This window comes from Phyllopteryx taeniolatus, chromosome 10 (assembly GCF_024500385.1).
Source record: "Phyllopteryx taeniolatus isolate TA_2022b chromosome 10, UOR_Ptae_1.2, whole genome shotgun sequence".
In the NCBI taxonomy this organism is placed as follows: domain Eukaryota; kingdom Metazoa; phylum Chordata; class Actinopteri; order Syngnathiformes; family Syngnathidae; genus Phyllopteryx; species Phyllopteryx taeniolatus.
Window position 1 is genome coordinate 18,085,535 of NC_084511.1, and position 288,358 is coordinate 18,373,892.

Sequence of the window (288,358 nt, forward strand, 5' to 3'; positions counted from 1 at the left end):
TACAAAAGTCTACATATTGTGTTTTAAAGGGCATATGTTCAAATATATACTTTGGGGCAAACCTGGATCACCATCCATCCATCCATCCAGTTTCTTCCGCTTATCCGAGGTCAGGTCGTGGGGGCATTAGACTTCCCTCTTCCCAGCCACTTCCTCCAGCTCTTCCGAGGGGATCCCGAGGCGTTCCCAGGCAAGCCGAGAGACGTAGTCTCTCCAGCGTGTCCTGGGGCGTCCCCGGGGTCTCCGCCCAGTGGGACATGCCCGGAATACCTCACCAGGGAGGCGTCCAGGAAGCATCCTAATCAGATGCCCGAGCCCCCTCATCTAGCTCCTCTCAATGCGGAGGAGCAGCGGCTCTATTCTGAGCCCGTCCCGGATGACTGAGCTTCTCACCTTATCTCTAAGGGAGAGCCCGGACACCCTGCGGAGGAAACTCATTTCGGCCGCTTGTATCCGGGATCTTGTTCTTTCGGTCACGACCCACAGCTCGTGACCATAGGTGAGGGTAGGAACGTAACTCGACCGGTAAATTGAGAGCTTCACCTTTCGGCTTAGCTCCTTCTTCAGCACAACGGACCGATACAAAGTCTGTATCACTGCAGACACTGCACCAATCCGCTTGTTGATCTCCTGTTCCATTCTTCCCTCACTTGTGAACAAGACCCCAAGATATTTAAGCTCCTCCATTTGGGGCAGGACTCATCCCTGACCTGGACAAGGCACTCCACCCTTTTCCGACTGAGGACCACAAACCCCTCCAACACGATAAGGTGACAGCTCCAGGAGGGGACCTGGATCACAGTTTACATAAAAATATATTTGCAGATTATTAAAGAACATATGGTACTGACAGTTTACAGATGTGTTATCCTCACTTGACTACCTAGCTTTGTACCCATGTGCTGCAGGAGCACAGATTCAGTCAAACAGAACCAGGGACCAATGCAAGTGTCCCAGATGGGTTGCCTGAGGCTGAGGAAGGATAGACTCACACTTGGCCAAGTTATTATCTTGTGTATATGATCAACATTATAAACATAGAAATATAGCACCTCTTTGTGAAAAAGAATGCATAAAGAAACATACTTTATGTTTGCATGTTATTTTCTCCAGAATAAAATAAAGTTTTATTATTATTTGTCACCAGTGGCTTGTCTCTGAGTGAATCTAACCTTGATTTGTCTATTTCCGTGGACTCGAAAATAGTTATTACAGTGTTCACTTTAAAAAATGTTCATACAGAATGCGTTTCAGTAGGAAACCTTATCATTACAAGCAAATCACTTAATAGTTTATGCCAATTATGAACGAAATAATAATAATAATTTTAAAAAAAACGACATATTGCAAATCAGTAAAAAAATATGTAGCTTACCCAGTGGCCGTGCTATGGAAGCTACACTATTATTTGGCAGACTTCCCAACCTAAGAAGACGCCGTGGATGGTTGCCTTGGTACTAGTACTCTATCCAGTCAATAGTATTTGTACTTCCTTATAAACGGACTTTGCATGGTTTGACCTCCCGGAACCGAGCAAATCAGTTTCTTCTTCCTCCAAGACTAACAGTGTGACACTCGCATGCCACATTTAGAGGGAATGGGAGGAGCAGCTTCCATTGGAGAGGAATGAAGTCAGCTGTGAACACGCCCACACCACTACAGACGTCCCCTCCTTTAAATGCGCTGGGATACACCGGTCCAAGAAATTATCCTCACCTGGTCTAACCCGTCCGTCTCCTCGCAGAGTTATGCCACGCGCAGCGCTGGATTTACGCCAGTCACAAAAATGAAGTCCATAGTCTCTTCGGCGTTCCCTGGGTCTTCCCCAGGGCCTCCTCTCAGTAGTAGTACTTGGTTTGTCAACTTCTTTATGTGTTTATAATGCACTTGGCCAATAAAAATGATTAAAATTCTGAATTCATTACAAATATTTTTGTATAGTGGGTACGCGCATCTGCGATTGGCCGACGACCAGTTCAGGGTGTACCACGCCTCTCGCCCGAAGATAGCTGGGATAGGTTCCAGCATGCCCGCGACCCTAGTGATGATGAGCGGTTCAGAAAATGGATGGATGGATGGATGGTACACTCATACTTGTGTTGCTCCATACAGTATATCCTGTAACGAAGATGGGGTTTTAGATTCGACAGTTTTTGTTCGCGAAGTGATAGCGCTGCCTTATGATTGGCTGGCGACCATTCGAGGGTGCCCTGTGCATCTCGCCCAAAGTCAGCAGGGACAGCCTTCAGCTCACCTGTGACCCTAATGAGGACAAGTTCAATAGAAAATGGATGGATAGATAAAGCTGCCAGCGGAATGCCATCTTGAACACATATGTACACCTGTACTAATTTAACTGTTTTTTGGGAACAAGATTAATTGTCAGATTGGATGCTGAATTGTGATGGATAAGGGGAGACAGAATATTAACTGTGCAACAGGACAACACAATAAAACCATAATCAGAAGGGTGAAATTGCTTGTTGATGGGGCCATCTTTCATTTCACTCTCTCAGCATCCTAACTTGTGGGATGAATCATTTTAACACATTCCACCAGTGTTCACTCACGTTAAACTGGCCTCCTGTGAGGGTACTTATTGCATGCTGAAAGTGTATTAATATTCATACAAGTGCACCTCTCTGAATAGAGCCATATGTTCCGATGTGTGGGGAGTAGCACAGAGCATCTGCTGACACTCACGCTCGCCAGATAGGGAACTCGATGGATGCAATCATTCAGCATTCTGCTCTGTCCAAGATGGATTTAAGTGTCTGCTACCAGAGGTCATGTATTCAGAACGTTAGGCCAACATTTGAAATGAAATTGAATGAAAAGGTGTTGGATGAAAAAGAAACAAACGTACAGTTAAATAAATACACTAACATGGAACTTTTTTTGGTCTTTGAGGCAGCCTTTTGCTATTTCAGTGTGGAGTTTTCAAGTGAAATTCTTAGGAAGGCCATCTTTCCCATCTACCACCGCCCACCCCCCGGACTAAAACATTGTCAGGAAAAGCCTACAAGAGCAGCTAAACTTTATTTAGAGTTAATCAGAGTCACTTCAAATGGTTGCAGGTATGTGCTGACTTCCAACTTTCCATCCATCCATCCATTTTCTGAGCCGCTTATCCTCACAAGGGTCGCGGGAAAGCTGGAGCCTATCCCAGCTGTCATCGGGCAGGAGGCGTGGTACACCCTGAACTGGTTGCCAGCCAATCGCAGAACTTCCAACTATTTTGCTCGAATTTGATTGGTTAATTCTGAAGTTATTCCAGGTTATCTCAGTTATTTATTTTGACTTCCCCTCTCTATTAAAAAAAAAAAATATTTCAATTGAGCTGTACAAGTTAAAGGTCACATTAACCGTAAAAAGTTTTGAAGTGATTCATCTTGGTCTTATTTATTTATTTCTTTATTTTTATATCACAAAAATCTGACATTTGAAGAAATATGTAATACATATATATATATATTCTAAATACATAATATATATATATTCTATTTTAGGTGGGTAATTTGACTGAGATGGATGAGCTTCCTGTTAGAGGTACAACCTGTGACGCATACCGACCGTGAGCCGCCATTCGAAATTGGCCCCTCGTCCTGGCGACTCCTCGCATCTGGGGTATAAGTGTGGACAGGATAACCGAATTTGGCAGCGACATCCACTGCTGATTCTGGTGACTGTGCTCATGAAGTCAGTGGAAGTCTGGGCTCGGGAGCTATGGAATCCCTTAACCAGAGTGTTTTTTGTTCTAGATATTTACGTCCAAAGACAGAGGTCAAAGTCTTTAGAGTCCAAGTGCTTCTGGTTTTGCTTTATGAATGATGGCTCAGGACAAACAGTAAATGAAGACTGGACCTTTGGCTGGTGGTCACGACCCAGAGGGCACCCTCGGAACACGTGGATATGAGACAGATTTATCGATATTACTGGGCAGCTGGGGCGGACTGCTTGTCAGACTGGGCATTGAGGCACATGGTCAATGAAGCAAAGCGCTGCTCTTGCACCTGCTCCCCGACTTTATCTCACCTGTAAAACAAAATATGTAGTTTTGATGGGTTGATGATCGGTTCGCCCAAATCTTATTTCACTTTCAAAGGCAAAATTAGTGTCACTGTGTAATGAGAATAATGCATTGAATAATTGTTTGCGAATTTTCCCGTCAATAACTTGTCTTTAAATACACATACCTGGTGTCGATAGCCAAAAACATTGGTGTGGGAGGGCACAGGCAAGTAAGTAATAATAATAATAATTATTATTATTATCTTATCTTGGTGTAGCGGTACACTCGCCTGACTTTGGTGGAGGCAGCGTGGGTTCAGTTCCCACTCAGTGATGATGTGAGTGCAAATGGTTGGCCGTGTCTATATGTGTCTGGCGACCAGTTCAGGGTGTAGACTGTCTTTTGCCCGAAGTCAGCTGGGATAGGCTCCAGCGTCCCGCGACCCTAACCAGGATAAGCGGTGTTGAAAATGGATGGATGGATTATCTTATCTTCTTATTCTTATATTTAAATTCTGCATGCTTTGTCCCCCAAAAAAACAACAAAAAAAAGTAGTTACATAACTATAAAACATTCCTTTTGTTTTGTGATGCATTTTCCGGCTCAGTATGATTTGGTCATCTATTTACATATCCAGGAGATTGTTTTCTATGTGTTTTCTATCATCCTGTCTTTTTTTGTGCTGTGTGTTCCCCATCCCTTCTGGTAGTCTTTGTTTGCCATTTCCATCTCCTTGATGTTTGCTATTTTTCTCCTGTAATCAGATGCACAGATTCATCTTAGTCACCCTCAGATGGCACCCACAGTACATCAATTTCACATCACTTTTTCCATCTTGGAGGGCCACTGTCAGGGGTTGCAACCTGCAGCTTGGGACACTCCTCTTCATGTGCACACACATTTCTATCTTGTGTTCACCCACACAGTCACTAAGGTGTGCACAGGTGCACATACTTGTTCAAATATGATTCACTCCATCACTGTTCTCTAATGTCTTGCTTCATCTTGGAAAGATCCATTCATCACTGCTGCCAGGTTCTGGCGGTCACATCTATCCATTACACTCTTATCCTCACTCAATCAGTCCACATTCTGCTAACCTCAACCTCCTACCCCATAGCTCAGTTTGTTTCAAAACATCAGAGGAGAAAGTGAGGTTGCTACACAACAATTGGATAGGCATACTGACAAAAGGAAATTACATTTTTACTTCACTTTACTGCCTGCCTTTTTTGCCATTCATACAGTAAATACAGAGCTTTGCATTAATTGTGCTCATGTGCTGCCAAACAGCTGTGTTATAACATGTCCTGGATTAGCAAGGAAGTCGTAGCCTGTAAGCTAGCACTGTAGTAGACCCTTTACTTTTCTGCGCCCAAATGTACACAGCAAGATTTGTCAATACATGCTTGGGTGAGTATGACATACTGTAGAAGAACCTAAGAACCCCGACCTCTACCCATTAAACACATTTTGGATGAACTAGAAAAGAGACTTTAAGCCAGACCCTTTGAGTTTTATGTTTGTATGTCTTTAATAATACATCCTAAATATCATTGAATTACTGTCATTGTTGTACTATAAATAGTTTAGATGAGTCACTGACAGTGTAGTGGCTTTGACTTGCGTGCAGGCACCAAAGGTTCAATTTCCATTCAGTGACCGTATGAATGTGAATGTGAATTGTCTATCTATATGTACTCTACCCAGTGACTGACTGGCGACCAGTCAGTCAGACCTACAGACCTGGCTGTAGTTTGCCTTTCACCCAAAGTCAGCTGGGAAAGGCTCGAGCTTTCCCACAAATAATCCCAGGAAAAGAAAATGGATGGATACAGTAGATGGATGGATAAGTTTCGATAAATACATCCAAGATGCTGTGTGAAGCCATTTAAAGGATTTGTTAACTAACGCACTTGGGCAATGGACGACCTTATTAACATAATGGTTAAGTGAGGTGTACCATGAGAGTTATAATCATAAATTAGTATGCTAGAATGCCCTCATTTAATGTATATACATGAGGTCCTTGATCCCGCAGGAAAGAGCGAGACTAGGGAAAATACTGAAAAGACGGGCTAATAAAAGATGTGGTCATGCTTTGCCTGCTCATTAATCTTTTCATGGTTGCTATGTTGTTTCATATGAGTGTGTAGGTGCTTGCACAGATGCAGCCACCCTTCCTTTAATCAAACATCGATCTGTAGATCAAAGACAGGAGGAGGTGGAGTTACACCGCCCACTCTGTCAACATCAGGAAACAATTATTGTTTACACATTGTATTGTATATATATATACACACACACAGAGAGAGCGAGAGAGAGAGAGAGAGAGATATTGGGTACGGAAAGTATTCAGACCCCTTTAAAATTTTCACTCTTTTTGTTACATTTCAGCCATTTGCTAAAATCTAAATATATATATATACTGTGTGTATGTGTGTGAGTGTGTGTGCGGGTGTGTTTCTTGATGTATTGCCCACTGTTTACTGCTTTCTGAAGCTTGTGGCACAACTATCAATGTCTGGTTTGTCTCTTGTCTGTCCAAGGTCCAAAGATAATAAATATGTCTCACGATTGTTGCAATTTCTAATGGTAAACTCCTTTAGGTGTGAAGCATCAGAATTCACTTCAGTGAGGCAATGAGTCATGACTATGTTCTGAATGAAATCTGCCCATAGAGATTTTTTTTAGAGATGTCAACATGGAAACATTAGACTCGTGCATCGTTCTGACAGCTGTAGCAATGTCAAACTGGAATAATGTATATTTTTTGAACACACTGTTGGATTGCTATGTAAATGAAATGTATCCCATTTTTAGGGGGTTTCGCTCTTGTAAAGACGATTCATCCTCCAATATAGATGAAATAAAATCCAACATGCATTTGACCTTAATGGAACGTCACATGCAGTGAACAGCAAAGCTGGCTAATTGTGCTGACAGTGATTTATAGTGATGTGTTGAGGCAAAACGGATCATAAATCACAAGTGACAGCCATCCTGCTGTGCGGCTAGAAAACCTAGAGGTAGGCAGGCATCATAACATCAATGGGAGATTTTGTTGTTGCCAACACTTTCCTCAAATTGATTTTGTGCCTAGCTGAAGCTTTGTGGTTCCATGTTTGCAAGGATAGCAAATGCAGTGTGGTAATCTTGCCATGGACTCCTGTTTTGTCAAATAGCTACTAACCTATGATTCAAGATTCTTGCGGATCCATCATGCTTCTATTCAAGTTCATGAAAATAAAATCCTTAATAAATGAGCTTCCTTAGAGTAGATACATTTGTAAGTTTAGTTATGACAAAGACCCAGGAATTTCACTGAAATGCCTGTGTTAATTGAAAAGATGTTTCACCATATTCCTGACCAGCTTTCTTGCTTTGGAAGAGTTTACTTTCAAAGCAAGTCAGGAGAATAAAAATGGTTTCATGTTGTCACTGTTCCATGACATCCATGTGAATATACTGTATACATGCTTTTGTTTCAGCACAAGAAGAAACTGTTTCATACCAAAACATTTCATAAAAACACAGAAACAGTACCATGAATGTAAAGCAAGGAAGAGTGCTCTGTAGTGGAAGTATGCATTTGGTGGTTATGCTTTTTCATACCTGTCTGTGCATAACAAAATTTCTTTGCACAGAAACTTTGGTTCTTTAATAGGGCATTTGCTTTAAGACCAGTATGATAAACCACGGTTTCAGTGATAGAGAATATTCGATTAATAGTCATGCAAGTAAAGAACAAATATACAGTATTTATACAACAGATCTCATTAATTTGTCACACAATACCAATGGAATACCTCAGTAAAACATTGACAATGAACCGTAACTTTAATTCAGCGGAAACAAAGGTCATTCCCAAGACATTTCATGAATCCAATTTCTACACTTCCTCGCTGTCAAAGGCAATTCATGGAAGCATTTGTGCTTGTTGCTTATGTTTGCAAGCCCCTGGTTATGAGTGGATTTATTTGTGTGTATAAGATCTGCTCTGTGAGAAGGATTAAATCTCTATCTTCAAAATAACAATTCTATTACAAAAAAACATTGTAGTTCAGACGCAGACTGCTGATGCCTTTCACACTATCACATTGGTAGCATCCTGCCTCAGTGTTCTCTAATGCTCTGTTCAGATGTGCTGTGAAACATCGATCACGATAAAGTGTAGAAATTGCCACCACTGCACTCCAAAGGAAAAAGGTTTACTCCCATAAAAAAAAAAACACAACAAAAAGCAAATCAATGTTTTTTCCTCAACACACCATCTATCCATCCATCCATTTTCAGGGCAGTGAATCGATCGCAACTTGACTGTTCTGGTTGTTTAGAAGACGTTCCCCCTCTCATCTGAGCAGACTTCATCAGTTCATACATTTAGGCTAAGTTAGGAAAGACTAGCCTGAGTTGGTGTGGAAAAACTCAACTATTTATGCTCCAAGTTAGAGGCATGCCCCAAACCACATATATAATCATTGTTTTGGAATGCATAAAAGGACAGACGTTAGAATGCCTGGCAGAGAGGCCATTCTCTGTCCACAAGAGTAGTTAGGTAGAAACTCCCTCAATAATATTCCATTCAGTTGTAAAAGGGTGATGGAGGGGTAAGGAGGCCGTGTTTTTGTTTTATGTGTTAGAAACAGAATTAGTACATTTGTTTGGAATGGACAAAAGAACGGCATTGTAAGTGGGAGATAGGTGGTGCTGTCAACCAGAACGCTTAAAATTAGACCCATCCTGTGGAATAAAGAAGTTCTGCTTTAATCTCTGTTCCATGTGCCCCTCAATGTACTGCACGGCCATAAAAATTCGAGGGTAATTTCACACACATAAAAATGTGGATCTACATACAGTGATTATACTGCCGAAGGAGGCCCAGTGCAGTGAAGTATGTCTGCCCAGCTTACCTTCCCTCAGTGGCCTAAAGCTCCAGTCTATGCCTTTTACCCAGTCAGTCCCAGTCCATTTTTTCACATACAGGTCTCACGCACCAGAGCCAGGGATAAAATTGCATTTAGTTCTAGTTTTACCTTCCTCGCTGTAGCAGCACTTCAGTGCTTTCTAATGAACGCTTTTAGGTGGGATATCTTTTGAATGGCGAGTTCACGCCATCAAGTCTGAGGGATTGATGATGGGTTTAGGCCTTCTCCGGTAAGATTGTGTGCGAGCATCTACCGGAATTTAGTAAATCACCTGGGTTATATGCAGGTTAACAGGGGTTTATAGTGGAATACTTGATGAAAAGGCCCCAAAGATTTAAAAATAGCCCACAGCCAAGCATATGGTATATGCCTTTTTTCCACTGCACAGTACCAACATGGCTCGATTACTGCTAAATAAATCCTGTCCAGCTCTGGAGGTGCAGTATGGTACTCCACATTCTCCAACTTGCTCTGCCACTCTGTTTTCTTGTTGCACCCAATCTCATCTCAAATTAAATTAAACCCTTTTTCTCCTCCATTGTTGTCGTTTGGTAAAGTGTTCTGTACAACTACTGATGTCGCCTTATTCCATTCAAACTTAGGCAAGTAGAGCAAAGGCAGACTGAGCTGGTACTTTGCAGTTGAAAACGTGATGCAAAAGACTTGGGTCATCTTGAGCATTGTTGTTTTAATTACTTGTTCACAGGAGTTATTTGATGCAGGATAGTGCACGAGAAATACTAACTGATTTTAGTTTGGTGCTAAGGCCAAAAGAAAAATGGTTAAAGGTACAGATCCAGGAATTTATTTTCACTTATTGTCATGATGTCATCGATCGAACTGTCCATCCCAAAAATCTGAATGACTCCACCCATCTGTCGGTCATCCTACATGAACCAGGAAGTTGCCTGCTAAATAACAAACAGAGGGAGACAAACACTAATACAATACTGTATTACTCTAGTTTTGCCCACATTAGCCCGAGTTGCCGTAACCTTTGTTAGTGCGCCCTGTAGCTATAGGCTGCTGCTGCTTGTTATGCCATTTAAGTTGATGTTTTTCTCTTCGGTAATCTAACCACTGCTAGAAACATTAGCATTGCAAATGAACTCATTTGTCAATTTGCAAACCCAGCGTTGTATGAAATAATCTCAACGTTGCTTATGAGAGTCTTGTTTATTAACAACATACAAAGACTTAGGAGGTGACAAATTGAAGTCTGGATAAAGGATACTGAACAGTTTTGCATAACTGACACTTGTGATAGGCTAATTAATTGTGTCAGTCAATGAAGGCATCCATTGAATAAAGCCAACAGTCCTGTTTTGATGAACTTCATGAAAGTAGGTAAAATTATCTGAAGAACAACAATTCTGTCCTCTTCTTACAGCTGTTGAGGAATAAATAATATAAACTTATTCTGTGTGTGCGTGTGTGTGTGTGCATGCGTGTATGTGCATGTGTGTGTGTGGAGGTGTGCGTGTGTGTGTGTGTGTTCTTGTGTATGCGTGTGGGTGTCAACGAGATGTACAAAGTGCTGGAGGGAGGGAGATTAGAAGAAGACATGTTCACACAGACCAGCCAATTAATATCACATTGCCTTTTGTCACATAGCAGAACCATCATTTTGCTAAACCCACTCTTCTAATTTCTCTCTTTAGATAAACAATGTTCCTCAGGGATGAGCGGGAATGAATTAAACTGATATCTCTGGAAAGCAATTTATGTAAATTAATTGTGCACCTCATAATTTTTATAATATATAAAAATAATCTTCACTGAGAGCTAAAGAGCTCTCAACATAAAGCGGAAAAAGGTGCCTCACGGGGAGTTTTGGTGAATACTAGAGGTAATGCAACGGCATTACCTCATCAAAGTTAAACCTACCCCCCTCACATACACACACAAAGACATAACACGCAAATTCCGAGTTCAGATTTCATTTTCGCTCCTCTCACTCGACTCAAATGTTTTTGTCTCCTGTCAAGTAATGAAAACATTCCCATTCCCTGGTAAGTTTTATGCATTTCACATGTATAATATAGCTTAATGTTGAACACTAACCCAGTCCTTGTAAGTTTTTATTAGAAATATTTATCTACATTTAGTCACACTCTTTCACACAGTCTGCAGCATTTATCCACATTCATCATCTATATTCACAATGATCTTAAAGCCAATTTAAGACTGTTTTTGTTATGGTGGCCAGCAAAACAAATATCTAGGTCCAGTAACTTTGCACGCTTGCTCTCAATGCTGAGGACAGCTAAAAGTCATGTGATGTCCAGCTTCCAAATGTTCAGAGCAAATAGATTGAAACCAATATTAGACCAAACATATCATAAATGGCATGGCGTTCACTGTTACAGTACTACCAACTAAAGTACTTCATAACTGGCTTTTAAACCAAAAGGCTGAAACACCTTACTTAAAAGTAGACAAAAAAAGGTCGAGTCGAGAAGCAGGAGCGATCAGTCTCCTAATGTTATGTTGTCTCGTCAGTTGTCTCCAGACGTTATTCTTGTTTATGTAATTTATAGGGTTATACTATATCTTGTTTTTATAATATAACCTTCGGAGAGTGTAAACTTTTTCATGGAATGACAGTTGGGCAGGCAAATAATTTTGATGCACTTTTCAACATCTCTCTGGCAACCTCCATCGTGTTGGGGGAAATATACTGTACCTGTCAATTTTTCATGTTAATCCTGTATTTAAACTTGACATATGATATATTGTATTCATGATATTATTTAGTATAGCCAAACAATTAGCAAACACATGCCTCGATGTAAGCTAAAGTTAACCCTGCCGCCTCAGTAAACACCATATATATAGAAATGGTGCTAACTACATTTCATATTAAGTTGTCAAGCTTGACAGAACATTTGAACATTTTAACCATAGAGCAACCACACATAAATTATAGTTTACTCGACTGCCCATGGTCAGACTGGGAAAACGCACATGACTTTTGACTTAATCTGTATGTACAGCCCATAACCCAACATGACACTACCATTTATTAATTAACGGGGGGAAAAAGCGTTAATAACTCTTTGACTCGCTGTTGCCCATTGACTTGGACAGGCTTTTTGCCAACCGACACACCACGTGACCATTTGGGGACGACACGCCGAATGCTCCCATATGGAGCATCTCGAGCTTATATGTCAAACTCAGGCCCGGGGACCAAATTTGGCCCACGATGTAATTATATTTGGCCCGCAAGACCATATTAAATGTGTATTAGAGGTGGCCCGCCAGTATATAGCACATGCACCATTAATATTACAAATCCCAGAATGCTTTGCTACTGTGTTGGCCAGTCTAGACCGGCGAGCGCCCCTTCCCTTTCTGTTGCAGTCGTTAACAACCATGCTACCAGTCTCCTCGAGCAAATTTACATTTCCCCTCCCCAAAAATTGCCAAACGAAAGATGGAAAACGGTTAACTTCCAAGACAGGTGGGAGGTAGATTATCTGTTCACTAAAGACAGACCTGTTTGTCGTGTGCGGAGCAACGTGGCTGTAACAGAGAATATAACATAATTGAATTAATGTTTTTTTGAATGCCCTTTATCAACTCCTTGGCAGGGACTGTTAATAGTTTGAAGTTTGGATTTTTATTGAAGGACATTCTTATTTTTTTGGGTTGTTTTGTTGTTGGCCTTTGAAAAAAGATTGACATAAAAAAGAAAGGTAATTGGAGATAGATAAATAGACGATAGAGAGACAGAAGAATTCATGTTATCTATTTAAATACAAAACAAAAAACAAATACCACTGTCTTTTATCGCAAATTAGGTTTCTCATGTGTTTATAATATTCAAGTTTGTTTATTCCAGATTCAGTGTTTAAGCAAAATTTAAGTTTGTTGTCATATGATAAACTTTAACGCTACATTTCTGCAGAGAAGGGAAACATCCACATTGCAGTGATTTTTCATTAAACATTGAGTTTGGCCCGCGAGGTTGTCCCAATTTTTTATTGGAGTACACCCTGAACTGGTCGCCAGTCAGTCGCAGGGCACATATAGACACAGACAACCATTTGCACTCACATTCGCACCGTCATTGAGTGGGAACTGAAACCACGCTGCCCGCACCAAAGTCAGGCGAGTGTACCACTACACCATCAGTGACTTACATTAAATCATGAAAATTAATTAATAGACAGATCATATTTAACATCCTGATGGAATTACCCACTGCATTAAGATGAATATATCTTGTCTTTAATGATGTTATTTTATTGACTTATTTGTCTCTTTTTATGTATTGTGTGCGTGTGTGTGTGTGTGTGTGTGCGCGTGTGTCTGTGTGTGTTTATGTTTATCATATCGCTAATGCACCATTGGCAATGTTAAAGACCCAGTAAAGTGAATTCAGAGATTTGTTGATATATGTTGGAGGATAATTGCTGGAAACGTGAAAAGACTTTTCATCATTACAGTTGTCAGGATTTGTGGGACGTGGCTAAAATGAAGCCCAGGTACTCACTTTGGCCCTCCCCCTCTATATACAGTAAGTACTCAGTGCCTTCATTCCATCAGGGGCCATCCAGCACAATTGCGAGTTACTTAGTTATAATAACTTCGCCCATTTCTACCAAGTGTGATGCATTTTGTGTTATTCGGGCTACCGTAATATGTTAAAATGCAAAGCATTGTGGTCATACTGTATACTGTAACTAGCGTGAAGTATGTGATCAAATGTCTATAGTGTGTGCCACAGGCTGAATAACGCGCTGCTGGGTTTAATAAACGGTTAACTTTCCCTGAACTGTTTCTGTTATGTGGACCAACACACGAGAAAACAGAGTGAGGCGGTGACATATTGGACGACCCCATGACATTTGGACGCCTGTTAGCCTGTGAGTTAGCTGGAGGCTAGTAGTGCCTCTCGACCCAGCGTGGAAAAGCTCTGCAATGACTTGGTGGGATATATTTCAGCCACCAAAAGCTTTAAGCAGATATGTTTGTGCATATGTGTAGGCATATGCTGGATCTACGATTACATATGACTAACAAGTTAAAGTTGTACGGGGCTTGCTTTCAATTCATTCAGTGGCCATGCCCACAGCATCTGAGAGCTGGGAGGATGTCTCTATGTTTCACAATCTTGGAGCCTCATTTTACATACTTATTTTCCCATTCATTTAAGTTAGGCAGGCTTGTTAATAACACTCTTCTCTGTGGTTTGTCAATACATTTTTTTATTATTACTTTACAGGAACTTAAACGTTTCATGGAAAGTGATTGTTGCCATGTTTGTGTTGTTAAAGTGTAAAATAAAGCATATTAAAATAATAATAATAATACTAGCGCCAGGTAGGGGGCAGGCAGAACCACCCACCGTAGTTCCCGCTGCCTGGCAATCCCACACGTTACCTGTTTCCACCTCTCACGGCGTGAATGTGGGGTTGGATTTTGAGAGGTTTAATCACATCACCTAAATTTGTCATGTGATAAACCCACATATACTGTATGTGGAAATAAGTTGAATATGACATACATTTTTCTTCATTTGTCATTTGTGCAGATCCATGGGAACTAGAATCATTTTTTACAATGTTGTCCTATGTACCTGAAACTATATATATATATATATATATATATATCCATCCATCCATCCATTTTCTGAGCCGCTTCTCCTCACTCGGGTCGCGGGCGTGCTGGAGCCTATCCCAGCTGTCATCGGGCAGGAGGAGGGGTACGCCCTGAACTGGTTGCCAGCCAATCGCAGGGCACATAGAAACTAACAACCATTCGCACTCACGCCTACGGGCAATTTAGAGTCTCCAATTAATGCATGTTTTTGGGAGGAAACCGGAGTGCCCGGAGAAAACCCACGCAGGCACGGGGAGAACATGCAAACTCCACACAGGCGGGGATTGAACCCCGCACCTCAGAACTGTGAGGCTGACGCTCTAACCAGTCGGCCACCATGCTATATATATATATATATATATATATATATATATATATATATATATATATATATATATATATATATATATATATATATATCTATATATATATATATATATATAGATATCTATATAGATATCTATATAGATATATATATAGATATATATATATATATATATATATATATCTATATAGATATATCTATATATATATCTATATAGATATATAGATATATATATATATATATGTATCGATATATATATCTATATATATATAGATATATATATATATATATAAATGCGTGTGTGTGTGTGTTTTTAACCTACTACTGCTTTAAACCAGTTGCTTGTGGAGGAGAAGCAAAGCTATGGGGGTAAAAAGGTGAGAAGTCTCCCATTATGACAGGCGTGTGGCCATTATCATGCAACAGCAATGGCTATTAAATTGAATTATTTCTGCCACTTCCAGCTGCCAGCTGGAGATAAGAGCTGTTTGGCCGAACCTGTGAACTCTTCAGTATCTTCTGGAAGCTGTCCTCATCTTAGCGCAAAGACACACTGTGGTTGGGCTGTGGATTGGCAGAATTTAAACAGAATTAAAATACAGTACTTAGTGCCAAAGCTTGTGATGATAGGACAGGATAAGTAATTTTCTTCCAGTTCGCCTGAACATAGACCTTTACTTTAAATTACTTTAAATTCTACATGTGGCATTCTTTTCTTGTCCATATCTATCTAACAGCGCTGAGAACTGTTGCTAACATGTCTGACTTGTGTAATTAATTGTGCTGTTGTTTGTATTTCTTTCTCAAGGCATTAGCCTGTCCATCACTTTGCTTAAGGTCAATCTTTGTCTCAACATTCCTATTTTTTTAGGCCTCTTAGTAGCTGTTCTTTTTTTCAAATTCCACCGTGACCTCTGTATTTTTCTTGTTAATGAGTTGTTTCCATTTTCTGGTGTAGTGTCTGTATTTTTGTTCAATAATTCCACTGCAAACAGTAGATTATGATAACCAGTGTTGGGAAAATTCATTTTCTATCCGAGCTAGTTCAAAGTTGAGTTCACCATTTCAAAAATGAACTAGTTCAGTTCATAGTTCATAATTCAAAATTTTGAACTAAGTTCACTGTTCAAAAAATGAAGTATTTCATAGTTCCTTTTTTTTTTCTTTCAATATTGTATGTTGCTGACTGGCTATTACCTACAAAATACTGCCATTTTATTGTCCCATTGTTGCCACCCATTCACCGCACACTAGTAGCCAGATTCAGCTTTCACCCTACAATCTCAAAAACATAAAAAAAAACCTGTTGCTTGAATGATCTTTTATAAATGAGGAATTAAAACAAAAACAGGACTTTTGTTCTTAATGTATACACAGTACACAGTATAACAGGAACAATGGTGAAACGACATCGATAACTTTTCTTATCCAGTATTATATTACAAAACAGAATCAATGCCATATTATGACAGTGTGATCATACAGTGTTTTAACTAAAGCATTCTGATACAAATAATAATTTTCCTAACTGAGAACACATTTTCTCCCAGTTACGCCGTGTCCCTGAACGCATCTCATGCATGTAAACATAAATGGCGGCTGCACTCACTGAATGGGTTGCTAAACTACGACATGTGAAGGCTCATATATAGTGTTTTCAGACGGGTTTTGTCATGGAAGTCCCTAACAAAACCTGGCGCACTTAAATGAAAATGAACTTTCATTGGAAAAGCGTTCACAGACGCCAGAATGAGCGTGTTCTCGGGGAAAAATTAACTAAGTTCAGTTCACATTCGCCCAAAATATGAACTAGTTCATGAACTTTCGTTCGTTGAACTCGTTCAGGTACAACACTGCATGGTGATAACTCATATAAATGTAGTCTTCATTGGTAAAACACAAATATGTCACTGAGTGTGTACATTCAGCGCAATTGTGTTTGGACAATCAATTTACAATCATGTGATTAACACGCCTGTTAATCACATTCCAATACTATTGCTCACATATAAAATAGGCGGATTCAAACAAAATCTTCCCGGTTGTATATCAGATCCCGGTGTAAAAGCCAGGAAATAAATACTGCAGCTGTATTACTGATGTCTTGTTTTACGACATGGCTTGGTAAAGTAAATTTTGTAAAATATGAGAGTTGAATTATGACAAATAATTTTCCTTGGTATTAAATAGATTTTTCTTTGGGTTGTCAGAAGAGTGTTGTATTTGATGCTTAAGTCCAGGTTGAAGTTTAACTGAGTGAAGGCTGTGTAATACCTTGCAAGTAGGCTTAGCTCCAAGGTGAATCAGCTTGGCTGGATTGTTCCATGGAGCGATAGAATGAAGACCCGGAGATAACAGTCTAATGATCACCCAGAGCCACAACACAACCTACATTAAACTTACTCATGGCCTGTCATCAAGTAGATTTCAAGCTTTCTTATGCATCTCCAGTGAATTGTAGCCCATACGCTTGTTTCCTCATCTCCTCAATTGGTTAATATGTCGATAAAATACTGTAAGTGTTGCATTGCATGCTCTTAGTCTTGATAGCATCAAGCTATTGTGGTGACTGGAAAGGCTTGGGGCAATAGACACTTTGCTTAACAAATTTACCACCACAACCTATTAATCTCAGAGACCACCACCGTCATTAAGTGCTTTAATATGGACTCTTTCATTTATAGTGTCATTGTTTTACAATTTTGAACAGGAATGAGGCGTTTCAAACTGAATTTCTCTATTTTTTTTTTTTTTTTTTACCTGAATTTGAGCTGGCTCACTGGGGTGAGAAGTCAGGAATTAATCATACGTAACATTGAACAACTAATGTTTTTTTCTGCTCCTGAATTCAGTATCTTATATTTAATAGTGCCCTAATAATTTTGTAAAGTTTTATAGTATGTTAGTTTATGTAGTAAATTGAGTGATGAAAATAAACAAATATAAATGGACATGGCAAAGAGAGGAAGTAGAAAACATGGAGGTTCTTGGAAACTAAATATTTGAAAGAGAAGACCGTGCAGTATTCCAGGATGAGTTTGTTCATGAATCTTGTCTGATATTCCCAAGCAAAACTGACTTTGAGGGCAGTGTCAATCCTGTGGAAAAAGTCAAATACTTTGCCAGTGCAGCTAAATCTTGCCTTGCAGCAAAGAGAGAGCTGACTGTCTCTTTTACCCTGAAACGACCTGTGCAAATTTAACATATTTGCTCTGTATCCTGCATAATAATTCCTCTGCATCTGCTCACCTCCGATGTCCACAACTGGAAAGCTTCAAATTAGTTCACACAATAAGTTTTCCATTGAAGTGTAGCTTTTAAGGAATCCTACTGTAAGCGCTCAAATGTATATATATATATTTATATCAATCATTGACATTAGCAGGCACCAAATGTGTTTCTTGCAAGACACAAATAGATTATTTGCATGCTGTGATGGTTTTAATGCTTCCGGTTTTGTGGCAACAGTTTGGAGAAGGTCCTTTTCTGTTCCAGCATGATATCTATATATTTATAGCAATAAAGGCATGCTTGCCCTGACCTCAACCCCTTCAAACACCTTTGGGGTCGAACTAAAACAGAGATTATGAGCGAGGCACTCTTGTACTACATAAATAACTCCATATTTTCTTCTATTTTTACTTAAGGTGTAATTACTTTTTAGTATGTAAAGTTAATAGAATTATGTGACAATGTATATTGCTTCTATGTGTTGTTTGCGAATGTCAGCCATGCACACTAGTCTCAGAAAGCCTTTGAAAGGCAAATATGCAATGAGATCTTTGTATTGTGTTATTATACATCATTGTTTTAGGATGGGAATGTGTTGTTGTGTCATTACACCTCACATATTGAAAGACATAAGCAATAAACTGCCAAGTGTGGTAGCTCACCTCTGTCAACAGGATTTTAACCACAAAGTGTTTCAGCAAGGGAGGCACATCCTAATACACTTCAGATTTTGCTTGATATAAAAGATATTGCTATGAAATACAATAGTTGTAAGGGATTCATGACAGGCAGGCTGGAGTAAAATAAGGTGAAGGCTTGAAAATAATCTTTGTTTTCTTTTCATCAATCTGAGTGAGACACAAAGGTGGGACTGTGATTTTTGTTTTATTTGTTTACATTTAATTAAAGTGAAACTCTCCAAACTCTCCAGTCAACCAGTTTCCTATTGAGGAGAGGAGAGAAGGCCTTTGGGAACCCTCTTTTGTGGTAAAGAGTGTTAACCTATCAGAGATTTGATTTCACTTAGAAGTATGCAAGTTGTTGAGCCATGATGTTTAAACGCTGTTACTGATTTTTCATGACAAGATTCCTATGACTTCTTTTAGAGGTCAAAGCGATGTGGGTTGCGACAGCATAAACTAATGTGGCTTGTATCAGCCTCATATATGCCTTCCATTTTATGCGCAGTCTGTCGAGAGATGTTATTTTGGTCGTCATTCCATAAAAATATAGCGACTGATCACACTGAATAGATGAAAGTGGCAGTGTAGGTGTTCGCATGCAACAGAGAAGCTATTGTATGAAATGCAGATCAGTCAGACCGCCAAGCACAATTCAAGCAAAAGACACAGACTTGTGAGATTATTTTAACAAACTTTTATTTTTAAACCTGAGAATGAGAAGAGCTGCAATGAGAGGCAGAAAAATTGATAAAATATAGAAATACAGTGGAACCTCGGTTACGAACTCAATTCATTCCATGACCCCCTTTTTAACCCAAAACATTCTTAAACCAAGGTAATGTTTCCCATTTAAATGAATACAAATGCAATTGACCGTTCCAGCCCCAAAAGTTATACAGTTATACTGTACTTACCTTTTAAAAAAAAAAAAAAGTCAACGTGTATGGCTAAAAATAAATATAGTCCAATACAGAATTAAGTGAAAATCCACTATTATAAAGAAATAAAACATTACATAGATTTATAAATAAATCAACATGATAACAGTTTATTGTTCATTCACTTTAACTAAGGAGGGAAAGGGGAGGAGGACTATATCTCCTCATTAAAGAAGTCTTCTTCCATAATAACACGAGGGAAATTCTGAATGAGGTGTTTTTTTTTTCTTTTTTCAGTTTCTTTTCATTCAATTCATTGGTTGAATATGGCACAACAAACCGATACAGGGAAACTTTTCTTTTTCTGTTCAGGAAAAAATATCTGAAAGTGGGACGCCACATTATCATTTAAAAGATGAATTGCTCTGTTGGCCAATATGCTGCACATTTTTTTTGATATATATATATATATATATATTTTTTTTTTTTTTTAATGTCTCACGCTAACACTAGTGAGTGCCTTCTCATTTTTTTGTCAGTCTAATAGAGCAAAAAAACAACAACAACAAAGTGCCTACCTTAGTTGAATTGGGTGACGCACAGTAAATCACAGTTGCACAACACGAGAAGCACAGCACAGATCTTTCCGCTCATCAAGTGCTTCCTCTTCGGAGCCATTTTAATTTCTGATTGTTTAGTTCTTTGTTTAGCGTCAGCCTCACAGTTCTGAGGACCGGGGTTCAATCCTCGGCCCCGCCTGTGTGGAGTTTGCATGTGTGGGTTTTCTCCGGGCACTCCGGTTTCCTCCCACATCCCAAAAACATGCATGAATTGGAGATTCTAAATTGCCCGTAGGTGTGAATGTGAGTGTGAATGGTTGTTTGTTTGTATGTGCCCTGCGATTGGCTGGCAACCAGTTCAGGGTGTACCCTGCCTCCTGCCCGATGATAGCTGGGATAGGCTCCAGCACGCCCGCGACCCTAGTGAGGAGAAGTGGCTCAGAAAATGGATAGTTCTTTGTTTACTTATGTAGCAAAATGTATGCACGCCAACATCGCACCTACTTCCGTGTTTATTCATAAACACAGTTGGCCAGCAGCTGCATCTGTGAATGGCTGAATGTGCGTATCGGCGGAACATTTCGCCTAATGAAAGCCTGCGAGTACAGCTGTTTTTTGACGTGATTTACGGCGACATTAACTGTTCGTTGTCTTAATTAAACAGCTGCTATAATTCGATAAATAACATACTGTATATAGTATGACAGTAGTGGTATCCAGACTTCTTTTACCACATCAATCGCAAACGCTATTAGATTTGTGATTGGATGATCAAGGATGTAAAGGCGGAACTTCCGCTTGCAAGGGTAAGAGATTTGTTTTGGATGGAGTCAATTATCATCACGCAATGCGAGTAGAAGCACAACATGGATCCTTCCGTTCGTAGATACAAAGACCACTCGCAAACCGAAAATAATACACGATTAGAGGTAATTTTTCTACGAAGATTTTGGAGCTTACCCAAATTGTTCGTAAACCGGGTCATTCGTAACCCGAGGACTGTATATTTATTTTCTCTAGTTACTGCATAACTGAGAAGTTTTCTTATACAGTAGAACCTTGGTAGAACGGACTAATAAGGGTGGGGGTCATCCGATATAGCCGATTGTCCGTTACACTGAAGCACTTTTTTTTTTTAGGCCACCATATGCACCCATATTAGTGTACAGTGCAAAATTGCTGTTTTGTTGGTTTGTTTCGTGGCCTAAAATGCCAATTACATTACAAAATTATTGTAAATAAATATAAAAAAAGGTTGAAAATGTTTTTAAGTTTCACAATTTATTCAAACTTAGCACGCTGGTGTGTTTGGTCATGGTGACATTGTTGACGTACAGTACTCATCGTAGGTGAGTCGCTTTCATGAGCCGCGGGGAATTCGAGTGCTTTCTAGTTCCAAATCTGTTGCCCAAGGCAGACGGCTTGGCAAAAACTAAACTGTTACTGTACCAAAAATAGCATGTTCCAGACTCCAAAGATTTGTGTTTTGTACCCCTCAGAGTTAATGGTGCAGCCATGACGTTCTCTCTCTGCTCTATGTGCAATTGACAATAAATATACCATAGTCACATGGCCGCCATGTCAATGCCCCACATTCAGCATGGCAACAACGTAGGCACTGGAGGATCTATTTATATACGTAAATATAGAATGTCTCATTCTCTGCCTGCTTTGCACCACATCGCCAGTAAACAACAGTTCTGGAACTAACAGACTTTGTCAACAGCATTGTATGTGACAAATGGAAACTATTTTTGGACACGTTGTTCAGTCCCAACTGTCCGTTTTATCCGATATCTGTTATATGGGGGTCCATTTTTTATTGAGGTTCCACTGTATATTTATTAACGAGGTTTGACACCCAAGACAATAAAACAGTAAGTGTTCTGAACTAACTATATTCACCACATAATCCTAGATTTAAAAGAAAATGATGACAATTATGTCGGGATGAATTTATGTGTAAAAGTGTTATTGTAAAGTATATTTACGATCTCAATGTGCTGCGCAAATATCAGCCAATGCATATTTGGCTTCATGGCTATTTTGATGATGTCATTACAGCACTTGACACGCAATATGTTTGTGTGTATGTAACACAACGCACAGTACTTAACCTACTCTCCATTTACCTGTGTACTGTATATCTGGATTACTATTATATGTTGCCTGTCCGCTGAGGTATAATAAACTAATGTGCAATTTGTGTGGGCGGCACGGTGGCCGACTGGTTAGAGCGTCAGCCTCACAGTTCTGAGGACCCGGGTTCAATCCCCGGCCCCGCCTGTGTGGAGTTTGCATGTTCTCCCCGTGCCTGCGTGGGTTTTCTCCGGGCACTCCGGTTTCCTCCCACATCCCCAAAAAAAAAACATGCATTAATTGGAGACTCTAAATTGCCCGTAGGCATGACTGTGTGTGCGAATGGTTGTTTGTTTCTATGTGCCCTGCAATTGGCTGGCAACCAGTTCGGGGCTGTACCCCGCCTCCTGCCCGATGACAGCTGGGATAGGCTCCAGCACGCCCGCGACCCTAGTGAGGAGAAGCGGCTCAGAAAATGGATGGATGGATGGATGGCAATTTGTGTGTTGCATTTATTCTAAACCTCACGTGTAGCAGTGGCACCCATGAGAAAAGGTGATGAAACATCCCCCACTAAGCAGCTTAAAAGAAATGAGCAGTTTCCATAGGAACAGATCTAAAAGCAATTAGATGTGCTGCGAAAGAAGCTTGATGAGCCATCATTCACGAATGATGCTCGAAATTCCATCTGGAATGTTTTGAAGCCTTTTTGTGACTGTGTATCTTTTTCCCCTCCATTTGGCACGTGTTTCCTCCAAGTTGCCCACCCTCTCATCTCCGCTCCAGATGCTAGTTTGAGGCACACTTTCTGGGGTTAATTTCATCCACACATCATGAGGACCCTACTCGTCATCTGATCAGGCTGCTTGTCTAAAGCAAAAATATCTGAATAGATATTGAATATTCTTCACTGGCCAATTCAGTCAGATGATCACAACCCAAAGAAGAATCCTTTTCACTCAGAGATATGAAGCGGCAATGCCCAGAAACAAGCATTATATTAAGCAGGCTGCTGGCAGCAGCTCCATGGAGGAAACTGAGATTTTGGTGATGTCCCTTGACTCCAGTCTTTAGCCCCTTTTACATGGCGTAGCAGGATATTGCATTCATACAGCTGATTCGGCTTCTCTTGATAATTACATGCTAAACATCCACGACAGCATCTGGGACAGCTACAATTGCCTTCAGCACAAAAGGACCTGAACAGCGAGTCTCAGCTGTGATACTTTACACCCCGTTACATTACTGTCTCCTTATGCCACTGATACTACAGCAGAAGCCTGCAAATTCACTCGTCGACTTTAACTCCCCCACCCATTATTGGTACCTTTCACAGAGGACAGTGACCTGCGAAAAGCAGGGTTTGATTGGGAGTGTTCAAGGGGCTATTGCCGCCCTCCAGAAAATCGAGGAATTCTCCCTAAAATCTCTTTATTTAGTGCTCTGCACTAAATGGCAAATACCATATAACATGAAACCTCTGTTATTACATTCTATTATATTACGTTAATATTACATATTAATATTACATATTCCATCTGTTGCATTCACAGTAGTGTTGTAACAGTTGAGACCGGTCTTTTGAAGGTCTTGGTCTCGGACTCGACTCCCAAAAGTCTTGGTTTTGTCTCAGTCTCAACATGGGTCAAACTCTGGAATTTACATGGAGACCAGTTGATAAGCGCACTGATCTGCTATTCTTCAGCTTCATTAAGTTTCCGAAATGCAACCAAGCTCTTCTTTAAATCTTAATTTTTAAATACATACAAGAAATTGTGTACTTTGATAAAGTTGTAGAGTCCGTGTTTTTGGCTGTCAAATGTATTTGAAAAAAAAATCTAATTAAATTGAGAATGGTCTTTCACGGTTTAATCTTATGGTTTATAAAATTGACTTTTATTGTCTTGGTCTTAGCGGCACGGTGGCCGACTGGTTAGAGCGTCAGCCTCACAGTTCTGAGGTGCGGGGTTCAATCCCCGTCCCCGCCTGTGTGGAGTTTGCATGTTCTCCCCGTGCCTGCGTGGGTTTTCTCCGGGCACTCCGGTTTCCTCCCACATCCCAAAAACATGCATTAATTGGAGACTCTAAATTGCCCGTAGGCATGACTGTGAGTGCGAATGGTTGTTAGTTTCTATGTGCCCTGCGATTGGCTGGCAACCAGTTCAGGGTGTACCCCGCCTCCTGCCCGATGACAGCTGGGATAGGCTCCAGCACGCCCGCGACCCTAGTGAGGAGAAGCGGCTCAGAAAATGGATGGATGGATGGATGTCTTGGTCTTGTCACGGTCTCGACTCCCAAAGATCAGTGGATCTTGGATAGTGAGGTCTTTATTTATACACTGAAGTAAAAATTATGTCACTGATGTTGTAATGGTTCACTTGTTCACTTTCCATGCAGGCAACTTGGGTGAGTTCCCACTCAGTGACGGTATGAATGTGAGTGGGAATTGTAGTCTGTCTCTATATGTGCCCTTTGATTGACTGGCCACTGCCTTACGCCTGACGCATCCCCGAGATAAATGAATACCTGGACGGATGGACAGACAGACCGATTGACAGATGAAGCAAGCACATTTAAACTGACTACGCTTCATTTTGATTGTATTATTTTAAGTCACTGATGGTGTCGTGGTGCACTCGCCTGACTTTGGTGCGGGCAGCCTGGGATCAGTTCCCAGTCAGTGACGGTGTGAATGTGAGTGTGAATGGTTGTCCGTGTCTATATGTGCCCTGTGACTGACTGGCGACCAGTTCAGGGTGTAGTCGGCCTTTCGCCCGAAGTCAGCTGGGTTAGGCTTCAGCGCCCCGTGACCCTAACCAGGATAAGCGGTGTTGAAAATGGATGGATGGATGTATGTATTATTTTAAATCCATTTAGTTGGTGTTGAGGCGGCACGGTGGCCGACTGGTTAGAGCGTCAGCCTCACAGTTCTGAGGTGCGGGGTTCAATCCCCGTCCCCGCCTGTGTGGAGTTTGCATGTTCTCCCCGTGCCTGCGTGGGTTTTCTCCGGGCACTCCGGTTTCCTCCCACATCCCAAAAACATGCATGAATTGGAGACTCTAATTCGCCCGTAGGCATGACTGTGAGTGCGAATGGTTGTTTGTTCCTATGTGCCCTGCGATTGGCTGGCAACCAGTTCAGGGTGTACCCCGCCTCCTGCCCGATGACAGCTGGGATAGGCTCCAGCACCCCCGCGACCCTAGTGAGGAGAAGCGGCTTAGAAAATGGATGGATGGATAGTTGGTGTTGATGGCACGGTGGACGACTTGTTAGCACATCTGCCTCACAGTTCAGAGGTCATCTTCAAATCAGGGTGTACCCCACCTTTTACCCACAGTCAGCTAGGATAGTCTCCAGCACACTTTCAACCCTAGTGAGGATAAGCGATTTAGAGAATGGATGGATTGATGAGGTGGTTTTTAAAGGCTAAATCATAAAAACTGCCGTTTTCCAAATACTTCTCGACCTGTTCTGTAGCATGGATTACATAAAAAAAAATGAAATAAAAAAATAAGCAGACAGAAAAAGCGGAGCAGATAAGAAGAAGGTTGGTAGCGGTGAAAATGAGGAACAGAACCAAGCAAATGTAGTGACTAGGGACCCTGCCTTGAGGATGTTGTCTACGCTCCGTTTTAAGGCTTATCTGCATAATGTTCCTCCTGGTCTCATTAGTGATTAGCGAAAGCGGCAGAACGATTCAACTTGGTGACAGTGTGATTGCATTACGCCCACCCCTCCATTTCCCACTTGTTCAATCGTCACCTTCCCTTTTTACTTTTTGACCATCGCGCCATCCCTCTTTGAATGACTTTGTGTAGAAATTGCTCTACAGAGATAAAAGGGACATCTGACCTTCCGAAACAGGCTCCTCCTCTCATCCATGATTCATAAGCACCTACAGACCCATCATTTGTTGGGAGATGTTCCAGTTCTGTTCACCTGCAACCCTCGCCCCAAGCAATAGCAATGCTTACTCAGGGATACAGCAAGACTGCCACAAAGATCAACACACATTACAAAAATCTTTTTGGTGACACACACACAAACTAATAATAACAACAACAACAATAATAATAATAATAATAATAATAATAATAATAATAATAATAATAATAGTAATTGGCTGGCAACCAGTTCAGGGTGTACCCCGCCTCCTGCCTGATGACAGCTGAGATAGGCTCCAGCACGCCCGCGACCCTAGTGAGGAGAAGCGGCTCAGAAAATGGATGGATGGATAATAATAATAATAATAATAATAATAATAATAATAATACAGTTTGGAATTATTTGGAAAGCTCTACTTGATTAACCACACAATAAAGACTAGCGTGTCAGGTGTCGCGTGTGTTATAATAACCAGTAAACACACACATGCGTACAATTAATGTGACTAAAAGTTCAGCTGGCTAAGTAGAATTTTTCCTGATATTTACCAAGTTGTATACGCATAAGCAATGGTCCAAAGAGTAAAAGAGCCACAAACATTTCCGTAAGTTGAACAATACAAGTGTCAGTCTTTCATGGTCCAAAGTTATGATTAGTGAAGGCTCGTAGAGTTTTTTCTTTTGTTTGTTTTTTTAATTCTCTCTTTCTTTTGTTATTTATTCTCAATTCTCTTTCTATGTACGTACAGTATATGGATAATTTTCAAATAATTTGATTAATAATGGAAAAGAAACTTGAAATAAATGTTTTCTAATTTAGCATTTTTTTAAATATTGTCTTAGTTTTATATGGGTAAATGTCTCCCATGATGAAAGAGGATGGTTTGAGGATTTTAAAATTTTAGGCGATAATAGTACAAACAATCAATAGTACACCTGGACAGCCGCGCTTCCGCTTGCTCGTTTGTCTTCTCCGCTTTGTCGTGACAGTTTAGCACTCCAAGGCTATTAGTCGTAGATTTTAACCCAAAGTCACTGTGATTGTAATTCTAGCAAGTTCTGGCAATCATATTTGCTGTTGATATTATTTTTACTATTTTTGGCATCGTAGGTGAAGAATTTTGGTCAAAATATCCCCAACTGTGGCGAGACAATGAGGTCGACCAGGGCGCGGCCATCCTGAGCAATGATTCCATCCATCCATCCTTTTTCTGTACCGCTTATCCTCTCTAGGGTCGCAGGCGTGCTGGAGCCTATCCCAGCTGACTTTGGGCCAGAGGCGGGGTACACCCTGAACTTGTCGCCAGCCAATTGCAGGGCACATATAAACTAACAACCATTGTCACTCACATTCACACCTACGGGCAATTTAGAGTCTTCAATTAACCTATCGTACATGTTTTGGGGAAGTGGGAGGAAACCGGAGTACCCGGAGAAAACCCACGCAGGCACGGGGAGAACATGCAAACTCCACACAGGCGGGGCCGGGATTTGAACCCCGGTCCTCAGAACCGTGAGGCAGATGTGTTAACCAGTCGTCCCACCGTGCCGTGACAATGATTCCAATTTTAAAATTTTTATTGAAGAGTTAAAAATTGAGGCCGTAATGATAAAGTATGCAATACAAATGGAATCCAAACAATAAGATTTCTTAAATTTGTTTGGGGGAAAAAATCATAAACAATGATAAATCAGCCGTGAACTTAAAGGCTAATATTCACCGATTGGTGTTAAAACTTTACAGCATTATACTTTGAACAACTGACAAAGTATTTGTGTAACTTAGAATGCAAACTAGAAATACATTGTTTTAAGAACACCCATCGTTTGCGATGTATGAAGTTCTGCATTACTCTTATCCAGACTTAAATTCTGCCTCAGCTTTGTTGATAGAACCCACTGCCAGAGCAAATGGTGGTGGCCCATTGAAATACACTTCTTGTATAACGGTGAAGAGAATAGTGCATAACGGTAAAGACATAACAGCTTCATAACAACCATGTGAGTTGCATAATTTACGTGTTGCCCTTCAAATGCTCCTGATACAAGTACATAAATGATCCAAACCACTCATTAAATCCAGTATACCCCTGTTTTTATACAATCATAATAATGGTAAAAACATAATTGTTCTGACACTTTCACAAATCCATACTCATTTCAGAAATACTTTAACGCAATGTATTTTGCTGCCTGCTTTTGTGTGAATGCAAAATGGCTGCAGAGTCATGGCACTTCAGATCACAGATCCCTTTGGTGTATTGCAGGGATGGTGAGACGTTTTCCTCCGAGGGACACATACGGAAAAATCTAAAGCTGTGAGGGCCACTTTGACATACTTCGATTTTAATTAAACACGTTAAAACCAATCCATCAAGCAATTCAATATGTTATTTTGAGAAACTGGGCTTTCTGTTAAAGATGATAAGGCATATAGTTTTGTATTTTTCCTGGTTTTTGGGTAGCCTGCAGTCCTGTATACTTGTACAATAGATCTGCCCCTGCCCTGAGTGGATCTTTATATTCAGAACCAAAACAAGAACCGTCTGTAATGAGGTTTAGAGCACTCTTTATTGGAGGATCATAATTTATCATTAATGCGCTAAGTCATCAAATCAGACCTAGACGCAGAGTGAAAGGTGGAGGGAAACATTTTTGCTTCTGATTCTGAATGAACTTTATTCACAAGACATTATATGCATATCTAGGAAAGCTCTATATAAAACCAGTATATTGTATTATCATTAGTATTATTAGTTGTAGTATTTGTCAGGTATGTCACACCCATGGGGCATTTTAGGCTATTTCTAAGGCACTAAGGCTACGTTTACACCCCAGGTTCTGATTTTTTTGCCCATATGTGAAATGTATCTGATTTTCAGTGCGAACAGTACAATTATGATTTTTTCAAATCCAACCGAGGCATTTTTTTGTATGTGGATATAAATTTGCTATGTATACGATGCGACTGCAGTCTGGGCACTCAATATGTGCTAATCGGACCTATACGTCATCAAAGGGTAAAACCATCACAACTGTTTGACAAAACAACAAAACGCAATTGCTGACGAAGGAGCAGAAAACAGACAGTGGTGAAAATGAGATTCTTTAGGACTGATAAATAAATGGGGGCCTGGTCAGTTAAAGCACAAAATCCTTGAAATTGCCACAAAACCATCAGGAAGAGGGACCAAAACACTGTCTGGCCTTACGAAAGTGGCCGTGGGGGCATGGTGAATTTTGATGATTCGCCATGAAATCAAAAGCTGTTGGAACTTGACTCCAGATGGTCATATTTTTTCAAAATTTCACACACTTGATGACAGTCCACACTTAAAGGCATCTCCATTCCATTTTCAGTACCGCTTATCCTCACTAGGGTCACGGACTAAACCAGCGAACTTCGGGCAAGAGGCGGGGTACACCCTGAACTGGTCGCCAGCCAATCGCAGGGATTTCAAAACTAGTCATCCATCAATTTGTTGTGTGTATGTAATAATATGATAAGGCGGTTTACATGGTTTCACAGCTATAACGGCCTTACAGGGCATACCATGTATGATGTGGCCCGTAAACAAAAAACAAGTTTGACACCCCTGGTCTAAATTGTGCAAGTCATTAGGTCAACTTGGTATGGAATGGTGGTTTTCCACATTCTGTACAAATATAATGCAACAAACAATTTGAGCATTATGTATTTACATTTTATCATCTTTTGTTATAGTTTATTATTTGTCTAAAGAACAAATATGTGGTTAATTCCAAATAGTTACAAGATAATTACATTTTTTAAATTGTAATTATAACCAACTACATTTCAAAAGAAATATATCCCCAACAATTGAGTAATAGGCGAAAAATCCTATACTCTATCCATCAATTTTCTTCCGCTTATCCTGGGTCGGGTCACTGATGATGATGGTCTTTAACAAGGGGAGAAAATATACAATAGATACATTATAAAAAAAATGGTTTAAATCGTATTGATTAATGATTATACAGCTTAATGGGAGACAACAACAGGTGACACCATAGAAGCTCTGGGGCACACTGACAAATGCAGGAACACACCTTTGCTTCTGTAAATATGAATATTTATCAAAATGTGAGCACTGACCCTGGAAATAAAGGGATCCCAAAGTCTTGTCAAATATCATCTACTATCATCTCCTTGCCTGTATATATATATATATATATATATATATATATATATATATATATATAGTCTTGTCAAATATCATCTACTATCATCTCCTTGCCTGTATATATATATATATATATATATATATATATATATATATATATATATATATATATATATATATATATATATATATATATATATATACACACAGGCAAGGAGATTGGTTAGAGCGTCAGCCTCACAGTTCTGAGGACCCGGGTTCAATCCCCGGCCCCGCCTGTGTGGAGTTTGCATGTTCTCCCCGTGCCTGCGTGGGTTTTCTCCGGGCACTCCGGTTTCCTCCCACATCCCAAAAACATGCATTAATTGGAGACTCTAAATTGCCCGTAGGTGTGAATGTGAGTGCGAATGGTTGTTTGTTTGTGTGTGCCCTGCGATTGGCTGGCAACCAGTTCAGGGTGTACCCCGCCTCCTGCCCGATGACAGCTGGGATTGGCTCCAGCACGCCCGCGACCCTAGTGAGGAGAAGCGGCTCAGAAAATGGATGGATGGATATATATATATATATATTTGTCTTGATTTAGAGAATATTGCGTGCTGAGGCAATCAATAGATTTTCTCACACCACCCTCAGTCTCAACCTGCTTTCTCCCACACACCTCCTCGCTTGTTGAGCATCAGCCTTGCTCAAACAAGCCATTTGTTTTTACATTTCTCTTCATGTACTTGGTGCTTTTTTTCTTTTTTTTTTACGCTTTTCTGCAGCTCTGGTCTCTTTGCTCTTGTATCTCTCCCCACGCCTCCTCTCCTGCTTCCTCATCTATTATGTTGCTGCTTTGCTGTGTTTGCAGCCTATGCATTTTCTGGGCATGAATTCATTTACTGCCATTAAATGCCTCTCCACAGACCCTGCCCAGAACTCATATAAAGAAGAGAAGACATTAAAACGGCATAATTCAAAACACAGTGAGTAATGATGGAGCAGTAATGTGCTTTAATGCTGTCAACTATCAGTAGACAGTCTGGAAAGTGTGGACGCTCCAGTGTTGTTATCATTTCCACAGAATGTTCCAGTAAGCACTGCATTCTTGACATCAAAGTATTCCCCCGGCTAAAATGACACGTTCTGTGGGATTTAGGCTCCAACGTATGCTGCCGCTGCCTCCAAATGCAAATTCCCTCAGCGTTTAAACCTTTTTATCCAACTTCCCTTGATTTCCTGGCTTGCGTTTGACATCAGCATATTTCTGAAGTCACTGATCCAGCTTTCTATTTTATTTACACCCTCCTCTGTCCTCCAGTCTATCGCTCTTCCATCCGACTTCCCACACCCTCTGTCCTTCCTTTGTTATTTGCTGGTAAGACAAGCAATACATAGCACAGTGATTTCCTCCAGCCAAGGCATCAGATAGCTTTGTCACCTCAGTTAAGTCTTCATATCAGGTATCGCACACAGGTCTACTCATAAATATTAATTGGAAAATCAAACTGAAGGGCCTCCTCAGCTAGCCGTTAAGTTTGGCAGCGGTATTAATGGAAAGTCATTAACCTGCTAATGAATGCCATAGTGTAACAGTCAGTGAACTATCTTCTGCATGCATTTACTCATTTTGTGAGGTAAACATTTTAAAAAAACATTTGAGAGACCTGAAACCTGCAAATTAGGAATGGGATTAAGAATTTGTTGAGCATTTTACAAAGTGTGCATAATTAATCGTAATTGTAAGTACTTTAATTTTGTTTTATGTGGCTGGTAGTATGTATTATGTGAAACGGTTTCATTGTGTTTAGTGTTGTTTCTGTGGTGTTTTTTTTTTTCAACAACAAAAATATTCCTTAGTATTTTCTGCAGTCTTGAAATCATATAGGCTACTTGCGTTTCCCTAAAACCAAACACCACATGCTTCATTCCTTCAGGGAGGAATGAAAATGAAACCGTTAAGATTTGTCCCTGGTTGTCATCGCTTCAAACTGCCTGGTCATTAGTGCACCACAAGCTGCTTGGCTTAATGTCTTTTGACTTAACACTAATGACCAACTCTGCATCTGTCTCCGCAGGGAGGAGAGCAGACGAACACACAGCGACAAGTCACGCCAATGCTTATTTGCAACAATTAAGGCGGCGATTCTCATATCATCAGTTTTCCAAACGGATTTTCACTAGGAGGTTTCAGGTTCCATATGGCCCATTTCTAAGACATCATGTCCAATTAGAGTAGAGGAGACAGCTCCCTATTCCTTTTCTCATCCTCCCATCCCTATCGCTGCCCCTCTCCCTTCTTTCTTCAGCCCTTTCCTTCTCGATGTGCTGCAATGGATGGCTCCTGCATATTTAACATAGCTGCATCTTCAAAGCTAGGAACTTATTCATTAGCATTTAGACTGCTAATGAAAGCACACAGTGTGCTAGCACCCTCGCTGTTCCGCACACCTCCTCTTGACTCGTCTCATCCAACCCAATGCTGCATGCTACGACACTTCTTCCCCAACATGTCTAACCCCCTCTGTCTTCTTATCTGTTTTCCAGAGCACTCAGCACAATTACAGTAGATGAGCACATTTGAAACAAAGAAGAAGAATGTGTGGGAGAGCCACCTGCGTTTTCTCACTCCCGTTCTGACATCTATTGCCACCGCAAACATCCAAGGTACCTCTTCTTACCCTTATCTGTCTTTCCTTATTGATTATTCCTTCTCCCGCTTCCAGTGCTCCATCCTGATGCTTGAAAGGGGGTGTAAAGAGTTCCCCTGGGTCATGAAGATATGTTGTTTATTTCGTCTCTCTCCTTTATGCTTTAATATCGTCAGCTGAGCCTCCTGTTACACACTCAAAGAATAGACAGGAAGTGGTCAGACGCTTGGCAAATTGACCAGAAGGCAGTGTTTTCCCAGTGTTTTCTGGCTCAGTGTGTGAAAGAAGTGAGAAGTAGACGCCATTTCTTACAACGGTGCGAGCCAGATGGAGTGAAGCCTGTGGACTCAACACAATGTCAGAACAAAAAGGATGGTGGGACTTTGTTTCTGGCCCTCGATCAAGTCAAAACAAATATAACTATTGGACTGCAAATTAATTGTAACTTTTGTAGACTTTTTTGAAACAGTTAGTTCTCAAACTAAAGTATCAATGGAACAAAAGCAGTACAGTAAACACCCGCCTATTCATGATTTACCTATAACCTAACCAGCAACTACTGTATTTGCTAAAAAAGATGTCCTATTCACGCTTTCTCTAATGACCTAAAATGATGCCCATACACCCAAGGTACCATGTTACCAGAGGAGTAGCAAGCGTTGGTCACCAACTGATAGCCAGCCATCTTGACAGCGAACAGCAGCATGATGGAACATTCCAGTAGAAGTCCGACACCTTGTGGGGTGGACCCGGAAAAGGCAGTGGTAGACGTCTCAAGATTACGCAGAGAAAGACCTGGATCGATATTGATGCTGCAGTAGTGAACAACAATCAAATCTGCCATTCTTAAGCAAAGTCCTCGAAAAATAATTGTGTCCCAACCAGGATTATAATAGTTAGGGATTTTCCATTATACATTCGTTTTGACTTTTTTTTTTTTTTTCAAATAATAATTAATGTTTTTATTTTTCAAAAATGCTTTGTTTTAGTTTAGTTTTTATTAGTTTCAGTATTTTAGTTTTTTTTATATAGGGTATTTGTTGGTGTGAGATAAAATAATAAACGTCACAATAAGTATTGTGTAATAAACACTCAACCAAAAATACCATTTCAAAATGTCTTACCTGACGAGCATATGAACAACCATCCACAAATCAAATACAGGTACTGTATAACAGTCAACAGAATTTGAACTGCAATAAGTGCAGTGCATAATACTGCTTTCTTAGGTTAAATAGCCTTCTGTCCGTTTTGTAAAAAACTTTTATTAATTAAATAAAAATAATAAAAATAATACAAAAAAAGTGTTTATTTGCATATTCTATTTGCATAGCAGCCAGGACAGAGAGGCTTACAATCTAAGTGACAAGCCATTCTAACCTCAAAGGTACAATGATATCCCATTTTTTTCCCGACAGCTCACAACAGTCTCTGTCTTTGCTTTACATACTCTGCTGCAACAACTTTCTACAATGCGAACCTACGGCGGTAATAACGCCGAAATCACACCTAAAGATAAATTGCCTTCACGATGAAATTCAGGGGTTCAGGTGGCCTAATTGACGGTGAGCAGGAAGAGAGGACCTTGAGGGGTGGGGTTAATGATGTGAGGCAGTGGATGAATGAGCGAGAAGACAGACACTAGAGATAGTGGGTGTTGTGTTTGACAAACAGGGGGGGTCTTGGATGAGAGAGTTAATCTGCAGAGGAGCAGATTGGCTACCCATTCCTTCAAAGCACAAATTCAGCACTCCAGCACACACATGCCCATAAAAATACGTACGTACACAAAAATCTCATGGTCAATCCTCGGGCAAGTCTCCACTGAGTATAAACATGTTGAATGCACCCAACTTAATTGTCTGCTTCTACATCTCACATAGACATATGTATTCTTTTAATTGCTTGTTGCTACCCTTCCTTTTTGTCACAAACACAATTTAGGTGACCAGAGAATAGTCTTGGCCACTTGAGAGATATGGGTCAATAAAAACACAAGGGATGTTTTAACTTGAAAGAAAATTGATTTTGAGGCAGACTAAATGTGCTTTGACCTTCACAAAAACACGTAAACACTTCTCTTGAGGTTTTATGGGAATCGAGAAGTATTTGCTCCACAGGGTGTTTCAAATAAAAATGTTTCTTCACCATATTTGGTTTGGACCCTGTGCTCCACTATATCTGACCTGAGTCTTTAGAGCTCAGAGCCCAACTGGGTTTATATTCCATTAGCATTTCTTTAATGTATTTAGGACCTAAACCATTTAGTGATGCATAGACCAGTTACTGGTGACCCGTAGCAGAACTTTAATGTCTTTTCTATAGCTTAGTGGTCCCCAAACGTTTGTCCATCATGAACCGGTTAATATGTATGGGGAGGTGCTGACAGTTATTTGATTCAGATAGTGAGACAACACCCCGATTGAACTGTAGTCATCTGGAGACACTGCTAAATATAACTGTGTGTCATCTGCATAGCTATGATAGTCAACATTAAAGACCCAATGATCAGATAATCTGACTGATTATCCTGTGCCGGCACGGTGGGCGACTGGTTAGCACATCTGCCTCACAGTTCTGGGGACCGGGGTTCTAATGGAGTTTCCATGTTCTCCCCGTGCCTGGGTTGGTTTTCTCCGGGCACTCTGGTTTCCTCCCACATCTCAAAAACATGCGTGGTAGGTTGATTGAGGACTCTAAATTGCCCGTAGGTGTGAATGTGAGTGCGAATGGTTGTTTGTTTGTATGTGCCCTGCGATTGGCTGGCAGCCAGTTCAGGGTGTACCCCGCCTCCTGCCCGATGATAGCTGGGATAGGCTCCAGCACGCCCGCGACCCTAGTGAGGAGAAGCGGCTCAGAAAATGGATGGATGGATTACCTCGTTTGCAAATTAAACTCCTGACCCAAGGTTCCACTGTACCAGCATATCTGCACTGACTACCTGCCCGATTATGTGTGGTTGCAGAATAACCCTGGCATGATTGGACTATGAGGAAGGTGAACTTGGAGTGCTGGCTGCCTGTCATGATGAATGGGTGTGTAATAAAAGTGTCACAAATGTGTCTCACTCATTTTTTAGTATATTAAACTGTATCAAATGTGTAAAATTAACCAGCAATGTACTATAAAAATGGTAAAACAAGCTACATTTTGATAAGTGACAAGTATTGTATAATACAGTAGCAGCATACCATACGTGACCACCTACCAGTTAGTGCGAGCATCAGCTAACGTTATGGTGATCAGATGACTGGGTGTACACAAACACATCCACTTCTGCTACATTTAATGTGAACATCAAATTTTTTTAAACATTAAGGCCTTTGAGAGTGGAGATTACACCGTATACATGAAATAAACATGATAAACCTTGAAACAAATAACCCTGCAAAAAAGACACCGTTAACAATTTGCAGACATCCCCGTCCGTTTGCATACACCGTGTCGTGTGCTTTTCTTTGTTCTTCTTTTATATGTGTGTGACCTGCTTTGCTGACCCACAAACTGGTACCATGTTCACCTGCATTACTCATGCTTATGCTGCAGGACAGCTCAACAGTTCCTTTGCTATCTCTTTGCAAACCTCATCTCATTACCAGTTTTTACTGGAGACCTATGTCCAAGTTATTTTTGATACGAATGAGTCAGCTTGTGTAAGGGATGGTTATTCCATCTATCCATCATTTCTGTACAATGCTTAACCTTAGCATGGTAGACTATCCCAGCAGGCAAAGAAAAGGTGCAACTGCAGACAGATGCCCAGTCACTGCAAGACAGGGCTAAGTTAGGCCTTCGTCCTTGCTGAAATGTTCATTCACGGATCCATGCTCTTCCTTAGCAGTGGTGGGAAGTAATGTAGTATAAATATTTAATTACTGTACTGAAGTAGATTTTTCAGCTACAGTGTGTCTGTACTTGAGTATTTATTGTTCCATCCATCCATCCATTTTCTGAGCCGCTTATCCTCACTAGGGTCGCGGCAGTGCCGGAGCCTATCCCAGCTATCATCGGGCAGGAGGTGGGTACACCCTGAACTGGTCGCCAGCCAATAGCAGGGCACATATAAACAAACAACCATCCACACTCACATTCATACCTACGGGCAATTTAGAGTCTTCAATCAACCTACCATGCATGTTTTTGGGATGTGGGAGGAAACCGGAGTGCCCGGAGAAAACCCATGCAGGCACGGGGAGAACATGCAAACTCCACACTGGCGGGATGGGGATTTGAACCCCGGTCCTCAGGACTGTGAGGCAGACGCTCTAACCAGTCGTCCACCGTGCCGCGTATTTATTATTCTGACAAATATTTACTTTAATCCCTACATTTGAAAACAGATCTGTACTACCCCTTTGTCAAAATAATAATCTGCAAGTGACGACACGACAAAACAGAGTGGTAAAGTCAACCGCGCTTGAGAGCTTGATTGATTGATATCTTGGGGTCTGATAAAAACAGTTGCAGCAGCAACATGTAGGATCATAAACCAGGGAGCATTAACTATAATGATGCAATGGAGTTATAAAACCAAAAAAGACACCGTTTAAAATATGCCTAATCTGAAAAAACACACGCTCTATTTTCGGAGACAGCGCAACATGCTCCGGAGCGCAAATGGTGGCGTACATCCATCCATCATCCATTTTCTGAGCCGCTTCTCCTCACTAGGGTCGCGGCGTGCTGGAGCCTATCCCAGCTGTCATCGGGCAGGAGGCGGGGTACACCCTGAACTGGTTGCCAGCCAATCGCAAGGCACATACAAACAAACAACCATTCGCACTCACAGTCATGCCTACGGGCAATTTAGAGTCTCCAATTAATGCATGTTTTTGGGATGTGGGAGGAAACCGGAGTGCCCGGAGAAAACCCACGCAGGCACGGGGAGAATATGCAAACTCCACACAGGCGGGGCCAGGGATTGAACCCGGGTCCTCAGAACTGTGAGGCTGACGCTCTAACCAGTCGTCCACCGTGCCGCCTGGTGGCGTACAGTATTTTGATTTTCTTACAACCTCAAGTTTCACTGGCATGTTTGCCAATTTGGCAGACCAGTCTGGGCCAAGATGGGCATACCGAGGCAACCAGGGTGTGTCCTTTCATATCAGCTAGGCGCATGTGACAATTTGGTAACTGGAAGTCAGCAGAAATGTACGGCTGTTCAGACCACTTCTAACTTTTGGTACAGCTAGTCTAACGCGATCTTGGTGAATTTGATCGAGGTGCAAGCAGACAGATACGCAAGCTGCGCGGACACGTGTGATGAATCAAACGTATTTCATTCATGAATATGTGAACAGCGGAAATCGAACCCTCCGAAATGTAGAAAGCAATGCATTGAAAACATTATTATTATTATCATCATCATTATTATTTATTAAAACATTCCATTGGCCGGCAGGAAACTGTGGGCGGCAGGGTTGGGGGGTGAACAGGCTTGTTGAAGTGGATATAGATACATGAGGTCCAAGGACTCGTATTTAAGTCTCCAGTGGTTTTCACCAGCTCATCCTGTTTTTAATAAAGATACCCGCTAATTTACAATTCTCCAGTCACACACGGATCGCTGTATCTTCTTCTACATATAGAGATGTCTGCTTTGATTCGATGGGATTGAAGTCGGTTGTGAGGACACCCACACCATTGCAGACAACCCACTTTTAACTGCGTTGGAGGTACACCGCTCCACGAAAATACCAAAACCAGATCTTGCCCATCTCCTCGCAAAGTTACACCAAGCGCAGTGCTGGATTTGTAATAGTCACATAAAATAGAGCCAAAAGAGGTAAGATGTATTTTTTCATCCATCCATCCATTCTCTGTACCGCTTATCCTCACTAGGGTTGTAGGTGTGTCTATCCCAGCTGACTTTGGGCAAGAAGCAGGGTACACCCTGAATTGGTCTCCAGCCAATCGCACATCACACTCACATTGAGACCTAAGGAAAATTTAAAGTCTTCCCATCCATGTTTTTGGAATGTGGGAGGAAACCGGAGTACCCAGAGAAAACCCACGCAGGCACTGGGAGAACATGCAAACTTCATACAGGAAGTCCAGATTTGAGCCAACAACATGTCAACTGTGAGGCGGATGTGCTAACCAGTCAACCACTACGCGGCCTGTATTAGTTTTTTTTTCAGTACTAGCTAATGAATTATTCTTTTACTAATCATTTCATAACAGCAAAGCAAGGGAACACATTTTGATAGCATAAAAGCCAGAGTTAAGGGGAAGCTGTTGTGTGCAGATGCGGTTTTCGTTGAGCCAAGTTATCAAAACGTGTATGTATACAGTATAATTGATAGTAAAACTTCACTTTTACTTTTGTGGTTAAGTGCATTTTAGTGTCAGTACATTTTTGCCTTTACTTAAGCAAAAGAGTTGAATCAGTAATTTTACTTTTTTACACAAATATCTGTGCTCTACCTAAATACAGAATGTCCGTGCTTTTACCACCTCTGCCCCTTGACCTTTTCATCTCCTCTCTATCCTCATTTTCAGTGACTCCCTGTAAATACAGAGTCAGTCAGGCGACGACTGAGCTTATTAAAGTTCTTGATTAAATGAGCTCATAGTGCTCATTGCAGCTGCAGCGGGAATGGTTTGTGGTGACATTAACATACATTCTCGCATCCAAATTGATCAACCACAATGATTTCCCAGGGCAAATATTTTATGTGTGGTTGCCTTCTTGGTGCTGCCAGCTCTAATACCAGCAAGGTACTGTATACTGTGACACATGAGCCATTATCTTTAACCATCTATGTATGTGTGAAGAAAAGCTTTTCAAATCAGATTCCAGAGTTCGGGTTATTGTGACTATAAATATTTAATGCCATAATTGGGCACATCTCTTCAGTCATAGGTTGTCAGCAATGTGTAAAAAAAATCAGCCAAAGTTCACCAAGCATATAAAGGAGGGTTGACAGGTTGAGGTCCTGTTTACAGTATCATTGATTCTACTTTGACTCCCCCATAAGTGTGTCTGAGCTTGTTTGCAGTGGCCTTGTTTGCCCCACAGAACTAATGTATTTATGTATACGATTGATTATTACTGAGATGCTTTTTTGAGGCAAAATTTTCAGACAGCTGTTGTACTGAAAAACACTACAACCCCAATTCCAATGAAGTTGGGACATTGTGTTAAACAAATAAAAACAGAATACAATGATTTGCAAATCGACCTATATTTAATTGAATACACTACAAAGACAAGATATTTAATGTTCAAACTGATAAACTTCATTGTTTTTAGCAAATAATCATTAACTTAGAATTTAATGGCTGCAACACGTTCCAAAAAAGCTGGGACAGGTTTATGTTTACCACTCTGTTACATCACCTTTTCTTTTAACAACACTAATTGTTGAAGCGTTGTAGGTGGAATTCTTTCCCATTCTTGCTTGATGTACAGCTTCAGCTGTTCAACAGTCCGGGGTCTCCGTTATCGTATTTTACGCTTCATAATGCGCCACACATTTTCAATGGGAGACAGCTCTGGACTGCAGCCAGGCCAGTCTAGTACCCGTACTCTTTTACTATGAAGCCACGATGTTGTAACAAGTGCAGAATGTGGTTTGGCATTGTCTTGCTGAAATAAGCATGGGCGTCCATGAAAAAGACGTTGCTTGGATGGCAGCATATGTTTCTCCAAAACCTGTATGTACCTTTCAGCATTAATGGTGCCTTCACAGATGTGTAAGTTACCTATGCCATTGGCACTAACACAGCCCCGTACCATCACAGATGCTGGCGTTTGAATTTTGCGTTGATAACAGTCCGGATGGTTCTTTTCCACTTTGGCCGGGAGGACACGGCGTCCACAATTTCCCAAAACAATTTGAAATGTGGACTCGTCGGACCACTGAACACTTTTCCACTTTGCATCAGTCTATTTTAGATGAAGTCGGTAAGCCGGCGGCATTTCTGATTGTTGTTGATAAATAGCTTTTGCTTTGCATCGTAGAGTTTCAAGTTGCACTTACGGATGGACCGTAGATTATGAAATCCCTAAATTGCTTGCAATTGTACGTTGAGGAACATTGTCCTTAAACTGTTCGACTATTTTCTCACACACTTGTTCACAAAGAAGTGAACCTCACCCCATCTTTGCTTGTGAATGACTGAGCAATTCAGGGAAGCCGCTTTTATACCCAATCATGGCATCCACCTGTTCCCAATTAGCCTGTTCACCTGTGGGATGTTCCAAACAGGTGTTTGATGAGCATTCCTCAACTTTCTCAGTCTTTTTTGCCACTTGTCCCAGCTTTTTTGGAACATGTTGCAGCCATAAAATTCCAAGTTACTGATTATTTGCTAAAAACAATAAAGTTTATCAGTTTGAACATTAAATGTCTTGTCTTTGTAGTGTATTCAATTAAATATAGGTTGAACATGATTTGCAAATCATTGTATTCTGTTTTTATTTATGTTTAACACAGCGTCCCAATTTAATTGGAATTGGGGTTGTAGATAAAGCGGCAGTAAAACATAATAATCAACTTACACAATCATAAAAGAAGAAGCTTTTGAGAAGTAACACAAATATAAATCTGAATTATGAAAACATTGTGATATTTGGGGCAGATCTAAATAAACAGCTACTTTGATTCCTAATCACTTAACTTGATAAAAGATCTAAATATGTTTTTTTTTGGGGGGGGGGGGGGTGTTTGTAACACAAAACACTTATTTATTGACATAAAATTATATATTCAATTACTTTATGTACAGAATCAGATATGATGGCATTACCTCTCAGCACTAGCAAGGCATCCAATGACATGATATCATGACTATATCGCTCACAGCATAGTATCTGGGGATTAATATTAACCAGCATTAAGCATTCACATTGGATTTGTAATTTTAATTTGCAATTTATTAATTACTTAAGCAAAACATCAAGGTGCCTATAAAGTGTTTACTTTCTCTTCTTGAAAGTAAAAAAAATTATATGCTTTACATAACATCTTAAGTCGTAAACAACACATAAGGGGACACTGGTTGACCTCCAATTTGTTCAGATTTTTCGTTTTTTTTTTTAATGAGTCCATGAATCAGTTAATGCTTTTATGCTGGGTTCCATTTATTTTATGTGGTCTATAACAGGTGAATGGGGTTCATTACTGTATTTGTTTTTTGTTGTGGTTGTGTTGTTGTTAACAACAGTCAATTACCTGCCTCTAAATTGAAGCATTACTTACTTACTTACGGAGTAATACAGCCGACTGTAAAACATTGTCCTTGCTGGAGTGACAAAAAATCTCACTCTTCACTATTAACTGGTCCAAATGACTTTGGTCTAATTTAAATTCACTTCTCTGACACAATGTGACATGGTACCACAAGTTCCATCTGTGTCATCAGAATCAGAATCAGAATCATCTTTATTTGCCAAGTATGTCCAAAACACACAAGGAATTTGTCTCCGGTAGTTGGAGCCGCTCTAGTACAACAGACAGTCAATTTACAGAACACTTTGGAGACATAAAGACATTGACAAAAAACAACAACAAACAACAATTGTGCAAAAAGATGCAGAGTCCTCTAGCACTTAGTGCAGTTCGAATGGCTAATATCGCAATAGTCCGGTGCAATGACCATTGTGCCATTCATTCCCTCTGTCTCTCTATATTGTGAAGCAATTGATGCAAAAGGCTCTGTCTGGTTATATTGTATTGCCTGATGTTCTCTGCGGGTTCACAGGTATTCACAATATTTCAATTTTCCCGTCAGGGATTAATCATGATGCCGACTGTTATAATTTGCTCAATGGTCTGGAACTGCACAAGTATCGACTCCATCAATCAGTATTACCCCAGTAACATTGCAAGAGCTCCACTTCCCCTGCGGCTTGTGGATGGGCAAGGCAATTATGCAGGAAGCACATGAAAGAGAACAGAGAATAGCCCTAAAAGGACAGTGAGGACAAAAACATGTTTATTCCCCCACCACTCAATGTTTCCCACTTTATGGTGTTGGCTTGATAACTGGCATCAAGCGACTGACTGTGCTCTTTGTATATAAAGTCTCTGTGGGAATATAACACTGAAAGGGCCAAACATTGAGGATCACCATTTGTGAACGACTTGCATAAACTGGTTTACCGCATTGCATAACTTGGAAAGCCTTGAAAGTAGTTGTATGCCTTAAGTGAGTATGCCCAAACTCCCCCAAGGAGTAACCCCATGACTCAACCCAGCTGCTGTATTTTTATAACCCTATCCCTTTCAATACACTGCAAAGGATTGCTACTAGTTCCACAACTATATTGATTGCAGTGATACACTGCAGTCAGCACATAAAGACCTCAGAGTTTTTGAAGTTCTCTGAAACCTGGACTCTGAAGAGTACTGTACATATAATGGGCATTGTCTTAAGTCATTCAGTTTAAACCTATCTGAACAGGAATTTAAAGCAGGTACATGGAATGTCACCTCTCTGGCAGGGAAGGAGCCTGAGCTGGTGTGCGTCCATATGTCCATATGTGCACTTGGCACCAGGACACCCAAGGCTGCACTTCAATAATAGATCTTGTGGGCGTGTCATTGGACTTACGGCACTATGTATTGGATGCTCAGGCGAAGAGAGAAGCAGAGCTGTCAACTGATCACCACCTGGTAGTATGTTAGCTCCTATGGTAGGGGAAGATACTAGTCTAACCTAGCAGATTTGAGGGTCTGCAGGGAACATCTGGCAGAGTCCCCTCTCAGAAGGAGTTTCAACCCCCATCTCTGGCAGAGTTTTGACCACGCCCCGGGAAGGCAGGGGACGTTGAGTTGGGGGATATACAGACCCTTTCCAAAAAATGTGAATATGATGGAAAAGTTTATTTATTTCCATAATTCCATTAAAAAAGTTAAACTTTCATAGATTATAGATTCAGGGCCCACAATTTAAACAATTTCAAGTATTTCTTTGTTTATTTTTACATAATTTGAGCTTCCAGCTCATAAAACCCACAAAATCAGTAATTCAAAAAATTAGAATACTGTGTAGAAATCACTATTTACTTCTCAGTTCTTGTAGGAAGAAAAAAAAGAAAAATTAGGGTCACAGTAAATCAATCAAAGTATGGTACTTTTCAAAAAGATTTGTTAATCTTCAATACTTGGTTGGGAAACCCTTTGCTTTAATCACTGTCTCAATGCACCATGGCATTGAGGCAAACAGCCTGTGGCATTGCCTGGGAGTTATGGGAGCCCAGATTTCCTTGATGCTTGCTGTCAGTTCTTTGTTTTTGGGTCTGGTGCCCCTCATTTTCCTCTTCATAATACCTCACAGATTCACAATGGGGATTCGATCCGGCGTGTCGGCTGGCCAGTCAAGCACTGTGGGCACATGGGCATCAAACCAGGTTTTGGTGCCTCTGGCGGTATAGGAAGGGGCTAGGTCCTGCTGGAAGATGAAAGAAAGATTTAAGAAATCTTAGTAAGATTTAAGTAGCTTAGAAAGTTTACCAACACCTGCACCGGACATTGCACCCCAAATCATGACTGACTGTGGATATTTCACACTGGACCCCAAGCAGCTTGGGTTCTGTTCTTCACCTGTCTTCCTCCAAACCCTTGGACCTTGATTCCCAAATGAAAGGCACACTTTACTTTCATTGGAAAAGAGGACCTTGGACCACTGGCCAACAGTCCAGTCCTTTGACCCAGTTGAGACGCTTCCTTTGTTGGCTCAGGCTCAGAAGTGGCTTGACCTGAGGAACCCGACAGTTGTAGCCCATCTCTCGGATGCGTCTGAATGTGGTGGTTTTTGAAGCTGTGACTGCCACCTCATTCCACTCTTTTTGGATCTCTGCTAGATTCTTGAATCTTCTCTGTTTGATAATCTGCTGAAGCCCACTGTCATCTCTCTTGCTGGTGCATCTTCACCTGCTACATTTTGTCCTTCCACTAGACTTTCCATTGACATGCTTGGACACAGCACTCTGTGAACAGCCAGCCTCCTGAGCTATGAATGTTTGTGGCTTACCCATCCTATGGAGGTTATCAATGATGGTCTTCTGGCCAGTTGTCATATTGAACCTATATATATATATATATATATATATATATATATATATATATATATATATATATATATAAAGATATATATATATATATATATATATATATATATATATATATATATATATATATATATATATATATAAAATATTCCCCATATTGAACCCAACTGAGACAATTGAACCAAACTGAAGCAATTTAATTACACCTGGGGAAACCTGTGCAGGTGCTTTGAGTTTCGTAGATGATTAGCCTGTGACACTCAGTTTAAAACATTTATGGCCTGCTAAATTTGGGCTGATTTCGTCACAGTATCCTAATTTTTTGAATACCTGATTTTGAGGGTTTTATGAGCTGGAAGCCCAAATTAGGTAAAAATTAACAAATATGTACTTGAAATTGTTTAAACTAAGAAGGTTTAAGTTTTTCAATGGAATTATGGAAATATATAAACTTTTCCATCATATAAATTTTTTGGGAAAGGGCCTGTAGAGTGGCACGGTGGACGACTGGTTAGAGCATCAGCCTCACAGTTCTGAGGACCCGGGTTCAATCCCCGGCCCCACCTGTGTGGAGTTTGCATGTTCTCTCCGTGCCTGCGTGGGTTTTCTCCGGGCACTCTGGTTTCCTCCCACATCCCAAAAAACATGCATTAATTGGAGACTAAATTGCCCGTAGGCATGACTGTGACTGTGAGTGTGACTGTGAGTGTGAATGGTTGTTTGTTTCTATGTGCCCTGCGATTGGCTGGCAACCAGTTCAGGGTGTACCCCGCCTCCTGCCCGATGACAGCTGGGATAGGCTCCAGCATGCCCGCGACCCTAGTGAGGAGAAGCGGCTCAGAAAATGGATGGATGGATGGGCCTGTAGAGTCCTTTTTTTTTTTTTTTTCTCTGCAGGACATTGAGTGCGTATAGTGGGGATGGGGTATTCTGAGGCAGGCTCTTCTATCTCTGGCATTGAAGTTAACGAGGTGTTTAAAAAGCTCCTCAGTGGCAGGACCCCTGGGTGGTTGAGATCTTCCTAGAGTTCCTAAAGGCTCTGGATGTTGTGGGTCTGTCCTGGTTGACACGCCTCTGCATTATTACGGGACATTGAGCACAGTGCCTCTGGATTGGGAGACCGGGCTGGTGGTCCCCCTTTTTAAGAAAGTGTGTTCCAACTACTGTAAAGGGGATCACACTCCTCAGCCTCCCTGGTAAGGTCTTTTTGGGGGTATTGGAAAGGATGGTCCATCAGGAAGTCAAATCTCAGATTCAGGAGGAGCAGTGCGGTTTTCGTCCTGGCCATGGAACAGTGGACCCACTCTACACTGAGGCATTGTTTTGAAGGGTGCATGGGAGTTCGCCCAACCAGTTTACATGTGCTTTGTGGACTTGGAGAAGTCATTCGATCGTGTCCCTTGGGGTTGAAAAGGGTGGAGCGCTCTGTCCAAGTCAGGGATGAGATCCAGCCCCAAGTGGACGAGTTCAAGTATCTTGGGGTCTTGTTCACGAGTGAGGGATGAATGGAGCAGGAACTCACCAGGCAGATTGGTACAGCTTCTACAATGATACGGACTCAACATCAGTCTGTCGTGGTGAAGGAGTTGAGCCAAAAGCTTAAAAGCTCTTGATTTGGTGGTCGATCTACGTTCCAACTCTCACCCATGGTCATGCGCTGTGGGTTGTGACGAAAAGAACAAGATCACGGATACAAGCGGCCAAAATTTGTTTTCTCCACAGGTTGTCTGGGCTCTCCCTTAGTGAAGGGGTGAGAAACTTGGTCATCCGGGAAGGGCTCAGAGTAGAGCTCCGCCACATTGAGAGGAGCCAGATGAGGTGGCTTGGGCATCTGGTTAGAATACCTCCTGGACACTTCTCCTGGTGACTTTTGCAGTTCCAGACCATGAACATTCAACAACTTTAGTGATGAGAAGCTTGTGATTTTATGCCACATGGAAATTGTTTAAAAATACATCCGTCCATCTATTTTCTGTACCACTTATCCTCACTATGGTCACAGGTGTGCTGACTTTGGGCGAGAGGTGGGGTACACCCTGAACTGGTCACCAACCTATCACAGGGCACAAATAAAGTTTAACCATTCACACTCACATTCTCTATTGACAATTTAGTGTCTTCAATTAACCTACCATGCATGTTTTTGGAATGTGGGAGGAAACCAGATCACCCAGAAAAAAAACATGCAGGCAAGGGGAGAAGCAAACTCCACACAGGAAGGTAGGATATGAACCCACAACGTCTGAACTGTGAGATGGACGTGCTAACCATTCGTCCACCGCGCCGATTGTAAAAAAGGAAAAATATAGTTAGTCAAGCAGCACACTCTAAAAGATAAGCAGCTCCTTGCTCTGTTTTAAACAAGTGTGCTATTAACTTTCTAAATACCTCAAGACATAGTCATTCTATCTTCCCAAACTTCCAAAAGACAGGCACCCTCACTGAAAAGAACTTCTGAATCAATTATAGGCATGACTAATCACTGTAAGAATGTCAATAACTCATGCCAATTAAGGTGCTGAGCAGAAATCAGACAAATCCACTGAGTCCAGGGCAGTCTGCTTCTTATTGATTTTGTGCTAATGTAGGGCATTTCTCCAAGACTGGTTTACGTCCACAGTGTCTGTCAGTCAGGGAATGAGTGTTTGAGTCTGCAGATAAAGCATGTAATAAGCCCAAAGTGTTAAATCGTTGCATATGGAAATGGGTTTTCCTCATGTGATTGCTACATCACAAAGACACAGCAAAGAATTCTGAATAGGTAATGGCATAAAAAAAATTGCCTGCTATAGCATCATTGGTTTCAGTTTCAGAGAATTGCTTCAAACCTGTGACATTTTTTGAGCTGACTTTTGGTGGGAGGCAGGGTATACTATGGACAGGTCAGCAGCCAATCACAGGATATTAATTTTGTTGTTTTCTCTTTTATTTTTATTGCTTTTCATTTTCTGCAATTGTTCCAAAATGGTCAAGAAAATGTCAGAAAAAGGTCCACAAAAAGTTACAAAAGAGTCATCACATAATTTTCATTTCAAAAATATAGTTTTTAATTTTGGAATTGAAAAGTCTGGCACAAACAAAATACCAGTACTCATTCATTCCTTAATTTTCCGTACCGCTTATCCTCACTAGGGTCGCGGGCATCCTAGAGCCTATCCCAGCTATCTTCGGGCGAGAGGTGGGGTACACCCTGAACTGGTCGGCAACCTTTTCTACTGCTTATCCTGTTCAAGGGGTAATGGTGAGAAAACCCACACAAGCACGGAGAAAACATGTAAACTACAAACAGATTGGCTAGAGCCAAGAAACATTTATTTTGAACCAGACAACAGGGCCTAGTTGCAATTTTCCCCACATAATCTCATTGTTCTGATCAGTCATCAACCTACAACAATTTTCAATATAATGTTACTTTAACGCATACTTTGCGGTGCTTACAAGAAAAGTTACATTTACCTTATTCCCTCAAGTATTTGCGTTGAATACCCCTGAAAATTATATGCAGTCCTCTGATCCTGATCTGCTTAAAGGTCCTGTAGAATAACTACTCAGCAAACCTTTGACAGTCATCTTGAATTGGATTGTAGCAAGTCGCTTCTTTTTCCTTCCACATGCTTACATTTGGTCTTCACCAGGTCAAATTCAGCAGGATCATCTGCTGTGATGTTTCTGACATCAGAATAATATTAGGCCTGAGTTGAGTGCACCAATATGGTTGGTTTCTAGAAGTTTGAGCTGTCTTCCCAGCTTGACCTTCAGCTGCCAGTCCTGGGCTGATGCCATAAGCCCACCTGATGGGTTTGTGTGCCCTGTTGTGTGCTTCTCTATAACCTTGACCAAGATAATGAATAGCTTCACTGGATGTTACTGCCTACGCCGAGACATCCCAGTAGTCATGGTTTCCGCAGTACTTGGTCATACCACCACCACTAATGCCCTTCTCCTGGAGTTTTCAAGCATTAGTTTCATATGTGTGCCAGAGATCTGCTTCCATGGCACAGTTGGCATGTTAGATTTTCTGCTGTCCGCGGGAGATGAGTGTGGTTGAGCTCAGGAGAATGAGTGACTAAATGTTATCAACCTTAAGTCTGTGCTGGGCAGCAGAGTGGATGAGTCGTTAACACATCTACCTCACAGTTCTGAATTTGGGGTTCAAATCTGGGCTCTGGCCTTGTGCTTGCATTGGCTGTCTCTGGGTACTCCAGCTTCATATGACATTCTACAAGCATGCGTGTTAGATTTATTGAAGGCTCTAGCTTGTCCTTAGGTGTGAATGTGAGTATGAATGCTTATTTTGCTGTTTTGTCTATGTTGACCTGGGGTTGACTGGCGACCAGTCCAGAGTGTGGCCTCCCACTCAACTGAAGTCAAATGGGCTAGTGTCTATCTCACCCGGACTCTAAAGAGGGTGGACAGTATATAAAAAGAGTAGGAAGTCCATGCTGCTTGGTATTGTACCGCAAGCATTCTGGCATTGGTTTCCTCCAACCCTGACTTGTTGCTGGATCACGTGGTGTCTCTCCTTTTCCTGGGCCTTGTTGTTATGCAGTCTTGGAAGCTGCCAAGTCCCGCTTGTCCTGGTGATACTACCCTCATCAGCAAATAATGCTGCAAACACGCTTCAGCCTGGTCAACAGTCTCCTCAGACCTCCACTTTTTAATGGCCCTCACCTCAATGCCAGCTGAAGAGATATTAATGTAACTTCAGTCACATAACCACCTAATCAAGAAGTGGTCAGAGAACTTGTTCCTGGATCCAGGCTTTGAACTTACCAAGAAATTGGATTTCACCACGCTAAGCCAGCCTCCACTAACTCTCTGCCAGTTTCTTCCCTCTTGGCTTCATTCCTTTGCGTGCCGTTGAAGACTTTCCTCCAGCTTTTGACTGACCTCTATGTAGTTTAGACTCCTAATGGGGAGAAACAGAACCTGTTGATTTTCAACACAACCGGAGATCAGCACTTGGCCTTAAAGTCCGCCTGTGACCCATTAATTCAAATACTGTACAGTGAACCCTTGCTATTCACAGAGGACGTAGACTGAGCCCTGCCACAAAAACTGCAAAACTGCAAATAATTGATACACATTCTCAACCAAGACAGCCCCACAACAACTGCATTGTCATTATTTCCATCATCACCTCCACCAGTTTGTTTTCCTCCAATTTTTTTCTGTTTTATGTCTTAGCCTATCTTATCAACACTTTTGTCCTGTATGATGTACACATTCTGAGAGCATGGGTCTAGTAATGGCTCAAATTAAAAGGAATAACATGTTTATGAGTTACTCTTACCCCCACTGGAGTGGAACCACAGGAAGTATTTTGATGGATTGGTTCATTATTTGCTTCACACAGACTTCTATTAAAAACCTCAGACAGACACTCACCTTGTGATCAATGACAAAGATATCGTTTGGTACTTTCCTTTCTGTCTTCTTGAGATATTCTTAATGTAGAATAACAAGCAATTGCCAGTATTCTACCTCAGAATAGTTTGCCATCATTACTACTGTTATTCTAAGAGCTATTTGCATTAATTAGGCTTTAAAAAGCGGTTTCGTGGTGCTTGGCACACTCAGAAATAAACACTATGAAACCAGAATGTTTACATATGCATTATGCAAGCGTCTTGCATACAAAGAACAAAGCTAAACCCTTGTTTTTAGTACCCATCCCGCCACCATTCATCTACCTATCCATTGTCCGTACTGCTTACCTTCAGTAGGGTCGCGGGCGTGCCGGAGCCTATAAAAGCTAACTCTGGGCGAGAGAGGCAGGGTACACCCTGAACTGGTCGCATGCCAATCGCAGGCCACATATAGACAAACAACCATTCGCACACATATACACACTTACGGGCAATTTAAAGTCTTCAGTTAACCTACCCTGCATGTTTTAGGGATGTGGGAGGAAACCGGAGTACCCGGAGAAAACATGCAAACTCCACACAGAGGAGACCAGATTTGCACCTGGGTCCTCAGAACTGTTAGGCAGATGTGCTAACCAGTCGTCCAGCGTGCCGCCCCACTCGTCATTAAATAAAATATCTATATATCTATACATATATATATTTATATATATATATATATATACTTGCCACTTTGCTCCTGCATTATTATACAGGAGGCCAGAGGTTAAGTTTTCTACTCATCTGGAAACAATAGAAATTCGCTTAAGGATATACGATTTAAATATTTTTATCTAAGTTTTGTCATATCGCCGCTGTTGTGCAAGTAATAAGACAGGAAACCGATTCTAGATAAAGAAACCGTTCTACCTTTCTCTGACAAATCTTGCTTGTCTAACGCTCATTTTGTCTAAGTCACAATTTAAAACTTCGTTTTCCAAATAAGGACCAAGATATCACACCGCAGTGCAGTTTGCAATCAATCCCATGGGATGTTGACTCATTTTTCCGAGTGTACAAAAACATGGGGGGCATGTACCTTTTCTTTCAGAGGTAATTGGCTGTAGCTGTCTGTAAATACATGGTTTAAATCATAAACCTTCCCTTATCAGCAGCTCACCAGTCCTGCTTGCTGCAAAGGGGAGGGGAGCATGCAGAGCAAAAGTCAGTATTTTAATATGTTGTATTTAAAAAGCATCAGTTTAAAGAGTGGACTCTTGCAATATTAAATCAATTCCTCCAGGGAATGTTTTCACCCCACAAAAAATCGTCTAAACCGCATTTACTTGCAATTCAAATGTTTCCAGCATATTAAATCTGTTTTCATTTCGGTGGCTTTTGATTTATTATGTTTAGCCTGCTGACCAAGCCATGGCAAGAATTACTCTTGTTTTTATTAGTGTCTTTAATTGCTCTTTTATCATGCAACAACTTTCACACCTTGAACCTCAAGGGATTTATGGGTTTTAACCCTTTAAGGCAAAAGCAGTGATTCCCTTACTCTGCCGTGGGACATCATTAGGTATGCTGTGGGAAATTATCCAATTTCACTTAATTGTCCTGAAAATGATTATTTATTGACTACAGATTATGTATATTTGTTCATAATATCTATACCAGCAGCGTATAGTGATTGGCAGAAGAATTAAATGCTCTCCCACTAGATGGCAGAAGGTACAATTAAACTTTGTATCTGTCTGTCGCCATTCAGAAAACTAAATACTGTCAGTCATGGCTTCCCTCAGTATATCAACTTTGTATTCAATCAAAGAAGTCTAGTGTCATCATTATTTCAGTGCCAAGTTATGTACTTTTTTTTGACATTTTTTTTTCTGGAGGTGTTTTCTGATGTAAAATATGTGCCTTGAGTTGACTCAATAAATGTTAGCGGCATGGGAAAACATTGCTTCATAGGACACTAATTGAAATATTTGTAACTTTAATTTAATTTCTTGCCCAATAAGGGCTCCCTACGGAAAATACGTTATTCAAGCTTGAAGTCTGAAAAGCATAAGCTCCCCTTTCAAGATTCCCATTTGTTGATAGCCTTTCAACTCTGAGTCCAAAAGCATTTAAAGTCCCAGCCGGGCAGTGTGAGCTCCTTACGATCAGAGTAAACATTTTTTGTTGTTGTTGTTTTTTTGTCCCTGGGCGTGCACATTTTTTTGCAGCGCGCCCGAACGCTGAAGACATTCTCCATCACTACAACAGCAGCCAAGGACAAGAGAGCATCGGCAGATCGAGGGAGAGCAGGAGAGAGGAAGGTACCTCCTCTCGCCATTGCCACCGCCTTCATCATCATCATCGTCGTCTCTGTCTCTCTCTTTGAGTCCATGGCGGTGAAGATGATGTTGCGCTAACGAGCAGCGGGTGGAGTGCTGGCGCACGGGAGGTGTTTTGAAGTTGAATACGCGGAGGAAACCTATGTATGCTCGGATTTCGGCTCTCTTCCCTTCGCCAATGCAAAAGGAAATATGCAGCGAAGCTTCACTATCCTCTTCACCAGTTTCCTGGGGATGTGCTCGGCTTCCAGCGCAAGTTTCCCAAGTAACATCAATATAGGTAAGAACGATCCCGCAAACCCTTTTGTCTCCCCCTTAAAATGATCGCGCTGTCGCTCTCTTCCGGAGTGGCTCTTATGATTTCAGATTGGATGAGATTCCTAATAACGATTTGTGTTTGGTGCTCAACAGGAGGATTGTTCCCTACCGATTCCCATGAATATGAAGTGTTTCGCTTCGCCCTCTCGCACCACCAGGACATCCCCAAACTGGTGCCGCAGGTCGATATGGTCAAGATGGGAAATAGTTTTTCCATGACATATGCCTGTAAGTATGAATGCATTGTTGTCTTCTTCTTGTTTGTGGGTTGTCTGCAAAACTCTTTGCGTTGAGCCATAAAGGGATCGAGGCTGGATGAGTGTGTGTCTCGTAACTGTTGCGTGGGGACTTATTTTTCTCAATCTCTTGCTGCGCGTGAACACGGTGCGCTTTTTTTTGCGCTCCGGGGATGCCGACCTCTGCGGGGGAACAGGCGTGCATGCGTGCTGCACATGTCTCAATGCTTTGTGAATCCTCTGACAGGCTGTCCCCAGAGCAAAATGGACCAAGAAAGGGGGGACAAAATGAACCAGCGTTTTAAAATGTAACCCTATAATATCATGTAAATGCAGAAATATACCAACTTTTTGCTCTGATCTTTATTAAAATAAATACATACATTTAAAATAAAAGACACAACAACAATCTGAGCGATTTGGACTAGTCTGAAAGGGTGCGGAATTATTCCGGTGCCATTTTTATCAAGATAATAGCAGGCCAGTCAGAGCAGTGGGGATGCTATTCTCCCGTGGCTGATAATGTGTGTCATAATGCCAGTCAGGGAACAAGTGCATGCCTCAAAGATACAAAGGAAATGTGTCACTAAATAGTTTCCTCTTTGTTACCCTATACTTAGCCACCCTTTGTTTTCTGACATGATTGCTTTGTTTTTGAGGCTTTTTGACAGAGTATCAAATTCTGTGCCACACACTCAACAGTGAAATTGGAGTATTTTAACTATTCTGCATGTTTCCATGCATCAAGTAGGTTAGCTCAGAAGGTTACATGAACTTACACGTTTCCATACATTGCATTGTGACACACTGTCACTGCAGAATTCAACAACAACAACAAAAAGTGAAATATAGCAGTCTGGAATAATATGATAAATGATATGATAATATAATGCATTGTTTGATCTTTTTGGATTACAAGAAAACAAGTCTTCTAAAGATGCAACAATTAATTAATTAATCAACAACTAATTCATTATCAAATTAATCAACATCTATTTTAATCAACGATTAATCATTGAGAGACCTTGTTTAACTTAAAATTGTCCAAATCCTTGGAATTTCAGCCTTTCAACAGTAAGTATTCTCAGATTTCTGCATGAAAGCAGACTGGTTATCTTTGTGTTTAATCAGAATATGACATTTACTAACATCTGCATTTACTATAGAAACCGATGAACCTTTTTCCCTATTTTTATGACATGTTCCAGACCAAACCAGTAACTGAATCATAATCATTTTATGTTTGTGCATTTTTTTTTGCGCTGTTAATTTGAAATAATATCCTGTTTGGGAAAAAAAAGATGGAATTAAAAAAGATTTATTGATTGAATTCATTGATTTATTGAAAAATAATCAACAGATTCATTAATTATTAAAGTAATTATTATTAATTATTAGACAATCTTCCTTCAAGAGAAATGTGCATTTTTTTCTTTTTCCGAGTCAGTTCTTATTATGGTACGACATGGAGCTCATGGAACTAGGGGATAGGTGTGCAATTAAAAGTAGACAAACAAAACACTCCCTCATTGATGACATGTTTTTCCTCGCAGAATGGAATGTGATTTGAATTGGAAAGTCATGATGCGGACGACTATCCGAAAGGTGCTCGTAGATCAAACACATAGTAATGCTTGTATGCAAGGCCTCAGTGTAGTTTTGACAGGGACATGTTGTCAATTCAGCTTGCTAAGTCTTTGTTTGGAATGCTAAACCCTGATCTGCCTTGTGTTTCAACTGCAGGGTGAGTACGCGGGACATTGTAGCTACCGTACTGCTTGCACACATTATACTAATAACTTCCATCAGATACACTTTTTGTCTGAATGGTGCTTTTCGGGTTTATCGTATTTTGTTTCCCAGATCACTGATGGTGTAGCAGTACATTTGCCTGACTTCTGTGCAGACCGCGTGCAGGGCCGTCTCACCCATTAGGCGAGCTAAGCAGATATGAGGGCACCGTGGACTCTAGGGGGCGCCAGAAAATCATGTGAAAAATTACATTTACAAAAAATTATGACTCATAATTTCAAGTCAAAATGTTTCTACTATAAGGAAAGGAAAGAGGAGTAAATTGAAATTAATAGAAACAATTAAATTAAAGAAGTGTAGCAATGTGAAGTATGGGGTGAAATATGTGCTACCAGAAACTGAATTTGAATCATTTATATTTGTATTTGAATTGCTAAACTTTAATAATTGCATTAAAAAAAATAATTAGAATAGCACAATTTCAATTTATATTGTTTAGTTTCAATCATTGCATTGAAAAACTCAATCTGAATAGTCCATCCATCCATCCATTTTCTGAGACGCTTATACTCACAAGGGTCGCGGGAGTGCTGGAGCATATCCCAGCCATCATCGGGCAGGAGGCGGGGTACACCCTGACCGGGTTGCACACATAAACAAACAACATTTCACAATCACTTTCACACCTATGGGCAATTTAGAGCCTTCAATTAACCTGGCATGCATGTTTTGGGGATGTGGGAGGAAACCGGAGTGCCCGGAGAAAACCCACGCAGGCACGTGGAGAACATGCAAACTCCACACAGGCGGGGCTGGGGATTGAACCCCAGTCCTCAGAACTGTGAGGCAAACACTCTAACCAGTCATCCACCCTGCCGCCAATCTGAATAGTATACTTTGAAATGGAATTGATCAGCTATTCGACTTTTTTTTGTACGCTTATGTAAATCCCCTATGGAGGGGCGCAGCATGTAAAATCTTGCCTAGGGCGTCACATTGGCTACATGGGTTCAGTTCCACTCAGGTTTGTGTTTGACGAGCGACCAAGCCAGGGTGTCTTCTTTTTTTCTGATGTCAGTTGGAATAGGCTCAAGCTCTCTGCGGTCCTGAAACTGATACTGATAGAAAATGGATAGATGAATGGATCGATATTTTGTTTCCCTTGTCACACAGAAGTAATAATAAACAGAGTGCAGTGTCTTGATCCATCCTACCATTGTGTTACACCCCTGTGGCTGATATCCCAATGGATGGCTTCAGATTTGTATGGTACTGATTTGTACTCTTCACAATTTTTAATGCCCCCCAAAACTGGTACCATACCAAACTGAACAAAAGTAGTACTGCCCTTGTAGAAACAGGTGATTAAGTTCCTAAATACTATTCATCAGATCCAAAATCCTGAAGACCAAATTTTGGAGCGTTCTAAGGAAGCTGCTTATTGCATTGTTTTATCCATGAGGACAGAAGAATAAGCCATTTGTCTTGTTTTAAACCTCTGTGCACCGCCATCAAATCTAACACATTTTCTTTATGGTGTCACGCTTGAGTCCATCACCATAAGCTCGACCGTCTCAAGTGTGTCGCAGAAAGAAAAACTACATCTCTTCCTGTCTAAAATCTCTCAGTGATGGCTGTAGAGACATGTTTATGTCATAAGTCAGTGGCGAAAAGCAGCCTCTTCCTGGGTTCCTATTTAGTATGCCTAAGTAGATGAGCACGTGTGTGTTTGCATCTGGGTGCCCATTCTGACATCTGTGTAGGATGTCGTGAGTGAGTGACAGTTCACAGTGGAAAAGTGCCTGGGGGCTCTCAGGGTGCATGAGCGTGAAAAGCGCTGCGTGAATGAGCCCTTGTGCATAGGGCATGAATAGCGTTCCGGATGAGGGTGATACTCATCAGCTGGCTCTTATGACTAGCAACTTCCTCGAGAGGCGATCCCTCCCGTTGCACACACACACACACACACACACACACACACACACACACACACACACACACACACGCGTCCACCCGCTGGCACCTGCCCTGAAGGGCCTTGAATTTATCCTCACAATACCACTATTTGGCAACCTTTTGTTCTTCTGTAGTATGGTTAAAAAGCTGGCCTTCAACCACTGCAGTCCATCAATTGGAGAATTGTACCCTCTGTGCAAAACTGTCGAGAATGAGAGGAACATAAAGCCACATGTCATGAGGCAATAATACAAATTGTTGGATGTCTTCCATTGGTGTCCTTTGTTCACTGTGCCATTTTCCCCTTTTTTGTTGAATTAATTACCACGTTGCACTGATGTGACAATACTGTTAACACAGCATATGCACATCCGTAACACATACGCGCACACGCACACACACACACACACACACACACATCCACACACACACACTCACACACACACACAAAATAATAAACAAGTGAAAACATACAGTGCCTTTGTTTAATTGTTAAGGCTTCTCTCTCTCTCTCTCTCTCACACACACACACACACGTTAAACATTAAGCGTTACAAAAAGGTATGCAAAGAAAGGCATAACAGGTAAATTAAACACATCGCTTCGCTTTAGAAGAGTTGTAAGTGGTGAGTGGGAGATCGATATGCTTCCAGTCTCACTATGGAACATATTACGTACTGTCAGGTTTTGTTGCGTGCACCCCTCTTTATTATGGCCGATTAGGTTTCTCGTCAGCACCGTTACTGCCGTGGTAAATTTTTTGACAGTTTAGAAATCTTGTCGGCCATTCACAGCAATCACGACCTGTCAATTTTGCCCATCCCATCTACCGTGTAGTCTCACGCCGTTCCTGTTTTGTCCACAGTGGCATGAAATGGGGCCGATACATAGTGTTGAAAAAAAAATCACATGTATGTTTAGTTCATTGAGGACTCTAAATTATCCTTAGGTTTGAATATGAGTGTGAATTGTTATTTGTTTATACAGTAAGTGGCCTGCAAAGGGTTGATGACCTGTTTGTTCAAGGTGTACCTTGCCTCTACCAATTGTACAAATAATTAAAAACTTACTATGTTGAGATTAAATTGTGTCTTAACTGTACATAAATGATAAACAGATCACAAAGCCAAATTATTATTTACTTTTCCAGACCATACCACTTGGTGTTTAATATGGAGGTCAAGTGGGTATACATTTCAAAAGTCTGTCTGTGTATTCATCTGAAAAATAGAGATTTCAACGCCACTGCCATGTGATATTCAGCATTGCGGCTGATTTAGATTTCACTGTCTTCTTCCACCAAGTCATAAAGTGACACCAAGTAGTTGTATACACATTTCAGCCTACTGGAAAGGCTTATTACATAGATGCTACTTCAGTGGGTCAAAATAACTGCCAGGGTTGCTGTATGTACATGGTGAATATTAGTCACTGTTCCCCTCAGTTAGATATCACATTACCATAATCTGCTATTGACTCGGTTTATAATAAGGACGAACTGAGTCGCAAGCTTCAAATCCTCTGCAGGCTCCTGCTTTCATGATCGACTTTTCTCTTTGATATCAGTGTCTGTGTGTGCGTGTGTGTGCAAGTGTGTGTGAGTGAGTGGGGGTTGGGGGACTCCAGTCTTACTCCAGTCTTTAGCTATTTTAGGTAATATATCCTGCTTTTAAATGACAGAATATTGCACCAGGTGCCAAGCCATAACGACGCTATTTAAATTGTACATCTAGCTTCAGGGTTACTAATGTGACTTTGATTTTGTGTCCAGTTCAGTCATTGTGGAAATAAACCCTTTGTTAAGACTAATTAGTGGTCATGGAAAAGACTATTTGTTTTGTCGCTGTGATGCAGGGAAATGTGTTTCATTTGGTCTCTGAGGCTAGCTCAAAGGGTGCTGGAAACGGGCCTACGAGGCAGCCATGATCAATGAGACCTGCCCAGCCAATCAATACAGAATAAGGGGGAGGGGTAGGGTCTGCCCCTCCTGGAAAACACCTGTCAAGTATTGGGGAAAGATAGGCTCCCTCTACACAAGATAGCAACTGATAGTAATGCCTCCTTTCTTGAATCATCACCTTTAAACAATCATACAAAACCTGGAAAACCACGAACATTGAGAGCAAAATATTTTCATAGAACAAGAACTGGTGAGTCAATATCTATGACTACTGATCAAGAGTAATACTATAAATTTTAACAAGGTATAACCATGATGATAAGTACATTATTATTATTATTGCTTTGGAGGAGGCTTTAAGGAAAAGTGAAGTATTTGTCCACTGTTTGTTAGAAAAAGGGGAAGGGCAAATCAGCATCTTTTTGTTCAGGTGATGATCTACAACTTAGAAAATCGCAGCAAACAAGGAATTGAACACGTTTAAGATATGGTTTGATTATAATAAAGTATCGCTAAATGTGAACAAAAAAAGTATGTTATTTGTAAATTACACTGTAAATACACAGATATATATTAAAATATTTATGGTTAAAATTGAAAGGGTGGAGGATAATAGCCTGTAGGGGCAGTGTTGTATCTGAACGAGTTCAGTGAATGAAAGTTCGAACATGAACTGAACATAGTTTATTGCTGCCCAATGAACATTTTTGAGAACACGCTCATTCTGGCGTCTTTGAATTTTTTTTAACTGCAGTTAATTTTTTGTTCCAGAGTGCCAGGTTTCCTTTCAACTCTGAACGGCGCAGCATTGCAGGCTTTACGGTAGTGACCAAACGTACAGACCAATTACATGCGAGTTAAGCCATCCCACGTGACCAGATGCATCGAACGGGATAAAAACTTGACAATGTCAAAGGACCCTGACAATTTTGGGGCCCCAGACCATCACACTACCAACACCATGTTTGACTGTTGGTGTGATGTACTTTTTCTGAAATGTTGTGTTACATTTACGCCAGATTAAACGAAACACACGCCTTCCAAAAAGTTTAACTTTTGTTTGTCATATTCTCCCAAATATCATAGGAATCATTCGTAGATAGATAGATAGATAGATAGATAGATAGATAGATAGATAGATAGATAGATAGATAGATAGATAGATAGATAGATAGATAGATAGATAGATAGATAGATAGATAGATAGATAGATAGATAGATAGATAGAAAAGGTAAAATTTGCATTTTTTTTCCGGCTTGGTCGCTGCTGTGGGATAGCCTTGGGGTGATGTACTATATTATGTTGGTTGTCTGTCAGATAGTGAGGTGCAACATGGGTGACTGACAGTCCTTTCATGATCAGAGGCATTTCTTGGATGTGATATTGAAAAAGAATAGCAGGTCAGTGTTCCTACATGATGGTTATTTGTTCAGGGGAAAACAAAGAATTGAATGAGAAATAATAACATAAGAAGCTGGCAACCATTCTCTCAGGAGTGAGATTATGGCAGGTGCTGGTTTGATGAATGAGTAGCCAACATCGGGGATAGTGAATGGCCCATAGCAATCAATGTAGATCGGCCAAAAGTGCTCCCCAAGCAGCAGAGTGATGGAGCGCAGAGCAGGCGGAGGACACAGATTGTTTCTGTGTGCTGTGTCCACTTGTGTTGCGTTCCGCAAGAAAGGCAAAGGAATGTGCACATGGGGCAATAGAGGAGGAAAGAAATTGTTAGGCGGGAAGAACTACCCCACCTGTCATTTCATTTATTTTCTGATACTGTACAAGTAAAAAAATGTAAATACAAAAATTGTGTAACCTCACTAAACCTTTGCTTCTTGCATTAGTGGATTCTCTAAATTCAACTTCAATTAATCTTGGGAGGTTGTAGGAAGGGGTGGGCTTTAATAATAATAATAATAATAATAATAATAGTGAATTTATTGAGGTTTTTTTGGGAGGTGGGGATTAACAAACTGTGAATGTTCTGAACTCCTGTCTTGATGCCAGTGCTGTATTGATAAATGCTTGCTTCACAATTATTAACTAATCAACTCGTCAATTCCACACAATCATCGATCATTTAATGGTCTGTTCATAATTCCCATAACAAATAATATCAATGTAATTAATAAAATTTTGCCATTTTTTTTCTACCACCTTTACTAACAGTACAGATACTGTTTTAAGTTAATTGTCAAGTAACTGTGGTTGACAGTAAAACTTTAGAAAAATAAGAATAATAAATGAGTTACCATTCATGAGTACCCTATGAGTCCCCCTACCTTTTTTTTTTTTTTCTATTGCTGCCATGATTAAGTTCTTTTTGACGTAAAGCTAATCGCTGATACCCTTGCGGAAGGCTGTATACACACAAAAAAGACACAAATATGGACTGGTAAGCCAGGAACCAGTCCTGTCTAGTCTTTCCTTTAGTGGATTTTTGTTCATCTTTTGGATTTTATTTTCCTTTAACTTTTATGTGGAGTTTGGACATGTTCGTGTTTGGATCGTCCACGGTAACTGATGTCAGCTTCCTTGTCACTTCCCCTCATTGTATGCCAAAGGACTCTCAATGCTCATGCTGCTTCTTTGTATTCAAACATCCTTCCCAGTATTTAAAAGAAATCTTTCATCTCTGGAGGTACTGGCAGCTGGGATGTGGAGGTCTGAGCTTGTGATGTGTTGGGCGGGCAATTAGAAAACAATGTGCTCGGGGATGCAGAGTGAGCGCTCCATAATGGCAGCTGTCATGTTTTTGGTGGCAAAGACAGCAGTGAAGTTGTTCCTTTGTCATTGACTGCATATCTCAGGAGCCTTTGCGTAGTCTAATAAAGATCAAATTCTACAAGTATATTAAACAGTGTGACACACTGCAGCTGCTTTCGCCGCACAGTGACGTTCTCAGCCAAGACAAGATGCCTACTCCTGTAGCAATGGATCCCAGCCACGCCGTGTCATCAGGCCTGAAACAGTTGAGGATTGTTGGAGCAGTGGAATACACATCCCACACACAAATTAGGTGTTACACACATGCAATATAATTTCTCTGCGTGAATGAGACTCCAGTAACTAGTAATCAGCCAAGCCCATAAGCACAAACACATTGTAATTTGTGAATGCTGAAAAACGCCAACAAAGAAAAAACGCTGAATGTCAAACACTTTTGACAATATTTGACAGCGGTGTGCGAGTTTTCTCAGCAAAGTCTTATGAGTGCGGAATGACTTTTTCTGAATGACAATGGTGGCAATTGTTGCATTTACCAGAAGATACTTAGTGGATCGTTGTGATGCCATTCTCCTATTGGGCTACATTTGCATGGCTTCTGAAGTTTCATATTCTGTTATTTTGTGCTGTCTACACTAGTGTAATAGTCCATCCATCCATCCATTTTCTGAGCCGCTTCTCCTCACTAGGGTCGCGGGCGTGCTGGAGCCTATCCCAGCTGTCATCGGGCAGGAGGCGGGGTACACCCTGAACTGGTTGCCAGCCAATCGCAGGGCACATAGAAACAAACAACCATTCGCACTCACAGTCATGCCTACGGTAGTGTAATAGTCTTAAATTATATATATTTTTCCTTTGGTATCTTTGGACACAATGGATAGTAATATGAAAAAGAATATCTGGAAGAATACATTCCATACATTCATCCATCCCTCCATCCATGTTCTATCCCACTTTGTCCTCATTATGTTTGCCGCTGAGCTGGAGCCTATCCCAGCTCATTTTGGGCGAGAGTGGGGGTACACCCTGGACTGGTTGCCAGTAAATCACAGGGCAATTAAAAACATACAGCCATTCACACTCACATTTACACCAATGGACACTTCAACCGAACAGGCATTTTTTTGGAATGTGGGTGGAAGTCATAGTATCCATGAAAACCCAAGCACAGGAGGGGCATGCAAATTCCACACAAGAAGGCCCGATTGAAGATTCAAAACCAAGAATGCCAGAAACGTGTGGCATTCTGTGTACCGTATATGCCCGGCAATTGGCTGGCGAACACTTCAGGCCATAGCTCACCCCGCGAACCTAGTGAGGATAAGTGCCGATGGATGGATGAAACTTCCCGAAATCTATCTATCGTATTTATCCTGCCACTGTTTAAAAGGGAAACTGTACAAAAGGAAAAAGATTGTTTTGAGGTTTTTTTTAAGGTGGTTATAGATTTTATACTCTTATTTGAAAAAAACTGTCACCATCGTTACTTACCTTCACCTTCACTCTACGCTCCTCTCCGAGCATGTCCACTGTAGGAAGCGTAGATGCCACTTCTTAAAGTGTGTATATAGTACAATTAAGGAGAGGTGGTGGTGGGCCACCTTTAGTCACTTGTGGGTGCCTGTAGTACACAGAAATTTTGTTCTTTGACAGAGGTCCGTAAGCCTGCTTTTGTGGCAGTATGTGTACACCTCCCCATAGCAAAGATATCCTGGGCAATCTTGAGACTGATCATAGTCTTTTGTCAAGAGTTATCCTTCAACGCTTGCTGACCAAACAATATTGCATTGTGCCTTTTGACACACTGTACCAGCATCTCCACCCCTTCCTACTTTAAATTTGGCTTCCTCATCCAGCAAAAATCTTTTGGCTTCCTATACTTGAATCTGACTATACATGTCCAGTAACAAAGTATTACTAAGTTTTTAATCAGTTAAATTCAATCTAATGTGTGTGTGTATATTGATTTGTGACAAGTGAAGGTAACTAATTTTAATCCCAAACATGCATTCGGTCATAAGCATTGTGTTCTGATTGAATTACTTTTATTAGATTCATTTCATACAGAAAAAAAAACATTCTCTCCTTAGGGTAAGGCTTTTTTCAAATTAAAGTGTGCTTTATCTTTTTCCATGGAATTTAATGATATTCACAAGTCCAGGTAACCCCCTTGTTTAATGAATTCCAGACAGCCTTCAACGTCAGTAAATCATGCCTCTTTTGTAAGGCTGCCTTCATTCATAACTTATGCTTATTGGGTGTGTCTGAAGTCTGGATGGGAGAATCTGCGTAAATGGAAATTGCATATGTCCAGGAACGAGGGAATTGTGCCCTTAGTGACTTTTATGCTTTTATTTATTTATTTATTTTTGGGCAATTTAAAAGAATCGTGATGAATGCTTCATCTAATAATTCCACATGTCTGTAGTGTAGTGAAACTGAGGCTCAAATGGAATATGTGATGGTATGGTATTGCCCATTGTATTACACAGTACTTAGTCATTTTGATGTTTGAATCGGTAATGACAAATGTTATCAGTTGTGTCTTTGTTTTCAGATAACTTTGGGTCTTAACACAAGTATAGTGCAATGGCCGGTCACTGACAAAAAAAAGAGGAAAGTTCCTCTTTTTTATGTTTTAAAGAGACTGAGAAATAAAATAAATAACAAAGGGTGCAGGACTTTTGCACAGGAGTGTACTGTATACTGTCGGATACAAATTCCTTAACATACCAGGGCATGAGTACCTACAACATTTGTCCACATTCCATTTTCTGAATGAATTAGCATGCTGCTTGTATGTTTACCTCCATCATTTCTTCTGTCAGAGAATTGAATCTGTAACATCAATTCACCCCCCACCCCACCCCCGCAAAAGGATTATTGTTAAGGACATAATTGGTACGTTTGTATTTCCGTACCCCATGATGGGAGATGGTCTCGGCTGGGGTTCTGACCTGCTGTCCAGGTATTTATTTAGCAGGTGGCAGGGCTGGGCTGCACACGACAGGGAATCAGTGAGGAGGAGAGACAATAGCCGAGCAGGGGCGGGTTAGAGAAGAAGGGAGCGAAACACCCGGTGCTGAGGCGAGTGTTCTTGCACCCTCGATTACCTGTCTAATGAGGCGATGCAGCACCATTGTTTTATTACTTAGAGGAAATGGGAGAAATCGAGATTTCATCCAGCAATCCCTATTTCCCACTGCTAGGCCGACATTTGTTTTCTCTGCGCGGTGCAGTCTCCCCCATTATCTCCTCTCACAAGCAATAATACATTATTTTTTTCCCCTCTCCTACCCACCACTTTTGCACTTCCAGCATATACTCTTGACACCTCAAGTAGTAAGACATTCCTTCTTATTATTAACTACCCATTAGCCTATTTAAACTGATGCAATCACCCATCTTACTACAAACTACAAAAGCTTGGCTGTAATTGATGCTTTTTCTAAGCTTGTAGACATATGTATGTTTTCCACCGTACTTTATGTACTTCATCTTTTCTTTTGATCGCCCCTCTTTTTTTCATCCATCTTTTTTGTGAAACACACACAGGTACTGTACATACTCACACACAAATACCCATACAGAGATCAGGTACAGTAGTGTCATAAACACTGCTTCATTGCTCTTGCATAAGCTGCAAATCTCCCTTGAGCCAGAGGAGCTAAAGCAGTTTATACGGGGGAATAGCAAGCACACCTCCCTGGAGCACAACACTCCAGCGGGCATGCAGGACCTCGAGAGACTTGGGTAGGGCCAAATCATCAAACTCTTAAAAAATAGCACAACAGAAGCATGGTTGGAATTTTTTTTTTTCCCTCATACACTGAGAGGTGCTCTGAATCATTTTCTCTAAAAGACATCCCAACTCACCCACCCAGTCACTGATAGAGACATTCATGCAGAACCACGCTGGTGTTGTGTCCCTGTCCCTTGGGTCCCAGTCGAGTGCACACAGGGAGATTGATTGCATTGTGTGAGTCACGCTGTGTCAGAAGACCGCCCATCACCTGAGGGTTTCCTCAGCGGTTGCGTGTGTGAGATGCTCTGTGAATAAGGTATTGACTTCCTTTATTAGGCCTCTCATTAATGTAACTTATTATTCTCCACAAGAAGGGGGGGGAGTATCATGCTCAGTTTTTATCACGCACATCATCTGACAGTTTTCAGCCATGGGTGGCTGAGCGGAGCGTACGTCTTCTGGTGTCTGGTGTCAGATGTGTTTATCTCCCCTCAAAGTGCTCTGTGGTGGATTGAGTGACCCTTCACCCTTGTGAAGGTGGTATGTTTTGCCGACTGATGTGACAGGAGATGGCCTGCCCATGTCATTGTCTCCCCCTTAACCCTCAAACAAAAATGAAAACAATACAGCATCAATATGACTTTCAGCAATGGACAGACTGAATGTAGTTCAAAATGAACTAGCTATTTTACATGAATATCCACTTTAACAAGCTATAATTAATCAATGCAATAACACTCTACAATGTAATTTGGCAACTCAAAGATACTGATTGCTTTACCCAGTAATGTAAGAGCAAGTGACATTACAGGGTTTTCCTTGTCAGTTTTTTTTTTGCATTTTGCAACTTCTGGAGACTGAAAAAGAAATTAAGACTGGACATTTTCCGGCTTGAAAACATAATTATCTTTGGAATAGAGCATGACTATTAATGGAGAGACTGACCAAATTGTAGGCTAATGTGGAAGAATGTTGGCCATGGATTTAATATTACTGGTCCTTCTCTGGGCCTTTGTTCTCTTTTGTCTTGTTTCATTTTTTCCCACAACATAAAATACATAAGGAGTGCTGTTGTTGAGCATCCTAATCAAACGCCCTATTTTGCGGGGTCACCTAGCATGTCAGTCTTCTGTCGAGAGGCCCCATAAAAAAAAGGACCATTTTGGATGACTGAATAGGAGCTTTCCAATCAGTATACTCTCTTTCCAGATGAACCTGACTTCTTTCGACTGTGAAATTTCCTCAGCTATTCTAACCTTAATGGTGCACATGATAATGGCAGGCAAGCTAGGGTAGGAAAATAGTCACGTGTTTCATCAGTGCGTGTTCTGAGAAGGCATACTGTACAAAATGTTGGCTGTTTTGAGGACATATACAGTAGATTGCATGTGGCTACAGTGAGTATGAGAGTCAACAGTGCGCATGATTTCGCTGAGACTGCATCAGAGAAAAACATCCTTGTCGTGATTCTTCCCAATTATATTTATTTATTTATTTATTTATTTTATATTTATATATTTAATGTTCAAACTGATAAACTTTTTTTTTTTTTAGCAAATAATCATTAACCCAAAATTTTATGGCTGCAACACGTTCCAAAAAAGCTGGGACAGGTGGCAAAAAAGACTGAGAAAGTTGAGGAATGCTCATCAAACACCTGTTTGGAACATCCCACAGGTGAACAGGCTAATTGGGAACAGGTGGGTGCCATGATTGTGTATAACAGGAGCTTCCCTGAATTGCTCAGTCGTTCACAAGCAAAGATGGGGCGAGGTACACCTCTATGTGAACAAGATCCCTCAGGCGGCACTGCAACAAAAACCGACATCAATGTGTAAAGGATATCATCACATGGGCTCAGGAAAACTTCAGAAAACCAATGACAGTAAATTCAGTTCGGCGCTACATCCGTAAGTGCAACTTGAAACTCTACTATGCAAAGCAAAAGCCATTTATCAACAACACCCAGAAACGCCACCGGCTTCTGTGGGCCCGAGCTCATCAAAGATGGACTGATGCAAAGTGGAAAAGTGTTCGGTGGTCCGATGAGTCCACATTTCAAATTGTTTTTTGAAATTGTGGACGTCGTGTCCACCGGGCCAAAGAGGAACAGAACCATCCGGACTGTTATGGACTCAAAGTTCAAATGCCAGCATCTGTGATGGTATGGGGCTGTGTTAGTGCCAATGGCATGGGTAACTTACACATCTATGAATGCACCATTAATGCTGAAAGGTACATACAGGTTTTGGAGAAACATATGCTGTACATCAAGCAAGAATGGGTAAGAATTCCACCAACAAAGCTTCAACAATTAGTGTCCTCAGTTCCCAAACGTTTATTGAATGTTGTTAAAAGAAAAAGTGATGAAACACAGGGGGAAACATGACCCTGTCCCAACTTTTTTTGAATGTGTCGCAGCCATATAGTTCTAAGTTAATGATTATTTGCTAAAAACAATGTTTATCAGTTTGAACATTAAATATGTTGTCCTTGTAGTGTATTCAATTAAATATAGGTTGAACATGATTTGCAAATCATTGTATTCTGTTTTTATTTGTTTATTCATTGGAATTGGGGTTGTATTGAAATGAATAATTACACACCTAATGGATGAGAATGTGAGACATTGGTAGCCATGATGCCTCATGACACTTTATTGGTTGGCCGGATCTGCTATACATTAAATAATGTGTTGTTAAACAGACTGAATTTTTACATTTGACAGTGGTTAACGTCTTTTTAGACTTGTTTAAAATGACAAGAAATTACATGTATGACCGTTAAAAAATATTCAAGTACTACTTACTTAAAACAAAGGCAGCAGGGTGAGGTTCCACTTGCGTTTTCAGGGCAGGATACCATCAGCATGTCTGCAATGTTTGTGGCGTACGGTGACAACCATTTTTGGGGAGGTGTCGTTACAGTGTTTTTTTTTTTTATGTGTTATCATAGACAGTTCAAGTCATCGATACATTATTTTCGAGTAATTTACCACAGGACATTCTGGTTAATTTTAACAGAGCTAAAATAACTATTTAACTGAATAGTCAAATTAGTTTTTTTCCCCTCAATATTATTAATTAAATGAATTACTGTTCATGGTTTCAACTTTTTAGCTTTAGGTTAGAATTTTAGGTTTATTGCTGACCTGTCTACCATCTCCTAGCTAACGTCCTCCATGTATGAAATGAGATGCACTGGAAAAAAGAAAACAAAAAAAACTGTCACTAACATACCCTCTTTGTGCAGCCGACACAGACATTTCTGTCATTTTATATTGTGCAGCCGACAGACATTTCTGTCATTTGATATTTGGCTCATGCTAAGGAGAGGGACAGCTGAAGGCCTCAGGCAATACTGAATAGGCAAGAATGTAACTTTGTGACTTGTTTTTGACGCACCCTCCTGTTGTGTCCCTCTCTGATTTAAGAATTGGAACTCTTTGGCCTCAGCTGTTGCAAATCAATGTGCTGTTCCCCATTTGAAACGGCTGGGAGGTGTTAGAAGTGCAAACACTCCATAAAGCATCTGTATGCATAAAGCTGATGTTTTTGGGCGATGTTTGTTTGAAGTGGAAATGAAAATGTGACGCAGAAGTATTGTGAGTCAAATCATCTATTATTTCAGATATTCTCTCTGGATTTTGTGAAGCCAAGTCAGTTTGGCAATTTCACAAATCTCTGGAGATGAATCCTAATTATGACAAAACACTCAATTTTCAATCCTTCTTTCAAAGGTTTTTAGTAACTGTGATTCCTGCCAGAGAACCCTAGTGGTGTTGCCATGACAGCTAACTCTGATTTTGAGACAGGTTGCTAGGACCATTTTTGGTCTGTGAGCCCCGCTTCTTCTGTTTTTATACATAAGGAACATCACTACGCTAGAGTGGTCGTTTCCCCAACCTGAACGTTGCAGGTTCAATCGTCACTGTCCCCCGTCACCATGTTGAAGTGTGTTACTGAACCCTCGGGTAATAATGATGACATCAGTATGTGAATGAGGAAACAGTCCTAAAGTACTTTGAGTATCTTTTACCCAATCCATTTACATTTACATGATTTCATTGTGTTCAGTTTTCCCCAAAAAAATCCCAGGTGGAGTGTTACTACTTTGCATGTGAGTTTGATTACCTCACGGAATTTTCAGTGTACATTCTTCACGTTCTTTTTTTTTTTTAAAAGATGTGTTAGACCATCTTTTGGAATACGTGTTGCAAAAATAGTCAAAGAAAAGCTGAAAGAGGATATACTGAAGACTTGTGAAATGTTGAAATCACACACGCTGACAGTTTGCCCGCATATTTTTACGTGCAACTTTTGGTGGCATCGTTTTCAGAATTGTATGAGCTTTAGTTCAAAATTGGAGGACCAGTGCCGCTGTATCGTCTGTGGTATGCTCACATCAGATTGAGACAACTTCATGCTTCTCTTACCAGCCTGAAACAGGTGGTCCGTACCAAATGGTTGCAGCTTTTTTTCTCTCGTCATACTTCAAAAAAGAATAATAATAAGAGACACTGTAGCAAGGAGAAATTAGTCATTTTTAAAGGTAATAGGCTAACAGGCTGTATTGTAAAGTAATGTTGCAGTGTAGAAAAAATCAAACTGGCTTTCATTACCTTTCATACAGGCAGAACATTGAGGCTACCACAAAAATTGCATCTTGGTGAAAATGCAACATATAGTGGTAAAATAGCTCAGAATGTGCATTTACAAGCCAGAGCATGTGCAGGCCATGAAGAAAAGAGTCAATGTGGTGAGGTGCAAAATGTCTATTTCAGGGCTTGCTTTAAGTAGGGTGAGTCACCGGGCTTTTGAGCACTCTAGGTTATGTGTGTGTGTGTGTGTGGACATGTATTTTCATGTGTATATCCCCTCACCCCTCCCAGCAGCACCCTCTGTCTTCGTCATTGGCATGAGCACACATTTGCCTGCCTGGAGGGTGCAGGTCTGTGACAGGTTAGGCGTTTTGGATACAGGCCATCCTCACTGTCTTTTCCCCGGCTTCTGGTTGTGAACTGGCTCTGGTGCAGGGGACAGGCAGCAATATCAATCTGTTTGGTAAATACTAAGATAAGGGCCACCAATTGCCACAGCAGAACTGGCCCAGACCAAAAACTGCATGTGTGAATCTAGTACGCTACTAACGATGAGACTGTGAACATAAATGAGCTATTTTGGGATATTAGGGTGTGAATGAATTCAGCTTGACAGACAGAAAATGAGCGAAAGAGAGGTGGAGAGAGTGAGGGATAAAAGCAAATGATAGATGGAAGCCGCCCACTGCTCCCAGTGAAATGTCAGTGGAACCCCGGGGATACATTGATTAACCTCTCTACTCCTAATCTGCCTTCAGCTCCTGCAGCTTTCACTGACGGTAAACAGACAGGCTGGTGGAAAACAAATGGATAGGGTTCTGGTACGGTGCACACTTGCCCAACTGGAGCACCTGGTTTGGATGAATAGAAACAGTTTCAGTTTGAATACAAATATCTTCTGTTACTCTCAAAAAGTCCAGCCATGTGCTGTGAACATGTTCTACCTTTTATCTTGCATGAGAAACCATCATTTTGTCTTGTACAATCACTAATCAAATCATGAATTGTACCTCAAACACTTTCTGTTCCCAAGAGGACATGATAGGATTTCATACAAAATATTAGACAACCAATGTATTAAGAAATGCTTTTATTTTTACATAAAATCTGTGCCTCTTTGTCCTTCTGTCTGGTCTGCGCAGCAGTCAGTGATTACTGCCTGAAATGCAGACTTGATGGGCTGAGTAAGGTAATGTGGGATGTTTTCGCATGTAATATGTGCGTTTTGTCACTCGCCTAACCACAACCGTAAAGTCTACAAGGGCGGCTTAAAATAGAATATTTTTGGGCCGTATGTCTGGGTCCATATGGGACTGTTTCTGGGTCCACACCCGGACCGCGGTCCGCCCGTTAGTGAGTGTATCGTTTAAATCATCTATCCATCCATTTTCTTCCGCTTATCTGAGGTCGGGTCACAGGGGCAGTAGCTTTAATAGGGAAGCCCAGACTTCCCTCTCCCCAGCCACTTCCTCCAGCTCTTCCGGGGGGATCCTAAGGCTTTCCCAGGCCAGCCGAAAGACATAGTCTCTCCAGCGTGTCCTGGGTGTCCCCGGTGTCTCCTCCCGGTGGGACGTGCCCTCACCAGGGTTGCATCCAGGAGGCATCCTAATCAGATGCCCGAGCCACCTCATCTGGCTCCTCTCAATGCGGAGGAGCAGCTGCTAGAATCTGAGCCCCTCCCGGATGACCGAGCTTCTCACCCTATCTCTAAGGGAGAGCCCGGACATCCTGCGGAGGAAATTCATTTCGGCCGCTTGTATCCGGGATCTTGTTCTTTCGGGCATGACCCACAGCTTGTGAACCATAGGTGAGGGTAGGAACGTAGATCGACCGGTGAATTGAGAGCGTCGCCTTTCGGCTTAGCTCCTTTTTCACCACAACGGACCTATACAAAGTCCGCATCACTGCAGATGCTGCACCGATCCACTTGTCGAGCTCCCATTCCATTCTCCTCCTCACCTGTGAACAACTGAGCCTTTCTGGCAAGCTCATTTTATTCCCAGTCATGACACTCACCTGTTTCCAATTAACCTGTTCACCTGTGAAATGTTCCAAACAAGTGCTTTTAGAGCATTCCTCAACTTTTCCAGTCTTTTGTTGCCCCTGAATATAAATATTTTAAAAAAGCTTGAAAATGTTTGAAAGTTTCACATTTTATGAATAAATTTACCACACCAGTGTGCTTGGTCATGGTGACATTGTTGAAGTACTGTACTCATTGTAGGTGAGTGGCTTTTATGGGCCGCGAGGAATTACCGTGCTTTCTAGATCCAAATATGTTGCCAAAGGTCAACGGCTTAACAAAAAAGCTGTTACTGTACCAAAAACAGCATGTTCCAGACTCCAAAGACTTGTTTTGTACTCCTCAGCTCTGCAGCCATGATGCGCTCTCTCTTCTCTATGCACAATAGACAACAGATATACCATCTTCACATGGCCGCCACATCAATGCACCACATTCAATATGGCCGCCACGTAGGCCCGGGAGGAGCTAGTATTGTTGTATATCTGACCCGGAAATACGTCAGTCCCATTCTCTGCCTGCATTACGGCACAGCGCCAGTGCACAGCACCAGTAAACAACAGCGGCCAATTCTGTAACTAACAGACTTTGTCAACGCCATTTTAGTGACAAATGGAAACTATTTTTGGACACACAGTTCAACCCCGACGGTCCGTTTCATCCAATATATATATATAACAAGGTTCCACTGTATACTGGTATTTTGTACACCTACATTTTGCTTGGGTAGTTTTGTTCATAACAAGGGATTATTAGCATTTTAAAAACATTGCTTTAAAAAACAAAACAACAACACTAAAGATTATTATTCATTATTTTTTTATTTTATTTTATTTTTCTGCAGTCTGCTCCCAGTTCTCAAAGGGCGTGTATGCCATCATCGGCTTGTATGACAGGAAGACAGTCAACATGCTCATGTCGTTCTGCGGCGCTCTGCACGTCTGCTTCGTTACGCCGTCCTTCCCGATTGAGACGGCTAACCAGTTTGTCATCCAGCTGAGGCCCGAGCTGCAGGACGCTCTCGTGGGTGTGATCGAGTACTATGGCTGGAACAAGTTTGTCTACATGTACAGTTCAGACTCTGGTATGTATCTATCTATCTATCTATCTATCTATCTATCTATCTATCTATCTATCTATCTATCTATCTATCTATCTATCCATCCATCCATCCATCTATTTTTCCATTAATCATTACTCTGGACTCTTTATTAATAGATGATTGGGGGTGATGAATGGCTGAAAAAAAATAAAGATGCAGTAAGGGATGAAATTAATAGACACTTTGCTGGAATAATTTTGTAAATTTTGACCACAAAATATGTGTATGTCGGCAATTGGCTAGTGAACAGTCCATGGCCCCCTTTGCCTTTCGCCCAAAGTAAACTGGGATAGGGTCCAGCTCACCCACAACCTGAATGACGACAAGAAGTGTAGAAAGTGGATTGATGGAGCGTGTGTGTGTAGGTGTATAGCTAAATACTGTGGAGGCTAGCATAACTTGATTAGTATCCAACTGCATTAGACAATAACAGAGCATCCTAATTTCATATGAATTCACGAGCTTAACAGTATATGTTTTAATAAAGACATCTTTACGGACAGAGGCCACATCGGTCGTGCAGCCTGCTTGGTCTTCACATCATCATGGAGACGGCAATGGGGTGTATGAATGAGGAACTGTCTGACCATTTTAAACTGTGTAATTGTCTTTATACTGGGCTAGAAAACTGAAAAGAAAAAATCACCAGCACTGACTGGCAGATAAATCACACAATATAACTAAAGATTCAGCTTTTCATTGTGCTCATCTCAGCAGGCATTTCTGATGCTTGAAAACACACAGACAGAACTAAAGAAGTCATCCTCATGTTTCCTGATTTTCTTCCCTGGAAAACACTCAGCTCAATCCTCCCCATGTTGCTAGAGCCTGTCTCAGGTGTTTTGGTGCATGACCACAAATGGGGGGCTTTGTGTGGCCAAAGCATCCATGCACTATTTTGTATGTACGTATGAGAAAATGCACCTGTAACTTTAAAGGGGTGAGACTATGTCTCTTTTGCACAATTGAAAACAGTCCTCAGGTGTATCTCCAGGATCAAGACTTATAGACTCTTTACACCATCCCATATGTTGTCTTACTAAATTCAATCAATCAATCAATCAATAACTCAAACTTTATTTATACACAATCAGTCAAACTTTATTTATACAGTGATTTTCATACATAAAATGCAACTCAAAGTCCTTCACATGGATTAGAATAAACCTCTCCTGCCACTTGTCCATAAAGACACTGACACACACACAGACACAAACATATATACACTTAATTTAGCCCATTTTAGGGTTTGGCCCTGTTTAATGCAAGTGAGTGACTGGACACCCCGCCCTATACAGTATACTGCTGGGCCAATGGCGAGTAGCAATCAGAATCAGAATCATCTTTATTTTGCCAAGTATGTCCATAAAAAAACACACAAGGAATTTGTCTCCGGTAGTTGGAGCTGCTCTAGTACGACAACAGACAGTCAATTGACAGGGAATACTTTTGAGACATAAAGACATTGAGAAAAACAGTCACTGAGCAATAAAGGGTTGCTAGTAATCTGGTAATGCTGGTACAATTTATTATTATTATTTTTTTTGACAATTATGCAAAAAGATGCAGATGATTTCATTATGCTGACAACTGAGGGCAGAGCTGAGTGGTTGAATGAGGAAAAATGGCTGCTATTTGTGGAATTGGAGCCCAGTGTGGAAAAAAAGTTATGAAGACAACAAAAGCATTTTCATTCGTGGAGTCACCACTTCATCGCCGAGCTGGTAAATAACTTGACTATTATTGTTCCCATACTGCATTTTGTGATGTCACCGAACACCAAAAATACCACCTCTCCCAGCCTCACCATATCAATAATTTTGAATAATTAATTTTGAGCAATCAAGTATATTCAGGTTATCAGAAGCTAACGCTCATCTATGCATCCAAAAATAAGTAAGCCCAGACTTCCCTCTTCCCAGCCACTTCCTCCAGCTCTTCTGGGGGAACCCAATGTTTTCCCAGGGCACCCAGCAGTCTCTTCAGGGTGTCTTGGGTCATCCCTCGGGCCTCCTCCCGGTGGGACGTACCCGGAACACGTAAGTGTCCAGAAGGCATCCTAACCAGATACCCGAGCCACCTCATTTGGCTCCTCTTGACGCGGAGGAGCAGCTTGACTCTGATCCCCTCCCAGATGACCGAGCTTCTCAGCCTAGAATGGCTCACTCACAGACACAAAATAGGCAGATAACAAAAGGTGGACTTGGTTGTTTAATTTCACACTGGTGGGCAGGCACTCCATTTAGCCAACTATTTGAATACAAGCAAATAAAAAGTCAATTTTCACAATACAGCATGTACCCTTTAAAAGACAGATTCCACGATACTACACTGCTAAGCTTCCTGATGAGCAGTGACAGTAAAAATGTCATCCTCTTCTTTTGCCCTCTTGATGCATGATGGCCTTTGTGCTACGCATGTCGCTAAAGATTGTTTTGAATGTCTTGTGATCCCTTCATCATCCATTCACTGTGTGTTCATGTTTGTGTACTGTATGAATACTTGGTCACTTGCCTGGATACAACATTGCAGTCACCTACATCTGCAAGGTTATTTTAAGACTTTGAGGTTACATCAAATTTACTGAGTTACAACTAGTTTGACATGTGTGGTTTTGTATTTCATCACATCTAATCTGAGCATTTATATTAAATATGTGTCCGTCATTCACTTTTCAAAGTGTTTTCTTCAGGAAATAAAATACAAGTTTACTGTGTGCATTCAAAGGTGTCAGTTCTGAAATATGGTCCCGTCATTTCACAATGCAGCAGCAACAAATACATATTGTTTTCTTTTACAAAAGCTAAGATTAGTGAAAACAGATTTGATAGGCCATTAAACCAAAAATATCAATGGTTTCCTAAAGGGTTATTTCTCTATTCTCAATTGCCTGGTGCTCAATGGTGCTTGTGGGAGCTACAGTAGATTCCATTAAGATATTATTCTCATTTATGATGCCTTGAAAGGACCGTTTTACTTTGGCTTGTCCTATGAGGCCCTTTGTCAGCCTCTTTCTAAATCATTGGGGTGTATCAGGTTCTTTTCTTCATCTAAAATAGGATTTTCACAGAAGGGAACATGAGCGAAAATGGAGGGGAGGGGAATAAATATGAATAAAATTAACAAAAACAATTGGACTGTGTAATAGACAAAAACACTTTGAAACTCATCAGCAAAACAAATTTATTTATATAGAGCATTTCATACACAAGGTAACAATGTTCTTTACATGATCAGAAGCATTTTAAAAATAAAGAGGAAAAAAAAGCATCTTAAAAACAAAGAGAACAAATAAAATTAAAAACAACGTTCAGTGCAGGAAAGATCATGAAGCATGAGAAAAAAGAAGACTTTTAACCTAGACCTGAAGACATTGACTCTTGGGGCTGACTTCAATTGTATTAGCAACTTACTCCATTTGCCTGCAGCTTAGCAGCTAAAAGCTGCTTCACCATGTTTGCTTTGGACTCTGTGCTTCATTATCTAATCTGAGTCAGCAGATATCAGAGCCCTACTGGGTTTCTATTCCATTAGCATGTCTGTAATGTATTCAGGACCTAAACCATTTAGTGATTTATAGACCAGTAGCTGAACTTTAAAGTCTATTCTAAAGCTGACTAGGAGCCAGTGTAGAGACTTTAGAATTCAAGTAATATGTTCTGATCTGGGCGGCACGGTGAAAAATGATGATCAAAAATAGCCAAGTCCTTAATGTCAACTGATGGAATTTCAACATCCATAGAGATGGCCATGTCTAATATGTGGGCTTGGGTGTGGGTTGGACTCTTTATGTGTTGAGAGAGGTCAAATGTGTGCAGTAAAGCAGAGTTTTTTTTTTCCCCCAAGCTATTGTTAACATGAATGTTAAAGTCTCCCGTTATGACAGAATAGTTGTAGACAGTACAGATCACTGACACCAGCTCTCAAAATTCCTTCAAACATTTTCCATTGTACCTTGGAGGTCTATAATATATTAAAGCAATAACCTTTGGATCACCTTTTACAAAAAAAAAACTTACATTAAAAAGAGCTAAAAAGAAAGCCTAAAGTTAAATCCAACTGAGACCAGGAACCACTGCCTTTTTCTTGAAATATTCCATGTTTATTGAGTAATCATTAAATATTTGTTATAAACTTTTTTGTTGGATGATACAGCGAATGTGTGTTCACTGTGTTTAGTTCTTTCATTCATTTCATTTCATTTTCATTGTTTATGAAACTTACACCAAAGTGTCACAAGCTACTCAACTGTCCACATTAATGCAGTTAGTAATGCGTTGTGTGGTGAAAGACCATCAGGGGTGCCGTTGGAAATGATTCCATTTGTCCGAAAATTATTATTATTAATTACAAATATGTGTTTGTTCATCTATCAATGACAACGACGTATAGTGATAGGAGGAACAATTAAATGCTCTGAGATCATCAATATTTAAGTATTCATGGTTTATGTGAAACTTTTGTTTGGTGGTGTGCCATGAGAGTTTTCGGATGTAAAATGGGGGCCTTTGCTCAATAAAGGCTGCGAAACACTAAAAACTAGTGTAGCAGTTACAACAAAGTCTGATGATGGCCAAAGGCCTGGAAATTCGTATATAGTATTAGTTATTGCATTTTACTTTTACACAGTTAATACACTAGTTCCTTCAAATGTAAACTGCATGGCTCCTGTCCTTGGTGCTTCACGGTGACTTTGGAGGGTAATGTTTTTCTTCGCAAGCCTTGATCGACAGCATCCTATGTCACCATTGCACACATCAGTTTCAGTGTTGAATCTGTTAGTAAAAAGCTCGATTAGATTTCCCTTTGCTTCGGTTTGCCAGGTCTCCCCGCTGAAGTGCATCGCTTCTCATCTATGCCTTCCGCTTTCCTGGCTGTCTTATTTATTTACTCATATTGTGATTATTTATGGCGGTCGAACGTCATCCATCCTTTTGTTACTTAATGACTTGGCGTCAAATAGGCAGCATAAATTGCCTGGAGAGCAGCTGGTGTGCATTGAAATATAGCCAAGGCATCATTTTGCAGAGGCAGTGACTGCCTTTCTCATTTTTCTTTGACAGATTGTTTTTGTTGATGTGGATAAGCCATTTTTACATTTCCTGAAAGTGTATCAAATGCCTGAACGGACATGGCCAACTGAGCATGGGGGTATGCAGAAACATAGTCTGTAGGCCCCAAAAAACTGCTATATATGTGATCACATTTGTAAATGTCATATGTATTATTATTATCATTATTTGGGTAGCAGCTGCCAGCCTATTGCTACAGTGAAATAATTACATTTTCTCACTGGAATGTTTGTGGCTCCCAGCTTGAGTGGCTGACTTCCAAGCAAAGAGGACCAAAAAGCAATGAATTAGAGCGTTGTGTGTTTTCATATCACATTTTATTTCCTGTTTTACCAAGAGCTCTTCTCTCACTGGCTGCTCTTGCTCTCCATCCATGGTGCTCCAGTGTCCAGGCAACAGTGTACTGTGGCAGTGTCACTTGTAATTGGTGCTTGGAGGATGTAAACCGGGGTGTGATGCTGTCTTTGTGCTGTGATGCATGGGCTTACTGTTTGTTGGTGTAGAAGTGGTCATTATTTAGGCCGGCACACTTGGAAGTGTCAGCGTACTGAATGGACTCAACCACTCATTACACTTTATCACTGAAGCTACAGGGGAAGTTCTGATGGATGGGCTTCATTCCTTGCCCTTGTTTCTTTCCTTAAATGTTTCTACTACTGTTAAGGAAAAGCAGAGGAACCAATGATATGACTGGACAATAACTATGCAATATTCAGTATATTGGAGCAAGATCACCTGCAATTAACCATTGTCCTGTATATGTGCCACAATCTATGTGGATACCTAACAACTAATTCATTTCAATGAGTGAACATAAAAATACACTTTAGCTCATAATAGTTTCCATTGTAACAGTCTGAAATGTTTTACTTTTGTTTTTCTGTGCAAGAAAAAAGTACTCACAGCCAAGTATTTTATAAAAAGACAACAAAAACAGTTAATTCTCTCTCATCATTGTATAATTGAATGACATAATATGATTTCATCAAACGGTTATCAAAATGCATGTGTGTTTTGTCTTAACAACAATAAGCTCTTGTCTTGTCCTCAAAACTAAGTGAAACTAACATTTAGTAGCGGAGCAAGCGACTATTAAAAAACAAAACATACCGATGCATTTTCTTATGCAGTATGGACAGTACAAAAAGAACAATAGTGAGATTCTCTATTAAAAAGTAAAAGCTATCACTGAGTGCACAAATTCCTGTGTGTATTGATATCGTATAGTGACAAATATTGATCGCGATCAGCTTGAAATCTATATTCTGTCCCGCACTTTAGTTTTTCTAGACAATGTATACAATCAACATGCCTCATCCTTAAGGCCATTCTGAATAATATTAGTATGTTTAGATGACTCTTCTTCCAAATTTGTCACATTTTTCTTTTGTTTCTCCACCTCTGTCCAGGGCTGTCTGTGCTCCAGAAGGTTTTGGACACAGCAGCAGAAAGGAACTGGCTGGTGACCTCGGTCAATGTGGAGACCATGACGGAGGCGTCTTTCTTGAAAGTGTTCCAGGATTTGGACAAGAGGAAGGAGGGACAAATTATCATCGATTGTGAGACAGAGAGGCTCACTGGCATCCTTAAAAAGGTAAAGAGCTTTTGACTCCAATACAATTACGATCCATTGTGTGCTTTAATGATGTTAAAACCTTAAAGGAAAATCAAGTCCATCTGTTTGGTTGTATTCCCCTTGGGCACATGAGATTTATTTTGAGCAATTAGCTTCCTCGAAGGAGTTAGGAAGAAGTGATTTTGTATACTCGGGCTTTGCATGGTTTAACAAGATGAAGAGAAGCGGCGATGCAGAACAGAAAAGGATGTGCAGGTAGTGACAGCATTTGTTGGTCTCCTGTTATGTGCAGTCTCCAAGCATCAAAGACAAATATGATAAACAACACAGGTTATGCATTTAGATCCAGCAATTCTCCTGTGACAGGATGAGCTCTCACAGCAGCGTTGCTCAAGCAAAAATGATCCCGGAATCATAATTGACAGTTCAAAAGATATACTTTCACGGCTCACACTTCCCTTTAAAATCAGAACTGTTTGTTTTGTCATTGACAACCAACATTTGGCCAGTCTTCTTCCAAAGTATCTCGTTGCTAGAGTCAGCTTAACTTTTCATTTAAAAAAAAATGGATGTGTTTAAAAATGATAACACCCTTTTAGATTTAAGAGTACATCCAGTTGCTTTCTTGCAACACTTGAAATGTACATCAGTAGAGATGGATTGTAATACATACCTAATTATACTTATTAAATATACTGTATGTTGGTCTCCAAAAATTAAACGCGTAATAAAAACTATATAACAATCCTAACTAGATTGTCAATACCCTTTAACCAAATCCATATTTCCTTCATTCACAAAGCAAGGAAGGGAGGATAAATAGGTGATCCTAGGTGTGAAGTGTGTCTACAATATGGAACACTAATAAAATACTTTGTATTGACATTATCAGATTTTTTTTTCCTTTTTTATATAACTGGCAATATATTTTATGGGAATCTACCTTTTATATCATTAGGGTTGGGCATCAAGAATCGAGAACCGATTGGAACCAGGACTAACATTCCGGTTAGCTTAAAGCTTAACATTGAGCTAAAACTTCACCGTAGCAACTTTACATCACAATGAATTGGGACAAAATTCACATAAACATTGTCTCACAGAATCACAAACACTAACCTTGTGCCTCATCGGTGGGTAGGGAAAGGAATCAGCGTTTTATAGTATTTGGTTCCATCCATAATAAAAAAAAAATAATAAATAAATCACCAGTGTCGTATGAAGTTACTTATCGTGCCAAAATGCTGAGTTTCGGTGCATACCCTTCAAAATAAAAGGCTTCAAGCTTAAAACAGGAAGTCAAGTTAAAACTTGCACATATAAACCATTTGACATGATAAAACAGTCCCAAATAATTTTAACAATGCTACATTTAACTTTTAGCTGAAACATTAATTAATGAATATTAAGTCAATTGGGTTATTTCCGCACACATTGCCTTTTAGTTCATAGGTTTGGTGTTGATACTTGTATACTTGAACCCGGAGTCAAATGTTAATTTTAGTCTATGCTGCGGGCTGCTAAGAAAATGGATGTTCATAATTTGGGCACCCTTTATTTAAACCATGCAGACTTTTTTGACCGAGCCCTCTTAAAGAATCGGAATCGAGAATCGTTTGGAACCGGGATCGAAATAAGGAACCATAATCGGGACCGTAATCGCTCAGATTCAAACGATGCCCAACCCTATACACTGTATATCAGACAAGGTTTGTACAGTTTACAAATTGGACAGTAAACACGTTTGTAATGTTCATTTTTGCAGCAACAACCCATGAATCATACGTTCACACCCACACTCATACACACACATAGAGTGGAGACTATTTTAGCTTGACGTGAATGTTATTGATGGCCTGGTCAACATTTAAGGTTATTGCATCAGTTCTCACAGCGTTCCAGGAGCCCGTACTAAGAAGTTTTCCATTCAGACAGCCACCATCAATCACCCACATCTGCTCCCCGCATCCACGCTGACCTGCTTGTGCACCCACACAGTATCTGACACTCGTATGCGGCTGTGCGCACACATACGCACGAATACACACCAGTCTGCCTTTCGCCCTTTAAACTCCCGTATTCGTCTCACTCATCTCTTACAGTACACAGATTCGCTTACGATAATGTCACTGGCAGTATCCTAAGGGTGACTTCTCAGCGAAGCTAAATGTTAACGTAGTCTCCTTGGAGAACATCTGTGGTGACAGAGGTGTTACAAAAAAAATATTACGGCGCTCATTTTCATGCAGAGACGTGAGAAGTGGCCCTTTCTCTTGGGGGCTAAAGTCTGAATGGCACAAATTTGCATGTGTAATTAATGGGCACTCATATCCAAATCATTTGCATTTCGTGGCCTACTGTGGTGGCGGTGCATTGGTAGTAGTGTGTGTGTGTGTGTGTGTGTGTGTGTGTGTGTGTGTGTGTGTGTGTGATTGTACGGGTGTATTCCTCTTGCTTTTCCTTGCCAGAGGCTTGACCGCAGGGCCTGTCTTGTGCTCGGGTCACCATTAATAACAAATGCCACCTTCTGCTGTGACCAGCAGCATTATTACGCACACACAACATACACACGCAAAACATAAAACAAATGCTCATCCCTTTGGGAGAAAATGCTGAGAGGGCGAGGGGAGCAACAATGTGTGATGTCCTGTACACTGGCTGAGCATAGACCCATGAATGAGCTGCCTATCCACTGTTAAGCATATTAATAGGATGGTGCGTGACTTTAGACCAGTTCTGCCCGCTCAGGCTTAATTTATGTGACTTCTCAGAGTGCTTTGTTGACACACTTTACACTCAGTTGTTGTACAGTAAAATGATGTCTTTATTTAGGCAAGAGAGTTGCTTTAAGCGCTACAATGAGGCGTGTGGGGAGAGGGCAGCCAATTTAAATGTCAGTCAAAGTGGGGCCAAAGTACATTTTTTATTTATGAATAAATTGATGCTGGCACTTTACTCCACACCTCTTGACGTGTTACTCCATCTGGCCTGACCCTTGGGGGTGGGCTGACCGGTCCGCAGTAAAGACAAGATAGTCATTATACTGTGTCTTGCTATGACAATGAGCAATGAATGCTGTGCTTTCTTATGTTTTGTGTTATTGTAGGTTATTTTTTATTTTATTTTTATTTTTTGGGGGGGATGTTCCACTGATTTGATCTGATTCATATACACATCAGAGATCAAATGAGAGCTCTCAGTGAAACAATATTAAAAGAAATAGGAAGAGGGTTGTTTTTTTTGTTGTTCACAAAACAATTCCACACATTTCAGTTTTTCATGATTGAGCAAAATAATTGTTTACTCCATTTTCTGCGTGAAGCAACTTGATTTGGGGGCGCCATCACTGTTAGGTAACAGCAGGGCGGCAATTCAAAATTCATAATAATGTTCAAAATTTAAGTGTTTCCTTCTAGTGTCCGCAATTCAAATCAAATGTATCCTTCAATGTAATGTAAGCTATAAAAGAGTCAAAGTCAAATTACTAGTTAGAGTAGTGAGATTGTGTTAATAATCTCAGATACTAAGCATATCAAGGTTGTACTGGTGAATTAAACAAAAATTATTTCAAAAATGTAGAAAGTTGACCTTGCTTTTCATTTAGTGCCATTGCTCTAATTTGTATGGACCTACTTACTTGTACTGTTTTTTCTAGGTATAGTTTACTGCTTTGAAAGTGTCTCACACTCTTACTTCTACTCTATGTCACTCACGCACACACACACACACACGCACACACGCACACAGCACATTGTTGTGTCAAGGTCAGTTTATGCTTTCTTCTTCCTTTTCTGTTCTCCAGATCGTTGAGCAAGGAAAGAATGCAAAGAGTTACCACTACATCTTGGCTAACCTGGTAAGCATTTATCTTCTTCTGCTTTCCCAAATGAATGTTATAATTCAGCACTTTCGAATGTTAAACCTTACTGGACATCATCATTTAACATCAACCAACTGACAGATTGAAGTGTGTCTGTATGTCGGCCAAAAAGTTGGGCAATACAGATCATTCTGAAACCCTTCACAAAACATTTAACACTGGAAACAAAATGGAGCTTGGCCTCGAAATGTGTCTCAGAATGTCACTCAGTCAAATAAACATTTGGGAACGATTTAGCCTCATCAAGTGACATAGCGAGACACTGTGAGCAGATCTACAGTGACAAAGGTCAGACAGTCAATGTACTCTAAGATTAGATCCATTAGCTCAATTTGACTACTGCCATTTTCTACATGAAATTTCTCTGCAACCTACCCTACAGTATTCTTCACATTCACTCAGTGACGCAGAAGAAGAGGACTTTGACATTGTAGTAATAACAGCATTAATATGCTGCAGCTTGAACATTTCTCTCACCGCTGTGGTTATTAGAGTGACTCAATCTTGTTTGTCTGCCCCGAATGGATGAGTTCATTTTAAATGATAATGCTGGGACATTTTTTCCAACAGGCACGCAAGGGGATAAAAGTCATTTTCAAATACAGGCCATTAAAAAGTTCATATGTTACTTCTGTTTTCCATATACTTGTACTGACAAGAATTATATGAGCCAGTCTCTTGGGTATTGGAGATAGTGAACTGTGTGTTTCACCACCATTTGTGGGAGGTGTTTAATGGATTTAGAAAATGTAGCTTATATATATCTATATATATACAACCCCAATTTCAATGAAGTTGGGACGTTGTGTTAAACAAAAATAAAAAGACAATACAATGATTTGCAAATCATGTTCAACCTACACTTAATTGAATACACTACAAAGACAAGATATTTAATGTTCAAACTGATAAACTTGATTGTTTTTTATCAAATAATCATTAACTTAGAATTTTATGGCTGCAACACATTCCAAAAAAGCTGGGACAGGTGGCAAAAAAGACAAAGAAGTTGAGGAATGCTCATCAAACACCTGTTTGGAACATCCCACAGGTGAACAGGCTAATTGGGAACAGGTGGGTGCCATGATTGGGTATAAAATGAGCTTCCCTGAATTGCTCAGTCATTCACAAGCAACGATGGGGCGAGGTTAACCCCTTTGTGAACAAGTGCGTGAGAAAATAGTCGAACACTTTAAGGACAATGTTCTTCAACGTACAATTGCAAGCAATTTAGGGATTTCATAATCTACAGTCCATAATATCATCAAAAGGTTCAGAGAATCTGGAGAGATCACTGCATGTAAGTGGCAAGGCCGAAAACCAACATTGAATGCCCGTGACCTTCGATCACTCAGGCGGCACTGCATCAAAAACCGACTTCAATGTGTAATGGATATCGCCACATGGGCTCAGGAACACTTCAGAAAAACAATGTTAGTAAATACAGTTCGGCGCTACATCCGTAAGTGCAACCCGTAAGTGCAACTTGAAACTCTACCATACAAAGTAAAAGCCATTTATCAACAACACCCAGAAACGCCGCCGGCTTCTCTGGGCCCGAGCTCATCTAAGATGGACTGATGCAAAGTGGAAAAGTGTTCTGTGGTCCGATGAGTCCACATTTCAAATTGTTTTTGGAAATTGTGGACGTTGTGTCCTCCGGGCCAAAGAGGAAAAGAACCATCCGATGCAAAGTTCAAAAGCCAGCATTTGTGATGGCATGGGGCTGTGTTAGTGCCAATGGCATGGGTAACTTACACATCTGTGAATGCACCATTAATGCTGAAAGGTACATACAGGTTTTGGAGAAACATATGCTGCCATCCAAGCAACGTCTTTTTCATGGACGCCCCTGCTTATTTCAGCAAGACAATGCCAAACCACATTCTGCACGTGTTGCAACAGCGTGGCTTTGTAGTAAAGGAGTGCGGGTACTAGACTGGCCTGCCTGCAGTCCAGACCTGTCTCCCATTGAAAATGTGTGGCGCATTATGAAGCATAAAATACGACAACGGAGACCCCGGACTGTTGAACAGCTGAAGTTGTACATCAAGCAAGAATGGGAAAGAATTCCCCCTACAAAGCTTCAACAATTAGTGTCCTCAGTTCCCAAATGTTTATTGAATGTTGTTAAAAGAAAAGGTGATGTAAGACAGTGGTAAACATGACCTTGTCCCAGCTCTTTTGGAACGTGTTGCAGCCATAAAATTCTAAGTTAATGATTATTTGCTAAAAACAATAAATTGTATCAGTTTGAACATTAAATATCTTGTCTTTGTAGTGTATTCAATGAAATATAAGTTGAACATGATTTGCAAATCATTGTATTATGTTTTTATGTTTAACACAACATCCCAACTTCATTGTGTATACATATATATGTATATATATATATATATATATATATATATATATATATATATATATATATATATAGTAGCACATTTTAACAAAGATTAGGTTTATTTGCAACTTTGTCACAGTAAGGTTTTATTGTAAAATCTCTTCACCAGGAAAACAACAGTATTTTCAATAATGTCTGGTTTGACATGGTTTTTTTTTTAAATTGCAATTTGTGTTATACGTAATAAACATCAGAAATCGAACCGGATTCACGATAAATACTGCAAACCATCATTATATGTATATACACAAGTATACAGTGCATTAGGTTGGTCGTTATATAGCCGTGGTTCTTTTAACCTTGTTGGAGGTACTGAACATTGCAAGTTTCATATGCTTTGTAATTGGAAAAATAAAATGCGGTTTATTTTAAATCCAAAACAAGTGTTTATTTTATTCATGCACAAAAATAACTATGCATCATTTGCACACAAAATCAATGTGTTCGAAGAACAAAACCAACAAAACATGAATTTCACACAAAAACGTAATTGAATTAAATGAAACTCTACTGTATGAATGTGAATTTAGCTGTCGCCTTTCACCTTGGCAAGTGCTACTCTAAAATTGTTTTCACAACAAAAAATTTACTTTTTCTTTGTTATGATGTGTATACAATCCTCAAAAAAAAAAATTTCGCCTGGTGCAAGCGTGCCCAAAGTGGTTGAAGTAGCATGGATGATTTTCCAGCTTTTTGGTCTGTTGCTGTCAAAGATATGAACAATAGATGAATACAACACACCCTTTTGAACTGTGTGCCTCTGGCGACTTTAAGCTAATAAGGGAAAAGTGCATTTCATGATTGTGGACGGCACGAAAACCAAAATAACAAGGATGCCAGCACATTGTGCTACATATGATTGCTCGGTAGCTGCTTGAGCTCAAAGCTATTTTACTATAGCATGATGATAAAATACTGTTTTGGTGATCAGCATCAGGGATCTGCGCCAGTGTTCCTGGGAAACTTGCAGTATTGTTTCTGTTCCTCGTTATCGGTCAACAAGGAGTAACAAGGAGTAACTCCTTGTTGAGAGTGACACCACTCTTAGCCGAATCACAGCATCATTGACAACCTTCAGGCTGTGTGTGAGTGAGCAGGCAATCTCATAGGCTTTTCAGGAGTCCCACAGACTGTATCAGAGTCAGCCTGGCGAAAGTGTGTGGTTAAGCCCAAACATCTGCATGAAGTTTAGGGTGTTTTTGGTCGCAAACTGTGTCAGAGACGCTTGTTGGATAGATTTGATGGCGATTTGTATTTGCTTTGCGCCTATTGGTGAACTGGTGACTCCTTTCGCTGCAACAATGGCTTGATTCATTTGGTGATGCAGATAAACCACTACACTGGTCCGCAATAATCAATGCACATTGACTGCTTGGTTAAACAAGTCCACTGCTGCCATGAACACACATGTTTTAATGATTATACATTTTAGCACAAGGTATCACATAACACGGAAAAAATCCTGAATAATATGCATAGTATACATGTGTAAAATTCCAAAGGTCTTGAGCAACCTCTTAATATTGATTATAATTGATGACATTTTCCCCATTTTCCATCCATCCACCCATTTTCTGTACCGCTTATCCTCACTAGGGTCGCAAGTGTGCTGGAGCCTATCCCAGCTATCTTTGGGCGCGAGGCGTATATATATATATATATAAAAGGCGGCACTGTGGGTGACTGGTTAGCACATCTGCCTCACAGTTTTGAGGACCTGTGTGGAGTTTGGATGTTCTACCCGTGCCTATGTGTGTTTTCTCCGGGCACTCCGGTTTCCTCCACATCCCAAAAACATGCATGGTAGGTTGATTGAAGACTCTAAATTGCCCGTGGGTGTGAATGTGAGTGCGAATGTTTGTTTGTTTATATTTGCCCTGCGATTGGCTGGCGACCGATGATAACTGGGATAGGCTACAGCATGCCCACGACCCTAGTGAGGATAAGTGGTTGTACAAGTGGTTCAAATCACTGCTCACTGTTCTGCATTAAATACAAAGATGGCATCAAAATCACACTGTTCGCAGGTGCCCATTTAATATATTCAACCATATTTTAAGATCACTTATCTGTTTTAAATGTGAAAGACTGACTTGCCACTGGTTCTTAAGATGATTGTGTTTCCCCAGTCTCTTTTTAAAGTAGCACCATGGTAGGTAGCAGGTGGTGACATTTGCTTCTATTGAAGCATGAACTGGCTTTTATGTTGCAGTTGTTGCCATGCCAACATTCACTAGACCCAGACGTTTGTGGAAAATCAAAAAACTAATCAGTCAGCCAGGTCTACTGGCTTAAGGACAATGATCAATCGTTTACTTACTGTCTGGACTGGGAAGTAGTTATGTTAAGCATGTGGCCATGTGACAGGAAGAGCCAAGGAAAGCTTTACATGATATTTGGGGGAGAAAAAAAAAAGATCACAGTATAGAGGGAAAATGGAAATATTTTTTGTCAGATTATCCAGAGAAGCACCGTCTCCTCTCATCATCAAAATTCTTGTCTCTTGCTGTCTGGACTGCCCACTCAATCACAACTGCCTGCCTCTTCGTGACAGGCACACTTGCCTTGCCTTTGTCCCTTTTGCTAAAATAGCCTTCTTCACATAAAAGGGAGGAAGTACAAGTTGGACATATCATTACGTTCTGACTGAAGACAATGCTTACTTTTTGTGCACTTTTTGTGTCCTGTAAGGTTTGGATCTTTTTTAAAAGTTGCTAACTCTATCAGCTCCTCTTGAGGACTCTGATTTTTAATTGTATTTTCTCATGACTTTTGTCCCTCAGGAGAGACAGTGAGTCTCTTACATGAGCTTGCAAGGGTAAAACAGGTGTGTGTCATTTTCAGGATGCTATTAATGATAGCTTTGATGCAATGAGGTATTGCAATATTGAACTCCATCTTCTATTTTACAGTTTTAGCTTTCCAAGACAAACAACTAGCTTACACTGCATTTGCTCTTTTTCAACTTTTTATTTTTTTTTATTTTTTTTTACTGTTTTTAATGTATTTTGTCATTTACACACAGTTTAGGTTTAACAAGGTTGGTGTAGTCCATGTATAAAAGGTTGTCCCAGGATGACTGTTTAGCAACACAAGATGATTACGTTGATAAAGGAGACGTTTGTATTTTCAATACATACGTAAAATGCACATGAAATGTTGGTGTTGACCCCGTATTTAACCATCTGATCAACTTTAGCTGACAGGATGACTTATTACAGATTTCAGAATTTAAATGGCATATATATATATATATATATATATATATATATATATATATATATATATATATATATATATATATATATATATACATATATATATATATATATATATATATATATAATATGGGTAATTTTCATATACTTCATGAATAATGGTAAAGACATTTTATTTTAATTGCGGCCTTGATTTGATATATATAAATGACTTCTGTGCTTAAACACAGCCATGCTTCAAATCCTCCTTTCAAAAAGTTGTTGATGAGTTAAAATATTAGGCCATAATAGTAAAGACAATCAAGAGCTCAATACAATAATTTCATTGCAGTCCAATTTTGGCGGTTGACTGTGTTTATATGGGGCATTTTTCTTAGGTTTGGGCTTAATTGGAATACAAGGCTCCATGTAAAACAGGCTACTGATGCTAGTGATTCATGAACGTCTTGTTTGTGATCTAAAGAAGACCAACACGAAGTACTGTACAGCATACGGGAATTTGCACTACATCCACTTAGACTTCAGCTTTGGTACAACTCCTCAATACACCACTGGTATCGAAGTAGGAGTCCAGGACATTCAGTTAAATCTCCTCCATACTATTCAAACAAATTAACTGATTAAATGATTGCTAATGTTTGACATAGTGATTCAAGGGATTCAACTCCAATGCCCATCCCTAATGTATACATTTACCAAATATTTGGCCCTTCTGCACATTGGATGCAAACTACAAACAAATTACTGAACATTACCTTTACCGTACATATAGTACATAATTAATTACCACCCTGACAAGAGCTGAATTATCAGTTTTGAGGTGGCAGAATTGTTAGTACAGCTATTCCATTACTGAATTGTGCAGGTGTATATAATATTGCGGCCAGTGAGCGTACAGTCTCTTGCCTGTGGCTCTCACTCTCCCTGCCTGTCCACCTCCTCTCACAGGGTTTCCTGGACATTGACCTGACAGACCTGCGGAAGGGTGGAGCGAATATTACCGGCTTCCAGCTCGTCAACAATTCAGAGCCCAGCATTAGTAGAGTCGTCCAGCAATGGATGGAATTTGACAACAAAGATTCCAAAATGCCCAAGAGTGGACTCAAAGTAATTAAATTTCTTACAATGTTTACATTTGTTCGCCATCTGCAATTGGAGTGCTGGTGTATTATAATCTACTGATGATAATGAAGAGTGTCCTCAGGATTGTATGTGATTATGCAGGAGATTTGTAAGCTTCCCTACTTTATGTGGCTGTCAAGAAGTCGTGAAACAGTCAAACTGGGTGGCAGGTTACATTTGTATGATCCTATCACATTTTGATAATTAAAATGCTGCTGTTTTACAATACACTTACCTGATAATGGATATATCCAGCAAGTAAAGTAAGTGTGAAGCAATTAATTCGGGTTGCAAATGGAAGAATAGATATGATAGTGATCTAGTTATTTTAGGTGCATAATTCGACAAATATATTTTATATTCGGAACACTGTTCACTCTCATATCACAGTCAATAACATTGTCTACCTTTATTTCTCTGTTTCCAGTACACTGGAGCTTTGACATATGATGGTGTAAAAGTCATGTCAACAGCGTTCCAGAATTTAAGGAGACAAAGGATAGACATCTCACGCAGGGGCAACGCTGGGGAATGTCTTGCCAACCCACCAGCTCCATGGGGTCAGGGCATAGACATCCAAAGAGCCTTGCAGCAGGTCTGTGCACACACAGAGAAGCCTTGCATCCAAACACACGAACATCGAGTGTCGTACAGCCATGCCTGGGTGGCGCATGGCTAACAGCTCCTGAGTTGGGGCTGGCTGAGAAAATTAGGTCTCGTTCTGTCATGTAAAGTTCACATGAAGTCGTAGGAAAGTCCCCAATATCAAAAGTGACACCCAGGCTGGTAAACAATGTCTGCAGGCAATAACACTCAGCTGTGATCATCATGGAAAATGACATCAGCAATTGAGTTTAGAAATCTAATATTTGGCAATAGGAAGCAATGTACTTACTATGAGACTTCTTGAAGCCTGAAACAGACACACACACATACTCCCAAGTATTATTAAGTCTTATCAAGAAGCAGAGACAATTCCTCAAATAAACAACAACTGACTAAAAATGTCTTTTGAAATTATCCATCCATTTTCTGAGCCGCTTCACCTCACTAGGGTCGCAGGCGTGCTGGAGCCTATCCCAGCTTTCATCGGGCAGGAGGCGGGGTACACCCTGAACTGGTTGCCAGCCAATCGCAGGGCACATATAAACAAACAACCATTCGCACTCACATTCACACCTACAGGCAATTTAGAGTCTTCAATTAACCTACCATGCATGTTTTTGGGATGTGGGAGGAAACCGGAGTGCCCGGAGAAAACATGCAAACTCCAAACAGGCGGGGCCGGGGATTGAACCCCAGTCCTCAGAACTGTGAGGCAGACGCTCTAACCAGTCGCCCTCCGTGCCGCCCTTTTGAAATTAATTGCTTAATTTGCTCCGGAACTCATAATGGATTTGATTATCATGTAGAACATAATAATGTAATAGCATGGAAGTACGCAGGCACCCCGAGGCTCCGTCTGCAGGATGGCTGTGCAGAGGCCCACTCAGTGTCAATCTAGCCATCTGCCTTCAGATAGACTGTGGAATGAAGCTGTGTTCGCTCAATTAACTCCATCTTGCTGCCATGACAAACACTGCATTGTATACGGACACACGCCCCATATGTCAGTTACCTCCGTAGGGATGTCTACACCGCGGTCTCAAATGTATGCTACACAAACACAAAGAACTATGCGACATGCTGTACATCAAGTGCATGTGTGATAAACAAATAATTGTGTAGTATTGTTCGTGGAGAAAATAGCTCATATATAGTTTTGTGCTTCTACCTACATCTAACATTTTTTTTATGCCAATTACTGACTCAATATATCCAACTTAGGTACGTATCGATGGACTGACTGGTCACATTCAATTCAATGAGAAAGGCCGCAGAACTAACTACACTGTTAGCGTAATGGAACTTGCTCCATCGGGACCCAAAAAGGTGAGAAATATGTGTTCAGTTTGTTGGCTTGTTTATTTTTGCTCCAAGAACAAGGATCCAGAACTGTTCTGCAAGTTCAAAACCCTAAGGATTAATATTGGCACGGGTGCCCATAACAATTTTGGTCTGGTACTCAAAGGAGCAGCAGAGGTTGTTTTTTTGTTTTTTTTTTCATGACCTACCGACCTCACTGGATGGGCTGATGTCCGTCTGTAGAAAGACACCCTATTTGTTACTTACTTATTTTCTGTACAAATAAAGGAATACAACTTGATTTTTTTGTTTGTTTAATGACCTTGTAACATTTTTCTTTCCTTTTAGGTCTTATTGGATGTGCTTTACATTTTTTTAGTCTTAGTCTGAGCCAGTTCACAGCCTGTACATACATACCTGTTGCAATAGACATTCATTGAGACACATTGCATATTATTTAATACACATTCCCATTCTGTATATACCCGAAGTTAAAGATAGATATTTTATAATCCTGTGAGGATTTTTTCATGTTATCCATCCATCCATCCATTTTCTGAGCCGCTTCTCCTCACTAGGGTCGCGGGCGTGCTGGAGCCCATCCCAGCTGTCATCGGGCAGGAGGCAGGGTACACCCTGAACTGGTTGCCAGCCAATCACAGGGCACATAGAAACAAACAACCATTCACACTCACAGTCATGCCTACGGGCAATTTAGAGTCTCCAATTAATGCATGTTTTTGGGATGTGGGAGGAAACCGGAGTGCCCGGAGAAAACCCACGCAGGCACGGGGAACACATGCAAACTCCACACAGGCGGGGCCGGGGATTGAACCCGAGTCCTCAGAACTGTGAGGCTGACGCTCTAACCAGTCATCCACCGTGCCTTTTCATGTTATTTCTTTCTAATTTATGGCAATAGGGGGATGGCTGTGGTTGTGCCAGCCCACAAATGGCATTAGTAATGATGATGAAGATGAAGATGATTGACGGGGATCGCGTAGGGTGCCATTAAAGCTAGCACCCCTACTGCTTACAGCATGGGACCGCACGATCAGCTGATTTGGCGCAGTTCTCTAAAGCAGTGATCCCCAATATTTTTTTCATCACAATCCGGTTTCACGTAAAGACATAATTTGACGGACCGTCGTAGATGCTTTGCCATGAGACCGACACGTCCACACCCCACAGAGCCCGCCGCCTCATCGCCAGCCAATGCGAGCACTCAGCCACCATCACCGCCCACGAGTGGCACCGGTTGCGGGCAACTTTCTTGTGCAGCACAGGCTCGCCGCTGATCTCAACTAAACTGAGAAAGGAACAAATTAGTTTATGAAGTGATTCCATTCAATATGTTTACTGTTCGTGAATGACAACACTACTCGAGCCCTGTCTACCGCTGCACCCCTCTCCCCTGGTTATAGGACAACATTTTCTATACTTTTAAGAATGTGCAGTAATTCACCATCCTTTTTATAGGTTGGCTACTGGAATGAAGATGAAAAGTATGTGACCACTGCAAGCTTCATGAGAGGCAGCAATGATACCTATGGCCTTCAGAACCGAACTTACATTGTCACTACTATCTTGGTGAGTCTGTGTAAAATGTAAACAGAACTTGCATTTTTACCTTCAAGAACCTGGGCTTACAGGCATGTCGATGCCGAACAGACATGCACTACTGTGATTATTGTAGCAACATTCTGAAAGGATCAACTGCTGCCTCTGTGAACACATGCATTGGGAAAATTGGTGATTATACAGAAGAAAGAACGATATTACTCCTGACCCACCAGCAGCCAAAAGTGGTATTTCCCTGTGTGATGTCCTGAGAAAGATCTGTTGCAACATCTATTTATCATGTCAGTTTGGAGCAAAATCTCTGAGGAAAGCTTCCAGCAACTTGTTGAATCAGTATCACAAAGATTTAAGATAGTTCTAGAGGAAAGAATGCATCCAACAATACCTAGTAAAGATGCAGCTAGTGTACAAACTGTCTAGAATTATGTTCTTGACATGCATTCTGTAATTTTGGATTGCTATCTGCTTGTTCATTGCAACTTGGTAGTTTTGATTGTCCTTGTCTATGTAAGAGATAAAGCTGCAGCTGGTGTCATTCTAGTAGTTTGGTTTGTGAATAAACCACCCAATTCATCTAGCAGCAAAGTTATTAAATTTAAGAGCATTACTGAGAACACCTGGTTTATATACAGAAGAGAGCAATTAAGATATAATTCTATCTTTCTGGATGTTCTCAGGTTCTGCCTTGTGTGGAAAATTTGATATCAGAGAATAAATTAATTAAGTTTTTTTTTAATCTCTGGGCATCAGTGCATGTATTATCACTGGACTAGGATGGATCTAACCTCCCATTTTCAGCTTTGCATCTGATCTCTGCTGTGAAGGTTGATGGATTGAATGATTTTGAGTTTACCTTAAGAGAAATTTGACAGAATGAAATCGTGATGTACAGTCGTGCTCACCATTACTGGCACCCATGAAGTTTAAAGTACTAAATGTGGAATATCTCCTGAACAAAATTAATCAAGTGATACTGCATTTTCTATAGAGAACTTGTGATACAAAAGATCAAATGATAAACAATATTTTATGGAAAGATGGAACTAAAATACAACCGGTCAGGGTGTACCCCGCCTCCTGCCCGGTGATAGCTGGGATAGGCTCCCGCAACCCCTGTGTGGATAAGCAGCTCAGAAAATGTATGGATGGATGGATGGCTGGATGGAACTAAAATAGAGCTTTTTAGCAATGTACACAAACAGAATGTTAACAAACAGTGGAATGAAGCCTTTTAAGGAAAAGAACACCCTGCCAACAGTCAAGCATGGTGGAGGATCCATAATGCTGTGGGCCTGCTTTTCTACATCTGGTATTGGAGGCCTTGACTGTGTCACAGGCATCATGAAATAAGAAAATTATCATGAGATTTTAGAGCCAAATGTCTTACCCAATGTAAGAAAACTTGGTTTGAGTCGAAGATTATGGGTCCTCCAGCAAGACAAAGACCCAAAGCACCAGAGGTGGGTAGTAACACTTACATTTACTCAAGTAACATTTTCCATATACTGTACTTGTCAGAGTACTTTAAATGCACCGTACTTTTTACTTTTACTTGAGTATTTATGTGAAGAAGGATCGATACTTTTACTCCGTTACAATGATCGACATGCCATTCACTACTTTTATTTATTCATTCTTGTGTGTGCATGTCTACTTTTAGACTCCATCTTCAACTTCCACATAGGGTGCTTGTTGTGCCAATCAAACGCGATCACCAATGTCATTTGACTCCAATTCACCAATCAGATGACACAAGGCAGTCACGTGACCTCACAAATAGCCTTCGCGAGCCAATCAAAATGACTCATTGTGGGGGGAAAACAGCTTTTATTTTACAGACTCCAAAAAACAACAGCTTTATCATGCAGCTCTTCAATTGTGACTGCCCAAACTTGGATATTTCAGCCCACTTCAAACAAGCAAACAGCTTCTTCATGAAGTCATCAAAGCAAATAAAGCAAATAATGTTTCTGGAGTGTATGTGTTGTTGGTTTTTGGGCAGTTAAAAATTGAAATGGTGTCGACTCCCATACATTATATTTTTTTAAAAATTTGATGTTATTATTATTATTTGTATTATTATTATTATTCAGCCATCCATCCATTTTCTGAGCCGCTTCACCTCACTCGGGTCGCAGGCATGCTGGAGCCTATCCCAGCTGTCATCGGGCAGGGAGCAGGGTACACCCTGAACTGGTTGCCAGCCTATCGCAGGGCACATACAAACAAACAAACAACCAGACGCACTCACAGTCACACCTACAAATTAGAGTCTCCAATTAATGCATGTTTTTGGGATGTGGGAGGAAACCGGAGTGCCCGGAGAATACACACGTAGGCACGGGGAGAACATCCAAACTCCACACAGGTGGGGCCGGGGATTGAACCCAGGTCCTCAGACTTGTGAGGCTGACGCTCTAACCAGTCGTCCACCGTGCCGCCCATCCATCCATTTTCTGAGCCGCTTCTCCTCACTAGGGTCGCGGGCGTGCTGGAGCCTATCCCAACTATCATCGGCAAATCTGCCATTGGTGCCATTGGAACCCTGCAAATGTTCAAGAGCTTGAACAAATTGCAAAGTGGGAGGAAATACTGTACCACCTGAGAAGTGCAAAAAGCCTTTAGATGGATACAAGAAACATTTGGAGGCTGTCATCACTGCCAAAGGGTGTGCAACCAAATATCGAGGGGTGCCAATATTGCCATACATGCTGTGTTCGTTTTTTTTTTGTTTTTTTTTAATTACAATATCTAAATTGAAAAAAAAATTATCTTATAATTACTTTGGACCTCCAATTCAAAGCTCCTGATGATATAGGTTTGGTACATTTCTATTTATTTTTGAAGATATACAAATTATGCAAAAAATGAAAGGGTGCCAAATAATTGTGAGCACAACTGTAGGTGTAGGGAGCTACGAGGCAATATGAATTAACTAGAAAACAGAAGCGCATTTGAGAGATGCTGTGTTGTTTCAGGCAGCAATTGAACACATTTATTATGACACATGCATGTGTTATCTATTGTCTTACAGTTGGGGAGACAAAAGATTTGTGCTTAAAATGCTACAAAGTTTCTTATGCTACAAAAATAGTTCAACCTATTTAGCTTAATCACAGAGAACTTAGTGACATAGGAAAACCCTCTTTTAAGCACAAAGAGTCACTCAAGAGTACAGACCCAAAATAAGTCTTTTTGACATAATCTCCTATCAGTGTACCATTTTCTGGAAAGATAAATTGGTTCTCTGCCTCGAAACCAAAGAGAGGATATTATGTGCTAACATTTATTAGGCTGAGGGGGGTTGCAGCGTGGAGCTTTTACACCTTTTAACTTTTTTGCTGGCTGAGCTGTTGCTTGAGGCAGGTGTAACTTTGTGCCTGACTACAATGCGGCAGGTTGCAGCCGGAGCAAACAGGCTGTGCGAGGAGGAGATCTGGAGGAGGGAAGCAGACTGACTTTTAATGCAACACCAGCACTCAGCCTCTTTATGAGTTTGCTTCCACTCTGAAGTTGCACCATGGATTTGTGTTTGTTTGTTTTTGTTTTGTTTTTTGTGTTGTTCAAGAGTTGATCTTTAGTAATAAATAGCCGCAGCCACACATAGATTTGGTGGATAGTTGGTGACAAAAGTCGCTAAATGTGTCTCTAGAAGCGTTTAAAAAAATATTCACTCAAGGATTTAGAAAAGTTGCAAAATATAATCGCTAAGTTGGCAACACTGACTGTACTGTATGTGTTTATACAGGTGTATTCTCAAGAGTGCCATGTCTGTCATTCCAAGTGCACTTGACCATGGCCTGCTTTATTTTCTTCCTCGAGTGCTGATATGTTACCAGTAGGCTAACGATGATCACCTCATCCATAAAGAACAGGAGAAGCCAGCCAACATACAAAGGAATACCACCTTCCTTCTTTATGTGAAATATGACAGCAGCATTTTTTTTTCATCTCAGTGCAATAACTTATGGGAATTGTGGTCATTGCAATCCTAAGTGACAATACCTCTCATACCTGGAAATCTATGTGAAATGCATTTTTTGGGAAAGGCGAAGTGGGGCCCCAGGTGTAAAGGCAGCAGTAGTATCTCATGTCACCCAATCAGTGTGAGGTGCACAAATGTGGTTATGATATAGTTACTAGTACAGACAGATGTAGGAACAGGGGTCAGGCAGGCTGCACACACCCATACATACACACACAAACACACACACACACACACAAATACATGCTGACACACACATACCTGCTCACACTCTAACGTTTTTTTTTTCAAAGTCCAAGGCTAATCATCTATATCGTCTTCCTCCGCTTCCTCACTGTCCCCTCTGGTCTATGTGTCAATGTTGTCATACTAATCGTTTGCAGCTGAATTACACACCTTATCGTCAAAGGATACAGCCCAAATGACATTATGTAATCTCATCTATGTCGCTTTCAAATTCTTGCAGTACAACAAATGCATTTTCATCTCACTAATATGCTTTTCCAAACAACAAGATTTCAGATGGATTATTGTGCTGCGTAAACAGCACCCAGCTTTAATATGAACCATAATGCTGTCACTGCTTTAATTAACTTGACAAACTGTCCTGCTGTACAGACCTAAAGTGTGCTCACAGTAGCTTGGGTCATAGCCATACATCTAGCGACTTTTTTGTATGGGTATTGGGTTTTTATTTTTATGTTTTTCATACACATTTCAGTCATATTTCATTGGTTTTTATTCTCTATATTTTTCAGGAATCACCATATGTGATGCTTAAGAAGAATCATGAGCAGCTTGTTGGAAATGATAAGTACGAAGGCTACATTGTCGAGCTGGCTGCAGAGATAGCCAAACATGTCGGCTACCAGTACAAACTGAAAATTGTTTCAGATGGCAAGTATGGAGCCAGAGACTCTGACACCAAAATGTGGAATGGCATGGTTGGAGAACTTGTGTATGGGGTGAGTGTACTCCTTTGTATGGGGTTTTATCTGTTTCTCGAGACAAAGAGGGTTAGAGCTGGAAGTGTGTTGTGTTGAATTGAGGAAACATATTTTTTAAACTTATTTGTTTCTGTTATTTTAGTACTGTGTCTGGATGCACAGCAGGTATCATCACTGACAAAGATTTTTTTTTAAATAACAATAATTGCAAGATACAAGTTAATAATGGGCGGCACGGTGAGCGACTGGTTAGAGCGTCTGCCTCACAGTTTTGAGGACTGGGGTTCAATCCCCGGCCCCGCCTGTGTGGAGTTTGCATGTTTTCTCCGTGTACTCCGGTTTCCTCCCACATCCCAAAAACATGCATAGTAGGTTAATTGAAGACTCCAAATAGCCCGTAGGTGTGAATGTGAGTGCGAATGGTTGTTTGTTTATATGTGCCCTGCGATTGTCTGGCAACCAGTTCAGGGTGTACCCCGCCTTCTGCCCGATGATAGCTCGGATTGGCTCCAGCACTCCCGCGACCCTTGCGAGGATAAGCGGCTCAGAAAATGGATGGATAGATAGAAGTTAATAATGCTCTCTTATGCTAATAACGCACAGAACAAGCACTTTAGCAAATGTTTATACCCTTCTATTAAAGAAATAAAAACCCACAGTGGTCATTGATAAGTATAACTTGAAACTGACAAAAATCATAACAATAAAAGATTGAAACAAAATATAGAAAATTAGTTCATGAAAATCAGGCATTGATTTTGAATTGTCATTGAAAAAAAATAACAAAACAACAACAACAAAAGAAACTGGTCTGTAAAAAAAATGCAGCTAGCCTTAACTTAAACGACCTCTCTACTGCTGGGAACATTGGCAGTTATTCCATAGTTTTGGACCTAAAAACAATGTCTGCAGAAAAAAAGTGCCCCAAAATAGACTAAGTACTAATTTTAGGCTCATTTTATTGTGAAATACAGTATTTGATTTTGAGCCAGATTTTGGCCCACGGATATTTAGGTCAAAATCGTGCGAGTGAAAATAATGAGGTTAGATACATTTTAATAGGCTTGTTTTGTTAAAATCGATCGCTGTTATGCTTCGTTGCAGAAGGAAGGCAGACACATGGGGTGAGTCCATACACATTCATTTCCATGCAATACATGGGTTTTGCCAGCTCAATGTTTTATTGATTTCATCCCTCATGGTTTAGACCTTTGAAAATGAGTTTGGGTGGATAATGCAACACAAGCCTTTGCTTTAAAAGGCTTTATGTAAGGTGGTGGGGTCATGTGACACAGGCAGACTTTGATGGCCACAACTTGCTGGCCCCATGTTTGTACAAATTTTAATCAATGACATTGAAATACATTTGCATTTTTTAAAGCATATTACATTTGTGATTGAACATAATTTTGGGTTGCTGTTATGTTCATGTGAGAGTGCAACAGTATATGGCAGCAATATTAGGTATAACACAACTTGAATAAAAGCGGTGTTTGGAAATTCAAGCAAGGTGTTTATTATTTGTTTGTTTGTTTTTTTAATTTCCTGAAAATTGTCATTTTGGTTTTGGGGATTACGTCCGACAGCGACAATATATAAATCCATCAATTTTCCTTACCGCTTTATCCTCATTAGGGTCGCGGGCGTGCTGGAGCCTATCCCAGCTGACTCTCGGTGATAGGTGGGGTACACCCTGAACTGGTCGCCAGCAAATTGCAGGTCACAGATAGACAAACAACCATTCGCACTCACATTCACACCTACGGGCAATTTTGAGACTTCGATAAACCTAACACGTGTGTTTTGGGGATTTCGGAGGAAACTGGAGTACCCGGAGAAAACCCATATGCAGACATGAGGAGAACATGCACACTCCACACAGGCGAGGCTGGAATTGAACCCGGGTCCTCAGAACTCTGAGGCAGATGTGCTAACCAGTCTTCCACCGTGCCACCACGATCTACTGAATAAAATGTGACTAAATACTGTCACTTTATAGTATAGTACATTTGCACACAAGGGAGCCAGTGAATTTGGTCTCCTGCTCCATCACTGATGTCACACCAAGACATGGTGGCGTATCAATTTCGGTGATGAAAAAGGAGCATTCCCAGTGCAATTACTGATTTAATTATGATTGCCCTGAAACTGAATGATATTATTGGAAATGTTTCATTTTCCTGGGAAATAAATACATAAAAATAACTTGTTTGTGAAATCTGGATGCTATAGGTCCTTTAATATTTTGTTACGCGCCCTTTTGCGGCAATTAAACCATTTCTGCAACTGTATGTAATTGGCTGACTCCTCGTGAAGAAATTACTCCAGCTGTCTCAGGTTTGAAGTCTAACCTTTCCAGACTGCATGGTCCAACTACTTCCACAAATGTTCAATAGGATTTAAATAAGGGTTAGGACGACTGATTATCACATCTGGCTCACAGTACTTGGGTTCAAATCCGGCCTTGCTTGTGTGGAGTTTGCATGTTCTCCCCGTGCCTGCGTGGGTTTTCTCCGGGTACTCCGGTTTCCTCCCGCATCCCAAAAACATGCATGATAGGTTAATTGAAGACTCTAATTTGTACATAGGTGTGAATGTGAGTGTGACTGCTTGTTTGTATATATGTGCCCTGCGATTGGCTGGTGACCAGTTTAGGGTGTATCCCGCCTCTGTCCACTTATAGGCTCTAGCACGCCTGCGACCCTTGTGAGGATAAGCGCTGTGGAAAATGGATGGATGGATGGAAATAGGTGTATAATCTCTCTCTCTAGCTCTTTATATATATATATATATATAACATAACATGACAAATACAAAAATATTGTAATGTTGCCCATATTATCTTGTAATTCATGAAATTAAATAAGTCTGCAGTTTATATTTTCTCTCCCTTAGAAAGCAGACGTGGCTGTGGCTCCTTTGACCATCACACTCGTCCGAGAGGAGGTTATCGACTTCTCAAAGCCCTTCATGTCACTGGGTATCTCCATCATGATCAAGAAACCTACCAAATCCAAACCCGGAGTGTTCTCCTTCCTGGACCCCCTCGCTTACGAGATCTGGATGTGCATTGTGTTTGCTTACATTGGCGTCAGCGTCGTACTGTTCCTTGTGAGTCGCTTCAGCCCATACGAGTGGCATGCTGACGACTACGAGGAAGGAGGCGAGCCACAGAGCCCCACTCAGGCGTCGGCCTCCAATGGATTGCAGCAGGGCCAGACAACGAACCAGCAGAACACAAACCAGCAAAGTCTGGAGCAGACCAATGAGTTTGGTATCTTCAACTCCCTGTGGTTCTCACTGGGGGCATTCATGCAGCAAGGATGTGATATCTCACCACGGTAAGAGCATTCATTTAGATCAGTGTATGTGTTAGCTGGATCCAAATCTGTCTTTCACTTAAACAAATCAACCGCTCAATTGAGCTTTTGCTTTTCTGTAAATCTTTGAAAGGTGATCATGAAAGATCCCGATGGGAGTATTGAATGTTCTGTCTGCTCCCATTAGTGCTCTCATATGCAGCGCCAAGAAACCATTCTCAAAAGGTCACCAATTAAAAATCTCATTAAGTGTCTGAAATTAGAGACACTGAGGTCAACTTTCTGAGCTTTCCAGAGATACCCGAAGGAGAAAATGAAAGTATTGTTAATATTATCACTGTTTTTATGACTGACCTAGAAGGTCAAGGCCTTCGTGTCTCTTTAAACATTAACACACGTGCATTATTTATAAATGAAAAATTGGATATATGTACTTGTACGTATAATTTATCTGTAATGCAGCCCTGTTCTGAGCAAAAGGGCCACGCTGTTGCTTTGAGTGTTTCTAAGGTTTGCATGAAATACTGCTCTCCTAGACATTGTTCAATATAGCAATGTAGGGAAAGTATTAATTAAAGGTAGTTTTAAAAAAAACTTCCATGATCTGTTAACATATTCTATTTTTGTTTAAGAATTATGAATTTAACTTGTCAAACTATCCATATATTTGATCTGTGAGCTTAAGCTCATAACAAAACAAAAAAATCTAGTTCGTTAAATGACATCTCATTAAATTTCACACCATGCATCGTTTCAGCTGTAAATAGTGACAGTAGAAGCCAGTGGTTTTCATCTCAAACCGTCAAGCTATATATAGAATAATTTTGTGCAACATTTTCTGACTTTCATCTTGTGCTGGACTTAGCAAATAGTTTTGGGAGGGTGAGCCAGGGTATCTGTGTACCTGTACAATTGTCTGGAGACTTCTGTTCGTCATGCTTGATGTAGTTTATTGTCTGACTGTTGACAGTGAATGTGTCAGATTTCTCTGCCATGTGTTTTGCGAGGACAGTTTCACCATCCTCTCTCAGTCCCTTTCATTTCTGGTTACATGCACAAAAACATGCGTCTGTCTGTTTCTGACTGCACACTGGCTTGGTCCCCTTTTGCAAAGTGTTAGTGTGTCTTTGATTTTAACAAGAAGTATGAAATCCACTAAAACACACTGGGATCAAGCAGGTGCAATACAGTGGAGTCCAATATAAGAGGGTGGCCACTGCTATGTGTGCTCGAATAGCAGCACAGTGAATGTTTCACCCCATTCAGTATTGCCCTGAGAGAATCGCCCTCCCCTTAAACATTTGGGTGACCCAGTTACTGTAGTTAGCACGGCTCTTATTCACACAGAGGTGAGTGTAGTTGGAGCCCCTAAAGTGTTATGAGCTCTCCTACATGATTTCAAGTGTTTTTGTTTTGGTTTTGTCTGTAGTTATACAAACTTGCATATTCATTTCTCAAAGCTTTTCCTCAACAGGCCCACGAGTGTGTGAACTAATGGGGAAGTGCTATAGTTTATTTTCACAGCAATATTCTTTGTAAGATCTCGTAAGGTGCTGCATGTTTTTTTTTTATTAATTTATTTATTTAAGGACTACTTTTTGGAAGGTTGACAATGTCATGTTGGCTGTGGTAGGTTGGGTTAAAGGTTAGATAAAAATATTGTCACCTCTTTACTGGTAAGAGTTTTGAATCGTATGTTAATGATAGCAATAATTTTTTGGTTTAGCTAGGGTTAAAGGTTTGATTGACATTATTTTCTGTGAGCACTTATGACTTTCAACCAAAATGTAGTCACTTTTCCCGTTTTCTGTTATGTTACTTGAATATATATAATATCCTATGCAGTTTGTAATGTTCTAGTTTAATTAACAATAAATAATGTGGATCTATAAATACATCTAGTTTCATTTCTACAATGGTATATTGCTGGCATCGTTTCCAAATTTGATGAGTTTAGTATTTTTCAACAAATCGATACGATCGGTCGGTGCCCACGTGGGTATGTTATTTGACCGATATAAAGTGTTGAGAATGGCATGCTCTCTTTGATGATGCAATATCAACTGCTCAACAAACATACTGTTTTTTTTGGTTTTCTGAAACGTGATGGTTTTGGAGATGCAAGGTTTCCGCGTGATGCCAACGATATAACGTAAGTAGGCAAATGTGAAAAGCAGCACACGTCCCTGTTCCAGCTAATTTACTCATTGTTTACAGTAAGCTTGTTTAATTGATAATATATGCACTTCGAATTGAAATAATGTACAGAGCTTTCTATCAGAAGCCTGACTGCTATTTCGAACTGTTCATAATTCCTTCCACCCCAGTTCCAGTTCATTTGGTAAAAAGCAGTAGTGTGTTTTTTGTTTTTGTTTTTTTTTTTTGCGCCAAAACTAACTTTTGGAATTATGGCCAAGATCAACCTTGATAATATCGGACGAAAACACATTTTCCCACATGTATTTGGAAGATTTTGTTGGTGGAAAAAAAGTTGTGACATGATTTATCTCGTTCACATTTTTTTTATATAATCAAAATCAGAAATTTGAACAGGGGTTTTTCTGCTTTTTATAGCCTATTAATGGCACTAATATTTCCCTCATAAATATAATAAATGACAATTACAAAATCTTACATAATCACAATGTTTGAGTAAGTTCTTTCCACCACTAATTATGGCCATGTGATGTTACAGTACATCTTGCACAGCATAAAAAATTAACACATTTAATGTCAGAGGCAGTGTGCGTGTAGGTGCACGCGAAGCACTGTTCCTTTGGCTCTAATAGGCAATGACAGAATGTTCTGGAGGTGCACTGAGCTCAGAATAAGCCTTTCACTGTTCCATCTAATCAGAAACAAAAGGACAATAAACAGTATTGGGCATCTTCTCTGTTTTAGAGAGCGAGTGCTGTGTTTAATTCCCTTGACCGCTCACGTGTGGGTGCGTGCGTGCGGGTGCATGTGTGCATGTATGTATGTGTGTGTTTGCATGCATGCATACTTGTGTGCGTGTAGATGTGTGTGTGGGTGTGCGTGCGTGTGTGTGTGTGTGTATACTCATACTCTATGATGAGTGTGTTTACACATACTTGTAGCGGTGTTGCATAGTCATACACTAAGGTGATACAGGAATGTGTACAGTGTGTGTGCATGTGTTTTTATTAGACACTGCTCCTATTGCTATTTATTCTCAGTCAACTGTGCTCTTTCTAAATGTCAGCATTGTCAGTCAGGCCTCCCATAGGCCGCGGTCCACGCTGGTGGGTCCTCCTATTTATCTCTCCAGATGGCTGAATTCTCTCCACAAACACACACCGCCATCCATCCATCAATCTGTCTTTCAAAATCAGTCTGTACATCCCTTTTTCTGTCAGTCTATCCAACCATCAATTTCTCTGACTCACACCAGTTGTGATTGGTTTTTAATTGTTTAAGTAGGCTTTCCATCTGCCCCTCATGCCTGACTCACTTTCTTGTTGAACCTGTTCACCTCTGCGTGGCAAGAGAATTACTTTATTATTTTCATGCAGGATTATGCATTATGCATGATTTGTCAACAAAGTGAAGCTCAGCTGAGTCGAAAAACCAAACTGCACACAGACGATTACCCCATGTGCCCCTTTTGGCCTTTGTGTTTACAGGAACATGGCCATGTTAAAGACCTTCACAAAGAGATGTTGTAATATGCAGTACATGCTGCTTGTCATACATTCATGACAACTGTTCCCGCTTCCTTTTACCATATTCTCCCAGGAGGCAGTGAGATCCTATTATGCTTTCTCCTCGTACATTGTCTGTATTGCTCCACTTTTATGACTCGAGACTGAAATTAATGAGTTATGTCACTCACACTCCAGCCTGGTGGTAAAGGATTTATCAGATATAATATGGTAACCTGGGAGGATGGTGTATGTCAGAATCAGAATCAGAATCATCTTTATTTGCCAAGTATGTCCAAAACACACAAGGAATTTGTCTCCGGTAGTTGGAGCCGCTCTAGTACAACAGACAGTCAATTTACAGAACACTTTGGAGACATAAAGACATTGACAAAAAACAATTGTGCAAAAAGATGCAGAGTCCTCTAGCACTTAGAGCAGTTCGAATGACTAATATCGCAATAGTCCGGTGCAATGACCATTGTGCAAAGGGCGCTGAGACTTCAAGGAGTGTATGCGGTTTAAAGTGACGAGTAGTGCGATAATCTGGGACAATGGTTGTGCAAATGTTACGGATACTCCTCAATCAGTGTGCAAATGGAGCAGATGCTACTCTGGCATGAGTGGCCAGTATATGCAAATAGTGCAGCATGGCGAGACAACTACAGCGAGTGCACGAGTAATACATAATTGGCCCCACAGAAATGTAACAACGAACTCAAGTCAAAAAATTGCCAGCTTGTTGTAATGGAATTATAGGTTAGCTGTTTAAGAAGTTGATTGCAAGAGGGAAGAAGCTGTTGGAATGTCTACTAGTTCTAGTTTGCATTGATCGGTAGCGCCTACCTGAGGGAAGGAGCTGGAAGAGCTGGTGGCCGGGGTGGGGAGGGTCCGAGAGGATTTTGCACGCCCTTGTCTTAGTTCTGGCAGCGTGCAAGTCCTCAAGGGTGGGTAGGGGGGTACCGACAATCCTTTCAGCAGTTTTGATTGTCCGTTGCAGTCGGAGTTTGTCCTTTTTTGTAGCAGCACCAAACCAGAGTTGATGTTGGTCGCCCACTTCAGGTCCTGGGAGATTGTAATTCCCAGGAACTTGAAAGTCTCGACGGTTGACACAAGGCAGCTGGACAACGTGAGGGGCAGCTGTGGCAAAGGATGCCTCCTGAAGTCCACGATCATCTCTACAGTCTTGAGCGTGTTCAGCTCCAGGTTGTGTCGGCCGCACCACAGCTCCAGCCGCTCCGCTTCCTGTCGATATGCAGACTCGTCACCGTCCTTGATGAGGCCGATGACAGTGGTGTCATCTGCAAACTTCAGGAGTTTGACAGTCGGGTTCGCTGAGGTGCAGTCGTTCGTGTAGAGAGAGAAGAGCAGCGGCGAGAGGACACAACCTTGGGGCGCCCCAGTGCTGATGCTGCGTGTGGATGAGGTGGCCTCCCCCAGCCTGACCTGCTGTGTCCTGCCCATCAGAAAGCTGTAAATCCACTGGCAGATGGCAGGTGAGACCCTGATCTGGAGAAGCTTGGATGAAAGGAGTTCAGGGATGATGGTGTTGAACGCTGAGCTGAAGTCCACGAACAGGATCCTCGCGTAGGTCCCTGCACTGTCGAGGTGTTCTAGGATGAAGTGCAGTCCCATGTTGACTACATCATCCGCAGATCTGTTTGCTTAGAAGGCAAACTGCAGGGGGTCCAGCAGGGGACCTGTGACACTCTTGAGGTGGTCCAGCACGAGACGTTCAAAGGACTTCATGACCACAGATGTCAAAGCGACAGGCCTATAGTCATTCAGACCCGAGATTGCAGGTTTCTTGGGGACTGGAATCATGGTGGAGCGTTTGAAACAGGATGGAACTTCGCACATTTCCAGAGATCTGTTGAAGATCTGAGTGAAGACTGGAGCGAGCTGGTCCGCGCAGACTTTGAGGCAGGATGGGGACACGTGGTCCGGGCCTGCCGCTTTGTTAATCTTTTGTTGTTTGAAGATGCGTCTCACATCCTGTTCATGGATGGTTAACGCAGAGGTCAGAGGTGTGATTGTGGTCGCGGGTGCGGCCGGGTGGGTGTGTGGTGTGAAACTGTCCTTTTCAAATCTGCAGTAGAAGGTATTCAAGTCGTTGGCTAGTGTGCTATTGTTCTCAGCTTGGGGGGATCGTCGCTTGTAATTAGTCAGCGATTGGAATGCATGCCAGACTGATTTAGAGTCGTTTGCGCTAAACTTAGTATATGTGATATGTTAGTTAGTTTGATGTTTTCTCTTTGAACGTACCTACCAGAAGAAGGTAAAAAGAAAAAAAAACACTTACCACCCTCAGCTTCTACATTCATATTCTTGTGTTAAACTGTAACTTGAACCCAGCATGTCGAGCATATATATATATATATATATATATATATATATATATTTTTTTTTTTTTTTTTTTTTTTTTTTTAAATGAGCAGTACTTTTGCCTTCAAGGACGAGCTGAAATCAGCTCAGCTGAATTAATTTAAGTAGGTGGCTCCAGCCATAATCAAGTCCAAATGTTTGAATAATAATGTTCCACCACATACATACACCAACTACAACAGTAGGTACACTTGCATAATCTAGTTTGGATTTTTTTATTTTTTGTTTGTTTTTGTTTTTTTGTGGGGGGGGTTCCAACCACCTTGTAATATGTTGCAGTGCAATTACACATCACTGCGAACTACAACCATGATAATCAAAATATTGCTCTATCAATTCAACTATTACACGCCAGCATTATTTTATTTTTGAATTTATTTTTTTAAAGCCAGCATTATCATTGTTGTAAAGGATGTGTTCAGTGACTGCATCAAACTTATTTGTCATTCACATACTGCTGAAACATTCCAGTAATAAACAAAAACGTTTTGACCGATTAGTTCTCTATTTTAACAATGCTTTTTTTCATTTTTTGCTATAAACCCTGTAAAATTTGCCAAATCTTAACTAGTTAAGCCAAACATTTATTCTGATGTTGCTGTTGACTCCTGTTTATTGTTTTTTGGTGAACTTGTTGACTGAACTCATATAACAGTAACAAGGTAGAAACAAGACATATTGGCAAATTTGTAATTTATTCTTGTAACAAAAGATTAGCAGTCTCAGTAGTAGGCTATTTGGAAGAACCAGACAGAGCTGAAAAAGCCAGGCACCTCCGCCTCATACTGGTCACCAGCCTTATAACACTCAAACAGGAATTATTGTAAAGCCTGGTTCACACGTTATGATTTTTTTTTTAAACAGATCTTTTGAATGTGAAAGACCCCACACGTCACAAGGAAAAATCGAAGTGTGCTTACTGCTCTTATAGTGTGTGGTGTACTCGAGATGCCCAAACATAGCACACGTAAAAATACATCCACCAACAACTACGATTACCAAGACTGACCTCAGAGAGGCAGCACGGTGCCAAAGAGCATCCTTTTAAAAAAAAAATTATTCTTATTATCCAGACGAAAACAGTAGTAATAGAAGAAGAAATAGAAGAAGCTAGGTTAACTGTGAGCTTATCTAGTACCTACAGTACATTGCAGTTGCAAACTCCTCCTTCTAATTTTTTATATTGGTGAATTACTCTACGTGGGAGAGAAAGTTATATAAACACTTAACACAACCAGTTGCTTCTCTATTTGTGTCGACCTACAGTCCAAGCTTCAGGTCACTCTCTAAGTCTATGTTCATGATAAGTATCTACATTTATTTTTCATGTCAGTGTGAACAGTGGCAAAAACAAGATGCTTTAGAACTAATGAATATATTACATAATCCTTGAAATTGGCACAAATGCATCAGGACTGAAATTTACACGCGGGCCATATTTACTTCCTAAACACACTGCGCCTCATGTTTGTGCGCATAAGCAACATGATGTTGTGTGCGCATGCATGTTTCTTCACCAACTCATTCTGTTCACATTAGAAGTTGCGTTTGTTTTTGTAATTTGAACGACTATATAAAAAGATTGGATTTAACGGAAAATCTGAATTGGGTGTGATGCCCTGCAGTGTGAATGTAGCCAAACTGATTATCATTCGGTTTCCAGTCACAATCACAGAGACCGTGGCTCGGCCGAACTCAGAGTCAACCACACGCATGAGGATTTGCAATTAAAAATGTACTCATTAATTTATTCAAACCTTTATTTAAATCTCCAGTGATCATTGAGGCCAAGCCCACATTTTCAGTGAGGTTGAAACGACATAGGACAGAAGCAAAATAACAATAGATAATAATATTTTAATAATAAACATTATTAAAAATTGTTACGTTAAAAAGCCGAAACCTCCTGTGTCTAAATTAGGTTAATTTCATATTTCTTCACAAATCAATATATATTGGTCACTCCCCACGTAGGTACCGTAATTTCTCGTGTATAATCCACACCCATGTATAATACGCACCCGCAAAATTGACCTCAAAATTCTGGAAAACCCTTCTTCCCATGTGTTATGCATTTTTACAATGCATGATTTTGCTTCTATACATATGATCAAAACATGAAGTATTATCTGCATTTTGTTAGTTTTTCAAATAATTATTCTGAAGTTAACCAGTTTATTTGAACACATCCATCCATCCATTTTCTGAGCCGCTTCTCCTCACTCGGGTCGCGGGCGTGCTGGAGCCTATCCCAGCTGTCATCGGGCAGGAGGTGGGGTACACCCTGAACTGGTTGCCAGCCAATCACAGGGCACATAGAAACAAACAACCATTCGCACTCACAGTCATGCCTACTGGCAATTTAGAGTCTCCAATTCATGCATGTTTTTGGGATGTGGGAGGAAACCGGAGTGCCCGGAGAAAACCCACGCAGGCACGGGGAGAACATGCAAACTCCACACAGGCGGGGATGGGGATTGAACCCCGCACCTCAGAACTGTGAGGCTGACGCTCTAACCAGTCGGCCACCGTGCCGCCTTGTTTGAACACATAATACTTTATTTACTTGCTCTTATTTTGAAATTCACAGCCTTACTTTTATTTAGTAAATGAGAAAACACACAGTTGTGCTCATATGTTTGATTACCCAGGCAGAATTTGTAAGATGGGCACAATTCTTTAAAGAAAACACGAAGGGCCAGGCGAAACACATTTAATTTTATTGTAATGGGATTCAAATCAAACTGTCATCCATTTCAGAAAAGCATTATCATTAAACAAAACATGACAATAAAGAAATTAATAATGGTTGTTGTTCAGTCATCAGTCATATTTAAAAAAAACAATATTTCACAAATTCTGCCATGGTATGTAAACTCATGAGCACAACTGTACATATATGTAGTCATATGTAGGCTACACCTTTTTCATAATCTCTAGGTGGCGGTGGCATATTAGAATGAAAGTATACACCTTTCTCATAACCTCAAGGTGGTGGTGGCGTATTGCAATGAAAGTGTACAACTTACTGATAGCCTCTAGGTGGCGGTGCCATATTGGGATGAAAGTGTACAGCTTTTTCATAACCTGTAGATACATACATACATTTATAAAATCTACTTTTGACAATTTTTGGGGTGTAAAAATGCACATTATACACGGGAAATTACGGTATGTATACAAATCACTGACCAATGTAAGGTGTTGAAAATGGCTTTCTGTCTTACTGCCACAGGATAATCGATCAAGATGATTATTTAGAGACATCCAACTACCGGGCCTTTGGCTGACTTAATTCTAAAAAGAGGGCATCGGGCTCAAAATCATCCAGATTATAGGCATGTGTGTACCAGGCTTCACAAGGCCAACGCTTTAGTGTTGGTCCCCCGAGCACAAACAGCACACTCTAGCTGATCCCATAAGTGTGCAGTTGGCTTGAGGTAGTAGTAGTCTCTGATGATCTCCACTCTGTGGGGGCAAGGGCCGAGCGGCGTCATCTTGTAGGATTGAGTTCGGTCCCAGAGTCCCGAGATATGGGATGCCACATGTTGCAGAATCTCATTTCAATATCACCCTGCATTGAGATTGCCTTTAATGATGAGTTTGTTTTTTCCAGTGATGGAGACGCTTCGCCATACCATCATACTTCAATCAGGGATTCCAATTGTCAACAGGTGGGGGTACGGCAAGCTCAAAAGAAGAGTCAGTAATAACAGTAGAATAAATATGTGGTCTGGCCCATTTTACCTGGGTGCAATGTGTGCTCAGTTGTGCATTGTAACTGAGATTTTTTTTTTTCACAGAAAACATCATGACAACAAAGAAATTTCCCGAAAACACATTTCCAAACAATTTATTTTATGTTTTAAATGAATGCGGCGTTTAACACACTTTTATTCAGGTAAAGCACTACAGTACATGTTATTAATTTTTACTAGACTGCTTGATTATCAGGTTTTCTATTTAATGCATTATTTGTTAAAAGTTTAAAATGACATTAGGATGTGTTTAATTTACTGACTGTATAAAACGCTGCAATGGTTGACTGCACTCTAATACAATATATTGAACGAAAGGAGAACTGCACTTTTGCTTGATTGAACTGCATATACTAACGCATATTCTGAAGGCTAGGTTACAAACAATCCCTTTTCATCATGACCATCACTTTTATTTCTCTTTAAATATGAAGGAAACAATCACAGTGATGAAAAATGACAAACACACCACTAGTCACGCAAGGAATCTTTAACTCTCTTCATCTTGATCTTATTGGTAACCAGATTGATATGGTATCCAATTTGAAATAATGTTTATGCATATTTCATCTGTTGCCGATTTATTTCAAGGTACTAACCTACCAAACTTTTACAGTCATGTGAGAAAACAGTATGAGTTGTACATGCTCAACAACAAATACTTACTGCCTGTCAGTAAATTGAGAAGAGCAAATTGTATTTTCAATCAAGAGAATTGGTCAGTATGCACAAATGTTATTGTTTACAGTATCATTAAAATTAACAATATGTTAGACCGTGTTACATTTTACTGAGTTGCATAATTGTGGCATTTGCGAGCTGCTGTCACAGCGATTGGGGGAGGAATGATTTATTCATACAGAGAGTTCATTTTGGTTCACAGCATCGCTTGTGTTTTATTTATCTGAAAAAACTCATGCAGGCAACTTTTGATCATACATGCACGCACGCTCACAACCAGAAACCATTGCGGCACACAAACGAGATGCACAAACCCCAATGGTATCTCAATGGGGTTTTCATACTTTATACATAGACAAAGATGACGTCTCAGATGTACACAATTGTATGTCAAATTTGCATTTAAAACACAATTACACTCTTGTTTAAGGCAGCAGAGGGGTTTGCTGCAATCAACTTTGATGGCATGTGAATGACAAATCAGTCAATCCTGCATCAGCCATTGATTTAAGAGCAGACCTAATGTGGGTTTTCCCAGCGTAATGGCCATTCCGTCGCACATGGGGAATGGTTGCTCTCACAGAGAGCGAGGCAGAAAAATTAGATCACTGCAGACTCTCTCAGCTCAGCTGTACTGTTTGGAGTGCAGAGTGTGCTACCATAGCAACGGGAAAAAGATGTTCTTTGCAGAGCAGTGCAAGCTTTTCTCCAAATGTATGAAATTACAACTCTACTCCTACCGATCTATTTGTGTGATTATTTGATATAGTTGAGTGAACTACTTAATGGTATTGTTTTGTTTTTGTTTGTTCTGTAATGTTTTGCATATGAATGTTGGAACTCCATGTAGAGCTTCCATTATCAGAAAAGTTGAACATCTACAGCCCATCTCGGTTATAATTCTCAAACACAATTGAAAAAATAAGTCCAGTTACCATCTTTTGATGCCGCTGCAGCATGCTGGCAGCAACATTTTCATATTCTGTTTTCAATGCAGTAATATGCTAATATTGACCTTTAGATGGCAAGATGAGGGGATGTTTAAGAAATCATTATTTCTCTTACCAGCTCAAGTTTACAGATTAGTGTTGTCTTAAAGATAAAAGCTTTGCTGTAGTTGTGATACCATAGCAATCCCAAATACGTGAGTAGCCAAGCAAAATAATCTCTTACTATTGTCATTATGTAATTTTTATCCTTCTGTGTCTCCAATAATTTGTGTGGTTTGCCTCTACTGCAAGAGCTTGTTTTACGACCTTACATTCCTCAGAGGAAGAAAAAAAAAAAGATCGCTTCATTAATCACCAAAAGCATTGTGTTGCACAAACTAATATGCCGTGCCATTTCAGTCTGATGATTTTTTTTTTTTTTTAACCACAGCAGAGAAACAACATTTTTTTTTCTGAAAGTCACACGATGATTAGATTCTGTTTCATTCTCATTTAAAACTTTAATTCCTATATGTTTGGAATGTGTCTGATTTCGAAAAGTTATTAGTGACTGCTTATTACCATATCTTATGGAAGAAGCCGACTCTGGCAATTCTCGTTCTGGTAGTGTGAAATAATTCTCTTCTTTCTGCTTCTGAAGAGAAACGCTGAGCACACACATACCAAGTGTGCCAGAAATGTTGTAATGTCACAAAAGATGTATTTCAAATCCAAACTACAGTTTTTTTTCCCTACAAACACCTCTTCCCAGCCTTCTCTGCCACGCCTTTATCCACTCCTGGAAGGATTTTTTTCTGTAGCTCTGTCATCACAGCCATCTTGATATCATCCACTTCTTCAAAATGGGTCACTTTGATGACCTCCTTGAGCTTGGGAAAGAGGAAATATAATATATTTCGATTAAAATCACACAGAGCCAGCTCAGGTGAGTAGGTAGTTTGCTCCAGCACGGCGATGTTTTCCTCGGCCAGGAACTGTCGGATGCTCACGGCATTGTGAGCAGGCGCATTGTCATGGTGAAGAAGCTGCAAGTTGTCCTGCCACAACTCTTGCCTCTTCTCCTACACTAAATGAAGCAAACGCCACAGGATCTATGTGTGGACCTGTTGGTTGACCACCTGGCCCACACTGGTGGAGAAAACTCATAATTTGTAGTTTGGGTTTGAAATGAATCTTTTGTGACACCAGTCCTGGAACTTTTCTGAGGCACCTTGTACCTTCAGGATTATTGTTGCTGAAGAAAGTCTTGTGAGACCTTTTTAGCATGCTGTACATACATGTTAGACTGTAAAAGCCACACTGTCAGAAACAGGAGTACAGTTTCAGTCCATAGCTGTTCTGTTCCACAACGTACATGTGAAACAAACAGTATGTTCCCAAGCTTTTAAAAGTCAAGTGTCAAGAGTACAAAGGCAGTCAGGTTTTAGGGAAAATAATATGAATTTCAATTTGCAACTGAATAATTTCATAATTAAATGGAAGTGATGACTTTTGTATTGGTTTCCCTCCCCCCTCCCCCCCTTATCCACTCAGAGCAAAAAAGATCAAGCAACATATACTATATTAAAGTGATAATGCAATTATCCCTTGTGTTACAGTCACAGATCCTTTATAGTGACCAAACAGTGCCTCTTGAGAGTGACGGCGTTATTACCAAACAAGGCTTACTGGCAGTTGGAGGCCAGAATGCTCCCCTCATAAATTGCTTGCACAAAGAAGCACTTTTTTTTGTTTTTATTGCCCTCTTAACATTCCCAATTTACTATCCTTGAATATATGGAATGCCTTCTATGTGACTTAGCAATTAATCATTCCATCCTTTATCATCCACAACTGTGTTCACGTAAACAGTACACAGGCTGTTCTCCTATCACCATTTCTTTTCGCTATTCAATGAAATAGCAATAGAGGGAGGCTGAATGAATAATTGATTAATCATAGCCTTTACAAGGCTTAGAAATTACAGTCTACTTGGAGGTACTCTCTTACAGTAATGAGACAGTTTAGTTTTACCAGGGCCTTTAGGTAGGCCACTGCTGCACTAATGTTTGATGAGAGCAAAAGAGGCTCCATTGAATGGGGTTCGGGAAGAAACAAAAAGGAACAAACAGGTCTGGGTGTGCCAGGTGCTCTGCTCTTTGAGCATGGAGGACTGCTGTCACACACACACTCACACGTACACACACATTATATACAAACGATGGAAACGGTGACCTGGTTGTTCTCTCGCAGTGACAAAATTTACTTGCAAGCACACTCCAACTGGGAGAGAGTGTGTGCACACTTGAAGGCCTCAGTGTCTGTGCCAAGGTGTGGACCACAACAAAGCCCTGTCAGCCCCCCAGCACATGAGCAGACAGGGAGGGGCGGGCACAGTGGAAATTGTGGGTGGATGGAGGGAAGAGCATAAGAAAGAACAAGATAGAAAGAGGACAATTGAAGGAGAAGGATTAGACAGCTGTTTACTGGAGCCTAGCAGCAGCAGCAACAGTTTACTTTTAATCTCTGTCATTTCTCCCTCAGTCTGTCTGTCTCTCAAGCAAGCCACCCCCTCGTTTGGGCTTTCTTCTCCAACTTATTTTGTCACACTCTTCATCTGTTCACTTAACAGAAGTGTTAATCACTTTCTGTGCCTTAATCAAAAATAATTTAACAGTTCTTCAGACTCCCCCGACTCATAAGATCTACTCCTTGTTATTAATCAGGTAAGGTGGGTTTTTGGAATAAGAAAATCTAAAGCTGACTTTTTCATTACTGCTCTGAATAGTGCGAAGGGAAATTAAAAAATAACCTGGAATTATATTAAAAAACTATTGGGTGATACACAAAAAAAACAAAACAAAACTAATGCAAATTAAATTAAATGGAAACATCCTGACGGAACCTCAAGTGATGGCTGATGCTTTTAACAAATACTTCATTGAATCTGTGTCAGAAATCTCTTTTAAGTTTACAGTAAAACAAAGGAAGGAATACCCTGCATTGTCTGCAACGCAGTTCTTTACTATTACAAATATTACTGAGACCAAAGTTATCGATTTAATTCATTCACTCAAACCATCTAAGGCAAAGGATGTTTTTGGAATGAACACGAGCATGCTCAAAGATCTAGGTTCAACTCTTGCTACTCCTATTGCCTCAATCATTAATCTTTCAATTTCATCTGGTCACTTTCCAAAGGCCTGGAAATCTGCTATTGTTACCCCTGTCTTTAAATCCGGTGACTCAACTTCTCTGAATAACTACCGACCTATAAGCATTCTTCCGGCCATTTCCAAAGTTGCAGAAAAATGGGTGTCAGAGCAGATTGGCCATTATTTAATCAGCAGCTACCCCTCTCTCCATGCCATGCAGTTTGGTTTCAGATCCAAGCATTCCACTGAAATAGCTACATGCCTCTTCATTGAGAAAATAAAATCTTCTCTCGACAAGGGTGGAGTTGTAGGGGCGGTGTTCTTGGACCTCAGGAAAGCTTTCGATACAGTAAATCACTCTGTTCTTCTTACCAAGCTCTCAAAATTTAACTTCTCTCGCAAAGCTGTGAGCTGGATTGAATCATATCTGCATGACCGAACACAATCTGTATCAGTTAACAACTGCAGATCAGAGTCTCTTAGGCTAACCTCTGGAGTCCCTCAGGGATCAATATTAGGCCCCCTTTTATTTCGTCTTTATATCAACGATTCGCCCACTGTTTGCTCTGAAGCAGAGTGCGTAATGTATGCAGACGACACGGTTTTCTTTGTTCATGGTCGCTCCAAAGATACTGTTGCTGCTAAACTCACTAATACAATGTCCTGTGTCACAACTTGGTTGCAGGAGTGCTGTCTACAGCTAAACGTTTCTAAAACTGTAGGTATGTATTTCACTAAAACAAATAGAGTATCACCTGACCCCGACATACTTTATAATGGAGAAAAAATGCAAATTGTCAGCCAATAAAAATATCTTGGGTTATTAATAGATTCACAGCTTTCCTTTAAAGCCCATATTGACAAATTGTGTAAAAATATCAAATTAAACCTCGCAAATTTTCGTGCAATTCGAAATGAAATGTCAACTGAAGCCGCAAAAATTTACTTGCATTCAATGATTCTTAGTCACTTTAACTATTGCATAACCAGTTGGTCCCAGGCTGGTCAGAATGCAAAAAAAAACATTGGAAGTTTTGTACAAACAAGTAATTAAAGTGATGGATAAAAAACCAAGGCACTATCATCACTGTGCAATTTTAAAAAAATACAGTCTTTTAAACTGGGACAGTCTTCACATATTTGCAGATTTAAATTTGATTTATAAAGTACTGCATGATTTGGCCCCAGCTCCTCTGGCTGAGTTCATCTGCCAAAGAAACAGCTCTGAGCGTGTCACTCGAGGCTCTGTCAGAGGTGACTGTCTCATTCCTCTGAGCAGGAGCACTTTCAGTAAGTCAGCCTGGTCAGTGAGGAGCGCTGGTGAGTGGAACTCAGTACCTGAGGAGGTTAAACTGCTTACAACATACAAGGCCTTCACAAAAAAACTGAAAATGTGGCTAGTTAACACCTATAGCTGCCAACACTAAAAGACAAGTATGTTATGTTGTTTTTTTGCTATGATCAAAAAATGTGTGGTTTTATTCTCTCTTAATAGTATAATTTGATTATGTATCCTGTATTATATTGTCTTGTAGATGTATTTTACTGCTTTTTTACATCATGGCCAGGGGACTACAGATGAAAACTAGCCTTCTGGCTAATTATGGCTTTTTTAACCATGGGTACTTCATGTGTTTTATGAAATTGCATTGTCCCTTTTCAAAAATAAACTGATAAACTAAACTGGTGAGATTTTAGCTTCATCTAACATACATTCACTGCCCACAACATAGCACAATCTAATGAGATTATAGATCTACAATCATATAATTTTCCATGACTTTAAAAAGTAGAATATTGCCCAGTTTTGAATTTCATTGTAGGTTTTATTTTGCAATATGTTTATTTATTTTAATTGCCCTTGCACTGCTGCTATGCCTGTCTTATGATCATTAAAGCATCCCGGTGGTACATAAAATTTTAACAAACTAAATGTTCTAAACTAAACATGAAATGTATCACTCATTGCACGTATCCTTCACCTTCCCTTTGACGTAAACAATGTTTTATAACAGCTCAGTTGCAAGAGGTAGAGTTATTTTAACAATGTATTTCGAGATTATATTTTGTTTTACACTATGCAGTCACATTTATGAATCTTCAATTTAGTCATTGTCCAGGTAAAAACAAATAAAACATGTTATTTTCTAAGAACATTCAATTTTGATTGACACTGCCAGAGAGGTATTCATTCGTTAATGTGTTCATTATTGTAGCTGTAATGAATGTGTTTGTTATGCATATTATATAGTAATTAATGTATTATAATCAAAGCTGTCTCTGTTCATTTGTAGCCCTATATATAAGCTCACCAAATTATTTGAAACGTCTTTCAGTATTAGTGTGTAGTATTCAGTGTTTCCCAACCTTTATTGAGCCAAGGGACCTAATTTACATTAGAAAAATTTCATGGTACTCCACCAACCAAACAAATGTCACAAAATGTAGATATTCTGAAATAATGATAATCTCGCCTCAATTTACTTCCAAATTTACTTGCTCAGTGTGAAATATGGGCCTGTTTAATTGAACAAAAAGCTGCTATACTTGCAGGAATTGAAGAAAGGCACAGAGATCTTAGACAATACTGCAATTTTCAGACAAATTAAGTTAAATAAATTCCTTGTGCACACCTGATGACATAAATATTATTTGAATGTTTATTGTTTTTTTATTTGTTTTGTTGTTGTTTTTTGCATTTTTGCATCTTAATTTTCATATTAGGTTTACTTTTTGAAAAACTCATGCAAATTAGAACCAAAGAGGTAGAGAGGGTTTTAAATAAAGTAACATACTTTAAATCGTGATTTATTTTTTTATTTTATTTTTTTTTAATTGTCGAAGTTTAGAAAGCTAAGAGAGACATCCCCCATAGAATCACACGCTGTGCAGACAGCTCTGTATTCTCCACACTGCAATTTTCAAAGCCTCGGCAATGGCATACACTTACTGTATGTCTCCACTAGCTGCTCTTTCATCATCTGGCCGTCATCTAAAAAGCCTCTCAAATGGTTACATTTTAGTCTTTCACTCTTTTACTGCTTAATCTCTCCCTCATGTTCACACTCAATTTAGCGTGATACAAAGGTGCCTTTTATTTCAGATTCATGTCATTTTTGTCGCAACAGTTCTGCCGCTCTGTGCTGTGGCGCTTGACAGAAACCAAAGTGGAATGTAGTACATTTTCAAGTGTTTCTGTTCAAGATGGCTTCTAATGGAGAGATGTGCCGCAAAGAAATGCAGCGATTTCACTCGGGCGGTTTTATTCAAATTATGTAATCTCAGTTTCAGATTTTTGTTTAGCCTTTGAAGACTACATTTATACTAGTTAAAGGTGTAACCAACATGAACACCAGAGGGCTGTCTATGAATGAAAAACAAGCAAATGTAAAGCTGAAAGCGTACAGAAAATCGGGAAACAACCATTTGGAATGCCTTGAAGAAGAGATAAACCCATGGTGCACTAAGAAACAGAAGTCTAAAGGAAAACAACAGCCGTTACCGGCACAAACGTTTTGAAAGCTGTAACGAAAGACCCTAAAAAAACTGATAAAAATTATATTAGCAGCGCCGACAACAAAAGTGAAGACACAAGTAGATCCAAAGTACTCATTGGCAAGAACAATAGGAAGGCTCAGCTGAAATTTGTCGAAAACGTAAAGGAACTCGAGACAAGACAAAACCCAATGGAGGTTATGTCATCGTTTGGGCTTCAACGAATGAATTAATTTTCACTGGTGAGCAAAATGATGGCAGCAGCCAAATGAAAATAAGGGTGTCTACAGAAACATGTTGTCTGGCAATTTAAAGAAAAATAACACCAAACTAATTAGGAGATTCTTCATCATGCATCAAGATAATAATCCAAAACGCACTGTCAAAACAACAAAGTAGTTCATGAGTGGAAAGGAGTGGTAGGTCAAGTCAATCTCCAGACTTAAACCGTATAGAGCATGTATTTTTAAATGTATGTATTTTATTTGTATCATCACGAAAGGCAGAAGGCAGAAGTTTGGTAATGTGAATGGGTCATAGACCTGATGCAGTTATTGCAAGTAAAGGGCTTGCAAAGAAATTATTAAGTTTTAATCACTTTAATCTATTTTCAATGTATGCGTTCCAATACTTTTTTGTCACCTAAATGTGGTGATTTGTTACAAATAATTCCATTTTAAGTTTTGCTGCTGATCCAGATTCCAGGTAAATACCTGAAATTAAAAGATGAACTATTGCTCTCTTGTTATCTCATATCCATATTTTGATGTCCAACCCAAATGTCTACAATCTACAGGGAGGAAAAAAGTTGCTTCGCTGTAGGAGGCAGAAAGCTGAGTGGTTTATCTTTTTCTTTACACGTGGCTAAGCTGTCCACATCTTTTCAAATGATGATGTACAGCAGGAATGTATGTGATGCAATATACTGTGGGGCACCACGATGGCTTGAAGTATTTTCTAAGTTTTCATGACGAAAATTCAAATGTTGCATATTGAAACCTTCTATGTCATTTAATGAAGACTTTTGACCACACGATGATGTCATCCCTCTCGTTTTAGCTCTTTGTCTGGCCGCATTGTTGGGGGTGTCTGGTGGTTCTTCACCCTCATCATTATCTCATCCTATACTGCCAACTTGGCTGCATTCCTGACAGTGGAAAGGATGGTGTCTCCTATTGAGAGTGCTGAAGATTTAGCCAAGCAGACAGAGATTGCTTATGGAACGCTCGATGCTGGCTCAACAAAAGAGTTTTTTCGGGTGAGAGCTTTCAAAAAGTCTTCTGTTTCCACAGGGTACTGTTCTTCGTGGTTTTTTTTTGTGTTATTTAGTGAGAATAACTTTATTTCTTCTTTCTCCAACTTTTTTTTTTAATCATTATAAAGCTAATATTCATTAACACAAGTCAGTTGACCCTAATTAGCATTGTTAATGCCCCCTGGTGACATTCAGTGGTTTTCTTACCTTGGATTTGTTCTTATCCTAAAAGCCTGCGCTACATGATCTTTTAAGCCACATTGCACGACGTGAAATGGGTGGATCGTCAATTCACTACATGTTCACACTGTGCTAGGAAATTAAGGTCTTGATTTGTAAAAACAATATAAAAAGTGAATCAGACTTAGAATAACTCTCCCTTAATGTCTGAAAAAATAAGATACAGTGAAACCCTGCTATTGGCAGGTGAGAGGGACAGTGCTGGACTGCAAATAGCAAGAATCCATGGATAATCGACATCCAGTTAAATTACATTTTTTTTAAACCCCAAAAATTCTTGAATAAGCATTTGTAGAAACAGTTCTCCCCAAAAAAGAAAAAACAAAAAGAAAAAAGAAGAAAAATTAATGAGCGAATAGGTGACTCTGCGCTCTTCTCTGGTTACCACAACTTCCTTTCACATTCCATAAAACATGCAAGTTAGGTTAATTGAAGACTCTAAATCATCCATAGGTGTGACTGTGAATGTGAATGTGAATGGTTGTTGGTCTATAAAGTATTGCTGGCGACCAGTCTACCACGCCTCTTGCCCAAAATCAGCTGGGATAGGCTCCAGCTCACCCATGAACCAAATGAGGATAAAGTAGATTAGAAACTTGATGAATAGGTGGGTACTTTGTACAGTATATTCACCCCAAATTGGCAAAGGTAGGAAATTTAAATTAACTAATATTTTTAACAACAACGCACAATACAGTAATTTTCATAAGCATGTTGCATGCAAATGTGCTGAAGAGGATTTTAAGAGCAACATTGTGTTCGTGTTAGAAAAGACCCATTGATGAATGCCATATGTCAAGTCTGGAAAATCTTCTCTGACTTTGTATGCTTCCCCTAATTAACACTCATTTCATCATTTCCATCAGCGATCTAAAATCGCTGTGTTTGAGAAGATGTGGTCCTACATGAAGGCAGCTGACCCGTCCGTGTTCGTCAAGACCACTGATGAGGGTGTCATAAGAGTTCGTAAATCAAAGGGAAAGTATGCCTACCTGCTGGAATCCACCATGAATGAGTACATAGAACAGAGGAAACCCTGTGACACTATGAAAGTAGGAGGGAATCTGGACTCTAAAGGTTATGGCATTGCCACTCCAAAGGGATCCCCACTCAGGTAAAACCCAGACATTGTAAAGATGGATTAAAACTTGCTTTTATGACACATTGTGCATGAGCGGAATCATGTCTTTTTTTATTTTTCCATAATTCATTTTGTTTTGCTGTATTCTTTTTTTAATTTGCATTATTATAACATCTTTATGCACGTTTTAAGTTAGCTCACGTGAAACATAACGTTAATTATGTTTAGGTCTGTCACTTCTTTAAACAGTTTGTTGTGTCTTTATGAAATAATACACTCAAACTTGTGAGCACCTGCTTAAGTGTAGTTGAGCAATCCTATGATTCATCACATGATGTAACTTTTCTTGATGAGCAGTTATAGAATCTGGTGGCTTTGAGAATGAATCATCCTCTCAATGCAACCACTTTCACATGTATCACATGTCAAATAATGCAACCACACTCAATGCACAGGAAAACACATGCAAACATGTCGACTAGGCCCCAAAGCAGGAGGCCAGTGTAGCGGGGCACATCCCACACGGCCACTTAAATCAGGGCTCACAATTATGAGTGCGGAGGCAACCACATTGAATATGTGGATTATTAAGTGTGATCATTGATGTAACTAATGATAATGTATACTGAACGCTCTTCTGCCATCGACGTCCAAGTGCAGCAGCTGCCATTTTGAATTACATCAACAACCATTCATGCTTCTGCTGCTACAGAGAGGGAGAGCTGAAGACGGTGGTATCTGAAGCCTTTAATCCATAACTAATAAGGCTCATTCATTTTAATGAAAGGAGCCATATGGTGAGATTTCATTCAAAATTGCAGAGGATTCATTTGGGCTTCCACCTTGATTTACAGCCAAAGGTCAGATAACACTGACTCGAAATGCTTCCAGTGGTTCAATCACGGCGTCTTTAAATTAGACTAAAATGAGATTCAGTAGTGCAGTCAAGTGTTGAAATCTTCTTCAAAGTCATAAAGTCATTTAGATCTAGAAGTGCATTGAAAAAACAAAAACTGCTGAGGACCTCGAGAAGCTCTCTTTCTATGTGGTATTTAATCGTTTTGATTTTAAGGTGACACTAACAGATTTTTGATACCATGCTTTAACAACACATGACCAATATACATTATTTGAATTTGTGTTTTTTTAGTTGCTGTTTTCTGGATGATGGACAACAAATGTTTTTTGAAAAGTTTTGCGGTGGACACTTAGACTTTGTTGAAACGTCACTGTGATTTGAAATGCATGTATTATTTTCTATTTATCTGAAAAACAACAACACAAATAACTGTTTTTCAGATCAAACAGAAGCATTCAGATCCATGGTTTTCTTTGGAATCTATTGATGGGCATAATCAAATTAAATAATTTTGATTGTTGTTGAGTGTCAGAATTGTGCTACTTCGCTCCAACCAGCAGAAACGCTTATAATTTATTCCCAACTAGTAACCTATAGAAAGTTTACCAACATGCAAGCGGACTTCTGCTATGCAACTCCTTGCGTCAGCATTATTCCGTTGAATACATAATACACAAAAATGAGCTCCAAAAATTCAGCGAGACAATCTCCATCTCATTAAAATAATATGATAATAAAATTATTATTGATTGATTGCAGGAAAATTCAAATGCCCATCTCTGTTAGAAAGATACAGTATGTAAAAAGCACAAATCGTTGCCCAGATGACATCTCTTGTTTTTACAGAAGGTGCTGACTGCTTTTCTTCTAAAGATGCAATATATGTTGTATTTGTTTTTTGACGTCCCCTTATTCATTTTTAGCATGTACTGTACGTTCTTGTGCCAGCACCATGCCATCCCACCTGCCTGTATCAACATCAGCTGGTCTTGAACCAAGTGACCAAAACTAACTTCCTGACCATCCATGTGCATGCACTTCGACTTCTTTCTTTCTGTCTGAGAGCTAGGCTGAGAAAGAATTCAAAGGTTTTACCAGCTCAGAGGATACTGTACCTGTGTTCCCTACTGCTGTTTTATATACTTACGGTTGGGAATAAAGACTTTCCTGCATTCAGTTAGAGGAAGAATTCTATTGGGGGAAAAACAAAATAAAAAAAATCTCACTGCATTGAGAGCTGATTCAATCATAATTTTATGGAAAATCTGGCAAAGGTTCATGTCACATTCAAATTCTGTTTGCAGATTCTTGTTTTTGCTTTGATTTGTGAATGGGGAGTGTCTTCATACGCAGTCGTCAGCTTTAGGAAATACACGCTCACTCACCAGAGGGAGGGTGTAGCCACGTAGGAGATGATTTGGATGGGGATGACGTTCGATGTTGAAAACATAACCTATATGTGGTTACATAATTTTCTTACAGCATTTGTAGAAGTAACAAACAAACGGTATAAACATCTTTGTCAGGACTGCAACTACATTTGACTTTGCTGACAAATTAATCAGTGTGAGTTTCAATTCACCAAGAGGCTGTTTTGGGTCTAATATTGATATGTCAGTTACCATAGCGATCTCTATGCTGTCGTCGCTGAAAGGAAATTGCCATCTGTAGACAGACTTCCGCATCCAAGGCATCTCCATTTATAGTGTCTGCTGTGTCTCCCTCTGAGGCCGCTGCTTGGTAAAACCTGACTCGATTGTTTTATGGGCATCCAGCATTTCAGCCCATTGCAGATGTACAACTAACATATGTCAAACACGTGCATCTTAAAGCCACGGCTCCTGCTTCATATCAGTAGCTATATGCAGGAGTTTCAATTAATAAGTCAGTGTTGTCATAATCACCACCACCGTGATATTTACCTCGTTATATCTGTCACACAGAGTGTCTCCTAATGGCTATCGTTTTATATTATTTTCAAGAAACCCTGTAAACCTGGCAGTGTTAAAACTGAACGAGCAGGGCCTCTTGGACAAATTGAAAAACAAGTGGTGGTACGACAAGGGAGAGTGCGGCAGCGGGGGCGGGGACTCCAAGGTCAGAGCCAGTTTGATAAACCCTGCGGGTAACCCACCACCACCACCACTGGGTGTGTGGTGGGTGTGTGGGGAGGGGGGTAACCGGCAGGCCCACACTGTGACACCAGTCCAGCATAAAAAAAAAAGGAAATGACAATGTGCTCTATCTTCTAGTTTCGTGCAACTTTTGTATGTATTTATTTCCTGTTCAAAAACTATTTGATTAAAGTGCAACTACAACAATAGTGATGCACAAGGGAGGGTGTGCAGTGTGCCGGTTACCCAAAGTGATATAGTAATACACATCTACTGCCTTAGGGAGCAAGCACAACAAGCTAGATGGAGTATTAATGCATATCACTTTGATTCTAAAGTTCCTAATGATGTTTATGCCATCTGTATTTATGTGTGGGTGTGTGGGTGTTAGTGTGCATGTGTGTGATGTGATACTTTCTCCTTTCTTTAACCATAGCCCAGCTCAAGTATTAATGTGTGAATGTTTTTTGCTATGTTTCTGAATCAATAACATAAAATAACATGGTATAATATGTTATTTATGTTATTTCTTTGTGGTTGGAAGAATCCCAGTAAACCTAGCGGTGTTGAAACTCAATGAGCAAGCCGTCTTAGACAAACTGAAAAACAAATGGTGGTACGATAAAGGGGAATGTGGCAACAAGGACTCCGGAAGAAAGGTTAGTCCCCATTATGATTCTGTCTCCTCACAGCACCTACAAACCTGAACTGATCCTAGACCAGCCCAAAGTCCAGGCCTAAAGGCCTCTCATACTGTATATTGAGCATCAGCCCAATGTGACTCTAGCATAGCTACTACTGTATATTAGCCCGAATATAAGACTATAGTCATATACAAAAGATACAGTAGCTTAACTATAGTATTTATTAAAAGTTTATCATTTGTTTATTATTTATCCTAAAGTAACTAAACTTTCAGATTTCTCTATGACAATATTTTAAGTGAAATTTATCAATATAGATAAATAAATAAATAAATAAACAAATAAATGGGGGGTATCCATACATCCATCTGTCCATTTTTATACCGCTTATCCCGTTCAGGGTTAAAAGGGGTAGAATTTTATTTATTTATTTATTTATTTATTTATTTATTTTCCTAAATACAATTCAAGCCAAATGTGTGGTTTGAAGCAAATTCATACTTGTAATGCCGTGAAGCTCATTTTGGGATCTGGTTAAAGCTGTTTATTTTTTAAAAATAAAATAAAAATGTCAAATTAATCTATTTAATTGTTTGTTTTTGTTTGTCCAGAGAGTGGGAACATCCCTAAATTCTTTTCAGCCATGCTAAATCATATGGCAATTTGTTATACTTGCACAATACAAATAAACATGATTTCCTTTATTATTTTAATTTATTTTGATTATTTTAAAAAGGTAGGTAGGTTTGCATCAAGATTACTATCTTCCAATTCTATAAAAAATAAATAGATGAGGTTGAGTTTGAAGAATAGCTCAAAGTGCCAAAAGACCAGATGATTAACCTTCTGGACCACTGAACAAAATTGTGCATAATCTGTAAACTCAAACCTGAGTCACATCAAGTCAGCCACATTTGCAGTTTGCTTTCAGTCTTAGCAAGAGGTCTGTTCTCAGAAGAATTTGGTAGTATTTCATGAAAATGCCTCAGATATTATTTGCTTACTAGCTTGCATTTCAGTATAGTACTTCTTTAAAAGCAGTTCGTCTTGTTGTTAGCAAACAACCTGGCAATCAGCATAATGTTGAGAAATAAACACCATTCTTCGAAACAAAGTCAGACAGAACATTTATTTTTAAGATTTTTCTGAGGATTTGGCCACAGGGACAAACCTTTAGAGGGTTTTAAATGCCCGTGATGATTTGGTGAGCGTAGATTCTGCCGGACAGGAGGAATTTGTCTCTGAAATCATCACGTTGCTACAATTCAGACTGATAACCTGCAGCCTGTCATGCCTTCAGAACACATTTAACACCCACCTTGAGATACAAATCTTAGCTACATTATATAGTGCCTCCATATACATTACAATACTGCTCAGCCATAAAATAGAACAATTATAGTGTAAACACAAATGTGTATGGGGTGGTTAAAACTAAATGTCTATGATTTAATAAGCAATTCCCACTACAGCTGTTGTAGAGCCTGTTTTTTTTTTTTTTTTTTCATTTATTTAATTGATATTATATAAACATACTATGATTAGACATCAAAACTGTCACTAGAAGTACAGACTATCAATATACATATAATACCAAATCTTTCTTTTGCGGCTCCATGTACTGTATGCATCTTGGGGGATTCACTGTAGAATATGAGATGCCTTTAATGTCAATATAAATACTTAGGCAATTCAGAGATATTAGTAATGAGTATTTTAGAAAATACAAGATATGTACATTACTTAAATATGTGTGGCCTGTGTCATGAAACCAGTTCAACATAATTACTTAATTTACTTCAGTATCTCTGGATAACTGATCTCACAAAACCTATAATTTGTATTTCACCAATGTGGCTATATGTGATTTTGTGTGATGTTGCACAGCACGGTGGTTGTGGCACATGTGGATCTGATATGTGTTTATGAAGTCCAACTATATGGTCTATAGCTTGGCTTTGGACGTTAACACTAGTATGATTACAACAAGTTGAACTATTACATGGATCTTGTACAGATGACCCCCCTGTGGTTCTAAGTGCAGTTATTTTTCCTTGATTGGGTCTGTGCTTTTCATACTCAAAACAATAGAACTGAAGCTACCTTATCTTTGTGTGATAAATTATTAAAGTTATCCAGTTAATTTGTGTGACTGTGCTTCGTGAGACAGGCCTTGAACATGTTTTTTATTGTAATAGTTGTGTGTTTGTTTGTGTGTGCGTGCTTGTGTGTGCCATTTACTCTTGATTTGTCAAGCTCATCTACATTATTTGTGTATCTCTAGTCTGTATGAATGAATAAATGTACATTTTCACTGGTCACAACATTAGGTGCACGTGGCCGTTAAATTCAAACGCTGTAATATAAAGGTAAATTTTAAAAGATGGTTAGTAGTTATTCATTGTGTTTAGAGTTGAATCATGCAGTGGTGAACAAGCTTTGTAAGAACAGAATCTTTGTAGGCCTACAGCTTTGCATTGGCTCTGTAATGTGTCCCTGATGAAGTGTTCTTATTGAAGTGTCCCAAATGTTGTGGCCATTTAATATAGTCTGTGATAATGTGATTATGTATAGGGATGTGTGTTATGTTGTAGAGGTATTTTTGCACTTCACTGTATATGGATCTACATTATATTTCCAAAAGTATTTGCTCACCTGCCTTGACTCACATAGGATTTTAAGTGATATTCCATTCTAAATCCAATATGGTTTAATATGATATTGGTCTACCCTTTGCAGCTGAACAAGCTGCAACTCTTGTGGGAAGGCTTTCAACAAGGTTTAAGAGTGAGTTTATGGGAATTTTAGACCATTCCTCGGTTGTGTCTCGAATTGTCGCTTTCTTTGTTGGGTGTCACCCTTCTGGTGTGTCGTTGTCCCCGGCCTCTGTCCGCTCTCCTTCTGCACCCCGGGATGCTTCTCCTCAGAAGATGGTGGTCAAATGATGGACGTGAATTTGAATTTAGCTCTCAAAGTTTTAAGAAGTAAACTTAGACTAAGACAAAAGCTGGAGCTGATCACTGAATGTTTATTCGAGGCCTCAAACAAACACAGCAAGTCGCCAGGACGATGAAAATACTGAACAATCACAATGAAACACGCGTTTAAATACACTCCATCCGGGACTTGCCCACCTTATTCTAAAACCCACCTCCTGGTCTTGATTGGCTCAAACCAAGTTTTCCCTAAAATGGCACAGTTTCTAATCGTGTCACGGCAGATCCAATATCCCGTTACCCCAAGTTGTTGGTTTATAATCGTGTCTCAGCATTCTTATTGATATTTTTTAATATAATCACGTCATGCAATATAACCATATGTATTGTTAGTTTTTTAATGGTATCTGGTGTTCTTTTAATGTAAGATACAACTAGTTATTAAGAGTTTCTTGCTTCATAATGGTGTCTGCCGCTATAAGGTAGTTATGGCATTTATCTCCCTCTTGGAGGCGCCCTTAGTTCATCGTGCTAGGCCGGCGGGTGTTTAGTAATGCCGGGCGTCTTTGGGTGATCCAGCTGGCAATCGTAAACCATTAAGGTTTGACAGGTCTTCCCAAATTTAAACCTATGCAATAGACTTGTTGGCTACTTTCCGGCTTCTTTCAGCTACACAGTTGTCTGCTGACATTCATCATGTGTCACCCTCTGTTATCTGAGTAAAGTCCCACAAACACATATTTCCCGCTTCCCAAAAGTAGCCTGCGAGAGGCCAGCATATTTCATGATTCAGCTTACTAGAACACCACTAAAGAACAAATCATAATATTAATTACTTACAATACTAATACTCCACACTTCCAGGAGCATATTTGTGAAGTCACACACTATGTTGAACGAGAAGGCCTGGCTCACTGTCCACTCGAAATCAACCCAAGCAGGTTATATCAGGACTCTATGCAGGCCATTCAGGTTCATCCATAACAAATTTTCTGATCCATGTCTTTATGGACCTTGCTTTGTGCACTGGTGCACAGACATGTTGGAACAGGAAGAGGTAATCTCCAAACTGTTTGACTCTCCAAAAGCTCTTAGAATGATAAATCATTCAGAGTTCCTTTCACTGGAGCTCAGGGGCTAATATTTTGGACATTTCCTACTTTGTGGGAACAGTTTAGAGATGGGCGCTTCCTGTTCCAACATTATTGTGCATCAGTGCACAAATCAAGGTTCACAAAGACATGGATGAGAGAATTTGATGTGGATGAACTTGGCCTGTACAATCCTGATCTCAAACCTATAGAATACCTTTGGATGAATTAGAGTGGAAACTGAGAGCCACGCCTTTTCGTCCAACATCAGTGTGTAACCTCACAAATGTGCTTCTGGCAAAATGGTCATAAATGCCCATAAACACACTCCTAAACCTTGTGGAAAAACTTTCCATTAGAATTTAAAATGTTATAATTGCAGAGGGTGGACCGGTGGCATATTAAACCCTACGGATTAAGAATGGGATGTCACTTACATTTATATCTGAGTCAAGGCAAGTGAGCAAATACTTTTTGCAATATAATGTATGTGTGAATGGGAAAATCCTCAGTCAATCATGAGTGTGTAAATGTAAATGTTGTCTGTTGCTATGCTCCAAAATCTCTGCTCACCGATTGGCTCCCCACTCCTGTCACTCCCTCCAGGACAAGACAAGCGCTCTGAGCCTCAGCAACGTGGCCGGAGTCTTCTACATCCTGATCGGTGGCCTGGGCCTGGCCATGCTTGTGGCGCTGGTGGAGTTCTGCTACAAATCCAGGACCGAGTCACGCCGAATGAAGGTGTCAACTGCACGAGCCGCTGCTGCCTCAGCTGCTCAGGCCTTTCACTGCTCAGCCTTAGACAGTGGTGCTAGCGCCCCCTACACAGAGCTGCAGAGCTACGGCCTGTACGCCAACAACACTGTTAAGATATAAGAGCACAGCCACGGGGTAGGAAACGCTGTAATCAAGCCATGATGATGATGATGATGATGATGATGATGATGATGATGATGCCATCCGCCTCCTCATCCCCCGCCCATCTAACCGTGGCCACAGCAGGGCTTTTCACGGCTTCCACCTCAGTGCAAATGCTCTCCTGTACCTCTCTCTCCTACTGTCACTCCCTCGCTAAGTTTTCGTGTTACTGATGGCCTGCAGATGTTCTCGATCACTTAATTCGAAATTGCCCTCATACCTGTTTAACTTTCAGCACCAAACAAAGTATTTCCAAATACAACATGATTTATATCCTAACTAAACTTCCAGTTTTCCATCAACTTGGCCAAATCAAAACCTGAACCGGGCTCACTTAAAGGTCATTATGAAGGCATTCAGTACTTAATCAACCCATATTGTCAGAATCCAAAAGCCCTGTAGGAAAGTCTGAAATTTGATTCCTATTGCATCATCCATTGGGATAAACACATAGATAGTACACTAGTTATACTTGCACAATCTAATGAAATCTACTTCATGAGCTGTATCCAATATTGTTATCTTAGAGATAGATCGACTGGCAATCAGAGTGCTGACCTCCACCAAGGCAGAACAATACAGATTTAAATTAGATACATAGTGTCTGTGTGTATGAATCAATTTTGATTTTAAGATATATACTATGCATCATTAAGTGAAATTCATGGAAATTATTACTCAGAAATGCACACGTCTGGCAAGATTACCTTGACAATACTCCACTCACGCAAAGAACGCTGCGATTACGCATCGTCCACTGCCGTACAGAGATGTCTACGTCGGGACTCATTGTGCCACATTTAAAGGGAATGAGAGGAGCTGCTTTGATTGCTGGCAAATAAAGTTGGCTGTAAACACACCCACAGTGGCGCAGCCCACCCAGTCTGCTCTACGAAATCACCAACACAGGTCTAACCAACCCCTGGCGCACAGTTGCGCCACCCGCTGCGTGAGATTTGCGAAAATAGGCCCCATAGACAGAACCTCATGTTGGAGTACAAGTATAAAGGCAATTTGAATTACAGTGATGCATCTATCTACCTCTGTCACTCTGAACCTGTCGTCGCCTGCTCCTTCTGCTCTTTTACTGACTGTCTTGCAAAGCAGGGCCCATTGTGGTGAACATCTTTTATATGTATACCATAAGGCAGGCCTGTGTTCCATGACTGCTCTAACATAGAACTTTCTAATTCCAAATCTTGCATTTCAGAAGTCTCAAAGTATGGATTTGTTTTAAAAAGTTTCCCTTTGTGCAGTTTAAAATATTAGTCATTTAATTCAGGAATCAATCAAGAACCTGATTCGTCTTTCGACATCAATCACTTCTCTGGGCTCACTGATGCTCTTCCTCTTTTAAACAAGAGAAGGCACAACAGAGCCAACATGAGGAGGGATCTTATTCATGGGTGTCTTTTCTAATTTATCTATTTTTAATCAGCGTACAAACACACAATCAGTATGCTGATGAAACTAGCGAGGAGTTGCGGTGCCTTTATGCTGTTTGACTTGAAAGACAACAATGCTGTTCCAATTATCTTGATTCTCAAATTGCAGCGCACCACTCAGAGGTTACTCCAGATCACGTGTGCTTTGTCTAAAATTAATCAGCTTTTGAATTGTCAGCAGCAGCCACAGAATGCATTCTGTTTTACTGCTTCTGCCTAATAGAGGAATTACACAAATTAATGGAGCCTTAGCTTACTTTATGCATACCACACTTGGTTCTGCTCTGTTTCAACTAAACTTTGATTCCCAGCCAGCATCAATGGTTTAACTCCCCAATTCTCAATAAACAAATCAGATTGACATCAATACACATGGACAAGTGTTGTGACACTTGAAATTGAACTCGGATACTTCTTGAAAGTACGATATAATACCTGTATTCTAATTGGTTTATGTGTATGAAACCAGGCATTGGTCATCACCTGCCCTATACTATGTAATGTCTGTCCTTCTGGACCATCAGATCCTTGGTCTCCTTGGTCTGAAATCTTTGACATTTAAGAGACTACTATGCTACTTTAAAAATAGAAATATGTATAATATACTGTTGCTTTGCCATCTGCCAGCACCAGGTTCAGAGAGTCAAAAATCCACCTACACACAGAAATTATCATGGTTACGTTAGCTATTGTATATGTTCTCTTATGTAATAGTCCAAACATGTGCAATAAATTTAATTTGCAGTCTGATTGTAATGTGTTATTGTCCAACAGCAATCCATTAACGACGCCATGCGCTGCTCCACCCTGACCAGGATGAGCGGTAACGGGAGCGGAGGAGAGAATGGACGACTCCTCACCCATGACTTCCCCAAGACCATTCAAACACTGCCATGCATGAGCCACACTGCTAGCATGGGACTGGGTGCCTCAGGAATGTGATCACATGACTTTGGGAGAGGGAGTGGGGGCAGGAAAAAGGCAGGGTGGAACAGGAGGAGCACGAGACTCTGGTGACCTCCCCAAAAAATTGTGGCTGTGTGGTTTGACCCATCAATTCTTCTGGCTGTGCCCAACTGGAACAAGACTTAACTTACTGCCAAAATGCACTCTTCAAATGCTTCTTACAAGCTACAGAGACTCATAACATTTTTAATATGTGGATATTTGAAAAAAAAAAACAGTGAGAGAAAAAGAACACAGGAAGTGTGCTGCAATAAAGAATCTGGATTTGATTTTGCAACTTTTTTTTACCTTGTTCTTTTCTGTTAGGCAAAAAAAATAAGAACTTTATTCTTAAGTGTGCCACCTGCGTTGTGCCATTGCAATGGAGTTGTTGACGTTAGTCTGCGTGTGCAATATTTTCATCTCTACTGCTGACCCTGTACTTCCTAGATGCTTTGTGGTGGCTGCGGGTGTCTTTGCACTGATGTGGTGATGAGGACAAACACTTGTGACTGCTACAAATATTTCCTTTTGTGTTTTGGGGACATGCCTGCACGCTTTCACGCTTCTGTTTATATGTTGAGAGGACGAAGTGCTCTGTGTCGCATCGGCAGTTTTAAGTATATGGTTTGCACTGATGTAATGTAAAGAGTGTGGCTGAGTTGATTCACTCACGATTAAAGGCTGATGCTGTTTGACACAGTGCTTGTCAAGGCTACAAAAAAACATGCATTACTGCTACACCTCATATAACACATCATGCCTTGTTTTTGTGCCATAGCACCATGATTTGTCAGCACAAAGTTGTTCTGCGTTATTCAGAAACTGACCTCTTGAGATCGAAAAGGCACACTGACACAATATAGTGACTATGTGTGACCTTCCATTCTGCTGCTGTGAGACTTCCAGTGTGTGCCACTGCTATATTCTGAAATGTATGTCAATCACATTTTAAAGAGCAAGAAACCTACTAGCAAAGGGTTCCTGAAATTAGAGATGGAGTCCTCGCTCTTCTTCATTTCTGCGACTCATATGTGATTTGATTTTCAATGTATTCAGTTTTAATGAATTGGCCCGAAGATAGCTGGGATAGGCTGCAGCAGCCCGCGACTCTAGTGAGGATAAGCGGTAAAGAAAATGGATAGATGGATGGATGGATGGATGGATGGACGGATGGCCCGAAGATAGCTGGGATAGGCTCCAGCAGCACGCGAGCCTGGTGAGGAGAAGCAGTCCAGAAAATGGATGGATGAATGGGCAGTGATGCTATTCACACACAATTTCCTGAGAGTGACTCATTAGCCAATAACACCCTTTCAAAGAATTTAATGAAAAGTACAGTAAAGGTGAAGTACTTCCATCATTTTTTGGGTGGTAAATATTTCAATCCTGTGAAGGTTTATTGTTTTAGTACAGTTTGAAAACAAAATAACAGGCGAAATATAATGTTTAAGTATGGTTCAAGCTAATTAAATGAACATAAAATGCTCCTCCGTTTTTCAGTGTTCTTCAGGTTCATCCAATGTGATTAGGTATTAATCATATCATAGGCTTTTTCCACAAAATAGTGATTTCAACATCCTTAAAATATTTGTCATTAGCTCTATTGACATTATACACATTGATAGATAGCAATAGGTTAAATGGAGACAAATCTACAGTTAACTGAAGACTATATATTGTCCATAGGTGTGAATCTGAATGCGAATGGCTGTTTATATGTGCCCTGCAATTGGCTGGCGACCAGTTCACGGTGTGTACCCCGCCTCTCAGCTAGGTTAGGCGCCAGCACACCCCCGACCGTAGTGAGAAGAAGCGGTTCAGAGAATGGATGGATGGATGGACCAACCAACAAAAATATACATAAATTATATCATTTTGGCTCATGTGAAGTAGAAATTACCCATGCAGGTGACACATTCTATATGCAGTGTATTACAGTCAGAAGCTGTATTTTTTTTATTTTGTATTTCTTTTGGGGGGGGGGGGCGGTCAGAATGAACATTTAACTATTTTACACTCCCCTTATCGCATGTCCTCTCTCCACTTGAACAGTTACTGCAGTGGAATGTCAGACAATGAAAGCAAAGGTGTGTACATAAAAACATGAAGTTAGTTATTTATAACCCCACTATCCCTGGAATACATTGTAGCTTGCAAATTATTTCTACCTAAAGCTGTGATTTTACCTGAAGGTGACTGGAAGGTTGTGGCTACATGTATTATCGGATGTCTGCTGCCCCATCATTTACAGTACCGCCGACTTATACCGTCACATTTTCCAAGATCTCTATTGTTTTGCTCTTCCTTTTCTGCTTTACAAACTATGGTACAAAATTTAATACTTAACATCTTAAATTGCTTCCTCTTCGTGATAATAGGTAGAGTTTACCAAAATCATACATATCAGCACCTATTTTGTACATAAAAGCGATTTCCTCTCTCAAACGTTTGTTTTGCAGTCGCGCCTCTGTGTACCTGAACTACGTGTATACTTTACATCCATCAAACTGTGCTGTTGTATTAGAACACAGCACAGCACTCTTCAGAGGAGGCTTCACATTCAGAGGTTTTATATGCCATAACAGATTTATAAGAAAAAAATATATATAAATAAAAAACACACTAAATGTTTGTATTATAGAGAACTGTTGGGTTGCCAGTGTTTTACACTTTGAATGGTGTAGAAAAAAAATAAATAACATGCCGATGTGGAAAATGTGTTGAAACTAATGTTTAAATCCAGTTTTATTTTTCATTTTATTGTTGAGGTTTAAAATTTATTTCCTGTCTGTATTTTTAAGTGCAAGTAATTTAACACAATTTGAATATCTCCATGTTGTTTTCCTTTTTCGCAGTATTTTACTATTAGAATCTAATTACAGTTTAATAACAAGAAAGTGCTGTTTATTTTTTTTTGGTTTGTTTTCTATTTAACTACAGAAGGGGTGTATAAAAATCTCAAACTCAAACAATGGTTAGTATGTTTAATGGAGGAGGGGGGGTAATATTTTTTCTAGCCAAAGTGTCCTGGAAGGAAGTCATTGTGCTTTTTTAACAGAATAAAGGAATAAACTGCATATATTTGTTCATAGACATTTGTGTTATTTCAGTGATTCCCACACACTGTATGACACTCGCTGCTTTGTGCAAATGGGATGTTTGCTATTAATGTGTCTGGCTCAGAAAGGATGCAGTGATCCAAAAAATAATCTGTGACATTCTGTCTGACATAAAAGTAGGGAAAAAAATCTGGACTGGCAAGGCAGCCCTGGAAAAAAAGAGATGTGAATTTAATGGTCCCCATCACAGTGATAAAGATGACTGAGTACAACCAACATTGAATTTCACTGCACATTTACATAAATCTACTATTGTATAATTTGAATATATTATGATGAGTGGTAGTGAGTCGGCACGGTGGACGACTGGTTACAGCGTCAGCCTCACAGTTCTGAGGACCCGGGTTCAATCCCCGGGGCCGCCTGTGTGGAGTTTGCATGTCCTCCCCGTGCCTGCGTGGGTTTTCTCCGGGCACTCCGGTTTCCTCCCACATCCCAAAAACATGCATTAATTGGAGACTCTAAATTGCCCGTAGGCATGACTGTGAGTGCGAATGGTTGTTTGTTTGTATGTTCCCTGCGATTGGCTGGCAACCAGTTCAGGGTGTACCCCGCCTCCTGCCCGATGACAGCTGGGATAGGCTCCAGCACGCCCACGACCCTAGTGAGGAGAAGCGGCTCAGAAAATGGATGGATGGATGGAGTGGTAGTGATACTTATCTCCATCAATGTTTTTATATATTTCTTCTCCACTCTTGTTTTGCTCCTGCGGAGACATCGTATGTACTGAAATTAGAAAATATAATGCATTTAATAATGCCAAATGCATCAAATTTGATACAAGCATATACACTCTGTTGCTCATCGTCTCCCCCCTGGCGGATACTCCTTTTGCTACAACAATTATGACAGTAAATGGGACTATCCAAGATTGCCAGTTTCAAAGAGTACCTAACTTGTTGGATCAAGGTAAAGAAAATTGTTTGAAAAACTGAAGAGCCTGATATTTTTGTTGTATCGCCAGAACTGCATGTCATGCGTGATTTATCTTTTACAATACAAATGGAAAAACATAATGTAATTTCTAGTGTGAAATATTTTTCATCTAAAAAAAATCATCCAGTCGATAGAGCGTGTAATACATAGGTATGAGGAAGATGTGGAAAAAATACATTTTATAAATGTATACTGGCAGGGTCGTGCACAGAAAGACCTAAAGTGGCACTCAAGCACCAGCCCTTTTGCCCTTGGCAAAAAAAAGTGTCCTTTTTGGTGCAGCACTTGTCCTTTTGCCAAGGGCAATTTTCATTGTCATGTATTTTTAGCCAGCGGGAGACATAGCACCCCCCAGTCGACAATGTGACCATTAGAGTTAAGCTTTAGGTCATTGATTTGCAGTGAGCATGGCATTGTTAAAAGGCGCTTTACAAATAAGTTAACTTATAAAATAAATTACTGGTTGTGCCTTGCTGTGATCAAATGGGTATTTGTATAGTCTATGATGTTACCAGCATGAGCTGCCTGAAAATGCCAAAACAAGTTTGGATGCTGTTGCAAGATAGCAACAATGCTCTAAATTGACACAAGGTAGCCAGCTGGGCTTTTGCTTTGCAGATTATCGTGGGCCGTATAGTTGCCCGGAAACATTTTGTGGATGCAATATTTTTATCAATCCATCGCTTTTTGTATACCACTTTTCCTAATTAGGGTTGTGGATGAGATGGAGCCTCTCCCATCTGACTTTGGAAGAGAGGAACGATATGCCCTGAACTGGTCACAGGTAAATTCAGTCACCCCAATTCCACAGCTCAGTTGCGTTTCACTCAGCATGACCACTTTTATCATTATACCGTATATTCTTTATTGTATTTTGTATATTGGGTTAACATGCAAAATGCCTATTATTTTATTCATATTCTTTGGCCCCTCTCATGTAACTAAGGCAACTCAAATATTAGAAAGACTACTCACTGCAAAGCAAAGCAAAAACATTATAATAATTAGTTATTGATTTCTAAATATTAATTGTTCTTATTTTTAGAACAAAGCCTCTCGTTTCTTTTCATGTTTGATCAACTATGACCTCTAAAAATTGTGCCCTCAACACAAAAGTGGCGATGGGTGGTTTATATGTATGAGTACACGCTAACACCTACACACACACACACACACAAACACATTAGTTCACACAAGCCAAAGATTCTGCAAGTGTGGCACCTCATTCATTGGCATCTTACATCTCATGTCTCTCAGCATCTATGCCTCAGGCTGTTTCCCTAAGGGGCCTGAGGGAAAGGCAGAGGCTAGATGAGTAGATAACAGCATTCACATTTCACTGAGGTGAGAGCTGTTCAAGTTGAAATCCCCACAGCTACAATTTAAAGTAATGGAATCTCCATTGGAACATATCTGTGTGGAGTTTGCATGTTCCCCCGTGCTTGCGTGGGTACTCCTGGTTCCACTCACATCACATGCGTCTCAGGTTAACTGCAGACTCTTAATCGCCCGTAGGCGGTAATGTAATTAATACATGCCTTGCGATTGACTGCTGACCATTCCAAGGTGTACCCCACTTCTCGCCCTAAATCAGCTGGGATAGGCTCCAGCTCACCCGCAACCCTAATGAGGAGATGCACTATTGAAAATGGATAGATAGAACTATAGACTAGATTTCAGGGTTTAAAACTGGGTCCTTCTGAAATAACCAAATTAGACTTCCTTGTATCAGTGAGAAAAGGGGTGGGCAAACCTTTGTGCTAAAGGGCCACATTTAATTTTTAAAATAGAGGTCATTTGTACATAAGGTTAATTAAAAAAAAGTTAAATTGTAAATGTAATGTAAATTAGACTAAATGGTTTATTCGATATTTAATATTAAATGTTGTAATATAAATAATAATAATGATATTTGTATTAATTATTTTGTTCAGTTAAATAAATTAATAACAAAATAATAATTACATTGCGGCAGGGTGGACGACTGTTTAGCACATCCGCCTCACAGTTCTGAGGACCGGGGTTCAAATCCCAGCCCCGCCTGTGTGGAGTTTGCATGTTCTCCCCGTGCCTGCGTGGGTTTTCTCCGTGTACTCCGGTTTCCTCCCACATCCCAAAAACAAGCATGGTAGGTTAATTGAAGACTCTAAATTGCCCATAGTTGTGAATGTGAGTGAGAATGGTTGTTTGTTTATGTGCCCTGCGATTGGCTGGTGACCAGTTCAAGGTGTTCCCCACCTCTTGCACAAAGGTAGCTGGGATAGGCTCCAGCACGGCCACGACCCTAGTGAGGATAAGCGGAAGGGAAGATGAATGAATGAATGAATAATAATTACATTTTATTCAACCAATTTTAGTGGAAAAACTGCTAAATGAATGCAACAAATATTACAGGACTCTTGATATGAATGCTCGGTGCGCTAGATTAAAGAACAGAGGGGGCCGTATGTAACCCGCGGGCCATAGTTTCCCTAACCCTGAGCAGACCATTAGCTACGGAGCTATCAGTAAGAGAGTTAAAAAAGGTAGAAATACAATATTTTCCTGCTTATTCATGGCCAAAAGAACAAGCAGTGGAGTCTTACATGGAGAAAACTTGTTTTTAAACAGCAACAAATTGAAAGTCAACCAGTGTCACTGCAAGAGTGTCTTGAAAGTAAGGCATGAACGGACTACTTTATTGGGAACACCTGCATAATCTTTTGAGCTTTCATAAAAGAACAGTTTTTGTTTTGGGGTTTGTTTTGTTTTTTTAAAGGATATTTTGGGAAAAGTGGGACCTGAATTGAAAGGGGAAAAAAAGGACAGCCAAATTGTAACGATCATCTATTATGGCATTAGGGTCTGATTCATTCTCTGCCTCAAAGTACACATTAATGAAAAACATGTGGATGGAAAGTATTTGCACTGCAATAAAAAAAAAAAATATTCTAGTTTTTTAAACTACTCGGTGTACAACTGGTTACCACATCTCCCTCACAGTTCTGGGGACAGGGGTTCAAATCCCGGCCCTGCCTGTGTAGAGTTTGCATGTTCTCCCCGTACCTGCGTGGGTTTTTTCCGGACACTCCGGTTTCCTCCCACATCCCAAAAACATGCATGATAGGTTGATTGGCGACTCTAAATTGCCCATAGGTGTGAATGTGAGTGCGACTGGTTGTTTGTTTCTATGTGCCCTGCGATTGGCTGGCAACCAATTCAGGGTGTACCCCGCCTCCCGCCCGAAGATAGCTGGGATAGGCTACAGCAGCCCGCGACCCAAGTGAGGAGAAGCGGTATAGAAAATGTCTTCAGCACCACAGTGGTTCAATGCACACATCGAGGCCTACAGTTTCAGACTTCACTTCCCCTATTAACTGCTGATATATAACAAGCGATCCAGTTATATTGCTCTGTAAATGAAATTGTATTAGGTTAGAATGAATAATTGTCCAATTGGAACTTTATGGTCCCCTTCATATTTTTGAGGATGACTCCTTTTATAAATAGGTTGTCCCCAAATTTTATTGGGGCTTGTTCTTTGGTTCCTAATGAGAAAAGTTGTTTTGCTGCTTCTCTTCCTCTGTTTTCCATCTGTGCATCTTGGTGGTTGGTGGCTTGGAATGCCGTGTGAGGAAGATGAATGGAGGTAGTAAACCCGGGCTGGAGACAGAAAGAAGGAGAGTGAGTGGAGGAGAGATGTATGGCAGTCCACATCACCTCAGACAGAATGATAGATGAGGGGATTATAAAGCAGGGCCACTTTCAACAGTGATCAAAGTTAGAGTGCTTCCCTGCACATAGCAGCCAGACTGGTGCACGGGCCAAAAAATGTGAAGCAGGGTGGACCCTTTACTTTGGGAAATTCCATTTTTACTGTGAGTAATACATGTACAGAACTGTATATCACTCTGTTGGTTGGAATTGCGGGCCGTGGGTGGGTGATACTCTTGTTTCTTTGTTTGCTCCAGTCATCGGTCACTTAAAATACAATGACATCACAACGGAAACATTTAAACACCATTGCTTAGCCTATTGCTGGAAACTCAATATGCATATTTAGTAGGCACACAAATCAAATCTCCCAAGGCGGGTGCATTACCTAAAAATGTTTTCACCGCGGCAATGACACATTTCTCCAATGCATTTATCTATGCATGTCTTCAACATGATACAGAATTTATGCATACCTGAGCGCATTCCAGGTGTATGCATTAGTGCGTAAAGCATTTGGTGCGATTGTGATTTCGGCAAACATGAGTGAATACAGGTAAAAGCTGAATAATGGATTCAGCCGTAGTAAGAGTAATCAGTGAACCCTGAGCTCAGCCTATTGAAGTTTAATAACATTCTGAATGTCAGAACACATGACAGCAGAGAAACATAATCCCCTCTCCCTGAAGAGAGAGGCTACAAGCGCTCTCTCTCTTTCTCCCTATCTCTTTCTCTCTCTCTGTCTCTTTCTCTCGCTCTCTCTCTCTCGCTCACTCTCGCTCGCTTTCTCAGTCTCGCTCTCTTTCTCCCTCTCTCATTCTCTCTCTCTTTCTCAATCTGTCTCTCTCTCTCTCTCTCTCTCTCTCTCTCACTCTGTCTGTCTCTCTTTTGCTCTCTCTCTCTCGGGCTCTCTCTCTCTCTCTTTCTCTCTCTCACTCGCTTTCTCTCTCGCTCTCTCTCTCTCTTTCTCTCTCTCTCTTGCTCTCTCTCTCACTCTAACTACATTCTTTTATTCCTCTCTTCCTCTGTTAAATAAATAACACACACACACGCACATAACAACATCAACAAAGGCTTTCAGATTAGCCATACTGATTTAAACTGCATTTAAAGAGCTGCAAATGAGGGAGTGTCAATGTGCCTTGTGGGGTTTTGTCACTTTATCACATCCAGGTTTCTTTGTGTTAAGGACTGCATCTTGTGTTTTGCTCAGTGTAACTACGCCTATTTGTGTGACTTGTTTGTCACCATTGTCAATATTAATCGCTTCGCTTTGCTTGCCCAAAGTCAGCACCTTGAAATACATCACTGGTTTCTATTTGTCTCTCTGTTGCAAATTTAACAACAAACAAATGTAAGTCATTATTTGCTCTGATTACACTGGGTTACAAAAACAAAATTTTTGTAAAGTGTCTGTTTTCTCAACTGATTTGCATCACTGAATCCGAAAATTACATCCTATTCTCTCATTCAGGTCAGGTTTTTATGACAAGTTTTGAACAGTTTATTAATCAAATGTTACAAACTTTGCTTACTGTAAATTGAATAGTAGTCACTGATAAAAAGAACTACCTATAAATTGAATGTTACGTCACCATTGCTCAAAATTCACAGCTTTTATTTGAACCTCTAACGTGAAAATACTTCCGAAAAATACTTAACAAAAAACAAAAACGTGGTCATAGTTGAAAAAGTTGACCCGATTGAGCAAAACCAATGTGATTCAGCACATCAAAATTTTCCTAAATCAGCTAAAATCAATTTTAGACAATACATTTCTTGTTGACCAGTGTTATTTTTGTAGGGATGGCCATCATCTTGGGATTGTGTATGCTGCAAACTTGACCAAACCTTTTACATGCATTTGGTATTTTTATGTTTATATTGATGTTTTCATATTTGCAAACAACCATCTGTTCTAAATATTTCTCTTTGAATGGCTCTCTTCATAGCAAAAATAATGTGTCGTAAATATGAAATCAACAGCAACATCCCTTTTATATTTATGCTTATTTGTACAATTTGTATCCCACAGTGAACTGTAATCTTTGAAATTGGCTCGTCACACTAACCTCTGGAACCTAAATTATGTTTATTTGCCCCTGCATGAAAAATAACACTTTTTGGTTCCTGTTGTCTTACCATGTTTGTCCCAACAAAAAAAGAAAGAAAGAAAAACTTGCAACTTGCATATTCAACCTGTTGATCATTAAACTGCAAGCAGAGAGAATTGGCATCTATCAAGACCTGAAGTATTTAGCTGCTAACCTCCAGTACAGCAAATGTAGACATATCACTATGAGCTCGATGTGAGTTTTTCAATGTGTGGATTTGAATTTATCCATGCATACAAACAATGTTGAATTTATAGTGCACAGTATTTGGTTTAGTGTTTCACCTCTTATGGAAAGCAATATGAGTATATACAGAGTGTAAATGTTACATTTACATTTGATAAAGACTTTGATTTGAACTTGTAACTTGCTGATTTCCAAATGCAACTCATTTGTCACATTATCAGTCAGTCACTGAAGTTATAGGAATGGCTGTATGTGAATGCCCCATTATCATAACTTTGCCTTAATGTAGTTATTGGATGCCTCAGTGTGCATCTCTATTTATTGCTGTCTCCTGTGAACTTCCACTCTGTCACATCTTTGACACTTACGCGCCACACTCCCCCCATCTTCACGTTTTCTCACTGTCCCTCTCTAATCTGTAAAACCGGCACATTTGGCTCGCTAAAGTGATGGGAGGAAATGTCGTATTTCTCTGCGAGCAACGGACCATCAAAACGGAATGTCAATTAATTCGCTCTTGTCGCTGTGGATGGAGGGATGACTGGCTTTAGGAAGGGAGGATCACAGGAGCAGCCGTGGCCTATTGTGTGTGTTTTTATAAGACACGGCGTTTTTCTGATGATTATTCTAATCCCACCAAGGATTTGTCAGGCCAAAGTGGGTGTCTTATCGTCGCGCCACAGTCATTCTCTCATTAAAACACAATCACAGGCCACCAACTCCAATAAACCTTCAACTTGCTTTTTGAAAAAGGACAGCGGCATTGAGAGGAGGCGGAGGGACTGCTGGAAATGCAGATTACAGCAGGTTCGTCCGTCCATGATGGTAAGCAGGAGTGCTGTCACGAATCACTTCTAAAAAAGACTGCATTTGATGACTTGTTTTAAAATCTATTTTAATAAAAGTGTTACTATTAAATAAAAGGCTGTGGAAATAAAATAAGACCTTGTGGGATTTACAATGTCAGCACTTGATTGCTTTTGGTGGAAATCAACAAAAATGCTTGGTATGAATTAACAAATTAAACATTTTGGACCCAGTTCCTTTTCATTATCCATCCGTGATCAATTGGTGGGACGCAATTGCCTCCCACAAAAGGCTTAAAAGAAAGCTTGCGTAATGATGGACACTGGTGATGCCTAGGACCAAATCCTCATTTTTTTCTTGAATATTTATTCTTTTAGTAACAGAAAATAAGTAGACCACTTATTATTTTCTTATAGTTGTTATTATTAGCAAGTTGGCTTGAAAACCTTGCACTACAACTACTTAACTGCCTATTTAATTTAGCTTTGTAGTTATAAATAAATATAATAGTTACTTATAGTTAAAGTTATACATATATATATATATATATTGTTGGATGTATACTGTTACTGCAATTCATTACAAAGGTAAGACCAATTTAAAAATAAGAGAAATCACAGGTATTAATGTGATGAGTTATTACATTAATTTGGATGTACTTTGACAGTGTTGACCCTGTTTTTTAGGTTTAAAGTAATTTGGTGGGACACATCATGAAAATGTGATAATATGAAGGAACGGAAGAAATGAAATGTGGTTTATCCGTCTGCAACAGGGCTTGCAGTCTATCAACATGATAGAATAGACTATAATTTATCTATCAACACTGCGGTTTAAAATACATCTGATGTCCTTATACCAGAATATTTCAGTGCATTTAGTGTATTAATATACTAACACTACATTACTGTATATTGTACAGAGGTCATATACAGTATATAATGCGACAGAAGTCATTTAGATAGTCACAACTGTTTACACACTACACGACTGTATACACTTAATGTCTGTGTAATGTAGTGCCTATATACAGTAGTATATGCATTAAATACGCGATATACACTGAAATATTGTGGTATATTATTTTAAGCACATAGCACACAACCTAAATTACAGCAGACTAGCAGAAACAATAGCGTCAAATAATCGTCCCCATTAAAGCAGTCAGCAATGTTTCACCATACATAAATTCGGCGGACAAAGTTAACAGTCGTTAAGACTCGTCGCTACCAAGTCAGCACAGAAAACGACGGCACTCATGATCCATGTCCGAGTCCGACACTGCGTGAGAACGCATTCCAAGGCCAAGCCCTGATGGTTCGACACAGACAAACCATATTTTCATACATTTCATGATTCCCAGCAACAATTTTGTACTATTGACTTGCACAGTTGCAATATCTCTATTTGTATATTGTGTTCCCATGAGCCACGGCCAATGTAAATATTTCATTCTGTCCTATTATGATTCGCATATATGTGAAAAAATATATGGATGATGGATAGATGAATTAAAGTGCCGGGTGTGTTATGTGGTGACCCCTAATGGGACAAGCCGAAAGGAAAAGAAGAAGATTGGCAGTAGTAACAGCTTAATGGCATCACATAAACATTTGTGTCTGTTCCTGAGCTGAGTTTGTTTGATCATCTGAACAGAAATATTTCAACAAATATTAATTAGCCAGCGGCACGGTGGCCGACTGGTTAGACCGTCTGCCTCACAGTTCTGAGGACCCTGGTTCAATCCCCGGCCCCGCCTGTGTGGAGTTTGCATGTTCTCCCCGTGCCTGCGTGGGTTTTCTCCGGGCACTCCGGTTTCCTCCCACATCCCAAAAACATGCATTAATTGGAGACTCTAAATTGCCCGTAGGTGTGACTGTGAGTGTGAATGGTTGTTTGTTTGTATGTGCCCTGCGATTGGCTGGAAACCATTTCAGGGTGTACCCCGCCTCCTGCCCGATGATAGCTGGGATAGGCTCCAGCACGCCCGCGACCCTAGTGAGGAGAAGCGGCTCAGAAAATGGATGGATGGATGGATGGATTAATTAGCCATTCATCTGTGGCAGGTTTCAAAACATAGATGATGGCTGCTGCTACTTTATGTAATATACTATTGTTCTCAGTTATAACAACTTCACGTTTGTCTCTCTCATAATTTTACTTTTTTCTGTTTAAAATGGCACCTTCATTTTATTCAAATTATTATTATTATTATTATTAAAATGACAAAAAATAAGCAAAAAATTTAAATAAAATCTAAATTTTTAAATAGTACATTCTTATTTCATTTGCAGCATCTCACATTCCATTCTTAATAATTCAATGTGGTTACAATGAATTCCTTTGTTTTTAAGTGCAGTTGTCTGTTCAAGAAGGACTGATTTGTTTTTTTTTAATCAGAAGTCACTTTCTTGTAGTCCAACAAACAAATACCAATTAGGAATGCCTGACAAATACAATGGAATTGTTTTTACCTTTGCAGCTGTAACAGCTAACACTGTTCTGGGATTTTATATAATACGCTGTAATCGGCACAATGGATTTGAAATAAAAACCATAAAGATGTCAAAAATATGTCATTTACCACTTCGGAATTATAATTATTTTATGCAGTGTATCTTGATTTTCTTTGTCTCAAAAGCATTTGGAGATTTGGCAACTGTAAAATACACTTGTTAATGATTTGCAGTCAATGAGCATGATGAAATTTCCCTGGAGATGCTATGCCAGGCCCTCAGCGCATCCACTTTCACAATCACCTGTTCGTAGTTCATGCTGCCTTTATTCTTCTTCGTCTTCAGTTACTGAAACGCCTGCTCTGTTCCGTTAAGATCAGACCGCTAACTTGACTATTAAGGATATTCCCTTTCTTTGCTCTCAATATGTATTGAGTTCCTTTTCATTTTAGACAACTACAATGGATGATGGCAGAATCCTTTCCTCAATGAAGACATATCCCATCACGTCAGCAGAAGTCAAGAACACTAGGGAGAAGGTAGACGTACTGTTGTTAAAATCTATAATCAAGAGTTCGAAATACAGAAAGTTTTCAACAAAGTGCAAACCACTGGGAACATTCATGCACAGGAAAGCCAGATTTGATTTTGCCACAACAATATGACATTTTTTTTCCCCCCATTCTATCACCAAATTCAGAGTTTCCTCCCTGGAAACGATTTGCTTCACTGTAGTCTCTTTCACTATTCAATATTTATAATTATGTCAATTACTACTTCTTAAAGTTGAGAATCTACACTTGAATTACATCTTGAAAAAATATTAAATGTGCTTATGCATTTGCAACTAACTACAACATTTCGGGAGGTGTGAGGTCCGATGTCACTGATGTTGGACCTGAGAGAAGCCCTGGTTGACGATTTCTGTTCTAGTGCATTGTGAAGGTGTTTTGCTGATGTTGAAGACCTCAACATCACCTATGGATTCACAGACTTTTCTCTACCTTCCACAAAGTTGGATCCATATGATTGTCCAAAGTTGGATCCATATGATTGTCCAAAGTATGTTTTTAAGATAAAGTTAAGATAATCGATTGATTTATGGGCATCTGGCACAACCTGACTGAACGCTTAATTGATTAGAAGTTGTGTCTATACTTTTGCCCATAAAGTGTAAGTGCATATTATGAGAACTGATAATGTCAGCATTCAACAGCAGGCAAAAGGTCAAGTTTGCAAACAATTCAATAAACTCTTTGTGTGTAAAATGTCAAGCATTTTATTGGTCTTTTGGATTTATATTTTTGAGGAGAAACCTTTACAGCGAAATTTTATTAGAAAAAATGACTGTTATTAGTCATATGATTGTGTTAGTCAAATATAATACATGACTTATTAAAAAGATATGTATAATTATTGTTTTGTTTTGTTTGGATTTTTTTAAACAAATTGAGCTTGCCAGACAGTTCTCCATTCCTTAGGCTGTTCATATAATCAAGTTTTTTTGTGTGTTTTTTGTTTTTTTTGGGGGGGGTGGAGACACCCACCATCATTCATTAACTCTGGAAAATTGTTTTGACACATTTCAAACTTTTTACATGGAGTCAATCTTATTACATTGGGCTACCTCTGCTTCTTTGCCCTTCAGATACATTATTTGGCAACACACACACAGACTATTTGATACTGATTTTACAAGTGAGATTTCTTAATGAAAGAAGCCCAACAGCCAGGTTTGTGTCACCACAGGCGGTAACGCTATGAACCAGTGAGCCGGTTGCATGACATCATGTCTCCAGCAGAGCCCCACTGCTTCCTGTTTCCCCTTCACTCCGTCTCTCAGCAGGTGATCTTGATCAGCCACTTTTTCTTTGCTTGTTTTGTTTTTTTTTAAATCAGGATAAATCCGAAATTGTTTATTTTTTTAAATCCCTTTAGCTCACATACCCTGAGTCAATGTTGCTGCAGTGGTTTATTGTGTATATCAAAGAGGCAAATAGTTTCCCTCACTGCAAAATAAAGCATGTGTAGCCATCCCATCCCTCTGTTAATCAAACATTAATTATTTAGTTATTGCGCCACAGCAAATCATGTTTGTGTGTCTTTGTAGGGGAAATGAACAGCTTTGGAACTCCCCAAAAATATGTCCCAAATGTTGCACAAACACTTTAGGCTTGAACCATCCTCATGTGTGATGTCATGATTTCAAATTTTGTGAGACTTCACCTCACTGGGCATCTCACAAGGATTGACTCACAAAGTGTTTTGCTTTTCTTTGGCTTTTTTAGTTGTTGTTTTTTTTTTTAAAGTAATACCACCACCACCAGAAGGGTATGGCAAAGAGGAAAAGTTTATGATGACCATAGTATCGGAAATTGAATTTTTTGTGTACACGTCTCTGTCCTGGCTGTGCAGTATAATATGAACAATACTGTACAGTAAAGTGAATATCAATCTTGAGAAAAAAAATGCATATTAATGAAAGTATAATGAATAATGACTTATACATTTTTAATTTGCACTGAAAACATGTATTATGTTTTTATTTCTCAACCAACAAATTTGATTTTGTTTCCAAAAAACTTACTTGCTGTATGTGCAAATGCTGCCTGCCTACAGACAAACCAGTACTGTACTGTATATACAAATTGGCTCATGACTTTGTGTTTTGTGACAGTATCGCTTTGCAAACATACCAATGTAGATACAATAAACAAATGGATTTTTTTTAGAGATTTTAGATACCATATCTAATCATTTTAACAAATGTAGCAACTTTTAGCTAACAAACAAAAAACAAATATCAGCCGAAATTGAGCTTCTTCCTCCACATTTAATCATCGTCGCCTTCATTGCTGAAAAAGGGTCAAATGATTCTCACCTCAAATACAAAGTTTGTGAATTGTTTAATTTTGAACTCACGCTTGATATTCAAGCAAAGATGTTTAATAATAAAAAAAATAATAATCGTATCTCAGAGAACAGGCTCATCTATTTCTGTAGACAGACCCCAGTGAGTTATGCCATAATTACAAAGAATAATAATTCAATATTCCTTTACTTTTCGAACCGCTATTAAAACAATCTCCTGCAATTCTCAGTCTGACATTTATCAAACACTGCCACCCACAAATTCCATCCCAATCCAAAATATACCCTCTAGGAAGGATTTCGTCATCATTTCTGTCTCAGTGAGCAAATGTCAGCTGTTTAACAGCAGGAATGTAACAACACCCAAACACATACATGCACACACAGTCACAGTCAGTTCCCCCTTTTACAATAACTCCTACAAAACGCCTGTCATCCTTAGTCATAACCATACACAAGCAGGGAGTCAGCACAAGCCCATGGATCATTATAGTGGAGAAAACCTGTGGCTTTCTTCGAATGTAATGGCCTTTGATGTCGACGCTGAGCTGCTTTACAGAACCTCATTGAAGCCACTGACACCTCTTTGTCATTTGCCTGCTTCCTATGCAGAGGATGTTGGCTGAAAACACTTGTGCTGTACTGCTTTGCTCCTTGTGTGGCTCATGCACACCTACTCAGATCTTCCTCACTCTTAATATGGTAATTGCACCCTCAAAAAGAGTTCTATTCTAGCTTTGTGTAATTGATAGGCTCTTTTTGTTGGCGAAATTTCAATGACATAAAGGCATTTCAGCTCAGAAAAGCCACACATTGATATTAGGTGGTTTTCTGTTTATAATGTATGATTGATGACAATGTATGACATATTACTATTCTTTCAAGGCTACAGAGTGCCCCCTGGTGGAAGAATGGCTTGAGTAAAATTATGGGACCCTTTCCAAATAGTTGTTGGTTGTGATTAGCAAATAACTCGTAGTAATTACCAGATTCATATTAAAACCAATAAAAGGAGAGAATTTGGGAGCATGACAAGCTAAAAAAAATACCACATTTGTCTTTGCAATAAGGGTTTTATCAGTCATTCTACAACTATGGATTATCCAATCAGTCTTTATTCAACTATAGCCGCTGTAATCATGCTAATTTTAATTTCCTGTCACGAGAAATTATATGATTCTCGTTGTTTTACTCTTCTGCAGCTGAATAACTTCCCAGTTCTCTCAATAATAGTTTCCATGGTGATCTGTGAGAGGCTTTTTGCGCTGCCATCAGTCCTCAGCTGCACCAAATGATGCGGTGTACTGCAAAAGAGCACACTATTTCCATTTGGCTTGTGATAAAAAACTAATACCCTCCACCCCTGGGAAAAAATGCCACTGAGCTTTTAAAAGCTTTATTTATAACATTGAACAAGTTATCAAATGGGATGTTAGACAAATATTATCCAGAGAAAACATCTTTTAGCCAGTTTGGTTTTGGAGTGGAGGGATGGATACAAATTGGACATAAATTCACAAAATTGATTAGCACTGTAATTTGACATACTGCATGCTACCAACATAAACTGGGGCACACTGTGAGCAACTCATATCTCTGAGAAGGCCAACTGACCATTAAACCACATTACCCACAATTTATAGTCATACATTCCTGGGAAGAAATCCCCATCGCACTTTCCCCTAAAAAGGAAAATGACATTTACAGACACTGATTTAGGGGGAAATACATTTTGTTTACAACTTTGTGAGAGGACTTTTGCTAATTCGTAGTTCTGTTATAGGGGAGTTAATGGTTGCCTGTTAAGGTAAAGCAGGGCAGGAGTCTTGCTAAAATTACAATTAATGACAGCAGTGGAATGCAATGGCACCAAAAGCCTATTAAAGGGGGATACATATTAAACTGATAAATATCTGGATAACAAGTCAATGTGTGTAATTGCTGATCTAAATAGGCAAAATATCCTACACAGTTCAAAGGCGTTTTTCAATGGCAATGGAAACTGGTACTACTACATATAAGACTCATAAACAAAACACAAAGTGTAATGAAATAAAGCTGACTCGATTGGTTGGCAAAAATGGACTAAACTGTGTTGCCAGGTGTCAGGTGAAGCTGCCAAGGAATAATTGCCATCAGAACTATTAGTTTTGCACCGGGACCAATGTCATAGATGGCTTCAAAACCAAAGGGGGACTGTGGTTGTTTTTGCTGCATAAGAAGTGGTACATTTTCCCAGCCCAGCAGAAAAAAAGTTACCCAGTTGTGCCGTACAATTGTAATGGGTCATCATTTCGTGGGATATGCTATATTAATGTAGATCAGATGTTTCTTTTATATATACATGAACAAATTTTACACTTGTAGAGCTATTACAATGTAAAAAGTGAGCCTGGAAGTGTGATTCACCATACAAAGCGCAGGATTTAAACGTTTGATTTTAATTTAAACTTTGTTACAAAACACACATAAACCCGGTAAGTACTTTTATAAATCACACAATGAATGGCACATTTGAGGTTAAAACAACAAAGAAAACAAAAATGTGTAGTTTTACCCAGTTAAGCCTGTTCTGAATTAAAAATGTAAAACATACAGCTTTGGGAATTCATGGGATGTAGCACTTAATCCATATTAAATGATGCCAGAAAGACTGTTGTCATTATGATAAAGACACCGCAAGACCTTTTTTTTTAACACTCAAAAGGCACTCAAGCAATATGACTGATGACAGAGGAGATCCCACAAAAGCACTGGGACAATTGTTGGGCCACAGGTACTGTATGCAGTATTGTAGATTACCATAGTGGGGATTTATCCCTACTTAAACAATGGCCATATCATTTTTCAGTTTTCCCTCAGGACAAGATGCTGAGCACTGGATTTTGAATGCACCGAGATGGAGCTGACATGATGATGTGTGCGTTGCCATACCAACAAAATGTTTTCAAACAATGTAGACCTACATAAATACATCCTTATTACAGATGACACAAACAATGACACCTGTACCTGCCTGTCCACTGGCAATGCATGCACATAAATAAAAGTTGGCCAACTCAGCTGCTGAAACATCCATCCATCCATCCATTTTCTGAGCCGCTTCTCCTCACGAGGGTCGCGGGCGTGCTGGAGCCTATCCCAGCTATCATCGGGCAGGCGGCGGGGTACACCCTGAACTGGTTGCCAGCCAATCGCAGGGCACATACAAACAAACAACCATTCGCACTCACGGGCAACTTAGAGTTTCCAATTCATGCATGTTTTTGGGAAACCGGAGTGCCCGGAGAAAACCCACGCAGACACGGGGAGAACATGCAAACTCCACACAGGCATGGCCGGGACTTGAACCCCGGTCCTCAGAACTGCGAGGTAGACGCTCTATAACCAGTCGGTCACCGTGCCGCCGCTGTTGAAACAATCCAACAAATACCAATCCTACCACAATGTGACCAACAATAGTTAACAACCAGGTTGTTGGCTTTCCTTTAATGCGAACATTGCCTTCAAGTAGGTGCAAGTTTACACAAGACGCAAAATTATTATTCTAACAATCACTAATCGAAAACATGGGTATTTCGATGTTCAAAAGTATTAAATGAGCCATACCAAATGGCTGCCATGGCCCAAGAATACAAGCAAGAAATAAACATGAGCATAGGACAATTGGTCTGCAAAGCCCAAAAATTATCTGGCAATGAATATTTTTTTTATTTTCCAAATCTCATTTTGCTTAGTCCTGAATAAACGTGTCTTCTTCATCTGCTACTGAATTCCACTGTAATTTTAATTATGATTTGGAAATGTAATTCATGACATTCAAACTTTCTGGTTTGCCAGTTGACAGAAGTCATTGTGTCCTTGTGGACAAGCAGCAGGTGGGAGCGATTTTAATTCATGTAAAGTACTTAGAGTTGCATTAAATTTATGAAAGGTGCTGTGCAAATAAAGTTTGATTAATTGATTTGCATGAAAAGAAAAGAGGACACAGCGACCTCTAGAGCTATTTTTTTTTTCCTGACATGGTACCTTGAAAATTGAACTGTTGTCTACATATTTTAAGCCTCAGATTATTCATAACATGGGTAAATGGCTTAATTTTCATTTGCTCTGTGGCTATGGTTTAGCTGGAAACGACAAGAATGTGCCAAAGACACTGTGAAGGCTTGCAAGTGTGTGTTGAAATTACTCTTATTTATTTATTTATTTATTTATTTTTAAAAGAAAAGGGAAAAAAGGATTGATAGCTTTAAATAACTTTTTCAGGTTTTGTTATGAAATTTGTATTTTATGGTTTTGTCCATGTGATTTGGCTTTGAGCAGTGACATTAAAACAGTCCCTTTGTATTTCAGAGTAGTTAATCCCAAAAATTGTGACAAAAGTGAACTCAGTACTTCTTAGCTTCACTAGTATTTTGTAAGTATTGTACATAATATTTGACCCTCAGCATTTTATCTCAGTAATTCCACCACAATGCTGTGTTTAGCTCTGAGAGAAGTACTCGAGGATGAGGCGTAGGTGACCTAGACGGTCTTTTAGCAAGGAGAGGGAGAGGACTGTGGTTTGATATACAGGGTCCAGCTGGAGGACAGACAGCAGCCACCAGCACCAGGCTGGACCATTGGATGAGGCCTGGAAAAATATAATAAATACATCATATGTCATGTAATGCGCACACAGTGTGTATAACCTGGAGTGAAAAGATACAAGCACTTGAGCATCAATTAATATACATAAACCATACCAAAAGATCTAAGCAATTACAATTATGCATCATTCATTTCTTAATTTGGCAAGAGCAGAAAAATCCTTATACCATTGAGACATTTTTGTCAGTATTATTCATGGTCTGAGTTATACTGTATAATAATATTTCTAATACTTTGCTCCACTAGGGAATAAATACCTTGCTGACAGTGTCAGTTATAGGCAGATATTGGAATACAGCTTTTACATTTAAGACCTAAATTATTCATCTGCTGGCGACGTTGAGTTGAAGTGAATTTGTTAAATGGGTATCTTGTGGCTGAATTGACACAAGATTCTCATTTCAGCCTCTCGACAGTAAATCAGGTCCTTGATGAGGCCCTCGATGAAAGGAAACTGAATATTTTTGTGTTGAATAAAAATAAGACTTTTGCAAACATCTGCTTTTACATTGGAAAATAAATGTTTTTGCCTATCTTCTATTATGGAGCAAACCAGTAATTGAATCAAATCAATTTACATTTGTGCATTTTCTGCACTCTCAATTTGAAATTATGTCCTGTTTTTGAACAATGGTGTGGATTTTATTTCCATCCAATTCATCAATTAATGGACAAACTAAATTGACAGATTAACCAATTATTAAAATAATCATTATTTGCAGCCCTACTAAAAACAAAGCATTCTACTCTTACGTTAGAACATTGGTTATGCCTGTATTGAGAAAGAGTTTGAATAAGTTCAGTCATAGAAGCTTTTTGTCCATATAGTATGTATAAATTAATGAAAACCTCGTAACATTTTAATACTTATAACACAATATCTTACATGCTTTTGGTCACTTCCTTGTATAAACATTCATTTAATAAAAATGCCCTTTAACTCAATATTTAGACATGGTATGAACAATTGTAGCCTGTTAATCCAACTATATTGGATGGGTTGTATGGTACAGAACAGTACCTTACGAAATGTTCGGTGAATGTCGATTCACACTTACGTCGAAAGCTCCTACCTGAATGTTCTCCTCAATACTAGGCATGGTACCATACTGCCTGTTGATCTGCTCTTTCATGCGGCTGCCAAGACGCTGATACCAGTCCTGAGCCTGTTGATAGACACTGTCGTGGAGACGCTGCAGGAGTTCCAATTCACTCCCTTCGACCTGTATAAAAGTGCAAGTGATAAACAGTAGTATAGATTCCATAAATTCTGAGCATAGAACAAGAACTCGTTGAGCAAGTCATACCTTGATATCCTCAAGATATTCAATATCAGCAGTGTGGTAGCCATCCCTTAGGCCTCTTTTTAAGACTCTGAATCTGTTGCTCCCCACACTGTCCACGTAGGACCGCCCATCAGGCAGTAGTTCCAGGCTAAGAATTTCCAGCATGCAACCATAGTCTGCAAACCTTTGAAAAAGCAAAGGAGAGATGGTGAATATTCTGTAGTGACTATATTCATCTTATTTTTGGCATGGAGCGATTCAAGTACAACCCCAATTCCAATGAAGTTGGGACATTGTGTTAAACATAAATAAAAACAGAATACGGTGATTTGCAAATCATGTTCAACCTATATTTAATTGAATACACTACAAAGACAACACAAATTAATGTTCAAACTGATAAACTTTATTGTTTTTAGCAAATAATCATTAACTTAGAATTTTATGGCTGCAACACGTTCCAAAAAAGCTGGGACAGGGTCATATTTACCACTGTTACATCATCTTCATTCAATAAACGTTTGGGAACTGAGGACACTAAATGTTAAAGCTTTGTAAGGTGGAATTATTTCCCATTCTTGCTTGATGTACAGCTTCAGCTGTTCAACAGTCCAGGGTCTCCGTTGTCATATTTTACGTTTCATAATGCGCCACACATTTTCAATGGGAGACAGGCCTGGACTGCAGGCAGGCCAGTCTAGTACCCGCACTCTTTTACTACCAAGCCACGCTGTTGTAACATGTGCAGAATGTGGTTTGGCATTGTCTTGCTGAAATAAGGAGGGGCGTCCAAAGGACGTTGCTTGGATGGCAGCATATGTTTCTCCAAAACCTGTATGTACCTTTCAGCATTAATGGTGCCTTCACAGATGTGTAAGTTACCCATGCCATTGGCACTGACACAGCCCCATACCATCACAGATGCTGGCTTTTGAACTTTACGTCCATAACAGTTCGGATGGTTCCTTTTCTCTTTGGCCCGGAGGACACTATGTCCACAATATCCAAACACAATTTGAAATGTGGACTTGTCGGACCACAGAACACTTTTCCACTTTGCATCAGTCCATCTTAGATGAGCTCAGGCCCAGAGAAGTCGGCGGAGTTTCTGGGTATTGTTGATAAATGGCTTTTGCTTTGCATAGTAGAGTTTGAAGTTGCACTTACAGATGTAGCGCGGAACTGTATTTACTGATATTGTTTTTCGTAAGTGTTCCTGAGCCCATGTGGTTATATCCTTTCCACATTGATGTCGGTTTTTGATGCAGTGCCGCCTGAGGGATCGAAGGTCACGGGCATTCAATGTTGGTTTTCGGCCTTGCCGCTTACATGCAGTGATTTCTCCAGATTCTCTGGACCCTTTGATGATATTATCGACCGTAGATGATGAAATCCCTAAATTCCTTGCAATTGTACGTTGAGGAACATGGTCCTTAAACTGTTCGACTATTTTCTCACGCACTTGTTCACAAAGAGGTGAACCTCGTCCCTTCTTTGTTTGTGAATGGGAAGCCCCTTTTATACCCAATCATGGCACCCACCTGTTCCCAATTAGACTGTTCGCCTGTGGAATGTTCCAAACAGGTGTTTGATGAGCATTCCTCAACTTTCTCAGTCTTTTTTGCCACATGTCCCAGCTTTTTTGGAACCTGTTGCAGCCATAAAATTTTACGTTAATGATTATTTGCTAAAAACAAAGTTTATCAGTTTGAACATTAAATATCTTGTCTTTGTAGTGTATTCAATTAAATATAGGTTGAACATGATTTGCAAATCATTGTATTCTGTTTTTATTTATGTGTAACACAAAGTCCCAACTTCATTGGAATTGTAATATAAATGATTCTGTACAAAAGAGTGCTTGCTCTTAATACAAGCACTTCCCCTTTGTCCTGTATTTATGTACCCAAACTGAGTCCGGGAGTGCAACATGAACACATCTTGAGCAATTGTGTCCACTTTCTGTAACAAAGTGTCACAGCCAAAAAAATGTAGCCCCAGAAAAAGTTTGGGAACCACTTTTTTAACATAGCTAAAGATAGACAGAGCTGAAAATTTTAGATAAAGCATCCCAAAACAAGCAACAAGTTGTGTGGGCTTCAACTATCAAAAAGGCAGATAAAGGGTATGATGATGAAGTGACACAATGGATGGGGGCTTTCAGGGAAATAATTGTTTCTTATCAAATCAATTTCAAATATAAAATTCGCATTACAGTAGCGCATGTGGTTAGCACGACTGGCTCACAGCCAGATGGTTCTGGGTTCGGATCATGGCTCTGGCTTACTCCTTTGACACTGAGCTAGCGCCAGTATTGGTTGGGAGCAACAGCTAAAATTAGCACTGGTTATTTGATTTTTGACTGGCACTTCTTTGGGAAGAAGCCAACAAACATGCGCTCTACTTTGTAAACTGAGAAACAAACAGTGGTATACAGTAGAGACATTAAATTACTAACGTAGCTCTGGACTGGCTCTTTGTCAGTGTGAAGCCGAACTGGCATTTAGGAATGCGCAACTTGAACCAAACTGAGCACTGGCACTAACACCAAACCAACACTGACATCGGCTCAGATTGAAAGGGGTATTCCTAGTGTTTGCACCAACTCCTCACGCTTGTGACAGTTTCCGCCCACAATCCAAAAACAGTTAGGTTAATTGTAGACTCTTAAATGCCTGTAGGTGTGAATATTTGTTTGTCTAAATGTGCCCTGTGAGTGACTAGAAACCAGTTCCATGTGGAATTGGCCTTTCACCCAACATTAGTAGAAGAGGTTCCGGTTCACCCATGACCATGAACATGAGCGGGTAAAAATTGGATTTGCCATTCTACCGTTATACAATATTACTAGTTAGGTTTTTTTAAGGAACAGAATAGGAAATGTTCTCAAGAATTCTCCTTCTGAAATTGCTATTTTGCTTTGTCCATTTTTAAGATCAGTCATTACATTCAACAGGAAGTAAATATTTATCTCGGTGCTTATAAAATATCTGTTGAACTCCATTTTTAATCACATTAATCATGTTAGTACAGTGCAGTGAATGTATGGTATGTACGGGTTATTAACTCTGTTACTGTGTTGAGCAGGACAAAACGCTAAAGAAAATTGGGCCTCATTCACCATTAAATGCGTAGAAATGTTGTTAGTCTGCACACAAGTTGAGCGTATATGCAAAATCACCATCAGATTCATGACACAGGCGTACTGGCCAATTTTCTTCACACACCGTGCGTGTATGTTAGTGAATCAGAATTCATTCCAAATGACGAGCTCACGCACACGACCTGCAACCTTCATAAACCGCACCACTATTCCCCTATAAAAGGACATCCGTCTGACGCATCTCAGCCAATGTGAGAGGTTCAAGTTACAAGTGATGTCTGATCCAAAACTTTAATCTTTCTTAATCTTTATCCTATTTTCAAAATGTTAGTATCATCGGAAAGCTTGCTACACACACAAACCGACAACATAGAATAATTATGTTAACCATTTTTAATTTATTTTGGAGTTACAATAGAAAATGTGGCACAAAACATACATATACCTATACAAAAACACTTCAAGAGCCGAAAATGGCTCTGCATATGTTGTTAAAATACATAGTAAGGAATAAATGCACTGCGATTGGGTGGCAACCAGTTCAGGGTGTACCCCGCCTCCTGCCCGATGATAGCTGGGATAGACTCCAGCACTCCCGCGACGCTTGTGAGGATAAGCGGCTCAGAAAATTGATGGATGGATGGATGGAATAAATACAGCACAGCAAAGAGGCATTTGTAGTAGGGGTGCTGAGTATACACGGTATAAATTTGGCTGATGATACAGAATTGGGCTTAACCAACCAATCGCCATAATTCTTATTGATGATGTCATCATATCGGGCTCCGTATAAAAAAAATGGCTCATGCATGTCTGATCGCGGCGCTGTCAGCACCGTTCTTTTTAACCAGCTACATTGTGATATATAACGTTACTGTGAAGGGATTATACTTATACCGTGATATTAATTTCATGTCGCCCAGCCCTAAATTGTAGTTGATCAAATACATGAAATTAGCGTTGAAGCATCAGAAAATATATGAGCCATATGCCGATCAGCATGTTCTCTCGCTACATTGCGGTTCACCTATTTAGTTTTTTTTCTTATTTAGGATTTAGTGCATTGTGAATTGTTTTTCATATTCGTAGCCCGCATAAAATAAATTGCAGGATTTTGAGAGAATGCAGTAATTTTTTGTTGTAAAATAAATGCTTCTTAGCCTAAAGCATTAAAACTGTATCAAGAAAATTTCATTAAAACATACATTACACTGAATAAAATGCACATAGTCTCCAATAAAACTGTGCATTTCTGTATGTTTAAGAGTTTAAAAGTTGCTTACCGGGTAAGAGGATGGACAGTGTTTATAAGAGTATGGAAGATTAATACCAGTCTGTGGATGATTATACATCTTTAAAATATCTATGAATAATCTCCAAAACATGTGGGCATTACTTCGCCGATTTCACCTATTGTGGGGGTGGTCCGGAACCCAACCCCCGCGATAAACGAGGGATTACTTTATGTCACAATTCAACCACACCAGCGGCGGTGTGTGAGCAAATAGATCAATTTACATCACATATACACATGCAGAATCACAGAAAAATATATGAATCACATTTTCGAAGAGGCGGCACGGTGGGTGACTGGTTACCACATCTGCCTCATAGTTCTGAGGACCTGGGTTCAAATCTGGCCTCATCTGTGTGGAGTTTGCATGTTCTCCCCATGTCTGTGTGGGTTTTCTCCCACATCCCCAAAACATGCTTGTAGGTTAATTGAAGACTCTCAATTGCCCATCGGTGTGAATGTGAGTGAGAATGGTCGTTTGTTTGTGCCCTGCATTTAGCTGGCGCCAGTTCAGGGTGTACCCCACCTCTGGCGAAGATAGCTGGGATAGGCTCAACGCATTAGCAAATTCCTGGTTTGAGTTATTATCGTGAAAGTAATTATGGTTTTTATCAATGACTGTAGTTCCAACACATTGTCCAACTTGGGTAAAAGATGTCTATCTGACATTTTTTCAAAAGCTGATCCTATATTTGTGCATACACATGGTCTGAGGAGGTTCTAAACTTGTTCGCAGAGTACAAACAAAAACAAGTACGAACATATTGATGAATCGCAGATTTGTGCTTCAAACGTGCGTATGCACGATTTAAGCACAAATCTGTGCTTATGCAGTTAGTGAATGAGGCCCAATGAGTCTTTCCTTTGAAAATTTAACAAATAGGAATGCATTTCAATTCTCTTGTTGAGGGAGATCAAGGCTGAACCTTTCCGTAGCCACAATATACTGTAAACTGTAGATAGAAATGAAAAAAAAATTGAATTAAAAAATTGTTGCTTGTTTATGTTTCAGATTGTGATTCCTATTCCATTATTGTGAGCAAAGTAAAACTAGCAGAATATTTGTGAGGGATGCAAAAGCATAGCAGATCGCTTAGCAGATTGGTTAGCCTGCTGCTATTTTCTACCCCCTCAGGGTCACATATGACTGGTTTAAATGTTTTCCACTGTGCTGTCTGCGTGCATATCACTGACAGGCATTATTTAGCCTCTATCTCCAACTGTTGTCCTTTACTGTGAGTATAAAGAAGAATAAAAGTGTTCTTAAATGTTACGGTTAAAATAGTGAATTTGTGTGTTTGGCATACATACCCCTTGCCATGTTCGTAACTGCACATGCCAAACTTCTTAGTTCCTGTCTCCATGCAGCGACGCATCATCAGTCGGTATCGAGGCTCAAAGATGTGTAGCGGGCACGGCACACCTGGGTAGGCCACAGTGCAAACAAATATAGGGATGTCCTTTGTCAGGCTGTAAAGGATAGATAGAGAGACAGGCAACAATAACTTGACAACATCACATGAGAGAAAAAGTGTTAAGAAGTAAATTTGTATCTGGGATCAATTTAAAATGCAGATTATACAATATTCTATGAGGTTTCATTTAATGGTAACTACTTTGACAGTTCAGCCATCTCAGCCTCATGGATTTGTTTCCTTTCAGCCAACTGTGAGGGGAAAAGGCAGTCTATGATGTCCAGAACCACAACTGTGACGTTGTACTTCCTATTTTTCAAGTACTGCAAATAAATGAAAAGAGAAGAACGATAGTTATTTTGACCCATGTTTAGGTCTCAAGTGCTGTTAAAAAACATTCATAATGAAAGTAAACTAAGACAGCAATGTATACGGTACATTATCGTTACCTCTTGTAGCGGTTGCTTGCAGAGTGGACAGCGGAGGTTGTGGTCCAGACTCCTCTCTATGCAGTTTTTACAGAAAGTGTGACCACATGGAGTGGTAACTGGCTCATGAAACAACCTTTAAAATACATACCACAATTTCAATGAAGTTGGGATGTAGTGTAAAATGTAAATAAAACAGAATACAAATTTGCAAATTCTTTTCAACCTATATTCAATTAAATGTACTACAAAAATGAGATATTTAATGTTCAAACTGATAAACTCTGGGTTTCTTAGCAAATATTCAGTCATTTTTAATTAGATGCCTACAACAAGTTCCAAAAAAGCTGGCAGAGGGGCACGTTTACCACTTTGTTACATCACCTTTCCATTTAACAACACTCAAAAAGCATTTGGAAACTCGGGGCACTAATTGTTGTATTGCTTGGATGGCAGCATGTTGCTCCAAAACCTGTCCTCCAGCCCAGAAGACACAACGTCCATGATTTCCATAAATAATTTGAAATGTGCACTAGTCAGACCCACAGCACACTTTTCCACTTTGCGTCAGTCCATCTCAGATTGAGCTCAGGCCCAGAGAAGCTGGTGGCATTTCTGGATGTTGTTAATATATTGCTTTCACTTTGCATGGTAGAGTTTTACCTGTAAACTGACAACAGTTTTCTGAAATGTTCCTGAGCCCACGTGGCAATAATCTTCACGCAATGATGCTGGTTTTTAATGCAGTGCCGCCTGAAGGATCGAGGTCACGGGCATTCAATGTTAATTTTTGGACTTGCCGCTTATATGCAGAGTTCTCCAGATTCTCAAAATCGTTTGATGGTATTATGGACCGCAGATGATGAAATCACTAAATCCCTTGCAACTGTATGTTGAGGAATGTTGTTCTTAAACTGTTGGACTATTTGCTGATACTGTTGTTCACAAAGTAGTGAACCTCAGCCCATCCTTGCTTGTGAACAACTGAGCCTTTCTAGGATGCTCCTTTTATACCCAATCATGACACTCACCTGTTCCCAATTAACCTGTTCACCTGTGGAATGTTTTGGGGGAATTCCTTAACTTTTGCTCCCCCCGTCCCAGCTTATTTGGAACATGTTGCACGCATCAAATATAAAATGAGTGAATATTTGCAAACAAAAACAACATTTGTCAGTGTGATCACTAAATACCTTTTCTTTGTACTGTACTGAATTGAATATAGGCTGAAAAGGATTTGCTCATCGTTGTATTTTGTTTTTATTTACATTTTACACAATGTCCCAACTTCATTAGAATTGGGTTTCATATACAAATATATAAAATGATCAAAACACACTGTCTATAGAGAGAAATTATATTATCTACTTGACAGACAACCATGAGACTAATATTATTTTGAGAGAACAGGACGCTGACCTGATGCAGAGAGGGCATTCAAAGTCTGACACAGTCAGTACGCTCAGAGTTTTATCTCTGCGGTGTAAACTGGCACCTGAGATGAAAGTTTATGCACCAAGAAACATAAATTACTATTTGTAGTGAATTTTAACAAAAATACACAATTTCTGAATGCCGTACGTTTTGGGTCATAAAGCAATGAATCTTGATGATTAAGATGTCAAATGAGACAGACTGTGTTTACTGTAGTTGCCACTGTACCTGTGCAATTCACATCCTCCTTTGTTTTCATCATTTCCTTATCATCTTCACTGGCAGGGAGGAAGGAGACAGCTTGGCAGAGGCTCAGGCAGCACTCGTTGCTGGTATCGTGCTTCGCTTTGGAGCTCTAAAGAAACCGTTTTACAACTTCAAGATTGCAAGCAAACACCTCCCACCATGCAAGCATTCTTCTCCTCATCCCATCTGCAGCACACACCTGGGATGCCTCTCTCCTCTCTTTGCCCTCTGCATCACCATGTGGATGTGTGAGACCCTCAGGGTGTGTTACCTGGGTGCCACTGAGGCTTACAATGGGGTAGGAAGCCTTCAAGTAATCAGTCAACACCTGCATGATGCGGGATACTTCCTCTGGCACCAAGATGCCCTCTGCCTCCAAGATCTGCAATTTTAATACATATACTATTACAGCTACATTAAATTTTGAGACAATACAAAAAAAAGTGTATGACAAATAACAAAATATATCCGAGGTCCACAACAGTATGTACGACTACAAATAATTGTAATGTTTGTTTGTGGTCTTGCCTACAAGGCAGGGATGGAAAGATAGGTTCAATACTAAGAATTTATGGCTCCAGTATCGTCTAAAATATTGCACATTCAGTAGTTTAAACATGAAGATCGACATTATGAAAATTGTGGTTTACCATTTGGCAAGGCAAATGCTCATTTATGTGTTTTACTTTACATAGTAACGGGTGGGGTGAACAACCTTTTTGATCTGATTCTTAGCAGGAAAAAAGTCCGCTTGAAGTTTGAGGCAATGGTGAAACTGAATGAGGGATTCTGTCTGCTGAGCCATTTCCAACAGTATGTTCCCTTTACGAAAAAAGCCCTGTGGACACAGAAGAGCATGAACAGCGTATCACTGCCTGCATAAGTGAATTACTGCATTACAGGTTCTCATTGCAGTGGTTTGGCATGTGACTCAAGGAAATTATATAATCCATTTAACAGAAAAAAACTGATTTCACAAAACATTTCCCCCCACCGCATATGAGGTTGTGAAATGAGCAGTTGTTTGCATACCGTCAGTGACAAAAGGAAACAATAGTATCATCAGAAAAATATGAAACTAGAGAGAAATAAACGAGACTATGTCTTCTTTTTGAGTGGAAAAACAAACATAGACCACAACATTAGGAACATATCTGGAAAAACCAGTGAGATCCAAAGCATGAGCTACAGTATATCAAATTGGATGACTTTACAAGGATAATCATGAAAACTTTAAATTTTAACATATGCAATTACTTTTAAATGTACCATTATTACTCAGTGTGGTAGTTTTTACAACCTCGCTGCATAATACCATCATATTTTGGCTACCTCATCTAGCTACAAGAGAGGGGCATACCTCAGGATGATGCAGCTAAATCCTATGCCACGACAAACCACAAGCAGAATAATAAACCTATTGTCAAACTAATGCTGTACCTCTCTGACAGTATCAATCAAAAACTAAGCATTATCATCTTTCATCTATTATCTTGGTAAAGGCAGACTTTTTATTTAGTTCTTCTACTGGTTTTCATCAGATTTTGCCAGGGAAGGTGATATCCATGTCACCTCAGTCCATTTCGGCCGAAGACAGCAGAGGTAGTCAAGGTCCGCCAGAGCATCAGAGAAACGCAGTAGGCCACAGTTGGCTTCAGCTCTGTAGAACCTCAGACTCAGGTCTTCTGGAACTAAAGATGAAAAGAGTGACATATTAGAGCAAGGGGAAAAATAAAAAATAAAATAATATAAATAAACATTTATTTACACATTGTGATGTGCAAACCTGGTTGCACGTTATAGAGCTACAGACATGTTGTTTTGCTTCATTCTTATCAAGCAAATACAATGAGGTTACAAATACATTTTCAAACATGAAACTGAATTTCCAACATTTTCCGAATTAAATAAAATTGGTCATTTAGATTGAAATATTCTGTCTGTAAGCACTATTCAAGTCTGCAATCAGACTCCATAATGTGCTGGTGATATAAAAGGTTTCCTTTGATATACCAAGCGAGTGATGCACTCTGATATAAAAATATTTACACAACAATAAAGGGTTATGCATCACCTGAAAAATCCAGAAGACCAGCATTTTAACCCTTTTAAGACGAGGAGGAACACTGGTGACACCACGGCGCATGCTTATTTCAAATTATCTTAACTCCTCGCTACTTTGTGCAATTTTAATCATTCAAACTGCCCCTGAAAGCAGTGAAGCTAATAAATATATCTATTATTAATGGTGCGAAAAGGGTTAAGACGCATTGTAGAGAGTGAGGCACAAGTATGTGAACCCTTTGCAATTTCTTAAACTTCTGCATAAATATGTCATGTAGTCTGATCTTCATCTAAATCACAAGAGTAAACAGTCTGCTGAGGCTAATACCACACAAACTAGTCTATGTTTTCATATTTTTATTAAAAAATAAAAAAAATTCACATGACAGGGAGGAAAAGTAACCCCCGGATATAATTACTGATTGACCCTCTTTTGACAGCAATAACCTCAACCAAATGTTCCCTGTAGTTGCAGATTGGACATGCAAAATGATCAGGATGAATCTTGGACCATTCCTCTTGACAAAACGGTTGCAGTTCAGCAAGGTTCCTGGGACATCTGGTGTGAATAGCTCACTTTTTCCTCCCACTGTACAATTGTTACTTAAGGGCTGCCATACTAGTCATGTGGCTGTTATTCAAGTTATATAATGTAGTAGGTCCCACCCACACTTTGCAATTATACATACCTGCTCATGATGTAGAAATCAGGATTACAAAAGAAAGAAAACTTGCATTACATTTTCGTAAGAAGGAGAGTCAAGCATAACCAGTGCCTGATATGGTACCGGTGCCAAGTAGGCAATTATCATTATTATTATTATTAGTAGTAGTAATTGCCTTGCGATTGCCTGGCGACCAGTTTAGGGCGTACCCCGCCTCTCGCCCAGAGTCAGCTGGGATAGGCTCCAGTACGCCCACGACCCTAGTGAGGATAAGCAGTACGGAAAATGAATGAATTACTATTATTATTATTATTATTTAACTGGACCTACAAACGTGTTCATTCATTGGCATGCTGAGGCCAAAAAAAGTAGGTGAAATGATGGTGGAGATTGCCCCTATATAGGCCTACTTCATTACTGGTGCATAAAATACATTGACTTTAAACATGATGGTGGAGGTTGCCCCTATATAGGCCCACTTCATTACTGGTGCATAAAATACATTGACTTTAAACATGAAGATGTGAAAGATTTCCCCAACCCCAAAATCTGAAAAATGTCAGATTATATAGTCTATGAGCTCTGCATCATAGCAGTGTTTTAGGATGGCATGTTCTGGTTATTTAGCACCTCGAGGCAAAAATGATGTGAGCTTTGAGTTGTAGTCCTGTAATGTGACACTGTGATGCTTTGATGAGCGCTATTGTATGGGCCTTTTTAAAGACAGGCTAAAGTTCAGAAAGCAAATAATGACCCCAAAAGTTAAGAGTGTTGCAAAGTATATATGCCTTACCTTGCTGTATTCCGTCGTTGGCGACGCGTAAAGCTTCCTTATACTGCTTCGCACGAAGTTTCTCCTGTAAGTGACGCTTAATCTTTGCGTCGTCTGGGCAGCACTTTTCAATGACACGGATGAGCAAAACGTTGTTCTTTGCGTTTCTCATGTCTCTCTGTTTGAACCTCTCTTTGCAGGCTGGGCATTTAGACGGCAGGTAGGTCCCCGCGCACCTCCTGCAGAAGGTGTGACCGCAGGTAATGGTCACCGGCTCCCACATCGGGAAGAGGCAGATTCGGCACTCCAGCAGCTCCATCGTGTTGCTGTTGTGTCAGCACAATATCCCGCTGCGATAAATGCTCTTCCTCTTAAAGCCTAGCACACGGGAAGACTTTCCTCCTCGAGTGTCTGTCATTCACCATATGACTATCACGGCCAACGGCTACCTTGAACCCGTTAGCTGTGCTCGACTTAGCCACTAGTTTATCGCCGCTGCAAACATCGTCTTTGCTTATCTAACGATGCAGTTCTCAGCCAACTCGTCCACGTTGATATAATATTACAGTATTTGCTAACCATGAAGTGTTTCCCTCTCCATCAGGTAAAGACAAAACTCAGCCTCTTTTGAGTGCGCCGCTTCTCCCACCGATACAAAAGCAACCAACGACTCCACAAACCGACCGGAATATGTTCGGTATTGTACTCGTGGGCGCCTCGGTCCGCGAATTAACCCCTTTTACTCAATACTACGTACACCGAGCACAATTTCAGGTTTCTGTGTTACACCATCACATTACATAAATAATGACCACGTGACTTTGCAGCGAAGGTGCTGATTGGCTAAGCAGCTCGACGACATCCCTGTTGTGAAACCCTTCGCAGCCGAGTTTCATAACATAGTTTATAGATAATTTTGATTGAATACTAAAGACCTAGGGACTATACATGTGATCATAGTCGCATGCGTTTTGTCAATTCTGGTGAAAGGTTATTCCTTTAAACCTCAAGCGTGTTGTGTGTGTGACACAGTGGAGGGAATTCCCAAACCAAGATATATCCGCGAGGGGGTGGAATGGCAGACTCAACATGAAAACCTGATTTGTTATAGCTCTAACCTATCGTTAGCGAGGTCTGCTGTGACCTTAAGTAACACGTCTGTATTTAGGTCATCATTGAAAAGGTGGAGAATAGAGCATTACAAAAAGAAAAAGAAATGTGTTGCCTATCTGGCGGAACTAGTCTCATCGACAACCTACTAACAGAAAAAAAAGAAATGTGTTGCCTATTAGGCGGAACTCGTCTCATCGACAACCTACTATATTGGATTTGAGAATGAGTCAGTACACAACAGTAATTACTCTTACACGATCGAAAAAGAGGGCTGTATCAAATATTCTCATTAATACTGACTGAGGTGCTTTAAATTCCTATTCATGTCCCAATGTGTGGCATGTTTTTGTCTGTATTTATGTATTTTCTGTGGGTTGCCTAGTAAAGAAAAAATAGAAACCCTTCTGAGAAGGACGGAGTGTTTCTCTACATAACTTCAAACTACACGCAGTCATAATATACATTGGGAGGAAAAAGTATGTGAAGGCTTTGGAATTTCGTAAATTTATGCATGAACTTGTCATAAAATGTAGTCTGATCTTCATCTAAATAAGAATAAACAGTCTGTTTAAACCAATAGCACACAATGTTTAAACCAATAGCAATTTTACATTTATATAAAGCATAACTAACGATTCACAGGACAAGGAGAAAAAAGTAAGTGAACTCTTGGGTTTAATAACTGCTCGATCCTCCTTTGGTAGCGATAACATCAACCAAACGTTTCCTGTAGTTGCAGATCAGATGTGCTGCAGGATGAATTTTGGACCATTCCTCTTTACAAAACAGTTGCAGTTCAGCAAGATTCCTGGGATGTCTGGTGTGAATAGCTCATGAGGTCATACCACAGCATTTCACAGATTTTTTTCCTCCCACTGTAAACAAATATAAGAATATCAATCTGACAGCATCAATCAAACCTGTGCTTGACTTTGAAAAACATGCATAATGTATGTTGTTCCAGATCTCAATCCATATCAGGGAAGCTCATCTGCATGCTCATTGGCCACATCAGGGTTTTGGGGACGTGTCGTCAGGGGAGGCAGAGCCTAAACCTGCATGTGGAGTAAAAATAAAATAAAAATGATTAAAAAATGTTTTTCATTCTCTGATCTGTGCATATTTATTTTCTGTTTTAAAACAAGTAATGTCCATGATTTAATCGCAACAATTGCTTAGAGCAGCAGCAAGCAGCCACCCTTGCTTTATGCATCCAACTAAAATTCTAGGAAGGATAAGTGCAGGCTACACAGATTAACGAGATGACCATTCCAAATATCTATCACATTTGTACAAAATAATCAAGTTTGTTATGGTAATTGGCCTTTTCACACTGTGCTTAGCAACACGCAGCACACCGTCAACGAACCCATTCATTATTGTGTAGGCTATGTGGTGCAAGGGCGCGAGGACGGAATGTCATGTCACACAAGGTCACCTTAAAATTGAAGAATGATCATCAAGACAGACTTAAGTGGGCTCACATTCAATGGCATCGGGGACTTTGGAGGGGTTTTGTCTTCACGGTTAAATCCCAGTCTTCACTGGACTGCTAGATAGTATCGTAAAGGTGAACAATTTCCTGATGTCACTGTTGTGGGTCAAGTGCCCCGTGGTGGCCATTGGGTTAAGATATGACCAGGTCTATGTTACTGACAATGAACATAGGTGTATTTCATTGATAGCATTTTGAATGCACTGTGATACATGATGAGATCCTGAGGCCCATTTTTGCGCCATTCATCCGCAGCCTTCGCCTAATGTTGCTACATGATAATGCACAACAACATTGGAAGAATTTTTTCATGCAAAACGTCCTGGTTCTAGTATGGTCAGCATATTCACCAGACATGTCACCCATTGGGCATGTTTGGGATGCTCTGGATGAACAACTTTGCACAGCCAGTGAAGGGCCAACAATCAACAAAAACCAAGGAGATGTGTTGCACTGTGGCCCTTGTGGGCAGCCTAAGGCACACCTGTGTAATATCGATGCTGTCAAAACAGCATCTCGATATGGCCACACCTGAGATGCAAAGCAAGAATTTTACAAAAAACACCAGTATATCAAATTTGAGACAAGCAGTGGATGACTGGAACCCCTGTCAGACGCTAATTACTTTTCCATTGCTGTCAACAGGATCCTTTGCCAAATGATGATACTCTACATACATAAACATATTCTGTATGACATTGATGGTTTGGACAGTTCAGAAAGCAGAAAATATCTTTATTAGATTACAAAAAAATGAAGTTGGCTATGCATGCTCTTTCTTGTTTCCTCCACAGTCCTGCCCTGGATGATCATTTGCAAATGCAAGGATGGATTGAAAAGTCTTTCCTGAGGTCATAAAATACATACAAAGCTTTTAAATAATTCAAATCAAATGGGTCTTTTAGTCTAATGACAACAGAACCAACCTCTTTGCACAAAACCTTAAAACATCTGCAGTATAGCTAGTAAGAGAATACTAGGCAATTTTGTCAATGATACTGCACATGGCCGTATCTTTGTCCCACATTTTATCCTTTTTTATTGTAGGTGTACTCTTGTTCTGGTGACCTGCAGCCATACAACTTGTTCCTGCTTCCTCTACATCCATAGGTTCCGTTTTCAGCCTTGGGGCCTGCCCAGAAGGACAGACACTGCTCCCAGCGAGCCCAGTTCTTGTTCCATCTCCAGCACTGTCAGGGCCCTCCAACTGTGGTAAGTCATCAGGCAGGGAGGCAAGGCAACCCTGGATCATCTCAACTACCCGCTCCAAGTGCTTTTGGAACCTCTCTGCTGTATCTAGTCTCTGTCGTTTCTGAACCTCCATCATAACTCGCAAAGTTTCCCGGGCTTGATGTGGCCTATATTCATTTATAAGATGGTGCATGTGGACAAATAAAAGTTTCAAGTCCTCCAGCTTTTCTTCTCGCTTTATACTGCCAGGGCTCTTGATGAGGATGTCCAGAAGGTCTAAAAAGTTTACCAGGATAGACATGTTAAGCTTCTTGAGCTCACGTTTATGGTCAAACTGCACAGGATGGAGTCTCTCAATGCCTTGGCTCTCCAAAGGCCGAATGATCAGATCATCACATTGGAACTGGTTGCCAAACATCATGTAGCTGTCTCTGATAGGTGGTGGTGGTTTAGGAGCAAAACCCTTGCTAACATTTTCATCTGTGTACTCTTTGATGTACTGCATAGGTGGAGGAGGCAGGGCGCTAACCTGCTGTGGTTCACCCATGATGGTGGTCTGAAAGAAAAAGAATGGCTCTCATTAACAGAGAAGTGGTATTGTCAAATCACCAGCCAATCACAAGACATAAACAAACAACCACTCGCACTCACATTCACACCTACGGGCAATTTAGAGTTTTTCAATTAACCTACCATGCATGTTTTTGGGATGTGGGAGGAAACCGGAGTACCCAGAGAAAAGACAGGCACAGGGAGAACATGCAAACTCCACACAGGCGAGGCTGGATTTCCCCAGAACTGTGAGGAAGACATGCTAACCAGTCGTCCACCGTGCCGATGATGTGTAATAAATTAACGCATCAACCAATACTTTACGATTCACAGGGTTTTTCCTGCACATGCCTGCATAGAATATTTGGAACCAGCCACCTCTGGGGCGAAAAGCTTTGACATCATGAAAACTGTTATTATCTAACCAGTGTTACACAAGTTAGGTGTTATTTTTAACTGCAAGTACAGTAGTACGCTGTGCTTATGGGGTAGTGCTGTGTCTGAAACAGAAGTCTCTCCTAAAACCTTCCAAGAAGTTTGGAACTCAAAATGATACATTCTCCATTCTACTGCTGTTCAGAACAAAGCTGCTCGCCTTATACTGAGATGTTCATATACTACCAATGTTATTTATATGTACCACACTTTATGGTCTTTAATCAATGTTAAAATGCAATATAATTTATTGATATTTCTTAAGAAAATTATTTTAGCACATTTTATGAAAATATTCAGATTCACTCATATAATACTCGACCTCCGACCAACTTTAATTTGGTTATTAATTGTCACAGCACAACTTTTGTTAAAACAAAGTTCTGTCTTTTATAGATCTGTCAAGGTGTGGAATTAATTGCCCAAAAAAATTGAAGAACTTACCAACTTTACACAGTTTTACAAGCACTATAAAATCTTATTTTAATATCATGTAGTGTTCAACAGATTAAAATATATATGACTTGTACCTTCTTATGCTTCATAAATCTCTGAATATATTTTTTTCTCTGTATTGTATATTTAAATGCATTGAGTTTTTAGTTTAGTTTATTATTCAGACCCCAGGAAAATTAAGAGACTACCACGGTGGGCGCAAATGGGGATCCTATTTACAAATTAACAAATAACTAAACTGCAAATGTGTTGAACAATTGTGACTTTTTAAACAATGATTGCTTCTTTTGTAACCAACCACATGTGATTTCTCAGGGGGGGGGGGGGGAGAACACGAACGAGCATTACACCTATTTTTATCTTTTCAGAGATAATCTCAACAATACAGAAAATAGTTTCGCTTGAGCAAGTATAGATGTCGTACACACGTGTGCCAATGATCAAAAATGGTAGCGTCCTTTCCTTAATTGGAGCCAGGAAAAAAAAAAAAAGATGTGATCAAAATATATTTATACATATTTGAGTTGATGGTGGGATCATTGGAAATTATATAGCCCTAAGGAGATAATGGTATATCATAGATAATGGTATATCATAGAAAATAAACATGAGAAACATCGTTTGGCGTTACAATTCTAATTTTAATATTTCAAGGGTTTTTTTTTTTTATGTATTGATCGAGCAATGAGTACATTCATGAAATGATCGATTATAATTTTGAAAGACGAATACTGTTTATGAATTATATATAAACTTTCAGCTTTCTTATGCATTTTGTTTTAGCAAGAAACTCGTTATGTAAACTGCGGTGCTGTCAAACGATTTATTTGTCGTTGAACGTAACAAGGCCATCTAGTAGTTCATTTTAAAACATACAAAGCGTACAATGCATTATAGAGTGGCAAGCAAGTTTCACGGAGCAAAGTTATCTATCTTCGTTAAATCATCTATCCGACCGCCAAACTGTTTGAACGTACCCGGCTCAGCAAACGAAGCTAGGTTTAGCAGCCACATACACGCATACTCCTTCAAAACTACGTCTGACCATAAAATTAATGAATAACTCCCGTGATGAAAATGATCAGTTAGCGGTAACTCTACTTGCCTCCTAAGTAGCTCTTCGGGTCCGATAAATGAGATGCTTTGATGGAAATTTAAGGACAGGATATATGACAGGATAGATAGCACTTTGCTCCCTACGTTACACGGACATGGCGAATGGTTGGGTTCTGATTCCATTGGCTGAGAAATTCTCGTGATTCCGTTTCGTCGTTTGAATTGGTCAGCCTGTTCGTGAAGTTCTGAAGCCGTCATTGGTTGTTACTATTGACACGTGACTATTGACCCCTAAAATGTCATATCCAATATAGAAGTGTTTTGGAACCTTTTTTTGAAGGGGGCAAGACGTACGCTGTAGTTTACATTAGAAGAAACTCGACGAATATACACAAAAAGTACTGTTTACTGAAATAATAATCACCTCGTCTCAATTCAATCAGAAAGAACATTTAATAATTCTCTCTGTCACTATACGTCGCTAGCACAGATACATATATAAAGATACATTATAGTAATGAAATTATAATTTTTGGACCAATCAAGTGAAATTCGATAATTTTTCGATGATGAGAGGCTGTTGGTGCTTTTAAAAGGAGGCTCAATACTCACCTGTTTAGTTTTTAACTGATTTCTTTATCTGATTGTCGACTGTTTCATTCATGTATCTATTTTTTTTGTTGTAATTCCTATTGTCCTTCAGTTTTTATCCTGTCCTAATGTATTTTAGTCTTTTTAAATTTAACTCCAGTGTCTCCTCATGGGAGCCTCTACACTGGGAGGTGTGTTCGGTCTGCCGCGCCAATGTCATCCTGCAGATTCCCCAGTCGGGGCACTGGGGGGCTCTGCACAATGTGGAGTGTCCACCCTGGTCTACCCGGGTCGTGGTGGTCAGCTGTGGCAACATCATCTGTGGCTTCAGGCTGTGGCATCTTGGTGTGGATGGCTCCCACAGGTTGTCTTTACCCACCTGGATCCTCAGTGCCATGCCACATTTCCAGAGCTATATATAAATATATATAAATCTGATTTTATTTTATTTGATCTTCCATCCTCACAGTTCAATCCCCGCCTGTGTGGAGTTTGCATGTTCTCCCCATGCCTGCGTGGGTTTTCTCCGGGCACTCCGGTTTCCTCCCACATCCCAAAAACATGCATGGTAGGTTAATTGACAACTCTAAATTGCCCGTAGGTGTGGATGTGAGTGCGAATGGTTGTTTGTTTGTATGTGGCCTGCGATTGGCTGGCAACCAGTTCAGGGTGTACCCCGCCTCCTGCCCGATGATAGCTGGGATAGGCTCCAGCACGCCAGCGACCCTAATGAGGAGAAGCGGCTCAGAAAATGGATAGATGGATGGCACAGTGGTTGGGAATCATGGAAGTACAGCATTTACAAAGATGATGTTGTACAGTACCTGAGTTGCAAATTACTGTTCTACTCATTTATTTTATGAATATTTTTCAATCAGTGCTCCCTTTTCAATTTCTCCAAATAGCATTTTCCAAAGCAACATAACCACAAACTACAGAACTTAGTGTGAGTAGATATCGGGCACTTGACCGTGTGAACAAAACGGTTTAAGTTTAATAACATAATGCAATGACTTGTTAAAGTGGATAAAATAAAAGCATCTGTGCAAACATATGATGATTTCATGTAGTTGAAGTCCATGGGGGTATATGTGCAATCTGCACCTTTTGGAGTCAGGATGTGGTCTACTAACCTCAGCAACCGGAAACTTCATGGTATATTTTCTTCTCTCACAGTCTCACTCAGTGTTTCTTGATTGTTGTTAATGTTATCATGTTCTCTAGAGTAATTCTGGATGGTACAATGATCAAAAAATCTCAGCAAAAGAAAAGAACATCACCATGCAACTACAAGGAGAGATTTTTTGTGTTGGACTCACAGGAATTGAAGTATTCTGAGCGTCGTCCTGGAGTAAGTATTCATACAGAGTAACTATTTTAAATAGTACTTCTGATCAGTTGAATCATTCCAAGCTTTGGGGTGGCCTCCTTACAATCGATTGTAATTGCAATCAAATTTTCAGTGGGCTTAGAAAGTAAAGTAATTTTTGTTTCAGAGAAAGCCTATACTAAAAGGTTGCATCAAGTTATGCAGCATTAAGTGTGTGGATATGGTCTTTACCGATCTCCCCATTCCATGTGACTACAAGTATCCCTTCCAGGTGAGGTTCACATTTGTCAAATCATCACTTAAATAGCAGAATTACTTCGAAACAAATGTATAACACCATAAACTCAAATATCTACAGGTTTTTCATAGCAACCATTTCCTCTACATTTTTGCCCCAGACAATGATTGTCGTCTGAGGTGGGTGCACGCTCTTAAAGAAGGTGAGCAGGTGTCGAACCAGATTTTCACGCTCCCGAATCAAGCTTTAAGACAATACAATTAATCTTGACCTTGTTTAATCTGTATTGTTGCTGATATAGAGACGAAGAATAACAATTTGGTTGAAAAATACCACCCACAATTTTGGATGGCTGGAAAATGGAGATGTTGCGAGCAGTCAGAGAAACTCGCAATGGGCTGTCATGTGTATGATCCAGTGGGTTACGGTTTGTATAACCCTTTTCTTTTCTACTGAAGTTAAGGACAATTATGTAGTCTATAGTTATTCTATTATTATTGAAAAATCTACCTTGAAATTTAAAGTACGTAAACAATGAAGTTTTGTGGACAGACCTCAATGCTGTTAGTGTTTAACCATTTAATTAATAAACATTTTGCCAAATGGACTAGAATTGGGTATCTGGGATTTGTAAGATATACTACAATTGATAATACAACAAGTAAATATCATATTTTGGATTTCTCCTCAGGTTCTAAAAAACCACTACCTGAGATCCCAAACTCAGAGGTAACCCTCTATTACAATACCAGATCTCTGCTTTTGTTGTTGTTGGTGGTGGCGGTCTTTGTGTTGTTTTTTATTCCCCTTACAGTTTAAACTAATGGAGCATTTTCATGAATAGATATAGTTCATAATTTTCTCTTATTGAGGGGAAATGTTGGCGGCATGGTGGACAACTGGTTAGCATAGGTTCCAGCACGCCTGTGACCCTAGTGAGGATAAGCGGAATGGAAGGCAAGAGGGGAAATGTTGTTGTTTTTATTTTTTATTTTTTATGAATAGAAAATTCAGCATTTTATTTTCTCTGAATAATGACTATTCAAGGTGAGTGAAGACTGTTATTTGGATCTACAATCTGTCAGTACAATGTGTCCGTAAGAATTGATGAATTCTTGAGACCTGGCACGTGTTTAGATGATCTGCTCACTAGATATACTCAAAGTGTGTTTTTGTAATTGTGTACATGTTAACTGACATGTATGTTGTGAGTTAACTCATGAAGCTCAAAATATGTTTTCCATTAGAGAGCATTGCATGACACAGTGCATAGGATGGTTGTTGCAATGCAGAACTACACCCCATTTGGAGACAGAGAGTTGGCACTTCAGAAAGACAAGGAGTACATCTTGACAGACAGTTCCCACCCTGACTGGTGGAGTGTTCGAGATGAAAGGGGGTAAAACACAACTATTCCGGTTTCATTTTGCAATTGAGCTCACGGTGCAAATGATTTCATCTATAAAAAGAACATATTCCCTCCCTGTCATCACAGGAACAATGGGTTCGTTCCTAGAACACACGTAGCTGAAAAATCAGGAAACGACTTTGAGAGATTTGAGTAAGTTAGCATTTAATCCACTGCAAATTTTACATGTCATGTATGTTAGATTTATTTCTGGCATTTCTTCCTTATTGTGTGCATATTAAGCATATTTTTTGGTTACTGAATTGCATGTGTGTGTATATCTGGACTATGTTAATATATTTCACTATATGGAAAGCTATATATATAAAACTGGCGGCACGGTGGCCGACTGGTTAGAGCGTCAGCCTCACAGTTCTGCGGAGCGGGGTTCTGAGGAGCGGGGTTCAATCCCCGGTCCCGCCTGTGTGGAGTTTGCATGTTCTCCCCATGCCTGCGTGGGTTTTCTCCGGGCACTCCGATTTCCTCCCACATCCCAAAAACATGCATTAATTGGGGACTCTAAATTGCCCGTAGGTTTGAATGTAAGTGCGAATGTTGTTTGTTTGTATATGCCCTGCGATTGGCTGGCAACCAGTTTAGGGTGTACCCCGCCTCCTGCCCAATGATAGCTGGGATAGGCTCCAGCATGCCCGCGACCCTAGTGAGGATAAGCTCAGAAAATGGATGGATGGATATATAAACTGATTAATTATATATATATATATACATACATATATATACTGCTACTACTATAGTATATATACTAGATACGATATAGATTTTAAAAATATGGATTTTGTTTCTTCTTATGTGTCCTCTCAAAGATGGTATAACAAGAAAATTTCCAGGGGGGAAGCAGAAGATGTGTTGATCAAAGAGGTAAAAACGTAATTTATTCTTACTAGGGCAGCATGGTGGAAGAGTGGTCTGGACACATCTGCCTCACTTTTGAGAGCTTCTGGGTTTGAATCTCAGCCCATGCCCTACTGTGTGGAGTTTGCATGTTCTCCTTGTACATGCTTGTTTTTTTCCTGGGTTTTCTACATTACAAAAACATGCAGGTTAGAGTTTTAGACTTCAAACAAATCGGCTGGATAAGTTATAAACTCTAATTTGTCAGGTTAGAATGAATGTAAATGGTTGTTTGTATATTTGTGTCCTGCGATTGAGTGGCGACTAGTCCAGAGTGTACCCCACCACTCGGATAGGGTCAAGCTTAAGCGCAACTCAAATGAGGACAAGAGGGGTAGAAAATGAATGGAATTGTTCATGCTGTCTTCATATTCTGTATTTGGTGGAAACTAAAGTTTGGCTTCAACACCTTCAGCAAGTGTTGCATGGGCAAAATAAACCTGCACCGTGAGAATTAGACATGACACAGTGCATGATGTTTTCACTCTTGAATTTCCTGGTGTGAAGTTTTGTAAGCATGACTGTATCTACCTATATTATTTGCCAATGGCTGAGTCAGCCTTACTGTGAAGTGAAAATTGTTATGGCATAACAATAGTACTCATGCTGTTTACAGTCAAAGTACGGAATAGTCCTGAATTACATAATTTTCAGTTTTTTTTGTTGTAAATGTTTAGGGAAAAGAGGGTGCATTCATGGTTCGAAACTCAAGACAGACAGGCGTCTACACAGTCTCAGTCTTCACCAAAGCACTGGGGTAATTCCCCTTTACTATATAAACAGTATAATCATCATAACTTCATTCCACTGCAATACTGTACACATAAATGCAATGGATATCACCTGCAGACCTAATGGGGAGAAACCACCATGTGTGAAACATTACCAAATTAGGCGGACAGAAACAGAGGAATCTTCTTTTTACTTGGCAGAGAAGTATCTGTTCCGCACCATTCCTGAGCTGATCCATTACCACCAACACAATGCTGCAGGTAATTGCTCAGTTTGCTCAGGAGGGAAACTGTATTAACATGAAATGTAGGAACAGTTATGCAGAATGGGTAAAGCTGATTATGTTTCATGTTACTTGGTAGGTCTAATAACACGTCTCAGACACCCTGTCACTCAAACAGGCAGCTGCTCCCAGGAAATCGCTGGCCCATCCAAAGGTAATATCGTATTGTAAAGTGTAATCTATTCCAGGAAAATAATCAATACATCCAAGTCTTGCTTTTGCTGCTTTGAGCCTCCAATATGAACAGGGTCACGGAGATCTAGTCACTGATGCGTGGTGTGGAAAATACTCAATGGCTCAAGTACTGCACATAAATATACATTCTAACTGTGAATATTCCATTGAGGTTACATTATACTGTACAGAATCATAATCTTCGATATGATATTATCAGAGGTGGGTAGTAACGGGCTACATTTACTCCGTTACATTTAGTCAAGTAACATTTTCGATAAACTATAATTGTCGGAGTACTATAAATGCACTGTACTTTTTACTTTTACTTGAGTATTTATGTGAAGGATCGATACTTTTACTCCTTTACAATGATCAACATGCCGTTCGCTACTTTTATTTATCCTTTCAGGCATGTGAGCATCTATTTTTAGATGAACGTGAACACTAATATCATTGGACTCCAATTCACCGATCAGACGACACAAGGTAGTCACATGACCGCACACGTAGCCATCAAGAGCCAATCAAAATTATTCATTTTGGGACAAAAAAACAAACAAACAAAAACCAGCTGCGACCAAACAACAACAGCTTTGTCATGCAGGTCTGCATTGTGACTGCCCAAACTTGGGTATCTTAGCCCACTTCTAACTTGAGAAAACACCTTATGGTAAATTGCAGATGTTTTTGCTGTTGTTTTGGCAGTGGATATGGCAACATCAGCACTATCCTATGGTGTCGCACACATGCACACACAATCACTAAGTCTGGTCAGCAAACAGGTTCTTCATGAAGTCATTGACGTGAATAAAGCAAATAATGTTTCTGTAGGGCCCAATGCATGTGTTGTTGTTTTTTTGGCAGTTAAAAATTTAAATGGTGGCAGGTTTGTGTCGACTCCCATATATTATTTTTTTTAGTTGACGTTCATGCTCTGATTTAAAAAAATAAAAAATACAAAATCAGAAGTTGTTCCCAAATTACTCTTTACTTGAGTAGTTTTTTTTATTGAGTACTTTCTTACTCAAGTAAATATTTGGATGACTACTTTTTACTTTTACTTGAGTCATATTATTTTAAAGTAACAGTACTCTTACTTGAGTACAATATTTGGCTACTCTACCCACCTCTGATTATTATATAGGCTATTAGCCATTAGATGGGCTTCAATTAGGGTGACCCGTTTCTATTACTTTATTTGTTCATTATTGTTGTTATTATTGTATTTGAACATATAATATTAGAAACACTTAGTCCGATACATAGCAGTTCTCCACTACACACTTCAACCACAATAAGAAGTGTACTGTTAGATTTATTGCTGTTTAAAAGTTTCAATCAAAGCTAGGTATGATACTGTATGTCTTTGTAAGGGCTGGATGTTTGATACAGATCATTTACTGGGTGTTAGTAAATCGTGTAGGCATACCTAATGTTGTGGCTGGTGTGTATGGGATAAAGGGAACTATAGTCTGGGTTTGACGCTGCATGCATATCTTGTCAAAGAGGCCATTGACTCTAAATAATCGCAATATCTGCAAAGCGATGGGGCTTTTTGTTGTAAATCAGTTGGCACTTGTGAAATGTTTTAGTAGGTTTATTGTCTACAGTTGTCTACAAAAACAAAAACACATAGGCCTAACCCAACATTAAACAAACAGTAGAAGGGGAGCCCTACAGATTTTATTTGGTCTGGAATGGTTGGCCCTCTTGAGGTAAAAGGTCAGAGTAGTGAATACATCTTTCAGCAGGATTTTGATGGGCACATTGTGCACTGTTATGCACAATGGTTGAGGGAGTTGAGGTCGAAAGTTCAAACCAGTCATTTTTCTTTTTGCCTGTGACAGTGCAAGGGACCCTTAATTTTCAACCATATTAGCTCATACCTAATAACTAATTATTATTATTATTGTTAATAATAATAATAATAATAATAATGAATAATAATAATTGCTTTAGGAAATAATAAGAATAATAATAATTGCTTCAGGAACACTTCTCCAGTTACTAATATTAGAATGTGTTCTATACGCCTTTATACTGGTGCTCAACAGATGAGTGGGAGGTGGACCCCGGAGAACTTACCTTTGGTCAAGAGTTAGGCAGTGGACAGTTTGGGAAGGTGCTGTGGGGGCTATGGAAGGAGAAGAAGGTGGCACTGAAGATAATAAGAGAAGAGTGCATGTCTGATGAAGAATTTAAAGAAGAAGCAAGAGTTATGATGTAAGTGCACGTCTTGATTCATAAGCTTAGGTTATAGGATAAATTAGGTGATAATCAACTGAGGCCATGTGAAATTGTGTATGTTTCATTAGGAGACTATACCACTCGAAGCTAGTTCAGCTCTATGGTGTATGCACCCAGCATTCTCCGATGTGTTTGGTGTTGGAGTTCATGGAGAATGGCTGTCTATCAGACTACCTGCGAGCCAAAAAAGGATGTTTATCCCAGAGCACAATGTTAGGGATGTGTCTAGATGTCACTGAAGGGATGGCCTACTTGGAGACGTCTAACTTCATCCACAGAGATCTGGTAAAACATTGAAAGAAATCTATTTTTTTCAATGGTTTGACTTGAATTTTCCTAATATGTTGCCTTTTCAATTATAGGCTGCCAGGAACTGCTTAGTTTCAAAGAGTAATGTGGTTAAATTGTCTGATTTTGGCATGACCAGGTATTTCACAACTTTTGTCTTATGGTAATATTGTAGTCATCTCACTAATTCCTATTTTGTGTGCTATAGATATGTTCTTGATGACCAGTACACAAGTTCCTTGTGCTCCAAGTTTCCTGTCAAGTGGTCGGCACCAGAGGTTATCAAATACTGCAAGTTCAGCAGCAAATCTGATGTCTGGTCCTTTGGTATGATTTGGTTCGGCATGGGTTTTTTGACTTCATATTGTTATATCAACATATTTCTTTATTTGAGTGGCAAAGAAGGTGAGGTAATATACTGCATTTTAAATAAAGTGCAACAGTTTACTTCATGCCTCAGACCGCAATTTTCCAAAACGTTTTCAAACTGATATGAACTTCCATTATCATCACATATTCAAACAGGAATTTGTTTACCCTTTCAGGTGTTCTCATGTGGGAAGTCTACACAGAGGGCCGACTTCCTTATGAGAACCAATCTAATGCTCAGGTGGTAGAGTCCCTGAACGCTGGCATGAGGCTGCTCAAGCCACGATTGGTACCAGCGGCTGTATATCTGTTTATGGAATGGTGCTGGAAGGAGGTAGGAGAAGGAATTTGATATATAGTGTAGAAAAACACACAAATAATGGGTGTCCATTGATTTTTTAGCCATGTTTTCATTCTCAGAAACCAGTGGATCGTCCATCCTTCGCATTGTTGTTGCAGGAGCTTTCCTCACTTTCAGACTGTTGAACCACAAGATAGGCGGTGGATGATAAACATTAAACAAATCTGTATTTATTCTATTTATTTGTTTTTTATCATTGGCTAAAATTTGACGTGTTTCTATACATTGTACTTTAAGTTTGTTTCGCACACATGCCGTAGCCGCCTACTGAGGTTTGCACTTTAACTGTTTCATTGTCCTGAATGCAGTCACATACACTCTATTTGCATACTGTAACTACTATTGTGCACTTAAGTTAACAATAAATGGTGTGTTTTCAATTAACATATATGATGTTCATAAAGTACGTTACAGTATATTGATAAGTGCTACTTTTTAAAAAATATGTTCGATGCTGCACAACAAAACAACAGTAATGGGAAGCACACGTACAATTTATTGGCTACACCTGCACATCTTATGCGATCAAATTGTCAGCACTGTATACAAATTCTGCATTTACAAAGATAATAATGCTAAGGTTTGATTGATGTTGTCAAGTACACAACTAACCATCAATATGTTTATCAGTGCAGCACAAGAGTGTGGCTTGGACTGCCCTTTATCTGGAGTTGTTTCTAATGTTTTGCTACTCTCACCTAAATAAGCCACCAAATATGCACGCATACCCAAAAAAGTGTCCCGTGAGTTGAGATTGATTGCATAAACTTCCAATATTTCTGTAGGATATGTAATATATCAAGCATATTTGATTGTCCAAGGCAAGTAAGTATAAGGCAAATGTCACAAAAGCTCTTCTGTATCAAAAAAATCTGTATTATACAATATGGAAATTATTACTAAATGATTTGTCAAGTGCGGCCTCTATAGTAATGAATCGTCATTACCATGTATCGTTTGTAAAAAATGTAACTGAAAACAAATATGTTTCATAAACAAAATGTACTAACAAATGGTGGGAAGTAACCAAGTCCAAACACTTTGTTACTGCACTGAAGTAGATTTTTCAGGTATCTGTACTTTACTGCCATTTAAATTTTTCTGACGACTTTTACAGGTTGTATATTTAAAGCAACCACATAGCCTTTAGACCTCTATCTTAATGGTCTCCTTCCATCATTTTAAGTTTTTAATTTTTTTTTAATGTCCTTTAATAGAGTTTGCAAGATAATTTGGTTGAAAATGCCCAGAATGTGCTTTTTGAAGCTATTGTGGTCTTTTTTTGCTTGGCAGTTTAGATTACCAGATTTCTAATTAATATGCAACATGTAAATAAGCTTTGCTCTGATTGGATCGCTCATATTCACAATTTAAATATGGAAAAGAACTTTGATCACATTGGCCTTTGGCGATATCTCAGCGGCCAAGTGTTCATAGCTACCTTGCATTGGGATCATTCAATGTGGGGTCTATTGTGAAGCAGAAGTCACCAAGTTGTGTAGTTCACCCATGTTATGTTAGCACGTAATGGGAAACGAGTATAAAACCTTTAAAGCAACTGATTATTATTATTGTTTAACACAAATGGTGCAGCAACACATTTAGACATTCTATATACTGGTAAAAGTACACACATATATATTATTTATCCTCTCCGGAGACCTGAGACCTACGACGGCTACAAGAATTATTCCTGTGAAATGTGTTGTGGAAAAACAAACAAACAAACAAACAAAACGTCAAGCTTCTGGTGTTCGAAAATTCTCCATCGAATCTGAAATAACACATACAACTAAGGTGTACTTTTGCAGTTTTTATCATTAGCTAATTTTGCATTTTTACTTAGTTCACAGCAACAAAGCAAAGGGTAGGCCAACATGTTGATTTGATAGCATAAAAGTTGAGCCAACGCTAGCTAGCTCTTAAAATGCGACGTAATGTAATTTTTATTTTATTTGTCTCAGTACTATTTAAGCAAGTAAAAGGAGAGAAACTATTTTTTTCATTGCCTCAAGTTATTAAGTTTTGTATACTGTATAATTGACAGTAAACATTCATTTTTACTTTTCTACATCTCAGTCTGGCCTTTTTCTACAAATACTACTAAATTATTTCTGTAAATTGAATCAGTAATTTTTTTACATGAGTATCTGTGCTTCATACTATATGTTTTCTATAAACTTTTATTCAAGATCAAAGGCACTTGGCTTTACAGGAACATTCTGTAGCGTGTATTACGACGCACGGAATTTGGAAATTGCATTATTAAAAGAGCTAATGGTGCGGATAAGCGGTATAGAAGACGGATGCTCGTTGACACGAACCGCCGAGAAAGTCACGTTTGACAATCACTGATCGTCCTCACCAGTGTTACTGTCGCTTTAAGAAACTGCACTTGCAGCCATTTTCTGCTCTTTGTGTGGAGTGGATTAGAGCTGGGGAGGCGCTGGGGCAAAACTAGAGCATCAGTCGACTCTCAAGACGTGCTACAGGCGGAGAAGAAGTCGGAACGGCGTCGCAGTTCCGTATCGTCGGAGGGACATGAGATTTGCAGGTATGTGGCTGACTTGGCGGAGGATGGAGCCTCGTAGATGGACGTGGTCGTCTCGCTGGTGATGTGAGCTGTGTAGTGATGATGGCTGGAGAAAGCGAGAGAGAGAGAGAGCTCTTCTTTTCCGCCTCACTTCCTGCTCACACAATACATCTTTCTTGATATTTATTAGTGCTTACACAAACTACATCAAAGGTCGTCGGGGCGTTGCTGACAGATTCCTGTCTGAGTGAACCGGTTTTGTGTGATTATCCCCACACACGGGATTCCCGTTAGCCTCCAGCGGCATCGTAGCGCCCGCGGAGATGAGATGGGTGGGGTGAGGAGAGCCTAGCAAGTGCACTGATGAGTGATGGAGGCCAGGCGAATTTTTTACCCCCCTCTTAGATGGAGGAAAAAAACTGACCGCGTGGTATTTACGAGGTTTTGATAATGTGACTCCCTATTTTGAGTAGGTAGTTTCAGCGTGGACGTGAGCGAGGTGTCAATATTGGAGAAGCAGCACTGCTCTCATGGCGACACGCCTGCAGGCCTGTGACTGATGCTCAAATGACAAACGGTATTCGCCGACTTCACAGTTTCCAATGAGCTCACGCGATAGCCTTGCAGGGGTGCATATGTCCTGTGCATGTTCTTTACGGTTGCAGGCTGACTGTTTTGCGAATGTATAATTCGTGCACCCAAAAGCCTCGTGCACCCTAAGCCGTGATGTCATAATTTGTAGCTGACCGCATGCTTCACCAAATTAAGTAAGGTAATAGTTTAACATTGTTTATTATTTTCATTGTGGTTGTTGTAGTAGTATAAACTCTATTAGGATCAGACAACATCATCTGAGGCGGCACGGTGGCCGACTGGTTAGAGCGTCAGCCTCACAGTTCTGAGGACCAGGGTTCAATCCCCGACCCCGCCTGTGTGGAGTTTGCATGTTCTCTCCGTGCCTGTGTGCGTTTTCTCCGGGCACTCCGGTTTCCTCCCACATCCCAAAAACATGCATTAATTGGAGACTCTAAATTGCCCGTAGGCATGACTGTGTGCGAATGGTTGTTTGTTTCTATGTGCCCTGCGATTGGCTGGCAACCAGTTCAGGGTGTACTCCGCCTCCTGCCCGTTGATAGCTGGGATAGGCTCCAGCACGCCCGCGACCCTAGTGAGGAGAAGCGGCTCAGAAAATGGATGGATGGATGGAACATCATCTGATATGTCTATGTAATATTTAAATTTCTTAATATCACCACATGAAATGGACAGAATAAACTTTACAGAGATGCATCTCATGATAAATCAGACACTGTCTCATTTTCCATTTAAAAATCCATACTGTTTCATATGGCATGTCTATAGTTTTTGATACATCGAACTGGACATGTTATTATTGGTAGGTATTCTTCATGGGCGGCACGGTGACCGACTGGTTAGAGCGTCGGCCTCACAGTTCTGAGGACCGGGGTTCAATCCCTGGCCCCACCTCTGTGGAGTTTGCATGTTCTCCCCGTGCCTGCGTGGGGTTTCTCCGGGCACTCCGGTTTTCTCCCACATCCCAAAAACATGCATGGTAGGTCAATTGACAACTCTAAATTGCCCGTAGGTGTGAATGTGAGTGCGAATGGTTTTTTGTTTGTATGTGCCCTGCAATTGGCTGGCAACCAGTTCAGGGTGTACCCCGCCTCCTGCCCGATGATAGCTGGGATAGGCTTCAGCACGCCCGCGACCCTAGTGAGGAGAAGCGGCTCAGAAAATGGATGGATGGATGGATGGTATTCTTCATCATCCCCATCAATTCTAGAGTGAATCCACGCATTGATTGTCTTATAAAAAAATATTTAGGCAAAAAACATATTCTCTGTTCTACAGTCAGTGTTGATTGTATTTACTGCCATGCATACCGTAATGAATGTGATTTGTTTTGCCCCCCTAGCCCTCCTCTACTTGTCTACTAGGCTTGTTTTCGCATGAGCGTGTGTTGTCCATTGTTGCTCGTCTAAAATCAAAACATGTCATTGATGGAGTCAGGTGATACAAGCCAACGTCCGATACTCTACACTGCAAAGACACTGCTGGAACGTGTTTGGAAATGCTCTGTATTGCTTGTGTTTGGTGAGGATGAATCAATGTAACAAATGCAACCCCTCGGCAGGGGCTTCCATTGAGTATTGCGACCTCCGCTTGACACACTTTTGAGTAAAAGTTTGTGTGTCTCCTCTTTGCCAAATGCCTGATAACAGACACTGGCCACTGCTCTCTGCAACAGTTTAAAAAAAATCTTCCTTTGTGGTAAAAATAGTGCTTTGATTAATATTGTCAGAGAGGTATTAATTTGACAATATGTTTATTATTGTGGTTGAAGTGTCTTGTGCGTTTATTATCACATTGTCCATGCTATCTTCTCATTATTTTCTCATTGTTTCTTTTTGCTGTTTTTGTTTTTGGATAACAGGGTCACTTCCTCATGCATGCTAGTAGGATGATTCTGTCATGAGGAGAGTTGCCCTAAATTGTAATACAGGGAATCTCTGCACACTTACCTATTGTCTGTTATTCGCTCTGGCTTCACTGTACTATATAGTAACAGTAACCTCTTCTATTTACAGTTCGCTATTGTCACAAATTCACTTTTCGCAGTTTTTTTTTCATTGTAAGAACTTCTCCTCACCTATTTGCTGAAAAACTCACATATTCGTGTTTTTTTTGTGCTCATTCATTAATGCCTGAATATGCCAGATGATGGCGCTAAAGCCCTCGCTAGTAGTCAAGTTGTAATTTTTGTCAAGGATGTATGTTGAAGTGATATATCACGACTGAGAGATTAAGATCTTTGTATGTCAGGGAGGAGCCAAGTTTAGCCTGGGTTGTTTGCGGAAGTTAAAGAGTCTTTGTCACATGTGTATGTTTTTGTTCGTCTAAGTGGTCGGCTATTAAAAAGCTCAAGCTAAGAAATGACGGAGGTATTTTTAAGGGTTGCAAAGCAGCTACAAACACATCCTCGCTGTTCCAGTGCATTTTTTTTCAAATAATCTGTAAATTGAAAGTTGAATAACATAAAAGTAGTTATAATCTCGAGGTCAAGTTTTTAATTTTTCCAACAATCACAGTGATGAGTGCTATTGCAGTTTTCTTTTTTTTTTTACATTTCTTACAGAAATGATATACGATCTTCAGATAATACAGAAATACCTTGCAAATAACAATACAAATTAATCCATAACAAAAAAAGGACAAGGATAACAGCACAATATTGATCAATTAAATTTGCCTATAGGGTTACTGATTTATACTGTTTTAAATTACTACTACTGGGTGTTGTTTTGCTATGGTCATCACTAAACATAAACATTGAATCCAACATATATTTTTTTCAAATACAGTTATTGTCTTGCAAGCTATCATGGTGTTATTTTGGTGTAATAAAAGGCATACAACTAGGAAACTAAGGGTCTAGAGATAAATGAAAGGGCCCTTCCCTATGTAAAGATGATGCACGGACACACGCATGCACGCACACACAAGCTTACACAAACTGTTGCACGGTCTTCTATAGGGTGGGAAAGTTTATTCAGCCCACTCTGGCTGTAAACGGCGATGTTCCCAAATGTGAATAGGATCTGAGCTCACCAGCATTGTCAAGCATCCTCTAGCAAGTTGTACTGTATTTTTCTGTAAGCGGAGTAATTTAAAACCAGTCTTTTGGGGCGGTTCAATTCCTCTCAGAATCCACTTGTCAAATTAGTAAAAAAATTATAAAAAGGAAGTTCTACAGTTCTACATTTTTGTTCATGCTACCAGGAAGCAGACTATAGTAACCAAATAGGAACACTTAAACGGTGGTCTTACCTACTTAAAAGCTTTCAGTGGCTGGAATATATCCCACCCAGTCATCACTGGGCATTCTGCGGCCCAACGAGAAACTCTAGCCACCAGCTAGCTCGTAAACTAAAAGGCAACCGGAGGCTACATGGAGCTGACGCTGCGAAGAGGCGCCGGGCTAGTCCGCTTCATGGTTTTCTTCCAGCAAATATCTTCAAAGATGTCTAATGTATTTTTTTTTAAATCTCTGAATTCACTTTAAGGTTGATTCTGACTACCAACACAAATTAACATAAATATATGAATGGACTATATATATATATATATATATATATATATATATAAATTCTTCATTCATTCATTTTCCATACCGCTTATCCTCACTGGGTCGCGGGCGTGCTGAAGCTTATCCCAGCTATCTTTGGACGAGAGGCGGTGTACACCCTGAACTGGTTGCCAGCCAATCGCAGGGCACATATAAACAAACACCCATTCATACTCACATTCACACCTACGGGCAATTTAGAGTCTTCAATCAACCTACCATGCATGTTTTTGGGATGTGGGAGGAAACCGGAGTACCCGGAGAAACCCCACGCAGGCACGGGGAGAACATGCAAACTCCACCCAGGCGGGGCCGGGATTTGAACCTCAGAACTGTGAGGCAGATGTGCTAACCAGTCGTCCACCATGCCGCCCATAACACCCATGACAAAAATAATATAGCAATATCGTGCCCACTGTTTGGGATCTAGGTCAATCAGGCAATTGATGTATAAAGTGGGCTCAAAGGTCATATTGTGATGATGATGTCACTTAGTGGCATTTTATAGGTAATCCTGGAATTTAGGTAATTCGAGAACACATCTTCTTAAATTTTACATTTGCCTTGTTTATACTGTATGCACTGTCTGTTTTTGGTCATGGAATAGAAACTGCACTTCTTTCTGCGCAGTAAAGAATTGCTGTTTTTCTGGTTATTTTCATGATAGTCATTATGCTTATAGTATCTTGAGTTTTACATTAGTATTTGCTTGGTAAAATAAATGTGTGTAGGTCATCAATATTTATAATGATCTTATTGTACTGAGCACCCAGAAGCATTCCTATGTCACAATGCTTTGGACTACCATTGCACAAGTAGAAACTCACAGTCAGAGAAGAGTCACACATAATAGTTTATTCTGCCTAATTTCTTTTTGACACTTATCTTCTCGCTTCTGGCTTTGCATATTAAGCCGATTATTGGCCCTGTCAACTTTGCCTGCCACTGTTGTGCTGAATATTGTCATGAGAAAGAGAGGGCAAGGTCTGCACTTTCTCAAGGAGCACACATGCCTTGCATTGATCAAGACTACGAATGACACTTACTGTACATTATATATCACTTCATGTATACTGTACATGTATTACATACACAATATACAATGTATAGACACGTACATAACTTTCAGTGGACCAGTGTCCCGCTGTTTTCCATATTTGTAATTTGGATTTCCTCTTGTATTTTTTTCTCAGACAGTTGGGGACATTAGCTCTTGGTTTGAAGGTCTTTATTGAAAAGCAAGAGGATACAACTCCAGGGGATACAACACAGACAAAGGAGTACAGAAGCGGAAATGATAGTGCCTAGACCTGTTTCTTTGTTATTTTAAAGCTTCATTCAGATCAATTAATTTACGTCAGATAGTTTTCTCCACACGATTCAAATTCAAATTAACACACAAAGTAACACTTCATTATGTAGACTGCTTACGTATGTTAGTGACATTCTTTTACTTGCTGTTCCAGGCTGGGAATCCAGTTGAATAGTGTTTTGTACAAATGAAGGACAGATGGAATGGCTCAAGAGAATGTTATGCTCATAATCTGGCAGCAGATTTAATAAAATTCTGTAACATAACATAGAGTGCCTGTTCTGGAACCCTGGGGTGATGTTGGTTCAGTTAGATAAGTCCAACGAAATCACATGATGTTGGAGTCACTGTGGAGATCTTGCACTGTTGCAGTGATGGTCTCCAAGTGTGACTTTATTTTCAATGGGAGTCAGAACTCTGAGATAGAAAAAGAAAGAAAGTGGGTGGGTGAGGGTGGGGGGTATGTGTTTGTTGTGTGTCTGCTGCTTGCAGTACAAGCACAAATGGGCACAGTAATGTTAACTAATTTTAACTCATGCATGAGTACTGCCTCCATGAGTGAAAATGCTTTTATTGTGTCCACGGGCGCTCTTTCTGCACTCTGTGCTCTGCTTCCGTAAGTAGAAGTGGCTTGCCTCGTTCAACCCCTTAGCTCCAGTTCCGGTTGTCATGGTAACAAAAGCCGTACTCTGCATTGATTGGCTGTTGCTTGCGGTATTTTGACGAAAGCATGTCACAGACATGGCAGACAAAATATGTCTCCTTTAAGTCCCTCCAGTGCCATCATTCATCTGTGGGCTTTTTTTTATGGCTATTTATTTCATGCGCTGCTTCTTTCTTCTTTCAGACTTTGGTGTGGTGTGAGTGAGGCTTTGTAACCATGACGACCCACGTGACCCTTGAGGATGCCCTGTCCAATGTGGACTTGCTGGAGGAGCTGCCCCTCCCAGACCAGCAGCCATGCATTGAACCCCCTCCCTCCTCCATTATGTATCAGGTACAAACCCACCCACACTGTCACCTGTCCAACTAGTGTCACTATATCTTACTCTGCTCACCAATCTCTTGCTTATTCTGCAGGCCAATTTTGACACCAACTTTGAAGACAGGAATGCGTTTGTGACAGGGATCGCTCGTTATATTGAGCAAGCTACAGTCCACTCCAGCATGGTGAGGCGTGGTTTCTATTTTCAAATGATTCAATACCACTGGCCTTCCATCATAAATAGTATTTACATTTAGTTGGTTCTTCCTCCATCTGATAATTATGACAAAGACAAAGATGATGTGCACCCTCTGCAAATTGATATTCAATTAGATATCATCATCAAGCGCACATTGTCACACACTGGTGATTCATCTAGGCAAAGTTCCACTCAACCTTCTCCTCCATGAATGATGTTGTGAGCTTATTGGTGTGACTTGACTTACAAATAGAGGAAGCTGTGGTTTATTCAACCCTATTTCTTTAGGAAGTACAACTTGGGTTCAAGCCAGTCTATTTGAGGATACTAGAGCCACAGGGATGGAGAAATGTGTCTCACCTATTTCTGAATGGAGGAAATGTTTCCCTGCTGAAATATTAATAAAGTGCCCATTCATTATGGAACATGTTACTCTTCAGCGAGGAACGAATGTGCTATCCCATGAACACATTGTAGCTTAAATGCGAACCTGCACACAGCAAAATGCTAAGCAATAAATTGTCAAAATGGTCTATGCAACTGACCTTGTTATTGAATGTAATGGCAAAAAAAAATAAAAAATTCCTCAAATGTTCTTCCAATTTGAAAACATAATGCAGTTGTTTTATCTAATATGTTACATACTGTTATTTAAATTGTATACTGTATCTGGTACTTTGTTGATCTAGTGAGGCTACAAAGTAAGCATACTTGATACTGTAATCAATATATATTGAAGTTTACATATTTATTTTATCAGTATTATGATAGTGGAGTTTATACTGACTGCCACTTTTAGCACACTCTTCACTTTGTTGAATTAAAGCATCATTACTTTTTCCTTTTGTGCAGAATGAAATGCTGGAGGAAGGACATGAGTACGCTGTGATGCTTTACACATGGAGAAGTTGCTCTAGAGCTATTCCGCAGGTAACATTCAGACATAGAAATAAATGTTGATTGGTGGACTTGGGCTCTACTTTGTATTCACAGTAGTGTAAAATAAAGTCTGGTGTCTGTTTTATTGTCATGTTCAACCCACAAGTTCCTCTTTCCATGGGTGGGAAAGCAAACTTAGAGAGACCTCAAGAAACCAAAGAAAACATCAAAACAAAGAAATAGAATATATAAGGCATACTTAGATTTGATTGAACCAATGCAAACATCAGCATTCTTTCATTTATTCCTAGTCCTGAATGGACCCCTAATTTACATTAGAAGAATAATGGCAAGACATGTAATGGTGCCCTCATGTGTTTGTTAGGTGAAATGCAATGAGCAACCCAACAGAGTTGAGATCTATGAGAAAACAGTGGAGGTGTTGGAGCCTGAAGTCACCAAGCTCATGAAGTTTATGTACTTCCAAGTAAGATATATTTTAAAGTGATAATTTGAGCAGGTGTAAGGACATAAAATCCATAAGGTCTTTGTATATTTTTAAGTGTATTTATTGCTTTTTATACAAACAAATAATTATGTATTATGAGTTTTAATTTCTTTTTTGTCAATAGCGGAAAGCTATAGAACGTTTCTGCAGTGAAGTGAAGCGTCTCTGTCATGCTGAGAGAAGGAAAGATTTTGTTTCGGAGGCCTATTTGCTCACTTTGGGCAAATTTATCAACATGTTTGCTGTATTGGACGAACTGAAAAACATGAAGTGTAGTGTAAAAAACGATCATTCTGCTTACAAAAGGTACTGTGCCGTGCATAAATGCAAACGTTCTCATTACTCCATTTAATCTTTCTCATTAATGCATTTGCTTATCCAAAAGGAAAAAATAGTTAATGTGTCGGGCTGTCTTTGTCTCCAGGGCTGCTCAATTCCTGAGGAAGATGGCTGACCCTCAGTCCATCCAGGAGTCTCAGAATCTTTCAATGTTCTTAGCCAACCACAACAGGATCACTCAGGTTTGATTATTGTCACCTGTTAATTTGTTTAGTTCATCTACCATTTGATAATCGCCTCCAAATTGTTTAACTTGTACTGTACGTGTGAAAAACCTACATTATTATTACTATTGTTATTATTATTATTATTATAAGAAATAGCTTCACATCTAACTCTAAGTGACCATTTACAAACTTTGACTCCTGTGTTTTTGTAGTGCCTGCACCAACAGCTGGAAGTGATTCCAGGTTATGAGGAACTTTTGGCAGATATTGTCAACATTTGTGTAGATTATTATGAGAACAAGATGTATTTGACTCCAAGTGAAAAACACATGCTTCTCAAGGTACACACATTTAACATTTTCTTACCCACTGTAGTCATGTGCTTTAGCTTGTCCTTTTCTACATTAAAAAAACATGTATGTCAATGTGTCAGGTGATGGGGTTTGGTCTGTACCTGATGGATGGGAATGTGAGTAACATCTACAAACTAGATGCCAAAAAGAGGATCAACCTTAGCAAGATTGACAAGTTTTTCAAAGTAAGGCTTTGACCTTTTCAATATATCCTTTTCCAAAAATCAAGTAAATCGGAGGACTTTCTTTCCTGTGCTTTTAAGCTTCAAGTGGTGCCACTGTTTGGAGACATGCAGATAGAGTTGTCTCGCTACATTGAGACAAGTGCTCACTACGAGGAAAACAAGTCCAAGTAAGAACCCATCAATACGCGCCTGCAGATTAACAGCTTCCCATCCTTCTTGAACCACATGAACCCTCCTTCCTCTCCTCTGTGTACACAGGTGGACGTGCACCCAGAGCAGCATTTCACCACAGTACAACCTGTGTGAGCAGATGGTGCAGATCAGAGAGGACCACATTCGATTCATCTCAGAGCTGGCGCGCTATAGCAACAGCGAAGTGGTGACAGGCTCGGGCCTGGACAGCCAGAAATCAGATGACGAATACAGAGAGCTTTTTGACCTTTCACTGAGGGGTCTGCAGTTGTTGTCCAAGTGGAGTACGCATGTCATGGAAGTTGTGAGTACTACTTTTTAAATGGGCAAGGAAACTTTGTGAGTACACTTACAGGTCACAATAGAGTAGGTACAACCTGCAAAATGTGATTGAATACATGAGCTGTATAAGAAAGCTTACCTTTACAAAGATGATAATGCTCAAATAAAAGATATGGACTTCTTGTAGCATATTTTGTTCCCTTATTTAATCACACAAGAAGGTTTTTTATCCCTCCCGTGTGATTAAATGGAATACATACATTTCATTTATGGGCATCATGTGTAGTGAGTTTGAATCACAGTTAAAAGGATTCAGAGCGGTTCAAATCTTGGTTTATACCTTTCTGTGTGGAATTTGCATGTTTGTTTGCTTGCGTGGCTTTTCTTCTGGTACTCCAGTTTACTCTAACATTCCAAAAACATACATGTTAGATGCATTTGGGAACTAAATTGAAAATGGGTGTGAATGTGAGTGTAAATGGTTGTTTGTATAAGCAGGTACAGTATAAACCCTGCAACTGACTAGCGTCCAGTCCAGGTTGTACCCTGCCTGCTGCCCAAAGTCAGTTGGGATAGGCTCCAGTTAACCCATGAAAATATGTGGCCTGGATATCAGTTTGATGCAGTGCAGTTCTACACAACTGAAAACTACAAGCATAATTTTAAGCACATTAATTAAAACATATCCATTAAAACTGAGAATTGTTATCTTTGTAAAGTCGTATTCTTGATAAACGACTTGTACTCTAGCTCATTATATTATGTAGGTTTACCTGATGTGTTGTAATTGGCTGATGAGTGTATGTGTATTCTGAAAGGCACCATAGAATTAATTAAACCTTTCTGGCTCTTTCAGTACTCATGGAAGCTGGTCCATCCCACAGATAAATTTTGTAATAAGGATTGTCCAGGCACAGCAGAGGAGTATGAACGAGCCACACGTTATAATTACACCAGTGAGGAGAAATTTGCTCTGGTGGAAGTGATTGCCATGATTAAAGGTCTTCAGGTACAAAAGACCTCTCAGGGTTTTCTGTGGTCTTTTTGGAATTTTGTATAGCTTACGGTACATATGGATAATCTCAGATTCTGACAAGTAAAGCACCTTTGGTCTTTTGTTGATATCTGTTTAAAATGTTATTTCTAATACAACTGTGATGCTCAGAATTGAGTACTCATTCTAATGTTTTGTGCCTATCAGGTCTTGATGGGGCGAATGGAGTCAGTGTTTAATCAGGCTATTAGAAATACTATCTACGCAGCACTGCAGGACTTTGCCCAGATGACCCTCAGGGAGCCTCTCCGCCAGGCGGTGCGCAAGAAGAAGAACGTCCTCATTAGGTACACATAGATCATGTGATCAAAAGTACAACTCACGTATGTAATGTAATGTTGTTTTGCGTGGCTCTGTCATCCCATTTTCATTTTCTTCAGTGTTCTCCAAGCCATTCGAAAGACGGTTTGTGACTGGGAGGGCGCGAGAGAACCTCCAAATGACCCATGTCTGAGGGGAGAGAAGGACCCTAAAGGTGGTTTTGATATCAAGGTGCCCCGGAGAGCTGTTGGACCTTCTAGCACACAGGTAAGTTTCATTGAGTTTATTAACATCAAAAGGGACAACATGATTACATAAATGTGCAATTAGTAAAAATACTTTGGTACGTAAATGCTCTCAAAGTACATTTTATTCCAAGTACTGTACACCTATTGGCCACTACATCTGTACAATCAGATCAGATCCAACACAAATTCTTCCTCTAAGGGGTAATAGTTTTGATTTTCTTTATAGTACTATAACTCTTGGACTTGTACCAATAGTATAGAGCTGCACTGTATAATCGTGTCCATAGAGTATTTGCTATAGAGTAGCTCTTATATTCAATCTCATTAAACTGTCTAGTCTGTTCTGTGTGGTTTCTTTCTTCTTCGTGGTCCCTCTTTGTATTCCCCTGCAGCTGTACATGGTGCGCACTATGCTGGAGTCATTAATTGCAGACAAGAGTGGCTCTAAAAAGACTCTACGCAGCAGTCTGGATGGACCCATTGTAGTGGCCATAGAAGACTTCCACAAACAATCCTTCTTCTTCACACACTTGCTCAATTTCAGCGGTGAGGAGAACCTCTCAGCACAGATAGTAAATAACCTCATTGACCAAAGCAGTTGGTCCTTGTCCTTAATCAATTGATCAGGCAATCAGGGACTGATAAGGCTTCCCAGTTCCCCCTGAATCTCAATTATTCATTTTACCAGAGCAAACACTTCTATGTTTCCAACTGTGTGATCAGTTTGAGAAAGGTCCTTTTATTTTCCATCATGACTGTGCCCGGGTGCACAAAGCAATCTCCATAAAGGCTTGTTTGGATGATTTTGATGACCTCAACCATATTAAACAACTTTAGGATGCACTCGATCTGAGATTGAGAGCCAAGGCCTCTCGTCTCATCAGCGACTTCTGACCTTGCAAATGTTCTTCTGTATCAATAGAAAACAATTCCCACAGGTTCGCCTCAATATCTCAACACGCCATATTTTCTTTAATTTTAAAATTTCTATTGGTGTAATGGCTTTGTGTCCCAGTACTTTAATCTATCAAGTGTATGGCTACAAATCTGATGTATTTTACATAAGATTACATACTATGAGAACTATGGTATAAAACACAACTAGAGTATATGGATTGTGTATTTATTTGAAAAAAAAAAAAAACACCTTTATGTCCTTTCAATGCCCAGAGGCCCTCCAGCAGTGTTGTGACCTGTCCCAGCTCTGGTTTAGAGAGTTCTTCCTTGAGCTGACCATGGGTCGCAGAATCCAGTTCCCTATTGAGATGTCTATGCCATGGATCCTCACCGACCACATTCTGGAGACCAAGGAACCCTCAATGATGGAGTGAGCCTGTGTTCCATTACAAGTCAATTTTGGTTTTGAGGAAAATGGTTTGTATTTCGTGCTTTTCTCATTTCCCTAGGTATGTGCTTTATCCACTGGATTTGTACAATGACAGTGGCTACTATGCTCTTACGAAGTTCAAGAAGCAGTTCCTTTATGATGAAATTGAGGCAGAGGTAATGTCTAATGGTTGCTTAAATTCAAATACCTTTATTTTATGTCAGTTTCTTGAAACAAATGTGTTTGCTCATTGTTGCCAGGTAAATCTTTGCTTTGATCAGTTTGTGTACAAGTTGGCTGATCAGATATTTGCCTATTATAAAGCAATGGCTGGAAGGTAGGAGGTTTGAATTGGTCTTTATAAGTTTGATGTTTTTGACACAAAATCATGCACCTATTAAAGTGGTTGACATTTTTCCAGTGTTCTGCTAGATAAACGCTTCCGTGCAGAGTGTAAAAACTATGGGGTGATTATACCATACCCTCCTTCAAACCGCTATGAGACGTTGCTTAAACAGAGACATGTGCAGGTACTGAAAACAACCCTAGTATATATAACTGTGCAGTTCACTTATTTCTGTATTCACTCAGTTCCTTCTGCGTCCAACAGCTTTTGGGTCGCTCCATTGACCTGAACCGTCTTATCACCCAGAGGATCTCTGCTGCCATGTATAAATCTCTGGACCATGCCATCAGCCGCTTTGAAAGCGAGGATCTGACCTCCATCGTGGTAAAGATCACATACCGTGGCCCAGTAAAACATCTCTTGTTTTAATTCAGATTCTAAACGCAACACTATATATCACACCTTGTCAGGAGTTGGAGTGGCTTCTGGAGATCAATAGACTCACCCACCGGCTTCTGTCCAAGCACATGACCTTGGACAGCTTTGATGCCATGTTCCGTGAGGCCAATCACAATGTCTCGGCTCCCTACGGCCGAATTACGCTTCATGTCTTTTGGGAGCTCAATTTCGATTTCCTCCCTAATTATTGCTACAACGGATCCACAAATCGGTCTGTCTGTGCTTGCAGACACACCTTTTCTTAATGGTGAATAGTATTACTGTTTTAAACATGTTTTATTTTCAGATTTGTACGCACAGCCATTCCCTTCACCCAAGAACCCCAGAGAGACAAGCCAGCCAATGTGCAGCCTTACTACCTGTATGGGTCCAAGGTGTGCCACAGACTTACACTCATTAAATTTAATTTTCAAAAAGCTTGTTCAACTTGGTAGGTTGGAATGGACTGTATGTAATTGCTGACTGACACTGATTATTTCTGTCTTTTTTTTCCTCCTAGCCTCTGAACATTGCCTACTCTCACATATACAGCTCCTACAGGAACTTTGTTGGCCCGCCTCACTTCAAGACCATATGTCGTCTCCTTGGTTACCAAGGCATTGCTGTTGTGATGGAGGAGCTGCTTAAGATTGTCAAGAGCTTGGTATTCATCATCATTTTCCTTCCTTAACATGTCCCCTCCACCTTTGTAGGGAATCTCAACATGACTGTGTGGTTCATCTTTGTGTCCTCTCAGTTACAAGGCACCATTCTGCAGTATGTAAAAACACTCATCGAAGTCATGCCCAAAATTTGCCGCCTACCTCGCCATGAGTATGGCTCCCCAGGTGAGTGTTTGTCCTCTCTGTGAACGTAACTTATTTATCTGTAGGGTCCAATTTTCAGTCTATCAAGTTAAAGAAGAATACGTTTTTATTACATTCTTTGTATATAATACGTTAATCAAATAATACAGTAGAACCTCCAAAGTTGAAAGTCCTGAAATTGGTACAATTTGGTGTTCAATGACAATAATCAGAACATTTTTGCTTCAAAGTCAAATGTAAATTTTGAAAAAGTCGAACTATCATCATCCATTAGACTTCAGTATATGATAACACATCTCAGTGTGCGAATATGCAGGATCAACTCCACAAGTGTGTTTCTCTCTCTTTTTTTTGTTTTTTGTTTTTTTGCGGGGGGTGTCATATCACCAAAGAAGGTTACGAGTGAGGGCAAAGAGGTAGAGTGTGATGACAACCATAGAACTGAAATTGTGACATAGGAATGCATCTGGGTGCTCAGTATTAAAAGAGCATTATAAATATTGATGACCTACACACATTTATTTTACCAAGCAAATGCTAATGTAAAACTGAAGAAACCCATCCATCCATTTTCTGAGCCGCTTCTCCTCACTAGGGTTGCGGGCGTGCTGGAGCCTTTCCCAGCTATCAGGAGGCGGGGTACACCCTGAACTGGTTTATAGCCAATCGCAGGGCACATACAAACAAACAACCATTCGCACTCACATTCACACCTACGGGCAATTTAGAGTTGTCAATTAACCTACCATACATGTTTTTGGGATGTGGGAAGAAACCGGAGTCAGGCAGGCACGGGGAGAACATGCAAACTCCACACAGGCGGGGCCGGGGATTGAAACCCGCTCCTCAGATCTGTGAAGCAGACGCTCTAACCAGTCGTCCACCGTGCCGCAACTCAAGATACTATAAGCATAATGACTATCATGAAAATGACCAGAGAAAAATTATGTACTTTGCAGAAAGAAGTGCAGTTTCTATTCCATGACAAAAAACAGGCAACTGCAAAACTTAAGAATCTGTGTTCTCAAGTTGCCTAAATTCCAGGATTACCTATAAAATGCCACTAAGTGACATCGTCATCACAATATGACCTTTGATCCCACTTTATACATCAATTGCCTGATTGACCTAGATCCCAAACAGTGGGCACTATATTGCTGTATTATTTTTGTCATGAGTGTTATGGGTGGCATGGTGGATGACTGGTTAGCACATCTGCCTCACAGTTCTGAGGACCGGGGTTCAAATCCCGGCCTCACCTGTGTGGGGTATGCATGTTCTCCCCGCGCCTGCGTGGGTTTTCTCCGGGTACTCCGGTTTCCTCCCACATCCCAAAAACATGCGTGGTAGGTTGATTGAAGACTCTAAGTTGCCCGTGGGTGTGTATGTAAGTGCTAATGATTGTTTGTTTATATATGCCCTGCAATTGCCTAGCAACCAATTCAGGGTGTACCACGCCTCTTACCCAAAGATAGCTGGGATAGGCTCCAGCATGCCCGCAACCGTAGTGAGGATAAGCGGTACAGAAAATGGATGGATGAGTGTTTTGGCATGACTGATTGTTGTGACTGGCTTCAAGTCAGCCCTTAGATCAGTGGTGTCAAATGTATGGCCCGTGGGTCAGAACTGGCCTGTCAGGGGGTCCAATCAGGCCCGTGGGGATGATTTTTGCAAAGTGTAAATCTTTTACTGCAATCTTTCCATAAAAGTGACTGTTGTTGCTAATTTTGTCTGCTTGAGGTTGCACTGACGCTACATTTATTTCTGTGAAAATGAATACCTACTGTAGAAATAATGTATTTTAACTTTTATTTAAACATCTTCAGTTCAAAACCGGTTGGTTTGGTGGAATCCTTTTGTGTTTTCTTCATGCACTGCCACACACTCTTTTTGAAGACTTCCCACTTTAGTTTGTATGGTGTGTCAGTTGAGGTTGCCAAGATTTCCAGATAGATGTGGATGATTTTAAAATGATTTGTAGATCTTAACAGGTTTTTAAATGAAAGTTATATAGCGCTACTGTGATCTGTAAGTTGAATTTGTCATGAAATTACAGATTTTGCATATGATTTGCAAAAAAGACAATAATCATCCATCCATCTATCCATCCATCCATTTTCTACACCGGTTATCCTCACTCGGGTCGCAGGCGTGCTGGAGCCTATCCCAGCTAACTCCGGGGTACACCCTGAAATGGTTGCCAGCCAATCGCAGAGATAATAATCAATAATGTGAATATTTCCATAATCAACTTGAAATTAATTGCACCAAAACAATGGGGGAAATCTGGAATAGTTGTTATTTATTGCTTACTAGGCCACAAATATCCTGGTCCGGCCCACTTGATTTCAAATTAGGGTGAATGTGGCCCCTGAACCGAAATGACTTTGAGACCCCTGAGAGCACATAGAAGCTCCAATTTTGTATTGCTGAATCCACAATATCTCGCGATAATTTTTGTTTCTGCCATTTAAAACAATTTTAATAGTGGGAAAGATCTGTTCTCCCCGTCACCCGCACCTCATTACGCACAGCGGTGCTGTTTGCGCCTGCCTTTCAGAAATGTTATTTAAAGATGCAAAATCAGCCACTGGAATTCGCCTCAGGTTTGATAAATCTATTTGCATGTACTCCTCCCAGGTGAACTGCAATGGCAATTTTGCCCATTGAGCAGGCACGTTCCTGGTTGGGACCTGTTTGTAGATCAGCTTTCACATTCTGTATGTTCACATGTGGAATCAAGTTTGTGCATGTTTTTGCACGTGCAGACCTTTAGTAAACCAGGCCTCTGATATCTCTATACTTCACTTTGATTATTGCTTTGATATTAACAAAGTCATCCCTAACAAGAAACATTTACTGATGCAGGAGGCCATACGCGCTTATTTGCATTTTATTCTGAATGGCCTTCTTGCATACTGACTAGACCTGAAAATTCAGATTAGACTTTTGGCAGCTGGGGGATATGCCTATATGGTTAGTAATCCTTAGATTACCAATGTTCTATTCCACAAATTCTGACCCGATTTACTATCTTGAAATCTTACTATCATCATTTAATAATCCCCTGATTCTCTTCATTGAGGGCCTGGTGCTTGGGCACAATGTAGGTTAACAAACTCTGTGACATCGTTTTGATTCATCCCAGTACTCTTGCATTATTAGTAGTACGGGCGTATTTTACCATACCGAACAACCAATTTGTTTTAAAGTTCGGGTGGAAACAATCTTTAATGTTTTGATTTTGTAATGTTTATCATATATAGAGAGTATGGCAAGATTCCCGTACTCATTTTATTGCAGGAATCTTGGAGTTCTTCCACCATCAGCTCAAGGATATTATTGAGTACGCTGAGCTCAAGACAGATGTCTTCCAGAGTTTAAGGGAGGTGGGGAACGCCATCCTATTCTGTCTGCTCATCGAGCAAGCTCTGGTAAGACCACAACTCTGCTGCTGACATGACAACTTGAGCTGGTATAATAAGATCCCACAGCCTGGACTGCAAATGTATTGTGTGGTTCATCTGGGAGCCTGAAGTTTTCTGTCCGATTTAAGATGTTGATTTCCTCTAAATCAGCCATCACAGACAGTCTTTCAGGCCCCCAATCTGAGTGCCAGAGTGAGTTTAATCTTGAAACTATGATTCTATTTTTCATTACACGCTGGCATCAACCACAGGTGGTAAGGACATAGGTTTTGTTCATTGCTATCAAAATAACACTGAGATGATTTCTTTCTTTGTTTCTCTCATTTTGGTTTGGCGTGCTGTTTCTCTCTTCTCTTATCATTTCTGTGTTTGCATGACACAGTTGTATATCCCATCAGCCCTAGAAAAAATGGTGTGACATTAATATTTAAATGAGATCTAAAGAAAGACAATTAATAAAATAATGACAAGCTATTGTTGAAGGATCCTAATGTGCTTGTCATCCATAGAGGAAATTGTACCACATTTTTGGAGGGTTGCTATTGTAGTTATGCGCTTCCATGTGTTTATTCTGATTCTGGGTGCATGTTTCCTGTTTGTATACCACATCTCCGCTGTCATTCAAGTACTAACCTTGTTACATATGGGATGTCTGTGCATATATTAGTTTCAACATACATAGATGCATGCTTTTATTATTGCATGCCTCTTCCTGTCATTAATGCACCCTCAAGGAAATTATTCATCATCCTGATTCATTTAATACTATACACCTTTACAAAACGCAATCACCTATTTAAACAACAATAGCGGTTGATATGATCTTAAAATACAAATAAATACAATACAATTCTTCACGACCCTTAGATTTCCTGAATCTCAATTATTAATCGTATAAAGACAGTTTTCACAATTCAAACTTTTTGGGGACAGTTTAGGGAAGACCTTTTCCTGTTCCATAACACCATTTGTAATGAAAGAACTTGAGAGAGCTTGACCTCAACCTCATCAAACACCCTTGCGATAAACTAGAACACATATTGTGTGCTAGGCCTTCTTGTCAAACAAGAGTGGAAGCTGTTTTAGCTGCAAAGGAACAACCAGTTCAGTTCTTTTAAAGACGGTTTTGACAATTCCAACTTTTTGGGAACAGTTTTGGGAAGACCTTTTCCTGCTCCAGGATGACTATGTCCTAGTGCACAAAGCAAGTTCCATACCACCATCTGTAATGGAAAAACCTAAGAGGGCTGACCTCAACCTCATCTAACACCCTTGGGATGAACTAAAACACAGATTGTGTGCTAGGCCTTCTCATCAAACAAGAGCAGATGCTGTTTTAGCTGCAAAGGAACAACCAGTTCCATATTCTTTCATTTTCACTGTCTACTCAAGAGTGTTAGTGAGAGACAGCCTTAACTTTGGCTTTAGAAATTACAAATGTTCTTATTGTTATTACTGCCAAAAAATACACATGGAAGGGAAATTATATTCTTAGTTGGAGACACCTAATTCACACCGCATACACATACTATGAAATTAAAGGGAAGTATGACGTTTGAATTCCAAATTAACATCACTTCATGGCTATCTGCATGCTCTTAAAGGATTTCTTTAAACAACACAGTGCATTCAAATTATGTTATCTTGTATTCTTTTTTAATATTAGTCACAGGAGGAAGTGTGTGACCTTCTTCATGCTGCCCCCTTCCAAAACATTCTGCCAAGAGTATATATCAAAGGTATATTTGGTTAAAATCATTCAAATTGAATGGTGATCATTTTGAGTTTTGATAAATAGGACACATTGAAAAATGTTGTTTATGTGATGTGTAGAGGGAGAGCGTCTGGAGGTGAGGATGAAAAGGCTGGAAGCAAAGTATGCACCTCTCCACCTTGTTCCTCTTATTGAGAGGCTGGGAACCCCTCAGGTATGTTTTCACCTATCATCCTAATACTATTTTATATATTTCAAGTTTATTGTATGAACATTTTATTGTTTTGTCATTCTGATAGCAAATTGCCATTGCACGTGAGGGAGATTTACTGACCAAAGAGCGTCTGTGCTGCGGCCTTTCCATGTTTGAGGTCATCCTGACGCGCATCCGTAGCTTTCTGCAGGACGGGGTGTGGCGTGGGCCTCCTCCCACCAATGGTGTCATGCATGTGGATGAGTGCATGGAGTTCCACCGCCTCTGGAGTGCAATGCAGTTTGTGTATTGCATTCCAGTAGGCACTCATGAGTTCACAGCAGAGTGAGTAACACCAGACTTGTGTTAGGGGAGGGCAATTATGGAAAAAGTACTGATCATGATTATTTTGATTGATATTGAAATCACGATGAATAAACACGATTATTCATTGATTTCGAAACTTAGTATTTAACTACCAATACTCAACTTTAAATATAACTTCATAGGAAAAAACAGAACATAAATGAATAACAAATATTATCCATCCATCCATCCATTTTCTGAGCCGCTTCTCCTGACTAGGGTCGCAGGCGTGCTGGAGCCTATCCCAGCTGTCATCGGGCAGGAGGCAGGGTACACCCTGAACTGGTTGCCAGCCAATCGCAGGGCATAACAAATATTAATAATAGTAAAAAATAGTAATAAAAACAATAAACACAAATATGTATGTGTATTGTCTATTATATATACTGTATATATTTGCTTTAAAAAAATCCTTCTCTCAATATTCTGGCATTTAGCAAATAGACATAACGTTGGTAATTCTAATTAACTGAAACAGGAAAAACATTTTTAACAGCTGCGTATTACAGTAAGATAAAAAAAGAGCAAAAGAAGGAAGTCGCAATAAAACTTCATTAAACTTGTTTTTCACAGATTAGGAAGAATATCTGCCCGTCAGTATTGTTATATTGTCTGTCTGTATGTGTTACGACGACCGTTTGTTTGTAAACATTCATTATATGAAGGTTAATCCCTCCCGTGATCTGATGCTAATGTTAGCTAGCCCATTAATAGGGTTTTCCATTGACTAATTGAATTATATTTTGTTATTTTGTTATTCTTTACTCACAGTTACAGTTAATCACAATAAATAAGAAGTGTAGCATAACCTGTGTGCTTTGACCTTTAGGCAGTGCTTTGGGGATGGTCTGAACTGGGCCGGCTGTGCCGTTATTGTTCTGTTGGGCCAGCAGCGTCGTTTCGATCTCTTTGACTTCTGCTACCACCTGCTCAAAGTTCAAAGACAAGATGGCAAGGATGAGATCATCAAAAATGTGGTGGGTATACTGTATTATACCAGCTATTAGGTACCAAGCACATTTTCAGTATTGAAATGTTATCCTGTTGTTGAATAACTGCAATTCACATGTTCCTTATTGTCTTTTTCGCAGCCACTAAAGAAGATGGCAGACCGCATCAGGAAGTACCAGATCCTTAACAATGAAATATTTGCTATCCTAAACAAGTACATGAAGGCAGTGGAGACAGACAGTTCCACTGTGGAGCATGTTCGCTGTTTCCAGCCTCCTATACACCAATCCCTGGCTACCACTTGTTGAAAACGTGTATACACATACAACACATACTGAAACACACAACTTCCCCGCGGATATGATTCTATTTCTTGCCAATTTTTGGTCTTCTACAGTTGTGAGTTACTGTAATTCATTCTCACACTGGCTAAAGAAATTTAAAGACAAATCATCTCAAACTGTTACTCTCCCTGAAATGTGTGCGAATGCTTACAATAGTGAAGTCGAAGAGACCAGAGGTGGAAGTAAATATTCACATCCTTTTTTGTTTGTTTTAATATACACATGACTTGCAATCAGACTCATACATACCCTCTTTTGTTCCTTCAACTGCATGGTAGATTGGATTACTTACACATATACCAAAATAGTCATATCTGGGTCCAGGTCTTCAAAGACTGTGAGTCCCACATTAAGTTAAACATGATTCCTTCCTGATTAAATAAAGTCTAATTGTATAAGTTAAAAAAGATCTCAGCAACAAAATCACTGTCACTACTATACATAGTATGGGCTCACATCCACTTCCCATAATAGCTTTTCTTCTCATTTGTGTAATTATGTGGTGTGTCTATGATAGGTCTTCTGTCTATCATGGATTAAGGATTTCTTCAGTATTTTTGTTTTGTTTTGTTTTGTTTACTCATCTGCTTATTTTTAGGCAGTGATGTTACCTGGCTGGTTTGACTTGCTTTTAATTATCTCACCTCCTACAAACCCATCAGATTTTCTTAACACATTTTTATTCGATGCAAATTTCAATGTAAATTTCACCGTTGAACTATGTGAAGTGTTGGGTGTCGTAATTGTTCTTGTTTTACTATGAATATTTTTAACATCATTGGTATCCTTGTCTGCTACTGACTGGAAACCTCATTTCTTTTTCTTTATTTTGCCTGTTGGGAAGATTTTTATATGCCGTTCATGAATACAGTGAGGGTAATCCTAATTTAGAAAGAAAACAAAGTTATGGGTGAAGATGTGTTGCTTTTTCCAGAGTTTAAAACAACTCCTGTAGGTGTGTTAATACCTCTGGGTGTATGATGACAGTGTTGTACTAGATTAACCTGTTTGGAGTGTGTGTGAATGATGCTGGTCCAGTAGGAAAAAAAATAACAAAAAAAACATGATACAATAAGTCACATATAATTAAATTAGCATTTCTTGAATATAGTCAGTATTAATTATTGTTTGACTTTTGCTTTAGCAGTGTTATCAAGATATGCTAAATTACCCCCTATTTTTTCACAAGGATAACAAATGACTTATTTAGAAGTCACCCCTACCGTGATGTTTTTCTGCATCATTTTTAATCAAGAAATTTTCTTTTGACGACTTTTATTATATTTATTCAACTTTGATCTGTTGTTCATTTACAGGTTAATCTAGTAAAAACAAAGGCACAAATGCATCATTGGGAAACCTTAGCATGGAAATGTAATTTATTGTCATTAATGGCTCCATTTGTGAAATGAGGGTTTGTTTATGTAACTGTACAAGTGACCATGTTTTGAAGTACTGCAAATGGGGAAAAGATTATAAAATGTACAACAATGGTCCTGCATAGGATTTGAAATTATGTTGTATTTCCATGAAATAAAACATGTTTAACTCAAAGTAAGTGTCATGCTTCACTCTGTTAGTTTAATTTGTCTTGGGCAATCGGAATTGTATAGCTGAATAATATTTGGGATGTAAAACTTAAAACAATAAATTTTATCCTGCGCTCGCCATTACTGATGACATCTTGTTTGCAACGATATTATGGAAATTAGAGACATACTAGTTAATTTGGTTTGCTTTTGTGACTTCCCATTTCATCCACCGTATATTTGTTAGTTAAAATTACAGTATACGACAAATACGAATTATAACGAGATCGGTGGTGCCATAAATGGTCCATGTGTTGTCTTTTTTGTTGTTGATGTTGCTGCCGCTGCGCACAAGGTACACATTTTATATTTTGGTGAACAATATGCATTTTGAATACTTAAAATACCACTACACGTAGTTTGCGTGACGTCCACAGACACTCGACAGTCATTGGTCACATACCCGGAAATGCGTACATGACGTAAATTTGAAATTTCAGCGCTGAAACGTCTGTGGCTGTAACTAGCGTCGTGATTTACTCTACAGGCTGCAGCATTTTCTAAACCACTGGCGGAAAAAAAATCTAACTGTGGATTCGAAATGTCTTTCTCAAGAGCCCCTTTGAAAAGGTTCAACGAAGCTGTTGGTAAGTAAAACGAGAAGCGCGTTTCAAATGCGGTCAAAGCTACGTCTGTGCTCCCACCACCCGATACGGATTTACCAGGTACTATACTAGCTGACACAACAGTATGGTCATTTCAAAATTGGAATGACCTAACTCAAAAACAGTACTAAACAATATAAATCATTAATAGTAGGGATGGATGCACTACGTGCTACCTGTGTTAGCTGTTATGCTAACTATCCTAGAACATATTTTTTTTTAATTGCAATTGCATAAAATACAAAGACTATGGCTTTTGTCACTATGAAATGTAAGTAGGGTCGGGAACATTTAAAAAAATGTAAAAGAAAATTGGTTAGAGCTGTTCGCATAGCATATATTTTTCAGTTATACAATAAGTCAGGGCTTTCGAGAAAGAAACAAAATCATTGCAAAAAGTGGGCAATGTGGGTTTCACTTTTAAAACTTTGCATTTTTTTGCGAGAAAGAGAATTTTATTTACCAAATATTCATTATTTGTATTGCACATAATGAGACCAAAGGAAATGTTTTCAAGAGAAAAATGTCGAGATGTCTCGACCTCATGCAGCTGCTGTGCCAGCCCTGACTGAAAATGTCTTTGTTGGAAAACCTTCGGATATGGGACATGAGTGGATAAGAAATGCTATTTAAAAAAATAAATAAAAAAGTTCTAATTACCTTGTTTGGAATCTTGACACCACTAAAATTATGGGTTCCAACCAAAAGAAGCAGAAGACGGGACTATTCTAGAACAAACTTGGCTGTTGTGTAATTAAAAAAACTAAAAACACTGATATTAATACTCATGTGTATTCTGTATTTGTATGTCATTTTCTGACATGAGCAACTGGATTGCGTTGGTTTCAAAACCATCTAAAATACTGTGTTTCTGCTATAAAACGAAATGTTTGAACAAATACAAGGAAGATGAATGTATGTACGTCATATTAAAAAAGCTTATTTAAAACACATTTTGTTAAAGGGAGGACGGGCGGCATGTTAGCACATCCGCTTCACAGTTCAGAGGTTGTCTGTTCGAACCCGGTTCCAGCCGCCTTCCTGTGCGGAGTTTGCATGTTCTCCTTTGCTTGCTTGGGTCTTCTCCGCGTACTCTGGCATCCTCCCACATTACAAAATCATGCATGTTAGGTTAATGAAGGACTCTGCATTGCCCATATGTGTGAATGTGAGTTAGAATGGTTGCTTTTTGTGCCCAGCAATTAGCTGGTTAACAGTCCAGGCTCTATCCTGCCTCTCGCCCGAAGTCAGCCAGGTTAGGCTCCAGCTCACCTGTGACCCAAATGAGGATAAGTGGTATAGAAAATGGATCTCCAGTAAGTTGGTAATCGAGAGGCAAGAGAATTTTTTTAGGAGGTACTCAAGAGCTATTATTTATTTCAAATATTTCTGAATCACTTTTACTACGGTTCCTGTTACCGGTACATGTTGTCTAAAGACAACTCTAGTTTATATAGAAAGTACATATTTCTGTATTTTGTGCATAGATTTAAAATTTCATGGGGTGACAGAACATTCCTTTCAAATCTGGAATTACAAAAAGCACAATAACACTTAAGTGCTTTGGTTTATGAAAATCTACTTTATCCATAAAAGGTTGCACCCCTGCACCAGGCATCTACGACATCAAACCTGGAGAACTGAAGGGAGCTGCATCCTTTGATAAATCGGATCGGTTCAAAGATGCTAAAGCGGGTTGGTAACATCTTACTGCATTGATAGACACAAACCTGCACTGAACTAATGAAATGATGGTGTAACATAGTTGTTTTCATCAACGGTGTGTGTTCAGTGCCCCCATCATCACCCTCACGAATTACACTGATGTCTCCAGTCAGAAGAACAATATCATTTGATGGACTGGTAAGTTACAGTTTACAGTAGAATATACATTTATATAAAGTACTGTATACAATATAGATACATTTTTGGTCCATATCATTATCTCATCATTTTAAATGTATCTTACAGGTTGAGGGGTCAAGTACAAAAAATGCCTTGGAAATGAAACAACGACGACTATTGGAGAAAGAGGTGCACTTTATTCAAACAATATTTGGACAATGAATAACTACCATGAGTCAGAATTACTGCAATGTAATGAACAATAATAGAAAAAGAAGGCTATTCTTCAACTTTCAGTAGCTGAGCTTTATTCTCACGTGTAGTTAGGTGTTTTGGTTTGTTTATTTAGCACAATTTAAAAACGGTGCAAGGAGGGAATCAAGCTGAGAGGGCTTGTACAGGGTTCCATTCCCTTCGGAAAATCAAAGAAAATATACTGTCAACAAAAACAACATGTAAAGAACACAAGGATATAGAATAGGAATTTCATGACAATGAGAGAGGGGAAAATAAGTAAAACAACTAATGTGAAGACTCAGGACAAGATTAAATGTATTTTCAAAAACTCTTTAAAGGTGGTCTAAGGTGATATTGATCTCATCAATAGATCCGATATTGATTTCATCCTTGCAGATCCGCTCACTGGTCCAGCAGCGTGCGGAGCAGGATCGACGGTTGCTCTCCCTTGAGGAGGACCTAAAAAAGGTGGAGGCCAAGCTGTTGGCAGCAGTCAGGGAAAAGACCGGCCTGACTGCCAGCATCACCACCCTTGAAAGACAGAAAGCTGAACTAAATAAAGTTAATGAGTTCTTAAAAAACAAGGTTTGTTCAGCCTAGATTGCGGTGTGAATTTAAAACTATTCTCGAAATTGTCACATCATTTAGGATAGGTTTTCGAGCTTATATGTGCTGCTTATATGTGAGAGTGTTAGTGAGTACGTTTTCTCCTAGGTTTCAGCTGATCTAACAAAAAAGAGGATCAATTCACTTACAATGGAGTTAATGGAAGCCAGGAACAAATTGGACAGCAAAAATAAGGTGTGAATTTGGTATACCCACTCCTCTCATTACAACAGTTTTCATTACCATTCTTTATTGCCTTAAAGGTTCCCCTTCCATCACTTTTACATTGTATTTTTATCGCCTTTGATGTCGTTTGTAAGATGATTTGGGTTGGAACTGCGCGAAATGTATTTTTTGTCCCGTTCGGCTGTCAGGTCATGCAGAATGTAGGATCTGTATCCCTTTTATGCCGGAACAGTTTTACTGTGTCACAGTGGAGTTTTTAAGATGCCACTGTGGTTTCTTAGTGTTATAATGGATATTTATTGAGAATCAGAGTCGATCAGTCAAACAGAACAAAGTTTCTAGAGGGGAGTCAGAAAAGAAGACAAAAGACAAAGCATTAACTGTAAATTTTTGCATGCACAATGACTGACAGAACTGTCCTGTAATTGCTGTGCCTGCACCGCGGTGGCTGAGGACTGTTTCATAAGATATTCGTAGCTAATGAATATAGTTTCATTTTTCAGCCAAATTTTCAGATCTCTGCTCTTTATTTCTGAGTGCAGGAGCTAAGTGTTCTTGAGGTCAGCACCAACGGTCACCTCAAGGTGTTAGAAATGGATCTCAGAGCTAGCAAGGATACTGTCAAAGCCTTAACAGACAGAAATAATGACTTGGGTATGGACGAACAAAAACAAGATCACATAACCACGTTTTCCTCAAATGTTAGGTATGTTCATTTTTGTGTTATTTTTGTATTTTACAGAGGAGCTGATGAATACCCAAAATGAGGAGTTGGAACAACAGAATGACAGGTTAATTGGTGAGTTGATCCCTAGTGCAGGCTCTACGCTAGATAACCTTTTGAAGCCTATATACAAGGAATGTAACAATATCTAAATCTCAGTTCAGTTTTATGACCATATTAATCTCACGTTACGATAATTTTTGCGATATCATGGGGAAGCTCACGGTATTGCAGGAAGACTCGATGTACAGGTGGGACGAAGAGGCGCCCGCAGCAGAACTAAAAGCTCTCTTTTTCTTGCTGCCCAAGCCCTTGATAGGGTTTAGTGGTTACTGGTTTCTTTGGGTTTGGGTTTTGGGTTGCGCCGTGCTCCAGATAGAAGTTCATAGATAAGTAGGTAGGTAGGAAGACAGATAGACTGATTGGTTGATTTAAATTTTAAACAATTTTAAACAATTGCTTAGTTGCATGAGGAAAGATGTTCATCCTGATTTTAATTTGTTTTATTTTAAAGCCTCATTTTATATACTTGGCGATTTTTGTAATCATTCAAATTCTTCTCTGTGGTGTGTCAAATTCAGAAGACATTTGTTGTGCTTTACAGGGACTTTAACATAATGAGATGAGTACTGTATCAAATTTGTATAATTATAATTTAGCTGGGATAGGCTCCAGCACTCCCGTGACTAGTGAGGATAAGCGGCGCAGAAAATGGATGGATGGACGGATAATATTTTACTATAACAAAGATAATAACACTCTACTATTTTTACTCAGATGTAATTGCACTGTAATAACTGAAAAGTATTTTTAACACCTTGGTTACTTTGCATTACATTTATATCTATTCATGCAGTACATGCATGCAGTATATTGTTAAATGAGTGCCTTTTAAAAAACAACAACTGAGCATTCCCTTATTGTAAAAGCATTTTTGATCGAGCAATTGGATCACATTTGATTGAACAGACCTTTCCCTTTTGCCTTCCTTGCAATATTGTATTATTTTCCAGCTGAGATACTGGAGCTAAAAGCGGAGATCAAGGTTGTACAGGGATATCTGGATACATCCAATGATCAGATTCAGGTCAGCATAAAACTGAAAATTTGTACGTTGATCCATTCTAGGCATTATTTAACAGATTTGTTTTTGTAGGATCTCCGCTTAAAGCTTCAAGAGACAACACAACAGGACATTGTCTCTAACTCCAAGCTGCAGAACCTGAAGTAAGTAAAATTGTACTAGTTCCCTGATAGGGTGTCAAAGGAAAAGATCAAAGCTGCTTTATCTGTTGGGTGTTCTGCAGACACCTAGCGCAGGAACTAGAGCAGAGCAACAGCAAGCTTGAAAGCACTGAAGTTGCTCTGAGGCAAAAAGAGGAGGAAGTGCTGAAATATCAGCATGAGATGCAGGCCTCACAGGAGGCTTTATCAGAAGCGAAGAGGAAGTTGAAGAGCCAAGAGTTGGAGCTTGAGGCATCCCAAAAATCAGTGAGTGTCTTGGAGACACAAGTTAAGTTCATCAACGGAGAAGTCCAGGACTCTCGAGGAAAAGTTGGTCAGCAGGAGGCTGAGCTGGCTCTTCTACGGGAGGCGCTACAGACTACGGAGAGAAAGATGGATGAAAGAAAGGCACATCTTGAACAAATGTGTCTTTTTTCGGCAGAAGAGAAAAGTATGCTCCCCAACCAATATCAGAAAAAACAAGAACAATAAAATAGAATTTTGAAATTTTCTATTTTGTTTGTTTTTAGACAAAATTCAAGAGGATGGCTTCAGAAAAGTGGAGGAGTTAACCACAGAGCTCAAACTGCTGAAGGACACTAACAGAGATGAGAGAGAGACACAGATTCAGCTCCAGCATGAGCATGCTTCTTTCATTGAGGAACTGGAGAAAGAAAGGGTTATTCTTTTTTTTTAGTTTTTTTTAAACTTTCTTTCCTGCATGGCATTTCCTATCCCTTTTTAAATCACTCCGATGTATTAGTGATGTGTCGAATGTCTTTTCTGAAGCTCATCGTTCTTTGCCTATTTTAACTCCACAGGCTCTGGTAAACTCTTTGACTGTGCTGCTGGAACAAGAGAGGCAGGAGTCAGAGGAGTGCCAAAGTAAACTGTATGAGGAGATGGAGGAGGTGCTGGGAGAGCTGGCTCTCATGGAGGAACAGGAGCAAAGACGAGGTGAAGCGAGGGAGCAGAGTCAAGAGAAAATTAATGCGTTGGAGAGACAACTGAGTGAAACGAGGGAACTTTTTGACCGGTGAGTTACCTAAACTCTAAACTCACAGTCAATGGAACTACAGGCGTACCTTGACTTATGAGTCAGTGCACCAACTTACCAGTGTTCCAGTTATAAGCCGTCATTGGGTTGATTCCCCCCCCCGCAACTCCCACCCCATCCCCGCTTGGGGCAAAATTTGAAGTAGAGGCCAACTTCAAATATGCCACCACTGGATGATGGCACCAAATGTCTCAAAATTTGCCTGGCATCCAATATTTTGAGTTACGAGCTCAGTCACAAACCAAAATAAACCCGTAAGTCAATGTACACTAGTACTACCCTAAAAATGAATTGTATGATTTTCGTTTAGTCAAATCACTTTCCCAAAATATTTTATCTCATCCTTATTTTTTCTTTTTGCAGTATAGTCACAAACATTAGCGCACTCCTCACATTTTGCAAGTATGAGACAGTGTCAAAATGATAACACTAGGTTCAACATACCTGCTCCCCTTTCAGACCTGATAATGCTTTTATAGCGCTTTTATAGCCACTCAAAGATACTTTACAATTGCACACATTTATTCACTCCACAGTCACAACTGGTGGTGGTAAGTTAGTTATTAAGTTGTGTAGCCGTAGCTGCCCTGGGGCAGTCTGACGGAAGCATGAGAACCTATAACACTAACAAGTCACATGACACTGGTGCAGGGAGGGAGAATGGTGAAGTGGGCCCAATTCTGACATTTTCATTTGGAGGTTTATTCACTTTTTTGCTAGCATTTGAGACATGAGTGGTTGTGTGCGGAGTTATTTTAAGGGGACAGTGCATTTACACTGTTATACAAGCTCTACACTGACAACTTTACATTGTATAAAAGTATCATTTCTTCATTCATGTCCCATGAAAAGATGTACTATGTGTATAAAATGTGAGGGCGTACTCACTTTTTTGTGATTAAAGTCAAAATCACCTGCTTCACATGCAGCGTGCCCTTTGTCTCCCTCTCATTTCTAATGCATAATTTTAGTAAACTACATTTTTCAACTCAACATGGGTTTGAATTCCAGGAATGCAGGATATTTGACATTTGCCAGCACCGACACCGCAGCTTCCAGCTAAGCAGCACATATGTTACGCAGGATAAATAACATTATTAGTGTCCCACAGGCTGGCCCATCCTTTCTCTCCCCTTATCTCCTTAATGAAGACAAATGCTCACGAAATATTGTTGACACCATGTAGCTGTAGACACCCTGCACAAAACTAATCAGGAACAGAATGTGTATTTTCATCAATGATGGAATTACTATTGTATATCAAAGTATCAGTACCTATTCTTAGTTACTGGAACATTTAAACATCACCTGTTCATTAACATCGAACGAATCTTTTAGTTGGTTTGTACTTAAATTAATTGTTTATTGTTAACAGGGCACTGAAATATTAACTAGTTCAGAATTGTAAACCCCGAATATTAGAAGCCTATAGTACACTAAAAGACTGTTTTTTTTGTTTTGTTTTGTTTTTTTTAAGTTTTGTAAGTTCACAAGTGTTTTTTTATTTGATTTTTTTAAATAAAAATGAATACACAAGCTCATTGCATTTTCTAAATAATAATTTAAAAAAATAATAATTTCCCCCAAAACATTAAATTATTCAGTGTAACAAATGCAAAAAGGCTCATAACAGAATGGTCGGTGTATTGATGAGTGAACAATGAGACTTAAAGACCCAGTAAAGTATTTTTTTTCTTTTTCTTTCTAAATACATTACATGTTTGAAGATACATGGCCCTGCCTGTGTGGAGTTTGCATGTTCTCCCCGTGCCTGCGTGGGTTTTCTCCAGGCACTCTGGTTTCCTCCCACATCCCAAAAACATGCATTAATTGGAGACTCTAAATTGCCCGTAGGCATGACTGTGAGTGCGAATGGTTGTTTGTTTGTATGTGCCCTGCGATTGGCTGGCAACCAGTTCAGGGTGTACACCACCTCCTGCCCGATGACAGCTGGGATAGGCTCCAGCACGCCCGCGATCCTAGTGAGGAGAAGCGGCTCAGAAAATGGATGGATGGATGGAAGATACATGATGAAAATGTGCAAAGACTGAGAACAATTTAGTTCTGAATTCCTGCGATATTGCATTACTCTTTTTCACTTTCTAAATTGACCGGATTTTTGGGGCGCGGCTAAAACGAGGCCAGGTGACGCAAGCAGGCCTCAGGCGAAAGTCGTCCCTCCCCAACTATATAAGTATCGAGTGCCCTTATTCTATCCAGTGGCTATTTTGTGCAATGGCCACTTTCTTATTGGTAATAACTTGGGACATTTCTACCACTACAGTATGCAGTTAGCCATCAAGCGATGCCTACAACTCGAAAAAACGCATCTTCCCTGAAGGGTAATGTGTTTTGTGTTATTTGGGCCACAGAGTCGCTGCCATGTGCCCCCCATGTGTTGTGCGTAGCGAGACAGCGGTGATCCGGACGGGTATGCCGCCTCGCTGCCAGCTCGCCAGTGGCTAGTTGGTAGCCGCTTGCAGTCCGCTTCACCGGCGTTGGGGTGCTCAAACTGGTCACTGCCGCGCCCCACGTGGGCCCTCACAATGGAGGCACTTCAGGGAAAGATAACTGTTTATTATGTGGACTAGCTCCCAAGCTAACTGGCTAGCAAGCGAACTAGCCTGCAAGCACGCCCGTATGGCGTCGGCTTGTCCAAGAAGTCGCCACCTCACTTTTTGTTTCGTGTGTGCGTCCACATAACAGCGACACATCAGGGAAAGTTAATTGACACTGCGACACTCCTTTGTGGTTTTGTGAGCCACACACACTGGCTGTGTGAGCCGTAAAGAGGCACAGGCATGTATGTGATTGACAGCTGCAGGTTCCACGGAGCGCACTCTACAAACACACCCACAGAGTCCTGCAGCTGGAGGGTGGCCTCTATTTTTTTATGATTTTGCAACCTTATATAGGTACAGATTTGTGTTTCAAATTTACAATACATTTTTTGGGTCAGTTTACTGTGTCTTCAACTTATCAAAGCTTGTTCTTTTTAGTCAGAGCAGCGACGTGTTTATGTTGAAAGCGGAGCATTCTACGGCCAGGCGAGAATGCCAGGAAGCGCACGCAAGCTCACTGAACAAAATGGGAGCGAAGTCTATCGACCTGGAAGGGTTGTCAAATGTGTTGTTATGCGTTACATTGCAGTTCTCTGAGAGTTTTCGATTCTGTCATCTGGTGAAGCACCAAACAGGCTCTGAGGGAAGCCGATAAGAGCAGGAAAAAACTGGAAGAGGAGATGAACGGAATGACCCAGCAGCTGGAGGAGGAGATGGACGAAGTGATTCAACAAAAAGATGAGGAGTACCGAATGAGACGGGAGAATGCAGGGTTTGCTCCTTACTAGTATTAGTCTTTTAAAAAAAAATTCTAGTTTCCTTTTTGGTGTGTTTAAAAAAAAAAAAAAAAAAAAAGTTTAATCTCTTATCTTGATTTAGAGTTTTGCAGGAGGTGCAGGCTCGCCTTGCTCAAAAAGTTCAGGAGATACAGGCTTTGGAGGCCAGCCATGCTGTGAGAATCTGTCAGTTAGAGCAGGAGCGACTGCGCCAGACAAAAGACAAGGAAGATGCACTGAGCAAAGTAGAAGAGCAGAAAGGGCAGGAAGTTGCTGAGCTTCACCATCAGGAACAAATGGCTCAGAAACAGCTGGAGGAAGTCTGCCAGGAAAAGGTGAACATAATGGAACAAATGCTACACGAAAAAGGGGAGAAAATTAAATATCAAGCAGCGCTTGAGGCAGAAAGGGCAGCACTGGAGGCTGAAACGAAAGACCACCAACAGCTCAGGTCAGAGGTTCTCAGACTACAGACTGAGCTTAATAGCTTGCGTGAGGAAAGAAGTCGACTCGTGTCTCAAGTTGAACTGCCAGACCAATCAGAGCAGGGACTTCAGCATCGAGTGGAGGTGGCAGATAGAGAGAAGACGGGGCTTCAAGCTCGCTTGGATGAAGTTCAGCTAGAGTGTATAAACCTTCAGACACACACAGCCCTCACAGAGGAGAAGGTAGAGGGTCTGCTGTACAAAATGGAACAACAACAACATGAGCGACACGCTCTACAGCACCAGGTCAAGGCGCTGACTCAGGAGAAGGTCACACTGCAGTGGGAGATGGACGAGCAGGGGCAGAAACTCCAGAACCAAATAATGGAAGCACAGGAGAAGAGGTAAGCAACTTTTATTTTAATGAATGCATGAATTTACTTACACATTGCAAAAAAAAAAATCCTTTCTTTCGTAGCTCCTCAAGCGCCGAAACAGAACACTGGAGGACAAAGTATGAGGAGCTGTTTGCTAAGGTCAAACCCTTTGAGGTTAGTCTTTTCCAAACCAGTTAAACCAAACAAGCCTTTCTGTGTAGATATACAACCAACGTATTGTAGCTGGTAAGAAGGGGTCTTGAGCTTTAATGCCTACACATTTATTAATATGAAAAAAATATTTAGTGTTGTGAAGTGTAGGTGGCTGGTTGCATTGAGTTCTTGAGTACATTTCTGGATAACCACACAGTGGAGAATTAGTAGCTATAAAAGATGCTAAAACTTGCCCAAATTATGAGACTTTATTTCATCATACCGCTTTTAATATTCTTATTTTGTGGCACCTCCAGGAGCAGTTGAATTACTTTGCTGCTGAGCGAAATGCACTCATCAATGAAAATGGAGCAAACCAGGAGGAGCTAACCAAGCTGTCAGATGCTTACGCTCATCTGCTGGGTCACCAGAACCAGAAGCAGAAGATTAAACATGTAATGAAGCTGAAAGATGAGAATTTTGACTTGAAACAGGTAATATAACTGGGCAGCAGCCTTCCAACACATCACTTGGAGTGTTGGGAGCTTAATGTGTTTTCTAATCAAGGAAAACAAGTATTGCCCCCCTTCTCAAATTCTTATTATTGCATAGTTTCTCCACTTTGTTTAAGATCATCAAACAAATGTGAATAGATAAAAATAACCCAAGTGGCCTTAAAATGCTGCTTTTAAATAATTTCATTTATTAAGGAAACCTGTGGTTCGCTGGAAGCTTTAGAAATGCCTTTTGTTACCTCTTCCAGACTAATACATGTCAATTACTTCTCGACTGTTCTGGAATTTCTTTGGATCATGTCATTTTGTTGTAGCTTCTTTACATCTTCTGTCCGACTTGATTTTTGTCAGGGACAGATTCTTTTCTTAAGCGATTTCTTGATTAAACAGGTCTGGAGGGAATCATGGCTTGGGCGGGATCAATGAAAATTAACAAAAAGTCATGATTAGCCGCAATTAATTCATGAATTAACAAGGGGCATAGATCTAACCTAATATAATGATCCAGCCTGTCTGTGATTATCAGGCAGAGGTCCACCATAGAGCGTGAACAATTCTATCGAACATTCCAAATTTAGGCACTGCAAGTAAAAGACCTACCCAACAATTTCGGCAGATGTCAGGCTCATACTGCATTAGCAGCTCTGAGACATAAACAGGAGCGTGACTGTTTAGTGCTTTAAAAACGATCAGAAGTATATTCACATCAGTTCTAATTCTGTCAGGTAGCCAGGGAAGGGCAGAAAGAGGTGGTGTGAACATGTCGTTAGTAGAGGGTTGAAGTTTAGCGGCAGCATTTTAAATGTACTGTGCATGTTGGTGCAATGCCGTAATCTAACCAAAATGAAATAAAAGTAAGGCTGACCGTTTTGAGGCAAGGCAAAAGACTTGATTTTAGTACGCTGCCTGAGTTGTGTCAAGCAGGACTGAATGGCTTTGACCACCTCAAAAGGGAACAGTCGTTTGGCGTTAGCCAGGACTAAGTGATGATATAGATGTCAGACAGTGCTACTAGTCATAATGAAATTTTGACAAAATAACTGAAGCAAGCATTAAAGAATCCTTATTCCATGCACTGCCACTTCCACGCATACCTGTCCAGCTTGCTACAGATGCGGGTCCTCACAATGGAGACACTCCAGGGAAAGAAGTTTATTTTGTGCGCTAGCTCACAGGCTAATGAGCCAGCAAGCTCGCGAGTAGGGCAATAAGTCTCCCCCTCACTTGGTTTTTGTATTGTGTGTGCGTCCGCATAACAGCGAAGCCTCAGGGGAAGTTAACTGCTTACTAGACACAGCAACAGTCAGCTCGTGACTGTGTGGGCCACACAGAGCCACAGATGTACTTAATTGACAGCTGAAGGTTCCGCGAGGCACATTCCTGCAGCTGGAGGGCGGGCTTTATTTTGCATGATTTTGGAGCCTTATTTTGTATACTAAGCAATTTATTTTTTTGCATTCATTCAAATTTGGCAGACTTGTGAACAACACTCTTCTCCAATGTGGTCTGTCAAATTACTTTAATGAAACCAAATTTATCTGATTGTATGGACAAACCTGCAGAGACAATATTAATGATGGTGAGGTTCTTTTGGTGTGAAGAGTGAGCGCAAAGAGTTTTATACGTATGGGGCATAACTTCTTTGTTCCATTTTTGTCTGTTGTTGGAGTCAAAATTACTAATAAGACCATTTTCTGTGGCTGTAGTAAAATTCTCCATCCAGTTGTGCAGGTTAAAGAGAAGAGTAACGGTTTCTTAGCTTTTTGTTATAACTAAAAGGGAAGCAAATAGTACATATTTGCTTCCCAGGCTTTCCACAGTGGAGGCTCAGGATTGTAGTTCATAATGTGGTTTAGTGGATTGCATGCCCATGATGTCATTGGTATGAACGCATGCTATAACAGTGTAACTGGATGGATGGAGGAGGCAAACTGCTAACTTAATTAGAAAGCCAATAGCTAGAAAACCACGCAAGGGACCTACAGTAGAACAGTCACCTGCGAAAAGCTTTTCCAATGCGGAACAGCTAGTGAGATGTCCGGTAGTAGGTTTCAAATACGGAAGAGGTGGTCAGTTCTCGGAGCAAATTGTAGCTCTTGAATTTGTAAATTTAGATTTTGCTATTCCTCTAGCAATGTGGCAATACTATAAAACACTTTTCATAAGATAATAAAAATATCAAGGTTATAGATTATTATGCAATCAGACAAATGTATTAATGATTATGTGTATTTGAGGCATCTAGGCTGCGTAATTGATTCGATGGTCATTAATTATGTGCTAAAGCAGTTGAGGCATTTATCGCACAACTTGGCTGCTACCAAAGGTACTGCTGATTCAGTCTCGACTAGTTGAACATGATCATCAGCTATAGGAAGTTGAGCACAACTCCCCCAGGATACCATAAATGTCAATACAGCAGTGGCATCAAAACAGAATATTGAGAGATTCACCTATCAGGTTAAAAAAAGTTTAGAAAAAATCTATAATTAATAATTTGCACCATAGTTGAGCAAGGAACTAGCAAATGCATGTCCCTAATGGTATACATGTTAACGTACTTAATGCTCAATGAATGTAAGTGTACTGGAAATTATCTTTTGAACACATTGGAAACCTTGAGAATTTGATGTTTGTACAATGGCTTGTACTCTATGTCCAATCCTTTGAGTTTTCTCTGCGTGTGTCTGTGTTTTTGTAGGAGGTACTGAAGCTTCGGTCCCAGTTGAGCCGTCAGAAGAGTGATCTGAATTACCTCAAGTCAAAGCTCCCCGGTGATTCTCAGCGCAGGTTTGATCCCAGTAAAGCGTTCCAACACAATAAGGAGAACAGGCAGAATGAGACTGCAACACCTTTGAAAGAAGGTGAGCAGCCAATGGCTTGTCTTCGGTTTTCACAAAGATTCAATGATAAAATGTGGAAACGGATAAATGATTGATTTTGTTGGAATCTTTCTTTTGTAGACAATCACACAGTGAAGACATCCTACTAGTAGAGAACAGCAATGGCTGAGCTTCTTGGGTGTCGATTATTGTGAAAAAGAGTCATTTTTTTTGTAAATCTTTATTTTTCCAATAATTGACAAGTCTCATAATAATTTTTAGCATTTGTATGTTTTTATTGCCTTTGGGACAAGAAAATTCAGATTAGTCTTAGATTTCTTACAAAAGACATTTTTAGAAAGTGGGTATAAGAAATGTATTACAAGTTGTTCCTCTACTTTTGTCTAAGCCATTTAAAAAAAAGAAAGAAAAAAAAAGAAGCCTGTTTTACTGTCAGTGTCGGTAGGCAGAGCTAGTTTAGTCTGGTGTATTTTGGGGAAATATTTATATCTTGTAAATAAAGCAAATAAAAATGAATGAAGTAAACAAATATTTAGAGGTGTGGCTGAATTAATTTTTAAATCCCACTGGCCGTTACTGTTGCTAGCCAGCAGAGAGCACTGTAGGATTGCAGTTATAGATGGAAATGACGATCGAAACCTATGTTTCAGCAACATAATATCCTAACCGAGTCACATTTTTTGAGAGGAGCCTTTGGTTATGGGCCATGAAGCTTTATTCCCTGTTGTTCAAACACAGCCAGTACATCACCAAACATACACTTCAAGACCTTTTTTCACAGGTGGATCTGGATGTATAGTTAGCGAGTCAGTCGCAGTAGCCTTCCAGGTGGTAAATGCTGCATGGCTTATGACAGCACTGCTCCACGATGCCTCTCTTCACCTTGGAATCATCGCCTCCAGAAAACCTCCTCCACAGCTGCTGTTCTTGTCTGGCCCTTTTAGACAGGAACCCTTAGAGATGAACAAAGTTTCCAAAGCCGGGTTGAGTCTGCCTGCTGTGTGAACCTCAAAGTTCTTATTCGAGCATCTAGACTCATCACACTTTAATGGAGCCTTAATGGCTAGGTAATCTGATAGCTTCAATCCATTTAGTCTTGTTAGGTCCTCCTTCAGGGGAGGGGGGTTATGGTGGAGCGCCAGTTGGTTCAATCAAAGCTGTCATATCTAAACTTCAAAACAGTATTGTTTGAGGGCTGAACACTGCTTGTTTTGTGACTAAGGTAATGACGATTTTCACTGGCCACTGCATTGAATTGAGACGAGACAAGGAGGCTTTGCACACTAATAATGATTAAAAGGGGGGGGGGGGCATTTAACTCAGCCTGTTGTCCCTTTGTTAGGTGACCTGTCCTAAATTGACAATATGCTAACGATCGACTACAGACCTTTTTGTAAAAATCTCAGCCAGCCCCAACTATTTCCAGTAGCCAGCGTCACTTCTACATGCTGTCAGTTTTTTTCAATGGGATCTGGCTCGTCAACAAAAAGTTAAAGTTTCAGTGAACAAGAGGCCCTACTGCGCTGTGTTGCTCTGCCTTTGTATCAGGCTTCTACTAAGTACCACAGTGTTTTTTTTTTTTGGGGGGGGGGGTAGTTGTTTTTTCTTTTCCTTGCAGATAAGGAGAATCATTGTCAATGGATCTTTGCCCAACTGCAGGGACAACCTTAGCATTACACACAACTGGGTGTGTAACCTGTATTACTCGCAATGTTTTTTTTTTTTTCCTCCGGTTTGTCTGAGAGTGAGTTTATGAAGAATCCAGTCATTTTGTGTAGCAATAGACTGAGCAGAAATAATCGAACTGACTGAGATTGGCTAGCAATGAGTGGAGAGTGTACCCCTCCTCTCACTTAGTCAATTGTGAATAGCTGCAGTTCACCTGCGACCCTAACAAGGACAATCTGTGGATGGTCTTTAGACTGGAGACACAAACCCTCCAAGAGGATTCTTCGTTCATCTCTAACCACCAAATATCAAAGGGAAAAATCCACTCTGATTGGCTAGAATTGCACAAAAGGATGATTTTGCATGGCCTTACTGAGCAAGTTTTCCAGATCCCTCTTGTGAAGTCGTTTCGTACTGTGGAAAAAGCCCCTCTCTCCACATACGAAATACAGTGCATCCACCAAGTGGGAGCCACAGAGGTGCTGGGTAGGTACGCAGGTGATCCATGGAGTCCGAAACACCAGCAGAAACAGAATGGACAACACCCATGATGTCTTGGCCATAGAATGGAGACCTGACAAAGAAAGCACTACTTTTGATGAATTTTACACAATTATATATATTTTTTTATTAGATAACCCTTGTGTTTCCACTTGACTTTTCAGCTATTAAAATACATTTAATCTGCAGTTCTCATAACATTCTCAATGCACAAAATTTAATACAAACTCGTGTGAAAATTACCCACAAGATACAAGGTTCACATTTAATAACATCTGACCCAGATATATTGGAGTACAACGAATCTGAACATTGGTCATGGTCAGCACTTTGAAAAGCATTGTTTTATGCCGGCGGCACGGTGGACAACTGGTTAGAGCGTCAGCCTCACAGTTCTGAGGACCGGTGTTCAATCCCCAGCCCCGCCTGTGTGGAGTTTGCATGTTCTCCCCGTGCCTGCATGTGTTTTCTCCGGGCACTACGGTTTCCTCCCACATCCCAAAAACATGCATGCATTGGAGACTCTAAATTGCCCGTAGGTGTGAATGTGAGTGCGAATGGTTTGTATGTGCCCTGCGATTGGCTGGCAACCAGTTCAGGGTGTACCCCGCCTCCTGCCCGATGATAGCTGGGATAGGCTCCAAGCACGCCCGCGACCCTAGTGAGGAAAACCGGCTCAGAAAATGGATGGATGGATGTTTTATGCCTCACATCCTCTGCTACTTTAGATTAATAATATTGATTACACCCTGGCATATGCACACATAGCCACGAGGTGGTGCTGAAGCACCTGCCATTTTGCCCTGGATGAAAAAAGGCACTTTTTCTGCAGCACATTTTTTCTTCAATCATCAATATTTGGAAAAAATAAAATAAAACCCCCTCTCTGCCATCATTTTCACCCACAGTGTTTAAATATCTGACAAGTATTTATTTGAGTCATTGGCAGAATTTCCTCCAACTTTTCTAAGACTTCATTTCCAGCTGAAGAAAACATTGAAATGGATACATGGGGATAATTCGAGCCAGACTGCAGAAAAACTGGTGGCAACGATTTTCCCTTCAACAATCATGTCTTCAATCTGGACACCAGCCGCCATGGTCATAGGAGAATGGCAAGTACAGGATTTTTTATTTTCTTTACTACTGACACACTGAGGGAGCAAATGATTTAATTAATAAAGAAAAAGTCTGCTCTAACCTTAACAGTCCAGTAAAAAGCCTTATTTTTTAAAAGTAAAAATTCCAACTAAAATGTGTTCTAATCCTCAAGGTGTGGCTTTTCTTTGACCTTCTCATCTTAATGTTAATGTCAAAACATGATCCAGAAAATTTACTTGTGTTTGTATCTAGATGACCGGGTTACCTTGGTGATCAAAACGGTCTGTCTAATAGCCAGAGACCCAAATTTTGATCCACAATGCTGTGTCAGTCTCCTAACAGTTCTGTTGATAAAATAAGACCAGTTCCGCATAAAGCATAAGTTCCAATAGGCTACGACCTCCTCTCAGGCTCATTCTGACAATGTTTTTGGTCACTGAGCATGTACAAGATGCTTAACATATCTCCTACCCTGGTATGAACCTTGCAGATGGGTCAACCGGTTCAGGATTAGTAGTTCTTATCAGAGTCTAACTAAACATAGTGAACTATATACATGGAAAAAGGGAAGGAGACAGGAGACAATGGAGAGTAGAATCCACCACAAACCATTTGGACCACTGTCCTTGATCTTGCTTTTGTTGTGTTGTTTTACATCCATCCATCCATCCATTTTCTGAGCCGCTTCTCCTCACTAGGGTCGCGGGCGTGCTGGAGCCTATCCCAGCTGTCATCGGGCAGGAGGCGGGGTACACCCTGAACTGGTTGCCAGCCAATCGCAGGGCACATAGGAACGAACAACCATTCGCACTCACAGTCATGCCTACGGGCAATTTAGAGTCTGCATGTTTTTTTTGGGATGTGGGAGGAAACCGGAGTGCCCGGAGAAAACCCACGCAGGCACGGGGAGAACATGCAAACTCCACACAGCCGGGGCCGGGGATTGAACCCGGGTCCTCAGAACTGTGAGGCTGACGCTCTAACCAGTCGTCCACCGTGCCGCCTTGTTTTACATTAACTGATTATTATTTACGGCATATATCACTTTCACTCTCAGTGTTTCCCTCTAAACTTGCCTTTAAATAAGTCATTCTTGCAATCCACGCCGACAAACAATAAAATCTGGTTTACAGGAATCCTTACGATATCAGACTGAAAATTTTGAGATAATTGGTACATTAAATAAAAATGAAAAGAAATACGTAATAATTTAGTAGTAGGTAAGCAAATATTAATGTACTTCCCAACATGTCTGATTGACATTAACTGTAATTGATCATGGTCTATTGTAAAAATCAGTAAATGTACTCTTGATAAATAGCGCTTTATCTTTTCCCAGTGAGCTTAACTCAATACTTGCAGCACCTATAATAAACTCCTGTGTTCCAATATGATAATTGTAGATTCGGTCAGTCTTTCTTCAAGGTCAACCCCTAATGTAGTGTTTTGTTAATCTTTCCATTGGTGAAGAATTGATATTAGTGTTATAAATTAAATCACATTTGGGATGACTATTCCAGGTTTGAAGTTCAGCTTCTGTTTCAAGGTGAAAACATATTTAGCAGTCATTTAACAGAGCCTTTGTGGAGGTCTTATAATGTAGTGCTGATTATTGGCTTCAAAATAAATCATTTTAACAGTAATCTTTAACAATGCACCAGCGCCACGCATTACGACATTGGCAATGAGCTCTATCTGGCCCGCCACTCCTCTATCCCTGCTGGCTGTATGCCAGGCTCTTGGCACAGTGGAGCAGCTGAATAATAGATCTGCCTGTGCTGCTCATTACTTTCATCCTGATTATTATACATGTACATTTTCAAAGTTGAAATCTTGAAGGAATACAAAGAAACACGCTTACCTTTGTTTGAGGCCTCAGTACAGCGGATCAGCAAGTTGCAGATGAAAGGGGAGCAGACCTACTGGGTTATACAGGTACAGAGAACATCTCCACTTGGCTACATTTCCAAGACACAGTATCTCCTCACATGCACTTGTCCTTTGTCAGCTTTGGTGTGACACTCTGGTCCTTTTATTAACACCCTGACCTGTAGGTATGCTGATCTGCTCTTGAGTAGCACTAAGTCATTTACTCTTTATGGCCATACAGCAGAGTTCAGATAAAGTTGAAGACATCAGAGAGTGAGACCCTAGTTAGCCCCCCCCTGCTGAGTGATGGCCTGAATGACAGAGTTCACTGGGCCACAGACAAACACCATATGTCATGTTCTGATCACGTTGGGTAGTAGATTAAAGGATTTCCTGGCTGGGTAGTGACCACTAATGGTAAAGATAGTTGTGCTCAAGAAAAAACACAATGATAATGAGGTTCAACATCTACATACATACATACACACACACACACACATACACACATATACAGCACATGCATACATAGATGCACGCATGGTGACATACATACATACATACATACATAGCCTATATACACTGCATGCATGCATGCATGCATACATACGTGCATACAAACATATTTTTTCTATTTACTAAATGCCAGAATATTTTTTGGACAGTTTTTCTTCAAAGTCAGAAGGTTACATAAAGTAAAATTACTATGACTTTAAATCATTTGCAAAAACCCAGATAATGATGTCATGTCTTTGGAACCTTCTGATAGGTTTATTGACAACATTTGAGTTAATTACAGACAGCCTGTGGTTGTATTTGAAGGCACACCTGAAACACACTGCTTCTTTGTGTAACATCATGGAAGTCAAAATAAATCGGCAGAACAGGATTCAGGAACAGAATTGTGGACTTGCACAAGTCTGATTCATCCTTGGGTGCAATTTCCAAATGCCTGAAGGTGCTGCGTTCATCAGTTCAAACAATTATATGCAAGTATAACACCATGGGACTGTTCACCCATCATACTGCTCAAGAAAGAGACTGGTTCTGTGTCCCAGAGATGAACATGCTTTGGTCCGAAATGTGCATGTAAACCCAAGAACAAAAGCAAAAGACCTTGTGAGGATGCTGGCCAAAGCTGGTGTGATATGTCATTATCAACAGTGTAACAAGTACTGTACCGACAAAGGCTGAAAGGCCACTCTGCTAGGAGGAAGCCATTGCTCCAAAAGAAACGATGAAAAAGCCAGATTGCAGTTTACAAATCCATACAGGGACAAATAACTTGATTTTTGGAGACATGTCCTGTGGTCTGACAGGAATAGCAGCATCATGCTGTAAGGTTGTTTTGCGTCAAGAGGGACGGTGCACTTCACAAAATACATGTCGCATATTTAAAAAAAAAAATGTTCCACAAGATTGCAAGTGATTGATGTAGAGATCATTTACCTGAACTCGTTTTTTATGTTTTAATAAATTGTAATAAGAACGCTGTGGCTCAGACTGGGATGAGTCTAATTCAGGGGTGGGCTAAGTACAGGGGCACTCTCCGTTATTTAATCAGACCCAACGAGCCTTCACAAATATTTTTTGCATCAATTTAGGAGATTTCATTAAAATGGGTTGATTACATTTTTTTAAAAATCTGTTTTGTAATCATCTCTTGTAACTGGTTGATTGAATAATAATACATTTGCATATGAATACAGATGCAGTACATTTAATGTTTTGTTTATTTTTTGGTTGATTAAGTTTGATACTAAATCATTACATTTTAAAATGAGAATACATTTTATTTGTAAAATAAACCATTTTATATTTGTATTCATCATTAGTTTTTATTCATTTATCTAAGTAATTAATTGATTAGTTGATTTATTGTCAATAAAATACATTAACATTACTAAAATAATTTTACATATACAGTACATCTAAAAAATTTTAAATGTCAATAAATGCTCCTTTAGTTATAATGAAATGATTTACAAATAATACAATTAAAAATGGAAATGAATGAATAATGTCGGTTAAAATTAGTTTATGTTTATTCATTTGTATTTTAATTTATTTGATTCATTTACTGGTATATAATTAAGTCATTGGTCAACTGATTTATTGTAAATGAAAGACAACCAAAATATTAAAGAACAAATTATTATTTTATTATTACAATAAACTACTTTTATACACGAATCACAATATTGACAGACGCAACAATATTTTCATGCCGTATGTATCAGGTCTTTCTGAGAAACTCAGAAGGATTTTCAACCAACACAACATTCCGGTACACTTCAAACCCAGTAACATCCTGAGACAAAGACTGGTACACCCCAAAGACAACCCATACCCAGAAAAGCAATCGGGTGTATGCGGTCAAGTGCAGTGAGGAATACACAGACACATACAATGGGGAAACCAAGCAACCACTGACCAGAGGCATGACAAAACAGACGGGCAAACTCCTCAGGTCAAGACTCAGCTGTCTACCTGCACCTCCAAGAGAAACACACTCTTTTGAGGATACGAATGTGCATATTCTGGACAGGGAAGACAGATTGCCTTGAAAGAGGTGTGAGAGAGGCCATCGATGTGAAGGTGGAAAGACCATCCCTTAACAGAAGAGGTGGCTTACGACACCACCTATCTCCCACTTACGATGCCATCCCTTCGTCCATTCCAAAGAAACTTAATAATTCTGCCTCCAACAAATAACACACGGCCTCCTTGGCTGTTAGGCACAATCACTTACAATCACTTTGGAATATTAATGAGGGAGTTTCCTTTCATCTGACGACAGTGGCTTCTCTTCAAGGCATCCTAACGATTGTCTTTTTTTGCATTCCAAAAGAATGATACCATCCGTGGTTTTGGGATCTGCCTCCAACTTTGAGCATAAATAGTTGAGTTTCTTCACACCAACTCAGTCTAGTCTGTCCTAACTAAGTCTTGTTGAATGAACTAATGAAGCCTGCTCGGATGAGAGGTTAAACGTCTTCTCGAACAACCAGAACAATCTGGTTGAGATCAATTCAATGCCCTGAGGATGAAATGACCTGGATGAATGAGAATATTTACAGGCATTAATCTAAACATATACACATACCTAGGGGTTGTGAAAAAGGTGTGCTTTCATTCCAATACGATAAATAATGTCTAATGTTACCAATTTATATGTAATACGTGAAAAAAACGTTTCTCTGCTCACCTGAGAATCATGATGATGTCAGAAAACATGGAAGTCAACCGGAAGTCTGGCACACCAAAAATGTGTGGAACACATTAATCGGCCCTTAGTTCCGTTGGGGAATTATTAAACCCACCACCACGGTACTTTAATCTGAATACGATATTCAGTGTTGGCTGGATATACAGTAATTGCCTAGCTGGCCAGATGTGGGTTGCGGACAGGGAGTTTACCACATATGACATAGAGAATGCCCAAGAAACCAGTGAAATGCATTGTAATATTTGTATTTTATTTTTTATTGAGCCTTGCGTCACTATCATCATGACAAGCCATTGAGCCAAATATATATTGCATCTACAGGCGCTTTTATGGTCTTCCAACTGAAATCCATAGGCATTTTAGTACGGAAGAGGTCTCTTTGCACCCATAACGGCTTCCACTGTAAATACTTTCTTCAAGATTAAGTGTTTCTACAAAAGTGTGTGTAGGAGATTTTTTTTTTGTACATTCAGCCAAAAGGAGTAAACACATCGAAGCAAACATTTATGGGTCTTGTTTTGTCTACTGAGGCAAAGTAATACTGGAATAGAAAAGGGAGGGTAGGGGGGGGGGGCAGAGTTTATTGCCCCCCCCCCCCACACACACACACATACACCTTCTTCAAGTGCAGGTTTCATTTTCTGCATGTCACATGAATAACAGCTTAATGTTGAACACTAACCCACCCCTTGTAGCCTATGCAATAATTGCTAACAATTACAATTTCAAAGTCTGTTTTACAAATACTAGACAGTCTACATTTATTAACATTTATCAGATATATTCACAAAGATCTTTAACCCAATTTAAGAAGTTTCTTTTATGATGGTGGCCAGCAAAACCTTTAACAAAAATATCTAAGTCCAGTCCCATTGCACGCTTGCGCTCAATGCTGAGCACAGCTAAATTGGATAATGTAAAGTCAGACTTCTGTGTGTTCATAGTAGGGCTGCACGGTATTGGAAAAAAAATTACATTGCATTTTTCTGTAACCCTCCGACACACATTGCGATGTGAAAAAGAAAAAAACAGGATCACATACTCATGACAGGTGAAAACCAGCACACAATTTTCTCTTTCCTCTATGTATGTTTTGCTCAGTTTATAATAGCTTCAGTAGAAAATAGACTATGCTCAACAGAGCACAGAAGTACCGTATACTGTGATACTGTATTTGTGTTAAGTCTACCGCTATTTAAATGTACTGTAGTATTGAGCAGGTAAGTGTCCAGCTAGACATTAAGTTAAAATAATTTATTTTCATGCCCAGTTATACTGTGGTATGTATAGTACATTCCTAACACCATTCATTTTTTGAAATGAATCTGTAATTTTACACGTTTTAAAGTTCCCTTATTTTACCAAACCAAATTTTTCTAGTATTTGGGATGTTATATTGGCTCATTTATAATCAAAATTTGAATTTAGTAATTTGTTATTGATAGACTCATTACCGAGAGTAGAGGTGGCAACTGGGGTGGCAAGGCATTTGGTGGGGGTGGCAGCTGCCCCTTGCTACCCCGTAGATCTGCCAGTAAACAGTAGTGCCTTTTTGCAGTAAGTGTGATTCACAAGTCCATATCAACATTGTCCGGATAGCGGTTGGTAGATCTGCCTTGAACCACAGATAATACTGTATGTGGTGCTTTAGTTAAAACAACCGTGAATCAAAATGTGTAATATATCTGAAACGTAAAACCATTTGCAGAAACATTGCACTTTGCCTCTATAAAAGTAGTTTATTACATAGGCTCTGTCTCCTATCATGTGTAGCAGCTGTTTTCTTTAACTTCAGAGTGCCTTTCTGAGCTTGGGCCAGATTTAGACGAGAGGTCACACATAATATAATTTTATATCAAAGGATGGCTCTGTCATCGGATACACGACTGCGTACAGTAACTTTTATCCATCTTTTAATTTGAGCATTTTTACCGTGTGTGGTAGTAATATTCCCTGTAAAACAACAGCTGCATTTCAATTAAATGAGATACAAGTCATTTAAAAACATGAACAATATCAATGATTAACTGACAATGGAATATAATAATTTTGTTACGTTCTCATTAATTTCAGATATTGTGGTGTGTGAAATCCAGAATTAGCTGTTGTTATTGTCATGCAATATGAACTATCAAGGGGTTCTTCTAGGGTAAAGACAGTCTATCGCAAGACAGACTTTTATATAGAAAACTGAAACTTGTTCGCTATTTGAACTTTCATGGGTCTGTGAAATAAGACCATTCCAAAATTTTCCAGACTGCACTCATGATGAAAAATTAGTTTTTTTTAGCGTAATTAAAAAGGTTTAATCTGTTGGCCCTGATGGAGAACTGGAAAAAAAAAGCATTGGAAAAAAGTTTGAGTATGTGTGTTAAAGTGAACAACATCTAAAAACGATTTAAGGGATCAAATATTGATATTAGGATGTATTGCATCATTGTCTCTCACGATGCAATATCAATACACCAGTATCAGGTAAATATCATGTCTGTGTAGTTGTGCACGTAATGACAAATTTGACATTTTAGTGTAATGCTTATCCCAGCCTGCCTAGACTAGTGTCGACAATTCAATGAAAAGAGAAATGTGTTTTATTTCTTCATCTTTTTGCAGCGCAGCCAGAGGTGGGTAGAATGGCCAAATATTGTACTCAAGCAAGCGTACTGTTACTTTCGAATTATATGACTCAAGTAAAAGTAAAAAGTCGTCTTCCTAATAATTACTTGAGTAAGAGTAAGAGAAAAATCTACTCAAGTACTGAGTAACTAGTGAGTAACTTCTGATTTATTTTTTTAAATCACAGCATGAATGTCAAATAAAATAAAAATAACAAAATAAAATGTGAATGTGCAATTTCAGATATTGTTGAACAATATGAATAAAAATAAAACAAAATCTTTGTAAAATAACACATTAACCAAATTCAGTTCCAGCAATTCCCCGTATCCTATATTTTTTCTACTTGTTAAACAGCACAATAGCCTCACCAGGCAGATTACAAAAAAAAAAAAAAATACCGTAATTTCTTGTGTATAATGCAAATTTTATTCCCCCCAAAATTGCCAAAAGTCAATAGTTCTAAATATACATAGGTATAGGCGCAAATGGAAAAAAACTTTCACATTTTATAAATGTATGCCACCATCTAGTGGTTATGAAAACGCTGTGCACTTTCATTCCAAAATTCCACCGCCACCTAGACGTTATGAGAAAGGTGTACAGTTTCATTCTAATATGCCACCGCCACCTAAAGGTTATAAAAAAGATGTAGCCTACACTTTCATTCAAATAGGACAGGGGTACATATGACTGCATATATGTACAGTTGTGCCGATACATTTACAAAATCTGGCAGAATTTGTGAAATATTGTTTTTTTTGTTTTGTTTAAATATGACTGATGACTGAACAGCAACCATCATTAATTTCTTTATGGTTATGTTTTGTTTAGTGATAATGCTTTTCTGAAATGTTTGACTGTTTAATATGAATCCCATTAAAATAAAATTAAATGTGTTTCGCCTGGTCCTTCATGTTTCTTTCAAGAATTGTACCTATCTTACAAATTCTGCCTGGGTAATCAAACATAGAACCACAAATGTGTGTTTTCTAATTTACTCAATAAAAATAGGGCTGTGAATTTCAAAATAAGAGCAAGTTAATAAAAATAAATATTACGTGTTCAAATAAAGTGCTTAACTTCAGAATAATTGTTTAAAAAAAACCTCACAATATACAGATAATACTTCATGTTTTGATCATATGGGTAGAAGCAAAATCATGCATTGTAAAAATGCATTATATAACTTGTGTAACTTGCTGTGTCCTTGGCCAGGTCACCACTGCAAAAGAGATGTTATGTTATGTAATGCTACTGGTCTTTTACCTGGTTAAATAAGGTTCAAATAAAATAAATAAAAAAAACTGGTTGCACAAGGATGTACTCTCTCTTATACTGGCATGTGGCTGTGTTCAGAAGCAACAGATCACATTCAAACTCATGTTCAATGGTAGTCCATGCACACCTGCCAGCATTTACATTTTTAAGTGAAAAAACAACAACATATGCAATGGATAGGGCCACATAAAAACATTATTTGCTATATCCACTAAAATGACTGAATGAAGAAGCTGTTTGCCGAATAGAATTATTGATAAAGTGTGTGTGTGTGTGTGTGTGTGTGTGTGTGTGAGAGAGAGAGAGAGAGAAAGAGAGAGAGAGAACAGAACATACCCCAAAAGATGCATGTTTAACAGTTACTTGTGACCATAAAATAGTGCTAATGTTGCCATATGCACAGCCAAAACAACAGTGAAACATCTGCAATTTACCGCAAGGTCTTTTCTCAAGTTAGAAGTGGGCTGAAATTTGGCCAGTGACAAGACTACGCTACATGTTACAGCTGTTGTTTTTTGTAGTCTATAATGGAAACAGCGCAGAACTGCCACAACTCACTTTGACTGGCCCACGAAGCCCAATTGAAGACTGTGTGCGGACATGTGACTCTCTTGGATGGATCGATGGATAGGTTCTAATTTTTGCTTGCTCCTGTCAACTTAAGTCACACAGGCCAAATTTGGATGAGTAAATTCACCATTACTTATGAATTATCCATCCATCCATCCATCCATCCATTTTCTGAGCCGCTTCTCCTCACTAGGGTCGCGGGCGTGCTGGAGCCTATCCCAGCTATCATCGGACAAGGAGGCGGGGTACACCCTGAACTGGTTGCCAGCCAATCGCAGGGCATATACAAACAAACAACATTCGCACTCACATTCACACCTACGGGCAATTTAGAGTCCCCACTTAATGCATGTTTTTGGGATGTGGGAGGAAACCGGAGTGCCCGGAGAAAACCCACGCAGGCACGGGGAGAACATGCAAACTCCACACAGGCGGGACCGGGGATTGAACCTTGCTCCTCAGAACTGTGAGGCTGACGCTCTAACCAGTCGTCCACCGTGCCGCCATTATGAATTATGTCAATGTGAAATATAAAAGCATGAGTTGATAACAATGGATTTTTTTTAAAATAAATTTAGTTTTATATTGCTATATGTCATTACAAGCAAGACAAAGAAAGACTTGTGACTTCCCTGCTTAGGTTACACATACTGTAGCAGTTATCGTATCATAGTAGATGTTTTGTTTAGTTTTTTGCAATACAACACTTATTACATGACCGCTGTATCGCCATATTTTGATATCTTAGTCAGTGGTCACAATTTTGCGAATATCACATCACAAAATACTCTGTGATACTGACCTCTTGTTTTATTCTGTAATTTTATATTTTAATTGATCATATTATCTTCACAACTAAGCTGACAACTCACAATTGATTATTTTAAGGACAGAATGGCCTATAGTGATATTACATTCCGAGTTCCGGTCTGGGACTCCCACTGGTCTTTTGCTCAGTTTTTTGCTTTCAGGAAATACATTAACACGTTTTGCATTGGGGGAACTGTCCCAGCTCAGATGGAATAATAATGTAGCTTCTATAAATGTGCGGCACTCCCCTCAGCGCTCTATATGAGACATGAGATAAGGTTATACTGTATGTGCTGTATTCACCAGCTGCACGTTCACCTTGAAAAAGTATTAACTTTTTCAAGTTCAGAACTTGAACTTTTTCAGTTCTTTAAATGACTATGCTTCTGTGTACCTTTATATTTATTATGTAAAAAAAAATAAAAGTTATTGCTCAGTGTCACTGACAAAAACAGCACAAGTTTATTGTCAGCAAAATCATATCTACAAATGACAGTTGTTGGAGGAGTGTCATGCTTTGTGCCATACAGGTTAAATTATAGGATTGTGTAGTCTCTGAAGGGGAAGCAGTGAGTAAACCTGCATTGTGACTCTCTGCTGAGGTGATGCAATCAGTTTGGAACAGTTTCGACATAAAATCCAACATAAAGACCCCTGAAATATCATATATGACCATGGCAAGTTAATCCAAATGACTTCGGGAAAAAGTTATCAATCTAATGCTCTATTTAGATACTACTACTACTATTACTATTACTACTAGTAGTACTACTACTAATAATAACAGCATTGTTCAGCAGTATTTAGTCCAAAATATCTGCAGATGACCATTGCCACTGGATGGCAAAGGGTCCTGCGTATTATAAGTCATAATGATCAGGATTTTATGGTAATTGCCTGACATTACGCTGTTGAGTGCAGGCAGACATTCAGTTTGAAGTTGAAATTGTAATAAACTTTAAGCAACTTGTAAGCAACTTTATTCTTCCACACTGTGGATATTGCAAGTTATGAGCAAGGTGACACTAAACATTTTACATATAGACTAGTCCAGCAAGGTAAGTATTTATGTAAAAATATATATCTATGTAACGAGTTTCCAAAATATTGGTAAATATAGCATAATATAGCATCGCCCACGTTGTAAGTAATGGGCCCACATTGTAAGTGATGGGCCATAAGGAATAATTTCCTTAACCCTCATTGAGTGTTATTAGATTAATATTACAGTAGGTGTGTGTAGAGGCAAACACTGTTGATTTCAATACTTCTGCTCTTAAAACATTTTCTCTTGACAGATGTTATGAATTAATCATCTGTGTATGCACTGCAAACATCTATCCATTCATTTTCTGTAGTGCCTGTTCCAGTTAGGGTGACAGATAAGCTCGAGACAGTCAGAGACAGTAGACAATCAACCACTCACACTCGTATTTGACCCTATGGACAATTTAGAGTCTTCAATAAAGCGAAGAAGGATGTTTTGGGGCGTATAAACAAGATGGAGTGTCCAGAGAAAACCCATGTAAGCATGTGGAGAACAAGAAAACGCCAAACAGAAGAATTGGATAGAGTTTGACTTGGACTATTTTGCATTACTATAGTTGGATGAGCTCACAAAAGGTTCTGCCACAATTCAAATATTTTGGTCAATTGAAAACACCATATTTTGCTACAGAGATATTATATTTTGCCATATTTCTCGGTTAAGGTGCAATATTTTAATTTAATGTAGTAATAATATGAAAAAAGCAACAACAGTAAAATCTGATTAATAGACATTTGATCTTTTGTATATTTTTTTAGTTTTAGGTGACTAATTTGTTAGCAAATCTGCCTCCCAGTTCTGATGTTGGGATTTGGAATCCTTTCTCCAACCTTCATGTGTGGAGTTTGCATGTTCTCCCCGTGCCTGCGTGGGTTTCCTCAGGTACTCCGGCTTGCTCCCACATCCCAAAAACATGCATGGTAAGTTAATTGAAGACTACATAGCACATAGGAGTGAATGTGAGAGTGAATGGTTGTTTGTCTATCTGTGCCCTGCAAGTTTTATTTTTGTTCTTGTTATTCTCATGCGTGTAAGGTTGAGTGGGGAATTTTGCTGCTTGGCACAACACATCGGACTGCCTGTTTTCACTCAGTGATGGTGTGAATGTGAGTGTGAATAGTTGTCTGTCCCTGCATGTGCCCCGTGATCGACTGGTGACCAGTCCAGGCTTTGCCCAATGTCAGCTGGATAACTGGACAAGTGGACAATTGATGGATGGATGAATAGAATTTCTACAGAATTTGTAGAGGCTAAATATGATCGACTAATATTTGAACTAAAGCAAAGCACATTGCACATGATGACAAGCAGGTTATTACCATCACATAATACTAGTTTGATGAGCGACAGTAAAAGGAGGGCAGGTATGTCAAATTCTCACTAACTGATGTCAAGTCATTTGCGCGTTGGTAAAAGTAAAAGCTTTTGGGGGAAAAAAACTATCCAGCACTTTGGCACTGCACTTTAAGAAGGTGTTAAATGTGGAACCAGGAAAGGTCGAACTTTGCCACACTTTGAAGTTGCTTCCTCGGGGGAGAGCAGCAGAGCAGTGCGAGCTGTGAACAACAGCCGCATCCTTCTTGCCTCAGTCGCAGCGGCGGCTTCAAACACGCACATCAAAAAAGCTGCGTTTTCTCCCTCAGACGGCCCAGACACGAGGCAGAGGCAAAGTTGGGCAGAAAGTCGGCTGCGTCCCTGAGGTGGAAGTTGCATAACTTGTCTTCTTTTCTTGTTCATTTAAAAGGAGTGAAGAGTTCAGCTTTGTGAGATGTTGTTAATCAGCTTTTACACTGCCTCTTTATTTTTGCCATAATTATCCATGACACTCTGCGGAAGGAAACTGAAAAGACTTTGAACATGAGAAAAAAAAAGAATCATTGACTGACGTGGCACCCACTAGAAACAGCTTGGATCACTACTTTTTTATTGGAGTGATTGAACCTTAAGAGGGCAGACGTAATTAGAGATTTCAGCTCTGAGAACAGGATCGGTTCCATAAAGCTTCGACCTCAATCAATGCCATTAAAATAACTTAATCAAAAATTGAGCCAAAATGAAGAACTTGTGTTAAAAGGCAAGGGCAAAGAGTTTTGGATTCTGGCAGGTCAAGTGTGCCGTCTTATGCAAACATTGTCCCATGCATGTGTGGGCGTACAAGCAAAAGACAGCTTGGACGTGTCCGTCTGTTCCAGACACTGCCCTTTGTGTGAGTCATGGCCTGCTGGCTTCTATCCATGACAAAACGTCATAAAGTTTCACAAAGCACCTGTGTGTGATTGTGAATGAGTGGATGAGGACTGCCAAGGCTTGGTGCTCTCCTGTCCTGCCGGTGACAGTCGCTAATGCTGCACTAACCTCTGCCATGACCCACTTTGTATGCAAGCTCTGACAGGACCGTTGCAGAGCACATGAACAAATACAATACACACACACACATACAAGTATGAGTAATGAGCAGGATGAAACCTAATGAAATCTCACCATGTGTATTTTTCATAGAAACTGTGCACACACACTGGATCCAGTGTGTGCAGATAAGAATTTGACAGGTTATGTCGCAGAGCAGAGCTTGGAGAGCACACTTTGACAGCTGAGAAAATGACTACATGCTAAAAATGTGACCCGCTCCCCAGAGAAAAGAGCTGAATGACAGAGGTGACTTGGATTTTATAAAGCCCAAAAATACACCTGGAAATAGAACACCTGCATCACAACAAAAAGAAGCAAGGTCGAGTTATGGTTCTGTGGCCTGCGTTTTAGACCTTCTCTTTGAGTTTGCATGTTCCTCCTTTGAGATTGACAGGTGATCAGTCAAAGGGTGTACCCTGCCTAACACCATGAGTCAGCTGAGTTCGATATTTAATATGATACAGACAATGGATGGATTGATAAATAGAACTCATTGCAATTCTCAAAGGACTTCTTCCAGTGTTCAAGGGAAATGTCACTTTTCCCCAAGCACGTACCCAATTTGTTATAAAAAGTGTTGGTAAGTAACTAATTACATGTAGCGAGATTATGTAATTTGATTAAAAAATTTATATAATTGTAATCCATTACATTACCAGGACAAAATGTGTAAATAAACTACAGTTTGTAAATTTCCGTGATTACAATTTTAGTTACATTTTTCTGGTGTTTGGCCGAAACATTGTTTGTCTAAATTTGGTCCATTTCTTCCCCCCCGCCCCCCAAAAAATCAATACTACTGGTCAGTTCCCATGTGGTTGTTATTTTATTTTTTATTACAAATTATTGAACAATCTGAAGTGTTGGAAATGGCTTGCTTTTTTTGCTTTTTTTCTTTGGGGGGGTTTCCTGAAAAGTGATGCTTTTGGAGATGTGAGGATTCCGCCCAATGCCAAGAATGTGAAAAATAGCCGCATAAACTCAGATGTCACTTCCTCCTTCTAAAGCCGACACTTTTGATTGGCTTTCTCTGGCCATTTAAGTCTCAAACATGACATATTTTTCCAAATATAACCTCGAAGCGCAACCTTGTGATGCAGTTTCTTACTTTGTCTGAGATTTTGGAAAGGTGAGACACGTAGTTACACTTTTGAACACATAAAAGAACATTGACTTTTGAAAAGTTTCATCTTTATAATTTTTTGACTTTTTTGTAGCACATTCACTTATCTGGTTTGTCATATGAAGCAATATGGTCTAAATTGTGCATGTGTCATTAGGTCTACATGGTATGGTATGGTGGTTCCACATGCTGTACACATACAATTGATATACAATACAAGTAATTGAAATACTGTAGCTACACTATTATTACATTTACAGCAGGGTAACTCTGTAATCGCAACCAACTACATTTTTAAAGTAATCTTCGCAACCCCCTCCCCACACCCAATGCTAATTAGTGATTTATTTTGTCTATGCACTGTTGTTTTTCATCGCTGTCAACTATACTTTGTGCTGCTGTGTTACCAGTGGTTGGCATTAAAACAAATGTCGAAAAACACGATGGAACACCAGGATAAAAAATGCAAAAAAATTTAAAACACAGACCCCAAAGGGACAAAGAGCAGAGTTGACAAACATGATAAAGAATAAAAGGAAACAAGTTGATTAAATAAATTATGGAACAGACACAAGAGACTGACAAAGATAAAATACAGGTATAAGTACAAAAACTTAACCGCAATGGAAAATAAGGCAACCACGACTAACTTGACTAAATCCAGGTTAAATCCTACTCAAATACTGAAAGATCTCTCAAATGTGAAAATCACTATGAGGCAGGCTTTCAGTTAACATAAACCAGACTTGAGGCCTCAGCTGTTATAATAAATAAATGAAAGCAGTTTAAAGAACTTAGACCTTCTTCTGCAATGTGGCACGAATAAACTCGGAACTGGAGAAAGAAGACAAGGTCTCACACAGCAACCTTCCCATTTGTGTGTGTGTGCGTGTGTGCGTGCGTGTGTGTGTGTGTGCTTTTTGCATGAATCGATGGGGTGGTAATACCCCCATGAGTCTGCCTCCTCCCTTTAGCGATTATGTATAGAAAGTAGACCAACAGGCAGACATACAGTATGAGTGAGATTAACTGGAGCTGCTTTTTAAAGAGGAGAAGTGTGGCTGTTACATGGAGATTGTGCACAGCAGTTACAGACGTAGAAAAGGTCAGAATCCATCAACCCACCTTAAATTATATATCGACTTGCTGTAGTGGCCAACAAACCAGTGAAGCAGATGCAAACAGTGCAATCTCTCTGGAAAAATAAAAATTTTACTCAAATAGTGGCTAATACTCCAAGACTGGTTTAACATCACCCTGTCCAAGTTGCACAATTTGGATGTGGATAATGTTGAGACAAAAAAAATAAAAAATAAAAGAGAGAGAGAGAATTAGTCCCCTTCAAATGTGGATGAAAGCCACATACAGTATGTATGAGATATCTGCCAATATGAGACCTGACAACAAAGAAATGCACAGATTGCCAACATCTACCAAGCAACAACACAACTGTAAATCTGAACTACAGCAAATTCTCAGGACATTTAACCAATTGTAACTGGATTGTTTTGGTTGTCTTAGAAGACATTACACCTCTCATCCGAGCAGGCTTAATCAGTGCATGCAACAAGGCTTAGTTGGGACAGACTAGCGTGACTTTGGTGTGGAGAAACTCAACTATTTATTCTTCAAGTTGGAGGTACTCGCCAAACCATGAATGATATCATGATCAGTCGGCCACCATGCCGCCTGTTTGTCTATATGTGCCCTCCAATTAGCCGACAACCAGTCCAGAGAGTATGACGCCTCTCGCCCAAAGTCAGCTAAGATAGGCTCCAGCTCACCCGTGAGCCTGATGAGGATAAGCGGTATAGGAAATGGATAAAAGGATGTTTATGATGCACCTTTACAAAAGCCATCTGCCAAAACGGATCTGATTTGAGTACAACATGCAAAATACAATTCAATATGTTCAGCCATTAATACCTCCATTCTCTCTCTCTCTCTCTCTCTCTCTCTCTCTCTCTCTCTCTCTCTATATATATATATATATATATATATATATATTTGTTGTACATATTGTTTGTAGGATCGTATAATATTGTATTCCGTTGGGTTCAGAAGAAATTCTGGATCTTTAAACTTTACCTCCTTTTTACTATTAGGTTCTTGTAGTTGTCCCTTATTGATTTCTTAGGTCTCTGATTGCTCTTGTCCTGGTTTGTCCCTCTCCAATATTGAAATATGAGATAGTAAATCCCTATTCATTTTAGAAAAGAGAATGAAGGAATTGTCTGGGGAGCGCTATACCCTGTTGTTCGGTGATATCTAAAATGAATTCCTTCACCAATTCCAGCTTAAACATTTCAAGGGCATTGCTGGATCTTAAAATTACAACTCTAAAGCGAAGACTTTAAATTGTGGTAAGTGAAAGTGTTTTCCGTTAAGCATAATTCAATTTATCTTTGCTGTGCCTCTGCACAAACTTGTTTGTATTCCCCTGAACAACAAAGTGTTTGTGACACTCAATCAGGAACAGTGTTCACCGTTAATGCATGTAGATGTTTGTTGGCCGTTGTTGAAACAAATGAAAGGAGACATCAATTCTCTCTATGACTTTCCTTTTACGTTATAAGATGAAACCAAAGAAGCAAATTTTGAATAAAACAGAGGACTAAATGTTTTTTTTTTGGGGGAAAAAGAAACTAATCTATCAAGGACTAATAATTCAAAACCACATTGAACCAAATTGTTTTATCCACTTAAAATTTAAATGGTATAAAAGAAAAGGCGGGACGGCAATCTGCTCGGAATGCAGATTTTGTTCTCCTCTGATATTCAAAGATGCAGACATGGAAAATCAATATATTTTGTAATACTGCCTATCCTCAGGTTCACAGATGAGCCAGAGCCTACTGGGTGCGAGGCGATATGTACATTTCGCTTGGTCTTCTCTCTTGATGAATTGTATTACTACTGTATTTTCCGGACTATAAATCACACCAGCCAAAAAATGCCTAATAAAGAAGGAAAAAAATATATATAAGTCGCACTGGAGTATAAGTCACATTTTTGGGGGAAATTTATTTGATGAAATCCAACACCAAGAACAGACATTTCATCTTGAAAGGCAATTTAAAACAAAAATAGAATAGAGAACAACAGGCTGAATAGGTGTCCGTTATGCTAACGTAACATATTCAGCTAACGTTACATGACGCATAAACAACGAACTGAGAACGTGCCTGGTATGTTAACGTAACATCTATCCATCCATTTTTAACACCGCTTATCCTGGTTAGGTTCACGGGACGCTGGAGCCTATCCCAGCTGACTTCGGGCGAAAGGCGGACTACGCCCTGAACTGGTCGCCAGTCAGTCGCAGGGCACATATAGACACGGACAACCATTCGCACTCACATTCACAACGTCACTGAGTGGGAACTGAACCGACGCTGCCTGCACCAAAGTCAGGCGAGTGTACCACTACACCATCAGTGACTGTTAACGTAACATATTAACAGTTATTCAGATAACAATAGCATAAAGAACACTCTAACAAGTTTACCAAACCATCAGTGTCACTCCAAATCACTAAATCCAATGAAATCATCATTATCGGTGTCACTTCTAAACAACTCCGCCAACTCCAGAGGTAGACGATGCGCCAGTTCCTCTTCTACGTCGCTTTCGTCAGACTCATTCTCAGTTGCCGGTACAGATACACAGGCCTAGAGTGCCCTCTTGCGGTTGTCAGTGTGAAAATAACGTGAAATTACATAATAATGTGTTAATAATTTCACATACAAATCGCTCCGGAGTATAAGTCGCACCCCCGGCCAAACTATGAAAAAAAACTGCGACGTATAGTCCGAAAAATACGGTAGTAGAACTGGTAAAAACAATTTTTTTCCCCCAACGACACAAGGGACGTACAGCTACTCTCCCCTTTGTACATTTTTTAAAATTATTCAACTTAAAACTAAACAGATGACTGAAAAAAAAGTTCAGTTATCAAAACAATAAATAACTAAATGAATGCAAAAATATTTTTTATATTAAAATGAGAGCATTTTTAAAGAGATGAAAAAAAAGCAGACAAGTGTAGAGTTTGTTCTTTTCCTCTTGTGCATCCAGACATTATTGTCCCAACACTGTGACACAAACATCGATCATGTAAGAATAAAAAAATCAGAAGGCAGGTTTTGTCAACATGCAAAATGTAATAATCTCACCTGATCAGTCTGATGCGTTCAACATTTTAGACCTGAGATGTTTTCCTACAGTTAGAATGGTTAAACGCTATAGTGCGTTGAAGTGCAACCTTGGCCAAATGGTTCTTTTGCCGTCTTTTCGTGGTTATTAGGTGTATCACCTTATGCGGCATTCCCGGTTAGGTACAGGGCAATTGCTGTGAGTGATAACAGATTGTGTCTTTAAAAGCACAGGAAATGGATCGCAGTAGGATGTTTAAATTGGGGGATCGAAAGTACTCTTTTCTGGTTGAGATTTTAAAATAATCCTGGTTTTCATTTCCTCCTTTTTTTTAACAATTGGCTTTCGAATCTGTGGCAAGGAATATTATTGGTTATTGTTTAATTTAGTAAAAAGTACAAGTTTAATATGTTAAAGTTGAATGTCATGCCAACCCAAAAATAATCTTATATATTACTCCTCGATTCATTATTACCCAACGTGTAAAAACAATACTTTAAATTAGCACAGAAACCAATTAGTGAAAGAATGTCAGCACCAGGACAGACTAGACTGAAGTAGATAGTTGAGACACATAAAATAATGTACAAAAAGGCCCCAATACTGTACACAATGCAGAATGTGTTGAAAGTTAAATATTTTAGTTTTATGTATGAAGAGACAAGCTATGATACAGCAAACAGTGAGTATGATTTAATGCAGCCAAGCTGAGTGTTCGCCGGGCAATCTTTCTGATAGAGCTAACTGATTTATGACTTTGGCTGTCCACAATAGAGACTGTAATGGGCTTTATTCATATTTTTATTTTATGAAACACCGTGAAAGAGGTCATGGTGGCCATTAAAGGGATTAATGGTACGTTTTGGGTAAAGAAGATGCACTAAAGCTTGAAAAGTTAATGCTGCCATATGAGGACTGCTATCCTGATTAAGTGGGAGGGGTCACTGGCAACTAATAGACATAATTCAGCCAGGTAATGTCGTCTCACTGGGAACAAGATGGATATCACTTGGCAGCGTTATTGGGTGTGTCGCAGCGTGCCGGCACATTTATGTAAGTTATTTATGCTCCTTAATGAAGGGCATAATGAAAATTAGACACAACGATAAATATGAGAAGGAAAAGCGTAATGTGGAGAGATAATCATTGATGCAATTAAGGTGTCGTACACATGCAGTGTGAGCCTGGCATCCCTGACTTCCTCCCTTTCCTTTCCCGAAGGTTATATTTTATTCCATAGCAGCATGTTTAATCAGCCCAGGGAGTGTAAGTGTAAATCCACAAGTGTTGCACAAAGACGTTTGCATTCTGAATATGTTAATGTAAAAGCAATTAAGCCTCTGGTTAATCTATCACTGAAGATATTGACAGCTACTGTTACAATGGATTGTAGTGTTTTTTTTCTTTGTTGTCAGTGCTTTTGAAATGTGAGAGCATGAGAAAACGTTGGCTCCACTTACAGTATTCCCATCTCAATTGTATTAAAGCTATACGTGTAATAATGGGTCCCCCCCCCCCACACACACAGAATGCCCATATCGCCCATATCAGAAACCGCCACTGCATACGATTGTTAAACCGCAAAGATGTCAAAATTAAACCAGGTCACAGACTCATTTTGACTTATGTTATGCATAAAACAGTGAAGAAAATTGGATTTAAATGGCTTGGGACCTTTAAGCAATGGCTATTTGAACACAAATAGTGAAGCTACACATGTAGCCAGCTAATATAACAATTCCTACTGGCATGTGTTAAACAACTATAATTACTATTATTCATGCGTACTGAACCAAACTCTTCTCCGTGTGTCTCTATGTATATATTATTCTGCCCCCTGGTGGCCAATGTGTGCACACAAGAAGGAGCACACAGGCTGCAACGGATTAATGGCATTCCCATCCATCCATCCATTTTCTGAGCCGCTTCTCCTCACTAGGGTCGCGGGCGTGCTAGAGCCTATCCCAGCTGTCATCGGGCAGGAGGCGGGGTAAACCTTGAACTGGTTGCCAGCCAATCGCAGGGCACATACAAACAAACAACCATTCGCAATCACATTCACACCTACGGGCAAGAGTTGTCAACCCACCATGCATGTTTTTGGGATGTGGGAGGAAACAGGAGTGCCTGGAGAAAACCCACGCAGGCACGGGGAGAACATGCAAACTCCACACAGGCGGGGCCGGGGATTGAACCAGGGTCCTCAGAACTGTAAGGCTGACGCTCTAACCAGTCGGTCACCGTGCCGCCTTAATGGCCATATATTTCAATGGGGAAAGATGATTTGAGATACGAGTGATTTGAGTTAAGAGCGCGATCAAGGAAATAATTAAACTCATAAATCCAGGTACCTGTGTACTAATGTATCAGGTAAAATATATATTAATAAATGTAGAACAATATTCTAAAAAGAAGTGTAGCCCTCAAAGGCAGTACTCACAAAACCGTTGAACCCTCAGTTCACTGGGGAAAAGAAACCCAAACCGATCCCGTAGCGTCGAAGCGGCAGCCCGGTGGCCTTGAGCAGGCAGGACCCGTGGTGTTGAGCAGGCAGGACCCGTGGCTTTGAAAAAGTAAATCCGTTCGCGTTGAAAACAGTCAAAAATCCATTCGCGTTGAAAACAGTCAAAAATCCGTTCGCGTCGAAAAACCAGGTCCAGACCCCCAAAAAAACTCTCCTTTCCCCGCCGCATCTCCCGCTCTTCCTCCCCACGACCCACCTCCTTCCCCCAATCCCATTGGACGCACCACCCCTTCAATCAATCATTAAAACAAAAACAAAAACTGAAATGTTCACAGACCTCTCGGAACGCAGGACACCCCAGTATCCATCCACACAAAGAACCAAACAAACTTTTAACTAGTTTTCACAACAGCAATTCAAACAAATACAGTTCAACACATTTTAGTCAGTACACTACAGAAGCTATAACAGAAACGTGATCTTGTTAATCATAAGAGCAGGCTATTGAGTCCATATAAACATAGCCAGGGTCTGCAGTGCACATGTGCAGAGACTGTATTTGAGACAAGTGTCATGCCATGATTGAAGGAGAGAAGGGAAAGCTGGATGAGAGATGAAAAATGGAGACAGATGAACAAACGAGTCTAGGGACTGCAAGTGACCCTGTGGACCCGTTGCTGACAAACTGCCATTGTTAAGATTTCTGTCACCATCGACAACCATTATCTCCTCTTTCTTTGACTTCTTTATTTTTTTTAAGCCACTTCACTCCTTCTTGCATTTGGTAGCTGCTAATGGAAACTGTCAATATGAAGTGGAAAGAAAATGAAAAGGAGGAATTGTAAAACCTTTTTTCCCAACCCTGTAACAGTCGCTCCAAAATGCAGCATCTGTACCATTTTCTCAATTGTTGATGATATTTGGAAATGTTGTGGATGACAAGCAAATCCATTAATGTGTTGTCATATTAATATATGCTTTCACCAACACAAACATTCCGTACACTTGACACATTGTGTGTTACACCAGTGGTATATAAAAAAATTCTACCTACAAATAATCCTCAATTTTGATTGACACTCAGGGGACTACATATTTGCTAGAAGCACCTCTCAGTAAGCTTCAACTACAAAAATATACATAATGTTAAATCAATAAAATGTATGTATTCAACAATCAATGACACACTTCTGTGAAAGGTGCCCCAAAGGCAATATACTTTACATTCTTTGTGTCAGATATTATTGTGTTAATCTAGCTATGGTGGGACATTTCGAATATGGTCTGTGTCGTTAGCTCTGAAGACATTTTTGACAGTCAGTTGATCAAAAGTAAAACCAATTAAGCTTTTATAACTTTTCTAACAAACACTGAATCACACATTAAAACCAGGGTCAAATAGGAGACACAGACATGCGCACACACACACAGACACAAAATAGTGAGCTCTAAACAAGGGAAACTGAAAAATAAAAACACATTCAAATCAAAAAGAGATAAAAACAGAGCAATAAAAATGTGTAAAATATGCATTAGGAAAATGAAAAAAATAAATCAACGATGGATTTATCAAGAGTAATTCAAGCACAGCCTAAAACAAAATAAAAAAAGTAACAAATATTGGTAAAGAAGAAATAAGTAAATGGGTGAAGGTTTTTAAAAAGGTTTAAGGCAATATTATCAGAAAGCGACCTCACTGTGAATTGCAGTTCTTCTTCTTGGAATTATTAAAATTCCAGAACTCAAAGACCTGAGGTCTCTGGAAGGCTCATATGGCAAAAAGGTCTGATATATAAGACAGCCCAAAACCATTAAAACCCTTGAAAAAGGATCTTAAAATTGATTCTAATATGTAGAGGTATCCAGTGTGACCTCACTGTATCTGCCCATTGTTGTTTTTGTGAGATCATGTGTGATTATGCGAGATCGGTGGCAGAACAGAATTTTACGATATGTGTTGATATAAGGGGAGCACACTACACACAATACGACCGAAGCTGTTACATGCCAGGTTTTTTTTCTTCATCTTTATGTTTGGGGTCTTTCACGGGTAATTTATCTTTTAAGATTTCTTAAACTGGGCAGCACATTTTGTTCCAGAATGCCTTGTCTGTAAAGAGATTTCATTGTACCCTGCATAGATTAAAAACTGTGCCGGCTGCACGAAGCATCCCCCATGTTGCATAGACACGGTACAGTGTTTGTCTGGATATTAGACCAATTCTCCTATGCAAATAATTGGAATCTTCAATAAAAAAAAAATTTGTAGTCTAGTCAATTGTCGACTAAGTGTACTAGGTACATTCTCACTCCAGTTAGACTTTAGTAAGACGCTGACAGATAATTCTCTGAGAGAATGAGGTAGTTAAGGCCTCACAACAAAATGCAGAAATTCAAATTTATGAATGACACATTTGGTCATACAGTATATTGATGGAAAAATAACCAACATATAGCCCATGTTCTACCTGTATTAGACTTTTCTTATTAATTACCAATTAAATTGAATGAACAAACCAATCAGCCCCCCTGTTGCTCTCCTATTACTGCATCAGTGTCTTTGATTCAAATGCTAAAACAAACGTAGAAAGACATTTTGTCCTTGCTCAGCTGTAGAGATTGGACAAAAAATCCATCCAGTTAATTTATATTTTATATTGGTGGCTGATCAGGTTGGGGCGAGAAGACTTAAATGTGTTCAAAATTGTCTTCTCTTGTTTCATCTTTCCCATAAGAAAATGCTATTTTTGTTCTGACAGAGCTTTTGTGATCAGGGATTTTACATGAGTGCAAAAACGTTGGCATTAAAATGCCAAGGTCAAACATTCATTTAACACCTGTTATATTGTTTTGAGTGCTCGTCAAACATTTTTTTTTATTCACTCGCACTGATGGTCACATTCAATGTCAGCCCATATGCTCATATGGAAGGTGTCTCAAAATTGCATCAAATATGTACATAGACACACTTTATTCACCGACATGGCAGCTTCACACAGTACGTTACAACAACAACAGCAAAATGCATTGTGATAGCTATGCCTGCTCTATATTCATATTTGGTAGTTTATTGAGCCTCAATAGCTTAATTTCTGAGAGATTATAAGCTTCTCTGTGCAGCGTTGGCAACTAGCTTCTTAGTCACTTTAACTATTGCATAACCAGTTGGTCCCAGGCTGGTCAGAATGCAAAAAAAACATTGGAAGTTTTGTACAAAGTAATTAAAGTGATGGATAAAAAACCAAGGCACTATCATCACTGTGCAATTTAAAAAAAATACAGTCTTTTAAACTGGGACAGTCTTCACATATTTGCAGATTTAAATTTGATTTATAAAGTAATGCATGATTTGGCCCAGCTCCTCTGGCTGAGTTCATCAGCTAAAGAAACAGCTCTGAGCGTGTCACTCGATGCTCTGTCAGAGGTGACTGTCTCATTCCTCTGCGCAGGAGCACTTTCAGTAAGTCAGCCTGCTCAGTGAGGAGCGCTGGTGAGTGGAACTCAGTACCTGAGGAGGTTAAACTGCTTACAACAAACAAGGCCTTCACAAAAAAAGCTGCCAACACTAAAAGACAAGTATGTTATGTTTTTTTTTTGTTATGATAAAAAAAAATATGGTTTTATTCTCTCTTAATAGTATAGTTTGATTATGTATCCTGTATTATATTGTCTTGTAGATGTATTTTACTGCTTTTTTACATCATGGCCAGGGGACTACAGATGAAAACTAGCCTTCTGGCTAATTCTGGCTTTTTTAACCATGTGTACTTCATGTGTTTTATGAAATTGCATTGTCCCCTTTCAAAAATAAACTGATAAACAAGCTATATTTAGAAACCTTTCTGACCTATGTAGCGACTATTTTTCAAAAACACAACAAAAGGTGACGACGTCATTTAAGGACTTCTGGCAACTTTTAAGGCAGCCAATTGCAAATTTTCTTGCTGAGGACGTGGCAGCAGTGTCTCTATTGTTGTTCGGTCATAGTACAAATCAATCACATAATTAAGAACACATCTTACAATAAGGCACTCAAAATAAAACTTTTTTCCACCTACTTAGGCCTAAAGAATGACATTTCTCAGCTGAAGGTAGCCTGACATTTTTGGGTCATAATCATGGTACAGAAAAATGAATATTATATTATGAAATCATCAAAAAGTCAGCTTTTTGCTATTTTCCTTCATTTCTGTGAGAATAATGTATGACTTTCAATGACAACATCCAGACAAATAAATGGGATGGGTGAATGTGTACACGTTGGCGCTTATCCAAATGAGGATTGTTTGCCTGAGGCAAAGGTCTGCTGAGTACCATTCTTGCTTGTGTCTTTTTTGGGTGCTTGCCTTTTAAGCTTGGCCCATAATGCTCAACTGTGGTGCTGAATGTTAAACAAAATATCAAAAGTACATTTAAGGAAGATGCTGGTAGTTGTCCAGTGCGACTCTAGTCGACAGTGATGTCAGACATGAGCTAATTGAGGCGCACAGGGATCCATTAAATCCATTTTCTCATGTGAACTTCACACAATGTCCACAGAACCCAGTCTGGACATTTCTTAGAATAGTTTTTGCACACAGTTGAACACAGAGGGAGTCTCTCTGTCAGACGCAGTCTCATCTAATTGAACAATCGTGTGAGTGGTTTGGGTGGAAGGCAGAATATGACACAAAGTATACATTGTAAGCACAAAGTTGTACCCTCAAATTGTCTGACAAGAGACAAAGAAAGTGAAGACAACAGCAAACATTTATACATTTTTCTACCAGTCATTCTACCATAGATGACAAAACAGACAGAGTTGCAAATATGTTCTCGTATGTCTAAGTTCCATGGGACAAAGTTTGTAATATTAGAGGACTATTACAGGAAAATACAACAACAACAGCACTCTATAGTACTTTCACTTAAAGTATGCCATCCTTTATACTATAATTTCAAATAGAAATTACTTTAAATTATTACTTCCAACTTTACAAATTACAACACTATTTAGGTCAAGTTCACTTCGACAGTACATGCTCATTTCCCAAAGTCACTGATACTACAACCCCAATTCCAATGAAGTTGGGACGTTGTGTTAAACATAAATAAAACCAGAATACAATGATTTGCAAATCAAGTTCAACCTATATTTAGTGTTGTGCAGCTTTTCGGGAAGAGGTGAGACAGGCTCTGGGTGGACAGGAGGAGCTTCCAGAAGACTGGACCACTGCAGCCAAGGTGATCAGAGAGGCAGGCATGAGAGTACTTGGTGTATCTTCTGGCAGGAAAGGAGAGAAGGAGACTTGGTGGTGGAACCTCACAGTACAGGAAATCATACAAGGAAAAAGGTTGGCTAAGAAGAAGTGGGACACTGAGAGGACCGAGGAGAGGCGAAAGGAATACATTGAGATGCGACAGAGTACCCAGAGAGGAACTGTGGTACTGCATGCAGAAGTCTGGAGTGGCAGAGAAGTATGTTAGAATAATACAGGACATGTACGAGGGCAGCAGAAGAGTGGTGAGGTGTGCTGTAGGTGTGACAGACAAATTTAAGGTGGAAGTGGGACTGCATCAGGGATCAGCCCTGAGCCCCTTCCTGTTTGCAGTGGTGATGGATAGGCTGACAGATGAGGTTAGACTGGAATCCCAGTAGACCATGATGTTTGCAGATGACATTGTGATCTGCAGTGAAAGCAGGGAGCAGGTGAAGGAACAGTTAGAAAGATGGAGGCAGAAGAGAGAGCAAGGGTGGATGAATTTAGATACTTGGGGTCAACCGTCCAGAGCAATGGTGAGTGTGGTCAGAGAGTGAAGAAACAGGTCCAAGCAGGTTGGAACGGGTGGAGGAAGGTGTCAGGTGTGTTATATGTGTTATGTCCCAATCTCTGCTAGGATGAAGGGCAAAGTTTATAAAACAGTGGTGAGGCCAGCCATGATGTACGGATTAGAGACAGTGGCACTGAAGAGACAACAGGAAGCAGAGCTGGAGGTGGCGGAAATGAAGATGTTGAGGTTTGCTCTCGGAGTGACCAGGTTGGATAAAATTAGAAATGAGATCATCAGAGGGACAGCCAAGTTTCGGTGTTTTGGAGACAAAGTTAGAGAGAGCAGACTTTGATGGTTTGGACACGTCCAGAGGAGAAATAGTGAGTATATTGGTAGAAGGATGATGAGGATGGAGCTGCCAGGTAAGAGAGCTAGAGGAAGACCAAAGAGGTTGATGGATGTCGTGAGGGAAAACATGAGGGCAGTTGATGTTCGAGAGGAGGATGCAGGAGATAAGCTTAAATGGAAAAGGATGACGCGCTGTGGCGACCCCTAAAGGGACAAGCCGAAAGGAAAAGAAGAAGAAGTTCAACCTATATTTAATTGAATACACAACAAAGACAATATATTTAATGTTCAAACTGATCAACTTTATTGTTTTTAGCAAATAATCATTAACTTAGAATTTTATGGCTGCAACACATTCCCAAAAAGCTGGGACAGGTGGCAAAAAAGACTGAGAAAGTTGAGGAATGTTCATCAAACACCTGTTTGGAACATCCCACAGGTGAACAGGCTAATTGGGAACAGGTGGGTGCCATGATTGGGTATAAAAGGAGCTTCCCTGAATTGTTCAGTCATTCACAAGCAAAGATGGGGCGAGGTTCACCTCTTTGTGAACAAGTGCCTGAGAAAATAGTTAAACAGTTTAAGTACAATGTTCCTCAACGTACAATTGCAAGGAATTTAGGGATTTCATCATCTACGGTCCATAATATCATCAAAAGGTTCAGTTAATCAGGAGAAATCACTGCATGTAAGCGGAAACCAACATTGAATGCCCGTGACCTTCGATCCCTCATCGAATCTGCATCAAAAACTGACATCAATGTGTAAAGGAAAAACCAAAATACAGTAAATACAGTTCGGCGCTACATCCGTAAGTGCAACTTGAAACTCTACTATGCAAAGCAAAAGCCATCTATCAACAACACCCAGGAACGCCGTCGGCTTCTCTGGGCCTGAGCTCATCTAAGATGGACCGAGGCAAAGTGGAAAAGTGTTCTGTGGTCCGATGAGTCCATATTTCAAATTGTTTTTGGAAATTTTGGACGTCGTGTCCTCCGGGCCAAAGAGGAAAAGAACCATCCAGACTGTTATGGACGCAAAGTTCAAAAGCCAGCATCTGTGCTGTGTTAGTGCCAATGGCATGGGTAACTTACACATCCGTGAAGGCACCATTAATGCTGAAAGGTACATAAAGGTTTTGGAGAAACATATGGTGCCATCCAAGCAACGTCTTTTTCATGGACGCCGCTGCTTATTTCAGCAAGACAATGCCAAACCACATTCTGCACGTGTTACAACAACGTGGCTTCGTAGTGAAAGAGTGCAGGTACTAGACTGGCCTGCCTGCAGTACAGACCTGTCTCTCATTGAAAATGTGTGGCGCATTATGAAGCGTAAAATACAACAACGGAGACTCTGGATTGTTGAACAGCTGAAGCTGTACATCGAGCAAGAATGGGAAAGAATTCCACCTCCAAAGCTTCAACAATTAGTGTCCTCAGTTTCCAAACGTTTATTGAATGTTGTTAAAAGAAAAGGTGATGTAACACAGTGGTAAACATGACCCTGTCCCAGCTTTTTTGGAACGTGTTGCAGCCATAAAATTCTAAGTTAATGATTATTTGTTAAAAATAATAAAGTTGATCAGTTTAAACATTAAATATCTTGTCTTTGTAGTGTATTCAATTCAATATAGGTTGAACATGATTTTCAAATCACTGTATTCTGTTTTTATGTTTAACACGTCCCAACTTCATTGGAATTGGGGTTGTATAATGGTTGACTCACCTGACTTTCTTGCAGACAACGTAGGTTCAGTTCCCACTTAGTGAGGGTGTAAAAGCGAGTGTGAATATCTCAATATGTGCCCTGTGATTGACTGACACCCACTCCAAGGTTTAGTCTGCCTTTTACCCAAAGTCAGCCATGACTGAATGCAGCTCCACGCAACCCTGATCAGGATAAGTGGTATAGAAAGTGGATGGACATTAATTTATCAATTGAATTGAATTGCCTCTTTTTGTTAAATATAAAATACATATTATTAAGGGCCACTAAAGCATAGTCATGGAGGGCAGGACTAACACTACAGTATGTCCCCTTCTTTTATGAACACACAGAAACATATTTAACACCAACCCTTTGCTTTCACAACAGCTATCAATTTGAGCTATGGAGGCCTGGGCCAGACTGTGTCAGATGCTGAAAAAAACCTGTGCTCATCTTGAGCCTTTGTGCAGGATGTAACTCATCTGGTTGAACACCCAACAGTGACACACTCTTTGGACTTGTCAATGAGAACAAGAGTAAGTACATGATATAAAATGAACGTAATGGCTAATTGAAACATTAAATTGAGTTGTTGACCAATAGTAACTGCCTGTGCTATCAGGAAACATCCCAAAAGAAAGGGCTGCTGGTAGTTGAAACAGCATAGAAACAAACAACCATTCACACTCACAGTCATGCCTACAGGCAATTTAGAGTCTCCAATTAATGCATATTTTTGGGATGTGGGAGGAAACCAGAGTGCCCGGAGAAAACCCATGCAGGCACGGGGAGAACATGCAAACTCCACACAGGCGGGGCTGGGGATTGAACCCGGGTCCTCAGAACTGTGAGGCTGATGCTCTAACCAGTCGGCCACTGTGCTGCGCTTTCTGTTGTGAATTAGGGAAAAACTTTGGTTTTTGGTCTGTTTGGTTGAGATGGTCAGCCAGTGAATAATAATTTATTAGCCTCTAAAATGTCTTGATTGTGTTTTGGGTCATCCCGCAGATGCACCGTCAAGTGCTATTCTATTAGTTTTGTAAAATTTGTCTGAATGTGAGCAGAGTATAGCCCTTATACAGCTTACAATACAGTTTGTTTCTTCTGTCAGCAATCGTCAACAACCACCAGTGAGCCCGTTTCATTAGCAGCCATAAATGCCCATGCTGTACATTGATGACTATCGTATGACACAAGCTGGTATGCTCTGGATTGTGTGGTGCTCATTTCATTTTCCATGCTTTTCTCTTCACATCATTCTTAAACAAATGCCATTGGTTTAATCTGTTCAAAATATCAGCCTTTCAGAAGATAAGAGGCTTTTTAGATGTTTTTTTTCTGAGAGAGTTTAAATGTGGTTTTAATTTTCTTTTTTATGTTACCAGTCATGAACGGCACTCATAAACTATAATAATAACTAAATAATTGACTAATAATGTAGTCAAACCATCGTTATGCTTATTATCGCAGTTATGCTCATTATTGCAGCATACACAGGAAGTGTGTATGCTAACCCCTCCCCCACTAGATACTGTAAGTACTGAGCGCCTTCATTGCATCAGTGGCTAATCGGTGAAATTGCGACTTACTGAGTAATAAAAACTTGGCCCATAACTTTGCTATAGTTACTGATGTGGTCATCATTCTCTATTAAATTGATCTTTTTTAAGTTCCTAAATATCAAATTAATTATTTAAATATCCAACAATTTGGCTTTGTAGAGAAAAATAATATTTGAGTTACTTTTTTCAGCTTCATCCGCCTTCTCATTTTCCCTACCTCCTCCTGTGTAAATTCCCTTAAATTTTATTGCTACCAAAAAATCCTGAAAGTGTTGTCTTGGTGTTGCACAGTAAACACCGGAACATGAGTGTTCTGAGACTGTGAGGACTTGATAAGTAGCATGAATTTATTTAGTTATGATCTAGGGATTAACAAGATGTACACGCCTCTGCCCCATCCACTGCCCCTGTATCCAGTTCATATCTTGGTCGGACATTAGCAGGAGAATACAGAACGTGACTTCAAATGGAAAAGATGAATTTAAGGTGTAGAAATGCCTGGGAAAATCTAGCTTCTAGTGCATTGTGATTACTAAAGTACTGCCGCCGGTAGCACACATACAGTATGAAGCACTGATGTCGGCCCCACATAAAAAGTTCTTGTTGCAGCTAGAGTGTTCGTTAATTGCCAATATGTCGCAGAAACATTGGCATTTAATTTAACATTAACACCACATGACATCTGGAAGATTAAAGCTTGAACGCCAGCCAGGGTAGCCTCTTCATATGGCCTTAATTATGTGACCTTTATTCATTCATTCGGTCCTTTTCCACTCTACTGTAATGTCTGCTGTTTGACTTATTCACAGGATCATTTAGCTTATTACAGGATGGCATGTCTATTGCTCCTCGTTCTGCTACAATACTATGAGCACATCACTTCGATATCTCACATCATCGTGTAAGCTTCATCATTTAAACCAGGTGTCAAACTCATGGCCAGCAGTGTAACAGCAGGAACTATTGTTTTGAATTATATCACTTGTTGGATCAAGTTGAATATACCACACAGGATGAAGTATTATTAAAGTCTATATAACCGGGTTGGGTTTAAACGGTACAAAGTGTGTCCTCGTGTGTATACAGAACACATTTTTATCGGCGGGTACAAACCCAACACCCAGGATGGCAAACACACGACGTAGGGAGCGATTTCAAACAATAGTCAACAATTATCTGCACTGGATTAGTTGGAAAAAATAATGCAAATGATAGGCGAGCAGTTTACATAATTAAATAATTATCACAACACATTGCTGGTTGTTATATCAAATACTCACCAATTTACATTCTATAGTAGTCCGTGAAAATCACTGCCATATATAGCTGGTTGAGTTACTTTTAATACGGGTGTAAAGCTGGCAGCTGGGATATGGGCTCCTGGCACACTCGGTTCGTTCCCAACTCACAACTTCATTACCTGTGATAACATTTCTGTCAATTTGATTGAAATAATAATTTCTCTGAAAGATATGCTGGTGGAGAACTGTGTTCTGGTGCTGCAATCACTGCAGCTGTGCTCGAAGACGGCTAAATTCCCACCCACACAACAGCAGGGCAGGATTGGCCAGCTGAGCAGCCGCAAAACCGACCTGGCTGAGAAATTTAATGAAGCTGGCTTTTCGGACGATGCTTGTCAGACGTTAGCAACCAGCGACCGACATCGGTGCTATGTGTGCTACGTGGGGTAGCTACTGTCACTGCTGAAAAGCTATTTGATGTTGATGTTGCGTCACCACTGCCTGCTAGCGATTGCGCTCAACTCTCAACCAGTCAGGACATTGATCGTGAGTTTGACCCCAGGCCTGGATTTTTTAAATTATATTTTAAAGATTAAATTATTTAGGCGGGGCTTAAAGACCCACTTAAGAGGCAAAAAAATAATATTGCATATTTGCCACACTACAAATAAGTGTTTTTTAAAAAGCCTGCTAAATGTAAATGAATAAAATAATCACCGTGTATGTAAAATAATGCTCTGAAATCATGAAAGCTGCAGCACTGTGTGGGCATGTCTGCTGAAGGTGCTGGAGATGAGCCCTTCGCCTTTAGTCAAACATATTCGCTCGTATGTAAGCTACTGGCTGAATGAATAACGTGCCGCTGTGTGGTGTATGTTTAATAAAACAGTTAATGTTCCCATGTCTCTGGCTTGTGGGAGACCCACACACAACAACTCCAAGTGAGGCACTGATGTATTAAATGAACCCGCCGTGGACCTCCTAATCCTCCTTTGCATGCTAGCTCGTGGGCCAACGAACATAATAAAGAGTTAACTTCCCCATAAGTGTCTCTGTTGCGTGGATCTACACGCTGCACATGTAGCATAGCTGTGGAGTATTAGATGGAGCCAATGCCAGTCCGCTGGTCTGCTGGTCCGCTGATGTTCCACAAGGCCATTAGTGGCTAAGTACTAGCCTAGCCAGTTGTTCCAGGCCACTTCGCAGTGGAACTGTCCAACTCGCCTTCGGCTCGCTGCGTGTGCTGTGCGCCAGTGACAACAACACAGACACTAGCCTGGATAAAACAAAACACTTTCGGGAAGATAATTTTTTTTCCTTAAGTACATGTACATTTATAAGTGTGTACCTTTGTACTTTTACTTAAGTAAGGGAGTGGCTTCAGTACTTTTACTTTTACCAGAGTTGTTATTTGCCCAAGTATCAGTCTTTACTGCAGTACTGTAATTAGTAGTACTTTAGTACAAATGTACCACAGTACTTTTGACATCTCCACACGGGGCTAGTTTTTAGCCATACCAATAAAATCCAGCCAAGTGACATGGTGAAAAAGAGTTTTAAGATATATCTCAGCAATTCGGTACTAAATTGTTCTGTCTTTGCATGTTTTCAGCACTTAGCTTCAAACATACTTCATGTATTTAGAAACAAAACACAAAGATGACTTTAGTGCAACTTTTTTGTTTTGTTTTTTGTTTATTTTTTTAGGAGAGCTTCAGCTGCTAGTTTTAATGAGTTAAATTGCTCTCTCATGACCAAGTGCACTGAGAGATGTACTAATCTTTATCACCGAAGGAATGTGATGCAATTTTTGCTCAGCTACATCTCAAACTTCTTTGATGATAGCCAGCGGAAAAGCTGAGGGAGATGCAATGAGAATTTTGGTCACCTTTGGGCAACAATATGAGACAGGACATTTATACACCCCTTACTTACCAGAGCCTCCAGTCAGAGGAAATGGAGGGTACGCACTCGCCATCATTCACGGGAGAAGGTTGTGTCTCCCCACAGGGAAGTGAGATGATTATTACTATAAGTTTACGACAAGAAGAATGTGCTTCAAGTTTATCTATTCTCACAGCAGTCAGGGCTGAAAAGTCATTGGCGGCTGGTGAGTCCTTGAATTTGGGAGTTAACCCCTTTGTCTGTCTTAGGTATATAGAATGTTTCTACAGCTTGAGCGCATATCTGAAAAGATAAAATTATCCTAAAGTCCAATAATTAGCTCTATGGAGTTTGGAGGTAATACCATATATCCAAATCTGGAGCCTATCAGCTGACTTCGAGAAAAGTGGGGTACACCTTGGACTGGTTGGCCGCCAGTCAATCACAGGGCACATATGGACAAACAACCATTCACACTCACATTCACACTGCTGGACATTTTTGAGAACTCAATTCTAACCACTATTACACCCAGCTGCACTGTGGAGGTAATCAAATGGAATGAAAATGACTCCAAAACAAAGCATCAACTGTCATCACGTTCATGTATTTAAATTAGAATAGCACTAGAGCACACACTTCTGACAAATTTGAAGTCACCCTCAGAATTGGATATAAAAGCAGTGTACATGATTAAGGAGGTTATTAGCCTCTATCCTGTCATATGGGCAACCTGTCAGAGTGATATAAGAGCAGCATAAGCGGAAAGATACTGAAATGTGGGTCATGATAATAAAACCTCTCACTTGTGTTTTTGATCATTAGGTCCAGGTAATATGGCCACCTGCAAGGCCACTCAATCTCCTGGGCCATGCACCCACTGACACAAACTGGCAGAAAACAGAAAATGAGAGGTAACAAGCCAGTATGTAGCATACCATTATTTTGTACAGCCTATACTTGAGAAATAAAACATCTAAGTGAGATGAGAAACGTTGCATTTAAATTGCTGTTTACATTAACTGCTTCCATTACAATTAAGATAGTGCTGAATAAACAGATGCCAAGACTGGGGATAAACTAAATATACAGTATCTTTCTGGTGTGAGTGTATGATAATGACACATCGACGTAAACATCCAAAAGGCTTTGAGGATTTCTTCTTTACGCAGCTCACAGGATGGACAAAGGATAGGAATACATGAATAGCTTCCAACAAGCAGTACAATAAACTACTACTCTCAGTTCCTTAGTATGTTTTGTAGTAATGAAATTACTCCTGTAGTGCTGAAATCTAAATGAACAACAACTCTTTAAACACTGGAAAGCAAAAAAAAAAAAAAATAATAACAAAATGTAAGCAGGGAAATCAATTTACTGTTATTTAAAACGTGCTGAACATTTTGCTATCTACAGGTCATCATCATCATCACTCACATCCTGATTGCTCAGTGTTTTTCTATTTGACAAATAGAAGATGATGTATTGGAACTGCTCTGATCTTGCTGGCTTTGAGTCAAAAGTTTTCTGTATAGTGAATTTTGTCAACGGGTTCTGCATAAAAGATGATTGGCACAAAATGTACAGGTCCTTCCACTTTCTCCGTTTAGACCATTTCAATCCTATGGCTTAGTCATCATATACAGTATATTCTTAAATTGTGCGAGTGGTTTTGCACTTTGTTTTCTTGAAAAAAAAGCTTAACAACTTAACACTGACAAATTACTCCTTGTACTCGAGATGGTGATCGTGGTACACTATATTTCAAAACTATTCATGCTTTTAAACATGTTAGATGGTATGTGAGCAGCAATGAAGAGAGTGACTATGAGTATAAACATTTTCATTTTGCAATCCTTTTTATGATTTGTTGGATTACAGAACAGTGGGGTTCACTGGTGAAGGAAAATGACTCTAAACACGAATTACATTTCATTTTTATAAGCAGTCAGGGAGAGACAGAAATTAATACAGGAATACAGTGGGTACGGAAATTTTTCAGACACCCTTACATTTTTCACTCTTTTTTTATATTTGCCATTTGCTTAAATCATTTAAGTTCATTTTTCCTCATAAATGTACACACAGCACCCCATATTGACAGAAAAAAACGTAATTGTTGAAATCTTTGCTGATTTATTAAAAAAGAAAAACTGAAATATCACACAGCCATAAGTATTCAGACCCTTTGCTGTGACACTCATATATTTAACTCGAGTGCTGTCCATTTCTTCGGATCATCCTTAAAATGGTTCTACACCTTAATTGGAGTCCAGCTGTGTTTGATTATACTGATTGGACTTGATTAGGAAAGCCACACCCCTATCTATATAAGACCTTACAGCTCACAGTGCATGTCAGAGCAAATGAGAATCATGAGGTCAAAGGAACTGCCGGTAGAGCTCAGAGACATAATTATGGCAAGGCACAGATCTGGCCAAGGTTACAAAAAAACTTCTGCTGCACTTAAGGTTCCTAAGAGCACAGTGGCTTCCATAATCCTTAAATGAAAAACGTTTGGGACGACCAGAACCCTTCCGAGAGCTGGCCGTCCAGCCAAACTGAGCAATCGGGGGAGAAGAGCCTTGGTGAGAGAGGTAATGAAGACCCCAAAGATCACTGTGGCTGAGCTCCAGAGATCATTCGGGAGATGGGAGAACGTTCTAGAACGTCAACCATCAATGCAGCCCTCCACCAGTCTGGGCTTTATGGCAGAGTGGCCCAACGGAAGCCTCTCCTCAGTGCAAGACACATGAAAGCTCGCATGGAGTTTGCTAAAAAACACCTGAAGGACTCTAAGATGGTGAGAAATAAGAGACTGGTTGCAATCAAAGAAAAGATGAATGCGGCCCGGTACAGGGATATCCTGGACGAAAACCTTCTCCATAGCGCTCAGAACCTCAGACTGGGCCGAAGGTTCACCTTCCAACAAGACAATGACCCTAAGCACACAGCTAAAATACCGAAGGAGTGGCTACAGAACAACTCCGTGACTGTTTTTAAAAGGCCCAGCCAGAGCCCCAACTTAAACCCAATTGAGCATCTCTGAAAAGACCTGAAAATGGCTGCCCACCAACGTTCACCATCCAACCTGACAGAACTGGAGAGGCTCTGCAACGGGGAATGGCAGATGATCCCCAAATCCAGGTGTGAAAAACTTGTCGCATCATTCCCAAAAAGACTCATGGCTGTATTAGCTCAAAAGGGTGCTTCTACTAAATACTGAGCAAAGGGTCTGAATACTTATGGCTGTGTGATATTTCAGTTTTTCTTTTATAATAAATCTGCAAAAATGTCAACAATTCAGTTTTTTTTCTGTCAATATGGGGTGCTGTGTGTACATTGTGGAAAAAAAATGAACTGAAAATGATTTTAGCAAATGGCTGCAATTTAAGTGGGTCTGAAAATTTTCAAGGCAGTGAAAATAAGAACAACACTATATAAAGGTTTACTTTGATTGCTTATATAGCTTACTGGGAATTGATTAAGCATTACCAACAACAGGATGTATGCGACATAATTCATTCACTCACCTTGAGAGCTGCTTAAGGAAAAAAATCCATCTTTATTAAATCTGTGAATTATACTTCTCATCTCCAGCTTGCCTAGGAATCCTGCAGTTGTTACTGTGAACATATGCTCATCTCCCTGAGCGGCACAACAGCTGAAGTAGTGCTCGTCTCGTTGCACCGGAAAACACAATATGACAGTGTTTGGCAAGGCCTGTTGTCTCCTCCTAATAACTCAGCCGTGATGTCAAAGCCCGTCAATGGGTCAGAGCACAGTAGCAGTAGGTGGCAGTGTGGCTCTTCTACACGTCTTTTGCAACCTTTTTGCTCTCTGCCCAGTTCCATCCACCATTGATTCATTAGTTTATAAAATATTGTGCAGACTTTGGTGTGCTAGCTCTTGTCTGCTTTGGCTCTCCACCCTTTGTTCAGACAGATTACTGAATAAATGGATAACCATAGTCTATATTAATGTGTGGGACAGTGGGAATCAATGGAATTGTCCAGTAATGGCATTAAGCAATGTTTCCTTTCTTATGGGGAACATTATAGTCCCGAACAGTCAAGAGAAAATCATTTTAGAATCAAATTTAGCAACAACTGATAAAGTAGTGATTTATAAACATTCTCTGAAACAATTATGCTTTCCAATGAAGGCTTATTTGCTGTCTATGACGACGAAGATAGAGAATTAGGCACAACTATGTATGTCTGCATACAAGAATGGTGCGACTATACTGTATAATAATTCTCAGTTTTCAGTTTTGATTGACACTGTCAATTAACAATTAAGTTAACACCTTAACATGGGGGCGGCATGGCTAAGGTGGTAGAGTGGTCGTCTTCCAAACCGAAGGTTGTGGGTTTGACCCTCAGCCCTTGTCACCATGTCAAGGTGTCCTTGAGCCAGATACTGAAGCCTCAGTGGCTCCTGATGCTGAAAATGGATGAGGAGAATTTGTCAAAGCACTTTGAGTACCTTGAAGGTATAAAAGAGCAATACAAGTGAAAGCCCATTTACAATTAATTCTATCCCATTGACATGGATTTACAATAAAACCTCTATAGTTGAATGATGCTGAGGGGTTACAGTTCGTCAAAATGTCTAGCATAGATATTTATAAAATTTAGGAGTTTCATGATGCCATGCAATTGTAAGTTAGTAATGTTTTTACATTTTAATAATGATTAATGTTAGAAGGAGGCTTTAAAAATGTGTTTAGAGTTGAATGGCAACTGACCCGAGACTGAAATATTTTCTTCGGGGAAAATTGAAAACTGAACATATCAGAGGCTTACTGTAGTGTCCTGGACTGGATTATGCTTCATGATATACAGAATCCCAGTGCTCTGAGATATCATGTTGTTATGTCAACTGTGCAATTTTATTTTACACCTTTATTTATTATTGTTGGTGTAATTTACACATTTGTAGAACATCATTGCATCATAGTTAGGGGTGTTTCTAATACAAACCCCAATTTCATTGAAGTAGGGATGTTGTGTTAAACATAAATAAAAAAAACAGAATACAATGATTTGCTATTTTTTTCAAAAGTATATTCAATTGAATAAACTACAAATACAAGATGTTTAATGTTCACCCTGATGAAAGTTTTTTTTTTTTTTCAGATATTCTCTCATTTTGAATTTGATGCCTGCAACATGTTCCAAAAAAGCTGGGAGAGGAGCAAAAAAAGACTAGGAAAGTTTAGGAATACTCAGAAAAGTTTGCAACATTCCACAGGTGAACAGTTTAATTGGAAACAGGTGAGTGTCATGATTGGATATAAAAGGAGCATCCCCAAAAGGCTCAGTTGTTCACAAGCAAGGTTCACCACTTTGTGAACTATGTGAGCAAATATTATAGCAGTTCAAGAATAACATACAAATGCAAGGAATTTAGGGATTTCATCATCTACGGTCAATAATATCATCAAAAGAATAAGAGAATCTGGAGAAATCTCTGCACGTATGCTGCAACGCCGAAAACCAACATTGAAGGCCCCTTACTTTCGATCCCTCAGGTGGCACAGCATTAAAAACCGACATCATTGTGTCAAGGATATTGCCACGTGGCCTCAGGAACACTTGCGAAAACCATTGTAAATTAATAGGTTAGTCACTACGTCTACAAATGCAAGTTAAAACTCTACCATACAAAGCGTAAGCCATATATCAACAACACCCAAAAACGCCGCCTGCTTCTCTGGGCCCGAGCTCGTCTTAGATGAACTGATGTAAAATGGAATAGTGTGCTGTGGTCTAACTAGTCCACATTTAAAAATGTTCTTGGAAGTCATGGACGTCGTGTCCTCCGGGCCAAAGAGGAAACGGACCATCCGGATTGTTATCAGCACAAAGTTCAAATGTCAGCATCTGTGATGGTATGGGGGTGTGTTCGTGCCTATGGCATTCGTAACACCATTAATGCTGAAAGGTACATACAGGTCTAGAAGCAATATTTGCTGCCATTCAAGGATGCCCCTGCTTATTTCAGCAAGACAATGCCAAACCACATTCTGCATGTGTTACAACAGTGTTTCCTCATCGTAAAAGAGTACAAGTACTAGACTGGCCTGCCAGCAGTCCAGACTTGTCTCCCATTGAAAATGTGTGGCACTTTGGGAAGCACAAAAGACAACAACGGAGACCTTGGACTGTTGAGCAACTGAAGTTGTACACCATCAAGAATAGGAAAGAATTCCACGTAAAAAGCTTTGACCACAAATGTCCTCAGGTCCCGAACACTTATTGAATGTTGTTAAAAGGAAAGGTGATGTAACAAAGTGTAAACATGCCCTGTCCCAGCTTTTTTGTAATGTGTTGCAGGCATCAACTTAAAAATTAGTGACTTTTTGCAAAAAACAATAAGGTTCATCAGTTTGAACATTAAATATCTTGTCTTTGTCCCAACTTCAGTGGAATTGGGGTCTGTAATTTGGTTACCTTGTTTAGGCGCATGAGTGACGCCATAAAAACGATCATGCAATTGACAACTGCAACAATAAACATTTGTCAAAACTGTCCACCAGCTCTATAAAGTCAAATGTCTTTTTCCTCTTTTTTTCATTTCATTTCATTAAAAACTTGGACACACCAGCCTCAAAACTAAACATTTTGCTAAATTAAAAAAGAAATACAAAAATCATTCCAATTTAGTTAGCTAACTTTGAATACCCAACTTACTCCTGCATTCCTCCTTGCAGCCCTGCTGTGCAAGACAACCACCAAAGGACGCCTGGCGTATCTCACCCGGATCGTAAACTTCAGCTTCCCGTCGAATTTGGATTCCAGACATCAAAGACTCCTTTCCTTCTTTTGAAGTTACAGATCAACCAAAAGGTCGGACTCTCTCTCAACCACTGGGAACATTGCTGGAACGCATATGACACCTGCTAGCGTTTGAGTGTTACTGCAATGTGTAGACTTTCATTCAAAGTTTCTTTAACTGAAGATAAAAGTCTGTTTTGATATTTCATGAACTCGGCAGAAATATTACAAATGTATGCCTTGATGTCTGTGTCATTGTATCAGCTTTCCATGTCCAGCTGCAGGACTTTGAGAGGTGTTGGTCTTGATTTGAAGCCAAAACAGTATGAAATGTTGCATTGAAAAATATGCAGTTGATTGGCCAAGACAAGAGTTTAAACCATCGTTTTATATGCTTGATCTATGAGTAGGAGTTGGGAGTATTTTATATGAATGTATGATTTTTGGCCCATTTTATGGGTAGATTCTACACCAGGGTTCGAGTCAATGGCCGTGGTCTTCTCCGGTTTCCCACGTCTCTTGGACACGCCTCCTGGGTATTTAACCTTTTACTCCCGCCTCTTCTCCCGTGCTTGTGTCCTGTTTCTTGCCTCATGTCCTTCATGCTGAGGATTACCTTGGCACGGACGGCTCTGCCGTGCTGCCACCCCTCCCCCTCCCCTTTTCTTTGTTCGAACACGCGGCCAGCTTACGTGGGTCACTACTAGGCGATCAGAGCAGTTGCTGCTAAAAGTCCCATATACGCTCCCAGCCAAGCGTGATTGCTCTGAAATTGCTAGCGATTCCCTGGAAGGGCAGGAAGAGAGACGGTCATATTCTCCCAACGAAAGCGTGACAAACAACTTCCCTTTTTCTTCTCCCGCCTGTTTTTATTTTTGTGCATCCTTTTTCTTCAACCAAACCTGCCTCTGTGCCTCCCGAGACGATTGAGACAGACCACCTCTAAGACCCACGGATCTACGGTCATGAGTAGGACACCGCAATCGTTGCCAAAATGTAAAACATTAGTGGCTGCCAATAAATTTCGGGGTAAAATACCAGCTTCACAAAAGTTCCAACTTTGTACTCTCTCGCTCTGACTCAACGCATTAAACGCGCACATTTTCATTTTTAGCCCAGCAACACTTTCTTTCACCAATATTCTTGTTTCCTTTTTGTAGTTAGACCCATCTGTGTGTTTCCCTATAGATCCCTCATAGATTCCATGAAATATTCTATAAAATTCAACTCCTTGTTGTGTTTCGTGTCTGTTTTGAGTTTAATCATGAAACCTCTGTAATCGAGAATTCGTATTTCCTAAGTGTAGCAAACTTCAGATTATGAGACTGATAAGAGGTTTTTCATTGCTTTTCCTAAATTTTACACATATAAAAAGAGACGTGGTGCACTTTTGAGGACAAAAATTGTTTGATAGTGACCTTAAAACGTAAATCGCACTAACCTGGAAGTGAACACTGGCGTTCACCTTCGACGCATTTCTTTCTTAAATAAATTGAGTTTTATCCAAAACCAATATACGCTACACTCCACACTAATCTTTTACATGCTCTGAGTGGGATTGGACTCGAGTGAATAGTTTATATCCTTAAAATAGAACATTGAATTATGGGTGCCCTCCTTCTGGGAAAAAGACAAGGAAAATCTCCCTTTTCTTAATGAATTAATTGTGTTGCCAGTAAAAGAAATTAATAACATACCTAAATCGCTCAAGACAAATAAGTAATACACTTGGTAATGGTCCGGGTTAGAACATGATTGGAAAAACTCAATGAAACATTCATTAATTAGTGAGAACAATTTCGGAGCATTTAAAGGCTGCAATGAAGGATGTGCATACAGTAAGTGATTATAACTCGAGGTGACAAAAAGTTTTCTTTCTCATGTCATAGAATAACACTTAAATTAGTTCCCTTAATAATAGATATCATTCCTAATTTCATTCATCGGGAGGAGGTGGGCTGTTGTTGCATAAAATCTAATAAATGTTTTTAAAACATTTTAAATCTGCCGACCAGGCCTGCCAAAAGTGCATATTAAAAATAAATGTTAGCAGTTCAAAGGCCATCTTATTATATTAATAATAATAATAATAATAATAATAATACCGTTAGTCTCCTAAAATCAGATTTGGAATGAGTCTTGCCACATTCGTTATCATTAATTTAACATCATCAAAAAACAAGCGATTGCAGAATAAATTACATCAATTGACGATGACTCCCTCTGTGGGATTCTGTTTTCATTGTGTGAATTTTAATCCTAATTTGGAAATGAGAGATCAGAGAAAACAATTTAATTGGTTGGCTGGTAATCCTGAGAAGCCTTGAGCAAGAACACTTTCGACCAGAGTCATATTGAAAATCAGTGATTCTTTTTTTTATTTGATACATTTTCTTCATTGTGCGCATGCATGGAAAATAACTTGGGTCTTTATAAAGTGTTAGACAAGCAGTAGAACATGCTGCACACACGCTGCCGTTTGGTGTTTGGATGAGATCGCTTCCGCGGGTTGGAATGAAAGGTTGCTGGGGTGGTGAGTCACCCAGGAATTGGAAATAGGCCTTGTTGCAACTCTAATTAATTACAGCCAGGAGGGCAAGACGTCATCGTGAGCACGTGCATACACTGAATCTATCACATGCACAAAGGAATATTATATCTTTGAGATACTCTGAAATAACAATGTGTGATTGTGCAAATATGTTTGTTTGCTCCTAAGAAACAAAAGCATTTATAATCCTAATGTTAGCTAAAATAAAAATAAACCTTCATTTTCATACATGTATTGGGTTCTGACCAATCATGACGGCTTTTAGGGATAACTAAATCACTCTTAGCCTGGTCACTTGCTACCTGAAACTAAACTTACCTACAGTATTTTGCTATATCAGTCCAAGCGATGGTCCTACAGCCACCAACAACACAGCTTCTTGGATCTAATTGGGAACTCAACCCCTCCACCATGTTAAGGAGGTGATAGGTGGGTGCCCATGCACCCATTTTAGAATCCTCCCAAACGCCTCCCATACACTCACCTGCCTCCCACTTGTTTAATACCACTGCTCTGATAACAGTGAAGTACTTTGTACAACTCTAAAGAACCAACTCTTGAAAGAGAATGTTTCAGTGCTGATCTCTATTTTATATTTTCAGACAAAGAAACAACTTTAATTGTTCCATGAGCGCAAAGAAAGGCTATTGTGTGTGTGTTTTAAATTGGGCACTAGTGTTTGTTCTTTAGAAAGGCCAATACTGGAGCTGTGATTGGGTGCACACAGGGCATCCAGAGGCTTCCAGGGCAGCTGTGTTTGCAAACAGTAGGGGAAGCAAGAGTAACCCAAATGAGGAACTTGCAAGTCTTTGTGTATGCATACATAATAGTGTGACTGTCAATTAGACAATGATGAGTAAAACTTTGCTGACCTAAATATGGAAGTCAGTGTCTTAGATCATTATTCGGTGTAAAATAACATGATCTTTGACAACCCCGAGATCAAGACAGACTCACAAAAAAATGTCTGATTATAAATGATTGACTAACAAAAAAGATGACCGTTATGAATATGTTAACCTTGAGTTGAACATTTTGCCCAATGTGCTGAGTAGGTGAAAAAGACTTACTTGACTTCAATAATGCTAAGTTCTCAAACTCATACTGATGCAGAGTACATATTTTCCTAATCGATTTGGGTGCAAGGCAAACAGGACTTAAGTATTCATGGGGGCATGCGGGCATCTCTCTATGTTAATAATGCTGTCTTGAGACAGGCTCAGACTATAATGAATCACAATCTACATATTTGAAAGCCATCAATATCCTGCAGCTTGAGCTCTACAGTTTCCTCTTCATCCCTGACACGGGCTGACTTCTTGACCTCAAACCTCTCAACAAGGAATCTTTGAAGTAATCACTTCTCCCATCACATAATGACAAGATGTTGCCTGACCTTTGGCCTCTGGATTCATAAAGCTTTGGTTTACAGGAGAGATGCTGGCAAGCAACGGCACGATAGAAAAAATATCTTGCCAGGAAGGTCCATCTCGAAATCTCGAATTAGTGTATACAGTGTTCCCTCACCACTTTGCGCTTCACGTTTGCGCCTTCAGTGCTTTTTCCAAATATTTATCCAAAACAAAATTGAAAAGTTCATAAAAAAATAAAAATGAAAAAATACAGCCATATCAGCAGTCATATTGCGGAAAGACGCGTTGTTGCATGTTGATGCGCGAGAGAAAATGTTTCCCTGCATGCCAAACAAAGAGATGAGTTGACTCAGAGGCTTTGTACATGCCTGTACTGTACTGTACATGCCACGGGCACTCATGCAAGGCGCGTGATTGGTTCCCGGCGCGACATCGACCAATGAGAGCATGAGTGGATTTATTCTGTGAGCTGATTGTCTGTGCATCATCGCAGCCTCACCCAGCATCTTCCCATGTTGTGTCTCGTCCATGCTGTTGACTGTCTCACATACTGTATCCTAGTGTTGTGTTCGTGATAACTGTTTTTGTTTAAGCGATAACTTTTTTTGATTAGTTAAGCCCTTACAATGCCGCCTAAGGCCTGTGCCCCTGCAAAAGCTTCCTCCGGGATGCCCAAGAGGAAGAAGATGATGATGACCATCAGCGAAAAAGTGAAACTTTTAGATATGATCAAAGAGGGCAGAAGTTATGCATCTACAGTGCGGTACATCAAGAAAGAGGAAGCAAACATCCGCAAAACTGCTTCAATTAGGAAGTGAAACGTGTGGTAACTCCCCGTAATAAGAGACGGGGTTATGTCCTTGTACTGGGGAATTTTGAAGCAAAAGAAAAAACAAAGACAACAACTACCCATCACCATGTTTTTCCTCCAAGGTAAAATCCCAGCTATACCATCAGCACCTCCAGCACAGCAGAAGTCTCCGAGTGAAGCTAAAGCCTCTACGAGTCAAGTGAGAGCCTCTCCTCCGCCACCAACGCAAGCCTCTTCACCTCTCTCAGATGGCAATGTTGATGAATGTTAATTACTGTATAAGGTTTTATAATTAAAGATTTAAGTAAATACGTATACTGGTGTAATCTTTGTCTCAAATATCCATCCATCCATCCATTTTCTGAGCCGCTTATCCTCACTAGGGTCGCGGGAGTGCTGGACCTATCCAGCACTCCCGCGATCCAGCACCCAAGATAGCTATCCCAGCTATCTTGGGTCAGGAGGCGGCGTACACCCTGAACTGGTTGCCAGCCAATCGCAGGACACACAGAAACAAACAACCATTCGCACTCACATTCACACCTACGGGCAATTTAGAGTCTTCATTCAACCTACCACACTTGTTTTTGGGATGTGGGAGGAAACCGGAGTGCCCGGAGAAAACCCACGCAGGCACGGGAGAACATGCAAACTCCACACAGGCGGGGCCGGGGATTGAATCCAGGTACTCAGAAATGTGAGGCAGACGCACTAACCAGTCGTCCACCGTGCCGCCATAAGATAATATAAAATTTTGCATTGACAAGCTTATAGCATGTCTGCCATCTTTTTGGAATGTGTTGGGGCAAAACTTGTCATTTTCTGAAGTGTGTAGCTGCTGAGGTTTGAGCACGTGTGCAATGTTGGAAAAAATGTCATGCTCTATGGAGAGTTTCACTTTTAATATAAAAACAATTTCGAGTGAGAACCTTTCGCACTGTTTGGTGTGCATATCTTCTGTGCATTAAGGATCAATTCCAGCTTTAACTTGCTTAAACAATGTTCAATAATGGGAACATTAACACCTCTATTTTTGCTCTACAGTAAGTGTTTAAAGGAAACCTGGCTAGCAAACTTGCAATCTTGTCTGATCTCAGCAGAAGCAGTTTAGCAAAAAAAAAAAAAAAAGACAGAATCTACAGAATCTTACACTTACATACTGTCACATGCTAACATGGGTTTGGAATATTGTGCTAAAATGCTGAAATACAGTATGTAAGAACTTTGGTATTACATTATCACCTACTTCCAGATAATAATTATAAAAGGCCAAATTATTTTTGTTCCAACATCTGTTGCTTTATTCAGGCTTTTGCTTTGCTCTCCTCATTTATTTCAAGTTAGTTATTGAAAGAATGAATGTTTCTGGTATAATACTCAAAGCACTATGGAAACAACAAAAACTATGCTATCTATTAAAAAAAGCATACTTTGGTTCAGCATACCTCCAAAGTGGGTTTAGATTCTGTTTAAAGCAGCAGTTTGTGTTGAATAATTGGTTTGTGGCTTTGAGGGTGTGTTTGTTTTCAATGTTTGGCTCGAATAGTGCCTGGGGTGTGTTTCCCTGTGAAGGCCCACTCCCCATACTACCCTCCTTTTCTCCTTTTTCCATTTACTACCTCCCTTCTTCTCTTTAATCAGTCCAATCAAGGATATCCTCTGCAGTCCCGAGCCAATGCTTTGCAACAAAGGATTAAACAGTACGCACATGCACGCGCACACATTGTCTGCTGGAGATGGTGGGCGATGAGAAATAGCCAGAGACAGACACACAATTATGGTGGGTTCAAACAACAGATGGGAATGGGTTTACAAATATTCCTTCACATACGAAAACATACTTTTTTTCCATGTACTAAGCAATGTACCTTCGCATGAGTCAACCAAATCTCAGTCAGAATGTAACCTGCTTACAAACAAATATGACAAATGTTTTGTCTTGATGAATCGGCACGTGTATTGGCTAACGACACTTGGAGTAATTACCAAGTTGGCCCTGAAGTAACCTCAGCATGTTGAGTTAGCGAGATGATGCTGCAGGAAATCATATGCCAAAACATCTTGGTGTGTACATGGAGTACATGCACATGTATCTGTCTTAGCATGGGAGACAGTGGGGATAAAGAGTCGTGTTTGAGTACATGAGCAGATTCCTCAGCAAACTTGGGTGATCCTTATGTGTTATTACCTCTTCCCAGCACAAGACCAATGTTATATCTTGAACACAGCATAGAGAGAGCTCGTTCAATTACATTTTCTATTCTAGTGGTGTTGTATGGAGAGTGTTTGCTCATCTGAAAATGGCAACCGATGTGCCGAGTCAGAAACATTAGCGGTTGATGTTGTCGATGTCAGGCATGTTTTATTCACGCTGAACAGGAAATTAGACCACTCAAGCTTGTTTGCCAAACTAGAAAGCTTCTGATTTTGTTATCTCTTAGTGTCGCACTTAGAGGTCTCAAAAAACAATGCACCAAAAAAATACACATTCCAACACAGCAGTGTTTGAACCAAAACAATCATGTTTTACATTAAATGCCTTAGTTTATGAAACCAGACAGCCGATAATATGTCGCAGAATGCAACAGACAGTCATTGATGAAACAATGTTTTTCAAGTTTTTTTTCAAAATTATTGGATCATTTATTAGAGCATAACACATCCATCCACCCATTTTCCATACTGCTTAACCTCACTGGGGTCGTGGGGGTGCTGGAGCCTATCCCAGCTGACTCTGGGCGAGAGGCGGGGTACACCCTGAACTGGTTGCCAGCCAGTCGCAGGGCGCATATAAACAAACAATCATTTGCACTCAAATTTACACTTACAGACAATTTAGAGTCTTCAATTAACCTACCATGCATGTTTTTGGGATGTGGGAGGAAACCGGAGTACCCGGAGAAAGCCCAAACAGGCATGGGGAGAACATGCAAACTCCACACAGGCAAGGCCGAATTTGAACCCAGGTCCTCAGAATTGTGAGGCCGATGTGCTAACCGGTCGTCTACCTTGCTGCCTGCATGACACATTGCAGTTATTAAAATACTGTAGGAAACCATAGTAATTTCATTATCCATTTCATCTTAGAGGTGGAAGTACACCCTGGACTGGTCACCAGCCAATCGCAGGGCACCTACAGTGTAGACAACCATTAGTACTTACAGTCACTCTTTGGGGCAATTTCAGTTTTCCAATCAACATAAAATTTTGGGAGGAAACCAGAGTACCTAGAGAGAACCTGCTCAAGCATGGGGAGAAAACAGAAAGGACTGAGCCAGCAAATAAACTAGAAACGTTGACTGTGAGGCAGACTTGCTGGCCAAATGCACCACCATAGTACCCTAATTTCACAGTAGCATCTTTAAATCATGACGATAATTAAAAATGAAGTATTTGTCTTCAAAAGTTAGGTGACATACCTTGTTTAAGCATTTAATTAAAATTTACATTATAGTTAAGTATACATGAGAAATTATATTAAATTAACAAATCCTAAATCTCTGCTCCCACCTTACCCTCAGGTATACAAGAATTATGCATTTAAGACTAATTCTGAACTCAAATGACCATTTCAACAGCTCATAATAGATCTTAGCGGAAAACAATGAGGCATCCAAAGTTCTCATGTTAATATTATGAGTATAAATTCCACTAGCTTCATTCTCAGAACCATGCTGTGTATTATTGTGTTCCACTACTTTGTTTCACTCATGCATCGGAATGTAAAACAGTTACATCCCACCATCCTCACAACCTTGACAGCCATGGCATGCCTGTTTAAATCAGGCTCTTTTATGACCTGGCACCACAACCAGACTTGAGACTAAATAAAATGACATGTTTTATAACCTGGAGAGGAGCACCATAATGTCCATTGGTCAGATTTACAGTTGATGGAGTCATTAAAACAGAAGTCACTGGCATTACTGTTTGCAATGGCTTGTGCCCCCCATAGAGCTGCATTAATTTTACAATGTACAGTATTCTTTCACAAATGGTCAGGAGCCAAGAGTCAGCAGCCTGGTACTTCCTCCTTAAACCTGGTTAGACTGATGTGGAATGACATTCCACTCCACAAGTATTGATGGCATGTTTCTATCCATTAAAGCATTGCTATAACAGAAAACTAATATACCAGATGCATGTTTCCAAAAATGTTTTGTTTTTAAAGTATTATTATTATTATTATTATAAAGTAGTATTTAGTAACAAAAATTGGGAGGATCAATGAACCTCAAACTATCATCCTGTATCATAAGGTTATTTTTCATTAGTGAGTGTACCTCACATCCAGCAGGGTGTGAGTTTTTTAAACAACCTGAATATTATCATAGGCGGCACGGTGGACGACTGGTTAGAGCGTCTGCCTCACAGTTCTGGGGAGCGGGGTTCAATCCCCGGCCCTGCCTGTGCGGAGTTTGCATGTTCTTCCTGTGCCTGTGTGGGTTTTCTCCAGGCACTCCGGTTTCCTCCCACATCCCAAAAACATGCATGGTAGGTTAATTGAAGTCTCTAAATTGCCCGTAGGTGTGAATGTGAGTGCGAATGGTTGTTTCTTTCTGTGTGCCCTGCGATTGGCTGGCAACCAGTTCATGGTGTACCCCGCCTGCTGCCCGAAGATAGCTGGCATAGGCTCCAGCACGCACGCGACCCTTGTGAGGATAAGCGGCTTGGAAAATGGATGGATGGATGAATATTATCAAGAAACACTCCGAGGTGCCATTTGCTGTACCCACAGAGCCATGCTGGGTCCCATCGGCAGCTGGGATTAAGGAACAATGTAAATCACAGGATTAGTTTTGGAAGGTAAATGGGCTGGTGTTTTGAAGGCAACCATTTTGTTCTTCCTTTGTTTTTACTCTGTCATTCCATTTTCTTGATGTTCTTTTTTGACACCCTGTTGGGAGCGGCCAGAGAGTGATATCTTGTTTGGCTTCTGACAGCACCACTCGGCGAGGGAAATGAAAAGTGATAGTGATGACATGGAAACTCACACATTCACATACACCTCCTGCCGGCCTGTCCACCCCACACTGTTTGTGGGCAATTCAGGCCTGGTAATTTAGGGTCGAATTAAAGTGGAAGGAAAAGGCGGAAATTGAGACATGAAGCAAAAATAGGGAGCGAAGCGAAAAAAACACAGCCTCAAAAGTGATTGGTGGAATGGGGGGGGGGGGGGGGGCAGATGTAATTTTCAGAGAACGATAGGGAAGTGATGTCATTTTCAGGGTGCAATTTGTACGTGTGTGTGTTTCCTCTGCATGTGTGTTTGAACAATGACAATGCCAAAGCCGCACTTCGATGCAGAGTGGATTAGTCATTGAGCTAGACACACAAAACATTTGATTCAGGCATTTTTTTCCAGGGCAAAATTTCATTATGCATACCATCAAAATAAAAGCAGTTTGGGTTTAGTTTGGTCATTCAAACTTTGTTTTTTTTTTTATCTGACTATATTAAATGAGCCGTCATTCGAAGTGTTTCTCATTTTCTCAGCCTGGTGATAAAACAGTTCCTATTAAGTGGAATGTTTTGCGACTAATCTTCTAGAAGTGGTTGTTGAACTAGACAGCCTGAAATGTGAAGCAGGACAACACTGGTGATGCATTATCCTCCGTCTGGGCTGTCTTGGTAGACAATTAGTGTGACAGATAAATTAAATAATACGAGGCTGTATTCTGCAGGAGATGGATTCCTCTTGCCCAAGCTTACACTGTATATCAATTTATGAGGTGTGGCGAGTATTTTAAAATCAGAATAAAAGGATACATTAAACGTTTACGGTTTGATAATTGAATGTTTTAATGTCAATTTTGTCAGGACGCAAGTTTGATTACAAAATTTGATATCAATGGTACAGATGAAAAGTCACAATGACAAGCCTTTTGCAGCCTTATTACACAACTTTTATTTTTTAATTTTTAATTTTTTTTACATATCCTGCTCAGCTGCTTAGTCATGCAGAATGGAGCATCTGTATACCTTTTTATGCCCAAATTTTTTTTTTCTGTGTAAAAGGGGAGTTTCATATACTCCCGTTGTGGTTATTTGTGTTATGATGGATATTTATTGGAAATTGCCGTTAGTCAGAATGAGGTTTGGGAGGGGACAGACAAAGAGAAAAGATAAGACTGAGACAAAAAAAACCCACACGTAAACGAGTAAAGACAGGACACTAGCAGTAATAAAAACTACAAGAACAACATAACATTATATGACAACAAATACAGTACATTACACTGGACTCGGGTTCTATCTGGGACAGTAGTGTGACACCCTGTGAGGAAGGGATGCAGTGAGTAGAGAATAGGACAGGACAGGGATAGAACAGGACTGGGGTAGTGAACCAGGTAGTGCAATTGGAGTAAGATGGGAGAGGCTATGTAATACCAAAACACCTGTAGAAAGTGAATATAAGTGAGAGGATAGTCCAGGAAGTTCGGAATAGTTGTTTCTAGCAATTAAGGAGAGGCCCTACAGCAAGTTACTAAGTCCCATGTGCGTGCGTCTACGGAAACATGGTAGTAAATCGACACAGTCACACAGAGATGATAATCATCAGAAGTATCTTGGAGTTGCCGTGCAGGTACGATGGGGATGGAGGACCTCACCCCACCCATCCAAGAGGGAAGAGCAGGCCAGTGGGCCAACCATGAACTCGGGGCAGCTGCTAGGTAACCACCACATCAACTTCTGTGAAGACGTAACAACTAATATTTTTTGCACGTCAATAACAATAAGCCGTGGTTCACTGCCAAACTTCACCAACTCTGCCAAGCTAAACAGAATGCCTATCGGAGTGGGGACAGAGCCCTGCACAATCAGCCCAGAAATCAGCTGACAAAATAAATCAAGATTACAAAGACAAATTATGCAGAAAAGCTGAGAGACCATTTGGCTGCTTGTGACTCTAGGTCTGTCTGGCAATGATTACAATAGCTACAAGCGACATTCCCCCCAAGTGGAGAACAACAAAGGATTGGCTGATGGCTTGAATAGCGTCTACTGCAGATTTGAGAAGAACAATTTCACACCCCTCAGCCACCCAGCCGCACCACCGACAACCACCATCACACCTCTGATGCCTCCCTGCATTGACCCTTCACAAATAGGATGTGAAACGGGTCTTTAAACAACAAAAGAACAACAAAGTGGCAGGGCCGGACCGTGTGTCACCCTTCTCCTTGAAAGTCTGGACGGACTAGCTCGCTCCGGTTTTCACACAAATCTTCAATTGATCTTTACAGTTGTGTGAAGTACCATCCTGCCTCAAACGCTCCACTGTCATCCCATTCCCCAAGAAACCTGCAATTTCAGGACTGAATGACTACAGACCTGTCGACCTGACATCTGTGGTCATGAAGTCATTTGAACGCCTCGTGCTTTACCACCTCAAGAGTGTCACAGGACCCCTGCTGGACCCCCTGCAGTTTGCCTATTGAGCAAACAGGTCTGTCTACAGGCAATTTAGAGTCTTCAATCAACCTACCATGCATGTTTTTGGGATGTGGGGGGAAACTGGAGTGCCCGGAAAACCCACGCAGGCACGGGGAGAACATGCAAACTCCACACAGGTGGGGCCAGGATTTGTACCCCGGTCCTCAGAACAGTGAGGCAGATGTGCTAACCAGTCGTTCACCCAGTCGTTTATTCCTTTTACAAAAATAAAATAAAAAATCGTCGCAAGGGGGTCATCAAGGGGACCCGTACATGAAGATGACCATGGAGCTGTGGAGGATCTTAGGAACTTTTCTTAGGAAGTCTTACTGCAGAGAAAGTGCATTTACTGGATATGTACTGTATATGAATGTCCTTATAGCCACTAAAGTACATACAACACAAGGAAATATTAAGGTTTGTTAAAGCTGGAAATCTTATTGTCAAGTAGTTATGAGCCCGAATTTGTTTGGTGAATGTATAAAAAAGGTTGAAAAGGTTAAATCAGGGGTGTCAAACTAATTTTTGTCACGGGCCACATCGTAGTTATGACTTCCCTTGGAGGGCTGCTACAACTGTGAACCCATATAAATGAAAGATTACATCATCTACTGTAATTACATACAGTATAGACAACACATTGATGAATAGGCAGTTTTGAAATCAGAAGCCCATAAAAAGATGTTTTTCAACTATTACATTTATTTTCAAAGGGGGATTGGTAACAAAAAAATGCTTGCAAATATGGTATTACACCAGAACACAATGAGCAATTCTGATTTGCTTTCACGGGACACATGAGGTGATGTGGCGGGCCGGATCTGGCCCCCGGGCCACCAGTTTGATACTTTAGGTTAAATTATCAGTGTGCTGGCACAGCAACTCCATACACCAGTTGACTAAAATGCATATGAGATGGTGTTTATTCAGTTTCCATAGACACGCAATACGATTTGATTGCTTGTGCTGTGACTACTAACAATTACACAGCTTGTTATTAAGATTGCAACTCTGCGGTTCTTACAGGTGCTAAGACACCATTTAAGTATTTCACCACAGATCAGTAACACTGCCTTGCTCACTATCCCCCATCCTGTCCCCAACCTGTCCTCTTTCGTCCTGTCATAGTCGTGAGTTGTTGCATCCCTTCCTCACAGGGTGTCCCCGCCGTAAACAAATAAGAACGCGACTCCTTCCTAATGTTACTTCTCCTTTTTAACGTTACTTCTAAGTTATACATCTAGATTGTTCAACTATTGTTTATCTGTGGTTTGTACCCCTATTCCCCATGTCACTGAACACATTGTGGGTCAAGGAGTTAAATCTTTAAGTCACCTAGACTATTGCTCACATGTACATATGATTTTCTGCGTCAAAAGGTCTGCTGAATAAATTGTATGTTGCCCAGTATAGAGCTTCCAGACTTATTTTACATTGCCCCATATGTGCAAACACACAAAGTATGCATCATAAACCGTTACGGTTAAAAATAGAAAAAAATAAAAAGTGACATTCTTTGGCAATTCAACTACAATACGGTCTACTTAACTGATATGATGTTGAAAATACAATCTTTTGATGTGAAGCTTTTCAGACCTCAGGAAGACTAGCTGGTGACAATGGCATCAACTAATGGGGATTTAAAAAAAAAACCCAAAAAAACGAATGAATGAATGAATTACTTAATATATAGATCAGACTCACTCACCATCTAAATCGCTATTCACATTTATAGTAATGAATGCATAGCAAATCACAATAAATTTTTTTGTGCTTGTACTATTCTGAAATAAAAACATCATTGTCCAAGAAATGAAAAATCCTATTGTCACACAATGAAATGAACCCAAAGCAAACTCACCAAACTGAGCAGATTTAACAGAAGTTATTCAACAAATGATGCACGCAAGCATGAAAATGCAAATAACAAAAAGCGCTGTGACAAAAGGTCTACGTGTGAAACAAGAGTAACTGGAAGAAGAAACAAAAAGAGTGCCAAAAGAGGAAAAACAAACAAAAAAAACCCCTCAAACCTACACAAGTGTCAGTAACAAAATGAAAACAGAAAACACACTAGTACTTGCAAAAAAATGCAAATGACGAGAGATTCTACTGGCTGAGTAACACGCAACAGTAGAATACACAGTAGGCAAAGTAGGCAACTGGTGATGGTGACTACCAATGAACAATAACTTGGAAACTTCCTCTTGCTTCCGTGTGCCTAAATACCCCACTGATGATCATGGCTGGCAGGTGCGATGCAGGGGGCTGCGCCCACCACTCATCTCCAAGAAACTGTAAAACAAAGAAAATACAACCAGCAGAGGGCAAACCTAAACGGGATATGACACTAATTTGATGATATGAAAACGATCTATAGCCCCCTGGTTAAGTTCTGTTCACAGATTTTTTGGGGTCGCAGAATTTGTCACAACACCACAAAAAGACACATTTTGGCTGCCGCGAGCAAACACTGTTCCGTCCGGTAAAAGCTGCTGCCAAAACACCTCTTTTTAGTTTAAAATGTCTTACTTTAACATGGATGGGAGAGTTTGGTATGGATGAACTTGACTGGCCTGCACTGAGTCCTGCCCTCAACTCCATAGAAGACTTTTGGGTTGATTTCGAGTGGACATTGAGCCAGGCCTTTTCATCCAACATCAGTGTGTGACCTCACAAAAATGCCCCTATAAGACTGGACTAAAATTCCCATAAACTCACTCCTAAACCTCGTTGAAAGCCTTCCCACAAGAGTTGAAGCTGTTATAGCTGCAAAGGGTAGAAACAACATCATATTAAACCATATGGACTTAGAATGGGATATCACTTAGAATCTTATGTTAGTTAAGGCAGGTGAGTGATACACTTTTGGCAATATAGTGTAGGTCTGGGTCCATCTGATGTACAGCATGTTCTTTTATTATACAACTGGGAGGTAGATGATATATTTTTAGCTCAGATAATATGGTATTCTGAATGGCGACTCAACAATATGATCTAATTGTCAAACGTATAAAAGGTGTGAATGTGAGTGCGAAAGGTTGTTTGTTTCTATGTGCCCTGCGATTGGCTGGCGACCAGATTAGGGTGTACCCTGCCTCTCGCCGAAGATAGCTGGGATGGGCTCCAGTATGCCCGCGACCCTTGTGAGGATAAGCGGTAAAGAAAATGGATGGATGGATGGATAGATAAATAAGCACATACTGTAGGTCAAGCCCATATTAAATCAGTCAGTGCGACCGGACTAATTTTATGAGTGTATTTGCTCCAAGTAAATTCATCATGCATTGGTTGACTCCTTGTTTGACCTGTTTGCCCTTGTGATTCCCAGCAGGGCTTTTAATTTCTTAATGGAAGGTTACCTCCATGTATAAAACACAACAACAACAACTTTATAGAACACCTGTAGGCGAGACATTTTATGAGCTGATTGGCTATGTGATTTTAGATTATACGTTTGCCGGAGGGACATATGCTGGAAGAAGCAAACAATTTAGGTCCTATAGACACACATCTAAAACATGACTGCTTGCTTGCAGGTGGCAGTTGGAATATTATGGTGGTTTGTGACACTGAAACCAAATGCAAAAGTAGTCATATTAAAAAAACATTTAAGTAGTGATAGTTATTTTGAGCTATTGGGATGATTTTAATGGCACATTATGTTCAGCTATAATTAGTTGGAAAACATACTGTATGTGAAACTGCAGTAATTACAAAGGTGCCATTAGATTTGGCAATAATTAGTTGTTAAAATGATGAGTCAACAACAGTTGTCTTTTAAGAGCCTAGTAATACTTTGCATGCATTTTGCATAGCCACACTGGCAGACCCTGACTTATTGTAATGTCAGTGATACATCTCTCTGCAATGGAGGACTTTCATTCTTTTGGGGGCTGTTGAAATTCTGCAGACACAAAATTTTCATTGTCTTGGCTGTATTTACATGCATGTATATGTTTAAGTTAGACCAGACAGTTTCATCACCTGAACTAAGAATGCAGGAATGGGTAAAAAACTGCATTGCTCATGTCAACATGCATATGTGTGTGTTATTTAAAACTTGTTTACACTGTGAGTGTTCGTCAGACTTGCCTTTGTGTGCTGTTCATGTGCCTCTGCTGAGGATGTGCTTTCATCGGAGGGTTGCAGGAGGTCACAGTCTGACAGTGCGCACACACAAACACACACTCACACAGACTCACAAGTGCACGGTTGTATCTTTGCTGACATTTGACTGGATTCTGTTGCTGCTGAAAGAAGTCCATCTTTCTGGTGACATTTAAGTGGGGTCACCAGAAATTGTAAGTTATGGTCAGTTTCATAACTTCTGGATGGGGTAGTCACAGTGACTCCCTATATATAGAATATACAGAATATGCTACAGGGCTGTTTTAGATGTGTAGTGATGTGGGTAAATTGATTTTTTAAAAAAAAACTGAAGTTGTCACTTGACGAATTCTGGGTGGTGCAAATGTCTCTAAACACAGCACTAATATCCTCTAATTGAGCTGTGACACCAATGCTATTAAAGTATTGGATTCTGTTTACTTGCACCCATGGTACTGCTGTTATCTTGTTTGCACTTAGTCTTGGACTGCTTTAGTTTGGGGTCTTTTGGCAAACTTTTAAGATCCCATGAGAGGCTGGTTCCACTTTCTCTTAAAAAGTAATACTCCAAAATAATAGGGGAAATCAATATGCTAGCTTTGCAGTTACAAAATACACACAAGGACATGCTGGCTATGGTTGTATTATGTCTCTATAGACAGCAGATTTTTAGTAAGTGGTAACACTTGGGGGGATTTAAAGGAGGCTGCTATACAGAGGCCTTACCCTCTATTTCGCATATTAATTTTCTATATTCCTCGTAGACAGAAAAAGCACTTAATTCCTATTGCACTCTCTTTTACTGACAATATAGCTACACACAAAATCCATTAGCTGGGGAATCTATCTAGTTCACATGAAGCATAGTAATAAGAAAATGTCGGAAGAAGAGACAATGAAACTTTTCAGCCTTGGAATACAAAATAGGAACGCAACCCATTGTCCCATTCAGGGTTATAATAGTTTGGGATTTTTCATTATAGTTATTTTTTATTTCATTTTGACTTTTTCATTTTAAAATGTAGTTACTTTTAATAAGTTTTTAGCGCAGGTTTATTTCTTCAATATGCTTGATCTGGATTTTCAAAATGCTTTGTTTTAGTGTAGTTTAAAAAAAATTTGTTTCAGTATTAGTTTTAGTTTTTTTTTTTTAGTGGATATTTGACAAGTGTGAGATAAAAAAAAAAAATGATCACATTAAGTGTTGTGTTATAAAAATGCAACAAAAAATACCATTTTAAAAAATGTATTAACTTACTAGCAGATAAACAACCAGCCATCCATTCTCAATACCGCTTATCCTGTTCAGGGTCGCGGGTCGCTGGAGCCTATCCCAGATGACTTAGGGCAAAAGGCAGACTACACCCCGAACTGGTCAGCAGTCAGTCACAGGGCACATATACAGTAGACACAGACAACCATTTACACTCACTCACTCACAAGGTGTTTTCATGTACTTTATTTGTCAGTAATGTATTTTGTATATGTATTCTCAAGGCTGAAGGGTAATTTCCACTGTAGGGTAAGTGTTTGGGGATGCCTGAGACATTCTATTTACCAATGTGTGTTGTGTGTTGTGTGGATCCTCACCCTACTTTGCAAGACAAGACTGGATTAGAATGGACTAGATTACCCCCAGTTTCATCCCTGTGACTCCAAATGTGTTGCTTTGGATAAGAAATGAATACAGGCAGGTACGATGCTGGCTAATGCATGCTTGAGGCTCTGCAGGAAGGCTTCCTCTGTGTTTTCTGTACTCAGCAGTTCCCAAACATCATGCAAAAACTTTGTTCCATTCCAACACAAAAGAGAACTCCTCTCTGTCAGCACAATCCTCTGTTTTGCCAGGCCTGAAAATAACCCTTCAGCAACTATACACGCATATTCACAAAGCAGAGCAGTAGTGGATTTAATTTATATTCACTGGTGTTAGAGGCTTCATAGTAATGTGAAAATGTGGTTCAGAAAGTATATCCCCTCTCAGTTATATTAGGGGAATATTGTTTTTGTTTACAAAGAAACTCAAGGAAATGTTCTGTCATGTGATGGAGGGTTAAGATTCCACAGCATAGATGGCGTTAGGGCAGTACAAAGTGAGCTATTTTATTTTATTGTTTTGAAAAATGTGATTTACCAAAAAGAATGAAGATGTGACAAACGTCAAGTGAAAGAGGTGAATTAAACAGACTCAGGCTAGTCACACAAATGAGACACAGTTGGGCAAATGGTGCGACTGTCTGGAAGCTGATTGTCTGACAGAGGAATTGAGTGGAACTAATAAGGCCAGGCATGTGGCATACAACAGACAAACATGACCCAAGACAATATAAGTGGTAAATATGAATCTAAATTAAAGTAAATGTGTGGCTAGAAAGACAAGATATTTTATTTTGTCTTTATCTATGTTATGCAGCTATATGTGGTCTTCAATAGCTTCCAGATGTAATAATGTCACAAATCTATGGAAAAGTAAAACTAGTACAATTATATTGAAACCAAATAATTTAAAAGAGAACAGTAAGTTTTCTCTTTTTATTTTTTAATCTTATTTCTTCACAATGACAGTAGAAAGACACTTCCAGTAAATGTACAATTTCTTTCTTTCACATCCATCCATCCATCCATCCATCCATTTTCTACTGCTTATCCGAGGTCGGGTCGTGGGGGCAGTAGCTTTAGCCCAGACTTCCCTCTCCCCAGCCACTTCATCCAGCTCTTCCAGGAGGATCCCGAGGCGTTCCCAGGGCAGCCGAAGGACGTAGTCTCTCCAGTGTGTCCTGGGTCGTCCCCAGGGTCTCCTCCCGGTGGGACGTGCCCGGAACACCTCACCAGGGAGGCGTCCGGGAGGCATCCGAATCAGATGCCCCAGCCACCTCATCTGGCTCCTCTCGATGTGGAGGAGCAGCGGCTCTACTCTGAGTCTGAGATCTTCCCGGATGACCGAGCTTCTCACCCTATCTCTAAGGGAGAGCCCGGACACCCTGCGGAGGAAACTCATTTCGGCCGCTTGTATCCGGGATCTTGTTCTTTCGGTCACGACCCACAGCTCGTGACCATAGGTGAGGGTAGGAACGTAGATCGACCGGTAAATCGAGAGCTTCGCCTTTTGGCTTAATTACTTCTTTACCACAACGGATCGATACAAAGTCCGCATCACTGCAGACGCTGCACCGATCCGCCTGTCGATCTCCCGCTCCATTCTTCCCTCACTCGTGAACAAGACCCCAAGATACTTGAACTCCTCCACTTGGGGCAGGATCTCATCCCTGACCTGGAGAGGCCACACCACCCTTTTCCGACTGCGGACCATGGTCTCAGATTTGGAGGTGCTGATTCTCATCCCAGCCGCTTCACACTCAGCTACGAACTGCTCCAGTGAGAGTTGGAGGTCACGGCTTGATGAAGCCAACAGAACCACATAATCTGCAAAAAGCAGAGATGTAATACTGAGGGCATCAAACCGGACCCCTCTACGTCTCGGCTGCGCCAAGAAATTCTGTCCATAAAAGTTATAAACAGAATCGTTTACAAAGGGCAGCCTTGGCGGAGTCCAACCCTCACCGAAAATTAGTCCGACTTACTGCCGGATATGTGGACCAAACTCTTACTCCGGTCGTACAGGGACCGACCAGCCCATATCAGGGGGTTCGGTACCCCATACTCCCGAAGCACCCCCCACAGGACCCCCCGAGGGACACGGTTGAACGCCTTCTCCAAGTCCACAAAACACATGTAGACTGGTTGGGTGAACTCCCATGCACCCTCGAGGACCCTGCCAAGGGCGTAGAGCTGGTCCACTGTTCCACGGCCAGGACGGAAACCACACTGCTCTTCCTGAATCTGAGATTTGACTTCCCGACAGACGCTCCTCTCCAGCAGACCTGAATAGACCTTACCAGGGAGGCTGAGGAGTGTGATCCCCCTGTAGTTGGAACACACCACCACCCCAGTCTGCCAATCCAGAGGCACTGTCCCCGATGTCCACGTAATGTTGCAGAGGCGTGTTAACCAGGACAGCTCTACAACCTCCAGAGCCTTGAGGAACTCCGGGCGAATCTCATCCACCCCCGGGGCCTTGATACCGAGGAGCTTTTTAACTACCTCGGTGACCTCAACCACAGAGATAGGAGAGCCCCTCTCAGAGAACCCAGACTCTGCTCCCTCATGGGAAGGCGTGTCGGTGGAATTGAGGAGGTCTTCGAAGTATTCTCCCCACCGGCTCACAACGTCCCAAGTTGAGGTCAGCAGCTCGGGTTCTGATTGGGGGGGCTGTCCTTCCATGCCCTTCCAGATCTCACTGTCATTGCCCACGTGAGCATTGAAGTCCCAGCAGAACGATGGAGTCCCCAGCGGGAGCTCTCTCCAGCACCCCCTCCAAGGACTCCAAAAAGGGTGGGACTCTGAACTGCTGTTGGTGCATAGGCGCAAACAACAGTCAGGACCCGTCCCCCCACCTGAAGGCGGAGGGAGGCTACCTTCTCGTCCACCGGGGTGAACCCCAACGTACAGGCGCCGAGCCGGGGAGCAATAAGTATACCCCCACCTGCTCGGTGTGGAAGAGAGTCCAACCCCTCTCGAGAGGACTGGTACCAGAGCCCAAGCTGTGCGTGGAGGCGAGTCCGACTATATCTAGTCGGAACTTCTCGACCTCACACACCAGCTCGGGCTTCTTCCGTGCCAGAGAGGTGACATTCCATGTCCCTAGAGCCAGCTTCTCTAGCCGGGCGGGGATCGGATCACCAAGATCCCCGCCTTCGGCCACCACCTAGCTCGCACTGCACCCGACCCCTATGGCCCCTCCCACAGGTAGTGAGCCCGTCACATCTGTGGCAAAAATTAACATCTCAACATCAATATTTTAGTAACTGTTTTTAGAGTAAACGAGAAGAGAAATTGTGCTTTTAATGTAATCCCATTGGCACTATATTTAACTATTTCTGTTTCTTTATTTAATGTTTTGTAAAATATGTAGATTCATAGTGAAGGCTAGACTATTTATTTATATTATGTTTTGTTTTCTTCATTTTTATCAATCATGGAGTTCTTGTATTTAATTCAGAACAATTGACTAAAAAAAGTCATGAGCAAGATAAATCTCCAAAAAATGAAGCATGCTTTTGTCACATTTGTCAAACTTGATGTTACAATATACCCCTCTTGAATTAAATTTCAGGCTTTCTTATGCAGAGACAATGAGTATGAAACAGGGGCACATGAATGAACAGTAGGTGACAGGAATTGAAGCCCACACGTATTGATTTAGTCCAAGCAATGTATCACCGAGGGAGACATTTGGACAAAAAAAAGTTGTCGTAAAACTCCGATTTGCACTTACTATGCTAATAGCAGTCAAGGTGCAATTATGTTTCTCTCACAAAGGTCTGTGTTCCCCCCCCCCCCCCCCCCCCCCCACGCATCTTTCCAAGCCTGCCTTCTTAATGACTTCTTTTCACACGCAAACAATTATTCTCTTCAAATGTCCCACTTTTCATCACATTTTCTTTTTACTCTTTGTCTCACTGCCCTGGACCCATCATCCCTCAGAGCCGCGCTGCTCTCCCGTCTGGAGTTTCTAGTAATTCCCTCGATACTACTGAAAGCATATAAATGAACAGTGCATGCTCGCATGAGGGCAGACGACTTTGGCAGCAGTTAAGTCAGGTATCTCTCCCTGGACTCTGGGCCAAAGGCCTCAGCAGGTGTTTCATAAGGATCCACAGAGATTGGATAGAAGTGCAGCGATGGCACTTTTCAGTCACTGGCCTCCTCAGCACTCCCCCACAGCCCCACAGCCTCCGGGGATCTGCGTAGATATGGATAACATCTCCGGATGCCACTTTGCATAAATGTTTAATGGCGGCGAAAACATTAGCATCAGTAATTAAAGCAGTAATTTAAGCTTAGACGCCATCAACGGGCCAGCTCCTTCCACGCTGGAATAACACCAGTGCACGACTGTAATTAGCTTTGCTTTGGATGGACTGCATTCAGAGAACGTATGTGTGCGCATCTGTGTGCTCGTGTGTGCCTGCGTGTGTGCACGCACGTGTTAAAATTTGCCTACATTACAGAACTTTATGTGTTTGCCTACCTTTTGTGTGGAGCACTTTGCAAATAGCTCATGCTTGCTCTTGTTTCACAATTGATCCACCGCTCTCTTGATGGCTAATCTCAAGATTGATTGGTGCAAGGATCTGTACCCACACCCTGTATACATCATGCATGTAAGGCAAATGGCGTTGT

General features: G+C 40.0%; 7 protein-coding genes across 20 annotated transcripts; 4 read left to right on the forward strand and 3 right to left on the reverse strand.

Moving 5' to 3' along the window:
* Nucleotides 1-32,872: 32,872 nt before the first annotated feature.
* Nucleotides 32,873-136,733, forward strand: gria1a (glutamate receptor, ionotropic, AMPA 1a). 8 transcript variants are annotated; one of them, XR_009790476.1, is made up of 17 exons: nt 32,874-32,981; nt 52,564-52,954; nt 53,086-53,220; nt 72,777-73,016; nt 79,516-79,700; nt 83,485-83,538; nt 90,133-90,291; nt 90,734-90,901; nt 92,134-92,238; nt 93,691-93,801; nt 98,536-98,742; nt 101,620-102,065; nt 121,169-121,367; nt 122,471-122,718; nt 125,527-125,641; nt 126,203-126,317; nt 130,936-131,070. XR_009790476.1 is itself a non-coding variant. In XM_061787720.1 (16 exons), exons 1-15 carry the CDS (start codon nt 52,867-52,869, stop codon nt 131,203-131,205), a joined length of 2,730 nt encoding a protein of 909 aa, XP_061643704.1. In that variant the 5' UTR covers nt 52,569-52,866; the 3' UTR covers nt 131,206-131,220; nt 133,467-133,678. The 8 variants fall into 8 exon arrangements, 6 of the variants coding, with proteins under 6 accessions (XP_061643705.1, XP_061643706.1, XP_061643704.1 ...); XR_009790477.1 differs by lacking the exons at nt 125,527-125,641; nt 126,203-126,317 and adding an exon at nt 133,467-133,678 and having other exon boundaries at nt 32,875-32,981; XM_061787720.1 differs by lacking the exons at nt 32,874-32,981; nt 125,527-125,641 and adding an exon at nt 133,467-133,678 and having other exon boundaries at nt 52,569-52,954; nt 130,936-131,220.
* Nucleotides 136,734-151,202: 14,469 nt separating this feature from the next.
* Nucleotides 151,203-168,384, reverse strand: lonrf4 (LON peptidase N-terminal domain and ring finger 4). 4 transcript variants are annotated; one of them, XM_061787598.1, is made up of 12 exons: nt 167,201-168,383; nt 165,251-165,369; nt 164,394-164,516; nt 163,950-164,060; nt 163,661-163,787; nt 163,418-163,493; nt 162,020-162,134; nt 161,772-161,893; nt 161,467-161,625; nt 155,780-155,942; nt 155,546-155,695; nt 151,203-154,455 (listed from the first exon to the last, which is right to left on the reverse strand). In XM_061787598.1, exons 1-12 carry the CDS (start codon nt 167,496-167,498, stop codon nt 154,306-154,308), a joined length of 1,713 nt encoding a protein of 570 aa, XP_061643582.1. In that variant the 5' UTR covers nt 167,499-168,383; the 3' UTR covers nt 151,203-154,305. The 4 variants fall into 4 exon arrangements, with proteins under 4 accessions (XP_061643582.1, XP_061643581.1, XP_061643584.1 ...); XM_061787597.1 differs by having other exon boundaries at nt 163,878-164,060; nt 167,201-168,380; XM_061787600.1 differs by lacking the exon at nt 164,394-164,516 and having other exon boundaries at nt 167,201-168,384.
* Nucleotides 168,385-170,501: 2,117 nt separating this feature from the next.
* med7 (mediator complex subunit 7) lies at nt 170,502-173,694 on the reverse strand. Its single transcript, XM_061787601.1, has 2 exons — nt 173,527-173,694; nt 170,502-171,534 (listed from the first exon to the last, which is right to left on the reverse strand). The coding sequence occupies exon 2, from the start codon at nt 171,523-171,525 to the stop codon at nt 170,764-170,766; it is 762 nt and encodes a 253-aa protein (XP_061643585.1). The 5' UTR covers nt 171,526-171,534; nt 173,527-173,694; the 3' UTR covers nt 170,502-170,763.
* A 1,511-nt stretch (nt 173,695-175,205) lies between these two features.
* Nucleotides 175,206-182,797, forward strand: itk (IL2 inducible T cell kinase). 2 transcript variants are annotated; one of them, XM_061788312.1, is made up of 18 exons: nt 175,206-175,223; nt 175,293-175,419; nt 175,565-175,669; nt 175,757-175,838; nt 175,938-176,063; nt 176,328-176,365; nt 176,884-177,035; nt 177,132-177,197; nt 177,869-177,923; nt 178,634-178,713; nt 178,806-178,948; nt 179,051-179,125; nt 181,203-181,371; nt 181,464-181,680; nt 181,758-181,822; nt 181,892-182,010; nt 182,229-182,386; nt 182,473-182,797. In XM_061788312.1, exons 2-18 carry the CDS (start codon nt 175,312-175,314, stop codon nt 182,536-182,538), a joined length of 1,824 nt encoding a protein of 607 aa, XP_061644296.1. In that variant the 5' UTR covers nt 175,206-175,223; nt 175,293-175,311; the 3' UTR covers nt 182,539-182,797. The 2 variants fall into 2 exon arrangements, with proteins under 2 accessions (XP_061644296.1, XP_061644295.1); XM_061788311.1 differs by lacking the exon at nt 175,206-175,223 and having other exon boundaries at nt 175,252-175,419.
* Nucleotides 182,798-184,813: 2,016 nt separating this feature from the next.
* cyfip2 (cytoplasmic FMR1 interacting protein 2) lies at nt 184,814-207,545 on the forward strand. The gene is made up of 30 exons (XM_061787992.1): nt 184,814-184,967; nt 191,253-191,402; nt 191,486-191,575; nt 192,442-192,519; nt 192,854-192,955; nt 193,101-193,282; nt 193,401-193,497; nt 193,695-193,823; nt 193,916-194,020; nt 194,099-194,187; nt 194,279-194,516; nt 195,351-195,503; nt 195,696-195,835; nt 195,929-196,076; nt 196,450-196,603; nt 197,228-197,384; nt 197,464-197,560; nt 197,645-197,721; nt 197,806-197,914; nt 197,995-198,114; nt 198,201-198,400; nt 198,476-198,563; nt 198,689-198,832; nt 198,926-199,016; nt 202,299-202,429; nt 204,090-204,162; nt 204,257-204,351; nt 204,437-204,675; nt 205,526-205,673; nt 205,788-207,545. The coding sequence occupies exons 2-30, from the start codon at nt 191,286-191,288 to the stop codon at nt 205,953-205,955; spliced, it is 3,759 nt and encodes a 1,252-aa protein (XP_061643976.1). The 5' UTR covers nt 184,814-184,967; nt 191,253-191,285; the 3' UTR covers nt 205,956-207,545.
* Nucleotides 207,546-207,961: 416 nt separating this feature from the next.
* Nucleotides 207,962-222,243, forward strand: hmmr (hyaluronan-mediated motility receptor (RHAMM)). 2 transcript variants are annotated; one of them, XM_061788289.1, is made up of 19 exons: nt 207,962-208,167; nt 209,782-209,880; nt 209,978-210,048; nt 210,157-210,219; nt 210,664-210,852; nt 210,982-211,068; nt 211,602-211,713; nt 211,802-211,858; nt 212,797-212,870; nt 212,940-213,010; nt 213,091-213,458; nt 213,538-213,686; nt 213,829-214,043; nt 217,251-217,397; nt 217,505-218,230; nt 218,305-218,377; nt 218,674-218,850; nt 221,573-221,735; nt 221,835-222,243. In XM_061788289.1, exons 1-19 carry the CDS (start codon nt 208,122-208,124, stop codon nt 221,861-221,863), a joined length of 2,916 nt encoding a protein of 971 aa, XP_061644273.1. In that variant the 5' UTR covers nt 207,962-208,121; the 3' UTR covers nt 221,864-222,243. The 2 variants fall into 2 exon arrangements, with proteins under 2 accessions (XP_061644273.1, XP_061644274.1); XM_061788290.1 differs by lacking the exon at nt 210,982-211,068.
* A 6-nt stretch (nt 222,244-222,249) lies between these two features.
* LOC133485005 (insulin-like) lies at nt 222,250-227,108 on the reverse strand. Of its 2 annotated transcripts, none has more exons than XM_061788292.1 (3): nt 226,846-227,108; nt 223,756-223,971; nt 222,250-222,667 (listed from the first exon to the last, which is right to left on the reverse strand). In XM_061788292.1, exons 2-3 carry the CDS (start codon nt 223,943-223,945, stop codon nt 222,522-222,524), a joined length of 336 nt encoding a protein of 111 aa, XP_061644276.1. In that variant the 5' UTR covers nt 223,946-223,971; nt 226,846-227,108; the 3' UTR covers nt 222,250-222,521. The 2 variants fall into 2 exon arrangements, with proteins under 2 accessions (XP_061644276.1, XP_061644275.1); XM_061788291.1 differs by having other exon boundaries at nt 223,756-223,956; nt 226,846-227,095.
* Between the last annotated feature and the right edge of the window lie 61,250 nt (nt 227,109-288,358).

Coding starts and splice junctions, on each gene's coding strand:
- gria1a (XM_061787717.1), top strand. CDS start 52,867: ATGCAGCGAAGCTTCACTATCCTCTTCACCAGTTTCCTGGGGATGTGC. Junction 83,539..90,132: donor ACTACATCTTGGCTAACCTG/GTAAGCATTTAT, acceptor CTCCTCTCACAG/GGTTTCCTGGACATTGACCT. Junction 93,802..98,535: donor ACATTGTCACTACTATCTTG/GTGAGTCTGTGT, acceptor TATATTTTTCAG/GAATCACCATATGTGATGCT.
- lonrf4 (XM_061787597.1), bottom strand. CDS start 167,498: ATGGAGCTGCTGGAGTGCCGAATCTGCCTCTTCCCGATGTGGGAGCCG. Junction 162,135..163,417: donor GAATGCCCTCTCTGCATCAG/GTCAGCGTCCTG, acceptor TGTATTTTAAAG/GTTGTTTCATGAGCCAGTTA. Junction 161,626..161,771: donor GAGATGGCTGAACTGTCAAA/GTAGTTACCATT, acceptor TATCCTTTACAG/CCTGACAAAGGACATCCCTA.
- med7 (XM_061787601.1), bottom strand. CDS start 171,525: ATGGGTGAACCACAGCAGGTTAGCGCCCTGCCTCCTCCACCTATGCAG.
- itk (XM_061788311.1), top strand. CDS start 175,282: ATGTTCTCTAGAGTAATTCTGGATGGTACAATGATCAAAAAATCTCAG. Junction 176,366..176,883: donor CTGAGATCCCAAACTCAGAG/GTAACCCTCTAT, acceptor GTTTTCCATTAG/AGAGCATTGCATGACACAGT. Junction 177,924..178,633: donor AAGATGTGTTGATCAAAGAG/GTAAAAACGTAA, acceptor GTAAATGTTTAG/GGAAAAGAGGGTGCATTCAT.
- cyfip2 (XM_061787992.1), top strand. CDS start 191,286: ATGACGACCCACGTGACCCTTGAGGATGCCCTGTCCAATGTGGACTTG. Junction 197,722..197,805: donor TATAAAGCAATGGCTGGAAG/GTAGGAGGTTTG, acceptor ACATTTTTCCAG/TGTTCTGCTAGATAAACGCT. Junction 204,163..204,256: donor GCCAAGAGTATATATCAAAG/GTATATTTGGTT, acceptor TGTGATGTGTAG/AGGGAGAGCGTCTGGAGGTG.
- hmmr (XM_061788289.1), top strand. CDS start 208,122: ATGTCTTTCTCAAGAGCCCCTTTGAAAAGGTTCAACGAAGCTGTTG. Junction 210,220..210,663: donor GACGACTATTGGAGAAAGAG/GTGCACTTTATT, acceptor TCATCCTTGCAG/ATCCGCTCACTGGTCCAGCA. Junction 218,231..218,304: donor ATGGAAGCACAGGAGAAGAG/GTAAGCAACTTT, acceptor TTTCTTTCGTAG/CTCCTCAAGCGCCGAAACAG.
- LOC133485005 (XM_061788292.1), bottom strand. CDS start 223,945: ATGGCCAAGACATCATGGGTGTTGTCCATTCTGTTTCTGCTGGTGTTT. Junction 222,668..223,755: donor GGATCTGGAAAACTTGCTCA/GTAAGGCCATGC, acceptor TTCATCTCTAAG/GGTTCCTGTCTAAAAGGGCC.